We start from the raw sequence: 205,536 nt of genomic DNA on the forward strand, positions 1-205,536 counted from the left end.
TATAGAACAAAGGAATACAGATTAGTTTTGGATGTGCGAAGTAGCGAGAATACATTTTACTTATACATAACACATTTCCTCCTTTAATTAAGAACTATTTATATGCTTAGATTTTCTGAAGTCCTTTGGCTTAAAACGATCGACTTCCTGGCGAACACGGCTGCTATGGCGTACTGGTATGCCTTAAAGACGTCGTGTAGATTGTTTCTGCCTCGGCTGCTGGGTAGGCTCTGCTGCGCGTTCAGGAGGACGAGAAACAGGAACAGGATCAGGTTGCTGAACAACTGGAGGAGTTGGCGGTCGATCTTGTTGCAGTATTTCTCGATTGAAGGATGGCTTTGGCAGTTCAGGAATCAGGAACCATTTGACGTGCGAACAATGAACAGCATTTTTCCAACTGGACGGTCGATAATGCCTTCAATCCATTTCTCTCCCCTTGAATAGTTTCGAACGTATACCATTTGATAAGAGATGTACTTGGTGATTGTCTGTTTATCTTCGACAGGCTGCTCGAAAAGTTGACTAAGCACGGTGCGGACTGGTCGACCGTGGATTAACTCGGCAGGAGTTTTACCTTGGACGTTTCGAGTGAACCTGTAAGAAGAAAGATATTTTGTTACAGCTACCCTAAGTGGTATACCGTCTTTGAGGTTCTTCTTGACTGCGAATTTAAACGTCTGTACAAATCGCTCTGCTAATCCGTTGGATGCTGGATGAAACGGTGCTGTGGCAATATGCTTTATACCGTGCAGTTTACAGAATTCTTCGAAGGCGTCAGCTGTAAGCTGAGGACCGTTGTTGCTAACCATGGTTTTCGAGTATACTTCGATGACGAAAATCGAAGACAGTGCAGCGATCGTGTTGGCGGTTGTTGTAGACGACATTTGGATGACAAATGGGAACTGTGAGTACGCGTCCACGCATATGAGCCACATAGCGTCAAAGATTGGACCGGCGAAGTCGATATGTATTCATTCCCATGCTGCTGTTGCTGCTGGCCAACTTTGGTACTCTCTTGGTGGTGCAGGATTGTTGCACTTGCAGATGCTGCAAGACTGGGCAAGGCTTTTAATGTCATCGTCTATGGTAGGCCACCCAACATGTTGTCTTGCCAACTGCTTCAATCGAACAATGCCCCAATGGCCTTCATGTAAGAGATTAAGGATATGGGCACGTAGACTGGCTGGAGGCAAAGTAATTGTTTGTTAATTGTAAGAGCAAACTTCCGGTTAAAGTAGGGCAATAGGGTTTCGTTGCCTGGCTGGAGTTTTTCTGGCCATCCTACCTTTTTGAGAACTTTGTATTTGTCCAAGTGGTTGCGAATTAGCTCGGAATTTATCGGTGGTGATACTTCGACTACATTGTGACGAGCTTCCTCTCCTTTGTCGAAGTCTGGATCTGTACCCACTGGAAGGCGTGAAAGAGCATCTGCATTACCATGAGCAGATGTGGATCGATACTGGATGTCGAAATTGTAGGCCATGAGAATAATAGCCCAACGTTGTAGCCTGTTTGACGTCATCAACGGGAGATGCTTGCCTGGATTAAAAATGGTAACAAGCGGCTTTTGGTCTGTGATGAGGATAAACTTTCTGCCATAAGGGTATTGGTGAAAACACTTTACTCCAAATAATATGGAAAGTCCTTCCTTTTCGATTTGGCTGTATTTAACCTGATGCTTGTCGAGCGTTCTAGATGCCAAAACATTGGGTCTCTCTCCGCCATCTGGCTGAAGATGCGAAAGTACTACCCCGATGCCAAAGGATGAGGCATCTGTAGCAAGCACTAGGTGTAATTTTTCATCAAAGTGAGCTAGCTGCGTTGCGTTAATGATGTGGGACTTAAGGCTGTAAAAGCCTGCTGCTATTGTGGACCAAAAAAGAAGTCTACGTCTTATATGCAAAGTTGGTTTAATAGAGCAGCAAACTGCGAATAGTTTGGAATAAAATTACAATAATAATTAACTTTACCCATGAATGCTTCCAATTGTTGTAAGTTAGAAGGCGGACACAACAGTTTTACAGCCTCCAAGCCTGAGCTGTCTGGGAGAATGCCGTTTGCGCTTATTCTTCGCCCTAAATATTCTATTTCGTCCTTGAAAAAAAGCATTTTTGCCTTTTGCATCTGATGCCGTTCTCTTGAAGAGTGTTGAGAACTCGGTCGATTCGGTTCAGATGCTTCCCGCTTGTTGCCACAACCATCTATTCCCTTTAGAAGTTGCTCGAGGTATTTTTGGAAGATGGCTGGTGCGCTTGCAATCCCGTAAGGATGACGCTGATATTGAAATAGGCCCAGCGGTGTGTTTACTACCATGATTTCCTTCGAAGCCTCATCTAATTCCATCTGGAGGTAGGCATCCTTGAGGTCTATCTTGCTGAACTGCTTACCATGACGAATGATGTGAAATAGAGCTTCTTTTCTTGGTAACGGATACTGTTTGACGTCGATTTCGAATATCGCCACCTGGCTTAGGAGCAAGCACGATTGGGGATGCCCAATTGCTGAATTTTACTGGTTTCCAAATTCTGGCTTGTGAGAGACTGTCTGCTTCGGCTTTAAATTTGTTCATTTGAGCGAACGGAATTTGGCGGCATTTATATACCTTTGGTGTCGCTGAAGATTTTAAAAATACGCTGGCTTCATGTCTTTAATGACACCCATGGCTTGCAGAGGTCACTTACATCATATATATATATATAAAAATAATAAAAATAATAATAATAATAATAATAATAATAATAATAATAATAATAATAATAATAATAATAATAATAATAATAATAATAATAATAATAATAATAATAATAATAATAATAATAATAATAATAATAATAATAATAATAATAATAATAATAATAATAATAATAATAATAATAATAATAATAATAATAATAATAATAATAATAATAATAATAATAATAATAATAATAATAATAATAATAATAATATTATAATATATATTATTATTATTATTATTATTATTATTATTATTATTATTATTATTATTATTATTATTATTATTTGGCTCGACAAGCATCAGGTTAAATACAGCCAAATCGAAAAGGAAGGACTTTCCATATTATTTGGAGTAAAGTGTTTTCACCAATACCCTTATGGCAGAAAGTTTATCCTCATCACAGACCAAAAGCCGCTTGTTACCATTTTTAATCCAGGCAAGCATCTCCCGTTGATGACGTCAAACAGGCTACAACGTTGGGCTATTATTCTCATGGCCTACAATTTCGACATCCAGTATCGATCCACATCTGCTCATGGTAATGCAGATGCTCTTTCACGCCTTCCAGTGGGTACAGATCCAGACTTCGACAAAGGAGAGGAAGCTCGTCACAATGTAGTCGAAGTATCACCACCGATAAATTCCGAGCTAATTCGCAACCATTTGGACAAATACAAAGTTCTCAAAAAGGTAGGATGGCCAGAAAAACTCCAGCCAGGCAACGAAACCCTATTGCCCTACTTTAACCGGAAGTTTGCTCTTACAATTAACAAACAATTACTTTGCCTCCAGCCAGTCTACGTGCCCATATCCTTAATCTCTTACATGAAGGCCATTGGGGCATTGTTCGATTGAAGCAGTTGGCAAGACAACATGTTGGGTGGCCTACCATAGACGATGACATTAAAAGCCTTGCCCAGTCTTGCAGCATCTGCAAGTGCAACAATCCTGCACCACCAAGAGAGTACCAAAGTTGGCCAGCAGCAACAGCAGCATGGGAATGAATACATATCGACTTCGCCGGTCCAATCTTTGACGCTATGTGGCTCATATGCGTGGACGCGTACTCACAGTTCCCATTTGTCATCCAAATGTCGTCTACAACAACCGCCAACACGATCGCTGCACTGTCTTCGATTTTCGTCATCGAAGTATACTCGAAAACCATGGTTAGCAACAACGGTCCTCAGCTTACAGCTGACGCCTTCGAAGAATTCTGTAAACTGCACGGTATAAAGCATATTGCCACAGCACCGTTTCATCCAGCATCCAACGGATTAGCAGAGCGATTTGTACAGACGTTTAAATTCGCAGTCAAGAAGAACCTCAAAGACGGTATACCACTTAGGGTAGCTGTAACAAAATATCTTTCTTCTTACAGGTTCACTCGAAACGTCCAAGGTAAAACTCCTGCCGAGTTAATCCACGGTCGACCAGTCCGCACCGTGCTTAGTCAACTTTTCGAGCAGCCTGTCGAAGATAAACAGACAATCACCAAGTACATCTCTTATCAAATGGTATACGTTCGAAACTATTCAAGGGGAGAGAAATGGATTGAAGGGGCATTATCGACCGTCCAGTTGGAAAAATGCTGTTCATTGTTCGCACGTCAAATGGTTCCTGATTCCTCAACTGCCAAAGCCATCCTTCAATCGAGAAATACTGCAACAAGATCGACCGCCAACTCCTCCAGTTGTTCAGCAACCTGATCCTGTTCCTGTTTCTCGTCCTCCTGAACGCGCAGCAGAGCCTACCCAGCAGCCGAGGCAGAAACAATCTACACGACGTCTTTAAGGCATACCAGTACGCCATAGCAGCCGTGTTCGCCAGGAAGTCGATCGTTTTAAGCCAAAGGACTTCAGAAAATCTAAGCATATAAATAGTTCTTAATTAAAGGAGGAAATGTGTTATGTATAAGTAAAATGTATTCTCTCTGCTACATCCAAAACTAATCTGTATTCCTTTGTTCTATAAGCACACACATGTATACACGCACACGTTACTTTTGTTTATTCTCTCGCTGATCTATGAATAAAGTCAGTCTGTACCAAGCACTCAACGCTTCTAACCAAACACAACAATTATTATTATAATTATTATTACTATTATTATTATTATTATTATTATTATTATTATTATTATTATTATTATTATTATTATTATTATTATTATTATTATTATTATTATTATTATTATTATTATTATTATTATTATTATTATTATTATTATTATTATTATTATTATTATTATTATTATTATTATTATTATTATTATTATTATTATTATTATTATTATTATTATTATTATTATTATTATTATTATTATTATTATTATTATTATTATTATTATTATTATTATTAATTGCGATGTTATTATTATTGTAGTTACCGTTAAAGGCTCCGCCTCGGTTGATTCCTCTAAAATTTCCATTATTATAGTTGTTGGTTTCGGTTAAAATAACTTTGATTATAACCGTGTATCGGTTATATACATTGTTTTGGTATTGGTAGTGACTGTTTTAGCCTTTAGTGGCTTCGCAATAGTGGTTTCATTTTGCACCTTGTATAAGGTTGAGCCCACTATTTTCGTCTTAATTACTTCGAGAGCCAGGTGTTCAATTGGTCTTCAGTATCCTCTTCCTATGTTTTTGGTATTGTAATACCGCAGGGATGGTACCATGTATATCGGTTTCTTCTAAATTAGTTTCTATCTCTACCTCAGAGCCAGAGCTTTCTCACGTGTCTGACTCAGTTGGATCAGGGCTGTTTGATTAAAGTTCTTCACTTGGATCTATTGTCAGAGGGGTATTTAAAATTGTTTCCAATTATATCCAATTTATACTTCTCTCTGACTGTTAATAAATTCGAACGTAACTTGACCAGTTTATTGTACATATTTCTCTATTTTTCAACCTCATTAAATAAGTCGCCAAGTATTTTTGGATGTTTTCTTTTTTTTATCTTGTTGTATTGGCCTTTTTTGGCTTAAACTCTTATTGAATTTTATAAAAGAGTTGTAGTTGGGTAGTTAATTCCTCACATTCCATACTACGGCTTTTTGTGTGCGGCGAAATCTACTGTTCGCCCTAAATATTTATTTTCTTTTATAACTTATTTTACGAAAACTCCTGGAATTGTTGAAAATACAATTGTTTTTTGTGTTCTTCGAGCTCTAATATGCTCCTCGGGGTCGTTGAGACCAATTGTAGAATTCTATGTCGAAAATTTGGGTCATTCCTATTGACCTTTGTAAAAGCTTCTAGAGTGTTCATTTTTATACCCTTGCAGAGGGTATTATAATTTCAGTCAGAAGTTTGCAACGCAGTGAAGGAGACATTTCCGACCCTATATAGTATATATAATCTTGATCAGCAACACTAGGCGAGTTGATCTAGCCATGTCCGTCTGTCCGTCCGTCTGTCCGCCAGTCCGTCCGTTTCTACGCAAACTTGTCCATCAGTTTTAAAGCTATCTGCATGAAACTTTCCCAATAGTTGTCTTTCTATTGTAGGTAGTATATAAGTCGGAACGAGCCGGATCGGACGCCTATAGCCTATAGCTCCCATAGGAACAATCGAAAAATATACAACAACAAGAAAGGAAGCAAACTTCGACAAGCCGAAGTTCATATACCCTTGCAGCTATTGTAAGAATTAAATACTTTTTAAAACATTAAAATTATAATTTACTTGCGTATTTTTTGAAAAACATTGAAGCTATGATGATTTGTAGCTCAATTATTAGATAGTTATTTTATTTATTTTTATTATTTCTATGGGAGCTATGTGATATAGTCGTCCGATTTTGATGAAATTTTAACCGTATCTGAAATAATTACCCAATACCATGTCGAAGAACTAAGAAAAAATTAAAAAACAGCTAAGTTATAATTTTTTTCATTTCTTTTTCGATTGTTCCTATGGGAGCTATATGATATAGTAGTCCGATTTTGATAAAATTTAAACCGTAATTCTGAAATAATTAACCATTACTATATGTCGAAGAACTAAAAAAAAAAATGAAAAACAGCAAAGTTATAATATTGTTTATTTATTTTTCCGATGTTTTCTATGTGAGCTATATGCTATAGTCGTCCGATCCGGCTCGTTCCGACTTATATACTACCTGCAATAGAAATACAACTTTTGGTAAAGTTTCATGCAGATAGCTTTAAAACTGAGAGACTAGTTTGCGTAGAAACGGACGGACAAACGGACATGGCTGATCAACTCTACTAGTGATGCTGATCAAGATTATATATACTTTATAGGGTCGGGATGGCTCCTTCACTGCGTTGCAAACTTCTGACTGATTGGTTACGATGGCGTTGCTTCGAAGGCGCAGGGGGCGGGGTGCTGCTGTTGTCCCGAGCCTATGATCTCAGGCGGGCCGGTCCCGGTCTTCGCACAGGTCGTGGTCTTTATGCAGGTTGATATGCATGCCGGGCTATATAGTGGTCCCGGGCAATCGTTGGGGCAGGATTTCTCTTTCCTCGGTAATGGCTTTAGAGGAGGTGGTTTCGTTATTTTAATTTCGTTGATAACTTGAGTATTTGCTGAGCAAGCTTGCGGTGTTTTTATTTTTTATTTCCTTCAAGTCTGGCCTGTAGCTCAGGAGTTGCCTTCCACGGTGTTTTAGATTTCGTTGAATATAATTGCCACTTAATATGTGCATATGTGTTAACGTGTTACAGTGTGTGCCCTTTAAGCACCCTTGGTAACTTGAGTATACAATATGTGTGTATACAACAAGGGCGACGACAGGACTCGGGCAAGCCCAAGGAGTGCGCCGGCATCGCGTAGGCGCGGGCGGCCACGGTCCGGCAGTGGGCCGGCAGAAGGCGGCGGGGGCAGCAGCCACTGACGGGCAGCAGCCACTGACGGGCAGCAGAGGCTGGAGGACGCAGCGGCAGTGGAGCTGCGCCCTGAAAGACTTTTAACTTTCCCATGGCTGTGCTGCGTTAGCCTGTTCCCCAGACAGTTCCCTGAAATATTTGAACTTTCTCAAAACTGTATCTCGTCCCCCCTATGTCCGCTGGTCTTGTCCGGCGAACTGGGCGATCATCGTTTTCACCGTTTGATTGACTCTCTCTGTCGGATTTTCTTGTGGCGTGTACTGGGCTGTGAATTGGTGGCGCAATCCCAACTCTGCCAAGAACCGCTATAACGCCTGCTTATGAATTGGACCGCTTCATCGGTGGTCAAAACCTTCGGCACGCCGTACCTTAAGATGATCCTTTTCCAAATTGCCTTATCCAGCGTCTCGGTGGTAGCCCTACGCGTCGGCACTATTTCCGTCCACTTCGAGAACCGATCATCGAGTTCCTGTGCTTCCACCGAGGATTGGCCCAACGAAATCGGCGCGTACAGTGGCCCAGGGATCTTCTGGGATCTGGGTGATAATTTTTCCGTCCGCCTGAAGCTGACTGGGCTTGTACCTGAAGCAGCTCTCACAGTTCCGCACATACTTCCGGATGTCGCGGTACATGCCCGGCCGATGCTACCTCGACCTAACGAACCCTGGCAAGCGGCTAGATTCTGTATGTATCCACTGCGATCGACTGGGGGTCCATGTCCCTGCGGCGTATGCCCAGTCCTTGGAACTGAGTGGTTTTGCATCCTTTGTTTTTGGGAATAGTTCTACACTTCGAACTTCTCACGTGTCTCGTCCAGCTCCTCAAACTCTTCTACCAGCGTCATCAGGATGTCCAGGTGCTGACGGCATACGGCCGGATAAACATTCGGAGGGTCGACGTGCTGTTTCCTTTGATCCTGTTCAGGACTGTTCCATGTGCACCATGTAGTCTTTAAACTTTTCTCCGTATGTCCGCTAGCTTCGCCATGTGTCCTCGAGGAAGAAAATAGCCTTAGAAATCTTGAAATCTCCACAGTTGTTCCACTGCCAGTTGTTGGCTATGAACCACTTTAGGGCTCTGCCCTGCAGCAGCTCCGGCTTTGCTCGTGGGATCTGAATTATATCCAGACCATTGGTCACGGCTGACCGCTTCACCTGCTCTCGGACTTGCTTGGCAACCTCAGCATAGTTCTGCGGATGGGCCGTATGCTTTCTCTCCTCTCTTGGCTACCTTCTCGCTGCCTGCAGTCGCTTGCCATGCTCTGAACATCCAAGCTTGATTTTAATCCTTCGGCACTTGCGGTGGTTATTTTGAAGTTTGGGACCGACAGCTTCCGGAATTTGTCCTCCAGACCTCCAGACACAATGTCCGGCTTTTCTGCTCTGCGGTCAATAGCGTCTGCCAGGGTCTTGCTTGCCCTTCATTTCTATTCCAAGACCTTGCTCGCCTCGGAGAAATCCTTCTTCCTAAAAATATAAATTCAGGACTTTCCCATCTTGGATCTCTTGTTTTCTTGGTCAGGATAATCACTCATGGGCGCCAGATGTAACGACCTGATTTCTTAAGTATATCGTTCGCTACGTTAACGTGCGGCTAGCTTTGAGAGGTTGTGGAATCGTTCCACCAGATTTATATTGGGTGATTGCCTTTGACTAAAAGATAACACAAGGTTTGTGTTGTGATCGTAAAGGTTTTATTCGTCTCTTCCGTTACTGCTTCTGATGCTGTCCTCTGCGGCGTCGCTCCTCTTCGCTGTCTTCTGCCGCGTCGCTCCTCGTCGACGACTGCTTGCTGGTGTCTAACTCGTGACTCTGGATGTTATGCGAACCTCACTTTGGGGACCGGCAAAGTGTTTTGCCTAGCAGGTATAACGAGGTTCTGTTTCTTCGTCCAGCCACCTTTATCGCAGGCTCCCTATGATCGGTCTGGATTGTGTCAGCAAGCTGTTTCGCCTAGCAGGTAGGTTCCGCCACTCGATTTAACCACGACCTAGCACCCGTTGGATCTCAGCGTTGTAGTCTCAGCCTTGTAGACTTGTCGTCGTTCGGCTTCTCGACTTTGTGATATTGATCCGGTACTCCGCACTTGATTAACTTCCTACTGGTCTCGCGTACACGCACTCGTTTTGATTCTCGCACTATTACTTCGGGCTGAGCTGCACTTGCGACGCCCTTTTATAGCCTGTGAAGGTCCCGTTGTTCTTCTCCTCCAGCTCGCGTGATCGGGTCTGAGGGCCACTACCGCACCGTTAGTTCACGGTTCGTCCTCTTTGTGCAGATCCGAAGTATTTACCGTTCGACCTTGTAGCCCTTGTGAGGGTCCAATGTCTCACGCGGTACCGTTAGTTCATGGTCTCTCCGCTTTGCGTGGGTCCATGGTCAGTTGTTTATAGTTTAACCTTTTTGCCTTTGACTCCTCCGGCATTATCGACTCCTTCGCTGTTGCTATGCAGCTCTCCTGCATAGGGATTTGTGGGGAGTTTTAAGACTCTTCAAAGTGTATCTATAATTTTAATTTTTACATCATTTCTAATAATAACATTTGGTAGACTTTGTTGGGTGGTAACGCAATAAGGCGGTACAAATTGTAAGATTGTTGGGACAGAATGGAAACTTTTCTGTTGAATATGAGTCTATTATCAACAGTAGTGGATTCCAATGAAAGCACATTATGTAATTCATGTTCTAACTGAAGTTCCACTTTTTGGTCTGCTAGTAAAATTTTTATTTTTTCATCTCGACTGAATTTAGTAAGTATTTCGGAAAAATTTTTTATTTAGCGCCCAAAGCCAACAGATCGCGGTCACACTTATTCGACGAAGTTATCGATCGCCGATAATCACCGCCCAATAACTCGATTACCCATAGTGGGATTATCGTCATCGTCCGATCTCTTTACACTAACCGGCGCCTATATAAGCGGAGACACAGCCCCAGACCAGACACTTGCGTTCCGACGAGCTTCGAGGAGACATCACCAAGGAGGAACATCCGGGTAAGTGTTCTGGTAGAAAGTCTTGGTAGTTCGTTCGATTTTAAGTCGGCTCTACGACCTGGAGAGGATGACCGACGCCCGGTGCGGTTTTGAAATACGCACCCAGGCCCGGTCGTGATTACTGAGCCCGGCATGGTTTGCGTTATCCCGGCCCATCTCAGTGGATTCCTTCCAGAAGTCACGTTTCCGGTTTCCGACCCGGAAACGATACGAAACTAACAATCCCCTATACCCCCACATCCCACTAGAAAACCCAAGTAGATCGTTGGTCTAAACGACCCAGAACACTACGTACCCGACGTAATCGAACGACGAGATACGACGACGCCAAGCAGTGCGCAATCAACCATTCCGCAGTGCGAAGGCCAAGCATTGCGCACTTAGCCATTCCGCAGCACCGATCTCGCACACAAAGCAGTGCAACGCACCACCCTTCCGTAGCGCCGATCCCGCACACAAAGCAGTGCAATACTCACAAGCCGAGATATATTCGACCCTTCCGCAGCGTCGGTATCACTCAGCAAGCAGTACCACACGGCCCTTCAGCAGCGCCGACGTCAACCCAGCAAACAGTACCACACTTGGCTCTTCCATAGGGCTGATATAATTATAATTAGAAACGTAGTCCTTACCAACCATACTAATTAATATAACTATACTCTGTAGCGTTCGATTTGTGTTATGCTTTGGGGAAAGGGAGGTAAAGAGGAAATACATTTCTGTCTCGAACCCTGGCCACGGCGAGCTATACCGCCTCCCGAAACATGGTCGTTACAATATTGAATAAGCTGAATGTTCTTATGTTCCTATCCATTTGCTTAAAGATTTTATTCTGGTAGGAATTCATAAACTCGCCATAAGCTTTTGATCCTTGTTAATGTGTTTTGTTATGTGTTTCGTTTTGGAAAATAATGTTCACTTCGTCACGTCATAGGCGTTCATATTTCCCGAAACTATTTTTACTATGTAGCCTAAACTGTTAATTAATCCCCTTCTGGGCCTACTTCGCACATTGTTTGGACGCAAGGAATTTTGTATTTGCTGAAGAAGAGATATTTTTTGGTTTAGGGTATGTTTCAAACCTTCCAACCCATGCTCGTTAGGTATGTTTCCTATCACCTCATGTATTTTAGCTGATGATTCATCATAGTTGCTTACATGAGTTATATGCTTAACAATTTAAAAAGATTTCACCACTCTCGCTGTTCCCATGTTGATTTTTATAAGGAATTGATCTTTATCCAAAATTTCACTAATGAGCCGTGGAGTTGTTCCCAATATCAATTTGTTAAATTACATTGTGAGTATAAATATTCAAGTCTCGCAAGTATGTTTTTGTGTCATTTGTTTGTATTATGGCCTCCCTAACATTTTGTTTGTGTAGCTTTTGTTTTCTTATATTTCGTTATGTTACCCAGCTATCCAGTTAAACCATGTGCTTACTAAAACATTGATATCACATTTTGTGACGACTATCTTTCATTTTACCAAAAAAAATTACTATATTTTTGTTAAATTAATTTCTTATCGGCACGCTGCTTTGAAATTGCTAAGTAGCAAGGCTGATTTTGTTGTGCAGCTTTGTGCCGATTACAAAACTAATTTAAAAAAATAAAGTAATTTTTTTTGGTAACATAACAAATAGTCGTCACAAACTGTGATATCAGAAGTTTTTGGAGTTGAGGGTGCGATCGTCACGTTAATTTTACCTCGTCAAGATGTATTTTTGTTTGATATCAGAAGTTTTTGATTTAAACAACAGACATATTACTGCAAAGCTCCAAAACCTGGGTACAATAAAAGAGTACCTCAATACCATGATCATGATCATTCCTGTACGACTTGGCTATCAAAAATAAACCAGAGCACACAGTTCGAACTCTTGATCATAGCTGAACGCCACCTGACATCGCACAGGCACTGCAGCGTCATTTCCAGTCGGCACCCTCGAGGAGGGTTCAGTATGAGGTTTTTTGCCAACCAAGTATTTTTTCTACTTTTAAGGGCGCTTTTGACATTTAAAATGCATTTTTGAAGAGACTCGTGGCTGCATATCGTTAACAGTTGATAACTCAATAATTTATTTCTTGAGCTGATGAGTTTTCCGTTGCTGTTGCAGGGCATTCAGATCAAATTAGAATGGCAGAATCATTAGCAAATGTAGATGTTGTTGTAAGACTAGTTATCGGTAGATCTGCTGTGTAAATGAGGTTCTCCAGTTCAATTAAATGATATCAAAGATTATACAATCATACAATAAAGTATGATGTATGGCGGGTTCCAGTGGTGGAAACCGCACTTTTGTCGTGGAACCCACACTGATGGCTTTTAGTTTACAACTTGTCAGACCCAGCCCAGTCTGTCATGTGGCGTGGAGGCTAGGACGTGCGCCTCAAAAACCATGTTTCACGGGGTCGAAACCTGATGTCTTTAGATTTTTTTATTTTATAGACTTATTTTTTTTCTTCTTGTTTTACAATATTTTGTATTATTTTTAATATATTCATATATATTTATATTATATTTTTTTTTTAATACATCGATGGTTCCCATGGGAGCTTTATGCTATTGTCGGCTGATTTTAATGAAATTTAAACCGTTACTTAGAATATACCCTGTAATTTTCTTTAGGAAAACACTAACTAACTTTAAAATGTTAAAAAAAATAATGTATACGACAACGACCCTTTTGCTAGACTCGATCGAAGATCGAAAAAAATTGAACAAATTAAACTAATGTCTTGACCGTCACTACCATGGACGCGCTTTTGGAGCGCTGACCCGGCTGCCGAAAAACAAAAATCTGTAATTTGGCGAAAAAGTTTGCGCATGTATTGTGATTGCAATATTGTGAGATTCGAGAGAACGAGATGTATTAGTATTTATTTTATTGGCGGTGAAATTTAATTTCACGTTCCCATCTTTTTTTCGGTTTTCGTCTTTTTTTAGACGCTTGGCTGTGTGAAAAAATGGCAAAAACGTCAGATCTTCATTGTTTATAGAAATTTACTCTTTTTTTTTAAATGCCCTTATTGTATTTTAAGCAGTTAAACAACAATTATATTTATATACCCTTGCCGAAGGTAATTTAAACTCAGTCGAAAGTTTCAAACGCAGTGAAGGAGACAACTCCGACTGAGTAAAGTACAAGGTGTGTGTCAAAAGTTTCCGAACTTTTCAAAAAGAAAAAAAACTACAAAATAGTCTGGAATGAAACTTTGCATTTATTCAAAATAGTCTCCCTCCGACTCAATACAACGATTTGCACGATTTAAACGTGATTCGAATGAGTGTTTTAGCTCATCAACCGGGATGGCCTTGAGTATGTCGGTCGTCGCTTTTTCAATGGACTTTATGTCATCAAAATATCTTCCTTTCATTGCCAATTTTAATTTTCCGAATAGGAAAAAGTCACACGGAGCTAAATCAGGTGAATATGGTGAGTGGTTGACGGTAAGAATGTGATTTTTTGTTAAAAAATCGGTCACAAGCGTTGCTCGATGAGACGGCGCTTTTCGTGCTCTTTGAGTGTGTGTGGAACAAACCGTGCACAAACCTTCCGCATACCCAAATGCTCAATCAAAATGCGATGAATAGACTTATAGGATATCTCCAACTCCAGATACATGGATCTCAACGAAGATTTTGGTTCTTTTTTGACAAAATCACAAAATCGTCTTCCAGGCTTTCACGACCATTTTTAAAACGATTAAACCACTCGTAAGTTGAGGTACGGGATAGACAATCATCACCATAAACTTGTTTCATCAATTTATGAGTCTCGGTGAAAGTTTTACCGAGTTTAAAACAAAACTTAATAACCGCTCTTTGCTCCATGATTTTTTGTCGACCAACTAACACAAGGTACTGTCACTTAAAACGCAATAGTTCCAATTCCACTGTTCCAAATGTCTTGAAATTTGGAGGGAAAATCGGTGAATAATGTATCTTTCAAACACATATACTCACACAAAGATGGCGGCACCAGAAAATGCCCTGCCAGAAAAGTTCGGAAACTTTTGACACACACCTTGTATATATGTATATTCTGATCAGCATCACAAGGAGAGTCTATCTAGCCTCGTTGCCGTTCCTACCCATACTAGTCTTTCAGTTTTAACTCCGTCTGCAGGAAATTTTCTTAAAAGTAATCTGTTTACTGTAGATAAAATACAAGTCGGAACTAGGCTATTCGTACGACTATATAGGTCCAATTGGAAAAAAGGAAAAAAATTTAGCTTTGCTGATTACTGCCTTTTGATTGCTATAACATTTATTAAGATCTAAATATTGTTAGCCGTTTTCGTCCATAGTGATTTATGTAACAAAAAAACAAAAGCTTTATATTGTAACGACCTGATTTCTTATGTATTCTCGCTCGCTACGTTAACGGGCGGCTAGCTCAGAGAGGTTATGGGTTCGTTCCACCAAATATATTTTGGGTCATTGCCTTTGACCAATGAATAACGCAAGAGTTCTGTTTGGATCGTAACTGTCTTTATTCGTCTCCTTATACAAGCCTCGCGACTCTTCAGCTGCTGCTGCTCCTCGTCGCTGTCCTTCGCGGCGTCGCTCCTCGTCGTCGACTGCTTGCTGGTATGGGACTCGTGACGGCTCCTTCGAGACTCTGGATATTATGCGAACCTCACTGTCGGGATCGGCAAGGTGTTTCGCTTAGCAGGTATAACGAGGTTCTGCCTTTTCGCCTAGCCATCTTTATCGCAGGCTCCCTAAGTTGGTCCGGATTGTATCGGCAAGGTGTATCGCCTAGCAGGTAGAACTAGGTTCGACCTCTTCGCCCAGCCACCTTTATCGCAGACTCCACGCAAGGACTCCCTGAGCTCGATTTAACCACGACCTAGCACCCGTTGGATCTCAGCGTTGAAGCCTCAGCCTTGTAGACTCTCAGTTGTTCGACGTCTCGACTTTGCGCTCTTGATCCTGGTACTCGGCACTTGATTAACTTGCTACTGGTCTCGCGTACACGCACTTGCTCCGATTCTCGGACTATTACTTCCTTTGTGCTGCGCTTGCGCCGCCTTTTATAGCCTGTGATGGTCCCGTTATTTCCCTTTTCCAGCTCGCGTGATCGGGTCCAAGGTCCACTGCCGCACCGTTGATTCACGGTGCGTCCTCTTTGTGCGGGTCCGAAGTCCGCCAATTTACCGTTCGACCCTGTTGCCCTTGCCGTGTGAGGGTCCAATATCCAGCGTGGTACCGTTAATTCACGGTGTCTCCGCTTTGCCCGGGTCCAAGGTCCGTTGTTTACCGTTTGACCTGGTTGCCCTTGACTCCTCCGGCATTCTCGCCTCCTTCGCTGTTGCTATGCAGCTCTCCTGCATCGCAATTTGTGGGGAGTTTTAAGACTCCTCACAATATATACACGCAAAAACGATAGAAAAATTAAATTAAATGAAATACCTTAAGTATGTACATGTTTTTTATCACTATCAGTATCTGAGCAATTGGAAAAAAAACTTCATATAGTGACATCGATGTTTTTGCAAAAACAAAAGAATAATTAAATGGAGAAACTATCAGTATTTCAGCTAATAAATTTAAAATATGTGCACATTTATCAAGCTTACGTACAGGTTGCTTAGGGTTTCTTGCCCGTAGTAAAAACATCGATGTTGAAAATAAAATCGAGGTTTTTATCGAAAATTTTAAAAACTTCGATGCTTTCGATGTTTTTGCCTCCCTACGGTAAAGTGCAGTCTGGGATTCGATTAACTTTAGTAAATAATCGTGTTCACTGTCGAATTTGACTGTTTTCTGGAAAATGTGCTGCCACTGAAAAGCTCCAATGGGGCTAAATGTGTAATTATCGCATTGTTGTAGGTTATTATTGTTTCAAAAAGTATCTCGGCGTGCTCTAGGGTTGATTTAAGTTCTTTCCTCAGAATTATTCTATAGATTTCTGTTAGAGTGGAATGTAAACGTTGTACCGTCGAGTTACAACTAGATTGTTGAATGGAAGTAACATGTATTTATATTTCGTATTGTGCTAAGAATACTTTAAAAACGGTTCCAGAGAACTCGGTCAAGTATTATTATTTTGGTATTCCAAATTATTAGGCTTTTATAACAAGGATAGATTTTCTGGTAGTTAGTGGGTATGCTTGAGCGAATTTAGAGAATTAATCTATAATTGTTAAGTTATAATTATTAATAATAATATATTTGTCCGTGTGTAATATCTCTGGGGTCCTATTCGGATCTTCCGGTAGTACAAATGGTCGTACTTTAGTGTAAGGCGATTTCACAATCCGGGATTACCTGGGAGACTAGAGATTTTAGTTGGGGTACATAAATTGCCCCTTTTCAGATGCTGGTAGAGTGGTGGGTTCTTATTAAACTTTTCATTTCGTTAGGGTCGGCAGTTCTATAAATACTGCATCTATAATGGCCGATTTGCAACCCTTAAGTTGTCGGGAAATAGGTTTCGTTATTCTAACAAAGTCTTTTATAAATTTTCATAATATCCTCATAGACCTAAAAGGATTTTATTTGTTTGGTCGTTTTGGGGCATGGGAAATTTTTTATTGCTGCTATTTTGTCGAGGTTTGGTCTGATACCGTCCTAGGATATCACTTGTCCCAAAAAATCGATTTCATATTACGTGCTTTTGGAGGGAGGCAGAGAATATAATTATGTCGTCAAGATAGACCAAGCAGATGTCTCCTACTATTTCTCCCAGTACATTGTCCATTACCCTTTGGAACATAGCTGTGGCCTACTAGATTTGGTGGAACCCGCTTGCTAAGTCTGAAGTAAAAAATATTTTGTCCTGATAATGTTGCCGAGAATGTCGTTAATATTGGGGATTGGGTACCTGAGAGTGATTTGTCAATCAGTTCCCTGAAATCTATTACCAATCCCCATTCTTTTTGTCCGGGTGATTCCGATTTTTTAGGGACTATCCTAACATGGGTGCCCAAGCGGAATGACTGTTTTTTATTATATTCTGATCGAGCATTTTTGTTATTTACTTGCGGACCTCCTCTTTATGTATATAGGGATGACTGTACGTTTTTACATGAATTGGGATGCTGTCGGTAGCTGTGTTGGAGAATATTAGAGGAGTCGCGTCGTCGTAAAATAGGTCCTGCAATTTTCTACAAATTTTAAGCAACCCTTGTTTTTCCTCGTCATTTAAATGGTCCGTGGGGATGCGCTCGCTAAGAGACCAATAAGGAGACCATCAAAGTATGAATGTAGCTTAAAAGGTAATAACTCAATTTTGCCATGATCTCTAAATTTTGCAGGTAGGTGTAGATAAGCTTTTAAGGTCAGCAAATAGCTTTCTTGTACTGTTGTGATACGGAAATTATTTTATAATTTTTGTATGGCGCCTTGCGAATAAGTTTTGGGTCAATGAAAGAATAAGTAGAACCGGTGTCCACGAGGAATTTAAGTGGTTTTGGAGAATTAAATAGAGTGATAACTATATAGGGGAGAGGCAGACCATGGGTTTTCTTGTTTATTTAACCAACTTGTCGGTCGAGGCTTCTTGTCGAAAATCTAAGCTGTCGTTAAAATTGTTAAAATTGGAAGAAGGCCTTTTTGAAGTGCTGCTACGATTTTGATCAGTGTTATTCCTCCCCCACTCTGTTGTCATTACTCTGTCTGTTGTTATTGGAACGACTCTGGCTTTGATTCGAGCCTTGACGGAATGGATTTGCGGAGGAATAAGAATATTCACGATAATCCTGCCCATAAGTATAAGAAGAGTAGTTTACCCAGGGACAAAGCTTACAACAAATTTCTGGAGGATTCCTGGCCTCCGCCCAAAAGTTGGAAACTGTTTAGTGGAGGCTATTATGTCGGTGGAGTTTAAAGTGGTATTAAGGGTGGTGGTGATTGATGTGTTTATGATGGTGCTAGCATTTCGTATATTGTTAACGGCACTCCTAGAACCCATCGATGCGTTATCCGAATCCATGATCAAAATTTCTTCCTCCCTTATTTTTGGTAAGCTGGTGCTACACATGAGACCTAGTTTGGTTCTAGTTTTCTCTTCTATTTTTTATATGTACTTACTAAGGTGGAAGAAAAAAAAAACGTAATTGCGCAATTAAAGATTTAGTAAATATATATACCGGTAAATATTATGTGTCTTTATGAGAATTTATTTTGTAAACGAAATATTCATATGTGTAATTCGAAAATATTTGTTTTCCTTAGTGTTAAAGGTATAGATATATGTCGGGCGCAGACAAATCTTTATAGCTAAATTAAAATGTAAACAACTGTAAACTCCAGCTGCCGGCATTAACATCTCTCTTTCGCTCTCTTGCTCTTGTCGTCGTTCCCTTTTTGGCATAGATTTACCGATTGCGGTTCTCTGTTTGTTGTTGCTTAGTGGATCTGAAGAAAATACATTATCGTTGTCGTTTCCCCGCAAATTTTTGAGCCCAAAATAAATATATATTATAACGATTAAATTTACGAGTTATTATTTTTAATAAGAAAGCTGCCAAAAAGCTGTAAATAATAAAACGTAAAAGCCTGGAACACGGCTGTATAATTTGTTTAAAACATTTTACTTTTACGTATCCATAATAATGCGGGGTGCATTATCGTTGCCGTTTCCCCGCAAATTTTTTAGCCCAAAATAAATATATATTATAACGATTAAATTTACGAGTTATTATTTATAATAAAAAAGCTGCCAAATAGCTGGTTGTGCCAATAGCTTAGTATATGCTAATAGTTACCATAATGAGTGGTAATATGTATATTATAAAACGAAACACGTGGAACACGGCTGTATAATTTGTTTAAAACATTTTAGTTTTATGTATCCATTATAATAAGGGGTGCATTTTGTGCCGATCAGCAATTGATGGTCACAATTGATATAGATGCAAAATAAAATTTTCAGTTTACGATTTTGTTAGGGGTGTTTTAATCTGTATATATCCATAATAATGTCCAATGCATTTTGTGCCGATCAGCGATTGTTGGTCACAGCTAATACAGATATATAATAAAAATTTGCAGTGTATGATTTTCTTTGAAACACTTTAATTTTATATATTTATAATACTGCATTTTGTGCTGATCAGCGATTAATGGTCACAATTGATATAGCGATATATGTTTTTGTGCGGGCTGACGGTTCTTCGATTGGCTACGAGTTTGCGGCTATCCCCACTCTTTGGGAGAGTTGGCCGACAGGAACCTTTGCACACCGGACACAGTGCGCTTTTCTTCCAATGCACTTCTATGCATCGCTTGTGAAATTCATGTTGACATGATGTAAGGCAAACCTATACTATGCATACTTCGGCCTTGCATATTGGACAGAAGATGTTTGCGCCTTTTTCGGCTACCCTTTTCGCAGATCGGTCTATCCCCATCATGCACAAGGACGATAATAAAACTAGTTTTAGCAAATCAAATGTATATATACGGTAAGATAATATTTTTCTCAAAAATATCAGCGGTACGATTGTAGTTTCAGTGAAAAAATTTTAGCGGTACGATAGTAGTTTCAGTGATTAGATATAAGAGCAAAAATTCACTCGATCTGTTTTCCAGGAATAATTAAAAACTTAAGAAAGAATTTTAATAAGAGTAAAGAAAAATGTTAAAGACTGTTAAATTTATGCATCTGTGAGTCTCAATGAATTAAACTGTATTCATTAAGGCCTACACGTTTGGGCGCCACTTTTCTTATTAATAATAATAAATTATAACTGTAGCTTGTAACATGTAAAGTACTTTAAATGATTTGAAGGATCTGTATTGCCTGCGCACGCTAAATATTCCGGCTCTAGCTCGTCGGCTTGGGGGTGAAGGTTTTGCTCGTACAGATCTTGACACTGTCTACATATTAATATTAATAAAATCAGAATTGAACGTGCATGCGACAATATCTAAAGCTAGTTACTTAACCGGAAGAAAAGATGCATAATTTAGAAAAGAAAAGTTTTGAGAAAATATTGAAAGGATACAGTGTAAAAGAAAGAGAGAGAAATTTTTAATTTGTAATTTGACTCGCATATTGCTCCCCTACCTATGACGACCTGCCGCTAGAGCATAACTCTGGTGATCCCTTGTATATCCTAAGAATGCAGAGATATCAGCTGAGTTCAGTTAGTTAGTTTCTTAAGCTTCCATTTTAATAATTATTTCAATTGCAAGTAACATATAAAATCTTTCTTAGTTATAAGGTGTACAAGTAGAAAACAACCGTTTTTTTTCATAGTTTGAGGCCTTATTGCGTAAAATAGGTACATACTGATTATTCAAAGTAGAGAGCTCCTGTGATGGATTCTTGTTGTGTCTGCCAAGAATCTTCATCCAACAGAGTCTCAAATTTCGAATGAAACGCGAAAAGCAAAATCTCCCGCAAATGACGCTTATTCGGTTCAAATTTCGACATCTTCGCGCACCAACAAAAAAATGGACAATGAGATTAGACGAGCGAGATGATGTGGAGTTGTTGTGGAGTTGTTGACCGATACCTTAGCTTGCCATGTGATGCTTCTGATCGAAATTCCCTCACCGATTTCCAAAGGTGGCGCCACCCAGTGAAAAACGGCGGTTTTCTACTTGTACACCCAATAATTTACGACAGGGTGTACTGGGCTTTACAGGTGTATATAATTATTAATGTAAGGTACATATGTATGGTGAGAGTAGAAACCTGTGCAGAAAAATAGTTAAAACTAGGTATTGTGTATATTAAACAATATAATTTTAAAAACAAAAAATAGTTTTATGTTCAAAGGAAATTCAATAATTTGTTCTTTTATAAGTATTAATAATCATTCTTATTTCATAATTCATCAGTGGTTCGCTGGTTATTTACTTTTATTTTTATTAAAATTAATTATTTGTATTTCAAAGGAATAATTATCTTCTCTCAAATTGAACGAATTCATTTATTTTGGTTAAATTCATTTTGGCATGGTTAAATTTTAAAATAAAGGCTTTCTAATTTTTTTTTTTTTTTTTTTTTTGGATTTAAGTGGCAGAAATATTTTTATTTTTTTTAGTAATTTGAAATAAAATTATAAATAAATAATAACAACTCACACAGCTGGTTCCTCGGCGGACGATCGATCTTCCGACGCTGGCAGGCTGGAAAACAAATCAAGGTATTCCTGCTTTGACAGTGGATTATATGTGCACTTATAAACGTTTTATAATTATTTGGTTGTTTATTTCTGAATCAACACGAATTTAAGAAAACTTTTGGCAGGGTGATAGTAACCGTAAATTAACCGCTCACTAGATGAAATATAACTTATTTAGATCTTATAATTATTTATTTAAATTAAATTCTCTCTTTTTTCGTAATATAATTATTGTCACTTCAATATTCAATCACTTATTTTTGTAATAATTTTTTCCCTTGATTTACGTTATCACATGTTTAGGAATTTCTTCCAGTGTAGCCTGTTTGGCTGATATGGTGGTGCACTGAGCACCAGACAAGAACAAGCAGAGGCCGAGAGGGACAGCAATACAAGAGAGCGGCGAAGGGCCGTGGGCAGAAGGAAGTAACGGGACGGCGCCGGACTTTGGACCCTGATATTGACGCCGCGCAGAGGGCGAAAGGTCGAACGGTAAAACCGTGGACTTTGGACCAGGAGGCAAGGAGTCGCCGATAACTAGCGGTAAACGGAGGCCTAGATAAACCGGCCGAGCGCAAGAAGCTGGATCAGTCGATTCTACAAAGTCAACAAGTAACAGTCATCAAGTGAACAAGTAACCAGTGAAACAACGTGAAGGAGCAAGTAAAGCCGTGCGGAGTCATCAAGGAAACAAGATCGCTACGTCGAGACTTAGAGCTAAAAGTCCCCGAATTGAGACACAGGTAGCTGAAGTCCTTACGGCGTCACACGGCTAAGTCCAGGCGTTTTGTTACAACTTCTGTCGCGATTTGAGCTTGGCATCCCACCCGGCGTGTCCGACAAAGTGAACAAATAGAGTCCTTCCACGAAGAACCGTGGGCTCAGAAGGAAAGTTGTCTAGAACTAGCTGCCTGCCTACAAGGACTGCATTGGCGAACTGCGGCGTATGCCTGATCGTCCTGCAGGAACTGTACAAGGTCCTGGTGCGACTAGCCCGGAAGGACACGCGTTTGTTCAGCTGGTGTCTCGAAAGGCGTATGCGTTGAGAGCACAGCGGTCCACCGCTAGAGTCCCAGAACGGCAGCTTACCGAGTCGCCAACAAGGAGCGGAGCTGGTCGAGATACCCGGAGGCAGAACAAGGACTACGAGGACCCCAGGACGACGAAAACGAGCGTCGAGCGAGCAGCCTATCTTTCGAATTCTTAAGCCTGCGGCAGAAAGGGGAGGGGGGAAGCATTCGTCTAAAACCTGGCGTTTGACCCAGGGTCTGCGTTGGCGGCTTCCGGCGTACGCCTGAACCGTCAAGTAGAAACTGAGCCGACGTCCGGTGCGACCGGCCGGGACAGAGCAAGGGACAGGAGGCTGCGACTGCGAAAGGCGTACGCCTTGAGAGCACAGTGCCTGCTTACCCTAGTCTGGGAACGGTGACGCATCCCTAGTCCCCGTAAACCCGCCGAGCCAAGGGTAGCAGAAGACATCGCAAGCGAAACCAACGAGGGAGACACCACTTCGCAGCCAGCACGATCCAGCGAGGCGTTCAACGTGGGAAGGAGACGACGGAAGAACGTAGTTCTACATTGTCATTATAGCACCCCGGCCGAGGGTCAAGTCGGCGAATAAAAGATCACTGTGTACTCCCAATCTTCTGTGCGTTTTCACTGATCAACAGGGCGGTCACGTATATATAAATTTGGTGGGACGAACACTTACATCTTCTGAGCTAGCCGCACGACATTCGTAGCGAGCAGATAACAAAGAAAATCAGTTCGTTACATCTGGCGCCCAACGTGATTGAAAATACAGCAGCAAACAGAAATGAGGAAAAATTGGATCTATCTCCTCAAGAAAGAGGATTTCCCAAAGGTGGCAGCCAAGCTTGGCATCATCCTGGAGGGCAAGTCGGATGACATGCGAAAAACCCTTTCAGAGTATGTTACGAAGACACAAAACGACCCAGGAATGGCGGAAATTTGGGCTGAGCTGGAGGAATTGTACGACAAACCATGCTCAAGCGGCAAGTTGGAAGTCCTGGACGCCGAACAGCTCATAGCTAGCCTGGGCGTGGAGAGCATGAAGGAGGCAGGGAGATCCAGGGGCCCAAGTCAAGAAAGAAGAACAGAACAGCAAAGGCCCAGCGCACCAGACTATGCAAAAGTCGCAAAGCAAGTCAGAGAATGGTCGTTCAAGTTTGACGGCACGGAGAAACCACTGGAGTTTTCGCTTTCAAACGTATTTTCTGCCAAGGGGTTTCTTCTCAAAGCTCGCAGATCAGGTCAAACAACGGAAACAGGGCTTTAGAGAGTCGTTCAAGGACTATATGGTTGACATGCAGACCATGATGAGACCCCTCGGCTACTCTCCAAAGGAAACACTCGAGCAGATAAAGGAAAACTGCACGCCTGACCTGAGGATTTTCCTGAGGACGTATAAGATAGACGATCTAGAGTCTCTTATGGTGCTGGCTGACGAGTATGAAGAGCTCGAGAAAGAGCGAGAAGCATTTATTCAAGAAAACAAATTCTCGCGAAACAAAACTGTTGTTGTCTACACAACAACAACAAAACTGTCGTTGTCTACACAACAAGTCACGTGTAGAAGGTGCGAAGAAGAAGGCGGACACCAAGCACCTATCGACGGTCCAAGCCAATGGACTCCAAACACCTACAACCACCAGAGCACGGTTTGGAGGCCACCCAATACCAATCAGAGACCACCCAGCGCAGCACTAAGAGCCCACAGGTCACAGACACACATCGTGAACCCACACGAAGCTTGTAGACGGTGTGGCGGTCACGGACATTGGGCAAGAGGATGCCAAAACCAGCGACTGCTTTTCTGCTGGACTTGCGGCAAGGTGGGGGTTAGGAGTGTAGAGTGCTGCCAGAGATCGGGAAATGGCCCGCGATCCCAGCAGCAGAGAGGCGGGCAGGGGTCGCAAGGTGTTGTCTCTCCAAACTAACTGGTGAATTAATCGAAGAAGAGCAGCAGTTATCCGCAGCGGTACAGATTGGCAGAACCTCACTCAAAGCCCCAATCGACACCGGAGCAACAGCGAGCTTTATAAGCGAGGAGCTGGCGGACATACTGGCTGCTCATGGAGAAATTACAAGGACGAGAAGGCAAGTTGGGTTGGCAGATGGCAGGTGCAGCGGGATAAACACGCAGCTCGAGGTGGAAATCGAATACGGCAATAAGCTATTGCCCATGAGCCTGCTGATCCTACCAGGAGTGGTAGACTCGCTGGTGCTAGGATGGAATTTCCTCACAGGAGTCGGCGCCGAAATAAGGTGTGCCGGACATACAGTGGTGATCCCAGAAAGAAGAAGGCACAACGGGTGGTTAGAGGAAAAATTGTCCGTGGCGGTGGTGCAAACCAACTCTGACGAATGCGACGTTGAAAAATTCCTAGAGCGGGAGCTCGCGGAATTTCGAACAATGAGTGGAACGTCCAACATAGCCGAGCACCGAATCACCATGAAGAACGACAAACCAATCAAACAGAGATACTACCCGAAAAATCCAAAGGTTCAAGGGGAAATCAATGCGTAAGTCGACGAGTTGCTGGAGAAGGGATGCATAGAACACTCGAGAAGTCCGTACAGCTCCCCGATAGTCATGGTAAAGAAAAAGACAGGTCAGTGGAGGCTTTGTGTCGACTTTAGACAGATCAATGCCAAATCCATCAAAGATGCTTATCCGATGCAAAGGATAAATTACATATTGGACCAGTTGAGGGAGGCGAGATACATAAGCAGTCTGGATTTGAAAGATGGATACTGGCAAATTCCTCTGGAAGAAAATAGCAGGCCATTCACGGCGTTCACAGTGCCAGGAAAGGGGCTTTTCCAGTGGAAAGTAATGCCATTTGGTTTACACTCCGCCTCGGCGACTTTCCAGAGAGCACTGGATCAGGTTATTGGACCGGAGATGTCACCACACGCGTTTGCATACCAAGACGACATCATCGTGATCGGACGGACACTGGAAGAACGCAGTAGGAATCTGAGAGAAGTTTTCCGACGCCTTAAACAGGCAAACCTGAGGATAAATCCCGAAAAATGTAATTTCTTCAAAAGCGAACTGCTTTACCCGGACACCGCGTTACGGACCAAGGAATCGGCACCGATCCCGAAAAAGTAGCAGCCATAGCCGAGCTGGAACCACCCACAACCATCCGGGAACTGCGCCAATACTTGGGCGTAGCATGGTGGTACAGGCGATTCGTGCCCGACTTTGCGCGAATAGTAAAACCACTAAATGATCTATTGCGGAAAGGCACGAAATGGACATGGACTTCAGAGCACCAGCAAGCATTCGAGGAGGTGAAGGCAAGGCTAGAAGCCGATCCTGTGCTGGCAAGCCCAGATTTCGAGAAACCATTCGTACTGCAGACGGACGCAAGCGATTATGGTATAGGGGCAGTCGTGACGGAGGAAACTGAAAGCAGCGAAAAGGTCATTTCATATTCAAGCCGGACCCTGAATGGCGCGGAAAAGAACTATTCAACCAGCGAAAAGGAATGCCTGGCAATCGTGTGGGCAATCCGGAAGTTCTAACCATATTTGGAAGGATACCACTTCAAGGTGGTGACGGACCATATGGCGCTTAAATGGTTGAACAGCATCGAAAGTCCCTCAGGAAGAATAGCGAGGTGGACCCTGGAGCTGCAGCAGTATGATTTTGAAATATCATACAGGAAGGAGCAGCTTAACGTGGTCGCTGATGCACTGTCAAGATAGCCTCTACCAGAAGCCTTTAGGCTAGCTAAAGAAACTCCGGAGGACACGCAGGGAACATGCAGCTGGATCAAGGATATGTGGGAGAAGATTAACAAACAGCCACAGAAGTTTCCGGACTACATCATGGAGGGAGGCGCGTTGTACAGGCATACAGGTTGAGGGAAACAGTCCTGAAGGAGAATCATGACTCACCAGCCGCTGGACACGTGGGAAGTCGGAAAACGATTGCAAGGCTGGCGGCTCGATATTACTGGCCAGGAATCCAAGGGGACGCCCGAGCACACGTACGGAAATGCGAGACATGCCTCAAGTACAAGCCTAACCAGATGCAGGCAGCTGGGAAAATGCTGACGCAAATGCCCGAAGAACTATGGGCAACTGTATGTGCAGACTTTGTCGGACCATTGCCCAGGTCGAAGCATGGCAACCAGATGCTGCTAGTGCTGATAGATAGGTTCTCAAAGTGGACAGAATTGGTGCCACTGCGAGCAGCAACGGCAGAAACACTTCAAAAGGCGTTCCGAGAAAGAGTCATCGCTAGGTTCGGAGTCTCGAAGGTGGTAATAACGGACAATGGAGTTCAGTTTGCCAGCCGCACATTCAAAAAATTCCTCAGCGAAATGGGGGAAATGGGGCAGGATAATCCGACGGAAAGAGCAAACCGAACAGTTAAAACCATGATAGCGCAGTTAGCGGGACAGAACCAGAGGAATTGGGACGAGAAGTGGGCGGAGATTATGCTAGCGGTAAACTCAAGTGCGTCGGAGTCAACTCCGCGTGTTTCCTCACGCAGGCTCGAGAGCCTCGACTGCCCAGCGCCCTGTACGACAGGGAAACCATCGGCACAGGAAAGCAGACGGAAACGTCTGAAGATAAGGCCAGTAAGATGAAGGAGATCTTCGAAATTGTGCGCCGGAACATGGAGAAAGCTGCTCAGGACCAAGCCAGGCATTACAATCTACGAAGGAGGCAATGGAATCCAACAATAGGGGACACGGTCTGGGCGAAGGAGCACCATCTGTCAAAGGCAGCCGAGGGTATCGCGGCAAAGCTAGCGCCAAGATATGACGGACCGTACACGGTGATAGACTTCGTCTCACCAGTCATTTGTAGAATCCGCCACAAGGATACACAAAAAGAACGAACCGTCCACGTCAATGAGCTTAAACAACAAACACAAGAACTCGGTACAGACAAGCAAGGACAACACAAGCAGGTGGTGCGTTCTAAAGCGTCTGGCATAAGCCAGAGTCTATATAGACCGCAGGATAACACGAGCATGCAACGACAAAAAGTACAGACTATATCGTCGGACATAAGCCAGAGTCTATATAGACCGCAGGATAACACGAGCATGCAACGACAAAACGTACGGACTATATCGTCGGGCATAAGCCAGAGTCTATATAGGACGCAGAAAAAAAAGGAGGCACAGTGACCCAGACAACGAGGTAAACAGATTCTGCGTCGGGCATGAAGCCAGAGTTATCCGTTAATACGCCGCGAAGAATAAGGTGATGCACAGGACAAGAAACCGAAAAGACCGCAGGCCAACAACAATCCGTAGAGTCGGCAGACTCTGTACGAATCGAGGAAGACCACGACCAGATCTTTGTTTCCCGAGGAAAGAGGGGAGACGGTACAGCTCGAGAGCTTTACCGTAGCATGCCAAGCCGGAAAAACACGAATATGACGCGCACACACATAAACGGCCACAATAAAAAAAAAAGGAAAATACACACACATGAAATGCACTACAGATGATCCGGCAATCTGAAATGAGAAATATACATGAAAACCGGGGTCGCAGGGAAACAAACCACTGGCCAACTAAATGCAGAACGACGCAAGAACGCGATGAGCCCAGCAGGGTCATTGACACCGGCCCCAAGGGCAGGAAAAGTCAACTCTGCAATCCTGGGCCAAGCTTTGGGGAAAAAGAAAATAAGTAAACATGAAATAGATAGGAAATTTCGCTTACCATAGCATTGTGCCGAGTCACTATAAACAAGGGATGGGGGCACTTCGATTCATGGTGGCCGATTGGCCCTACACGATAGTGTCGATCGGTGGGCACAAAATACTGGAAATATCGGCACAAGGAGTCACGCTGTGGAACATCGATACATCGAGTGGCATTGCCACGTTGGGTCACGGAACCGATAACAACTGGATACCGATCGGTTTGGCGGAGAGTGACCATACAACAGAGAGTCACACGAGAGAATATCGATAACACCGATAAATGTCTGGGCGGGTATTCAAAAGTCTACGGGGGAAACGTCTGGGCGGGAATTTAAAGTCTACGGGGGAAACGTCTGGGGCGGGAGTTTCAAAATCTGGAAGGAGGATCGGCGCTGTGGAACTCAAGAAGGAGCTGTGAGCGTCGTGGGAACCATCTGGAAGAGCGAGTCGACTGGAAGAATACAAGTAAACGAGGTCAAGTACGAGGAGAAGACACGTCGAGGGAAGGATGTGGAGTATACCAAGGCAGAGAGAACAGCGAGTCTCTTTTTCATTCCCGATGTAAGGGGAGAATGTGAGGAGTTGAATAACTACCCACAAGTTAAGAAGCAAGCAGAGTACGCGCATGCAAGCAGTGGCCTACCAGTTACCAGTTACGCGGCGAATTCGCCCGTAGTAACGGTAGTGCGGCTAGAGAGAGTGGTGCACTGAGCACCAGACAAGAACAAGGAGAGGCCGAGAGGGACAGCAATACAAGAGAGCGGCGAAGGGCCGTGGGCAGAAGGAAGTAACGGGACGGCACCGGACTTTGGACCCTGATATTGGCGCCGCGCGCAGAGGGCGAAAGGTCGAACGGTAAAACCGTGGACTTTGGACCAGGAGGCAAGGAGTCGCCGATAACTAGCGGTAAACGGAGGCCTAGATAAACCGGCCGAGCGCAAGAAGCTGGATCAGTCGATTCTACAAAGTCAACAAGTAACAGTCATCAAGTGAACAAGTAACCAGTGAAACAACGTGAAGGAGCAAGTAAAGCCGTGTGGAGTCATCAAGGAAACAAGATCGCTACGTCGAGACTTTCGGGACTTAGAGCTAAAAGTCCCCGAATTGAGACACAGGTAGCTGAGGTTCTTACGGCGTCACACGGCTAAGTCCAGGCGCTTTGTTACAACTTCTGTCGCGATTTGAGCTTGGCATCCCACTAGGCGTGTCCGACAAAGTGAACAAATAGAGTCCTTCGACGAAAAACCGTAGGCTCAGAAGGAAAGTTGTCCAGAACTAGCTGCCTGCCTACAAGGACTGCATTGGCGAACTCCGGCGTATGCCTGATCGTCCTGCAGGAACTGTACAAGGTCCTGGTGCGACTAGCCCGGAAGGACGCGCGTTTGTTCAGCTGGTGTCTCGAAAGGCGTATGCGTTGAGAGCACAGCGGTCCACCGCTAGAGTCCCAGAACGGCAGCTTACCGAGTCGCCAACAAGGAGCGGAGCTGGTCGAGATACCCGGAGGCAGAACAAGGACTACGAGGACCCCAGGACGACGAAAACGAGCGTCGAGCGAGCAGCCTATCTTTCGAATTCTTAAGCCTGCGGCAGAGAGGGTAGGGTGGAAGCATTCGTCTAGAACCTGGCGTTTGACCCAGGGACTGCGTTGGCGGCTTCCGGCGTACGCCTGAACCGTCAAGTAGAAACTGAGCCGACGTCCGGTGCGACCGGCCGGGACAGAGCAAGGGACAGGAGGCTGCGGCTGCGAAAGGCGTACGCCTTGAGAGCATAGTGCCTGTTCACCCTAGTCTGGGAACGGTGACGCATCCCTAGTCCCTGTAAACCCGCCGAGCCAAGGGTAGCAGAAGACATCGCAAGCGAAACCGGCGAGGGAGACACCACTTCGCAGCCAGCACGATCCAGCGAGGCGTTCAACGTGGGAAGGAGACGACGGAAGAACGTAGTTCTACATTGTCATTATAGCACCCCGGCCGAGGGTCAAGTCGGCGAATAAAAGATCACTGTGTACTCCCAATCTTCTGTGCGTTTTCACTGATCAACAGGGCGGTCACGTATATATAAATTTGGTGGGACGAACACTTACATCTTCTGAGCTAGCCGCACGACATTCGTAGCGAGCAGATAACAAAGAAAATCAGTTCGTTACACACTGCTGATCGCGGAAAAAAAATTGGGGGTGCTCCCGAAGGTACTGCGGTTCGCTGGCAAATGCGGGTGCTTTTCAGGGCAGATCCGAATCGCTGGTCAACGTGGGCGCTCTACAGGGCAGATTCGAATCCCTGGTCAACGGGGGTGCTAGACACTTATTTCCGAGACTAAATTTGGAGATGCATCTGGTTAGTCTCCAAAGGTCAGTTAGTACTAAAATAAGCTCAGGTTTTCAAGCTGAACCAAAAAAAACGTTCTTCAGGCGCCGCTACACAGCTTTGCCTAAATTGTTTGGCTAGAGGCCACCAGCTACGTGAATGTACTAGCACTCTCAGCTGTTTCACATGCCGAGCTCGGCATCATACACTGTTGCATAAAGGCAACCCAATATCCCGTGGGGCAACTCTGCAATTAGTTCTTCTGCAAAGCCACAAAATCCAGCGGTACGGTTCACAAAATCCGCCCAGTGTGCAGAATTATTTCGCAACAGGTGCTAGAGCGGCCAGTATTGATATATGTCACTTGGAAACAAACTTCAGGGCTCGCGCTCTAACAGACTCGGGTTCTGAAACTGCGTTTATTGCGAAACGCTTGTTCAATCTGATTAAGCTGCCATTCCGCCTTATCCAAATACAAGATTCGTGCTGGAATCAGACCGTTTCCGCTCAGGCGACCAGGCTTTGCCATTTTTTATTCCAGTCGCTAATAAGCCAGGCCTTCAGCTAGAAACCACAGCTTACGTTTTGCCTGAACTGGCTGGAAAGCTTCCGTCGTACCCAATTCCACGAGATGCGCTGGTTGATTTACCGGCCATTCCTCTGGCAGATCCAACATTTTTAGAGAGTTCCCAGATAGATGTTCTAATCGGAGCCGACATTTTACAGTCCGTGTTGCTGGGCGGCATGCGCACCAGCATTTGCGGCTCTCTCCCAGTAACCAACACATCAAGCCAAAATCGGGTAGCAGCTTTCATGACCCAGATAACTGAAACGAGTGACAGGGTCTTAGAAAAACTCACGAAGTTTTGGGAGGTGGAGAATATACCAACTAAGAGGGTTAAGTAATCCGATTTTTATTGCGAGAGCAATTTTCTCCAAACCACCACTGGAGACGTAAGCGGGAGATACTTTGTAACCTTACTTTTTCGCGAACCCGAAAATTTCGGATCAAAATTGGGGTACTCGGTTAGCTCAGATACTTAGGAACGAAAACCGTTTTAAAAGAGATTTTCCACTAAAAGAGCAATATGACTCAGTCATTCAAGAGTATCTGGATCTGGGTCACATAAGAGAAGTTCCAGTCCTTCAATCTGAATGGTTATATCTGATCTTGAAGTGGAGTTATTTCCAGTACGTGTTCAGTGCAGACATTACAAAAATGTACCGTCAAATCTGGGTCGATCCCAAGCATACGCCTTTCCAAAGAATTTTATTCCGGAATGAAGAAGGAGAAGTAAGCGATTTCGAGCAAAAAACCGTCACCTTTGGTGTCAACTGTGCACCGTTTCTGGCACTACGAGTAATCCAACAATTGGCAGACGACGTAGAAACGGATTTCCCTAAAGACAATCAAATTTATTTTATGTACGTAGACAATGTTCTGGCAGGGGCCAGTTCCATACAAGAGGCTCGACTTGCTATCAACGTGCTTTACCACGCTTTTAACCTCCCCGGGTTCTCGTAGAGAAAGTGGACAGCTAATCAGAAGAGCATACTCGAAGATATCTCTAACGAGCACCTACTCACCGATGTCTTTCGCGACATCAATTCCGAAAGCACTGCCAAAACATTTGTGCTCGGTGGTGTGCGACCTCGCACGAGTTCTATTTTGTTCCACCGCTAGTTTCTATTGAATCTACTTATACGAAAAGAGAAGTTTTTTTCCCAAGTCGCGAAATTTCTTTATGCATGAAATTTGGTTGCAAGAGTTGGGCTGGGATGAAAATATCCCCAATAAAATGAATCAAAGATGGCAAGAATTTATGCGCAGCTATTCCGAGCTCAAGCAGATCCGTATTCCGAGGTGGGTTGGTTTCCAGCCAGAGGGGAAGGTAGAGCATCATGGTTTTTGTGATGCGTCGCAGAAAGCATACGGGGCCGCAATATACATGCGGGTTAAATTAGGTCATATTCAGATGAACTCTCATCTCGCTCTCGGTCTATTAACATTCTCCACTCTAGCTCTCCCATCATTAGGTTTAAGTAGAGTTAGTTAGTTACAATTACGAAGGCTACAAGTGAAGTTGATCATTGTGATATTTGTTCAAATAAAGGTGGAATTAAAGTTGAACCAGCGGGTCGCTATTTATTACAAGCAAATTCTACGGGTAGAAATCCGCCACCCTTCCAACTCCTCAAAGCCTATCAATTGTGCAGTTATACGGAAAAACTTCGCAGCTGAGTATTTCCGGTTTTAACCAGGTTTTTGTAAACACAGTAACATGAGATAAAAATGAAAAACTATCAGAGTAAAATTAAGTCAGCTTATTAAGTAAGCTTCTTTTATTTTGATAGGAAAGATGAAATGAGGAGGCTAGTTTTTTTGAAAAAAAGAAGAGGAAGGAAAAGGCGCTAGGGATGGCTCTTTAACGGGATTTCCCATTTCCTTTGAACTCTTTTTTTTTCTTAGCTTCGTATTCTTTCACAGATTTGCCCTCAGGCCAGAAACTGGCTTTGCACAGTGTCAAAGTGGGAGCTTAACACCGATTAACTCCGATATTAGGCACCTCGAACGAAATAGTTAGACAGTACGGCGGAGAGCGAGCGCGTAACACCGATTAACTCCGATATTAGCACCAACAAGTGGGAGTCAGGGAAAGTAATAGGTTATATTTATTTATTTATTCGCCAATGGATGGATAAATCCTTAATTGGCTATCAGCTAACTTAACTTTAAAACTAAATATTAATTAAAAAATATTCCTTAAGTAATTGCCTAAGCACATCCTTCTTGGATCCCCAAACCAATCGAATACTAATGTCAAAGAGTTAAAAAGTCTTAAAGTCTTATAAGTAGAGAAACAACAATTAAATTTTGCCGTTCAAAACAACTCTTCAACTCCTAAAAGTGAATTACAGAGAGGTAGAAAAGGGTATCACCGTTAGAGCGTTTTCCGTTCCAACAGCGTCCAATGACTGAGAGAAACAGAAAAGAAAACTTAAGGCCATAGAATTACAATAACAAACAAAGCACCAAATTAAATGACCAAAATAATGATTTAATTTATTTAACACAAATTAATCACAATACACACGCGAAGCGAACGGGATGTTGTTATTAACACTTAAAGGCGTTCTTCGAAGCGCAAAACAAAAACAAGACTGTTCACAATGAAGACCAATCACAGATAAGTTACCGGTCAGCTTCAGTATATGTGTAGCTCGCTGATTTCTTCATTACAGCATGGCTTTCTTAAAAATCGTTCCGCTTTTACTAGTCTTCTAAAATTTTCGACTCTAATCCACCGCAGTTTTCTTAAAAATAGTCGAGTCTACCGACTCCAGTAAGGCACGCACTACTTCATACATGATTGGATTTCATCTTGTCTTTCGAATAGATCCCAAAGAGTTTTGCTTAAAAACGTTACTTTCGGTGTCCCACAAGTCAGTCACCTTGGTCCATAGTTATTTGTTTTATTTACAAGCAACCTCTTCCAGGTCCTGTCCTACTGCACATGCTTTGTGTATGCTGACGATATACAAATTTGTTTAACTCTTTTGAACTTGCATCTCAGAATTCAGTCACACCTTAACGAACTTTAAACGTGGTTCTCGAACAATTATTATTATTTTAAATATTTTAAATGCAAGTCCATATCATTCTATCAAACTGCTCCTCATCCAGTTTGTATGTTCATGAAATCTCATCATTGGAGCGACTATCTTAAGTAAATGATCACAAACTATCAAATAAAGCGACTGGCGTCCTATTGGAAAAAAAGAGTTTAAAGATCCTTACACAACTAAATCGCTGTATGTAAGCTAAGTTCGCCCAATTCTCAAATCTTTCCTTTGCGTTTGGAACCCAATACATAGTCATTAACAGAAAATTAAATAAAGTGACTGGCGTCTCATCATTTTTTTAACGATGGGCGAAAGAGTTTAAAGATTCTTATAAACTAAATCGCTGTATGTAAGCTAAGTTCGACCAATTCTCAAATATTGCTCTTTCGTTTGGAACCCAATACATAGTCATTAACAGAAAATAATTAAAACGTTTCAAAAACAGTTTTTAATATTTTTACTGAGTCATCTTAATTGGGACCCAAATAGACAATTACCATCCTACTAATAAATTTCAAAATTTATTGACTTATAGCCTGATACCATTGGCGCATTAAAACGCATTTAGCCTAATGCGCATTTATTTACACAGGGAATCCCATAAGGCTAAATGCCGCATATAAAATAAATGCGATTTTTAAATGCGATTAAAAACAATTCGCCCGAACATTTTTAGAAAAAATACCGGAAAATACCGATGTTGAACGATATTATGTTCGTGCCACCACTACAACAGCTGTTTTCTATATGCAAGATTGGCGCAATTTTTTATGTCTTTTGAATATAAATCTATTTTGTATAAAAATGACAGAAAACTAAAGCGCACTCTGCAAATTCTGCTCGCAGTACCACAATGCATTACTGATGGATCTCTGGCATAAAATAACTCCCACATATATGGGGATCCTAGACCTTTTTGAAAACTGTGGTGGTCTCCATTGCAAACCCGTCATAACAACGCAATCAGCTTCTCTTCCTTGTCGTCCAAGTTGGCAAATGCCTCGGTCGCATTATGGATGTCCTGCTGAGTATTACAGAGTTTAGTAAACTCACTCATTTTCATTAATTTTAATTAATTTCTTTTGGATTTGCCAAAATGCAAAAGTAAATATACCCAGATCAGCTGCTCGTGCCACTCACATGTCGGAGTAGCATGAGCTAAATGCTAATGCGCCAATGGAATCAGGCACATTTAAAAAGTCCACTAATGCGGCAATGGAATCAGGCTATTATATCCCTTAAAACACCGGAGATTTTGTAGAAGTGTAGTCTTTATGCACAAACTTGTGAACGGTATGGTGTGGTAGGATAGATTTTGCACTCCCGTTAAGATATATATATATGCATGTCACCCTCTTCGTCTGCCAATTTTTTCATAAACCTTTTCGGGTATTGTGTACGAACTATAATTCTGTCTTTCCATTTATATTGTTGGATCAAAGGCCTATCCTTGATCTGGGGGTCTTTTGACTCGGTTGGGCTTATGGCGATTCCTCAAACATACGAAAGCTACGAAAAATAAGCGAGACGACTGCGTAAGGTTTCAATGGTATGTTTTTTTATGGTAACGTCAAGAAAGCAATGTTATAAGCAGAGTAATTTTTTGTGAAGGCGAGTGATTACATTTCGAAATAATCTACAAATTTCCGTGCCCTTGACTACAGAGACGACTCGGTCCAGCTTTCACTGAAGCGTTCCACGTTGATCTAAAGCTCTCCGTTTAGGAAATATCCTGCCGTGAGAGCGCAAAGGTCGTTGGGGACAATCGAGAGCGGCGACAAAAGTGGAGAATTAAGTACTGCTTCTATTTCGACGACGGTAGTAGCTAGTTCTTCGAATGTGTGTTGTGTAGACTTCGCACCAGCAGGCTCTTTGCTCTTTTGACTGCGACCTCCCAGAGGCCCGTGGAAGAATATGTTGGAATGGCATCTTGAGTGCTTGGGTCAAACATGACCTTTTTTGACTAGTGTAATTTGTTAGCGCCGAAATGGGTTGTCCGTGAATATCCGCTTAGGTGGCAGGGAGCCCATTACTTGGCGAAGCAGGACTGGTATCGCACGCAATGCACGCAGGAGCGCACGGCACTGCGTGTTAAGGCTCTTGCATTCGTGATCCAAAATTGAAGCCTCAGCAGCCCAAACAGTGCCTTGTGTCCTGCATGAATGTTTTGGATGTGAAGCTGACGAACCTAAGTCCTAGAAAATTGAGATTCTTTGGGTAAGAGCAGGTGCTTTCGTTGTCGTTCCGGAATATTTGCGTTCTCGAGTCTTACCCTTAAAAGCTCAAATCCAGATGAAGTGTCTAAAAAAGAACTGAGAAATTTTAATTTGTTTTGTTCTTAAAGCTTAAAATCGTCCTTGAAATAATACTACTGAATGATCCAAACATGGTGGGCGATCGGCCCTTGGTTGTTGCTCCGCGGAACATGTATGCAATTAATCGCAGTGAACGGTTGAATGACCTGCTTCCATTTAGGCAGTCCTTAATGCTATTCGATTCAGTTACAGTAACGAAGGTAGACTTCCGTTGTTCAACATTTAGGTAAATTGCATCCAATCCAATATTCCCGGTATGACTTGGCCAATGGGTATCAGGATCACCATAAAGGCGTGTGCGTTAAACCAGATCGATTCTTGAAATTCGATGGCTGTGCAGCCACGCGACACGATGTCCGCTGACTTGAGCTGAGTCGGTACATATCTGCAATATCCTTCTGATGTATGCTCTTGAATAAAGGCGACTCGGTTTCCGACGAATGTTGACAACGTAATTGAATGTTGTTGCAGCCAATCAGACAATCGGACCAGAAGAATGCCCTGTGCGGCTTATCGACAAATATATTTTTAGTTCGATTCGATTCGAGTCTTTTGTTTTTAAGTGGTGCTACTCGCAATTTGGCCTTAGAAGCTGGACATTGCAATTTTTAGACCAGTCGATGGATCGCACATAAGTGTAGCAGCCATATGTGGGAAATGACGCATCGCAAAATAGTGCAGTTCTATGGTTTCAAAATCAGGTTGTAGGCAACATCGAGGTATTAACATTGTTGACAAAGATTTAAGAGATTCTAAGCACTTAATCCATGCTTGTTGAAGGCACTGGGCTACCGATTCATCCCAGGCCAATTTAAGGAGCCAAAGCTCTTGCATGATGATTGTCGAAACGATGATGAGAGGCTACAACAACCCTAGGGGATCAACCAAGGATGACGCTGTCAAAAGTACAGGGTTGCCCATATTCGACGGACCCATCTGACGACGCCATAACTTTTGACAGAGATGCCAGATCGCTTAAGGACATACCGCGTTTGAAGCGTCAGTCCAAGCTGATTTTTACCATGGAACAATACACGCCACGCGAGAGTCATCGAAATGGCCGAAGATGACGATCAATTTTGGATGGATTGAATGGGACCGTAATTAACCAAAAAAAAGCCACCGCGTTTGCCCGATTTCTTCTGCGATTTCTTCTGACTTCTTCTTGTGGGGATATTTGAAATCAAAGGTTTACGTTAACAAGCCAAGGACCCTAGAAGAGCTCAAGGACAACATTCGTGAAGAAATAGCCGCTATTCCGGCCGAAATGTTGGCGAAAACGATGGAAAATGCTGCAAAAAGGGCACAATACGCCATCAACGCCAGAGGCGGCCATTTGAAAGATATCATATTCAAAAATTGATGTAAACAAATCTACTTAGAACAAATTAAATGATTAAGATTGCCAACCGCCAAATTTTTATTTTTTTCTTTGATTTTAAAAAAAAAACATGGGTCCGTCGAATATGGGCAACCCTGTATGTTCCTTTTAGTTACGTTTAGGTTGAAATGTAAACAGTATAATGTCGAGTTGTTGATCCCAGGTCACTCCCAAAGCGCTGGTAATATCGTCTTCATCGAGAATCAAATTCTTGACCGACTCGTCGGTCGGGCGTCGTGATGATTGGAATGCCATTTAACTAAGGGAAAATGTCCACGGCGGAGCATTTCGGTGACTACCTGCTTTATGCTAAACAGCTCTGTCAAATTGTTTGCAAATCCGCTTAAAAGGAAGACTTATTGAGGCAGCGAAGGGAAACTCCTTAGACTATAAGTCTGCCAAATGTTCCAAGCTACGGTGTTTAATTCGTAAGTCTGCAACACTTCGCTGGGGCTGTCCGTCAAAATATGTTCTATCAAAACTTGTCAATTCATTTTCGTTACGTTTGCTGTGATAGCAAAACGAACTAATCGAAATCGAAGAAGGAGGACGTACCGATCCTCTTGCACCTAGGTCCCACGAGCAGTAAATAATTTAGCGAGTTTTGCGACGAAAAAAAGTACTAGGCGTCAAATACGACTCAAAACTTGTTTGTTTAATAATAATAATATATCACTTACCTTTATATTATTAATTTTATTCATAATATATTTGATTTTTATTAATTATTATAAAATTCAAAAATGCTTTATTATTTGTAACCAAAAATCAACGGCCAGAACCAGAAAATCTGTTAAACAAGAAAGTTTTTTAACAGAATTAAGAGATCAGTTAAATGAATTTCATTTCGAATCGGGACGATCCATTTTAGAAGGGGGAAAGTTATCAACCCGTAAAACCAGGCCGCTTATGGCTATTATAAGCAATATTTTCAAACTCTGCGTTTGTCTTTGTTTTTGCCTTTGGCTTTGAGGTCCGGTTTGGTTCCCAGCTAAGTTAAACAAATCAAAATTAAAGTAAACATCAGCTTTTCAATCAATTGCGTTTTGCGATTCAAGTTCCCACCAAATTGCATCGGTCAGCATAATTAAATTTCACAATGAGATGCAACAGTTTCATCTTAAGCTTTTTAATCTAAACATAAACTGAAGTTCTAAAGTTCAAAACGAAAAGCTAATGGCCGAGGTTCAAATTAAAAAAGTTTTATTTTGATCGAGACTGCGATCGGTTCTCAAGTATTAAAGTGTCTTGTATTAATTGAGTATAAAGGTTTAACATCCGAGTATTAAAAATAAAAAAAATAATAATACATTTTTCAATTTAATTCAATTTAATTTGTGTGCAATTACCTGCCTCCATTTAGCCAGTATTAAATGTTATTCGATTCAATTACAGTAATGAAAGATATCAGGATCAGCCAAAAATACGGGTCCGTTAAGCCAGATCGATTCTTGTAATTCGATGGCTGTGCAGCCACGTGACACGATGTTTGCTGATTTGAGCTGAGTCGGAACGTATCTCCAATATCCGAATCGGTTTCCGACGAATGTTGACAACGGAATTGAATGTTATTGCAGCCAGTGTAGTACAATCTGCGATTCAGACCAGAAGAATGCCTTGTGCGGCTTTTCGACAAATATATTTTTTGTTCGATTCAATTCGAGTTCCATGAGCAGTAATTATTTAGCGAGTTTTGCGATGAAGAAACCCACACTGCTGGGCACAACGGTGAAAGATATACAAATGTGGCTCACTATGGGCTTAACTACCAACGTCATATGACCGAGATCCGCATACTCCTTCATAAAGACGATATAAGCCGATTGAACGTCTGGCTGATGTTGAAGCAATGTCACTAGAATTCCCTAGGAGAGCTGGATCTTTCTTAAACTGCAGACGAACGCATAATCGACCGCTGTCCATCTGGTGTGTTGTCTTCGAGTAGATATCTCCACACAAGTGATATTCTATTAATTCAATGCTCCAGCGTAATTTTATCCATTCTTTTCTCCATTGAAAGTAGACATGTTGAGGTCTGTGTAGGACGTTGGCGTTGATATTTACCAGATATGACCCAAACGAATAAGGTTTTCTGAAGAAGTGACAAATGTTCTCCGAGTTTGACCTGTCCTACGGACAAACATTCAAAAAATGCCTCCGTGTCCAAAAAACTCCGATCGATAAAATTCTTCGTCGTCGAGGGGAGTGTTAGCCGACAATGCCCGAATCCGGCTGATAGGCGATATGCAAAAATTTAGAGTTAGTTCAAATGGTGATAATCGGACTTAATTAGAGTAGTTTCACATGCTATGATGTTTGTAATGTGATGATTGTTTCCACGAAGGTGCAGCCGTTGTGAAAATGAATCCGTTATAATGTTGAGCTGCGAACACGAATCGAGAAGTGCTCTGCCTGGGATAGGTCCCTGAGGCGTCTCGAAACTCTTTCTGTGACAAGAATGATTTGTTCGTCAGGCGAACTGTTCACATGCGAATGCGTTGCTGCAAATGTAGATTCTGGTAATGCTTGTAAAACCAATGGTGCTGGTACAGCTGGTGGTGACGACTGTGATTTTTTGCGCAAAATGGAGCAGTGTGTGATGTCCCTGCTGTCATGCCATGTGATCTCCGGGATTTTAACATTTAATGCACAGACCAGCGTTTTTTGCGACTCCATGCTTGTCTTTTGGGCTCATTTCCAGAAATGGTGAGCCCTAAATAATTTTGTGATCGGACCTCGAATAAAGAACGCAACCATGCTCCTCTACCAGATCTAAAAGAATTTCTCTGCCTTTGAGGATCCGACCCGTAATGCGTTGTAAGTCCACTTGATTGCTAGAACTGGCAATGGCGCTCCAAAACCGTTGAACACATATTCCAGCTAGGTAAGGTTTTCAAATCCAGAGCCTAAAGCTGAGGTCTGCTCCAGCAAACGGCGAAGTTGGTTTCCGTCTGATTTTTCAATTAGGCTCAAATTAAACAACGACTCGATGGCATCTACATACGTGAGAGTCATTTATTATTATTATACCTTGGATAATTTACGTTAGTGACTTGAAACGCTCTTACGGAATCGAGGGTAGGCCTCTTTAGACAATTCAAGAGATGGTTGAACCTTTCAATGTTCGACAACGCTAAGTCGCGACCAACGATTCGAATGCCGATATAAAGTTCTTAAAACTCGAAGGCGGCATGCGAATCGGATGACCTGGCAGTATGAGAGTACTGTCGATATCAGATTGAATGTTTAGTTTAATATTCACAAACGTATCTTTGAGTCGTACTATCCTCAATCAATAAATCCTTATAAGGTTCTTAAAACTCAAAGGCGGCATGCGAATCGGATGAGCTGGCAGTATGAGAGTATCTTGGGTTTCGATTTCCGTTTGCACACTCAATACCTCCTTATAATAACTGTTTGAGCACTTGGCGCTGTTAATTAAATTGAAGTTACTAGTTGTAAGGCGAGAGCGGGAGCCAATAAAACTTTCGTTCGTTCGCCCTTGCGAATTCGCTCCGTCTCTCGCCTCCATAGCATAAGTTAGGTTCTAAGAGAAATTATTGGAACATTAAATTTAGTGGTCATTTGAACTCCACCGAAACCACTCCCTTTCGTGGTTTAGCCTCTTACACAAGTTGTTATCGCAAATAAATCCGCCGAATCCTACTGCAGCCACACAAGTTTCGAGTTTCGTTAACAAAAAATAGTATTACATTTTCAATAACTTTCTAACATCTCCAATCGCTCGATCAGTTGGGCGTTTGACAGCTTTCTCTCAGTTCCATCGGGATCCAGGTGTACCGAAATAATCTCCTCAATACGTGCAATTGCATGTCTTATGTTATCAAGCCTCTTTTTGTTGGATTGGAGTTCAGACATTGCCACTAATGAAATTCTGTCCGAGTAAAATAAAAAACAAAACTCCTGCTGAGTTGGCAATGATCCGTTCATTATGGTAGAGTGCACTGGAAGTTTTGAAACACCTCGATCTCATGCTCACCGATGCGAGCGTGCGAGATAGTTCCTACAACGACGACCAGCAAATATATAGTAAATGCACTGGGAAGCCTCGATCAGGCAATGCCGTGCTCACCGATGTGACAGGCGAGCGAAATCGAAAAAATCGAATAGTTACGGTTCACGACTCCCCCAAAACGGCGATCTGTATGCGCCTTGTTAATGCTGCAACAAGCGATTCCGACTGTAGGAATTTTGCACAAAAAACCAACCATACGTTGTGTGCCAAAATGAAGCATAAAAGGCCATTCCTTGATCTGAGAGTCTCTAGACTCGGGTGGGCGTATGACGATTCCTGAAACATGCGAAAGCTAGCTACGAAAAACAAGCGAGACGACTGCGTGTGGTAACGTGAACAGAGCAATGTTATTAACAGAGTATTTTTTTTGTGAAGGCCAGTGAGTTCGTTTTGGAATAACATGTTTAAGGTCGTTTAAGTTAAAATAAAAGATGTTGGTGGAACATATTTTTGGAAAAATCTGCAGATGAAACTTGGACTCAAATTTACTTACATCTTAATACCACAAATGAATAAATATAAATAACTTTAGTTTAAGAATTCACCTTGTAAATATATTCTTGATCAGGAGCCGTCGGAAACTATAAAAGCTTAAGATTTGGGGGGTGAGGGTGCTGCACGCTTTTAGCTCTAGTGTTGGCTATGCAGTTCGACAGATGGCGCCACCTGAACTTCGATTATTTTGTGGGGGGATTACTTACTTTGAAGTGTGTTGATTGAGAAAAGGGTTAAGGGAAAACCGACTAAAGTGTGCTTTTTATACCCTTGCAGAGGGTATTATAATTTCATTCAGAAGTTTGCAACTCAGTAAAGGAGACATCTCCGACCCTATAAAGTATATATATTCTTGACCAGCATCACAAGGAGAGTCGATCTAGCCATGTCCGTCTGTCCGTCTATCCGTCTGTCCTTCCGTCCGTCCGTCTGTCTCGCCGTTTCTACGCAAACTAGTCTCTCTGTTGTAAAGCATGAAATTTTCCCAAAAATATATTCCTGATCAGCATCACTAGGATTGTCGGTCTAGCCATATCCGTCCGTTTCTTTGCAAACTAGTCTCTAAGATTTAAAACTATCTCCATGAAACTTTCTTAAAAGTTGTCTTTATATTGCAGGTAGTATAAAAGTCGGAACGAGCCGGATCGGACGACTATAGCATATAGCTACCATAGGAACAATCGGAAAAATAAATTTAAAAAAATTATAACTTTGCTGTTCAGAAGGAACTCAAATAATTGAGCTGCAAATCATCATAGCTTCAATGCTTTTAAACATACACGCAAGTAAATCATAATTTAATGTTTTCAAGAATATTTGATTTTTGCAATAGCTGCAAGGGTATATGACTACGGCTTGCCGAAGTTTGCTTTCTTTCTTGTTTTTGTTGTTGTCAACCCAAAAAGTCAAATAGTTCAATGAAAATCGGACCATCGAGGCTTAGGTGGCTCACTTGGCAGATGTTCACTGCTTACTAAATTTGATTAAATTTGTTTCTAAAGTCGCCTAAAGTTGTAACCCAAAGTTGAAATTGCTGCTGTAAGCATTTGTCATATCTTAGCATAATATTCATAAACCGTAAAATAAACCGTTTATGTTACAAACTCTACATATATTTCCAATGGTAAACAAATTGCGGATGTGCTTACAAAACCGTTATCAACGTAACGTTTTTGCGATTTACGAAATAAAGGGAACCTGATGGATTAAAAAATAAATTAAAATGGATCACAAAAAAAATCTTTTCTACCATTAAAGTATTAATATTTTGAATTGAACAAAATATTTTTAGTTTTTAATTTGAATATTAATATTTTGAATTGAACAAATTATTTATAATTTTGAACTGCTAATAAATATTAAATATTAAATAGTTACTTATTTAATTATACCCTTGCAGGGGGTATTATAATTTCAGTCAGAAGTTTGCAACGCAGTGAAGGAGACATCTCCGACCCTATAAAGTATATATATTCTTGATCAGCATCACTAGGCGAGTCGATCTAGCCATGTCCGTCTGTCCGTCCGTCTGTCCGTCTGTCCGTCCGTCTGTCCGTCTGTCCGTCCGTTTATATGCAAACTAGTCTCTCAGTTTTAAAGCTATCTGCATGAAACTTTCCCAAAAGTTGTCTTTCTATTGCAGGTAGTATATAAGTCGGAACGAGCCGGATCGGACGACTATAGCATATAGCTCCCATAGGAACAATCGGAACAATAAATGAAAAAAATTATAACTTTGCTGTTTTTTAATTTTTTGTTTAGTTCTTCGACATTTAGTAATGGTTAAATATTTCCGATTTACGGTTTAAATTTCATAAAAATCAGACGACTATAGCATATAGCTCCCATAGGAACAATCGGAAAAATAAATGAAAAAAAATTATAACTTTTCTGTTTTTTATTTTTTTGTTTAGTTCTTCGACATTAAGTATTGGTTAAGTATTTCCGATTTACGGTTTAAATTTAATCAAAATCGGACGACTATAGCATATAGCTCCCATAGGAACAATCGGAAAAATAAATGAAAAAAAATTATAACTTTTCTGTTTCTTAATTGTTTGTTTAGTTCTTCGACATATAGCAATGGTTAAATATTTCAGAATTATGGTTTAAATTTTATCAAAATCGGACGACTATATAATATAGCTCCCATAGAAATAATAAAAATATATAAAATAACTATCAAATAATTAAGCTGCAAATCTTCATAGCTTCAATGTTTTTGAACATATAAGAAAGTAAATCATAATTTTAAAGTTTTCAAAAATGTTTAATTCTTGCAATAGCTGCAAGGGTATATGAACTTCGACTTGCCGAAGTTTGCTTGCTTTCTTGTTTTAATTTAAAATTGGTCTGGTTGAGGTGTTCTCGGTTCTCCCTTAATCCGAATAACAAATGTTGGACCTTATTGTAATTTTTCAGAGCCTGTCTTGTCATTCAACTTAGTTTTAATATTAATGTATAAATAAAAGCCCGATTCCATTGGCGCATTAAAACTCATTGAGTCTATTTATTTATTTACACATAAGACTAAATGCAGCATTAAAAATGTTTTACATTTAAATCCTGGTGCCGTTTGAAATTGGGTGCAAACTTAAATACATACAATTTTTTGCAGGCTACTAAGCTATATTAAAATGTGCATACGTTTCTAAAAAGGATTTACAATAAGTTAAAATATATTTTAATTATACAAGTCAAAAAATAAATTTTTCAAGACTTGTTAAAGGGTGCTATGACTTTTTAAAAAGGGCAGAAAAAATATTAGTCGATAATGCCCAAATTTATAGATTTTAATGATATTCTTATAGATACTGTTTAAACCGAATTTACAACCCTAGAAAAAAAATGTGTTTCCATTGAAGTAATATTTTTTAAAGGCACGATGAGATAGGAAAAATTGTGAAAAATAAGAGATTCCAAATACATGATCAATGGTTCGAGCCTGAGACATTTTTTCTAGTGCGGGGTTGTACGGAGATTGCTTTCCAGCAAAAAATAATTTGGTGATACCAGTTGATTGAGCTACACAATTAACAAAACGTCAAACATTGGATTATCGTATTCTTAGCTCTACCGCGAAACCCTTAGCCGATGGAGCATAAGTTTGTATTGGACTTTTACTCGGGGGTACTCAATTATGGAAACGTACAATTGGTTCGTGGAAATTTCAAAAAGTTTCATTTTGTGTTCCTGTGTACTTAACGATATTTCCCCTGTAGTACTGAAATTCCCTTCCCTGCCTTTTCCTGGCCGGCATGTTCGAAAAACAAAAACAAATCACATTGGCTTCATCTAGCGAAGTTCAAAACAATGCAGGCTGACAAAATTCTGTCGGCATTTCTGCCACTGCCGAAGTTCGAAATTTTTTGTTGTTGTTTATTTCGAAGTAATTCGGAGCCGCGACTGAAAAAGGGAGAGGGTTGGACGGAGAGAAAACTGAGAAAAAAATCAAAATGTCAAGAACAAAAGGAACTGTGTAGACTTTTGAATACCCTTTTTTAGAAGCGCTAGTATATTTATTAATTTTTAAGATGATATATAACTTTTTGGAAGTTATTGTAAAGTTGCAATATACGCCAAAATGTTAATATTTGGTTATCTGCCTTATGTGATTTTAACTACAAGGCATTGTTATGGTCGGATATACCCTGGCACGCGTCAGGCAGAAATTTCGGTTTCGTTTTTCGTTCTCCCCATTCCCATTGCACTTGAATTCGACTGCAACAGAGTGAGGAAGTGTTTTTAAAAGTGAAAATTTTAGGCAGATATTAATTAATCAGGTAAGTGCATAAATTCCTTCTCGATTCCTCCCAATCTTCGAATTACTCGCCGGGAAGGCCTGCTTCATACAAATTCCTTTCCGTTTTGTATGGAAAATTCCCCGGGATTCTTAAGGAATTCTTGGCGGCGCCCGGGGGATTACTTAGGGAATCTTTAGGGATTGGAACTGCAGGGTCGCTAGTGCTACCACTACAACAGCTGGTTTGTTACGCAAGTTTAGCCCATTTGATTTTTTTTAATAAACACCATCAGCTCCGCATCCTTATCGCCCAAGTTCGAAAATACCTGGATACCATTATGGATGTCCTGCTGAACATTACAGATTTCCGTAAACTCGATCACATTCATAATCATTTCGTTTTGATTTGGGACAATTAATAAGTAACAAACCCAGATCAGCTGTTCGTGCCATTCACATGTCAGAGTTTCAATAGCTAAATGAAAAGTGCTCACAGTGAAAAAGACCATTAATGCGGCAAAGGAAAAAGGCTATTATAATATCTATATAATAATATAGATATTGGTTTTTGTTAGGAGTAATTTAATATCGACATTAGTGTGTGGTAATAAAAACATAACTGGTCTCTTTCTGTCTTATTGATCTGAGTTTCTAAACAGTTAAAACTTTCTTTCAACCAATTTCTGAGCAAGAGCAATGCAACGAAAACATAAAAGAATAAAATAACAGATCACTCAATACTGTGAAAATATATATTTTGGATTAGATGGGGTCCGCAAGATAAACAGGGACTTAACTTACACATACGAACACGTAGACTTTATAATACAAAATGATATGCATCCGAAATTAAAGAGTTTGGTGTCACACAATAGTTTATTTAGTTTTAATTATAGAACGCCATGCTTTGTTCAAAACACAATATTAGATTACATTTTATTTAAATTTAGCTTATAGATCCAAATACATAATCTTCGTAGCGGACAGAGCTCCACAAAAACTCAAAAAGCTGGCGGTACTTATAACAGATGTAGTTGTTCCAGATATTTTAATTATTGTGCCCATACATAATGATAAAATGAATTGGGCTAAAAAGACCATGCTACTTATAATGGCAATATCAGTACCCAATCCACGTGATCCTGATCCAACTTTCGGAGATCCATTTTCATGTAATTCAAACTGAAAAGAGAAAATTCACTTTTATGAAAAAACAACCAGACTTTAGAATTTGAATAATAAGACGAAGAAAACTTCGGCAATCCGAAGTTTATATACCATTGCAGCAATTGTAAAAATTAAACATTCCTTAAAATATATAAGTTTTTAATTATAAGCGTTAACTTTTGGACGTTGATGCACTATGGTCAGTACAAACAGGTGGGCCTTACGTTAGAACGAGATCCCGAGAGCGGACAAGAAGGAAATTCATAGGAAATTAATTAAAAATCATGAATATGAGCAAGTTTACGGATATCTTTAGTGCTCAGCAGGTCATCCATAATGCTATCGCTGCATTTGCCAACTTGGGCGACAAGAAAAGGAAGCTGATTGTAATTTTTGAAGGGTTTGCAATGGAGGTAGTTTCTAAAATAGGCAAGGATCCCCGTATATGTGGGAGTTATTTCCTGCTAGAGATCCAGCAGTAATGCAATGTGGTACTTTTTTATACTTTTATAAGAAAACTTTAAATTTATTTTGTTTTAATGATTAGCACACTGTTACCAAACTGGCAGCTAAATCTAATCTGTTTATACAATATAATTAAATACTAAGTCTGATCGTTGATTAGGGCAGGAAGTAAGTTCGTGATTTTGATATTAATATTGCGGGTGGTGAATAAGCTACGTCAAAATCCGGTGCATTGTGGTACTGCGAGCAGAGTTTGCAGCGTGTTCTCTTGTTTTCCGTCATTTTTATACAAATTAGATTATATATTCGAAAGCAATCCGAACAAAATATCGTTAAACATCGGTATTTTCCGGTATATTCCGGAATTTTTTCTAAAAACGTTCGTGGCGAATGGTTTTTTAAGATAAGATAAGTGCTTTCAAAACTGGTAAAGAGTCGGTAGAAGAAACGATGTGATAGAGTTTGTTATAGTCATTACATATTACTCTAAAAGGCTCATGCATATCATAGTTTGATTAACAATGGCTTAAGATAACAGGAATATAGTTCCTGGTGATTCTATTAGGCACAGAGAAATGTAGGCGACCCAGTAACTCGGGACTCTAAGCTTCTCCGTGAATAAGTATACGAACAAAAGTAATACCAATCATATTTCTACGACTAGCTAAAGTCAGTAAACTAATTAGAAGAAGTCTACTAGGGTAAGATGGTAAGATACGGTTTTCATTCCAATTAAGGCCTCGTAGAGCAAGTAGTAAAAAGTTCTTTGCACAGATTCTGTCCGGTCAATGTGTATACTCTATAGGGGACTCTAAACTGGTGAGCAATACTCCAGAATTGGACGCATTAATGAAATAAACAAAGTTTTTGTAACATATGGATCATCAAATTCCTTATACCACCTTTTTATAAATCCAAGCACACCCCTGGCTTTTTTCACCATGGATGAAATATGGTCAGAAAATTAAAGTTTTGGGTCCAAAAGGACGACAAGGTCATCAGTATGTCTTATTTTAGTCAACTCGCAACCACCTAACTTATACGTGGCATAGTGTGGGTTGACCCGATAAAATGTCATTGATTTGCTTTTGGTGCTTATATTCCCATAGATTTGCAGAACACCATGTTTGAAAAGCATTAAGGTCCGTTTGTAAATCTGAACAGAGGGAAATATCGCTATGTTGCAAGCATAACTTGACGTCATCTGCATACATAAGGACACGCGACTTTGTCAAAACTAAAGTCAGATCGTTAATAAATAGTGTAAAAAGAAGCGGACCCAGGTGGTTGCCTTGTGGGACGCCTGAATTAATTTGGATTATTTTAAAGACGGAGCTTTTAAAGAAGACTCGTTGTGCCCTACCACTTAGATAACACAAAATCCATGTTACAAGATCATTTAAAAACCCTAATAAGTTTATCTTCCGTACAAGAAGAGAGTGACTTACAGAATTAAACGCTTTATTAAAGTCAGTGTAAACGACGGTTGGTTCTAAGAGGTTTGTTGGAACTTGGATTATTTTAGAGACAGAGCTCGTTGTGTCCTACCACTTAGATAACACAAAACGCAATGAAGGTTATTTCTGAAGCCATTTAATAGCTAATCGACCTACAGAGATGTTGCAAGTGGAGGGTAAAAATGTTTTCGAAAAGCTTGGAAGCGGAAACCGTTGATGTTTATTGGAGTTAGGCGGATAGTGTAACGGAACGTACTTTTCGAAGAAGGAGTTCAATGCATTATAAAAGATATTAATGGCCTCAGCCATGTTAGTGTATGATTAAAGTTCGGACCTGTCGAAGTTAAATATATACAAATATTTAAGCGACCAAAGTTTGTCTTACGAAAGCAGTAAATTCATTTAACAGTCTTTCCAAAATGTTCCTTTATCTCTTTTTCTGCATCAATAGTCAGCACTAATGCTGGGTAATAGGGATCTTCAGGTTGAGTAAGTGGCAACGTTCTTAAAACACAAACGCCTTCTGAATTTGACACAAAAAAAATCAGTAAACGGCCAAGGAATTTTAAACATGGTTTACTTGAGATAGTGCAATGTCAAGTAAGCCGTCCGTAAAATTATGCTGCGCAAAAGGAAGTAAAATATTTGTTTTTTCATCCGGGGACCAAGTCACATTAGGTATGTTTAAATCACCTAAAATTATTAACTGATCTCACTCGGACAGTTTATTACAAATGGACTGTATTACGGAAAGGTGGTTCGCATAAATTGGAAACTCAGATAATGGCCGTATATATGAGCAAGTCATATAAATAAAACTACCGGGGAACGATAATTTTATACCCAGAATTTAGATGTCATTCATTTCATTAAAAGTTATTAACTCGGATGTGTAGCAAGCAGTCATACACACATGTATATACACACCTACACTTAAGTATTAAAGATTTTATTGTACATAAATACTCTAAGCTAAGTTCCACAAATCTTGGTCCTCAAGAACTAGTGGGATGGTTCGAAGGGAGGCTTAGCTGAGGCCACCAGGCGGGTCGCAGGTTGCGGATAGCGAACGGCCTTCTGGGAAGGTTAGTTGCGAATAATCGGAAGCAAATGAGCAACTCCAGACAAACAGCGGGAATACCGATGAAGGTATACCGACAAGACGCTTGTTTGGCCGTCTTAACACCGTAGCCTTACACACCCCTCCCTCACAATTACATACCTCTAATCTATCCCCCCACATCTCACCTCGGTGCCGGACTATGGTGTCATTCGACCCGTGCCGATAGTCAGCCTGGCGGGGGGTTAACAAATAGCGCAGTGGCAAACGGAGGGTTCAGGCAAGTGGCGACCGCCTGTCTTAACTACGCCTTACCCGGGTACGGCGGATCTCGGCCCGGACGGACTATATACTTTTCCGCAACTCGTAGGACCCCATGAAGAAAAATAGGAACATAAAAATCCCGGGGTCGCAGGACACTTCGAAGACAGATCCCTTGACGGCGACAGACCCCAAGCGGCAGCGCACCCGCCTAGGACCAGCAGCCAAGGCGAGAAGACCTGCGCCGCAGTCATTGCCAGCCAGGGAGCGTGGTGTGCCAGCAGGAGCTACCCTGCGTATAATAGGCCAACCTTTATCAGACAGCTGAAGAAGCAGGACGCTCTTCCAGCCCTAGGACAGCCCGGAGGACTGGACGACCCCAACAGGCGTGGCCTGCCAGGGTCGAAGGTAAAGTGGTACCTTAGGTATCTCATGCAGGGCATGACACCGGAGGAGGCCACAGGTAGTGGTTGCATTCTTAATAACAGAGTGCCCCTAATACTCAACCCTAGGGATGAAATGACAGCCGAATTAATCTTCGAGCAAAACTTCACAGCACACCTAGGAACTGAGAAAGATTGGACCACATTGTCTGAAGTGCACCCTATGGCTACACACACCATAACGTGGTACACAGAAGGATCCCTGACACAACAAGGCACGGGCCTTGGAGTGGTATGGCCTCGCATAAAATACCACGAATCCCTTGGCCAATATACCAGCATATTCCAGGCTGAGGTATGTGCCATTGGACGTTGTGCAGAGCTCAACATACAGCGTGGATACAAGGAAAAGGACATATCGATCCTTTCGGACAGCCAAGCAGCAATTACTGCTTTACATAGTAACAAAATCACCTCGAAGCTAGTCTCAGAGGTGAAGAGTAAGCTAAATATATTGGGCAGCCGAAACAGGCTGGCCCTCAGATGGATTCCGGGACATAAAGATATATTTGGAAATGAACTTGCCGATAAAATGGAAAAACTAGGAGCCGAACAGGACCAGAGCCCTACCGTGGTATAGGGAGACACACTATAAAGGAAAGAGGAAGGCGCCATGAGGCAAGAACACTGGAGAAATACCCCAGGCCTAAGGCAAGCCAAAACTCAAATAAATAACTACAACAAGAAAAGGGTTCAAGGAACTTGCTCAACTAGGGAAAAACGCACTTATGATCGTTACCGGATTATTAACCGGGCACTGCAGACTGAAAAGTCACATAGGTAAGATGGGAATAACCAGCAGTAGAACTTGCAGATTCTGCGACATACAGGACGAAACCTCTAAGCACATCATCGCAGACTGTCCGACATTAGCAAGTATAAGATGGAAAATCTTAGGAACCAGAACTCTTACACCTGAGCTCCTAGTAAGAATCAACCCACTAAAACTCCTCGACTTTATTCGAGGAAGTGGGTTGATATCTGAGCTGTAGGCTCTGAGTGGGGGTACAATAGATCTTACAGGTCGCGGTACACTAAACACCCCGATACTAATAATAAAAATAAGTTCCACAAATATTATATCATCTATATGTCTTTTTTAGTCTTATGCGAAACACATTGTCAACCGAAGCGTTGTGCCTGCCTCGGTCTCGGTCTCGCACGTACGATCGGTTTAGGTTCCACTCTTGTGAAACAGGCTAAGCTTGCACAACTTGGAAAAGAACTCACGTTTGCCGCGACCACTAAATGTACAACACGTTATTGTGCCACCTACAATTTCAGAACAGAGATTATTGCAATTTTTTTTTGTTTTATACTCAGCCCACAAGAAAAACTATTCTTAAATTCAGTAAATAACAATGGAAACCATCGGTGTCGATGATTATAGTGCAGCAGAACTTTGAAGATGGTTGGAAGACCTAGGAATGCAGAAAAGCGGCAACAAGGCTCGCATCGCGTCTAAATGGGGTACCTCACGAAGCTCGTGGAGTTTGCCCAACATTGCATCCCAATTACATTTCCGAGGCAGAAGCTGGATCCGAGAAAAGGCCCAAATCGTCAGCAGACCGAAGCAATGACAACAACAACAACGTTCCAGAAGTTTCGTTGGAATCCATGAAGCGTCAGTTGCAATTACTCAAATTGGAAAAGGAGTTGCTAAAAATGGAAGTTTATCGGCGTCAGCAGTTACACAATTTGACCGCATCTTTAACAAACGATATGCCACAAGGTCAGAACAATGTGGCCACATCAAATAACAACAATGTTGTCCCATTGCATTTGAAAAATTTCGTCTGTCGGTGCCGCCACCAGTTAATACATGGATTGCTCATCTTAATGCCATTATTAAGATGTAATCGTATGCTAGTGATGTCAAAGTTAAAAGACCGCGCTCAAGTTTGGTTAGAATCCATTGAAAATATTTTGACCCTGCCAGCTCAGGAATTGCTGACTCAAATTGTGGAGGTTTTTCAGCCCAAGGAAAACAAGATTATGTCCCGACGCAAGTTTCAGGAGCGCAAGTGACAACCATCTGACCTATTTCAACGGAAAAACGCGTTGAGCTGCGCACATTCAGATGAACGACGAGGAGCTGATTAATAATAGCATCGAAGGAATACCGGTTTCACTTCTGAGTCAATAAGCGTACATGCACTGCTTCAACTCGTCTGCACAATTTTTGCAGGCATTCACCAAAGTTTCGTTAAGCAAAATACCTTTTACAACTGGACGCCTCAAAGTGGCTGCCGGGAATGGACCTGGTTTGAGCTCCACTATTAGATGTCTCAATTGCAATTCTGTTGGACATTTCGCAGCCGTATGCCGCAAGCCCAAGCGCGAGTACGGACCCTGCTACAGATGTGGAAGTTTGGAGCACCTAGTGGCTTGGTGCACCGAAAAGAAAAACGTACCAAGCAACGAACACGTAAGCCGTTTAAAGTTTAATTTTAGACAACACCTTATCAGTATATAATTATAGAATGCCTAATTGATTCTGGGAGCCCAATTAGTTTTATAAAGACAATAAAAAGTAAATCTATTAGTATAAGTGTAAATAATCCTAAAAATCACTTTGAAAATAACCATCCTTTGTTGTTATGAATAAAGAAAAGTTTAATTTTGAAATACTGGTTTTGCCGATCCAATCAATGGCATATTGCGCTGTTCTAAAAGAGATTTTATGAACATATGTAACTTTAAGATCGTTTTGTATAATGATTGCTCAAATATTGAAATACTGAAATTTATTGCTCAAATGATACATATATTGAAGATTATTGCTCAAATGATAGAAATATTGAAAATGATTGCTAAAATGACAGAAACTTTGAAAATTATTGCTCAAATAATAGGATTACTGACAATTATTACTCAAATTATATGTATTGAAAACGTTCACTCGTTTGATAAAAATGTTAAGAACAGTTGTGTCACTACTAGAATGGATTGGTCTGATGATAGAATTAAAAATGATATCAAGATAGATAACACTAAAGAGTTTAAGAGTAAAGTTAATATCGAATTGGAGAGCAAAGAGCTATGTATGTAATGAAATTGAACGCATCTTGAGCGGTTAAATGATACGGCAGAGTCAAGTCCAAACTTATGCGAGCAATTCTGAAATACTATCAATTGAATACCCCATTCCGAATGAGTGCAACCAGTTAAATATTAGTGATAAGTGCGAGTTTATTTTAAAGAACAGTCTTTCAAACATTTTCGATAAATATTATATAAAAGCGAAAAGGCCAGAGATCCCTTTCGTTAAATGGGAAATAAAACAATATTTTGACAAGACAAAAGCGTTTAATTACTCTCCGAGGCGATACGCAGAAAAAAGTGCAGGATTTTTTAGATGATTATATTAGAAACAGTATCATACGGGCAAGCAAGTCAGAATATGCTTCACCAATAGTACTAGTTAAGAAAAAGTCTGGAGAGTTAAGAATGTGCGTAGGCTATCGAACTCTTAACCAAAATTTGTTAAAAGATAATTACCCCACCCCCTTAATAGACGACCTAATTAATAAACTTTCAGGAAAAATCCTTTTTACCAACTTAGATCTCAAAAACGGGTTCTTCAGTTAGATTCAGTTAAATTTACCGTCTTCACAACGCAAATAGGCGAAGATGAATGACTTAGAATGCCGTGTGGATTACGAAACGGCCCTGCGGTGTTCAAAGACTTGTTCATACAATTTTGGCTGATTTGGTTAGAGAACTCAAGGTTCTTATTTACATCGACGACATTTTGATATTTTAGACGATTTTTCAACAAAGGCAAAGCTTTTATTCCATCTGGTCAGAAAGGATAGGAAATTTGGTATTGGTGGGACTGAGCTAGAAGGCTACGACATGTTAATCCGAGAGACACGATTGATGCATTGAGTAGAATCAAACACATACTCACGATAGATTCTAACTCATTTGAAGAAAACTTAGTTATTTGTCAGAAAAAAGATAAATCAAAAGCATTGTTAAAAAGTTGCAACGAGAGGAACGAGAAGATTATGAAATTCGTGATCGAATAGTTAACAGGTTATTATATTTTATTTTATGTAGACATGTTTTGTTTAGTTATCATGATCAGTTAGGACACGTTGGTATAGATAAAATGGTAAAAGTGATTTAAAAAAGCTACTGGTTCCCAAAAGTTAAAGAAAAATGCAAGCTAAACATTAATAAATGCCTCAAATGTATTGCCTATCCAAAAAAGGCTGGAGAAAATAAGGGTTTTTTTCACCACACCCCCAAAGAAACTACTCCCTTTGACTTAATACACATTGACCATTATGGTCCTGTAGATAAAAGTAGGTCTAACAAGCACGTGTTAGTAATTATAGATGCGTTTACGAAATTTGTAAGCTTAGCTTAAACCACAAAATCCAGGGAAGCAATAGGGAAATATCGTTAAAAGACTATTTTAAGACTTAGAGTATGCCGAAATGTGTGATTTCAGACCGGGCATGTTCCTTTACATCCAAAGAATTTCAAGATTTCTTGGAGGAAAACAAAGTTAAGCACATAAAAATAGCTACTGGATCTCCGCAGGCAATTGGTAGAGTCGAAAGAGTAATTGGAAGCATTGGCTGCATGATTGCTAAATGGACCGAACCAGGGAAAGAACATTACTGGGATACAGTTTTCAACGGTTGAACATGCTCTTAATAATACAGTTCAAAGATCGATAAATCCACATCCAAGTCAGGTTTTGTTCAGGGTGTCTCAAAAGGGCAAAGTTTTAGATATCTTGAAGGAAAGTTTAGAAGAATTAAATAAGGACAGTGAAATTAGAAACTAGGAGAAAATTTGACACTAATCCAGTAACAGCATTAAAAAGCTACAAGAGTACAACTAGTTGCGAACAGACTCTAAAAAAACAGCGTCTTAGCTACGAGCAAGAGAATTTAGTAATGATTAAAAATTTCGACTCTCATATAGGAGCGTCAAAAAACTAATACCAAAATTTAAAGATCTTTATAGAATAAGTAAAGTACTACGTAATGATAGATATGTCTTGTAGGATGTTGAAGGTTTTCAACATTCCAGACATTCTTACAAGGGAGTTTGGGCAGTATCGAATATGTGCTCATGGATCAGTAATGTTAATAGTTAGGAGTTCAGGAGATCTCCGGTCAGGATGGCCGAATTGTAGCAAGCAGTCAAAACACATGTACAAACACACCTACACATAAGTACTAAGGATCCTTTTATACATACATACTCTAAGTCAGGTTCCACAATTATTATATCCACTATATGTCAACTGATACAGTGTGCCTGTCTCGGTCTCGCACGTACGATCGGTTTAAGTTCCATTCTTGTGAAATAGGCTAAGCATGCATTACTTGGAAAAGAATAAACTCACTTTTGCTACGACCACTGAATCTACAACACGTTATTGTGCCACATACAATTTCAGAAGTGAGATTATTGCAAATTTTTTTTTGCACTATACTCAGCCTACAAGAAACTCTAATCTTAAATTTAGTAAATAAAAATGGAAACCATCGGTGTAGACGACTACAGTTCAGCAGAACTTCGAAGATAGTTGGAAAACCTAGGAATGCGAAAAAGCGGTAGAAAGTCGGCGCTCGCATCGCGTCTAATTGGGGTACCTCGCGAAGCTCGTGGAGTTTGCCCAGCATTGGATCCCAATTACATTTTTGAGGCTGAAGCTGGATCCGAGGAAAGGCCCAATTCGTCAGCAGACCGAGGCAATCAGAACAATGAAGCCGGGACTACGTCTCTTACTTGCCAAAATACCGACGAAAGCCCAAACAACGTGACAACAACAACGTTCCAGAAATTTCGTTGGAATCACTCCAATTGCTGAAAATGAAAGTTTATCGGCATCAGCCGTTACACAGTGTGACCGCACACTGTTCACAAATCTACACTTAAGTACTAAGGATCCTATTACACATACATACTTCAAGTTGAGTTCCACAATTATTATACCCTATATATGTTTCTTTTGCACTCTTGTGCCAACTACATGGTCAACTGAACACTATGTCTGTCCCGGTCTCGCACATTCGATGGGTTTAGGTTACACCCTTGTGAAATGGGCTAAGCATGTACTCACTTTTGCTGCGGCCACTGAATCAACAACATTTTATTGTTCCACCTACAGACGTGAGGTTTGGGTCAACAGCAATTAAGACTCCCCATCCTCGTCTGAAAGAATGATCAAGCCTATAAATTGTGTACTTACTGCGGAGCTGAGAATCAAGTTTCTGTAAACACAATAACATGGGATAAAAATAAAAAACTATGAGAGTACAATTAAGTCAGTTTACTTAATAATCCTCTTGTATTTTGATAGGACAGAAGGTATGAGGAGGCTAGTTTTTTTTAAATAAAAGAGGAAGTAGAATGCGCTGGGGATGGCTATTTAACCGGATTTCCCATTTCCCTTGAACTGCTTTTTTTTTCTTAGCTTCGTACTCTTTCATCTGGTCAGAAACTGGCCGAGCACAGGGTTGCAAAATGCGTCCGAGGAGTACCAATCTTAAATGATGATACATTCCTAGCATAAGAAAATTTGAATTGTTTGACCTTTAGATCATTGACTTTGACTTTGTTACGGATATACGCCGTAATATCAAGTAATGAATGATCAGGGGCACGCAACAACATGAGGTGTTGGGGCCACAATTTTTACTTGTTCGGACAAAGCGGATGTCCCAGGCGGTACCACATCGCGACCCGCACATACGGGTACCGAATCTATTTTAGCTCCAGATCTAAGTACCATTGTGGCGGCAGCATAATCGTCTGCTGTGGTGCGGGTTGCGAATCGCGCGGAGCGGGTACCTTGGCGTTGGCCAAAGACTGCCCACCGTCACCGATTTTTTTGCGCTTGCGCGAATCTGGCTCGGATAGCAAAGGGCTAGAGAGCTGCGATACGCCCGAAGGAGATCCATATTTTTGTTTCAGTTATTGTTTTTTTCAGCCGCCTAATTTCTGAAAATTGGTTGCATTACAGCCGAAATAACTTTCTTGCAAAGTTATGCAGATAGCCATAATCACGGTTATTCGTATTACTGTGCAAATAAAGAGGACAAAAATCGAAAGCTCAGAAGTTTCTGAGAGAGCGGTGGGAGAGGGTAAGAGCGGGAGCGTTACAAGGATTAACTTCAATATTATGCACCACGAAACGAATTAGTTTGAGAGAACGGGGGAGAGCAAGAGCGTAACACAAATTAACTCCGATATTAGCACGAATAAGTAAGAGACAGAGTGAGAGTAATATAGACGTAGCGTAACAACGTCTAGATTTTGCCGTTCCAATCAACTTTTCAACGATGTTCAACTCCTAAAAGAGAATTACAGAGAGATAGACAAGAGTATCACCGTTAGAGCGCTTGCCGTTCAACAGCGTTCAACGACTGAGAGCGGGAGAAAAGAAAACCTAAAAGGGTTGCAAAAGAATTACAATAACAAACCAAGCACCAAATTAAATCACCACAATGAATTAATTTAATTAAGAAAAATTAATTACATTGAACAACGCGATTTTAGCTTTAAAAAATTGCGGTTAATTTGTTATTTAACAAGAAAGGAAGCAAACTTCGGCAAGCCGAAGCTTAAATACCCTTGCAGCTATTTCATAAATTCAATATTCTTGATAACATTAAAATAATGATTTACTTGCGTATATGCTTAAAAACACTGAAGCTATAATGATTTGCAGCTCAATTATTCAAAAGTTCCTATAGAAGCTATATGATATCGTTTTCCGCTTTTAATAAATTTAAAAAATAATAAAAAAAAATTACAAAATAGAAAAGTTGCATTTAAAAAAAATAATGTTGTATTGTTCCCGTGAAAGTGTTTCGTCGGTGTATTGGCGCCCAACGGAGGATTCGTCGCATCCTTAGAACAAGGACATTTTTAACATCTGAAGATCAAAAATAGTTTGTGTCGACACCTTAAATTCCTTTCGCAGGTTTAGTTAATTTAATTTTTTTGTACATATAAAGTCCCCAACTTCAGCGATGTCAGAATCGAGAAGGCCGCTCAATCGAAACATTGTCTCAGAATAGCCGTGTGACTTTATGACTCTTTTCCATATCTTGTAAAATCATTCGTGTTTGTTTTATTAATAGAAAAATTTAATGCGTTTTAATTGAAAATTGTATTGTCCTTATATAATATAATCAAATCACAGGCAAGACCGACTTAGTATTTTTAGGTAACAAACTTTATTTTTATTGGGTTTTTCGAGAGGTTCGAGTCGGTGCGGATTCCACCAATACAAGGGCGGGAGGACTGAATCTATCTCTCTGGCCGACGCTATCCGTTTGTAGGCATTACCCAGGTTGCTCGTAAGTTTCAAGCACAGAGAGAGTGGAAACAGGAAGGTAATTTCTTTTGCCTGTCTGGAATAATGATCTATTCGTCTGCCTGTTAGCAAGTCTACCTGTTTCCGACGACTGGTAGGGAGGGGGTTTCGGACAGTTCCTTCTATGGGGAATCAGCACCCCTGTGGAGGCTGTAGTCCTGGTAAAAGGTCAGAAGGACATGAATGGAACAGCATGAGTGCATGGAAATATCCTGCCCTGAGCACCGACCAACAGAGAACTGTAACATTAGATTGGACAAGTGGAATCTTAAATTTGATGGGACCAGCCGAGGGATGTCTTTAGAAAGTTTTCTCTTCCAAGTACATAGAACGAATGAAAGCACTGTATGGGTATACCAATGAACAGGTATTCTGAGAATTGTACTGTCTACTCACTGGATCCGCCAGCAAGTGGTATTGGCAAATGCTCGAAGACAAAGCAGATGACCATTATTTTGGATACCACTCTTTAACCCGACCAATCACCAGAGACTTTTTGACAATTGAGAACGAATTAATGGAACGACGACAGGGATACACCGAGAGTTTGGAGGATTATATTTCTGAAATGCACAATTTGCAGTTTAAACTAAGAAATAAGACTCCAGAATCCAACCTTGTGAAGGTATTGAAGGAGAACCTAAGTTCTCAAATGGGAGCCTTTTTGTTGGCGTCAAGCATATCTACACCAGCCGAGCTTAAGAGAGAAGGAATACGTGTCGAAAAATGGTTGAAGGACAAGAGGTCGCGCCCGCGGCACGTTAACTAGATTATAAATGAATCGGAATAAGAATATGAGGCCGATGACTACCAAGTAGAGGCTTTTCAGAACAACCGACCAGCGAAGGGTGCTCGAATGGTGAAGCCGGCGGGGGGAAATCCATCCCGCCAAAGCTTGGGCAAGAAAACCTTCCCGGAGTCAGACCTTTGCTATAAGTGCAATAAACCGGCGGACTTTTATATTCACCGTAAAATTGTAGACGGAACAGGGTGCCAACGACTCTTATCACTATACTCAATCTTATTCTTACGGAAAGGTCTGATCGGAGAGTCAGGGACGACCGTTCAGATAAACGTCACCCCGAGACAATAAAAGAGGCGACCGCAAGCCCCGCACAGATATCGTCTCATAAGACTTGGTATCAGCGTAAGGCAAAGTACGAGGAGGCTCGCGCCCGTATCTTCAATACGGAATAAGAATAGGAAGACGAAAGGGGTAATTGGAAGAACAAGAAACTTCAACACCTACACCAGACCATGGAGACTGCACGGGAACTTAAAAGGAAATTAGTTGCGTCTATCATCAGCCAACCGACATTTATCCAAGGCGAAAGTAGAAGGCGAAGAGGTAATAGCCTTATTAGATACAGGGGCAAGTGCCAACTGCATTGGCAAAGGAGGCAGCATAAAATGCAGGAGTTAACCAGACAGAACATACAAACCGCCAGTGAGGGAAAAACTCAAGTTACAGGCATGATCACTCTGCTAGTGGAATGGGAAGGCGAAACAAGAGAATTGGAAATTTTAATAGTGCCCGCTCTACAGCAACACTTTCATTTTGGAATAAAATTCTGGGAGGAATTTAAGTTGCCTTTACTGGGGAAACGCCTATTAGAGATTGCGGAATTGGATACGGTAGCGCCAGAAAATGAGAGTCCCGCACGCCACGAAACAGCATACACCCCACACAATGGCACCCTAAAAAAGGTAGTCAATACCTTTCCATCGTGTACAGATATGGGCTTAAGGAAAACCGAGTAAGAAAAACTTGTCATAGAAGTTACACAGGATAATTTACCTATCAAGCAGCGGCATAATTCCATCTCACTAGCAAAACTGAAACTGGTATTTGCAGAGCTCTACAGAATGATAAAATTAGGGGTAATAGAGGAAAATAATAGTAGTTAGAGTTCCCATGTGACCTTAGTGCAAAAGGGCCCCAAAAATCTTTTTTGCTTGGACGCACGCAAAGTTAATGCAAGGACTGTAAAGGACGCAACGGGTAGAGGGTATACTGAGTCGTCTACAAGAAAAGTTCTATATATCCGCTATCGACTTTAAAGATGCATTTTGGCAAATACCTCTGGAGTCTAAAAGTAGAGAAAAAATAGCTTTTACAGTGACAGGACGACCTTTATACCAATTTACCGTCATGCCGTTCGCCTATGTAATGCTGCCCAGCGAATGTGCAGACTGATGGACAAAGTTATTTCAGCAGCATTACGAGAATTTGTCTTCGCGTATCTTGATGATTTACTGGTCGGTGGTTGCGGCAGTGATTGCGGCGTGGTAAGGAATAAAACAAAAAAATTTAAACAAAACCAGAAACAGAAGACACTGTGAAGTGCAGATGGCGAAACACCGAAATTGGCCAAGACAGTCACCAGTCACGAATTGGTAAGAGTAAGCAATTCACAAGAATTCCCAATTAATATGAAACTTAGCAGAATCCAGAAGTGGGCCATTAAGCCAGAAAACGGGGAAATGCTGTAGGAACACTTAGATGACCCGGAAACAATACCACCGATATAAAATGTCCCCCACATTAGGATCGACAGACAGTCCAAGATAATTGAGAATCGGGAGTCGAGACAAAAACGACCGCGGAACCGCGTTAAGTTTACTATCGACGAAAACAGTAAACGCGGACCTATCTGAGTGATCTAATTTGGAACTCAATAGAAACCCAGTATTTATCTATGATGGGATCTACAACCTCGAAGGCATCGGACAATAAAGCGTGGTAAACAACGTCGAAATTGTAGATCACAGGGAGGTCATCACTAAAGTCTAACATGATATCAAGTTAGCAGAACATCCTCCTAAATTTGAACTTTTCCAAAATGTTTTTAACTGAGAATTTGCCGTTATTCATCCGAAAATTATTCGTGAAAGAAAAAATTTGCCGCTCGTGTTTTTATATTTTTTAAAGTAACAAACAAAATGATTTTATACATTTGCATACATATGCATACATATGTATATGAAACTCGTGGATGGCGACAGAGCTCTGCTAACTTGTCAATGTGTGTGCGACGTGGCGGCATCCCAGTCGGAAGTTAGAGAACGCATTCCAATAAAAAAAGCTTCTTTCATGCATGCTTTGCAAGAGTTTTTGTGAAATCGTCCCTTCCTACTATAATGCATAAAAAAGCCTTCTTTTGCAATGTTTCAGAACGCTGCCGATCGTTATTTTTGAGATCGTGTTTTTCACTGAAAACCTTGCTTACGAAAGAACGCAAATAGAATTCTTGTTTCGGAATAGACAATAAAATGGGAAACCAATTTAATCTATTTTTCTTAATGAACAGCAGCGGCGTAAATATACTTACTGTTTATCTTTAAAAACTTTATCTAAACGCTTTGCTATGTTGGTGGTATATGACTTGTTAAACTTTTCCTAAAATTAATTCTGTAAAAAATATTAATATTTAATTTTATTAATAATAATATTTATTGTATATTGTATTAGAAAATTATTAATTTGAATCAGTTTTTTATATATTTTAAGTTTAGGTAATAATATATACACGAATACATGATTTCTTTTCAAAGCGTGATTTTGTTTTGAATTATTATTTTACATTTGCCTGCGCTATAGTTTCCTCCGCCACTGTATTCACAAGGAGTAACCGAACAAAACGGTACTCTAAAAAGCAAACGACAAGAACAAAAGAGAACATGCAAGAAAGCGCGAGGTCTTTTTCGTTTCTTTTGCATTTCTCGCCACTTGCATTTTGATTTTCAATTGGAATAGCTGGTGCCTTTGGGATTTGTGAAATTTATGTATTCTTTGCGGTTTTAATTTTCAAGTAAGTATAGTGTTGATATAAACAAACTAAATAGGAGTTCCAATACTGTTAATAAAATAACATGAACCAAACACTTGATTAATTAAAACAATAAGTGATGTGTACCTGTGCCAAAAAAAATATTAAATTTATAAACACTTATTAACAGTCTTAAAAACAGTGTACGGTCAAAACAAATGTAAACAAATTGTTCCTAAAACTGTTCGTGGCTGTTAATCAAACAAATAAAAAGAATTATTTTTTTTGAGCGTACACTGCAATAAGACTTGAGTTTTAATTTAATTAATGCGTTTTAAATATTATTTTCGTTTAATTCCAGAAAAACTATTTCAAGACAAAAGGTAATTTATATATATTTCAAAAATTTACATTTTTTGTTTTGTGAACTCGTTTTGTTTATTTGTGTGCTTTTTTCTCTCTTCCTTATACTTCTACCTAGGGTGGACTTAAATCTACATACAAGTTGTATTTTTTAAGGTGGACTTAAGAACACAAATTAAGTGAACAAAAATTTAAGAAAAATAAACATAAATTTAAATAATTAGACATTACATAAATAAAAAAAATTTAATAATTTAATTGAAAAAAATATTTTACAAAATAAACAAAACTAATATAAATTCAAATGAGGAGAATGTCGAGGTCAAATATTCACCGTTTAACGAAAAAACAAAAGGAAGAGCTTCATCAATCGGCTGCTAGAGCTCTTACTTTTGATACAGAAAATAATTCTGGAAATGAATGTCCAAATTTATGTGAACCCGAATCGGATAAAAGTGCATCAAACTATTCTTTTGTGTATGATACCTATGAATCTCCGTGAAAAATTATTAGAATGGTACCATAATAATAATGTTACTAGAGTTCAACTTGATGCTTTTTTAAAAATTTTTGAATTCGGTAAATCTAGATCTTCAGTAGAATATTAAGTCTAAGTTTGATAATGGAGCTTAATTATGGCGGTACTAGGGACAGGGAAGGTTTTGCGTCCTACATTCATTTAAACGAAACATTATTCGGTTAGTGTTTTACAAACATACATACAATATCATTATTATATTTTATCATTATTATAGAGTCACAAAGTAGGGACGGCTACCGCATCACCGACCACATAAAAGACCTTTGACTGGCCTTCACTAGGGCTAAGAACAAAACTTACAAGGCTAAAAGTATAGCAGAAAGGATGAGAAAAGAAAAAAACGACCCGGAGTAATTATAGTAATTATAATTAATTACAATAAATTTTAAATCAAACGTTTAAAAAAAATTAAATAAATAAAAATTGGAATTGAAAAAAGAAACGGTTCCCAATAGCTTTTTTGGGAACGATAATATTTGCATTCTTGGGTAAGACTATTAGAAGGCATGTTTTGGAATTATACTAAATGTGTTCTTGTGGAAGGGATCAATATTCATTCTTTAGATGTGTTACGCAATGCTTGCTTTGGAAGCTATCCAGAAAGGTTTCCGAGGAACGTTTCTAAGTTCATTCTAACAGTGCGCTTAGAATGCTTTCTTCGTAAAGTACAAATGGAAGGGAAAGCCGAGCGTTTCCGAAGTTTAAACTACCTTCCAATGGAACGCATTAAGACTCGCTCTTAGATCGGTTCTAAAAGAAAGCTTGATTTTTGTCCCGTCTCGAACAAAAAGGAAAAGGAGCTTTCAGGGATCTGGAATGCGTTTTTCGCATGCAAAGGAAGCGTAAAAGAACACATCCTGGAAGCGTGTTTTTTCTGACTGGGAATACAACAGTTTGCACACACACACGTTAACGCTCAAAACGCACAATTCCCGCGTAACCTGCAGATTTAAAAAAAACCTTGTCAACAGTGACTGGCATCATTTCTTAATATTGGGAATTTTAAATCAATTGATTAATTAAAAGCTATGTAGCTTACTAATGTCCATATAAATAAATACTGCGTTCCCCACTCTAGACAATGTTTAGAATTCTGAGCCTTGGACGTCTACGTTAGCAGAACTCTGTCGGCATCCACGAGTTTTATATACATATGTATGCATTCATTTTATACATTTTGTTTGTTATTACTTTAATTTTTTTCTTTCACGAATAATTTTCGCATAAATAAGGGCAAATTCTCAGTTAAAAACATTTTGAAAAAGTTCAAATTTAGGAGGATATCAAGTTAGCAGAACAACTATATTTAAAAAAACAAGAAAGAAAGCAAACTTCGGCAAGCCGAAGTTCATATACCCTTGCAGCTATCGCAAGAATTAAATATTTTTGAAAACATTAAAATTATGATTTACTTGCGTATTTAAACCATAATTCTGAAATATTTAACCATTGCTATATGTCGAAGAACTAAACAAAAAATTAAAAAACAGCAAAGTTATAATTTTTTTTCAATTATTTTTCCGATTGTTCCTATGGGAGCTATATGCTATAGTCTTCCGATTTTGATGAAATTTTAACCATAATTCTGAAATATTTAACCATTGCTTTATGTCGAAGAACAAAACAAAAAATTAAAAAACAGCAAAGTTATAATTTTTTTTCAATTATTTTTCCGATTGTTCCTATGGGAGCTATATGCTATAGTCGTCCGATGTTGATGAAATTTAAACCATAATTCTGAATTATTTAACCATTGCTATATGTCGAAGAACTAAACAAAAAATTAAAAAACAGCAAAGTTATAATTTTTTTTCAATTATTTTTCCGATTGTTCCTATGGGAGCTATATGCTATAGTCGTCCGATCCGGCTCGTTCCGACTTATATACTACCTGCAATAGAAAGACAACTTTAGGGAAAGTTTCATGCAGATAGCTTTAAAACTGAGAGACTAGTTTGCATATAAACGGACGGACAGACGGACAGACGGACGGACAGACGGACAGACGGACGGACAGACGGACATGGCTAGATCGACTCTACTAGTGATGCTGATCAAGAATATATATACTTTATAGGGTCGGAAACGTCTCCTTCACTGCGTTGCAAACTTCTGACTGAAATTATAATACCCTCTGCAAGGGTATAAAAAACTATCTAATAATTGAGCTGCAAATCATCATAGCTTCAATGTTTTTAAACATATACGCAGTAAATCATAATTTTAATGTTTTCAAAAATGTTAAATTCTTGCAATAGCTGCAAGGGTATATGAACTTCGGCTTGCCGAAGTTTGCTTTCTTTCTTGTTTTTCATTTTTTTTCCGATTGTTCCTATGGGTGATATATGATATAGTCGTCAGATTTTGATGAAATTTTAATAGTAATTCTAAAATATATTCAACCATTACTATATGTCGAAGAACTAAAAAAAAAATATAAAACAGCAAAGTTATATTTTTGTTATTTTGGAGCTATATGCTATAATCGTCCGATCCGGCTCGTTCCGACTTATATACTACCTGCAATAGAAAGACAACTTTTGGGAAAGTTTCATGCAGATAGCTTTAAAACTGAGAGACTAGTTTGCGTAGAAACGGACGGACAGACGGACATGGCTAGATCGACTCTGCTAGGGATGCTGATCAAGAATATATATACTTTATAGGGTCGGAAATGTCTCCTTCACTGCGTTGCAAACTTCTGACTGAAATTTATATTCTCTGCAAAGGTTAAAAATCCGTAAAACAGGAGCGGGAAATTTTTTTCTTTCACGAACAATTTAAGGATAAATAACGGCAAAAGGTCGATAAGAAAATCGTTTAAATTTCAAAAGTTGTTCTGCTAACTTTATGCACATCAATTGGCCAGAAAGGAGAAAGCACAAATATATCAACCCGTGCACAACTATTACTTCATTACTTATTATTTCAATTTCGCCAATATAAGACTCGTCTGAACAATCAACAACACCCAACAATAAGAAATGAACAATTAAATGCAAGCAAAAGAACAAAGTTTTTATATTTAATTGGAACCACCAGGAGAAACCACTGCTAGAAGCGCCACCGTTCATCGCGAGTGCTGTTTTCACTCTTCTTTTCTTTGCAATTCGTATCGCAATAAAGCAAATTCTTTTTTAATACAAATATTATATACATACCTTAGTTTTATTAATTTGGAACCTAAATTTACACTTTAAATTTAAATCTTTAATGTCTTGGTAAAGGTCTATAAAAAACTCGGGTCAAGAACAATGACTTAACTTTCGACTGACAACATTGAAAATAGGGGTTTGCATTGCAGTGGCCGTCGGCGATCAATAGGCATACGGAACGTATAAAGGGCACGGTAAAACAGCCACACGTTGCCGATCGAAATTCGGTCAAGCGCTATAGCCAGCTACTTGAGAAGCTTGTGGGCAGCGACGACAAATGACAAAACGAAATGAACGTGTTCTATCTTTTCTTTTCTAAGGCACGATCAATTTATTTTTGTTCAGTAGGTAAGGGATTGGTTTCCAAAGAACCCACCCCGTTCGGCGGGCTGAGCTGGCACCCAGCGTGCCTAGACAGGACGCAATTCCCTCGGCCCAAGTCCTTTGGACAGGGCACTAATACATCGACGTAACAGAACGGAGGTTTCTTCGCATCCTAAGAAGTAGGACATTTTTAACATCTAAAGATGCGTTTTAATTGAAAATTGTACAGTATTTATATAATATTATCATATCACGTGGAAGACTGACTTAACATTTTTAAGGAACAAACTTTATTGTTTTAAAGATTTGTCTGGCCGACGCTATCCGCTTGAATCAGGCAAGGACCAGGTCTCTCGAGAGGTCCAAAGGAAACCTATTTACCAAGAGGGGGAGGGAGCGAACAGACCAGATCTGTACAAGCCGACGCTATCCGTTTGAACCAGGCAAGGACCAGGTCGCTCGAGAGGTTCGAGTCTGTGCGGACTCCACCAATACAAAGGCGGGAGGACTGAATCTATCTCTCTGGCCGACGCTATCCGTTTGTACTAGACATGAACCAAGTTGATCGAGAGGTTCGAGTCCAGGCAATTCGTCTGTCTGGAATAAAGATCTATTCGTCTGCCTGTGAGCAAGTCTACCTGTTGCCGACGACTGGGAGGGATGGGGCTTAGGACAGTTCCGTCTACGGGGAATCAGCACTCCGGTGGAGGCTGTAGTCCTGGGAAAAGGTCAGAAGGACATAAATGGAACTGGTGTCTCCGGTATAAATCACTTGAATCCTATCATAGAATTCACTTATTTAGGGACACTTGGGGGCTTAATTTCGAACGGTTTCTTGACCCATAAACAACTTTCAATGCCAATGAACCCGATTTAAATTTGTTTTCAATTATCATTTAACTAATTCTTATTATTTTTGCTTTTTAGTTTAATTAAGAACAATTCAGAATTTTTTAAAAAAGTTTACAAATTGAAAAGTTAATTTTTTTTTTAGTTTTTTTTTATTTTTTGATTGCTTATATTAGAGCTATATAATATAGTCATCCGACCCTCATAACCTTAAAAAAAACTAAATTTATGGCAATTTCAAACTTTCAGTTGTGTGGCAGCTATAGGATATTATGTGTTTTGTAGATCGGTTCAATTGACCAAAAAATACAATCTATATAAGAACCTATTCTTCTTACTTAGGAAACACCAAAGTTATGTCATTTTCGATCGTTCAGTTATATGGAAGCTGTAGGATATAGTTGTAGAATTTGTCAAATTTTTTGAGTATATAGTCATATTCTCTAGATTTTTTCTGAAAGTTTAATAGTTTCATTTATGGCCGCGGCTCCATACAAGCGGATCCACTGTGCTTTGGTGGGAATGACCTGATTCGTTACAACAGCTAACTTAAAAATAAAAATAAAAAATAAATACCTCAGTCAATTTGACACTGGGATCAAATGAAAGCACTGATAAACACAAAAAGGAGCGTTATTTCCAATACGTATTCAGTGCAGACATTACAAAGATGTACCATCAAATCTGGGTCGATCACAAGCATACGAAGAATTTTACTCCGAAACAAAAAAGGGGAGGAGTACGCGATTTCGATCTAAAAACCGGCACCTTTGGGGTCAGCTGTCCACTGATTCTGGCACTACGCGTGCCTCATTGTTAAGGAATACAATATGAAAGTTCCTCACGGCATTTGCCCGATTCGTAGCGAGAAGAGGTTGTCCTCAGCGTGTTCCTTCGGACAATGGCAAAACCTTTTTGGGGGCAGCGTCTCTACTTTCTCGCGAATATTTAAGCAAAAAACAACATCCTTGTTCATAACATTGAGAATGTGAACAATGTAAATCACCCAGCCCTTTTGGTTGGTCCATCAAACTGCGGAAATACTAATATTATGTTCAGTCTTATGCAGAGTCCTAATGGTTTAAGATTTAAAAATATTATATGTGTTTTGAAAGAGTCTATACCAACCCAAATATGATTACTAAGAAAACCTTATAAAACCAATTAAGGGTATCATACAATCAATACAGCACCTACCAAAGTTAAAAATAATAATTAAGAAACCTATTCCTATTTCTGTATGTATCACAAAAATATTGATTATTTTTATTTAAGTCAAACATGTACGCGGATACCAAAACATATATTTTTTTGTTTTTTTTTAATATTCGGACGTTGATGCACGTTGATGTTATGTTATGGTAAAGAGTCAGAGTCATTTTTTGGCCAAAACCTAATTTTAAAAGTCGTTAAATATATTTTTTTTAATCGCGATGGATAGGAATAACCCTAATCTTAAATGTTGCAAACACAAAATTTTAACAGAGCTCATTACTGTTAAGCTATAAGTTGTCAAAATCAGCTGTTTGTGCAACTTGAAGCGAGCGCTGTTAAATAAATATTTCTTCTAAATTTAATACTAAAAAAAACCAATTCAAGTGAAATTTTTTGGCATGCAGTCCGACAATAGTGGTTTGTAAAATGTGTTTGTAAACGTGAATTGTAGTTATCGATTGTGGTGTCCCTGTAATGTTGTGTAAATTATAACCAAAAAAAAAAAAAAAAAAATCACTAAAAGCTTGTACTGATTTGTTATTTTTAAATAGAGCTACAAAGTGAGTCAAGCACTTTCAAACTCTTAAACGCTATTAATTAAAGTAAAAAAAGTAGCCGTTTGCCCCATAGTGTACCGGTTTAAATTTCATCAAAATCGGACGACTATAACATAAAGCTCCCATGGGAACAATAAAAATATTAAAAATTTAAAACTAAAAAAAATTTAACTATTTTTATTCTGTAATTTTTTTGTTGACTAAGTAATAATTTGACAGTTCAGAATTACGCTTTTAATTTTTTTAAAATCGGAAAACGATATCATAATGCTGCCGTAGGCACTATAAAATAACTGAGCTGCAAATCATCATAGGTTCAATGTTTTTAAACATGTATGCAAGTCAATCATAATTTTAATGTTTTCAAGAATATTTAATTTTTGCAATATCTGCAAGGTTGTATAAACTTTCCTTTCTTGTTTTATAAGTGCAACATACTATAATTATTTAACGTAGTGATTGTGAGCTTAAGTTCTTATGTGATTATGATTATGAGTGAATTATCACGTATCGCAATAACAATGCACATATATACAGTTGCGGCCAAAATATTAGTATTTCTTGTCCAAATCTTGCCATGATTGACTATATTATTAGATTACATCTATCTGCATGAAACTTTCCCAAAAGTTGTCGCTCTATAAGTCGGAACAAGCCGAAACGAACGACTTAAGTATATAGCTCCCATTGGAACAATCGGAAAAAAAAATAAAAAATTATAACTTTGCTGTTTTTTTTTAGTTCTTCGACATATAGTAATCCTTAAACATTTTTTTTGTCAATGTTACTTTTCTATTTTGTAACTTTTTTAAAAATTCTTTTTGACTTACTAATAATTTGATAGTTCAGATTTACGATTTTAATTTTATTGATATCGGAAAATGATATCATATAGCTGCCATAGGAACTATCGAATAATTAAGCTGCAAATCATCATAACTTCAATGTTTTTAAACATATACGCAAGTAAATCATAAATTTAATGTGTTCAAGAATATTTAGTTTTTGCAATAGCGGCAAGCTGCTTCTTCTCTTGTTTTGAAATTCAATTTGAAATTTTGAAATTTATTGAAATCAACCATTTCCTAAAAATGAGGGCTAAATTCGCCCGGGGAAAGTAATAGTAGTGCTATTTCCAATTTGAAAAATAATACGAATACTTAAATAAATATTTATTTCCCAAACGTTTGTTTGGATTGTATTAATGAGATTTTTTCGATAATTGAAAGCTCTGACTTTAGACCGTTATTCTATATGGTCAAGAAATCTCTGAACGTAATTTAAATCAAAAGAGGTCAAATGTGGAACCATTGGGGCAATTAATTTTTTTCGTATTTGTGAAAAGATCTTTGGCTTTTACTATATTAAGGCATCTTTTCATGCAACAATTAAGCCGATGCACTGATTTAAGGATATTTCAAATGCTAAGAGCACACATGTATTCTTTTAGTACTTATATTTTTACAAAGAGCTCACGCGTCGTATAAATTTAGATTTTTAACTCAAATTCATTACTGCGATGCGTAAAACTTATAATGAATTATCAAAATTTTATTCAGTTTCTCTTTTTTTTCATTTTCATTACGTTTTATTTTTCTTAAGTGCAGAAAACAAATAATATTTTCCAAATTACAAAATTGTTACAACGAAAAAGGAGAATGCTGCTTCTAAAATAATTTTGAACTTTTTTTAATTTTTATTGAACACGTCTTAACTATTTTGATTGGACCACAGTGGCTCCTTTGCTCAAAACTTTTACCATTAAAAGGTAACAACTGAAAACCTTTGAAAGTTAAAATTAAAAGGCAGTGCGACCGTGATTCTATAATCAAAAAAATCGTAAGCAGTATCCATATAGTTGTCTCTGAGCTTCAATGAATTCGTCAATGAATGAGGCGATTAAATTAAATTGGAGTATTTGCCAGAAATGGTCGCCTTGTTTGACAACATCGAATATTGTTTTGTTAAAAAGTATTTTATATAATTGTATTAATTTAATATTTATCTCTCATTAAGATGTTAGTAAATGGCTTACTAGCTGGAGTTTAAAGTAAAAAAGTTGTTACTCAAAATCCTTTCAGAGTTTCGTAATGGCCGTCTTCTTTCGGTCAGTTAGGCAGTATGGGTAAAGTATGAAAAATTATCAATATCTCAAAATGCGCCGAATTGTAGCAATTGTTTTTTGTTTTGTTTGTTTGTTGTTTATTTCTACAAATTATTAGTACTGTCCATTGACCGGCGAAATATTTTTTAAATCTCCGCTTTAATTTAAAAAATTATAAAAAAATTACTTTCTTTTTTTAATATTTTAAAAAATAGAAGCGATAGAAATACAATTTTTATGTTTTTTTTTCAATTAAATTTTAAATTAATCAGGAAAAAAAATTTTAGTTTTTTCTACCTTTCTTCAAATTTGGAAAACAAATTGCAACTATGAACAGCGACTACATATGTTAAACATTTTTTAATTATAAAAAAAAATTATAAAAAGCTTAATCAATTCCGAAAAAAAGTGTATCAAAAGTTTTGAAAAATTCAACAACACGAAATTCGATTTTTGTAACGAGTTTTTGGAAAACGAGCCACTGTGCGGCCGATGTTAGTCCTAACTTCAGATTATGGCTGATTTCCATAAAAAAAAACTGCAAAATAGTCCGGATTTATTTTGTTTTTAACTATATATAGTATAATCTAATAAAAATTTGACAAGAAATATAACAAGTACAAACATTTAAAGATGATGGGCGGTGGCACTTCTATTATTTTGACCGCAAAGTATGTATTCCTTTAAATTTAAAAAAACATTAAACTTAGTCGAAAACGATTCGAAAAACTTTTAAATGCGACATCAAACGTTCCGCGATGCCAATCGCTAATCGTATCTTTAATCTGAATTTATCTAACACCAATTACGTTATTAAATGCAAAAATAAACGACGAACAGCGCACGCAACTGCAAATGCAACAACACGAAAATCGCGGAAAACACCTATAAAGTATATAAATTCTTGATCAGCATCACTAGGTGAGTCGATCTAGCCATGTCCGTCTGTCCGTCCGTCTGTCCGTCCGTTTCTACGCAAACTAGTCTCTCAGTTTTAAAGTTATCTGCATGAAACTTTCCCAAAAGTTGTCTTTCTATTGCAGGTAGTAAATAAGTCGGAACGAGCCGGATCGGACGACTATAGCATATAGCTCCCATAGTAACAATCGAAAAAATAAATAAAAAAAAATTATAACTTAGCCGTAATTTTTTTCTTAGTTCTTCGACATATAGTCTTGGGTTATTATTTCAGAATTACGGTTTAAATTTCATCAAAATCGGACGACTATATCACATAGCTCCCATAGAAATAATAAAAATATATAAAATAACTATCTAATAATTGAGCTGCAAATCATCATAGCTTCAATGTTTTTCAACATATACGCAAGTAAATCATAATTTTAATGTTTTCAAAGTGATTTAATTTTTGAAATAGCTGCAAGGGTATATGAACTTCGGCTTGCCGAAGTTTGCTTTCTTTCTTGTTTTTTTAATGTTTTTATTGTTCCAATGGGAGCTTTATTTTATAGTCGTCCGATTTTGATGAAATTTGGAAATATTTAACCATTACTATATGTCGAAAAACTAAAAAAAAATTAAAAAACAGCAGAGTTATAATTTTTTTCATTTATTTTTCCGATTGTTCCTATGGGAGCTATATGCTATAGTCGTCCGATTTTGATGAAATTTAAACCGTACTTCTGAAATCAGTATCACCAGGAGAGTCGATCTAGCCATGTCCGTCTGTCCGTCCGTCTGTTCGTCCGTTTCCACGCAAACTAGTCTCTCAGTTTTAAAGCTATCTGCATGAAACTTTCCCAAAAGTTGTATTTCTATTGCAGGTATTATATAAGTCGGAACGAGCCGGATCGGCCGACTAAATCATATAGGAACAATCGAAAAAATAAATAAAAAAAATTATAACTTTGCTGTTTCTTCATTTTTTTTTTTTAGTTCTTCGACATATAGTAATAGTTAAATATTTCAGAATTACGCTTTATTTTTCATCAAAATCGGACGACTATATAATATAGCTCCCAAAGAAATAATAAAATTATATAAAATAACTATCTTATAATTGAGCTGCAAATCATCATTGCTTCAATGCTTTTAGACATATACGCAAGTAAATCATAATTTTAATGTTTTCAAAAATTTTTAATTCTTGCATTGTTATTGTGATACGTGATAATTCACTCATAATCATGATCATAATCACACATAATCATCATAGCTTCAATGTTTTTAAACATACACGCAAGTAAATCATAATTTAAACTTTTTAAAGAGTATTTAGTTTTTGAAATAGCTGCAAGGGTATATAAACTTCGGCTTGCCGAAGTTTGCTTCCTTTCTTGTTATTATTACCAGCAAAGGAATGAATAAAGCCCGTTGTGGTATTTACAAGCTTCATGGATAAAGTTACTGACCACCTCGCTCACAATCTCTGACGCCAATTTATAGACTTAAAACATTTATTTAGAGATCGCTTCATATCAGCAGGACACTATAATTGGAAATCTGGCCCTGTGTCCATAAAGGAATTCAACTTTTAAACGCAATGATCAAAACATTAAACTAACTGGATTACGATTAACCGGGCAGCCCTACATTTTGGCCAACAGATGCCAGAAAGCTTCTAGATTTAATTGATTTTGCAGCGGCAAGAAACAATTTTACAATAAAATAAATGCGAAACTGTACAATAACGTTTTAAGTTGCCAAATCCATTGAAAAAACAATTGAGACCAAAATTTCTCCAGGCCCCTTGAATACTTCAAAAATAATAATTGAACTATGTGATGATTGGACGCACTGGAGCCGGTTTCAATGGTCGTGTTGGCGACCGGAGTCGAAATGATTGTATTTTTTTAACTTTAGCAAGACGTTTGATTTGATTAACCAAAAACTTTCTCTTCTTGGACCCACCAACTTAATTTTCATCTGGCCATTTTTTGGAAACGCCTACAAAATTAATTTAAAATTTTACTTGAGTTTAGTATTAACTTTACAAAAGTGGTATAGCTTATTTTTAGGCACCACCAAAAAATCCCTTTTAGGTTTTTTGATCTACATTCTCAGTTGCAGACGTTACCGCGTTAGTCCATTCAGATTGCAAATACATAAAAAAAAAGCCAATACCCCTATTGTATTATAAACGCTGGTTCATCCCTCTCTCAGCTCTGGGGAGAATACGAGCAACACCAACATCAAAACAATTCAGTGAGCTCAATTCAAAATCCAGAGAACTCTAACTGAGGCATCATTGTGCATATGTTCGGAACGAAAAAATAACAGATCTTGGTATATCATCTGTAAAAAATATAATATGCACAAAAAATTCTACCGCACCAAGCTAACTTTTCATTCGAATCAGCTCGCCAGGAGTCTAGCCCGGGCTTTCAACTGAACCCGTTTACTATACAATGACCTTTCAGTGAGCAGCAGCAACATCGGCACTATTCTGCGAAACACACACACACTGTTGTAAGGAAGCTCTTAGGCTGGGGTCAGCTTAGACTAGCCAGGGTATAGAAAATGCAAAAAGTTGCTAGAGCTGACGATAGGTGTTAGTTGTCGGTCGCCGGGTTAACTATTTCAGATTTGAGAAAGATATATGGAATCTTCCTAAACATAAAAAATCGCCTCTGCTTTGGATTTATGGGTGTCTTTTTCTATATTACAGAAAGAAGGTTTCGAAAACATAGGGCAACGTTTTCTAAAAACGTAGAGCAATTTTCTTTATTTTAGAAAATCTTAAACTAAGCTTAGTGCGGAGGTTTGGTACCTATTTTTATATATTTATTCATAAGTATAGGATATGTGACGCCCCGACCACCATCCCTTGGACCCTTGGATTCGTAGCCGCATTAGACTGTTGCGTCACACTGGCATCACATTCGACTATGCATTAAGCCCGTATACGAATTCAAAGAGAAGGAAGAAAACTTCGGCATGTCGAAGTTCATAAACCCTTGCAGCTAGTGAAAAAATTAAACATTCTTGAAAATATTAAAATTATGATTTACTTGCGTATATATTGAAAAACATTGAAGCTATGATGATTTGCAGCTCATTTATTAGATAGTTATTTTATATATTTTTATTATTTCTATGGGAGCTATGTGATATAGTCGTCCGATCCGGCTCGTTCCGACTTATATACTACCTGCAATAGAAAGACAACTTTTGGGAAAGTTTCATGCAGATAGCTTTAAAACTGAGAGACTAGTTTGCGTAGAAACGGACGGACAGACGGACAGACTGCCAGACGGACATGGCTAGATCGACTCGTCTAGTGATGCTGATCAAGAATATATATACTTTATAGGGTCGGAGATGTCTCCTTCACTGCGTTGCAAACTTCTGACTGAAATTATAATACCCTCTGCAAGGGTATAATAACAATAAAAAAATTATCCATATTTTTATTTTGTAATTTTTTTGTTAACTAATTACTAATTTGACAGTTCAGAATTACGCTTTTAATTTTATTAAAATCCGAGAACAATATCATATATCTGCCATGGGATCTATGAAATAATTGAGCTGCAAATCATCATAATTTCAATGTTTTTAAACCTATACGCAAGCCAATCATAATTTTAATGTTTTCAAGAATATTTAATTTTTGCAATAGCTGCAAGGCTTGCCAAAGTTTGCTTCCTTCTTTTATTTTAATATTTCTTTTTGACTTTTAAAAAATTGACAGTTCAGAATTACGCTTTTTATTTTAATAAAATCGGAAACTTTTATTATACAGCTGTCATAGGAATTATCGAATAATTAAGCTGCAAGTCATCATGGCTTCAATGTTTTTAAACATATACGCAAGTAAATCATAATTTTAATATTTTCAAGAATGTTTAATTTTTTCACAGCTGCAAGGGTATATGAACTTCGGCATGCCGAAGTTTTCTTCCTTTCTTTAAATGTTTTTTTAAATGTAGAAAAAATAACATTTTTCTATATTTCAGATAAATAATTTAATGATTGTAGGATAGTAGGGTTTACTGTTCTATGCTTAGCTGTCCAAAAAGTTATACCATACATGGACTTAGATTTGAGCTGATTCCTTTCGACAATCGTCAAAAGGCTATCCGTACTTTCGAACTAGCCGTCAACAACCGTTGGCGGACGTTTGCAAGCCCATTGGCACCTCTTCTAGACTGCACCTTTTCCTGTTAAAGAGTGGGCATCTGAAGAATGAGTGCGCAGCGTCTTCTATCTCCCCGACCTTGCAGTACTCGCAGGAGAGGTTTTCCGCATGCCTGAACCGATTTTAATATGCTTTAAAACTTCCGAGTCCAGTGAGCACTTGGCTCAGGTAGGAATCCACCTGGCCTTGCTTCCTGCGAGTCCACGCTTCGATGGTTAGCATAAGAAGCCGAGTGGCGTTATCCCAACTTTGTCACCAGCTCTGGATGGTTTTGTGTTGCTGTTACCGTGGAAATGAGTTTCCGGTTTGTTTCTCGCCAGCTAGCAGGATACCACATGCGTCAGGGGGCGCGTTTTTCCCCAGAAACTGTGCAGAAACAGCTGGACACTCTGAGGGAGCAACGCCTATACCTGGTAGCTGATGCCAATATGCTCACTCCGTAGAATATCGCTGAAAATACCACACTAGCTATAAGCTTTTTGCTTTGCTGCCTCGGCCTGTCGACGTGTGTACAGTCCTCAGGAAGTGGGAGCAACAGGATGTCGTCGTACATCGCGTTCCACAGCGTCGGTCCGAGGACTGAGCCATTGGGGACCCTTCAAGTCACTCTTTGTCGGCATTGTCCTTCGTCAGTCTCGTAGATCAGCACCCGATCTGAGAAGTAGCTGCGTAGGATATCGATTAGGTATTGTGATATCCCCCGCTTTTTAAGGGACTGCAGGACTCGACTCCAGTTGGCCGTGTTGGACTCATTTTTGACGTCTACGGTGCACACCAGGCAACAGTGCTTCTCCCCTCCTGACCATTCTCCTGAAAGCGTCAGAGGCGTGTGTTATCACCGTGCTGATTGCATCTACGGTGCTGCGTTTGCTACTGAATCCGTACTGCAGTTAAGAAATCCCTCGTTTAGACGTTAGTTGACTTTCAAGCCGATTGCAATGACTATTGACTTTAGATGCAAAGCGCGCGGTAAGCCGATGGGTCTCCGGTTTTGGGATGAGAACCAGCCTTTGGAGTTTCCAAGCCTTCGGTACCACTCGCTCTGTGTTGCAACAGTTATACATCTGCGCGAAGACATCGGGGTGTGTGGCAATTATGAGCTTTAGCGCTGAGTTTGGTACTCCGCCGGGCCCCGGAGCCTTCCCATTCTTTAATATGCGTGCTGTTTGGAGCACTCCCGGCTCGTGGTTAGCTCTACTTCTCTCAATGTGGGATGGTCTGTGCCAGTATCAAGCATTGGCTGGCTTGGAAAAAGCGACAAGTCACGACCTTATATGCAGCACCTTTTGCCTTTCTATAAAGACAACTTGCGCACGGTCGAAGTTCCTTGAGTTCCTAACTCTCTGCGAGAGTCTTTTTGCTGCGTGGCATTCCTTTCTTGCTTTGTCACTGGACTCGTTCCACTAAAGTACCTGGCAGTGATGTCTTCCTACAATTCTGGTTTTCGTCATCGTCGCCTTACAGGCCTCATCGCTTCCGTTTGCCGTCAAGCCATGTACTGCATGAAGGAGAAGGCTTTTGTTCAGCGTTCCCACCCGAATCGGGTGGCTCCGGGCGTGAGCGAGGTTGTGACGCTATCGGCGCCGGTGTCCGTTATCACCGCAAAGTGATCGTTGTGGGTGTATAGGTTTTCCACCGTCCACCTGGAGGTTCTGCAGATGACTGGGCCCTTGCTGTAGGTTGGCTGGCTTCCGACGTTCAATAGGCACACATTTAGGGCAGCCAAGACATCCAGCAGGGGATGTTCCTCGCGGCGTTGTGCGTTGAAATCTCTAGCAACGATCACTGGTGACTTTCCGCTCGCATCGCTGACCAGGTCGAAGATGAGCTGTATAGAAAAGTCCCATTGTAATTTGCCCTTGCGTATCCTGGCTTGGATAATCATAATTAGCTGTTTGCACTTTCGGGTAAAGCTCCGAATCGCTGCGCCGCCACCCTGGCTTTGTAGCCATACTCCGTCGTGTTTCGTTGTATATGGCTGACTGAGGATAGCCACTTCTATCTTCTTCTCCAGGACTGTTTGATTACAGTGCATAAGGCTTAGCTGCAGCACCCTTACCATCTTTAAGCTGGGAGAGTGCCTTCTGATATTTCGTACAGCGTCGGTTAAAGAGTGAGTGGCCTGTTTCTGGGGCTCCCATCCGTGTCCACAGCAAGCATTTCGGTGGGTTTCTGCAGTTCTTGCTACAGTGGCCAGGTTGTCCGCATTTGAAGCACGTTTCCTTAGACACGGCGTGTTTAGTGCGGCAGTCTCTGGCGGTGTGTCCCACCCCATGCACTTGAAGCATCTTCTTACTTCCACTTTTGGTCTGATTCTGCATACTATCCATCCGATGCGTATTTTCCCAATTTTGAGAAGGTGCTTGGCTAGGCCGGGTTTCAGCCCAATCACCGCGGCTTGCGTTCTTCGCATTGCACTTTTCATTGTGGGTGAAGCCTCTACTGGGATGTCCTCATCTAAGGAGGATTATAGGGCCTCCAGGACTATATCACTTGTTGTCGACTCGCCGATGTTCGATATTTCTTCTTGGACTTCCTCCGTGGAGGAAGACGGACGGACAGACGGACATGGCTAGATCGGCTCGCCTAGTGATGCTGATCAAGAATATATATACTTTATAGGGTCGGAGATGTCTCCTTCACTGCGTTGCAAACTTCTGACTGAAATTATAATACCCTCTGCAAGGGTATAAAAATTATAACTTAGCTGTTTTTTAAGTTTTTTCTTAGTTCTTCGACATATAGTAGTAATTATTTCAGAATTACGGTTTAAATTTCATCAAAATCGGACGACTATATCACATAGCTCCCATAGAAATAATAAAAATATATAAAATAACTATCTAATAATTGAGCTGCAAATTATCATAGCTTCAATGTTTTTCAACATATACGCAAGTAAATCATAATTTTAATGTTTTCAAAATGATTTAATTCTTGAAATAGCTGCAAGGGTATATGAACTTCGGCTTGCCGAAGTTTTCTTTCTTTTTTGTTTATTTTAAATTAAATCAAACTTGTCAGGAGGCATATATAAATTACATGTAGCTTACATCAAGTTGTTTGTGAGTGACCCAGTACAGCATGTGGGCCTTAAAGTGGGCGTGGACCCGTTTTGAAATAAAATTGCGCTGCGTAGGAACTACTGCATGCCAAGTCCCAAATCACCAGCTTTTATAGTTTCCGAGATCTCAATGTTCAGACAGACGGACAGACAGACGGACATGGTTAGATCGGCTCGGCTATTAGTCCTGATCAAGAATATATATACTATGGTCGAAAACGCTTCTTTCTATCTGTCATATACTTTTCAACCCTTATACCCTTTTACTCTACGAGTAACAGGTATAATTAGTGATAAATATTTTATTAGTTAGCTAAATAAAAAACTCTCCTAAAATGTAAATTCCCTGGATGCGCCAAGCTCTGACAAATCAAACGCCTTTGTCAATAGGGGACAGCTGCCAGTCAGCTCTAGCTTTTATAGTTTGGCTGACGGTTTCGGAACAGAAATTAATTCTTTTAAAATACTTTGCGACAACTTAAAGTGCAAATGATATTTTTACCTTATTCTTTGATGTTTTCAAAACATTGTTGGATACTAGCCTACTTTTGCATATCCGCTGCCCCTGTTCTAGTTTCGGAACGGAACGAAACGGTTGTCATGGTACGAAAAAAAATAATTATTTTCTTGGGACTTCTTTTTAGCAAACACTTTTCGGTTTGTTTTTATATGGTTACAGCAGCTTTGGCAGCTTTGGAAAATATATCAATCGTATAATTAATACTAAATAATTGATACTTAAATATGTGATTCATTCATTTTCGGACGTATTTAACAGTAAAGTTACTAATTAAAAAGTAAGAAAAATATTTTCTTATTCCTCTCCAGGCTAATTTGTAGTAAAATTACTTTTAGAATTGTTCACAAATATTTACATGAGTGTTAAGCACAACTGGCAATCGCCCCGGCTTGGCCAGAAATCTGAGCAAAGCCATTTCGAATCCCAACGCGGGATGTTATTTTTGTGTTTTCTCCACCTCTATCGTTTCAGAGACACATTCATTTTAAGAACGTAAATAAATATAGGGCGGGAGCAGAGGTCGATTCACAAACTTTTAACATGCTCTGTTGCTGCTCCGTTAGTGTTACTCTGTGTATTTTGTTAATGCTTTTAGAGTCAACATACAATAGTTGGCGGTCCCACTAATAATAGGAATGCAAATATTTTTTGTGTTATTTAATATTTTTTGGAAAAATTACTATTTCATGGGAAAACCGTCCCGGTTTTAAGAATTAAATATTTGAGTTTAGATATTTTTTTTTTATGTGTAGTGTTGCTGATCAAAAATATAATATATATTTAAATAAAAAAATTATCGGGGCGTCAGCGGCGCCGTCAGACTAGTACTTTTAGCTGTAGCGGTGTCGCTCTACACATCGATATTATTTTTTATTTTTAAATTCTGCCAAGTGTCGTTCGTTTTCGCTGTGCTCCACAACCGATTCCACATGTGGGATCTTACATAACGAAGTGATCTGTCTGGTCTGTCTTAATCCCCCCGGTTCCCAGACACTATATTAGGTGGGCTGAATTTTAAATTTTCTTAGCACTAAGAACTTATGGCAGTAAATTTGTGCTTCGAGCATTTTTTGTTTAATAACTTTAAGTTTATTTATAATACTTACTGTGGAAACATTATGATAGTGAGCAACCAGTAGATATGGCATAGTGAATAGCGTGGAGTACATAATACCCGCTGTCCAACTAAAAACTAAAACACTTATCTTGGCTCGAGTTAATGCCATAAGGGCCATTCCAGTACAATAAAAAAGAAGTCCTCCAACGTACACTGACTTAGCTCTTTAAATATAAGACATAATTTAAAAATTAGAGCTCAACATAAAAAATGAAAAACTCACCTAAAATGTTGAATAAGTTTCTCAATGATAAGTGAGTAAGAGGCGCATGACAAAGAATACATTGCCATTCCCCAACATCCAAAACGGACACCCTCTTCGTAAAGAAGTTGGGGAATAGATCCTTGGGTTGCTTTCGGGTCTCCTTTAAATACTGCTTCACCCACAAAGTCCGTAAAATACAGTGAGTAACATACATGTGCCATCCAGCAAAATAGATTAGTAATGCAAATCATCTTTAAAGATAACGGCATGTAGATAATGGAAAGTAAATAGTGACGTAAGGATTCTATCTCCAAAGTGTTTTGCTTATGCATTCGTTCTTCAACAGCATCTTCACATGTATTTTCTTGTGTAACAGTAGGATTTTCGTTGAAACAAGTTTCGTCAACAATGTCATTAACTAAAGAAATCTTTGATGATTGTTCTCCAGATGCTCCCTAAAATACATAAGACATTTAATTACATATTGCTATCAAGCACAAAGTTTCTTCGATGTGTGGTATTGGCTAGCCACTTTCTTTTCTACATAACGAGAAAAATTATTGAAAGAAATCATCCTGCTCATTTGTCACCGATCTTCGCTGCTCCCCTAGCGCTTCATCAAACTGTGGTTGGCAGCGAGTGACAGTAATAGTTAGTAATATAGTTCTAGCCTTATGCGGGTATTTTAAAATTCATTAATCTAGAGAAAAGATGTGTGCATACACCACTCCTCTCTCATCAGTGCTTACGTGCTCTTGTTGCGCCTTGGTATGCATTTTTTTAGTCACAAATAAATATTAATTATTACGTCCCACGGTGCAGTCATGTAAAATAATTTGCCCTGAAGACAGTTGCCGAAGTGCAGTCGAAATATATTGGGAAAAGTTATAAAACTTTTGTTTTTAATAAATTTTTGTACCAACAAACTCTTGACCTCGTGACGGTAAACATCAGACTAATAATAATAATATTTCAAGAATTAAATCATTTTGAAAACATTAAAATTATGATTTACTTGCGTATATGTTGAAAAATATTGAAGCTATGATGATTTGCAGCTCAATTATTAGATAGTTATTTAGGGAGCTATGTGATATAGTCGTCCGATTTTGATGAAATTTAAACCGTAATTCTGAAATAATTACCCAAGACTATATGTCGAAGAACTAAGAAAAAACTTAAAAAACAGCTAAGTTATAATTTTTTTTCATTTTTTTCCGATTGTTCCTATGGGAGCTATATGATATAGTCGTCCGATTTTGATGAAATTTAAAACGTAATTCTGAAATAGTTAACCATTACTATATGTGAAAAAACTAATAGAAAAATTGAAAAACGGCAAAGTTATAATTTTTTTTTTGTATTTTTTTCCGGTTGCTCCTATGGGAGCTATATGATATAGTCGTCCGATTTTGATGAAATTTAAACCATAATTCTGAAATATTTAACCATTACTATATGATTGTTCCTATGGGAGCTATATGATATAGTTGTCCGATTTTGAAGAAATTTAAAACGTAATTCTGAAATAGTTAACCATTACTATATGTGAAAAAACTAATAGAAAAATTAAAAAACAGCAAAGTTATAATTTTTTTTTATTTATTTTTTCGATTGTTACTATGGGAGCTATATGCTATAGTCGTCCTATCCGGCTCGTTCCGACCTATTTACTACCTGCAATAGAAAGACAACTTTTGGGAAAATTTCATGCAGATAGCTTTAAAACTGAGAGACTAGTTTGCGTAGAAACGGACGGACAGACGGACGAACAGACGGACATTGCTAGATCGACTCTACTAGCGATGCTGATCAAAAATATATATACTTTATAGGGTCGGAAACATGTTGCAAACTTGTGACTGAAATTATAATATCCTCTGCAAGGGTATAAAAACCTCGCATTAGTTTTATTTAATGCAATTAAGGTACTAACTGGGACTCGGGAAGTTCAATTTAACATATATATTTAAAATTACACTTATCATTTTTTTTCATAAAAAGTAATTTTGCGGGTGAAAAAAATTTAATCTCAATGGACCAGATGGATTTAGACATTATTGGCATTATTTGAGGAAGGAGCCCCTTCATTTTACAAGGAGAAATTTCCGGGGCGGGTCAACCGTGGTTTCGGACGCTTTTAAAAAGCTTGGGACTCGAAATTTTCAGTTTACAGCTCCAGGATGGGCAGCAGTGGGTAATACGGGTACTGAACAACAGCCAGCTTCCATATTTGATGTACAAATAAAATCGGGAAAAGCCGCATATATTTATGCAGGTTAATGCCCGAGTTGTCAAACCACACAGTTTTTGCGAGATTGTTTCGTCGAAGTTATGGACTGGCCAGCGTGCGCTCCGGATCGGAACCCTATAGAAAACATTTGGGGAGTACTAGCAAGATAATGCTAAGTATGAGTGCGTTCAGGACCTTAAGACAGCTATTTTGTCTAAATGGATCCAACTTGACCCAAGTTTATTTGAACACCTCTTAAAAGTCAATGAAAAACAAAATTTTTTGTGTTGGTATTTGTCAAGGTTCTACGATAAACTATTAATATGTTGTTTTCTTTAAGCACTAATATAATTATAATTATTGTTTCTCATTTGCCACATCAGAACCAAAAACCAAAAGTGTCTTATAATTATCAGCCCTGTTCCAGTTTTCAGTTTTCATTTCCGAAAGATTCACACGGAATCTAATTTCCCACTGTTAATTCTCTGTTATTCTCTTAAGAATGGGAGCTTTATGATATAGTCGTCCGATTTGGATTACATTTAAACCGTAATTCTGTCGAAGAACTAAAAAAAAATCAAAAACAGAAAAGGTATAATTTTTTTTTATTTATTTTTCCGATTGTTTCTATGGGAGCAATATGCTATAGTCGTCCGATCCGGCTCGTTGCGACTTATATACTACCTGCAATAGAAAGACAACTCTTGGGATAGTTTCATGCAGATAGCTTTAAAAATGACGGACAAATGGACAGACGGACATGGCTAGATCTACTCTCCTAGTAATGTTGATCGAGAATATTTTCTTTATAGGGTCGGAAATGTCTTCTTCACTGCTTTGCAAACTTCTGACTGAAATTATAATACTCTCTGCAAGGGTATAAAAATAGTGCTGATTTTGTAAATTATTGCTATTTTTCACTGCACTTTTTTCTTAAATATCTATATTTATTGCGACCATCAATTGCTGATAATTCCAGAATGCATCACGCATCAAATATGGATGTATACATTCAAAAATATTACAATGAAAATGCATTGCAAATTTGAATCACATTTGTATTAGAATATCGATTTCTGGTAACATTTTAACGTGAACCACGCGGTTCATATATAGCGTCTGCACACAGCCGTTTAAAAGAGTTGTAGCGAAAAAGTTGAAGCGTCCCATTCAGATAGGCACCCGCTGATGCAAAAACAGCTGATCGGACTACTAAAAGTGAACAAACCCAAAAAGGAGAAGAAGAGATATGCAATTTTCCCGCCAACAAAATGGATATATCCGCTGAAGCGTAATTTGGTCACTGAAGCAGAAAAGCCGCCTGTCTAAATAGGCTTATAGAGGTGGAGGAAAAAAAATTGTGTATTGGCCTAAGGGTCCCCCCCTTAGTGTTACATATCCGAATTCTTGTAATGGTAAACAAAAACAAATTCTCCATGACTAAAGATCCACAGCCGTTTCATATTTTAAAATATCTCAAAACACCTAAATATTTAATTTAACAAGAAAGAAAGCAAACTTCGGCAAGCCGAAGTTCATATACCCTTGCAGCTATTGCAAGAATTTAACATATTTGAAAACATTAAAAATATGATTTACTGCGTATATGTTTAAAAACATTGAAGCTATGATGATTAGTAGCTCAATTATTTGATAGTTATTTTATATATTTTTATTATTTCTATGGGAGCTATATGATATAGACGTCCGATTTTGATAAAATCTAAACCATAATTCTGAAATATTTAACCATTGCTATATGTCGAAGAACTGAACAAAAAATTAAAAAACAGAAAAGTTATAATTTTTTTCATTTATTTTTCCGATTGTTCCTATGGGAGCTATATGCTATAGTCGTCCGATTTTGATGAAATTTAAATCGTAAATCGGAAATATTTAACCATTACTAAATGTCGAAGAACTAAACAAAAAATTAAAAAACAGCAAAGTTATAATTTTTTTTCATTTATTTTTCCGATTGTTCCTATGGGAGCTATATGCTAAAGTCGTCCGATCCGGCTCGTTCCGACTTATATACTACCTGCAATAGAAAGACAACTTTTGGGAAAGTTTCATGCAGATAGCTTTAAAACTGAGAGACTAGTTTGCATATAAACGGACGGACAGACGGACGGACGGACAGACGGACATGGCTAGATCGACTCTACTAGTGATGCTGATCAAGAATATATATACTTTATAGGGTCGGAGATGTCTCCTTCACTGCGTTGCAAACTTCTGACTGAAATTATATTACCCTCTGCAAGGGTATAAAAACTTGATTTTACTCTCATACCTTTTAAGCTTCCATTACATTAGTTATGTGGTAATAACATTAATAATCGTTAAAAACATCGATGTTCTCAAAATTTTTTAAGCATCGATTCATCGATGTTTCTCCACTTATATATGTTGTTTTTATACCCTTGCAGAGGGTATTATAATTTCAGTCAGAAGTTTTCAACGCAGTGAAGGAGACATTTCCAATAAAGTATATATATTCTTGATCAGCATCACTAGGCGAGTCGATCTAGCCATGTCCGTCCGTCTGTCCGTCTGTCAGTCTGTCCGTCTGTCCGTCCGTTTCGACGCAAACTTGTCTCTCAGCTTTAAAGCTATCTGCATGAAACTTTCCCAAAAGTTGTCTTTCTATTGCAGGTAGTATATAAGTCAGAACGAGCCGGATCGGACGACTATAGCATATAGCTCCCATAGAAAAAATCGAAAAAATAAACAAAAAAAATTTTAACTTTTCTGTTTTTTTTATTTTTTTAGTTCTTCGACATATAGTAATAGTTAAATATTTTCAAATTACGGTTTAAATTTCATCAAAATCGGTCGACTATATCATATAGCTCCCTTAGGAACAACCGGAAAAAAAAAAATTATAAATTTGCTGTTTTTAAATTTTTCTATTAGTTCTTCGACATTTAGTAATGGTTAAATATTTCGGAATTACCGTTTAAATTTCATCAAAATCGGACGACTATATCATATAGCTCCCAAAGAAATAATGAAAATATATAAAATAACTATCTAATAATTGAGCTGCAAATCATCATTGCTTCAATGTTTTTAGACATATACGCAAGTAAATCATAATTTTAATGTATAAAAAATATTTAATTCTTGCAATAGCTGCAAGGGTATATAATCTTTGGCTTGCCGAAGTTTGCTTCTTTTCTTGTTAAAGAATGCGATCCTGAAAGTCTTCCTCCAAGAAATAACAGACCTCCGTGGTTTACAAAAGATTTTCAAACTCTTAAAAGCCATATGATTTTTCGAAATATGTAGTTGCTCGATCGGATTTTAATGTTTTTAACAACCATTGCTATTCTATGTATTTTCAAATAATCCGAAGCAATTATATAACTTTGTAAGTGTCAAGCAGAAAACTCCGCCTTGCCTTTATTAGTACGATTAAGCCCAACTGAGGCGTCTACTGACTCTGAAATTGCTGATTTATTTGCCAAGTTCTTCCAAAGTACCTATAGTGCGGATTCTTGTCTGAATTCAGTTTACCCTTACAATTTAAACAGGTCAAATTGGATTTTTTCCTCGGTAACAACAGAAAGTTTTCTTTTAAGGGATTTGGAGATCATAACACCAACATACTCTCCAGGGCTGGACGGGTTTCCTTGGTGCGTACTTAAGTTTTTAACTTCTACTCTTTGTAAACTATTTCAATTGTCTACCTCAACATCAGTTTTTTCAACTTCTGAAAGATTCTTTAGATTTAATGGGAGGATGCTCAAAATTATAGAGGTAAATTGTTGCAATGCCTAAAGCATTTGAGCGCATTATTACTTCTCATTTGCAACATGTGTGTTTTTCGCTAATATCACCTTATCAACATGGTTTCCTTAAGAGAAGGTCAACTACAACCTACTTGATTTGACATCTATTGTAGTTAAGAAATTAATATTAATAAAATGCAGACTAAATAAGTATTACACTTATTTTTTCAGTTCAGAGTTCATGTTGTACTGCATGTGCGTTTAACAATAAAATTACTATACGTCAACCTTTGGTTTGCTGTTGGATTGGCGATAACTAAGCGCATCCTTGCATCGTTGACAATCAAAAACTTCGTTTTTGCCTTATCTGGACGTGTCCGAGCTGCAGTCATATTAATGTCGATCGTTTACGGAATCTCACTTCAAGAATCTAAAAGTGTTAAGTGCTACCTTAAATATGATAAAAAGTAATTGTTCGTTATCTGTTCCCGAGTCTGCTGCCCTAATGGAGTTTAACCCTAAAGCGGGTATAACTCTTCCCCGTTTGCCGTAGAAGCCTGCTGGCTTTTATGAGTTTATTAACCCTTTCACAACAAAGCTTTTATACGTTTTCCTTGTCCGTCCATCGTTAGAGTATTGTTTGTACATACATATGATAGAGTGTGTATCTGGGACACTGACCGTCGGTTGCCATCTTATCGTGATAGGTTACGTTTGATTGATTTGATCTTCCTGAGCAATCGTAGATCTTGTCGTGTTGTAACCAAAGGTGATGTCGACTGATCCTTTCTTCTGAGTTCCCTTAACTGGAATATACCGTGCAGGTCAATTTGTCGTTTTCGGCCCTTGTCTCTGCCATTGTGCAAGTCCAACTATGCCCCTTATGACCCTTAACGTGTTCCTTGTTATTCGGAGACTCTTTAGCGTGTAATTTTATTAAATTGTTAACTTTTTTGTCATATTCTGATTCGTGATTATGTGATTATCACTATGTGACTACAACTCGATGTGAGCAGGTGCATATCGTAAAACAGATCCCCGTATTGTGGCTTGGCATCTTTTTTTTTGGCAATTATTTGTATTTTACACGCTAAACAAGGATGGTCCTTGTTTTCGTGTATGCGTAGGAGTGTCCAAAGATCCCAAATATTAGATCTGGTATTTGTTTTGGATCAGTCGTTGTATCTATATAAGAATTGACCCTCTATTTGTCCCAGAGGTCCGATACCATTTCCCTGCCCTGCCCTACCCTGATACCTATTTCGATTTAGTTTCTCAACTTATAACAAAATGTTTTCCGTTAATGTGATTTAAATAAACTTAACTACTTGATTTCCGAATTCAACAATGGAAAGTTTTACTGAATTATACTATATCGTTTTAAGATGTTTTTATACCCTTGCAGAGGGTATTATAATTTCAGTCAGAAGTTTTCAACGCAGTGAAGGAGACATTTCCAATAAAGTATATATATTCTTGATCAGCATCACTAGGCGAGTCGATCTAGCCATGTCCGTCCGTCTGTCCGTCTGTCAGTCTGTCCGTCTGTCCGTCCGTTTCGACGCAAACTGGTCTCTCAGCTTTAAAGCTATCTGCATGAAACTTTCCCAAAAGTTGTCTTTCTATTGCAGGTAGTATATAAGTCAGAACGAGCCGGATCGGACGACTATAGCATATAGCTCCCATAGAAAAAATCGAAAAAATAAACAAAAAAAATTTTAACTTTTCTGTTTTTTATTTTTTTTTAGTTCTTCGACATATAGTAATAGTTAAATATTTTCAAATTACGGTTTAAATTTCATCAAAATCGGTCGACTATATCATATAGCTCCCTTAGGAACAACCGGAAAAAAAAAAAATTATAACTTTGCTGTTTTTAAATTTTTCTATTAGTTCTTCGACATTTAGTAATGGTTAAATATTTCGGAATTACCGTTTAAATTTCATCAAAATCGGACGACTATATCATATAGCTCCCAAAGAAATAATGAAAATATATAAAATAACTATCTAATAATTGAGCTGCAAATCATCATTGCTTCAATGTTTTTAGACATATACGCAAGTAAATCATAATTTTAATGTTTTAAAAAATATTTAATTCTTGCAATAGCTGCAAGGGTATATAATCTTTGGCTTGCCGAAGTTTGCTTCTTTTCTTGTTAAAGAATGCGATCCTGAAAGTCTTCCTCCAAGAAATAACAGACCTCCGTGGTTTACAAAAGATTTTCAAACTCTTAAAAGCCATATGATTTTTCGAAATATGTAGTTGCTCGATCGGATTTTAATGTTTTTAACAACCATTGCTATTCTATGTATTTTCAAATAATCCGAAGCAATTATATAACTTTGTAAGTGTCAAGCAGAAAACTCCGCCTTGCCTTTATTAGTACGATTAAGCCCAACTGAGGCGTCTACTGACTCTGAAATTGCTGATTTATTTGCCAAGTTCTTCCAAAGTACCTATAGTGCGGATTCTTGTCTGAATTCAGTTTACCCTTACAATTTAAACAGGTCAAATTGGATTTTTTCCTCGGTAACAACAGAAAGTTTTCTTTTAAGGGATTTGGAGATCATAACACCAACATACTCTCCAGGGCTGGACGGGTTTCCTTGGTGCGTACTTAAGTTTTTAACTTCTACTCTTTGTAAACTATTTCAATTGTCTACCTCAACATCAGTTTTTTCAACTTCTGAAAGATTCTTTAGATTTAATGGGAGGATGCTCAAAATTATAGAGGTAAATTGTTGCAATGCCTAAAGCATTTGAGCGCATTATTACTTCTCATTTGCAACATGTGTGTTTTCGCTAATATCACCTTATCAACATGGTTTCCTTAAGAGAAGGTCAACTACGACCTACTTGATTTGACATCTATTGTAGTTAAGAAATTAATATTAATAAAATGCAGACTGATGTTCTATATATAGATTTTAGTAAGGCTTTTGTTTCTGCTAACCATCCTCTTCTTTTAATTAAATTAGATCAGCTCGGGTTTTCAAACAATATTTTATCTTGGATTTTAAGTTATTTGAATTTAGAGAACTCAGAGGGTTATTTAAAAAAAACATTGTCATAATGATTAACGTAACATCTGGAGTGCCTCAGGATAGTCATTTGGGCCCATTGCTATTTACTATATTCATCAATGATCTTCTGTTATAACACATTCTCGAGTATTAATGTATGCTGATGATGTTAAACTTTGTTTGTCCTATAATAATTTGCAATCGGTTTTCGGCATACAGTCTGATATTGATTGTTTTCAGAGAGGGTGCCAATCTAAACTCTTAAATCTGAATTGCCTTAAATGCAACGTAATGGATTTTTATAGGGGTGCGCCTTCATTTATAATATTCTTCCATAACATGCCACTGGACCGTATATATTCGGTCAACAATTTAGGAGTTCTTCTTGGCCAAACATTAAAATTAGACTGTCTACTGTTAACAAGGCTATAAGTGTTCTTGGGCTTATAAGGAGGTGGTCGAAAGAATTTGACGATCCTTATACAATTAATTTATTATTTACTTCCCTTGCCCGTCTTAATTTAGAATATTGCGCTCCAGTGTCAACTACACATTAATCGTATTGAGTCGGTACAAAAGAAAATTAATGTTTTCGCCCTTCGTGGTTTGAACTGGGATCAAAACGTAAGGTTGCCTTCTTACTCTAGTAAAGTACTTTTGCTTTATTTACCTACTTTTGTTAATCGTTGAATCATGCATGGAACTATTTGTATGCACAGTCTGGTCAGATGCTTGGTGTCGTTGGGCCATTTGTTTGAACTATTTATAGTGCATCAACGTTCAACAATATATATATAAATAAAATTATAGGAGAAGCGGACGAGGTGCTTGACATGTATGACAACCCATTAATTTGAGACGAAATTAAAATAATCTAACACAGTACTACTGCAACTCGTTATCCAAATCGACTCTCATTTCCACATTAGGGAATCTAAGACAAGGTAGACTGAAATGATGGAATTACAATCAAAACACCCTAGTGCGTGACTATACAAAAGGAGATTTTTATTTAACTATGTCTCGACAAATTCTTAAGAGGCATTTACAATCCTATAGGATCAATTTTAAGGGCTATGTAGCCCCAGAACTAAGGCGAAGCCTTCAATAGATAACACAACCAGAATAGACAAAACTCACATGATCACCAAAACAATCATACACAACGGTACAACTATTTTAATAATCGATACCAAAATAACCGCTTTGAAAATAATAACCAAAATAATAGGAATTTTAAACAGCTCTCAATAAGCTATAACCCAACATTCTTTTATCGCAATACAACCCAAAATAATCGTCAAGCAACAGAAATAAAATTTAACACGAGTTCCAGGGCCTTAAAGCCCTACAGAGCCTCAGAAATTCATAACACTGGATCTCATGCCAATAATGAAGTAGAACTAACAAAAATTGACGGTACGTCAAATTATTGGGTAGCAGTTTACCAGCCCCCAATCAACAGGTTGTTACCTCCCGTATATCGTTATTACAGGATCAATGTCTTCGATCGTACACACAAAATTTGTAGAAACCGATCATACTATTCAAATTCCCCCTATAACAGTTTCAGGACTATTTAACAAAACAGAAAAAATAAGCACTAAAGCCAGATTCGCCTGCTTCGAAGTATTTAAACTTAAAGGTAATTGCGAATTTCTCGCTTTCGAATTTCATAACTTCTTTGATCGACTAATAGAAATGGACCTACTTAAACAGATTGGTGCCAAAATCAACCTTAATATTTTTGACTCTGACTACTCCAACGGCAACTCTCCCTGAAATAAACAACACCGCCTCAGTCAGGGTTAGCGGTAGACCTAGAAAATGGATACTTTCTTTGTGACCCTATAAAGATAATAAAAAAAGCTACAAAATTCCAAAGGTCTCTATAAATCAACCAATAATAAAGCAGTGGATGAAGTCTGCAATTATTCAACTAATTTCACAAAAAATCAGTTCAGCCCTATTCAGAAAATAACTTTATCGAAGTATATAATCTCCAACTAAATCAAAATCAATCCAACTCGAAGAATGACGTCTCAAATAAAATTAATACCCAAAATCTGCCCTCTGAAGAGACAGAATCTCTTCTAAAGATTTATAAACATTTTAATTCTATTTTTTATGGGTCTCAGAAAAAAAAATTAAAAATAAATGAAAAAAGAACTTTAAAGCCCACTTATCTCTCGACCTCGCCAGTGCATTGCATTAAATTAAAATGGAACCCGTAGATATTCCCAAAACAGCCCTTACCGTGGAGGGAAGAATATGTAAGGATGCCTTTCGGACTAAAGGATGCCCCGGCAACTTTTCGAAGGGTAATGCACAACCTGCTTAGAGAGCTTATTGGAAACACTTGTCTAGATTACCTAAACGACATAATTGTGTTCTTAACTTCTTTAGGAGAACATATTATTAAATTAAAAAATGTTATCAAAATTCAGGCCATTAAAATGTTCCCAAAACACGGAAAGAAGTAAAATCATTCATAGGTCTCGCTTGTTATTATTGAAAATTTATAAAAGATTTCGCGAAAATAGCGAAACCAATGACAGCTTATTTAAAAAATTGTGCCAAAGTTTCACATACAGACGAATTTATTAAATCTTTCGAAGATTGCAAACCATTAATTTGCAATGACCCCATTTGGATCCACCCAGATTCCCAAAACAATGTATACTGACCACGGACGGAAGTAATTTTTCTTTTGGTGCGGTATTATCACAAGGTTATATTGGAAGCGATAAAACAATCTATTTTGCAAGCCGAACACTATCCAAAAAAAAAACAAGTATTCAACAATCCAGAAAGAACTCTTAGCAATAGTATGGGTGGCCCAATATGTTCCGTACGGTAGGCAGTTCACACTTGTAACCGATAATAAGCCTTTAACTTGGCTAATTAGTTTAAAAGAACCTAATTCTAAGCTCGTTAGGTAGAGACTTAAGCTCGAGGAATTCTTCCATGAAATCCATTACAAGAAGGGCAAGTGAAATTCCAACGCGGACCCACTAAGAACTTAAATTTAACTTACAATTATTTCACAGAAAGGCAAAACACTTTAGTTAATAAATATTGTACCAGACAGAAATTAATTACAAAGAGTAATTAAAGATCCATCGTTTACGGAAGACAAAATTTTTAAAATCTTAATCAGAGCATTAAAAACCTTCTTTGGCACCCACGGTATTCCCAAGAAAATAGCTTGTGATCAAGGAACGGAATTTTCATCAATGATTTTCACTGACTTTTGTGACCAATAACATAAACCTTCAAAGCACATCCTTCCAACAGTCAAGTAGTAACTCATTAGGAGAAAGACTCCACTCAAATAAATATATATGATAAGAACTTTTCTCTGGCAGAATACCAGAATTTGACAACTCCGGAACGTACAATAATGTCCATGATTAAGAAAGGAAGCAAACTTCGGCAAGCCGGATTTTATATACCCTTGCAGCTATTGCAAAAACTTAATATTCTTGAAAAAATTAAAATTATGATTTACTTGCGTATATGTTTAAAAACATTGAAGCTATGATGATTTGCAGCTTAATAATTCGATAGTTCCTATGGCAGCTATATGATATCGTTTTCCGATTTCAATAAAATTAAAATCGTAATTCTGAACTGTCAAATTATTAATAGGTCAAAAAGAATTTTTAAAAAAATTACAAAATATAAAAGTAACATTTACAAAAAAAAAAATATGTTTTTATTGTTTAAATATTTTTATTATTTCCATGGGAGCTATATGATATAGTCGTACGATTTTGATGAAATTTAAACCGTAATTCCAAAATATTTAACCATTACTATATGTCGAAGAACTAACAAAAAAATTAAGAAACAGAAAAGCTATAATTTTTATACCCTTGCAGAGGGTATTCTAATTTCAGTCAGAATTTTGCAACGCAGTGAAGGGGACGTTTCCGACCCTATAAAGTATATATATTCTTGATCGGCATCACTAGTAGATTCGATCTAGCCATTTCCGTCTGTCCGTCTGTCAGTCTGTCCGTCCGTTTCTATGCAAACTAGTCTCTCAGTTTTAAAGCTATTTGCATGAAACTTTCCCAAAAGTTGTCTTTTGTCTATTGCAGGTAGTATATAAGTCGGAACGAGCCGGATCGGACGACTGTAGCATATAGCTCCTATAGGAACAATCGAAAAAATAAATTTAAAAAAATTATAACTTTGCTGTTTTTTAATTTTTTTTTTAGTTTTTCGACATATAGTAATGGTTAAATATTTCAGAATTACGGTTTAAATTTCATCCAAATCGGATGCAAATCATAGCTTGAGAATATATATACTTTATAGGGTCGGAAATGTCTCCTCACTGCGTTGCAAACTTCTGACTGAAATTATAATACCCTCTGTATGGATATAAAAACTTTACGAATATAAGCAAAACTTTTTCCCAAATATCAAAGATAAAATCGAAAAAGTTCTTAGCCACAGAATATTCAACCTTAATTAAGGAAGGCAGGAACCAAAACCCCCGGCTTTAATGTCTTTAGGAAAGAAAATAGACGCAGTAAACTTACACCGTGATTTTCAAGTCATGAGGTATAGGAAAACAAAAGAATCACCAAAAATTCGTAAATCTAAAGTCCAACAGAAAATTTAAATAACAAAATTATATATTTTTCTCAATTTTAAAGACCTACGTACACAAAAAATATATAATGAAAAACGTTGAGAGTCTATTTCTTAGTGAATAAAAAATAATTCAGAATAATTCTTTGAGAGACCGTAAAAATAATAACAAAAGCAAAACATAACAAAATAACACAGATCTCCTTGAGAGAATATCAAGTAACTTTCTATAAGAAAACTATATATATAAAAACTTAATACAAAAATGTATTACTTCTACCTAATTTTAAATTAACATCGGTATCAGCACGGCACTTGAACGTACAGATCTTAAACGATAGTCTCAGCAAAGTTGAAATAAAATGAGGGAAAACTAGGATTATTAATGAACTCTAAGTAATAATAAACATCATAAATTTAAGATCACTTTTAATTAACGCAATAGAAAATGATCCTAATACAGAAAAAACCATCGATTTAATTAAAATAAAAAAATAACGGATAAGGGTTATCTCAGGCAATATGAACGCTCAACTTAAAAACAGAATTAAACAAGACAAAGAAAACTCTCAAAACATAAGTCGAAATATCTTGCCAAAACCAAAACCAATTACCTTCATTGTAGAAAAATTAAAAGATATTACTGATCATATAAATAAAGAAGAAGAGATAATATCGAATTATTTATACAATGGAATCTATGGTAACAGAATCATACAAGCCTAAATCAATTTTATCTAAATTCAATATCTTAATAGACTTGGTTATAATATCGATGTGCTTTTCCAATACGTTAATAACATTTCGGAAAGAATCCTTTCGGCAAGAACTAACATATTTCCAAATTCATTTTATCAGAAGAGCAACTTGAAACTATATCAAACACATTTCAGAATGAATCGGTTTTCATACAATCAACAGAACACATCTTTGAAATAAGAGGCAAGCGTACTACAAGCACGATTAAATTGTATTTAGTATAAAAGTTCCAATTGTTTTTAAACTAGTCATATGTTTTCTCATTTCCTACCATTGCCGATAAGTGGAACTAAATACATAAGCACACTTGAGTATGTTGCTTATGTTAGGAAAATAATTTTTTTACAAGCTAAAGTGCACAAGAGTAGAGGACATCTTTTACTGCGAAGAGACATAGGCGAAGGAAAGCCGAGAGCAATCAAACTGCATGAAGGAAATTGATATGTAACGTAAATTCAAAAAAATATTGCATCATTCTTCTTAAAAGTTATTTCCTGGTATCAGCCTGGGATCAGCCCTACAACACGTACAAGTTATCAAACCAGTGAAACCAGGCCACGTGTGGCTTTTATAAACAATAATTTCAATCTCTGCATTTGCCTTTGTCTTTGCCTTTGGCTTTGAGGTCCGATCTTGGTTCCCCAGCTAAGTTAAATAAATCAAAATTAAAGTTAACATCAGCTTAATTGAATTTCACAATGAGATGCGACAGTTTCATCTTAAGCTTTTAATCTAAACATAATTTGAAGTTCTAAAGTTCAAAAAGAAAAGCTCCTGGCCGTGGTTCGTTGGATTTGATTAAGATTGGAGAGGCGGTCCAATTTTGATCGAGACCGCAACCGGTGGAGAAATATTACAAAGTAACAAAAGTGTATTGTATTTATTGTGTTCATAATTTTATCAAAAAAGGTTTAACATCATAAAATTATTTGAAAATAAAATTTATTTGTTTTTCTTTAAAATTTCCGGAAGAAAATTAATTTGCACGCACAATACTAAGGGAGACGACTAAACTCACTTGCATATTTGACCTCAACCCGATCGTGTGCATGCACGCCTTTGAACTTGTCAAAAATCTGTACGGTAGCGAAAATTTGGATCAGCAGACCTATGTATTCGCAAATAAAGGAGAAACTATCAGAGCACTTCAAGCTGTAACGGCATATTGTTGCTGCTCGGTATGAATTTTTTAAACGTCAGATGCGGGACTCTCAAACCCATAAAAAAAGGGTCGCCGATCTACGTGGCATTGCTCGTGAGTGCCAATTTGTTTGCCAATCAGACGGGAGTTCATTAAATTACGTTAATGAAATGATCCGCGATCAAATAATTGTCCACACTCCTTTCGACGCAATTCGCACAGGCGCTTTGCAGAAGCTACAGCCGTCACTCGAGGACGTTCTCTCTATTGCCGAAACGTACGAAGCAACCACGAAAATCGTAGCAGTGATCAAGGACATTGAGAAGAGAGCGCTTGATATGCACGCAGTATAGAAGTTAATTTCCAAGATGATTAAAACCCAAAAATAAGTTTTGAACGTTTTATTTCTTTGCAGTTCAATTTGAGACTGACTTTATTCATTTCAAAATACCCTGATCTAAACCGTGGGTTGGGGCAGCGACGTCGACGTCGCGGAAGAGACCGCGGCGGTGGCCTAGCTCTGATGAAGTGACTGAAACTGCAAGGTTTGCAGAATCAGAATTTTGATATTGCGCTGTGGCTGCTAACCGGATGCGTGTGTTTATGTTACTGAACTTGCGAGTTCTTGACTGTTGTATTGAAATGTTGCAATGTTGCCATCGACAATGTTGCAATATTTCTTAGAAAAAATGAATAAATATTTCTGTGATTAACTCTCCCTCCTTAAAAACCTTCTTGTTCGCAAGAGGTGTTAGAAATAGGGAATATTATTAAGTTCTGGAATTATTCTTTTAGGAATTGATATAATATTAGTTTTGCTGTTTAAAACTTGTGGTGCTGGTTCTTGGATATGTAGGATTACTTTTTCTTTTCTATGGACACAGTTTTTTAATACGATCAAAGCAAGAACAATGGCGCAAATTAATGTAACTGTGGTTATTCGGTTTATTGTAGAATCATTCTGTAAGGTTTGTAAGTGCTATCTATTTTTTATATGTAGAGCTTCTAATGACAGAATTTGTATGCGTTGTGCTTGCAATGGGGTAATTTGAATTCGTGAGGATTTCGGGTTTCATAATTATTTTTTCTTTGTAAAATTTTGTCCATTTATATTTATAGTTTCGTTTAAAAATGTAATCATGAAAGTTCCTCTGAGTTGATGTGAAATATTGTTTGAATTTAAGCTGCCGTTGAAGTCATTTAAGAGTACTATGCCATCGTCTATTTCCTCTATTGGTTCAATGTGGTCCGAGTTACTATGTATGTATGTATGATTACAGCGATTCCTTTCCCTGAGCTAATTGTGAGATATATTTTGAATTACTTAAATTAAAAATTTTTCTTTTTTACAAATTGTGACATATTTTGAAGTTTTACAATCATGGGGTAGAAATAGCATTACATTGTTGGATACAAAAAGTTCATTAGTTTCTAAATGTATTATTAGTTGGTTTCTGATAACAGGCTTTAAAAGAAGATTTTCATAATTAGTTGGTTCGAGTTCAGGTATTTTTATTAAGTAAATTATAGTTGTTTTATTATGTAAGACAGACACATCAACAAATTCCAGCGTCTCCTCAATTGAAAACGAGGTAATGTTATTTTTCTGAGATGTTTTATTTATTTCGTTAAGCTCAGGTTCGTTTAATAAAAGAGTATTAATTACGTTAATTTTTGCCCATTGTATTGCAATTTAATGTTTCCTATTTCTTCTTTTATAAGTCTAACTTGCGTTTCCAAGCTTGATGCAATGTCATTATTAAAAAATCTGTCTTTTTGAATTGAATTTGCTAGCATATTACAAGTGCTTGTTAAATTATTTATTCTGTCTTGAAGCTGATTATTGATAATAATTTGGTCGTTGTTAACTAAATCTTCATGATCTGGGTAACCTGCGATATATTTTCAAGCTGAGCCAATTATATTTATTGACCTAGATTGACGGCCTTTTGTTGTTAAGGTAAGTGTGCTTAGAGAAGAAAGTGATTGAATTATTTCGTGGGTCAGAGTATGATAATGTAAACTATTTTTTAATCTGTTCATTGTGTGTTCTCTTATTTGTAGTAGTTCTTTTTCAATCTGTTTTAAATTTATGACGTGAATTAATTTTATTGTTGATATCTGTAATTTTCCTATACCCTTATGTATTGTTATGGTATGTGCATCGGTATAGTTTGTTATTTCGGTGGTCGCGATTGCCATTGGTATCAGCGTTATTAAAAACAACATCCTGTAATTACAAAAATGTGTATTGTTGGGTTATGGGCCGATCCCTCACGAACGGACTGATAACCCCAAACAGACAACAACTGTTACTGTTAGTTGTCTAATTTATTATTATTTTTTCTTTTAAGTTTTTAGTTTCGGACTGACGTGGACATAGATTTCCTAAGGAGTTTCAGACTTAGTTACCTTTAATATTACTTTTATGAACTACTCTTCCTGCTTCTGTTAAAATAGTTGTGTTCCTATTTTCTTTAACAATTTTTATTTATTTTGTTTTACAAATATTTCTTGTCCTGGGAGATATGATCTTGAAGGTTTCCTTTCTTTATTGTGGTTTTCTAAATCTATCAATTGTTTTTGTTTAAGTTTTTCTATGTTATCCTGCCTCCTTTTTTCATATTGTTCTGGGACGGAATTTATATTTCTGCCAAAAAAAATTTCTAATGGTCTTTTCTTTGTTACTGAATGTATTGTGTAATTGTATTCGTAAATGGCTCTGCCTAACAATTCTTCAAAGGTATTGTACATTTGTTTGGGTTTAAGGCATTTCATTATTTCCGAAAGGGTCGAATGAAATCGTTCAATCTGTCCGTTAACTGAGCTTTTGTAGGGAGGAGCTTTAAAAATGGTTATATTTAACTGATCTCTCATCTGATTTGAAAGCCTTTTCATTATCCATTACTACAAATTTGGGTACCCCATAGTAGATAATTATTTCGTGTAACTGTTTCTTAATGTCTTCGGTAGATATCGATTTTATAATTTTTGCCTGAGCTAGTTTGGAAAATTTATCTATTGCGGTCAATACTAATTTCTTTTCGGTTGAGAAGATGTCAATATGGATTATGTGTCCAGGGTATTCAGGAATTGGAGTTTCTTTAATTTCTGGGTTGGGTGGATGCCTATCATATTTTCCTTCTTTACATATCCTGCATTGTTTAACTAATGTCGTTATTTTTTGTTTCATTTTGGGGAAATAATATTTTTCTGCAAGTTGGTTTTTGTTTTCTTCTGCACTTCTATGTGCTCTGTTATGTGTTTCTAATATTAATTCTTCCTGCTTAATTTCTTCTGTCAAATCTTCTACTTTATTTTGTGTGAACCTGATTTTAATGGATCCGAAATAATATTTTACTTCAAGTTGGTTTTTGTTTTCTTCTGCACTTCTATGTGCTCTCTAATGTGTTTCTAATATTAATTCTTTCTTCTTAATTTCTTCTGTCAAATCTTCTACTTTATTTTGTGTGAACCTGATTTTAATGGATCCGAAATTAATTCGCTGTATTTCTCCCATTATCTCTACTGATGTGAAAATTCTATTAAGGATTGACGGACTTAAATGTTTTTTTAATATTTCAATAAGTTCAATATATTCTGAAAGTTTGATCGAGTTATAACGTGTCTATGAAAAGTGGGGAACGGAATAGTAAATTTGTTGTCGGGGGATTTTCTTTATAAATAAATATCTGATTTCTAAAGGCATTTATTGGTACTTTGACGCTGGGGATGAGGTTATGACCAGAGCTCTGTGCGCTGTATTGTGTTGCTGTTAATGAGTTAAATTGGTTGCTTTAAGGGAACCTAGACAAAGCATCGGCCACTATGTTTTCCTTTCCGGGCTTAAAAAGTAGTTATTTATTATATTCGTCAAGATATGATTTCCATCTCTTGATCGCTATCCCTCCCTTCCAATTACAATCGTGTGTAAGTGGTTCGTGGTCAGTATAGATTTTAACGTTGGTTCCACCGTAGAGATATCCTCTAAGTGTTTTTACTGCCCATGAAATGGCTAACATTTCTTTCTTTGCCGTTTCGTAGTTTTCTTGGATTTGAGATAGTGTTCTAGATATGAAGGCTATAGGTCTGTCTTTTTGTGAAAGTACTGCTCCGATTGCGTGATCGGAGGCATCTGTTGTCAACACAAATTCCTCGTTAAAATTTGGATAATGTAATATTACGTCTTCTGCAATAGGGTGCTTTTTTAATTTATTGAAGGCCTGAATGGCTCCACTATTAAAGTGAATAGATTTCTTCGATGAAGCTTTCTTCGAAATTCTCCCATCCTCGCCCCTAAGTAATGTGGGAGTGGTTTTGCTAGTGCAGCGTAGCCCATAATAAATCGTCTGTAATACCCTGATAGTCCAAGGAAAGATCTTAATTCCTTAACGTTTTTGGGAATGGGGTAGTTACCGATGGCCTGTATCTTTGTTGGATTGGATTCTATTCCCTTATCTGAAATTACAAATCCTAAAAATTCGACTTTATTTTTGAAAAATTGGCATATTTGTCCAATTGGCATTTTATGTTAGCATTATTTAGGGTTTCAAATATTGTTTCTACATTATTGGAATGAGATTGTGCGTCTGGACTGAAGACAATTATGTCATCGATATAAATATAACAGATTTTCCCTATGTGTTCCCTAAGAATGTCGTCTAGGGCACGCTGAAAAATAGATGGTGCGTTTTTCAATCCAAATGGAAGTCTTGTGAACTTAAATTTTCCGTTATTTACGGAGAAGGCTGTTTTTTCTATATCGCTTTCTTTTAAAAGAATTTGTTGGAACCCACTTTTGAGATCTAACACAGAAAACATTTTATTATTTCCCAGTTGTGCAAGAACTGCACTTATGTCTGGTATTGGGTATCTGTCTGCTATTGTCACACTGTTTAATTTTTTGTAATCTATTACCATTCTATATTTCTTAACATTGGAGGCATCTAATTTTTTTGGTACAATCCACACTGGTGAATTGTAAGGCGATCTAGAGGGTCCTATTATGTTGGCTTCTAAAATTCTTTTAAGTTATTTGTCGGTCAATTTCGTCTTTGAGTGCCATTGGATATTAATAAAATTTCGAGTAGACTGGTGTGTCGGTATTTGTGCGTATCTCAGCTTTCACGTTTGTTGTGTAGGTCAATTTTTCATTTGGTTAAGATCTGATTTTTGTGTCCCAGTAAGATGACCTTTCCGAGGAATAATTAAATTTACTGCTTTGAATTTTTTTTCTTTAATATTGATTATTCTTCCATTTTTTAAGTGCATAGATTTGGTATTTGTGTTAATTATTGCTCCTACATTTTTTAAACTATCGTTTCCCAAAAGGCATCAAATGTTTTTAAAGTTGGTAATAAAAAAATTTAATTATTGTATTAGGGTCGTTAAATAAATTGGCTGTTTTGTGATATTTTAATATTTCCGCCAACCGAGATGGCGTCAAACGGAAATTTATTTTCTATAGGATTTTTTACGAATGTAAAATGCTTGAATAATAAAATTTTTAGTTTTTTTGCTGCTTCGTTTAGAGGCATTGGTGGTCTTTTACCAGTTTCAAAACGTTCATATAATTAATATGTTTCGATAGGTCGAGGTCCTGTCGATGTCCATGGGTTCTGGTCATGGTTGCGGCTTTACAGCTAAAGGTCGAGCTGGAGGAAAGTTTCCTGCAGGTCGTGCTGCAGTAAATTGTGAATGTCAATGACGGGTGGTCGTATAAGGTTATGCCGATTGGCCATAGGAAAATTTTTTCATGGGTCTGTCTTACAATAAAAATTATTCTTAAGACTAATTCTTATGAATATGAAGTTTAAAAATTATTTTTTTTTTTGTTTTTTTTATATAAGGAATGAATGTTTCATTTACCTTATTAACTTTTGTAAATTTAATTTGAATTTTAATTATAATATAGTAAAAATGTTTAATAAAATTTAAATCACTTAAATTGCAATTTTCGCGAGGCCATCTGTCACAAATGTTCTGGAAAGGGACACTTAGCCATCGTTTGCCTGTCCAAACAGTCCAAAGACAAAAAAAGAGACCGACAAAGACAAAAATCAAATCAAGAACACGGAATCAGTGCAAACAATTTACAATGTTGCCAGTTTGGTAAAGTTTGATGAAATCAAAAATGTGATTGATGTGGAGCTTTACAATACAAGCGTTTCTTTCCAAATGGATTCTGGTGCAACGGTGTCAGTGCTTAATTCAAAAACATACAAACGACTTAACAGCCCAAAACTAGAGAAGTGCGATCGAATTTTATATGCATTTGGCCAACAACAAACAAGTCAATTTGGAAGCGCAGCGTCTAACAGAAGCAGGTATTTGGAAACCTATTAAATTTAGCAACTGGGCATCGCCTACAGTACTAGCACCCAAGCCGGTTGGAGCACTACGAATCTGCGGCGATTTTAAACAAGTGCCCAATTGGACATCGAGCGATATCCACTGCCAACACGTGAGTCTTTGTTACACCAGATCCGCCATGGCACACATTTTTCCAAAATTGACCTGAAAGACGCTTACTTACAAATGGAGTTGGACGAAGCAGCAAAAGAAATTATGGTCGTCAATACGCCGTTGGGTCTCTTCCAGTACCAACGTTTACCTTATGGAATAGCCATCTTGAGCAACTTCTAAGTGGTGTAGAAGGTTGAGGAAATTATCTCGACGACATAATTATTTCAGCTCCAAGTGTAGATCAACATCTTGCTAGACTCGAAAAAATTCTATGCATTTTACAGGAAAATGGAATAAAATGTAAGAGAGAGAAATGTTTTTTTTAACGGACGAGATTGAGTATCTCGTGAGAAAAGTCAGTGTCGAAGGCATCCTTCCGGACTAATTGGGACTAGAAGCTGTCATGGAGCTGAAGGCGCGCGCCAATCTACAGCAGCTAGATGCGTTCATGGGAAAAGTTAACTTTTACTGCAATTTCATTCCAAATTACTCCCAGTTAGCTTCACCTTTCAATCAACTTCGTAGACAGAACATTCCATTCAAGTTTGGCCCTGATCAACAGCAGGCTTTCACAGCATTAAAACGACATATTCTGGACGCTACTGAGCTAGCACACTTCAACGAGGATCTTCCGCTCGTTCTGCCCACTGATGCATCTTCTTTCAGCATTGAAGTAGTTTTATAACACATTCATCCAGATGGCAAGGAAAAGCCAATAGCATTTGCATCAAAGACCTTAGATGAACACCAAGTTCGATACACCCAAATTGAGAAAGAAGACCTTTCAATAAATTTTGGGTTAAAGAAGTTTCACCAGTATTTGTACGACAGGAAATTCATTCTTATAACTGAATATAAGCCGTTAGTCACAATCTTCAATCCAACCAAACATTTGTCGACGATGACTTGAAACAGACTTCAGCGCTGGGCTATAATATTGATGGTATTTTGAAAAGGGTCGATCACTACGTATCAAGTCGATGGCCATAACAACTAAACGATCTCGAAATAATGCCATACTTTAATCGTAGATTTACTTTAAAAATTAACAACAACCTACTATGTCTTCATTCTGACGTCAATTGAATTATTATTTCCCGCAAGATATGAACTAAAATTCACTACGGTCACTGGAAAATAGTTCGCATGAAACAATTAGCACGACAACATGTTTGGTGGCGAGGTATCGACGAAGATATTGCACAATCGACCAAGAGTTGCAGCGTTTGCAAGATTGGCAATCCAGCCCCAGTTAAAGAATTTCAAAGCTGGCCAAAACTAATTTAGCCTAGGAAAGTATACACATAGACTTTGCAGGTCCCATATTTGATTCAATTTGGCCAATATGCGTCGATGCTTATTCTCAGTTTCCGTTTATAACATAAATGACATCGACCACAAATGCAAACACCATATCAGCACTTACAGCTATATTTGCCATCGAAGGCTTTCCCAAAAATTTACTCTGCAAGCCTATAGCCCCATTCCATCCAGCATCAAATGGACTTGCTGAGCGTTTTGTACAAATTTTTAAAACCTCCGTCACCAAAAACATCAAGGATGGGTACCCAGTCAAAACAGCGGTTACAAAATACCTCAGTTCATATCGTTTTACACCTAACCCAGAAGGCAAATCACCTGCAGAGCTTCTACATGGTCGTCCAGTGCGTAAGTCAACTCTTCGAAAAACGAACTAAAACCAAAGAGAACCAGTCGACAAAGTATTACCCAAACCAAAAAGTATTTGCCAAAAAATACGCAAGGGAGAAAGGTGGATAAAAGCTGTCATCGATCGGTCCATCGGCTGTGTAAAATTTATTCTAGGAACATCCACAGGTTTCATCAAGCGCCACGTTAACCAGATCAAACCAAGATCCGATTCAGACGACATCAACAGCAACTCCAACGTTAGCGACAGCCCGTTTTGGTGGATGTCTGACTCTCAAAATCCGCCAACAACAATGTCAAGTCCTAGACATGAAACAGAGAAACCACAGCCACTTCCATCCGCCCTTGGCTCCAGTGAAGTAGCTGCAGCATCCCGTCAAGATAACCACCAAGCGCCACAGAAACGACGATCGAGCATTCCAATCAGAATTAGTACTCGACCACGCCAAGAAGTCAACCGCTATCAGCCCCCAGATTTTAGAAAACGTAAAAGAATATGTAATTTTAGGGGGAGATGTGATATGTATCGTAAATTCAAAAGAATATTGCATCATTCTTCTTAAAAGTTATTTCCTGGTATCAGCCCTTCTTATGAAAACTCTGTTCCTATTGCATCAGCTTATAACATGTACACGGACAATACTAACACACTCAAAACATGTATAAAATACTGCAAAGAGAGCCGAATAAACTCACTTGCATAATTGATTTCAACCCGATCGTATCTTCTTATTTCTTCGGAACACAACAAAAATCACCAACAAACAGCAACCGGCGTGCAATCTAGTCGACAGATGGCGCCTAAAATACATCAGTCAACTTGAAAATAACCTCTCCTGCTAACAAACATCCAAAAACTCTTATCTCTTTTGATTGCAGAGAACCATTCAACTTGGAAAACACAGCTATCCTACATCAGGACAACTGCAGTGTCGACCAACATCAACTACTAGCTAACACCGCTACAAATGCATCGAACGGATGCCCGTGGCGGATGCAAGCCAGCTGCTGCGACTAATTCGGCAACTTCCAAAATTCCAAATAATTTTAGATGTTCTGCTGCGACAGAGCTTATGTTTATTTTAAGACAATTTAATAATTAAAATCAGTCTTAACCTAAATCGCGCCTAGCACGACCCCTCTGATGCTTTAGATACCATTTAATTCAGTTCTTTCTTGTAATAAAGAAAGAAATAAAAAGGGGTGAAGACGAAATTATCCGCTCAGCACATGGCAAACTATGCATGCGACTTACGATAAATCAGTTATGTTTTCACTGATACTCACTCTGCCACCAAGAATTCACGACACTTACCGAACGCGAAAACAGCAATACTCGATCGTAGACCCGGTTATAATAATTAATTTGGATGCCGTCCGAGAGAAAATCTCAATATGACAACCAAAAGGGTCTTTTCGGCGAGCGAAGAAACAACAACCAAACTTGAAGATGATGAGATTTGACCCGAGCACTACGGTCTACATAAACGAGCAGCTTTTGAGAGAGCATTATCTCATCTTCAAAGAAGCAATGCGGCTAAAAGATAAAAACGCTTAATGCCTTGTTTACCCCTGGAGGGTTAGTTCACGTGCGCTGTACTGGAGGAGAGAGCTACTATACAAGATTGTCCCGTCAGCTCTGTCGATCACGATAAATTTTTCAGAGACAAGCGCTAGGAAATGATAGCAATCGATTTCTTTCGCACGTTTGACAAACGACTGGCACAAACAACGTCCTCAAAAGAGGGCAGCTCGTGCGTCGGGACCACCTTGTATAGTTGCACCATGGACGAGCTTACAGCGCTCGCTCAAGAGCATGAAGTCTGGACTCACAACTTTCCCCCTGTCTCTTCCAAAACCGTATCAGCAGATGCATGCGGAGCTGGACTTCGCTCTTAAATTATTATTATTCAACATTAATACATTTTAAGCTTTTTTTATCTTCTCTCCATTTATTTTATGTATTTTTTTTTATGTTTTAGTTTTGAGTCGTTTTGATATAATTAATTATATAAAATCGCTCTTTAATCTTTTATTAAAATTACTAACATGTATAATTTTGAAAATGATTTGATTGCTGTTCAATGAGAACAACAACATAGTTCTCAAGCTCGTGCATACTCAATGTACAGATTTCCAAGTCTGCCATATGAATGCCGAGAGTCTAACCAAAAAGATTGAGGAGTTCTTATACCTGTTCGTTAACTCTGGAGTCGATGTTGTATGTGTTTCTGAAACATGGCTCTCTTGCCTTGTATCTTGTGACGATTTTAATTTGTATCTTGCTGATCGTAAAGGACGTGCCGGAGTTGTTGCAATTTATTTAAACAAGAGATTTAAGGCCAAAGTAATTAATATATATATTTATTGAAATTGTTGAATCTGCTCTAACAGAAACACACTGTTATGTTGCCTCTACCGACCAAAGCAAACTATTGATTATAACCAATTGTTCTTCATATTCTGTGATATTTCTATGACGTACAGCAATATAATATTGACAGATGATACGAACAGCAACATTTTGACTGAAAACCATTTAACTTATAATATGATATCTGACGGAATGACTTTAGCAAGTTCCTCATTTCTAACTCATTACTCTAGTAACTGCAACACTCTCCTGGACGTATTTTTTGTAAACACACCTGACCATATCCCAGTATATGACCAGGTCTCAGTACCAGCTTTTTCAAAACATGACCTTATTTTAATTACACTATTACATTACATTTACATTTGTTATCGAGTACACTGACCATCCAATGATTTTAGAGACTTAAAAATAATGACTACAATTTGTTAACATATTAATGTAATCAGTCTGACTGGAATGGGTTGTATAGTCTTGTTTCTGTCGATAAGCAAATTGAGTGTCTCCAAAACAGCGTACTGCATCTATATAATTCCTGTGTTCTCTTACAAACGAGAGTATTGAAATAAAATAAATAGCAATGGTTTTATAGCACCACTTCTGATTTCCCTGACAGGTGCAAGGACGACAGAATATTTTCAGTGGGTAAGGCAAATGGTGACTGTATGACCCTTACTGTCTAAATTAACCGAAAACTTAATGACCAAGCAAATTGGATATATCTGAAAAAGTGGTCTGTTAAATAACGCACAGTCAGGCTTTAAAAAAATAAAAAGCTGCACAGCTTTACTGAACATATTCGAGGAAACATGGAGCAAGGAAAGGTAACGATATTGACCTTACTAGATCTTAGCAAAGCCTTTGATACTTTGAGCCACGATATTTTGAGCTGGAAGTCTGTAAAAAAGTTCACTTTTTCTATAACAGCAGAAAAGTTGGTACTCTCCTATTTAGTTTGCAGGCCACAGTAACAGCCTTTCAAATTTCCAACTTTGTTCCACAGGGATCAGTTTTAGGACCTCTGCTATTTTCTTTGTATGCTAAGAGCTTCCAAATACAGTGCCGTCTTGTAAAGTCCATATGTAAGTTAAAAGATTGATTATTTTTTTGATATAAAAAAATAAATCAAACTTCTCTTTATTGAGTTGGATTAAGAACTGATTTACTTAAGTTAAACAATTGTTTTTTATAGCTACGCGTCGCTCCATCGCTGCCGCCATCTCTGCCGCTGTTGCTGTTTCTGCTGACGCTCGTTCATATTATTGGTTGCTGCTCTTGGTCGTCGTCGCTGCTGACTAAACTTAATTGTAATTGGCCGGTGCATTTTAATTATTGTTTTTATTGTATGCACCTAGTTGAGTTCGATCAGCTTTGGAAATGTGCTCTTCTGCATTCCAACGATCGCTGACCAAAAGGTGCAAACTCAGCGCACGTGGCTATGTTCGTTTGAACTTTATTTTGGCATTGCTTTGCTGTTAGTTGTGCAATAAATGCTGTCTTCTTCGGTTAGGGAAATTGTATTATTGAGGGCATTGCTTTCCTGTTTGTTGGGCAATCGATGCCTACTCTTTCCTTCTGTCTGGGAAATTGTATTATTTTGGGTCTTAACTCTTCGCTTCGTAAATGCGACTGTCCTCGGTCGCAACGTAGTAGAGTACAGGTCCGGAATGCGTGGGCTTTTCTTGCGTTTCTTGCGCGGAAGCTGGTGTACTTTCCGTTGACCTACGCCTTCGTAGGAGTTCCGATCCTATTATAAGTAGTAGTAGGATGATGGCGGATCCGTAGCTAAAGGAAGACTCTATGGTTGCCTTACTTCTTAATTTTTCCAGCGCTTTTGTGTTGTTAATGTTGAGTTCCTTGACCATTTGTAGTGAGAGAACTTCCTCTAACATAGTCTTTTCTCCCAATTGTTGAAATAACGGAGGTTCTGGTTTGACTACGTTGATTTCCTTTAACTTGAAGATGGTTTCGCCAATTGTTACCGTCAAACTACGATATTGTATTATGAAAGAGCCTTGCAGTTGTAGAAGTTTTTCATCTAGTGAGACTGGTTCATTGAAGTTGTTCAGCAGAATGGTACCTGTTAGTATTTCTTCGAAATCCGGTATCCGGTGATCATCTTACATTCAGGTTCTCGAAGGTTTAAAATAGCGTTTACGCTTAAATCTAACAAGTTTTAATTATTGCAAATAATTGTCTCTTACATTTTAACAAAATTTTATATTTTATATCATTGATTATTTGGCCTTTTTTTATTGCTTTAATTTTTATATTTCTTCAATTATCTGATTTAATGGTTGGGAGGCTAATAATGTGAATAAGGTCGTTGCCATTTGTGGCTAGCTTGATTCCAGCAAACTCCAATAATTCTTCTATGTTAAAAAATAAGGTGTTTTCTTTCTTAAAAATTTTTTTCACTATTTTGGTTTCTGTGTTCGTAGGTACAAATTAATTAATTGTGTTAGATTTGGCACATGTAATTGCGTATATGTTGGTTATTTCTTCTTTTATTAATTGCATTTTATACTTTAAAATATTTGCTTTCTGATTTACGATTTCTTCCGAGCTCTGGGTAACTTTCAACATTAATGCAATGTATTAGTAAGTTGTTTAATTTTTTTAATAATTATTCTGTCAATTATTATTTGTCTATTGTTGTTTTCTAGCTGCTCGTTTATCTTATCTTCTAAGATCTGAAAGTCGTGGTGATCAGGTGATCCCGCCAGCCATTTCCATGCAGTACCTATTGCTTCTATTACCCTTTTGTGTCTTTTTTGAGTTTGGAGTATGCGTAAATCCGTTCGGATTTGTTTTAGTTCATAGGAAAGATATGGGTGTAATGGATGAGATGAGGTGAGTGAATGAAATGATTCTTCTAACTTTGCCAAAGTTTCTTCATAGCTTTGTAGGTTAAAGATGTGGATGATTTTAAATGTTCCGTCTTGTTTAGCCGCTAATCCGGTTTCGCGTGAGATGAGATTATTTGTGATTTGGAATAGTAGAGGACTGTAGTTATCCCAAAGTATGTTGGTCAAAATAATCTGAACAAGAAGGGAAGCAAACTTCGGCAAGCCGAATTTTATATACCATTGCAGCTATTGCAATAATTTAATACTCTTGAAGACATTATAATTATGAATTACTTGCGTGTATGTTTAAAAGCATTGAAACTATGATGAATTGCAGCTCAATTATTTGAGTTCCTATAGCAGCTATATGATATCGTTTTCCGATATTAATAAATTTAAAAGTTTAATTCTGAACTGTCAAATAATTAAATAATCAATAGGAATTTCTAAGAAAAAATTACAAAATAAAAAATTTATTTTTTTTTTTTTAATTTGAATTGTTCTAATGGGAGCTTTTGTCATAGTCGTCCGGTTTTGATGAAATTTAAACCGTAATTTTGAAATATTTCTCCAATACTATATGTCGAAGAACAAAAAAAAAATTTAGAAACAGCAAAGTTATAATTTTTTTCATTTAATTTTCCGGTTGTTCCTATGCTATAGTCGTCCGATTTTGATAAAATTTAAACCGTAATTCTGAAATATTTAACCATTACTATATGTCGAAGAACTAAAAAAAATTAGAAACAGCAAAGTTATAATTTTTTTATTTATTTTTCCGGTTGTTCCTATGCTATAGTCGTCCGATTTTGATGAAATTTAAACTGTAATTCTGAAATATTTAACCATTACTATATGTCGAAGAACTAAAAAAAAATTTAAAAACACCAAAGTTATAATATTTTTTACGATTGTTCCTATGGGAGCTATATGCTATAGTCTTCCGATCCAGCTCGTTCCGACTTATATACTACCTGCAATAGAAAGACAACTTTTGGGAAAGTTTCATGCAGATAGCTTTAAAAATGAGGGACAAGTTTGCGTATAAGCCAAATGATCGTTCGTTGTCCATTATTATACATTTCGGCCTACCGAAAGCAATTAAAATTTCCCTCAACGGATTTTTAATATCACCAGATACTTTTGACTCTAAAATTTTTATTTGAACATATTTTGAAAACTTGTCAATTTCCGTTAAGACTCTATGTTTTTCGGTTATATAAATATCTATGTGAACTATTTCTCCTGGATAATTAGGAATAGGGGTCGGTTGGATTTCTCCTTTTGGGGGTGGGTGCCTATCGTATTTTGATTCTTAACAAGTTTGATAGGCTTGGACTATTGCTTGAATTTTCTTGGTAACTTGTGGAAAAAAAATAATTTGTCAAAATTTGTAATATGTTCTGTTTTACATCTCTATGTGCTCGTTTATGTTCGAGGGTAATTATTTAGTTTGTTTAGGATTCTGAAGATACGTCGTCTATTACGTTTTGAGTAAACCTTACCTTGTATGATTTAAAATAGGTAGGGTAAATGTTTTGAATTTTTCCCTTTACCTCTTCGGATGTAATGATTTCGTTTATAAGCTTAGGGTCAGTCTACTAGTTAAAATTGCAATATAACTTAGCTGTTTTTTAATTTTTTTTTTAGTTCTTCGACATATAGTATTGGTTAATTATTTCAGAATTACGGTTTAAATTTAATCAAAATCGGACGACTATATCATAATAGCTCCCATAGGAACAATCGGAAAAAACAACAAAATTATATCTTTGCTGTTTTTTAATTTTTTTTAGTTCTTCGACATATAGTAATTATTAAATATTTTAGAACTACGGTTTAAATTTCATCAAAATCGGACGACTATATCATATAGCTCCCATAGAAATAATAAAATATATAAAATAACTATGTAATAATAGAGCTGCAAATCATCATAGCTCCAAGGTTTTTTAACATATACGCAAGTAAGTCATCATTTTAATGTTTTCAAAAGTATTTAATTCTTGCAATTGCTGCAAGGGTATATGAACTTCGGCTTGTCGAAGTTTACGTTCTTTCTTGTTACTTATTAAAATGTGTCTACACTTTATATTTGGGTAAAACTTTTTTGTTCTTTGAATATTTTTCGATTGAATAATTTTTTATGTTTTTGCTTTTAATAGATTGCTTAAAACTATTCATACAGTAGTAATATATTTTGGCGTGCTCTCGTGATGACAGGTTCGGCAGATTCCGTTTTATTCCACGTTGCAACGATGTGGGTTTACTATAATGCCTTCTCTCTACCTTAATTCACGTTCCTTCGAACGGATACTAAAGGGATCACGGCGATAAAATTTGGCCTTAGTATTCCACTGGGTACAAGTCCTGTTTGTTTTCAAGAGTGACAATTTGTGGCGTTTTTTAAACGGCACTTTTGCACTTCCGGGACTCGGGCTTTCTGGGTTTTCACTTCTCACTGATTAGGCGGAGGTTGAAAGGAAACGTCCGAATTTTTTACTTTCTGAACATCGCCAGAAGCGGAACTTGTAATCCTTTCGCGGTTTTGATCAGGTCCCTGTTCGGCCGTCAGTTAAAAGATTTATTATTTTTTTTATATAAAAAAATAAATCAAACTTCTCTTTATTGAGTTGGATTAAGAACTGATTTACTTAAGTTAAACAATTGTTTTTTATAGCTACGCGTCGCTCCATCGCTGCCGACATCTTTGCCGCTGTTGCTGTTTCTGCTGACGTTCTTTCATATTATTGGTTGCTGCTCTTGGTCGTCGTCGCTGCTGACTAAACTGAATTGTAATTGGCCGGTGCATTTTAATTATTGTTTTTATTGTAAGCACTTAGTTGAGTTCGATGAATTTTGGAAATTGGCTGTTCTTCATTTTCACGATCGCTGACAAAAAGATATTGTATTATTTTGGGTGTTAACTTGTTTGCTGATAACTTATAAATGTGTGTATCGCGTCCTTTGTGTAGACTAAATGATTGTGTAGTAATGTGGAACGCTGAATTTACTGCCATATGCAAATGATCGAAGTTGAATAAATCCAAAAATAAGCAAAATGTCAATAAATAAAAAAAGTAATTGAAACCACTGCCCTTACACCTCTAGTACTAGATAATGTGGCAATACAATATGTTGAATAGGCTAGCTATCAACAAAACACTCACTTGGGGTGACCATATAAACCAAGCCGTTGGAAGGACATATGGTTTTCTAAGGTCGCTTTACCATACGCAGTCATATTTACCTCCAAGAAATCGACTTTTATTGGCAAATACCTACTTGACACCGGCATAATTCTAAGGTCGAGATATTTGGAAACAGCGATTCAATAAGCAAGCAAAAACTAAATGTAGTGGTCAATAGTATCGACAGATATGTGTTTAATGTAAGACGTGGCGATTCGATATCTTGATTTTCTTACAGGATATTTGAAGTTGTCCTTTAATCATAGATCCGATTCAGGGCATTAGTGGCATTACATAAAAATATTAATGCCAAAGTACATGACTACCTACACAGAAAACTATCATTTACCCCATCTAGACGAAACAATAATAATATATGCAAATTAAGTTTGTCACTGGTAATTTTGTTAAAAAAATGTATTTTTTTTTATTTAGTTTGGTGTTAAGCATTTTATTTTATTTCACTAATACAAGACACTTTATTTCTTACATTCGAGTTCTTAACTTCCGATCTCTTTCTCGATCCAAAATAGACTGCCGGCTTAATCCTAAAATCGTATTTAACGAAACGTATCGAACGAATTCAAATATGCTGACCGATGCAATTTGTTTAGGCTTGGATCGCAAAGGTTTGAACTTGAAACGCAACTGATTGGGCTTCGGAAGCTTTTGTTTACTTTAAATTTTGTTTGTTTATCTTGGCAAGGAAACCAAGAGCGGACCCCAAAGCCAAAGGCATGGGCAAAGGCAAAGGCAAATGCAAAGGCATTGGCAAAGATCGCTTAAATTGAATTTTGAAAATTGTTTATGAATTCCATAAGCGGCCCGGTTTCATGGGTTGGTTAGTTCTCCATCTTCTAAAATGGATCGTCCCGATTTCTTTTAAGCGTTCTCTTAGTTTTGAAAAAAACATTGGTGTTGGTTTGTATCCTTTTTCTTTCAAAGTTTCTTCATGGTTTGTATTTTCTTCTTTTAAAATTTCTTCTTGGTTTGTATTTTCCTCTTTTAAATGTTTTTCTTGGCTTGTACTGATTTCTAGTTCTGGCCGTTGTTTTTATGTATAAATAATAAAAATATATTGGTAAAAATTAATAATATAAAGGAAATTGATATTTTGGTATTAATAATTTTTATAAATGAATTGATAATGTTAATATTTTTAAGAGTTTGCTCCGAATTATTTGAAGCGCTATACTCGGAATTGTCATAATTTATGAATTTATGCTATATTTTGTTTTCGCTGTTAATTTAGGTGTTGTTATTTATAATGATTGAGTAATTGGACAAAATGAAATATGAACCTTTTAATTGAGTGTTGTCTACTATATTTGTTCCTGTTATAAAAATGACACCTTCCTGTAAGATATCTATTTTATTATTAATTTCTCTTATTTTAGACCAGTTGCCTTTTTCGTTATTTAATAATTTTATAAAACAAATAGTTTCAAAACTTAATTTACAATAGTTTTTAAACATTTCTTTCTTAAAATTAGTCATTACGTAATATATGTTTTTGCATTTGGCAACTTCATTATTTATTAATAATTTGCCATCGGATTTTGCAATAGCTCTTGTTTTGCAAAGGTCACACTTACCGTCAATCAAGGGATATTTTATGGAAACTACAAGTAAATCATTATTTAATAAAATTTTAATAGTTGATATGCCCATTAGGTCAGATAATACTATAGATTGTTTTTCATGATTGTAAATTTCTTTAATTTCATTCTCGTTTAAAATATTTGTATTACAAATTTTTGCATTTGCTAAGATAACGGTATCTAATAAATTGTGTAAGTCAAATGTGAGTAACGGCAAACGATGTTTTCGACAAATTGTTTCATCGTTGAAAACTACATTTTTTTTAAATTTCAGTAAGATATTTTACTTCATTAAATAATTTTGAATTGCTTGTTGTTCTTTTCAATTAAGCTGTCATTTTTGTCACCATGATCAGGAGAACCTGCTATCCATTTCCATAAAGTTCCTATTTCATTAATTCCTCATTTTTTCTTTTTGGCATTATTTCTGATAAAGTTAATTTGATGAGTTCAAAGTCCATTGAAATTTCCTATTCTATGTCTGTTTTTGATGTGTTGATCAAAGATCTCGTTTCCGTGTTAATTATTTCTTTTTAAAAACTAAAATTAGCTATGTGAAAAAGGTCTGCGTATGAATCGTACGTCAATATGTGTTTATTGTCCTTAAATAATAAGTATTCGTGATTTTTATAGTCAATTATTTAAGAACTTGTTAAAAGTATTAGGTTGAGTATCAGTACTAAAAAAAAACATTTTTCTGAAAAAAAATAATTCAAAATGTTTGTTTATATTAGAACTTTATATTATCTGCATAAAGATACTAAAAATAATACTATTTCTATTGTTGATTATTATTTTGTTAAGCAAATTTTCCTTTACAACTTTTTTTTCATATCTGGATTTAAGTTTGTGTTGTTCTCCATGTTTCTTTTCATAAACAACTTGTCCTACATGATAATCCTTTTTTTTCGTTTCTCATTATGTGTTTCTAACATTCTTGTTTGTGTATTTTTCAAAATAATGTGAATATTATCATGATCAATTTTATTATAAAGGATATCAAATGGTTTTTCGTTTGTTGTGGAATGAATGCTTTGATTATATTTTTGAGCGGCTCTAATAACTTTTTATAATTAATTAATTAAACTCCTCTTTTTTTCAGCGAGCTATTTCGGTTAGTGTCGAGTGTGCCCTTTCAACTTGTCCGTCTGAAGTACTATGTCTTGGGTCTGCGTAATGCAAAGTAATTCCACACCTTTATGCAAGTGATTTAAATTGGGCCGAGGTAAAACTAGGTTCGTTATCGGTCATAATTACTTTTGCTTGGGGCAATTGTTGAAGTAGTTCCATAACCTTAATTTCAATGTTTAGCTTATTTTTAATTTCTTTTACAACAAGGTATTTTGAATACGCGTCTATACAAGTAATAAATGTTAAATTTTGCGCGTAGTATATATCTTTATGTAAATTTTCTCCTTCTTTAGTTGGAATTGTCTTTTATTAATTTATGAGGTGATTGGCTTATTACGACCATATGTCATTATAGTTTTGTTAGTCAGCAATGTTAGTTTTCTGTACACTTGGTTATGTTATTCCATTACACTTAGTTTTCCTTGTGTAAGAATACTTAATTCTTGTTCGATAATGTGTATCGGGTTCTATAGCTAAAAACGAAATCTGATCTGGCTAAAATAGCATCGAAATTTAGGACTGTTACGTGGATGCTTTACCAGTTATATTGTTCCTTAACATTGATAGTGCTGCGAAATATCGCGTACTTTTCGAATGTACTGACTCATAGCGTTTTCTGCTGCTTACCTCCAACTCACATATTTTTCAAGTTTCCCCTTAAATTCTGGAACTGATTTAATGATTTCATAGGATTCTTCACATTTTATCGAATTGTAAAATTCTTCAATTTTATAATCTTCTACTTTTTTGACATTCGTTTGAAGTTCTGTTTTTAGTGTTTCTACTTCATATTTTAAAGAATTTACCTCTGTTGAAACAAACAAAACAAAAGAATTAAAAATCTTTGGTCAAAAAAGCTTGCTTTTCTAATTCCTGATTATATGTAAATTAGATTTTTCACTGTGCGATATATTAAAAAAAAGCGATTTTTATTTTAATATACAGTGGAGTTTTATTGGTAATGTCTTAATAGTTAGATTCCCAAAATTGAACTGTCTTTACAATTGCATTATTCTTATAACTATGGCTTTTATCGGTGACAGCGACGCTAGCAGCGAAAGTGGACTTCGATCAGAAGATTTCGATTGGTCGAATTGGTGGCCTGATGGGTGGGTTGTCAGGCTGCATCTTTTGTTTATTAAATTTGGATTGGTCAAAGCTTTTATGCTGATGAATGGGTTCTCATGCTGGACCCTTTGTTTAAAAGTTTACCTCTTGTTTATGTCTGCTGTCGTCGGTAAAGGCGTGCGAAATGTTTATAATAAGGGGACTGCTGATAACAGGCGTGGGAAATGTTTATGTCTAACGGGAAATGTTTATGTCTGATTAATTTGAATAACTCCTATAGTAGGCTCTGAAATGTTATGTTTGACAAATGAATTAATGGGTATCTCGGGATATACAGGTTGGGTGTTATGTTTGACAATTGAAGTAATGGGTATCTCGGGATATACAGGCTGGGTGTTAGGCTTGATGTCTGGAGTATTTGGTAATACGTCACTCGCCCCTCCTTTAGAACATTCAACATCCTTGTTGAATCTAACAAAAATTTCTTTTTTGTTGGCTAGGCGCCTGCAGGTAAATATGATGTAAGTAGTGATAGTTAGAACTATAATTATTAAAATTGTGAATACAATCCACTTGTAAACTGTTTCTTGCTTTTCTTGATAACTAATTGATTTCTTAATTTTTAACAATGGAATTGGTTCATATAATGTTACATTCGTGCTAGATAATATAATTTTATATTCGTTAATAATCTTTGAAGTAGTAAATTTTATGTTTCTTATTTGTAATGTGCATTGACTTAATTGTATTATGTTGTTTCCCTGTATCGTTTTGTTGAATATTTCACAATCTTGTTTAATTTGTGTTTTGCTTAAATTATAAGTTATAATGATGTTTGGTTCAATATATTTTATTGATTCATTTTCTGATATAAACGTGTGTTGACAATTCGCTAGTTGATTAGTAAGAATTTGAGATATACATCAGTGATTATAAATTTTTGCTCTAAACTTGGTGTGTTTTCTAAATAAACAAGAAAGAAAGCAAACTTCGGCAAGCCGAAGTTCATATACCCTTGCAGCTATTGCATGAATTAAATACTTTTGAAAACATTTAAATTATGATTTACTTGAGTATATGCTGAAAAACATTGAAACTATGATGATTTGCAGCTCAATTATTAGATAGTTATTTTATATATTTTTATTATTTCTATGGGAGCTATATGCTATAGACGTCCGATTTTGATAAAATTTAAAACATAATTCTAAAATAATTAAACATTGCTATATGTCGAAGAACTAAACAAAAAATTAAAAAACAGAAAAGTTATAATTTTTTTTCATTTATTTTTCCGATTGTTCCTATGGGAGCTATATGCTATAGTCGTCCGATTTTGATGAAATTTAAAACATAATTCTGAAATATTTAACCATTACCATATCTCGAAGAACGAAACAAAAAAATTAAAAAACAGCAAAGTTATAATTTTTTTTTCATTTATTTTTCCGATTGTTCCTATGGGAGCTATATGCTATAGTCGTCCGATTTTGATGAAATTTAAACCGTAAATCGGAAATATTTAACCATTACTATATGTCGAAGAACTAAACAAAAAATTAAAAAACAGCAAAGTTATAGTTTTTTTTCATTTATTTTTCCGATTGTTCCTATGGGAGCTATATGCTATAGTCGTCCGATCCGGCTCGTTCCGACTTATATACTACCTGCAATAGAAAGACAACTTTTGGGAAAGTTTCATGCAGATAGCTTTAAAACTGAGAGACTAGTTTGCATATAAACGGACGGACAGACGGACAGACGGACGGACAGACGGACGGACAGACGGACGGACAGACGGACAGACGGACAGACGGACGGACAGACGGACATGGCTAGATCGACTCTACTAGTGATGCTGATCAAGAATATATATACTTTATAGGGTCGGAAACGTCTCCTTCACTGCGTTGCAAACTTCTGACTGAAATTATAATACCCTCTGCAAGGGTATAAAAACAATGTTTTTATCAGTTACAAAATATTCAAAATTATCATTTATGTCAATTTGTCGGCCTATATTATCTGGGTATTTTATAATTCTATATTTTTTGGTTTCCTTAAATGAAGTTGGTATGTGAACTAAAATAAAAGTGTCTTTAGTCTGGCTACTTATCCAAGCTGAAGTTTTGATTGCTAAAAGTTTTTCTTCGTCTATATCATCCAACTCTTCATGTTTCAATATTTTAGGATTGAATATTCCTATTCTTGTTAATTGTAATCCCATTTGTAAATCTTCAATATACTCAAGGAAAATGTTTAATGAATATCTAAAAATGTGTAATGCATCCATTTCTTCTTCATCTTTCACAAGTCTTTTTATGTCTTCGGATTGTTTATTTATTACTGTAATTATTTCATTAAAATCTTTATTTTCAATTACTGATCTTGTAAATTTTCTAATTTATCTTCTAGCTCTTTTTTATCGTCTTCTGTTAATGTTCCAAATAAGTATTTATAAGCAGTTCCTACAATATTAAATAATCCTCGTTTTTGTCTTTGTGAAGAAATAATTCCCTTGATTTCATGTTTTAGTTGTTTTAGTGCTAAGGCAATATCTGGTACGTAATTAAACTTGTTTTCGTATTTCATAAAGTCCTGGTATGTTTCTAATATTTTTGTTTGATTAATCTGTATCATATGATGTTCGTAACTTAAAGGTATTTTTACAATCCCTGTGTTCAGAAGTAAATAACCGTTATTTGAAGTGATAGGTGTAATACTAATTTGTTGAGCTGTTGTCAATGTTACATTCGTCCACGTCATTATCATGATCATTTTCAAAATCAGAGTCAGTATTGTCAGATTCCCTGGAATGATTAGAGAGATTTTGCGCTTTAGCTTTTTTAAATTTACTTATGTGCTTTATTACTTTATGACCCCTATTAGTTTCTTGCCAATGCTTTTCGTCTTTCTGTTCTAATGCTCCTGTCTTTTTGAATGGGTTTACTAATTTCGCTTTACGTTTCATATCTTTTACAACTTTAGTATATCTAAGATCTACATGAAGTTCCTCACGATTTTTATTAATTTTATCTATTTTATGTTCTTTTTGTTTTTGCATATTTTTACTCGGTTCCATACCATAAAGAAAGATTTGAGCAGGGGATTTACCAGTGGCATCATGGGTTATTTCGTGATTATAGACATACGTTTCCTGTATTCATTAATTTGTCTTCAGCATCTGAGAGTGTATTTATGATTCTAAATGTTTCGTTAATTGTTTTATGAACCCTTTCTATGTCAGCTATACCGTTTTTACTACTAGTGATTTCAATATTGATATTTTCTTTCTGTAGCCAGTTTTGTAAAGATTTCGATACTAGGCCGGGATCTTGATCCATTTTAATAGTTTTCGGTTTACCTATCATATTAAAAATTTTGAGTAATGCTTTTTATACCCTTGCAGAGGGTATTATAATTTCAGTCAGAAGTTTGCAACGCAGTGAAGGAGACATCTCCGACCCTATAAAGTATATATATTCTTGATCAGCATCACTAGTAGAGTCGATTTAGTCATGTCCGTCTGTCCGTTCGTCTGTCCGTCTGTCCGTCCGTTTATATGCAAACTAGTCTCTCAGTTTTAAAGCTATCTGCATGAAACTTTCCCAAAAGTTGTCTTTCTATTGCAGGTAGTATATAAGTCGGAACGAGCCGGATCGGACGACTATAGCATATAGCTCCAATAGGAACAATCGGAAAAATAAATGAAAAAAAATATATCTTTGCTGTTTTTTAATTTTTTGTTTAGTTCTTCGGCATATAGTAATGGTTAAATATTTCTGCTTTACGATTTAAATTTCATCAAAATCGGACGACTATAGCATATAGCTCCAATAGGAACAATCGGAAAAATAAATGAAAAAAAATTATATCTTTGCTGTTTTTTAATTTTTTGTTTAGTTCTTTGGCATATAGTAATGGTTAAATATTTCTGATTTACGTTTTAAATTTCATCAAAATCGGACGACTATAGCATATAGCTCCCATAGGAACAATCGGAAAAATAAATGAAAAAAATTATAACTTTGCTGTTTTTTAATTTTTTGTTTAGGTCTTCGACATTTAGTAATGGTTAAATATTTTCGATTTACGGTTTAAATTATATCAAAATCGGACGACTATAGCATATAGCTCCCATAGAAAAAATAAAAAAAAAAAAAATAACTATCAAATAATTGAGCTGCTAATCATCATAGCTTTAATGTTTTTAAACATATACGCAGTAAATCATAATTTTAATGTTTTCAAAAATGTTAAATTCTTGCAATAGCTGCAAGGGTATATGAACTTCGGCTTGCCGAAGTTTGCTTTCTTTCTTGTTTACTTTCAATCCAGTCTGTGGTTTTTGTTTCTATGATAGAAATGAATTTTGAATGAATGTCAATACATGTCAAAAATTTACGTTGGTCAATAAAATAATAGTCAATAACATATTTGTCACGAATATTTTGAGTTTCAGGAGTCTTTTCAAAAGGGAGTGCAACTTTTCTGTGCTCTGCTTTGCATAAATTACAGGCCTCGCATTTATTTATTATGTTTTGAATAAGTTTTTGTGCGTCTGGGAAATAGTATTTAGTTTTAAAATCGTCATACGTCTTTTTAATGCCTTGGTGTATCGTCTTTTCGTGTATTTCTAATATTTTTTCGTGGAAGTCTGCATATGTGGACAAGTTGGGAAGTATTACTGAAGTTTTCATTAATTTTGTACCAGTGTTTGGTTTAATTAAATCCATATAGGCTCGTTGAAAGATAGCAAAGTCTTCGTCATTATTAATGAACATAACAAAATTGTGTCCACATATGAATTTTATAATTATATCTTTTGCTAAACGGTCATTCATGTCACTGTAAATTATTTTATTAATAGTTTTGTTAAAGTAGTGAGTAAGTTCGTTAGTGTCTTTATTTCCTTTTTCAAATATTAGTTGGTGATTAAAAACGTTAATAGGTCGTTCAGGGATATGTATGCAATTGCCATTATCTTCTTGTGCACTATGCACTGTTGCTGCAGTAGTTTCTAATTCATCATCATTTTGAAAAACTTCTTCAAATTTTTTATCTTTAGTTTCCTTTTTTGTAATTCTTGATAAAGCATCTGCTACGTGATTCTCTTTTCCTTTAATGTATTTTATATCATAATCAAACTCTCTAAGTTTAATTTTCCAATGTTGTAACTTCATATTAGGTTCTTTTATATTATGTAACCAAACAAGCGGTTTATGGTCTGAGCATATTTTAAAACTTCTTCCAAAAAGATAAGGGCGGAAATATTTGGTTGCCCATACTATAGCTAGTAATTCTTTTTCAATAGCTGCGTAATTTAACTCATGTTCATTTAAAGTTCTACTGGCGAAACAAATAGGCTTACCTTCTTGTGATAAAACAGCACCTAATGCATAATTGCTTGCATCTGTAGTTAAATCAAACTTTTTTTCGAAATCTGGATATGTGAGAATTGGGTCGTTACTTATTAGAGTTTTTAATTTTTCAAATGCTTCGTTATAAGTGGGATCTTTAACATTTATTTTGGCTCCTTTCTTTAAACAAAGAGTCATTGGTTTTGCGATTTTTGCGAAGTCTTTTATGAATTTGCGATAAAATCCGCAAAGGCCTAAAAATGATTTTATTTGTTTCGGAGAGTTTGGAATTTTAAAATCTTGAATAGCTTGAATCTTATTTGGATTTGCTTTGATTCCTTCAGTTGTAATTATATGTCCTAAAAATTCAGTTTCTCGTTTCATAAACTCACATTTATCTAATTGCAGTTTAAGATTTGATCTGCGAAGACGTTCGAATACTTTTTTAAGAGATTGAAAATATGACAATATCGTCCAAAAACACAAGACAATGGGTACCTATTATGTCGTATAAAATATTATTCATGCAACGCTGAAATGTCGCGGGGGCATTTTTTAGACCAAATGGCATCCTAGTATACTCATAGTGACCTTTCTTGGTGGAAAATGCAGTTTTTTGTATAGATCCTGGATCCATTTCAATTTGATGGAATCCTTTAGCTAGGTCTAATGTTGTAAAGCATTGGCATTTACCTAGTTTATCTAAAATTTCATCCATGTTTGGAATAGGAAATTTGTCATTTATGGTTATTTCATTGAGTCCTCTGTAATCAATGGCCATACGAAATTTGGGAATGCCCGATGCATCCTTTTTCTTTGGTACCATTACAATAGGCCTACAATAAGGAGATTTTGATTTTCTGATAATACCTTGATTTATCATTTCCTCAATTTGTTTTTCTACTTCTGTGTCATAAATGTACGGATAACTATATGGTCTCCTATAAATCGGTTCTTCATGTTTTGTTTTTTTATACCCTTGCAGAGGGTATTATAATTTCAGTCAGAAGTTTGCAACGCAGTGAAGGAGACATCTCCGACCCTATAAGGTATATATATTCTTGATCAGCATCACTAGTAGAGTCGATCTAGCCATGTCCGTCTGTCAGTCCGTCTGTCCGTCTGTCCGTCTAACCGTCCGTTTATATGCTAACTAGTCTCTCAGTTTTAAAGCCATCTGCATGAAACTTTCCCAAAAGTTGTCTTTCTATTGCAGGTAGTATATAAGTCGGAACGAGCCGGATCGGACGACTATAGCATATAGCTCCCATAGGAACAATCGGAAAAATAAATGAAAAAAAATTATAACTTTGCTGTTTTTTAATTTTTTGTTTAGTTCTTCGACATTTAGTAATGGTTAAATATTTCCGATTTACGGTTTAAATTATATCAAAATCGGACGACTATAGCATATAGCTCCCATAGGAACAATCGGAAAAATAAATGAAAACAAGAAAGAAAGCAAACTTCGGCAAGCCGAAGTTCATATACCCTTGCAGCTATTGCAAGAATTTAACATTTTTGAAAACATTAAAATTATGATTTACTGCGTATATGTTTAAAAACATTAAAGCTATGATGATTAGCAGCTCAATTATTTGATAGTTATTTTTTTTTTTTTTTATTTTTTCTATGGGAGCTATATGATATAGTCGTCCGATTTTGATAAAATTTAAACCATAATTCTGAAATAATTAAACATTGCTATATGTCAAGAACTGAACAAAAAATTAAAAAACAGAAAAGTTATAATTTTTTTCATTTATTTTTCCGATTGTTCCTATGGGAGCTATATGCTATAGTCGTCCGATTTTGATATAATTTAAACCGTAAATCGAAAATATTTAACCATTACTAAATGTCGAAGACCTTAACAAAAAATTAAAAAACAGCAAAGTTATAATTTTTTTCATTTATTTTTCCGATTGTTCCTATGGGAGCTATATGCTATAGTCGTCCGATTTTGATGAAATTTAAATCGTAAATCAGGAATATTTAACCATTACTATATGCCGAAGAACTAAACAAAAAATTAAAAAACAGCAAAGATATATTTTTTTTTCATTTATTTTTCCGATTGTTCATATTGGAGCTATATGCTATAGTCGTCCGATTTTGATATAATTTAAACCGTAAATCGAAAATATTTAACCATTACTAAATGTCGAAGGACTAAACAAAAAATTAAAAAACAGAAAAGTTATAATATAAATAAAGTGGGTCGGAGATGTCTCCTTTACTGCGTTGCAAACTTCTGACTGAAATTATAATACCCTCTGCAAGGGTATAAAAATTATAACTTTTCTGTTTTTTAATTTTTTGTTTAGTCCTTCGACATTTAGTAATGGTTAAATATTTTCGATTTACGGTTTAAATTATATCAAAATCGGACGACTATAGCATATAGCTCCCATAGGAACAATCGGAAAAATAAATGAAAAAAATTATAACTTTTCTGTTTTTTAATTTTTTGTTCAGTTCTTCGACATATAGCAATGGTTAAATATTTCAGAATTATGGTTTAGATTTTATCAAAATCGGACGTCTATATCATATAGCTACCATAGAAATAATAAAAATATATAAAGAAACTATCAAATAATTGAGCTGCTAATCATCATAGCTTCAATGTTTTAAAACAGATACGCAGTAAATCATAATTTTAATGTTTTCAAAAATGTTAAATTCTTGCAATAGCTGCAAGGGTATATGAACTTCGGCTTGCCGAAGTTTGCTTTCTTTCTTGTTTTATTATGTGTTTGATTTCGTTCGTGAAAGTCAAATTGTCACCTTCGCGATACTGAATATCAAAATACTTGGACATTAAATAATGAAGTTCAGTTTTTTCTTCATTATTTAAGTGATCGTCTCTTAAATAATTATTTGTTAAGTCTGTTTGCATGGCATAAATATATTCGTCATCGTTTGTTATACTTGAAAAAGTTTGATTACGTTCCTCTGTTATATTTATCATTGGGAATTCGTAATTATTTAGAATAATAGTGTTTCTCATGAAATCAATTTTGGCTGAGGTTTCTTTTAGAATTTTTCTTCCCATAAGAATATCATAATGATTTGAAAAGTTTTTTAAAAAAAATGTTTGCTTGGATGAAAATAATTTTGGGATGCTAAATTCGATATATTTTTCTAAAGTTACAGATTCTCCTATCGTTTGGACTTTTGTCAAAATATTTTTAGTTGGATATTTCAAAAAGTTTTCGTTTATCAAATTTATGCTTGAGCCTGTATCAATAAGACAGAGGCATAGTTTGTTATCAATTTTAATTTTTATTGCGGTGGTGTTTCTTCCGAGGCTATTGTCTGAAAATTTTTACTTGTGTCCATTGGCTCAGTTCTACGTTGTTGACCTGAGTCTGAGGTTCGGGCACGTTTTTGGGGAATATTAGTACTTTGAGTAGTCTGGGCATTTTGTACTTGATTATTTTGAAAAGATCTAGGATAATATTGATTGCCAGAAGAATTATTATTATAACTGCTATTATTACCCCAGTTCCTATTTGAGTCGAACTTGTTCTGTCTCTGTTGATTGTTGTTATATCGATTTTGGTAGTTATTATTTTGGATTCTTTCTCTTTGACTATTATCTGACTGATTATTTGGGTTAAAGTTTCTTGCTGATCTAAAGTATGGATATTCGTCGTCATCATTAGAGTTCTGGGATGTATACGAGCGGGTATTTAAAGGTTTATCTACAAACAATCCTACAGCTTGGGCAGCTTGTTTTAATTTGAGAGGAGTTGATATGTCAAATTTGCTCAACGTAATATATGTTTGAACTGGCAATTTTTCGCGAATTACTTCATCTAATGTATCATTCAAAGTGCTTGAAACTAAAACCGTGTTTGATGGATTGTTATCTAAGCTGAGTTTACAACATATTCTACTTGTTTGTTCTTCTTCCACAAATCTACGTAAATTATTTTTATATTTAGTCTCATTTAATTCCATAATCATTCGATGTGGAGGTGTTGCGCTGTTGTATTCGGTGATAAGTAAAGTCCTTAATTCCTTCCATTCCTGTGGTACATTTCTCATCAACAATGTTCGGGCTCGTCCTTTTTGAAGGTTTTGGATGGCTGCTTGCATAATTTGATGTTGGGCTTCTGATGTTGTCGGATAATGGTAAACTAGTTCGTCAACTTCCTTTATGAAGAGAGCCAAGTAGAGTGGGTCTCCATTAAATTTGTTTATCTGCTTAAGTTGCAGAAGAAAATGGTTCATGGCCACGTCTGTAAGAATTTGTGTTGCTTTTGCGGCTGTGGCTACGGCTGCTGTTGATGTTGGTGGCATTTCCATTTTTACAGTTTATTAAAATTTTTTTTTTTTTTCGTTTTTTAAAAAATGTTGTTTACACGAAATATATCAGTTATTAGATTTATTATCGAGTGGGTTTAGACATTAGAAATCCTCATTCGTGATTTGACTAATGTTGTTGTTTTATTTTCACAATAATTTTAAGTAAGTTCGTTTTGCGGATACAAATAAATTTATTTTCACGAAGTGATTTTTTTAAGTCCTTTTTAGGTAGTCACTCGCGAGGATATTACTTGTATCCTACCGGCTGCGCCAATTAGATTTTTCACTGTCCGATATATTAAAAAAAGCGATTTTTATTTTAATATACAGTGGAGTTTTATTGGTAATGTCTTAATAGTTAGATTCCCAAAATTGAACTGTCTTTACAATTGCATTATTCTTATAACTATGGCTTTTATCGGTGACAGCGACGCTAGCAGCGAAAGTGGACTTCGATCAGAAGATTTCGATTGGTCGAATTGGTGGCCTGATGGGTGGGTTGTCAGGCTGCATCTTTTGTTTATTAAATTTGGATTAGTCAAAGCTTTTATGCTGATGAATGGGTTCTCATGCTGGACCCTTTGTTTAAAAGTTTACAACTTGTTTATGTCTGCTGTCGTCGGTAAAGGCGTGCGAAATGTTTATAATAAGGGGACTGCTGATAACAGGCGTGGGAAATGTTTATGTCTAACGGGAAATGTTTATGTCTGATTAATTTGAATAACTCCTATAGTAGGCTCTGAAATGTTATGTTTGACAAATGAATTAATGGGTATCTCGGGATATACAGGTTGGGTGTTATGTTTGACAATTAAAGTAATGGGTATCTCGGGAAATACAGGCTGGGTGTTAGGCTTGATGTCTGGAGTATTTGGTAATACGTCACTTGTATGTATAAATTCAACAAATCTTCTACATCTTCCAGGATGTATTATATAATTTAACTTTCAAATTAAATTTTTACTTTAAATATAATTGTTTTTCTTTCTTACGATCTTTCAATTTTTATACCCTTGCAGAGGGTATTATAATTTCAGTCAGAAGCTTGCAACGCAGTGAAGGAGACATCTCCGACCCTATAAAGTATATATATTCTTGATCAGCAACACTAGGCGAGTCGATCTAGCCATGTCCGTCTGTCCGTCTGTCCGTCCGCCTGTCCGTCCGTTTCTATATGCAAACTAGTCTCTCAGTTTCAAAGCTATCTGCATGAAACTTTCCCAAAAGTTGTCTTTCTATTGCAGGTAGTATATAAGTCGGAACGAGCCGGATCGGACTACTATAGCATATAACTGCCATAGGAACAATCGAAAAAATAAATAAAAAAAATATAACTTTGCTGTTTCTTAATTTTTTTTTAGTTCTTCGACATATAGTAATGGTTAAATATTTCCGATTTACGGTTTAAATTTCATCATAATCGGACGACTGCATATAGCTCTCGGAATAATAAATGAAAAAAAAAATAAAACTTTGCGGTTTTTAAATTTTTCTTTTAGTTCTTCGACATATAGTAATGGTTAAATATTTTAGAGTTACGATTTAAATTTCAGCAAAATCGGACGACTATATCATATAGCTCCCATAGAAATAATAAAAATATATAAAATAACTATCTAATAATAGAGCTGCAAATCATCATAGCTTCAATGTTTTTAAACATATACGCAAGTAAATCATATTTTTAATGTTTTAAAAAATATTTAATTTTTGCAATAGCTGCAAGGCTGTTTTAAATTTTTCTATTAGTTTGTCGACTTATAGTAATTGTTAAATATTTCAGAATTACCGTTTAAATTTCATCAAAATCGGACGACTATATCATATAGCTACCATAGAAATAATAAAAATATATAAAATAACTATCTAATAATTGAGCTGCAAATCATCATTGCTTCAATGCTTTTAGACATATACGCAAGTAAATCATAATTTTAATGTTTTCAAAAATTTTTAATTCTTGCAATAGCTGCAAGGGTATATGAACTTCGGCTTGCCGAAGTTTGCTTCCTTTCTTGTTTAATTTTTTGTTTAGTTCTTCGACATATAGCAATGGTTAAATATTTAAGAATTTTGGTTGAAATTTTATCAAAATCGGACGACTATATCATATATCTCCCATAGAAATTATAAAAATATATAAAATAACTATCGAATAATTAAGCTGCAAATCATCATAGCTTCAATGTTTTTAAACGTATAAATCATAGTTTTAATGTTTTCAAAAATGTTTAATTCTTGCAATAGCTGCAAGGGTATATGAACTTCGGCTTGCCGAAGTTTACTTTCTTTCTTGTTTTAAGTTAAGAATTAAGTTTTACTACTAACAAAGAGTTAACATTGTCCGGAGTTAAGGAGGAGCTCTTTTCATTTAAAACCTAGTTCAGAGCTGAGTGGCCGGTGTGGCCAACACGACCTGTGCGAGCTCATATAGCTTTGAGAACTTGAACTTCATGTGGTGGACAAATTGTTGAATATCACTATTTAAGGCAAATTTCCAAGTACAATTTTGCTCTGGAACATCTTCTTCTTAAACTCGAGGAACATTATCTAAGTTATCCAAAAATGATGATAACAATGAATCGTCCTTGCTATCGTCCATACCACTCGATCGGCCAGGCGCATATATAACGAAAATGTTATCTGCTCCAGGTATTCTTTAAGTGAAATTGGTATATTATTATTATTTAATATACATAGCAAAGAAAATTTGTAATACTTACCTGGTTTACTTGATTTAAATTAAATATTTTTTTAAATTCAGTTTTGACAACGGTTTTTGTTGGTCAGTCAAAAGCAGGTTGCATGGTGATGTTAAAAGACAACCGTTGAATAGTTTAGGTGCGGCGGGACTTATTAAACGGCAAATCATTTCGGGTGGGGTAGGTTCTTGCTGAAGCCTAAACACAATACTACGCACTTAATATTATGGAGTCCCTCAAAAGTAAAAATACTTCTCACAGGCGAATATAGCAAGGTCAAGTCAAAATAATTTACTTAATAGGTGAGATCTTCAAAAAAAAAATGCATAGGGGTTGCGATGATGTAAATGGCCAATAGTTTGTTTGACCCACCCAACCATGTTTCTTCTTAACCAAAAACCATATGTTAACGATCCCTTGTTATTTTAATTTACGCCCTTATGTCTGTAAAACTGTTAGCAACTCATATCAAAATTCATTGTATTTTATTCGTTAAGGTTTGACTAATAAGCAGTTCTTCAATTACTCTCTTAATTTTAACTTGTTTTCAAAATCAGTCTGCATCGTAGGAACATTTATTTTCACAATAAGTTTAATCTAAAACAAGAAAGAAAGCAAACTTCGGCAAGCCGAAGTTCATATACCCTTGCAGCTAACGCAAGAATTAAATATTTTTGAAAACATTAAAGCTATCTGCATGAAACTTTCCCAAAAGTTGTCTTTCTATTGCAGGTAGTATATAAGTCGGAACGAGCCGGATCGGACGACTATAGCATATAGCTCCCATAGGAACAATCGGAAAAATAATTGAAAAAAAATTATAACTTTGCTGTTTTTTAATTTTTAGTTTTGTTCTTCGACATAAAGCAATGGTTAAATATTTCAGAATTATGGTTAAAATTTCATCAAAATCGGACGACTATAGCATATAGCTCCCATAGGAACAATCGGAAAAATAATTGAAAAAAAATTATAACTTTGCTGTTTTTTAATTTTTTGTTTAGTTCTTCGACATATAGCAATGGTTAAATATTTCAGAATTATGGTTTAAATTTCATCAAAATCGGACGACTATATCATATAGCTCCCATACAAATAATAAAAATATATAAAAGAACAATCAAATAATTAAGCTGCAAATCGTCATAGCTTCAATGTTTTTAAACATATACGCAAGTAAATCATAATTTTAATGTTTTCAAAAATATTTAATTCTTGCGATAGCTGCAAGGGTATATGAACTTCGGCTTGCCGAAGTTTGCTTTCTTTCTTGTTTTTCAATTATTTTTCCGATTGTTCCTATGGGAGCTATATGCTATAGTCGTCCGATCCGGCTCGTTCCGACTTATATACTACCTGCAATAGAAAGACAACTTTTGGGAAAGTTTCATGCAGATAGCTTTAAAACTGAGAGACTAGTTTGCATATAAACGGACGGACAGACGGACAGACGGACAGACGGACGGACAGACGGACAGACGGACGGACAGACGGACATGGCTAGATCGACTCTACTAGTGATGCTGATCAAGAATATATATACTTTATAGGGTTGGAAACGTCTCCTTCACTGCGTTGCAAACTTCTGACTGAAATTATAATACCCTCTGCAAGGGTATAAATATATAAAAGAACAATCAAATAATTAAGCTGCAAATCGTCATAGCTTCAATGTTTTTAAACATATACGCAAGTAAATCATAATTTTAATGTTTTCAAAAATATTTAATTCTTGCGATAGCTGCAAGGGTATATGAACTTCGGCTTGCCGAAGTTTGCTTTCTTTCTTGTTTTTCAATTATTTTTCCGATTGTTCCTATGGGAGCTATATGCTATAGTCGTCCGATCCGGCTCGTTCCGACTTATATACTACCTGCAATAGAAAGACAACTTTTGGGAAAGTTTCATGCAGATAGCTTTAAAACTGAGAGACTAGTTTGCATATAAACGGACGGACAGACGGACAGACGGACAGACGGACAGACGGACGGACAGACGGACAGACGGACAGACGGACGGACAGACGGACATGGCTAGATCGACTCTACTAGTGATGCTGATCAAGAATATATATACTTTATAGGGTTGGAAACGTCTCCTTCACTGCGTTGCAAACTTCTGACTGAAATTATAATACCCTCTGCAAGGGTATAAAAACATCGCTTTGTTATTATATTCAATAGTAAACATTCTTTTGATTTCTTATAGTTTAACATATTTTCATAAAAACAATTACATTCAATTCCCGCAACAACACCAGCTGAAATAGAGACAATTATGCATCGCGACTATCGAAAAAGAATATTTGCCAAATCAAAAGCTGTTTTCAAATAAACCCATGCAGAAACGTGCAGAAAGGTTTGTATACCGAATTCCGAATCAGGAGAATTAAAACAAAAACCAAATTCAAGTGCTATAGACCAGTTACAGTTAATAAACTCTTGGTTGTGGATTGCGTTTATGTTTTCACATTATCTTTATGCACGGTTTAGGAAACAGTCGTTGCTTTTTTTTGTTTTAAATTTAACTGGGTTTCCGCTACCGTTAAATGGTTTTATCTAGTTTTAAAAAAACACTCACCCACTCCTGTTGCTTGATGAAGGCCTTCATGTTGCTCCAGAGATTTTGATTTGGAAATGTTATTTTACACTTTTAACCCAGAGCCTGAATATGCGGCATGTTCTCCTTCGAATGCGCACTCTCTACTGGTTTGTTGTAGAGTTTTTCTTTTAGCGATGATTAAGAGTTTACTATTTTTTTCAACATTTTAACTATTTATATTGAAATTATTTTTAGTTTGTTTGTTGCATTTTCTTTATATTTTGTAATTTTTTTAAAAAATCGTTTTTGAGCGTAACGAGATATTTATCCTTTCATTTTTGCCAGAAATGGGTCTTAATTTTTGTTAACAGTTTACAGCTTCCATCCATATACATATTTTCCCGTTGTATCTTCTGGTACATCAAGTGTTTGTCTTCCAATTAGAAAATCAGCTGGTGTCAAAATCTCTTCAATTTCTGCTAATATTGTGTTCATTTCTTCGTAAATAAGTGTGATGTCTCCTTTGACTCGTTTTAATTGATGTTTTACTGTTTTCACTCCAGCTTCCCTAATTCCTCCAAATTGAAGACTTGCCGGAGGAACGAAATGCATGCGTTCAACCGTTAGGGTCGGATTTATACTGTTTCATATAAATTCATCTTCTAAAAGGTCCACATTTCATTTCTTTCTGCACCAACAAAGTTAGTACCAATATCAGAATATATATGTCTGCATCGTCCTTTTCTTGCTATGATTCTTTTGAGGGCTGATTTTTGTCTTCTTCCCTTGTAAACTCTCATATTAATAGGCTGAGTCTACTCTAAATACGAAAACGGTTGTGATGTTGTAACTCTTTGTTCCGAAATCCGCCCCATTAATTGCTGTGCACATTGCCCTCGAAATCTGGTGCACCGTACCCAATGATGTACGACGGTTTTAATTGTATTTTTTTAAGCCCATTATCCAGAAATTTCTTCGGGTCCGTGCTTTTATTATCCGATTTACTCTATGCACCGTGCTTAAATTGATGTTTTTGATTAAAATTTAGCTCTGAAAATTGTAGTTTGCCTCCGACTCTTAAAATTTTATTGTTATCAAAAAATGAGTGTAAGGGTGCTTATTTACTTTTGGAGTCTATCTTTCAATACTGAAAATTCGTTAAGCTGATGTAGCTTAGAAATTTTAATTTCTGCTCGATCCAATTCTTCTACTGATAAATTATTCGATCCTGACAAGGTTTCTTTTTTACATCGACTTATGACTCTCAGTACATAAGCCGTTACCTTTTATCATTTTTCTCATATTGCTGAATTCATTTTCCATTTCTTGCAGATGATTTTCCTGTTTTACCGTGCTCAAACTTTTTGCACTTAACGCAATTGATGAATCACTCCAAGAAAAGACATTAGTTTTTGTTGCTATGGTCGCAGTAACTAATTTCAACAATTTTGCTAGTTGGTGTGCGGCACACAGTTGCAATTTTGGCAGAGTTTTTTGGTTTTCATTGGATTACCTTTTGTTTTGCTTGCTATTATGGTAATCTCACATGATGTCTTCCTAGCTAGCAAATGCTAGGTCCGACGCGTCTGCAAACTTATGTATTTCCAGACGCTAATTATCCGAATCTCCAGTCCATCGTGGAATCCTAATGTTCTCTGTTGCTTTTAATTTTGCATTAAAATTAATCCATTTTCAGAAACTTTGTCATCCAGAAGTTCATCCAATCAAATTTCAGATATCCACAGCCTTTTGATAAATAAATTTGCTATGATTTTGACCCTTTGGATCAAAAATTCTTGCTAAGGTCGATAGAGCTCCTCTCTTTGTTATAATTTTTATACCCTTGCAGAGGGTATCAAAATTTCAGTCAGAAGTTTGCAACGCAGTCAAGGAGACGTTTCCGACACTATAAAGTATATATATTCTTGATCAGCATCACTAGGAGAGTCGATCTAGCCATGTCCGTCTGTCGTCTCTACTCTCTCAGCTTAAAAGCTATCTGCATGAAACTTTCCCAAAACTTGTCTTTCTATTGCAGGTAGTATATAAGTCGAAACGAGTCGGATCGGACGACTATAGCATAAAGCTCCCAAAGGAACAATCGGAAAAATAAATAAAAAAACAAGAAAGAAAGCAAATTTCGGCAAGCCGAAGTTCATATACCCTTGCAGCTATTTCAAGAATTAAATCATTTTGAAAACATTAAAATTATGATTTACTTGCGTATATGTTGAAAAACATTGAAGCTATGATGATTTGCAGCTCAATTATTAGATAGTTATTTTATATATTTTTATTATTTCTATGGGAGCTATGTGATATAGTCGTCCAATTTTGATGAAATTTAAACCGTAATTCTGAAGTAATTACCCAAGACTATATGTCGAAGAACTAAGAAAAAACTTAAAAAAACAGCTAAGTTATATTTTTTTTCATTTTTTTCCGATTGGGCCTATGGGAGCTATATGATATAGTCGTCCGATTTTGATGAAATTTAAAACATAACTCTGAAATAGTTAACCATTACTATATGTCAAAAAACTAATAGAAATTGAAAAACGGCAAAGTTATAATTTTTTTTTGTTTTTTTTCCGATTGCTCCTATGGGAGCTATATGATATAGTCGTCCGATTTTGATGAAATTTAAACCATAATTCTGAAATATTTAACCATTACTATATGTCGAAGAAATAAAAAAAAATTAAAAAACAGCGCTTACTACCTGGTATTTGCACAATTCTATATAAAATTCATCTTAGTTTAGTTCGTTGACCAATCATGGTTTCTTCCTGTTTCAATCCTAGAGTAATAATTTCGCCCAAGAGATTTCTTCCTATCAGCACAATAATCTTGCTACTCTTGTTAAAGTTTGGTTCCGCTAAGGTTGTATCTTACCATTTACGCATATCATACTCAAATGAGTGCGTTGGTTATGGGTTTAATAACTTCGTTTAAGCCACTGTCTTAAATCGATCATTGCTGGAAAATATTGGACGAATTCTTAGCTGGATCGGTGCTTTTGGTAACCCACCAAACTTTCTTCTAGTCAATATATTTGGTTTTCTTTTTCTTTTTGGGATCTCCTTAAATTTGAACTGCCTGCTCGGAGGGTTATCCATGCTCAACTTGCATCTTGGACAGAGTTGTTTTCCCCGTTTTTGATATTAGAGTTGCTTTGGTTTCTTCTTGTCCATGTAACAACTCGCATTAGTTTCATCTTAGGCTTCATCATATGAACGCTGTCAACCATTTCCTTAAGCTTGTCAAAAAATCCTGACCATTCGGAAATGTAGGAATCTCCTTGCAGAAACTCGACGTTCTTCGAATTTATTCTATTGCATTCAAATTACTTTATTTTTTTTTCCATTTTGATCTTCTCTTACCCCCTAAAATCGTTTGGATAATTTGTCCATTAATTTTCCATTCTTTCTCAATATATTTCATATATATTAGTTGTAGTTTCGGGTCTTGGCCCGCAGTTTTCAAGATTCTATGAAGCGATTGTCCTTCCTGGTTGTATTCGTGTAAACGCATTTCCTGTTCCCCAACCAATTGTTCTATCGAGTTGTTTATCATTTCCTCGGGTTGAGTGTTAAGTGTATTTCCCACGCCGTTGCAGCTCAAAAGCAGCACTCTGTCGCTTGATCCTGATCTTCTCACGTCGACCGCCTTCCTTGAAACTCGCAGCAGTTTTAGGTTGCAATCGTCGTTTTAGGTTTTGTTTCCCTAATTTTGCCGTAGTGCACCGTTGAGTGAGCCTTGCGAACTTTTCTACTGTGGATACCGTAAAGTGTACCGATCGGTTTGGCAGGTTACATGAGCAAAGAAATTCCTATGCTCGAAGGATCATATGTAAGCAGCGTACATCGCATGATTTGGGTGCAGCTCGTACCGCAACGTCGTCCCTGACTAAAACACAACAGTATTTCGTAAGGAACTGATCTTTATTTGGCGGTCCTTTTATACCCTTTTCCACTTATGTGATAGTTTCAGTGTTCTTAAGTTTAAACAATTCTAGGAGCTATATGTGTAATATATTTTTTAATCTATTTAGCGGGTAAAAACTATCAAGTGTCAATTTTTTGGGTTATCCAATTCTATTTATGTTGGAAGAGAACATGTTTCTTAGCTATCTGACTTTCAGATCAATGTGATGTCTGAAGCAACCTAATTGTCCATGTTCAGATGTAAGCATTAAGGGATAAAAATTTCAAAATGCAACGAATCTTCAAGCGCTGTTTGCATCATGTGGTACTAGAACATTTTCAATAACGTCGATTTTTTTACCGTCTGGCAATATGCCTTTATAAGTGCATTTATATTTATATATTTATAATTTTGATTTCATGAAAAATTAATGAACAATTTTCTGGATGTAACATTAGATTGTATATCCTACATATCTCAAAAACATCACTTAAATTCTAAAGCATATGATTCTCGAAACAATTAAATCATCCGTATAAAAAAATGCTAGGTTCAAGTCCAGATAATGATGACTATAGCATTCTCTGGACATTAACCTAGCATTTCTTTAGCGCTATTTTAAAGCCGAATGGTAGTCGCGTGAAATGATATGAACCATTGCTCTCGAACTTTTTTCAAGTTCAATTTGATGAAAACGTGACAATAAGTCATGGCAAATTATTACTTTGCACTACCTAGTTGATCAAGTCGAAATGAGGATTGCCTCTACCTCGATTAAAGTGGTCTCTACTTCTACATAAGTGAGATTGCCCTCCTATATATTCTTCATTAGCAAAGTTTTGGCCAACTATACCAAGGCCTTCCAAAGCGCTCCAAAGTGTGGAGCTCTGGGCGGTACGGAAAATAAATCAAACTCTTTGCACGCACTATATGAATGAAGAATGTCAATCGCATCCGTATTGAAGAATTCGCTGTGAAATACGTACATATTTATTGATGCACCCAAAAAATTAGTTGCATTATCGCAATACAGTTAGCGGGTAAGCCACGGCGCCCAATAAACCTTCGAAGGCATGATAGGAATGCATTAGTTCGGATACCACTTCTATATGCACCTTTTTCGTGGCGAACCAATATAAGATGGACGCATATTTCTTATTAGGTTGTTTTCCACGTATTCTAAACGACGTTTGGAAATGGCAATTAGACGTCCTGGGCGTATCCTATCCTCAGGCATATCCTATCATAATCTGCTGTGAGAATCGAGGCTTGTAGTGAAAACCATGCGGACAATTGCGTACAATCTTTTGAGTTTGAACTCTTTCGTAATCCATTCCGTCTGATGAATAAATGGGGCGTCACCCTGCAGGTAAGGTTTTGAAAGACTTTGCTTTTCTAAAAACTTAAATTCTTTATAAAATACTGAATGCTGTATGAGCACAATGATACGCCAAGAGATTATGATAATCTCTAATGCTAATGTGTAAGATGTCCACAACCTTGAGTTTTTCAAACGCTCGATATACGTATACGGATATGGCTAGAACTTAATTCTTCTTCTCTTGTAGCTCGTCTTCCGTATCGGCACCTGTTAATAGATCGTCGTCGCTTAAATCGTTGCACATCCTAGGCCCCAACTGGAAACTTGATCCTTGACTGATCTGCCAACTATTGCAGGCTTCTGACGGCCAGAAACAAAACTGATGATAATCCGTACGTACGGTGTTCAGTTGGTAGATTTGAATTGTATCCGTCATATTTGTCCTCCATAAGATAAGCTGGAATACTCAGTCGCAAGTGTCTACCATGAAAGGCTAAGAAAACCATGTTCAGAATTTTTTGGGACGTTTACTGACTTTTGATTCTGAAAGGTGTGAAAGGAACATTTGGAAAAGACAGTTAAATACTAGTATATCTGGCTTTGACTGGTCCGATATTAATGACAGAGGCCATTAATATCTTTTATAATGCATTAAACTCTTTCTTCCAACAGAGTGTTTAATAAACAAATGTCATGTCTAAAAAGTTTGAAGTCCAGACTTTATAACAAATATAAGGAGGTGGTTCGCAAGTCGCCTTTTCCAGATACTTAAGTGCTCGGTCGAATTTTACCGTGCTTGACGCAATGTGTAATAATGGCTATTTATCTCGTTGTCGGACCCAGTTTTCACAAGATCCAAACAGCTTTCTAATTTTGTTAGCACTAAGCGTAACTCCGCCTCTTACCCAGCATCGTTTAAAAATTCCAGTTTTTAAAAATCTGAAGTAAGTTTCATTTCATATGATTTTGCTACTGCTCCTAGAAAAGCAGAAGTCGCAGTCGAGGCAAATGCAAAAATCCAAAAGTGACAAAATTCAGAAAGCAGCACATTTATCTTTTTTTCGTTCCATTGCTTGTTGCTTCCACTTATGAGCGTAAGTCGGAACTGCGGAAGGCATTGACTTTCGGAAGTCGCCGAAAGTCGCAGTCGGGTAAGTTAATACGTTCGACTGTTGGATGACTTTGTTTTTTGTCGCTTTTGTTTTTTTAAGCACCTCTTCTATTTTTCCAGGAAAGTCATAAGCAGTCAAAGAAACAAAAAGCTAAAATTTATTTTGACTTTTGCTACTTTGACTGCAGTTTTTTAAACTCTGGAAAATTTCACGGCAAACACTAACCAGGCAATGGCCGATCTTTATCAAACGACTTTTCAGCTTCGTCCAGTAAACATCAATCTTATTTAAATGCCAAGTCCAGCCTAACTTAACCTTTTGTCCGAATTTAAGTGAAAACTCTGTACTATTCAGGTTGATCTGCAAACTTGTTAAGCTAATATACTCATCGGGTCCTGACGGTGTTTCAGGCTGCGTGCTTCGATACTGCGCAGACACCCTGTGCAGACCACTACATAAATTGATTATCATATCCTTAGAAACCTCTGACTTCCCACCTATTTGGAAGGTTCATTTGATATTCCATTTCAGAAAAAGGTAAATAAATCAAATACTGTTAAAAGCTCTGTCTCTAAAATAACCCAAGTTATTTTAGGCGTTCCACAATTGAGTGCTTGGATTTACAAAAAATTGGTCTAAGGAATTTGATGATCCCTGTGCAACAAAGACTTTTCATTAGTTTGGTATTACTTTTATTCTTTAACTTACATAGGGAGAAGTGGAGAGTCCCGAGTTACTGGATAGCCTACATTTGTCTGTGGCTCATTGAATTACTTGGAATTTTATTCCTCTTATTTATAACCATTGAAGATCAAACGTAGATATGCATGAACCTTTTAAAGTACGATGCAATGTTTATAATAAACTCGATCATATCATTTCTACTACCGACTTTTTACCGATTTTGTAAGTATAATCTTATATTACTTTTTGGCATATAACACTACGTTGTTGTCCTCATTTATTGCTCATTTATTTTTAACTTTACAATTAAATGTTAAAATTAGCGGGATAAACACAATATAAACAAGAAAGAAAGCAAACTTCGGCAAGCCGAAGTTCATATACCCTTGCAGCTATTGCAAGAATTTAACATTTTTGAAAACATTAAAATTATGATTTACTGCGTATATGTTTAAAAACATTAAAGCTATGATGATTAGCAGCTCAATTATTTGATAGTTATTTTTTTTTTTTTTATTTTTTCTATGGGAGCTATATGATATAGTCGTCCGATTTTGATAAAATTTAAACCATAATTCTGAAATAATTAAACATTGCTATATGTCGAAGAACTGAACAAAAAATTAAAAAACAGAAAAGTTATAATTTATTTCATTTATTTTTCCGATTGTTCCTATGGGAGCTATATGCTATAGTCGTCCGATTTTGATATAATTTAAACCGTAAATCGAAAATATTTAACCATTACTAAATGTCGAAGACCTAAACAAAAAATTAAAAAACAGCAAAGTTATAATTTTTTTCATTTATTTTTCCGATTGTTCCTATGGGAGCTATATGCTATAGTCGTCCGATTTTGATGAAATTTAAATCGTAAATCAGAAATATTTAACCATTACTATATGCCAAAGAACTAAACAAAAAATTAAAAAACAGCAAAGATATAATTTTTTTTCATTTATTTTTCCGATTGTTCCTATTGGAGCTATATGCTATAGTCGTCCGATTTTGATGAAATTTAAATCGTAAAGCAGAAATATTTAACCATTACTATATGCCGAAGAACTAAACAAAAAATTAAAAAACAGCAAAGATATATTTTTTTTCATTTATTTTTCCGATTGTTCCTATTGGAGCTATATGCTATAGTCGTCCGATCCGGCTCGTTCCGACTTATATACTACCTGCAATAGAAAGACAACTTTTGGGAAAGTTTCATGCAGATAGCTTTAAAACTGAGAGACTAGTTTGCATATAAACGGACGGACAGACGGACAGACGGACGGACAGACGGACATGGCTAGATCGACTCTACTAGTGATGCTGATCAAGAATATATATACTTTATAGGGTCGGAAATGTCTCATTCACTGCGTTGCAAACTTCTGACTGAAATTATAATAAAAACTATACATATTATTGACAATTAAAGTTTTTTGACACTTTATTTTAAAACTGGGTTACGGCCAAAGGAATAATGTTACGGCTTACCAAATGTTTCTCTCATTTATTCATATCTTATTTAACAATGCGATAGAAATAATTTAACAAAGTAAAATGAAATTGCAAATATATATTTTAACGTGAATGTTCTGCGCGCATTCTTTTCAATCTAAAAATCCCCATTTTTCTCCTAGAGATGTTATTTATTCGATTAACACTCTGTGCTTTGATATAAGGCACGACAAGGATGCGATCAGAATATATGATATGTGAACAAATAAGAAAGTGGGATTCTGTGAATTCGTTTGTTTGGCTTATAAACATCCCGCCCTCTGTAATGCTAGTCGTTAGTTTTACCTTATACGTCATGCGTTTGGAAATTGGTCATTGAGCTGTTCTGTCAAGGTCGGGTTATGGAGGTATTGTATGGCTCCAGCGGAATGTAAGTATAACACTAAATTTTCAATAAAGTTAGCAAATCGTTAGCCATCTCAATCTGGCTTTTTCTTAAAAGTTCTGGTCCTCCAGAACGAAAATATTAGCGATCGATTATAAGACCCACATTTCCGTATTTATAATTAAGCCTTTAACTTAATTTTAAAGAACCTCCCTTAATGCTTTTTTAATAAATAGGGGCCAATCTTCCGGATTTCCATTAACGTCTGGCAAGTCTATTAACTTTCTAGGCTGCACATTAGAATGTCCTTGCATAAAAGGAGCGTTTACGTTGAAATATTGGTAGGATATACCCTGTTTCCCACAGAATCATGACCACTATTCATAAATTGTCCATACACACCAAGATCTCCCTCTATTGACGTGATACCGCGTAATGTTGCTACCCTGTATAGCCAGGCTGGATGTGTCGCCAAATGGGCCACTAACTTCGCCATGAGAAGCTGCAACTCCGGGAGGAATGCTTGAGCTACCCTGTGTAGCTAGGCTAGATGTGTCGCCAAATGCGCCACCAATTCCGGCGATTGAGCCATCATATGCGACGCCAGATGCTCCACCAATTGCTAGGATAACTTCCTTAGGACTCATATTCGGATCCGATGGTTTTTACAGCTTGTCCATCCGATCTGTTAAGTTCCTTGTGAGATTCACCACACCCTCAGATTGCAGAGACGAATTATTGGTTTTATTTGTTAGGGCTGTATGCTTCAGCAGCACTGTATTCGAATCCATTTCAGTGACTGTATCCTCTTCTACGGATTTGCGCAATAATATGAGAATTTGTCAATTTCACCACGAATTGTAAATATTTTACGATTCGCACACAACAGTTAAAATAATGAATGTTTCGGCTATATGTAATAAACACAGAAACAAATAAATAAGATGAGATCAGAGTATACTATATCTGAACAAATAAGAAAGTTAGATTCTGTGGATTCATCGGTGTGGTTTAATAACAAATTAGAAAGATTTTTCTGATTGGAAAAGTAGTAAACAAATTAAGTTTTTTTCTAATTTGCTTATAACAAATCAAACATATAGGAAACAAACTTCGGCAGTCCGAAGCATATACCCTTGCTGCTATTGCAATAAATTTTGTTTTATTTGCGTGTATGTTATCAAAACATTGAAGCTATGATGATTCTCAGCTCAATTATACGATCATTCTTAAAGCAGCAATATGATATCGTTTTCCTATTTGAATAAAATTTAAAGCATAATTTTAAAGTATCAAATTATTATGTCAAAAAAAATGAAAAAAAAAAAAATTTATTAATCTTTCTTTTTTTAATATTTTGAATTTTCCTATAAAAAGTAAGAAATAAAGAGCTATATGATTTAGTGATCGGATTTTTATGATATAAAAATCGTAAATCGGAAATAACTCGAACAACCAAACAAAACAAATAAAAATCCGCAAAGTAATTTTTTTTAAATTATTTTTCCGATTGTTCGCATGGGAGCTATATGCTATAGTCGTTCCGAGTTATTTAAAACCGGCAATAGGAATACAAATTTTGGGAAAGTTTCATGCAGAAAGACCAGCTTGCGTACAAACGGACAGACAGATGGACGCACAGTCGGACATGGCTAAATCGACTCTCCTACTGATCAAAAGTCTATATATATATATATATATAATATATATAATTCTTCTGTTGAATCCGAATCAATTTCCATTGAATAAAAGTGAGCCGCACTTAAAAAAAAAAATTTCTTGACCTAGAACTTTGACACCAAAGTGTCCATGCTTACACTGGTGCAAAAATTTAAATCGACAAATCTTGATTTTTGGTGAAGTTGAACTTCCGATTCAGAAAATTATACTAATTTTTTTTTTAGCTTGTCACCATTTTTCTTTAATGTGAAAAAAACGGTTTATTCGTCTATTATGCCTATTTGATCTTTTTTTGGTTTGTTTTAGTAACAGGAAAGGAAGCAAACTTCGGCAATTCGAAGTTCGTATACCCTTGCAGCTATTGATGAAATTAAATATTCTTGAAAACTTTAATATTAGATTTACTTGCGTATATGTTAAAAACATTAAAGCTATGATGCTTTGAAGTTCAATTATTTGATACTTTCTATGGCAGCTCTATGATTTCGCTTTCCGGTTTTAATAAAATTATAAGAGTAATTCTGAACTGTCAAACTAGTAATTAGTCAAAAAGAATTTCTAAAAAAAAATATACAATTATTTTTAATTAATTAAAAAAAAACAAATTAAAATTTATTTTTGTTACAATGGGAACTTTATGTTATAGTCGTCCGATTTTGATAATATTTAAACCGTAATTCTGAAAATTTTAACCATTACTATATGTCGAAGAACTAAAAAAAAACTTTAAAAACAGCAAACTTATAATTTTTTTTCATTTATTTTCCCAATTGTTCCTATGGGATCGAGAGACTAGTTTGCGTAGAAACGGACAAACATACGGACATGGCTAGATCGACTCTCCTAGTGATGCTCATCAATAATATATATACTTTATAGGGTCGGAAACGTCTCCTTCACTGCTTTGCAAACTTCTGACTGAAATTATAATACCCTCTGCAAGGGTATACAAAATTTATTGGTTTATAAATTGTCAGATCAGAAAAAATCTTTCTAACTATGTGTTTACTGACGGTTTTGAATCTGTTGGATTTGTTCAAATCCGTCAATTTCTTTGGGCGTAATACATCAATACAAAATAAGTTGATACAAAAATTGGAGTGTCTATATTATTGATGATGACTTTGTTTTTTGTCGCTTTTGTTTTTTTTTAGCACCTCTTCTATTTTTCCAAGAAAGTCACAAGCAGTCAAAGAAACAAAAAGCTAAAATATATTTTGACTTTTGCTACTTTGACTGCAGTTTTTAAACTCTGGAAAATTTCACGGCAAACACTAACCAGGCAATGGCCGATCTTTACCAAACGACTTTTCAGCTTCGTCCAGTAAACATCAATCTTATTTAAATGCCAAGTCCAGCCTAACTTAACCTTTTGTCCGAATTTAAGTGAAAACTCCGTGCTATTCAGGTTGATCTGCAAACTTGTTAAGCTAATATACTCATCGGGTCCTGACGGTGTTTCAGGCTGCGTGCTTCGATACTGCGCAGACACCCTGTGCAGACCACTACATTAATTGATTATCATATCCTTAGAAACCTCTGACTTCCCAACTATTTGGAAGGTTCATTTGATATTCCATTTCAGAAAAAGGTAAATAAATCAAATACTGTTAAAAGCTCTGTCTCTAAAATAACCCAAGTTATTTTAGGCGTTCCACAATTGAGTGCTTGGATTTATAAAAAATTGGTCTAAGGAACTTGATGATCCCTGTGCAACAAAGACTTTTCATTAGTTTGGTATTACTTTTATTCTTTAACTTACATAGGGAGAAGTGGAGAGTCCCGAGTTACTGGATAGCCTACATTTGTCTGTGGCTCATTGAATTACTTGGAACTTTATTCCTCTTATTTATAACCATTGAAGATCAAACGTAGATATGCATGAACCTTTTAAAGTACGATGCAATGTTTATAATAAACTCGATCATATCATTTCTACTACCGACTTTTTACCGATTTTGTAAGTATAATCTTATATTACTTTTTGGCTTATAACACTACGTTGTTGTCCTCATTTATTGCTCATTTTTTTTAACTATACAAGACAAACGTAATACAATTCCAATGAGCAATGAAATTAATGGAGTTGACGACAAAAACTGAGGTTTAATACGAATTATTTTTGTACCATTTAAAGGTAGCAACTGAAAAGCTTTAAATGTTAAAATTAGCGGGATAAACACAATATAAAAAACAAAATAATAAAGTTTAATTTAACGTTAATTTCTCTGAGCTTTATTGAATCCGTCAATGCGAAGATTCTTAAGTATTTTGAATTAGTACATCCGTTCCTTTATTGTCCCTTTTCTTTCACTCGTCATCTCGTTTTGTACGACTCTGGGGCCCGTGCGTAACAAGCATTGCTTGGTATAGTAAGGGCCACTTGTTTGTACTGACCATTGTGCATTAACGTAACAAAAAATTAATAAATGAGTTACATTTTTGTGCTATTTTAAATGAATTTCCCAAGCCTTCACTAGGCTCACGAAACTGAAGACGGACTTGCAAACGCCCATCGGCTAGAACCGAGACAGATTGCAAAAATGGTCTTAACATGTTAGCTTGTCTTGGGTAAGCTTTGGAGGAGATGGCCAGTACTCTTTAATTTTCCTGAATGGATGCAACATTCCAGCCTACGATCCATCCGAAATCAATATTGTTTAGTCGCGGCTTGCCTTATTTAGGAGTATGCTTTTCATTTTTAACTACGTCTAAGATGCCTTCAGTACTGATAGTTTTATTCGATTCTTAAACAAGATAGAATGCAAACTTCGGCAAACCGAAGTTCATATACCCTTGCAGAATACTATACTATACTATTGCAAGAATTTAATATTTTTGAAAACATTAAAATTATGATTTACTTGCGTATATGTTTAAAAACTTTTAAGCTATGATCATTTTTTTTGCTCAATTATTAAATAGTTATTTTATATATTTTTATTATTTCTATGGGAGCTATATGATATAGTCGTCCGATTTTGATGAAATTTAAACCGTAATTCTGAAATATTTAACACTTACTATATTTCGAAGAACTAAAAAAAAATTAAAGAACAGACGGACAGACGGACATGGCTAGATCGACTCGTGATGCTGATCAAGAATATATATACTTTATAGGGTCGGAAATGTCTCATTCACTGCAAACTTCTGACTGAAATTATAATACCCTATGCAAGGGTATAAAGAGCGGGTCGGTTTGAAATTTAAGAAAATCCATATTTTTTGTTTTATTTTCTTAACACACACGGAAACTTTTATATCGTTCCATTGAATATTTTCAAAGATACACGTTCATGTAAAAAGGTTTTTCAGAGTGCTTGAAAGTACAAGAACAAACTTTAAACGCGTTTTTCTCAAAATTGTGCATTTAAATTCGGTGACCAACATCGGCTAAGCCGATTAGTCACCGAGCTTCGAGCTTTTTAAATATCTTTTTTAATGATTAATCGAAACATTTTCTCACCAATATATATATTTTTTGTATAAATAATTTAAAACCAAAATTTTGGTCAAAAAATTTTTTTTTTTTGAGAAGCAGAAGTTTTGTCTTATTACTTCGATTAATTACTAGAATTAACATAACCTTATCTATATCTGGGGATCCAGTTCAGAGACATAGTTACGCAAAATGTCTTTTTTGAGAGGAACTCCCGGAGATCGGCTGGATATCCTTACCAAATAAATATTTTTTCTGACACGTAGTCTTAAAATAAAGTTAAAAGATACCTTAATATGTGAACTAATTTCTAGATCAATAAATTTAAAATTTTTTCCAAATATATTCGCTTTTTTCGCCCTTTTAGTGCATATAACATAGAAACTTTTGTCGTGGTAATGACTTTATATTGTTCGTTAAAGCTTTTTCAATAAATTACATTGACAATTACATTCCTAGTTTGATATCTAGTAGTGACTTTTATAATATTCCTTGTTATATATTGTAGTTCTTGGATGGTTATTCTTAATAGCGAATTAGCTACAAAATTCCTTTCCCTTTAGATATTTAAGTGTAAAATTATAGTTCTCTAGTTCAAGTCTCGTGCGTGTTAGTTTAAAACTTGTGGTAAATAGGCACTTCGTTTTGACAGTAATCATCAAACATCAATATATGGTCTAGAATGTGTTATTGCCCAATTAACTAGGGGTAATTCCGGTTCTATTGTGCTTTCGTTACTAAGTCATAATTTCTCAAAAGTGCCATAAACTTCAATTGATTTTTTTTTTATAAATAACGATTGGAAATTGGCTTTGAAGGACTTTTAGAAAAAAATCGTTCTCCATATTATTGACAATTTAAGTTTTTTGACACTTTATTTTAAAATTCAGTTACGGCCAAAGGAATAATGTTACGGCTTACCATATGTTCCTCTCATTTATTCATATCTTATTTCACAATGCGATAGAAATAATTTAACAAAGTAAAATGAAATTGCAAATATTTATTTTAACGTGAATGTTCTGCGCGCATTCTTTTCAATCTAAAAATCCACTTTTTTCTCCTAGAGATGTTATTTATTCGATTAACACTCTGTGCTCCGATATAAGGCACGACAGGGATGCGATCAGAATATATGATATGTGAACAAATAAGAAAGTGGGATTCTGTGAATTCGTTTGTTTGGCTTATAAACATCCCGCCCTCTGTAATGTTAGTCGTTAGTTTTATTTAATACGTCATGCGCTGCTAGTTTGGAAATTGGCCATTTAAAAACTTCATTGTTTGTTTTTACTTCTGTGATTCTAATCTGACTGTCTTTAGCTCGGATCGTTTTAATTTTAGCCATCTTCCAGTTTCCTAGCGGTTGGTTCTCGTCGCATATAATAACTACGTCGCCTTCAGTGATTGGTTCAGTTCGAGTAAACCACTTGGTTGGACGCGCTAACGTTGGCAGGGATTCGCGAATCTAATGACGCCATAATGTATCAAAAGTAGCTTAGCTATTTTTCTTGGAGTCTGTGTCAAATTCGTTGTTTCCATAAGAAAATGGTTCTGGATCCTTTATATCAACTGGGCATTTGTCAGTGGTCTGCTTTTGACAATATTTTCTTCTTCGATATTTTCCGCCGCTTGTTCTTTTTTCGTAACTGCTAATACTATTTTTGTCGATCTAACAAGACGCTCCCAGCAGCCACCTGAGCTTGGACTTAATGGACAATTAAATTTGCATTTATTCCCAATCGAATAGGTCTTCTACCTCGTTCATCTTGTTATCAGCTCCAATAAAGTTAGTTCCCATGTCGCATCTAATATCAATAGGCACTCTCCTCCTGTTGACGAAATTTCGAATATACATGAATTGGTAGATAAATCTGATGCAAGTTCGAGATGCATTGCCCTTACGGTCAAGCATGTACATAGTGCCCACCTTATTTCTTGGCGTCCGCCGACTGTTACCATTATTGGATAGTCCAAGCCTACATAGGAAGAGGGTCTTTGGTATGGGGTAACTCTTTCTTTTGGCAATTGCTTTACTTCTTACAGTGTTGATAAGTGTTAATAGCCCAAAATTGTTGTTTTGGTGGTCATAACGCTCATGGTACCATCTGACTACCAAATTAGTAAATGTGTGTCGATGGGGCAAAATTATGGTTGACGAGCACTTTCTGCAATTTTTAAAGCGTAATCAAGCCTTCCGTATACTACCAAAAAGCCATCCGTTGTTAATTTGGGTCATAAGGTATCGGATCTCTGAATGCATTCTTATTCTTGAGAATAAGATTTTGCATAATTTTACTTTTGCTGATTGTAGTTCGCTTTGCTTCAGGTTCACTATCTTGACGTACCCAATTTATAAATCTTAGGATCTATTCTACAGTTCAAAGGAAAATAGTGAATCAAGTATCGGTTGTCAGCTTCGTTATTAATTTTTGCTTCGGGCCAAAACTATTATTAGAGGAGTACAAATTCAAACTTTTCCTGGAGAGTATTTCATGCCCTTGTTTCATTTTGTTGCTTATCAGCTGCATTTAAATTGGTCGGTACTTAGCGCCAGTCGTTTGGATTCAAAGACCATCTCGCTCGCATCAACATACACGTGCAGCTCAATGCTTACCTTACACTCGAGAAACATTGGCGAGTATCACCAACTCATCTTATTTTGAAATCCGAGCCCCGTTTAATCGTTTTGTTGAGTCCTTTAAAATTTTTCACGCTCTTGTAACACTTTATGATTCTAGTTATTGCTCTGAGATTTTAACACCAAAAGCATTATTTTTTGGTTTGTTGATATTATAGACCCCGAAATGGGGTACTATTATTTACAATGGACGCTTCCTCTTTTGAAAGTTCAACATTATATCCCTTGCTTACGAAATCCATAGTTGCTTGGTCATACTCTTGCATTTTTCCTAAATTCCGCATCTTATTTTAATTATAAATCCGAGCCCCGTTAAATCGTTTTGTAGAGTCTTTTTTAAATTTTTCATTGCTCTGAGATTTTAACTCCAAAGTTTTCTGTTGTAAAATTATCTAAGACTAAATTATGCATTTTCCTTTCAATATCCTATTTCATTGATAGCAATTGGGATACGATAGAAAATATCAAGGGTGCTTGCTTGTGGTCATCAAAATATATATATACCACCCCAAATCGGATTTAGCTGCAACCAAATTTGTGTCCAAAGCAACGCTTTTAATTGTGGACGCCAAGTAACATTTGTTTATTCCGATTAAAATCTCAGAGAAGGCATCTATACAGTCATTAATAGGGATATTATTCAGGATCTAAAATGTATCTCTAAGTTTCTTTAGACTAAGAGATGGAAAAGGTTGTCGCAATTCCGGAACAGTATTTCCGATCAACCCAAACCTCTTGTGGGCGTTTTGCCCACAAATCCTTAGTTGAAATTCCATAGATTTTACTTCTGTTCTTTGAGATTTAATCCAATATAGATAAGTTCCGTTTTAGCTTTGCAGACACCCTATATTTCTGCTATTTTCGTCAAGAAAGGCATAGGTGTTGATAATCGATTTATTTGGACCAGATAGTATCCTTGCTTTATTTTGTTTAACTGTGCTAACCAAAGCTTCGGGTTAATTTACAGGTACATTCCATTGTATTGGTTTTGATAAGGGTAATTTCCCATTGAGCTGTTTTGTCAAGGTCGGATTATGGAGGTATTATATGGCTCCAGCGGAATGTAAGTATAACACTAAATTTTTAATAAAGTTAGCAAATCGTTAGCCATCTCAATCTGGCTTTTTCTTAAAAGTTCTGGTCCTCCAGAACGAAAATATTAGCGATCGATTATAAGACCCACATTTCCGTATTTATAATTAAGCCTTTAACTTAATTTTAAAGAACCTCCCTTAATGCTTTTTTAATTAATAGGGGCCAATCTTCCGGATTTCCATTAACGTCTGGCAAGTCTATTAACTTTCTAGGCTGCACATTAGAATGTCCTTGCATAAAAGGAGCGTTTACGTTGAAATATTGGTAGGATATACCCTGTTTCCCACAGAATCATGACCACTATTCATAAATTGTCCATACACACCAAGATCTCCCTCTATTGACGTGATACCGCGTAATGTTGCTACCCTGTATAGCCAGGCTGGATGTGTCGCCAAATGGGCCACTAACTTCGCCATGAGAAGCTGCAACTCCGGGAGGAATGCTTGAGCTACCCTGTGTAGCTAGGCTAGATGTGTCGCCAAATGCGCCACCAATTCCGGCGATTGAGCCATCATATGCGACGCCAGATGCTCCACCAATTGCTAGGATAACTTCCTTAGGACTCATATTCGGATCCGATGGTTTTTACAGCTTGTCCATCCGATCTGTTAAGTTCCTTGTGAGATTCACCACACCCTCAGATTGCAGAGACAAATTATTGGTTTTATTTGTTAGGGCTGTATGCTTCAGCAGCACTGTATTCGAATCCATTTCAGTGACTGTATCCTCTTCTACGGATTTGCGCAATAATATGAGAATTTGTCAATTTCACCACGAATTGTAAATGTTTTACGATTCGCACACAACAGTTAAAATAATGAATGTTTCGGCTATATGTAATATACACAGAAACAAATAAATAAGATGAGATCAGAGTATACTATATCTGAACAAATAAGAAAGTTAGATTCTGTGGATTCATCGGTGTGGTTTAATAACAAATTAGAAAGATTTTTCTGATTGGAAAAGTAGTAAACAAATTAAGTTTTTTTTCCTAATTTGCTTATAACAAATCAAACATATAGGAAACAAACTTCGGCAGTCCGAAGCATATACCCTTGCTGCTATTGCAATAAATTTTGTTTTATTTGCGTGTATGTTTTCAAAACATTGAAGCTATGATGATTCTCAGCTCAATTATACGATCATTCTTAAAGCAGCAATATGATATCGTTTTCCTATTTGAATAAAATTTAAAGCATAATTTTAAAGTATCAAATTATTATGTCAAAAAAAATGAAAAAAAAAAAAATGTATTAATCTTTCTTTTTTTAATATTTTGAATTTTCCTATAAAAAGTTAGAAATAAAGAGCTATATGATTTAGTGATCGGATTTTTATGATATAAAAATCGTAAATCGGAAATAACTCGAACAACCAAACAAAACAAATAAAAATCCGCAAAGTAATTTTTTTTAAATTATTTTTCCGATTGTTCGCATGGGAGCTATATGCTATAGTCGTTCCGAGTTATTTAATACCGGCAATAGGAATACAAATTTTGGGAAAGTTTCATGCAGAAAGACCAGCTTGCGTACAAACGGACAGACAGATGGACGCACAGTCGGACATGGCTAAATCGACTCTCCTACTGATCAAAAGTCTATATATATATATATATATATAATATATATAATTCTTCTGTTGAATCCGAATCAATTTCCATTGAATAAAAGTGAGCCGCACTTAAAAAAAAAATTTCTTGACCTAGAACTTTGACACCAAAGTGTCCATGCTTACACTGGTGCACAAATTTAAATCGACAAATCTTGATTTTTGGTGAAGTTGAACTTCCGATTCAGAAAATTATACTAATTTTTTTTTAGCTTGTCACCATTTTTCTTTAATGTGAAAAAAACGGTTTTTTCGGCTATTATGCCTATTTGATCTTTTTTTGGTTTGTTTTAGTAACAGGAAAGGAAGCAAACTTCGGCAATTCGAAGTTCGTATACCCTTGCAGCTATTGATGAAATTAAATATTCTTGAAAACTTTAATATTAGATTTACTTGCGTATATGTTAAAAACATTAAAGCTATGATGCTTTGAAGTTCAATTATTTGATACTTTCTATGGCAGCTCTATGATTTCGCTTTCCGGTTTTAATAAAATTAAAAGAGTAATTCTGAACTGTCAAACTAGTAATTAGTCAAAAAGAATTTCTAAAAAAAAAAATATAATTATTTTTAATTAATTAAAAAAAACAAATTAAAATTTATTTTTGTTACAATGGGAACTTCTTGGTCCTCAAGAACTAGTGGGATGGTTCGAAGGGAGGCTTAGCTGGGGCCACCAGGCGGGTCGCAGGTTGCGGATAGCGAACGACCTTCTGGGAAGGTTAGTTGCGAATAAGCGTAAGCAAATAAGCAACCCCGGACAAACAGCGGGTATACCGATGGAGGTATACCGACAAGACGCTTGTTTGGCCGTCTTAACACCGTAGCCTTACACACCCCCTCCCTCACGACTACCCACCTCCATCCTATCCCCCCACATCTCACCTCGGTGCCGGACTAAGGTGTCATTCGACCCGTGCCGATAGTCAGCCTGGCTGGGGGCCCGAGTTAACAAATAGCCCAGTCGCAAACGGAGGGTTCAGGCAAGTGGCGACCGCCTGTCCTAAGTACGCCTTACCCGGGTACAGCGGATCTCTGCCCGGGCGGACCTCATACTTCTCCGCAGCTCGTGGGACCACATGAAAAGAAGTAAAGAAATAAAAATCCCGCAGGATATCCCTGCAACCGGTGTCGCAAGACACTTTGAGGAAAGATCCCTCGAAGGCGACAGACCCCAGGCGGCAGCGCACCCGCCTAGGACTAGGACAGCCCAGACATTCCCAGCCAGGGAGCGTGGGGTGCCAGCAGGAGCTACCCTGCCAGCACGCCCACCTCTCGCATCTGATAGGCCAACCTCTATCAGGCAGCTGAAGAAGCAGGACGCTCTTCCAGCCCTGGGACAGCCCGGAGGACTGGACGACCCCAACAGGCGTGGCCTGCCAGGGTCAAAGGTAAAGTGGTACCTGAGGTACATGCAGGGCATGACACCAGAGGAGGCCTTGAAGAAGGCAAAGGAGCCGAGGGAGCAGCCGGCATTGGGGACAGCACCGGCTGGCAAACGGCTGAACACCAGCCGCACACCACCGACGGACACCCCCAAAAGGTCTAGGCACGGCCCGGGGGCTAGTGAGACGTCCTCACGGGTCCCTGAGCAAGAGGGGCCTAGCACATCAGCAGCAGCGGCAGAAAAGGCAAAAGTGCGGGCCAGGAAGATACCTTCCCAGCCCCATCAAAACCAGAAGCCGACAACCGCTGGAGGAAGACCCTCTAGCTCGGCACCGCCGGTCATCGGACCCCGTCCGACTTACGCGGAGGCTGCCAAGAAAGCCACCCTCATCAGGGTGGCTATACTCCCGGAGGGTTTCCCGGCGGCCAGCCTGACCGCAGAGGAACTATCCGGGCTTCAGGAGTCGGTCATGGACGAGATGCTCACGTCAGCGTGGGAATCCACTTCAGGGTGGGTTACCTGATTATCGACTGCCTGGATGAAGGCTCAGCTGAGTGGCTCAAGATTGCCGTACCTCAGCTGCGGACGTGGAAGGGAGTACCCCTAGAGACCCGCACGGGAGCAGACATCCCGGCAGCATACAACGCCACGTTGTTCTGCCCGAGGAGCTCCGACCGGACCAATGAGGAAATATTGGCCTTCATTGGTTTCCAAAACCGGGTCGAGACGGACGCCTGGAAGGTCATCTCCAGGAAGAACGACGGAGCTGGTGCACTCCTGGTCGTAGGGATGGACCAGACCGGAAGGGATGAGATAGTGGAGCGTGACCACAAACTCAACTTCCGGTTTGGCCACGTCACCGTGAGCGGTCTGAAAAAGACCAAGAGAGCTCCGGAAGAGACGCCCAATGACGGCACATGCAAGGCTATCGAGGATACCCTCGAACAACCGAATGTGGAGCCGAAGTCACAGCGTGGTGAACAGGATGAACAATCCATCACCAGCATGGACATTGGGGACGACCAAGGGGATGGACACCCTATGTCATCCCAAGAGCTGGCCCAGGAGCTCCTCCTGGACGAAAGCTGCGAAGAAGCCGAGGTTACCGTGATAGCCGGTGGTGGAGAGACTTGCTCTCTCTCTTCACCAGACCTCACGGAGCATCAAACCTCGGAGTGATGGCTGCAACAAGCAGCACTCGGCTAGCCCAGGTAAACATCCATCGGGCCAAAGCAGCATCTGCTGTCTTGGCGAGGATGTTCACCTCCCAACACTTCGGGCTAGCCCTTGTACAGGAGCCATGGTGGCACCATGGCATAAAAGGCCTGTACACGAAGGACACTAAGGTAATATGCGATCCAGGAGGATCACCTCCCAGATCATGCATCGTTATAAGGAAAGATATCAACTATAGTATCTTTTCAGAGTTCATGAGCAGAGACTGCGTCGCCGTAACCATCAACGGCACAGAAGCTGCACCGAAACTAGCAGTGGCCTCCGCCTACTTTGCCGGGGAGGAGGCCTGTCCACCGCCAGGAATACCCGGGCTAGTAGACCACTGCCGGACGAACAAGATCCCCCTCATCATAGGATGTGATGCCAACGCACATCACGTGATCTGGGGTAGCACGGATGTCAACAACAGAGGTGAGCAACTACTAGAATTTATTTTAAACAATAACCTAGAGATCTGTAATGTCGGCGCCAGGCCGACATTTGTTACTAGGGTACGAGAAGAGGTGCTAGACATAACTCTAGTAACCAATTCTTTTAAACCCCACATTAAGAACTGGCATGTGTCACCAGAAGAATCAATGTCAGACCACAGGACAATTTTGTTTGAAGTAGCCTTCAAAACAAAAAGATGTAGCCCTAAAAGAAACCCCAGAAAAACAAACTGGGACAAATTCAGGTCAACTCTAGAGCTCAATCTTTCCAACGAACCGTCAGGATACCCTAGACATCCCTTGGAATTAGACAGAGCGGTAGACAACCTGGGTCACAAAATAGTAAATGCCTTTGAAGACAGTTGTCCTCTAGGTAGACAGAGGCGGGAAACAGACGCACCATGGTGGAATGCTAGTCTTGAACGGGTACGAGTAACCACTCGGAAGCTTTTCAACAAACCAAAAACTGATAGAAACTGGGAACTATACAGGCAAAGCCTGACGCTCTACAACAAAGAGATCAGGAAGGCCAAACGGAAAAACTATAGGAACTTCTGTGAGGCAATAAGTAACGTCAACGAGGGCGCGAGACTGCAAAAAGCAATGGCTAAAAGTGCAGCGGATAGTAATTTAGCCCTGAGGAAAGGGAATAACACCTTCACCTCCACGGATCGGGAGAAATTAGAATTGCTATTTGACACGCATTTCCCGGGGAATACTCCCACTATGGGAAACGCAAGGCGTGATCAACATAGAACCCCTAGGACAGTAGCCAGTGACTGGGCAACAGCCAAATCTATAGTTACGCCCGAGAAACTCAAATGGGCTATTGGAACCTTCCAACCATTTAAATCACCGGGATTAGACATGATCTCTCCAGCTTTCTTACAACAGGGGCAGGAAATACTCCTAACCCGCCTAAGAAGACTATTGGTGAGCAGCCTAGCCCTTGGGTATATCCCAAGTGCATGGTGCAGCGCTAGGGTGGTCTTCATCCCCAAGATCGGGAAGAAAGACATCACCAGCCCAAAGTCCTTCAGACCTATCAGCTTAACTTCGTTTTGTCTCAAAACGCTGGAAAAACTGGTAGACTACAACATCAGAAGAACAACTCTCAGAGACTGTCCGCTGCAAAACACACAGCATGCATATAGAGCAGGCCGTTCAACAGACACTGCACTTTATCAACTATGTCGCACCCTAGAAGGGGCAATTGACAGCAAAGAAATAGCTATCTGTGCCTTTCTAGACATAGAGGGAGCCTTCGACAACACATCACATGATGCAGTTCGAGCTGCCCTGTCCAGAAGGAACATAGACACTACTACGAGCAAATGGATTGGCAACCTACTTGAATCCAGGCAAGCAACATGTACACTGGGTTCGGAAAGAGTAACAATCGCTACCAGCAAAGGCTGCCCGCAAGGAGGAGTACTGTCCCCTCTGCTATGGAGCCTGCTAGTAGATGACCTTCTCAGCAAGCTTGCTGGAAAAGGAATTCAATGTCAAGGATACGCCGATGACATCGTGATAATCGCCAGAGGCAAATTTGAAGCGACACTCGTCCAACTCGGACTAAGGACAACGCTAGACTGGTGCAGGGAGGTTGGACTCAACTTAAATCCTGCTAAGACAGTCATCGTTCCTTTCACAAGGAAGTACAAACTACAGAGAATGAGACAAATCTCACTGCTAGGAACTCCTATAGAAACTAGCCGAGAGGTTAAATATCTAGGAATCACTTTAGATAGTAAACTGACTTTCGCTTCCCATGTCCAAAAGACATTGGAAAAGTGTTACAGAGCACTCTATACCTGTCGGAAAATTGCTGGGAAATCCTGGGGAACCAGGCCTCAGATAATACGATGGCTATACTTAATGATCGTGAGACCAATCCTCACTTACGGAGCACTTGCATGGGGCAAACGAGCTAAGCTCATCAGCATGCAAAACCAGCTAGGAAAACTACAAAGACTTGCCTGCGTATGCATGACAGGGGCAATGAGAACCTGTCCTACAGCTGCCTTAGAAGTTTTGATGGAGCTAACACCACTCCACTATGTGATTGATATCCAACGCAAAGCTACACTCCTGAGAATAAGCACTGAGGGCACAGGTAGTGGTTGCATTCTACATAACAGGGATGCGACTAATTTGTTAGGTGAGGTGCCCCTAATACTCCACCCTAGGGATGAAATGACAGCCGAACTAAACTTCGAGCAGAACTTCACAGCACACCTAGGCAATAAGAAAGATTGGGCCACACTGTCTGAAGTGCATCCGATGGCTAAACACACCATTGCATGGTACACAGATGGATCCCTGACACAACAAGGCACGGGCCTTGGAGTGGTAGGGCCTCGCATAAAATACCACGAATCCCTTGGCCAATACACCAGCATATTCCAGGCTGAGGTATGTGCCATTGGACGTTGTGCAGAGCTCAACATACAGCGTGGATACAAGGAAAAGGACATATCGATCCTTTCGGACAGCCGAGCAGCAATTACTGCTTTACATAGCAACAAAATCACCTCGAAGCTAGTCCTAGAGGTGAAGAGTAAGCTAAATATACTGGGCAGTCGAAACAGGCTGGCCCTCAGATGGATTCCGGGACATAAGGACATATCCGGAAATGAACTTGCCGATAAAATGGCAAAACTAGGAGCCGAACAGCCCCTGGTAGGCCCAGAGCCCTACTGTGGCATAGGGAGGCACACTATAAAAGAATACCTTAGGAAAGCGGAAGGCGCCATGAGACAAGAACACTGGAGAAATACGCCAGGTCTTAGGCAAGCCAAAACTCAAATAAATAACTATAACAAGAAGAGGTTCAAGGAACTTATTCAACTGGGGAAAAACTCACTTAGGATCGTTACCGGATTACTAACCGGGCACTGTAGACTGAAAAGTCACCTAGGTAAGATGGGAATAACCAGCAGTGGAACTTGCAGATTCTGCGACATAGAGGACGAAACCTCTAGACACATCATTGCAGACTGTCCGGCGTTAGCAAGCATAAGATGTAAAATCTTAGGAACCAGAACTCTTACACCTGAGCTCCTAGTAAGAATCAACCCACTAAAACTCCTCGACTTTATTCGAGGAAGTGGGTTGATATCTGAGCTGTAGGCTCTGAATGGGGGTACAATAGATCTTATAGGTCGCGGTACACTGGACACCCCGATATTAATAATAATAATAATAATACAATGGGAACTTTATGTTATAGTCGTCCGATTTTGATAATATTTAAACCGTAATTCTGAAAATTTTAACCATTACTATATGTCGAAGAACTAAAAAAAAACTTTAAAAACAGCAAACTTATAATTTTTTTTCATTTATTTTCCCAATTGTTCCTATGGGAGCGAGAGACTAGTTTGCGTAGAAACGGACAAACAGACGGACATGGCTAGATCGACTCTCCTAGTGATGCTCATCAATAATATATATACTTTATAGGGTCGGAAACGTCTCCTTCACTGCTTTGCAAACTTCTGACTGAAATTATAATACCCTCTGCAAGGGTATACAAAATTTATTGGTTTATAAATTGTCAGATCAGAAAAAATCTTTCTAACTATGTGTTTACTGACGGTTTTGAATCTGTTGGATTTGTTCAAATCCGTCAATTTCTTTGGGCGTAATACATCAATACAAAATAAGTTGATACAAAAATTGGAGTGTCTATATTATTGATGATGACTTTGTTTTTTGTCGCTTTTGTTTTTTTTTAGCACCTCTTCTATTTTTCCAAGAAAGTCACAAGCAGTCAAAGAAACAAAAAGCTAAAATTTATTTTGACTTTTGCTACTTTGACTGCAGTTTTTAAACTCTGGAAAATTTCACGGCAAACACTAACCAGGCAATGGCCGATCTTTACCAAACGACTTTTCAGCTTCGTCCAGTAAACATCAATCTTATTTAAATGCCAAGTCCAGCCTAACTTAACCTTTTGTCCGAATTTAAGTGAAAACTCCGTACTATTCAGGTTGATCTGCAAACTTGTTAAGCTAATATACTCATCGGGTCCTGACGGTGTTTCAGGCTGCGTGCTTCGATACTGCGCAGACACCCTGTGCAGACCACTACATAAATTGATTATCATGTCCTTAGAAACCTCTGACTTCCCACCTATTTGGAAGGTTCATTTGATATTCCCTTTCAGAAAAAGGTAAATAAATCAAATACTGTTAAAAGCTCTGTCTCTAAAATAACCCAAGTTATTTTAGGCGTTCCACAATTGAGTGCTTGGATTTATAAAAAAATTGGTCTAAGGAATTTGATGATCCCTGTGCAACAAAGACTTTTCATTAGTTTGGTATTACTTTTATTCTTTAACTTACATAGGGAGAAGTGGAGAGTCCCGAGTTACTGGATAGCCTACATTTGTCTGTGGCTAATTGAATTACTTGGAACTTTATTCCTCTTATATATAACCATTGACGATCAAACGTAGATATGCATGAACCTTTCAAAGTACGATGCAATGTTTATAATAAACTCGATCATATCATTTCTACTACCGACTTTTTACCGATTTTGTAAGTATAATCTTATATTACTTTTTGGCTTATAACACTACGTTGTTGTCCTCATTTATTGCTCATTTTTTTTAACTATACAAGACAAACGTAATACAATTCCAATGAGCAATGAAATTAATGGAGTTGACGACAAAAACTGAGGTTTAATACGAATTATTTTTGTACCATTTAAAGGTAGCAACTGAAAAGCTTTAAATGTTAAAATTAGCGGGATAAACACAATATAAAAAACAAAATAATAAAGTTTAATTTAACGTTAATTTCTCTGAGCTTTAATGAATCCGTCAATGCGAAGATTCGTAAGTATTTTGAATTAGTACATCCGTTCCTTTATTGTCCCTTTTCTTTCACTCGTCATCTCGTTTTGTACGACTCTGGGGCCCGTGCGTAACAAGCATTGCTTGGTATAGTAAGGGCCACTTGTTTGTACTGACCATTGTGCATTAACGTAACAAAAAATTAATAAATGAGTTACATTTTTGTGCTATTTTAAATGAATTTCCCAAGCCTTCACTAGGCTCACGAAACTGAAGACGGACTTGCAAACGCCCATCGGCTAGAACCGAGACAGATTGCAAAAATGGTCTTAACATGTTAGCTTGTCTTGGGTAAGCTTTGGAGGAGATGTCCAGTACTCTTTAATTTTCCTGAATGGATGCAACATTCCAGCCTACGATCCATCCGAAATCAATATTGTTTAGTCGCGGCTTGCCTTATTTAGGAGTATGCTTTTCATTTTTAACTACGTCTAAGATGCCTTCAGTACTGATAGTTTTATTCGATTCTTAAACAAGATAGAATGCAAACTTCGGCAAACCGAAGTTCATATACCCTTGCAGAATACTATACTATACTATTGCAAGAATTTAATATTTTTGAAAACATTAAAATTATGATTTACTTGCGTATATGTTTAAAAACTTTTAAGCTATGATCATTCTTTTTTGCTCAATTATTAAATAGTTATTTTATATATTTTTATTATTTCTATGGGAGCTATATGATATAGTCGTCCGATTTTGATGAAATTTAAACCGTAATTCTGAAATATTTAACACTTACTATATTTCGAAGAACTAAAAAAAAATTAAAGAACAGACGGACAGACGGACATGGCTAGATCGACTCGTGATGCTGATCAAGATTATATATATCTTATAGGGTCGGAAATGTCTCATTCACTGCAAACTTCTGACTGAAATTATAATACCCTATGCAAGGGTATAAAGAGCGGGTCGGTTTGAAATTTAAGAAAATCCATATTTTTTGTTTTATTTTCTTAACACACACGGAAACTTTTATATCGTTCCATTGAATATTTTCAAAGATACACGTTCATGTAAAAAGGTTTTTCAGAGTGCTTGAAAGTACAAGAACAAACTTTAAACGCGTTTTTCTCAAAATTGTGCATTTAAATTCGGTGACCAACATCGGCTAAGCCGATTAGTCACCGAGCTTCGAGCTTTTTAAATATCTTTTTTAATGATTAATCGAAACATTTTCTCACCAATATATATATTTTTTGTATAAATAATTTAAAACCAAAATTTTGGTCAAAAATATTTTTTTTTTTGAGAAGCAGAAGTTTTGTCTTATTACTTCGATTAATTACTAGAATTAACATAACCTTATCTATATCTGGGGATCCAGTTCAGAGACATAGTTACGCAAAATGTCTTTTTTGAGAGGAACTCCCGGAGATCGGCTGGATATCCTTACCAAATAAATATTTTTTCTGACACGTAGTCTTAAAATAAAGTTAAAAGATACCTTAATATGTGAACTAATTTCTAGATCAATAAATTTAAAATTTTTTCCAAATATATTCGCTTTTTTCGCCCTTTTAGTGCATATAACATAGAAACTTTTGTCGTTGGTAATGACTTTATATTGTTCGTTAAAGCTTTTTCAATAAATTACATTGACAATTACATTCCTAGTTTGATATCTAGTAGTGACTTTTATAATATTCCTTGTTATATATTGTAGTTCTTGGATGGTTATTCTTAATAGCGAATTAGCTACAAAATTCCTTTCCCTTTAGATATTTAAGTGTAAAATTATAGTTCTCTAGTTCAAGTCTCGTGCGTGTTAGTTTAAAACTTGTGGTAAATAGGCACTTCGTTTTGACAGTAATGTGTCTACCATCAATATATGGTCTAGAATGTGTTATTGCCCAATTAACTAGGGGTAATTCCGGTTCTATTGTGCTTTCGTTACTAAGTCATAATTTCTCAAAAGTGCCATAAACTTCAATTGATTTTTTTTTTATAAATAACGATTTGAAATTGGCTTTGAAGGACTTTTAGAAAAAAATCGTTCTCCATATTATTGACAATTTAAGTTTTTTGACACTTTATTTTAAAATTCAGTTACGGCCAAAGGAATAATGTTACGGCTTACCATATGTTCCTCTCATTTATTCATATCTTATTTCACAATGCGATAGAAATAATTTAACAAAGTAAAATGAAATTGCAAATATTTATTTTAACGTGAATGTTCTGCGCGCATTCTTTTCAATCTAAAAATCCACTTTTTTCTCCTAGAGATGTTATTTATTCGATTAACACTCTGTGCTCCGATATAAGGCACGACAGGGATGCGATCAGAATATATGATATGTGAACAAATAAGAAAGTGGGATTCTGTGAATTCGTTTGTTTGGCTTATAAACATCCCGCCCTCTGTAATGTTAGTCGTTAGTTTTATTTAATACGTCATGCGCTGCTAGTTTGGAAATTGGCCATTTAAAAACTCCATTGTTTGTTTTTACTTCTGTGATTCTAATCTGACTGTCTTTAGCTCGGATCGTTTTAATTTTAGCCATCTTCCAGTTTCCTAGCGGTTGGTTCTCGTCGCATATAATAACTACGTCGCCTTCAGTGATTGGTTCAGTTCGAGTAAACCACTTGGTTGGACGCGCTAACATTGGCAGGGATTCGCGAATCTAATGACGCCATAATGTATCAAAAGTAGCTTAGCTATTTTTCTTGGAGTCTGTGTCAAATTCGTTGTTTCCATAAGAAAATGGTTCTGGGTCCTTTATATCAACTGGGCATTTGTCAGTGGTCTGCTTTTGACAATATTTTCTTCTTCGATATTTTCCGCCGCTTGTTCTTTTTTCGTAACTGCTAATACTATTTTTGTCGATCTAACAAGACGCTCCCAGCAGCCACCTGAGCTTGGACTTAATGGACAATTAAATTTGCATTTATTCCCAATCGAATAGGTCTTCTACCTCGTTCATCTTGTTATCAGCTCCAATAAAGTTAGTTCCCATGTCGCATCTAATATCAATAGGCACTCTCCTCCTGTTGACGAAATTTCGAATATACATGAATTGGTAGATAAATCTGATGCAAGTTCGAGATGCATTGCCCTTACGGTCAAGCATGTACATAGTGCCCACCTTATTTCTTGGCGTCCGCCGACTGTTACCATTATTGGATAGTCCAAGCCTACATAGGAAGAGGGTCTTTGGTATGGGGTAACTCTTTCTTTTGGCAATTGCTTTACTTCTTACAGTGTTGATAAGTGTTAATAGCCCAAAATTGTTGTTTTGGTGGTCATAACGCTCATGGTACCATCTGACTACCAAATTAGTAAATGTGTGTCGATGGGGCAAAATTATGGTTGACGAGCACTTTCTGCAATTTTTAAAGCGTAATCAAGCCTTCCGTATACTACCAAAAAGCCATCCGTTGTTAATTTGGGTCATAAGGTATCGGATCTCTGAATGCATTCTTATTCTTGAGAATAAGATTTTGCATAATTTTACTTTTGCTGATTGTAGTTCGCTTTGCTTCAGGTTCACTATCTTGACGTACCCAATTTATAAATCTTAGGATCTATTCTACAGTTCAAACGAAAATAGTGAATCAAGTATCGGTTGTCAGCTTCGTTATTAATTTTTGCTTCGGGCCAAAACTATTATTAGAGGAGTACAAATTCAAACTTTTCCTGGAGAGTATTTCATGCCCTTGTTTCATTTTGTTGCTTATCAGCTGCATTTAAATTGGTCGGTACTTAGCGCCAGTCGTTTGGATTCAAAGACCATCTCGCTCGCATCAACATACACGTGCAGCTCAATGCTTACCTTACACTCGAGAAACATTGGCGAGTATCACCAACTCATCTTATTTTGAAATCCGAGCCCCGTTTAATCGTTTTGTTGAGTCCTTTAAAATTTTTCACGCTCTTGTAACACTTTATGATTCTAGTTATTGCTCTGAGATTTTAACACCAAAAGCATTATTTTTTGGTTTGTTGATATTATAGACCCCGAAATGGGGTACTATTATTTACAATGGACGCTTCCTCTTTTGAAAGTTCAACATTATATCCCTTGCTTACGAAATCCATAGTTGCTTGGTCATACTCTTGCATTTTTCCTAAATTCCGCATCTTATTTTAATTATAAATCCGAGCCCCGTTAAATCGTTTTGTAGAGTCTTTTTTAAATTTTTCATTGCTCTGAGATTTTAACTCCAAAGTTTTCTGTTGTAAAATTATCTAAGACTAAATTATGCATTTTCCTTTCAATATCCTATTTCATTGATAGCAATTGGGATACGATAGAAAATATCAAGGGTGCTTGCTTGTGGTCATCAAAATATATACCACCCCAAATCGGATTTATCTGCAACCAAATTTGTGTCCAAAGCAACGCTTTTAATTGTGGACGCCAAGTAACATTTGTTTATTCCGATTAAAATCTCAGAGAAGGCATCTATACAGTCATTAATAGGGATATTATTCAGGATCTAAAATGTATCTCTAAGTTTCTTTAGACTAAGAGATGGAAAAGGTTGTCGCAATTCCGGAACAGTATTTCCGATCAACCCAAACCTCTTGTGGGCGTTTTGCCCACAAATCCTTAGTTGAAATTCCATAGATTTTACTTCTGTTTTTTGAGATTTAATCCAATATAAGGTAAGTTCCGTTTTAGCTTTGCAGACACCCTATATTTCTGTTATTTTCGTCAAGAAAGGCATAGGTTTTGATAATCGATTTATTTGGACCAGATAGTATCCTTGCTTTATTTTATTTAACTGTGCTAACCAAAGCTTCGGGTTAATTTACAGGCACATTCTTTGTATTTATGACAGCCTTTTCAAAATGTAGAGTGCTATGGTGGTTTCTCTTGCAACCAGCTATATTGCATTTCTGCTTAAACTTACAACTTGTGACTTTTCCACAATACAGGATACAATAGCATAGACCAAGTTTTTAAGCTAGAGTCCATCTCTTTTGTACACTTGCCTTTTTATACACCACGCATTTGGCTAATGGATGATTTGTCACAAGTCACCATGACAGTTCTATGCTGATTACGGCACCTTTAAGTCTGGGTGAGAAAATATATTTGTGCAGCTATCATTCCATTGTATTTGTTTTGATAAGGGTAATTTCCCATTGAGCTGTTTTGTCCAGGTCGGATTATGGAGGTATTGTATGGCTCCAGCGGAATGAAAGTATAACACTAAATTTTTAATAAAGTTAGCAAATCGTTAGCCATCTCAATCTGGCTTTTTCTTAAAAGTTCTGGTCCTCCAGAACGAAAATATTAGCGATCGATTATAAGACCCACATTTCCGTATTTATAATTAAGCCTTTAACTTAATTTTAAAGAACCTCCCTTAATGCTTTTTTAATAAATAGGGGCCAATCTTCCGGATTTCCATTAACGTCTGGCAAGTCTATTAACTTTCTAGGCTGCACATTAGAATGTCCTTGCATAAAAGGAGCGTTTACGTTGAAATATTGGTAGGGTATACCCTGTTTCCCACAGAATCATGACCACTATTCATAAATTGTCCATACACACCAAGATCTCCCTCTATTGACGTGCTACCGCGTAATGTTGCTACCCTGTATAGCCAGGCTGGATGTGTCGCCAAATGCGCCACCAATTCCGGCGATTGAGCCGTCAGATGCGACGCCAGATGCTCCAACAATTGCTAGGATAACTTCCTTAGGACTCATATTCGGATCCGATGGTTTTTACAGCTTGTCCATCCGATCTGTTAAGTTCCTTGTGAGATTCACCACACCCTCAGATTGCAGAGACGAATTATTGGTTTTATTTGTTAGGGCTGTATGCTTCAGCAGCACTGTATTCGAATCCATTTCAGTGACTGTATCCTCTTCTACGGATTTGCGCAATAATATGAGAATTTGTCAATTTCACCACGAATTGTAAATATTTTACGATTCGCACACAACAGTTAAAATAATGAATGTTTCGGCTATATGCAATATACACAGAAACAAATAAATAAGATGAGATCTGAGTATACTATATCTGAACAAATAAGAAAGTTAGATTCTGTGGATTCATCGGTGTGGTTTAATAACAAATTAGAAAGATTTTTCTGATTGGAAAAGTAGTAAACAAATTAAGTTTTTTTCTAATTTGCTTATAACAAATCAAACATATAGGAAACAAACTACGGCAGTCCGAAGCATATACCCTTGCTGCTATTGCAATAAATTTTGTTTTATTTGCGTGTATGTTTTCAAAACATTGAAGCTATGATGATTCTCAGCTCAATTATACGATCATTCTTAAAGCAGCAATATGATATCGTTTTCCTATTTGAATAAAATTTAAAGCATAATTTTAAAGTATCAAATTATTATGTCAAAAAAAATAAAAAAAAAAAAATTTATTAATCTTTCTTTTTTAATATTTTGAATTTTCCTATAAAAAGTTAGAAATAAAGAGCTATATGATTTAGTGATCGGATTTTTATGATATAAAAATCGTAAATCGGAAATAACTCGAACAACCAAACAAAACAAATAAAAATCCGCAAAGTAATTTTTTTTAAATTATTTTTCCGATTGTTCGCATGGGAGCTATATGCTATAGTCGTTCCGAGTTATTTAATACCGGCAATAGGAATACAAATTTTGGGAAAGTTTCATGCAGAAAGACCAGCTTGCGTACAAACGGACAGACAGATGGACGCACAGTCGGACATGGCTAAATCGACTCTCCTAGTAATACTGATCAAAAGTCTTAATATATATATGTATATATATATATATATATATATATATATATATATATATATAATATATATAATTCTTCTGTTGAATCCGAATCAATTTCTATTGAATAAAAGTGAGCCGCACTTAAAAAAAAAATTTATTGACCTAGAACTTTGACACCAAAGTGTCCATGCTTACACTGGTGCACAAATTTAAATCAACAAATCTTGATTTTTGGTGAAGTTGGACTTCCGATTCAGAAAATTATACTAATTTTTTTTAGCTTGTCACCATTTTTCTTTAATGTGAAAACACGGTTTATTCGTCTATTATGCCTATTTGATCTTTTTTTGGTTTGTTTTAGTAACAGGAAAGGAAGCAAACTTCGGCAATTCGAAGTTCGTATACCCTTGCAGCTATTGATGAAATTAAATATTCTTGAAAACTTTAATATTAGATTTACTTGCGTATATGTTAAAAACATTAAAGCTATGATGAATTGAAGTTCAATTATTTGATACTTTCTATGGCAGCTTTATGATCTCGCTTTCCGGTTTTAATATCAAAAAGAATTTCTAAAAAAAATTACAATTAATTTTAATTAATTTAAAAAAAACAAAATTTTTATTTTTTTTTTGTTACAATGGGAACTTTATGTTATAGTCGTCCGATTTTGATAATATTTAAACCGTAATTCTGAAAATTTTAACCATTACTATATGTCGAAGAACTAAAAAAAAACTTTAAAAACAGCAAACTTATAATTACACCCTTGCGGAGGGTATTATAATTTCAGTCAGAAGTTTGCAACGCAGTGAAGGAGACATCTCCGACCCTATAAAGTTTATATATTCTTGATCAGCATCACTAGTAGAGTCGATCTAGCCATGTCCGTCTGTCCGTCCGTCTGTCCGTCTGTCAGTCTGTCCGTCTGTTTATATGCAGTCTTTATATACTAGTCTCTCAGTTTTAAAGCTATCTGCATGAAACTTTCCCAAAAGTTGTCTTTCTATTGCAGGTAGTATATAAGTCGGAACGAGCCGGATCGGACGACTATAGCATATAGGTCCCATAGGAACAATCGGAAAAATAAATGAAAAAAAATTATAACTTTTCTGTTTTTTAATTTTTTGTTTAGTCCTTCGACATTTAGTAATGGTTAAATATTTCCGATTTACGGTTTAAATTATATCAAAATCGGACGACTATAGCATATAGGTCCCATAGGAACAATCGGAAAAATAAATGAAAAAAATTATAACTTTTCTGTTTTTTAATTTTTTGTTCAGTTCTTCGACATATAGCAATGGTTAAATATTTTAGAATTATGGTTTAGATTTTATCAAAATCGGACGTCTATATCATATAGCTCCCATAGAAATAATAAAAATATATAAAGTAACTATCAAATAATTGAGCTGCTAATCATCATAGCTTCAATATTTTTAAACATATACGCATTAAATTATAATTTTAATGTTTTCAAAAATGTTAAATTCTTTCAATAGCTGCTTTCTTTCTTGTTTTTTTTCATTTATTTTCCCAATTGTTCCTATGGGAGCGAGAGACTAGTTTGCGTAGAAACGGACAAACAGACGGACATGGCTAGATCGACTCTCCTAGTGATGCTCATCAATGTGTATATACTTTATAGGGTCGGAAACGTCTCCTTCACTGCTTTGCAAACTTCTGACTGAAATTATAATACCCTCTGCAAGGGTATACAAAATTTATTGGTTTATAAATTGTCAGATCAGAAAAAATCTTTCTAACTATGTGTTTACTGACGGTTTTGAATCTGTTGGATTTGTTCAAATCCGTCAATTTCTTTGGGCGTAATACAGCAATACAAAATAAGTTGATACAAAAATTGGAGTGTCTATATTATTGATGATGACTTTGTTTTTTGTCGCTTTTGTTTTTTTTAGCACCTCTTCTATTTTTCCAGGAAAGTCACATGCAGTCAAAGAAACAAAAAGCTAAATTTTTGTTGACTTTTGCTACTTTGACTGCAGCTTTTAAACTCTTGAAAATTTCACGGCAAACACTAACCAGGCAATGGCCGATCTTTACCAAACGACTTTTCAGCTTCGTCCAGTAAACATCAATCTTATTTAAATGCCAAGTCCAGCCTAACTTAACCTTTTGTCCGAATTTAAGTGAAAACTCCGTACTATTCAGGTTGATCTGCAAACTTGTTAAGCTAATATACTCATCGGGTCCTGACGGTGTTTCAGGCTGCGTGCTTCGATACTGCGCAGACACCCTGTGCAGACCACTACATAAATTGATTATCATATCCTTAGAAACCTCTGACTTCCCACCTATTTGGAAGGTTCATTTGATATTCCCTTTCAGAAAAAGGTAAATAAATCAAATACTGTTAAAAGCTCTGTCTCTAAAATAACCCAAGTTATTTTAGGCGTTCCACAATTGAGTGCTTGGATTTATAAAAAAATTGGTCTAAGGAATTTGATGATCCCTGTGCAACAAAGACTTTTCATTAGTTTGGTATTACTTTTATTCTTTAACTTACATAGGGAGAAGTGGAGAGTCCCGAGTTACTGGATAGCCTACATTTGTCTGTGGCTAATTGAATTACTTGGAACTTTATTCCTCTTATTTATAACCATTGACGATCAAACGTAGATATGCATGAACCTTTTAAAGTACGATGCAATGTTTATAATAAACTCGATCATATCATTTCTACTACCGACTTTTTACCGATTTTGTAAGTATAATCTTATATTACTTTTTGGCTTATAACACTACGTTGTTGTCCTCATTTATTGCTCATTTTTTTTAACTATACAAGACAAACGTAATACAATTCCAATGAGCAATGAAATTAATGGAGTTGACGACAAAAACTGAGGTTTAATACGAATTATTTTTGTACCATTTAAAGGTAGCAACTGAAAAGCTTTAAATGTTAAAATTAGCGGGATAAACACAATATAAAAAACAAAATAATAAAGTTTAATTTAACGTTAATTTCTCTGAGCTTTAATGAATCCGTCAATGCGAAGATTCGTAAGTATTTTGAATTAGTACATCCGTTCCTTTATTGTCCCTTTTCTTTCACTCGTCATCTCGTTTTGTACGACTCTGGGGCCCGTGCGTAACAAGCATTGCTTGGTATAGTAAGGGCCACTTGTTTGTACTGACCATTGTGCATTAACGTAACAAAAAATTAATAAATGAGTTACATTTTTGTGCTATTTTAAATGAATTTCCCAAGCCTTCACTAGGCTCACGAAACTGAAGACGGACTTGCAAACGCCCATCGGCTAGAACCGAAACAGATTGCAAAAATGGTCTTAACATGTTAGCTTGTCTTGCTTGGGTAAGCTTTGGAGGAGATGTCCAGTACTCTTTAATTTTCCTGAATGAATGCAACATTCCAGCCTACGATCCATCCGAAATCAATATTGTTTAGTCGCGGCTTGCCTTATTTAGGAGTATGCTTTTCATTTTTAACTACGTCTAAGATGCCTTCAGTACTGATAGTTTTATTCGACTCTTAAACAAGATAGAATGCAAACTTCGGCAAACCGAAGTTCATATACCCTTGCAGAATACTATACTATACTATTGCAAGAATTTAATATTTTTGAAAACATTAAAATTATGATTTACTTGCGTATATGTTTAAAAACTTTTAAGCTATGATCATTTTTTTTGCTCAATTATTAAATAGTTATTTTATATATTTTTATTATTTCTATGGGAGCTATATGATATAGTCGTCCGATTTTGATGAAATTTAAACCGTAATTCTGAAATATTTAACACTTACTATATTTCGAAGAACTAAAAAAAAATTAAAGAACAGACGGACAGACGGACATGGCTAGATCGACTCGTGATGCTGATCAAGATTATATATATCTTATAGGGTCGGAAATGTCTCATTCACTGCAAACTTCTGACTGAAATTATAATACCCTATGCAAGGGTATAAAGAGCGGGTCGGTTTGAAATTTAAGAAAATCCATATTTTTTGTTTTATTTTCTTAACACACACGGAAACTTTTATATCGTTCCATTGAATATTTTCAAAGATACACGTTCATGTAAAAGGTTTTTCAGAGTGCTTGAAAGTACAAGAACAAACTTTAAACGCGTTTTTCTCAAAATTGTGCATTTAAATTCGGTGACCAACATCGGCTAAGCCGATTAGTCACCGAGCTTCGAGCTTTTTAAATATCTTTTTTAATGATTAATCGAAACATTTTCTCACCAATATATATATTTTTTGTATAAATAATTTAAAACCAAAATTTTGGTCAAAAATATTTTTTTTTTTGAGAAGCAGAAGTTTTGTCTTATTACTTCGATTAATTACTAGAATTAACATAACCTTATCTATATCTGGGGATCCAGTTCAGAGACATAGTTACGCAAAATGTCTTTTTTGAGAGGAACTCCCGGAGATCAGCTGGATATCCTTACCAAATAAATATTTTTTCTGACACGTAGTCTTAAAATAAAGTTAAAAGATACCTTAATATGTGAACTAATTTCTAGATCAATAAATTTAAAATTTTTTCCAAATATATTCGCTTTTTTCGCCCTTTTAGTGCATATAACATAGAAACTTTTGTCGTTGGTAATGACTTTATATTGTTCGTTAAAGCTTTTTCAATAAATTACATTGACAATTACATTCCTATTTTGATATCTAGTAGTGACTTTTATAATATTCCTTGTTATATATTGTAGTTCTTGGATGGTTATTCTTAATAGCGAATTAGCTACAAAATTCCTTTCCCTTTAGATATTTAAGTGTAAAATTATAGTTCTCTAGTTCAAGTCTCGTGCGTGTTAGTTTAAAACTTGGGGTAAATAGGCACTTCGTTTTGACAGTAATGTGTCTACCATCAATATATGGTCTAGAATGTGTTATTGCCCAATTAACTACAGGTAATTCCGGTTCTATTGTGCTTTCGTTACTAAGTCATACTTTCTCAAAAGTGCCATAAACTTCAATTGATTTTTTTTTTATAAATAACGATTGGTGTAACGGGTAGCTTCATTATAAATTATCACAGGCGAGATGTTGAAGGTGAAACACAAGCGCACGCGGAATAGTTGTCCGGCTTGCGGCTCGTCGGCTAAGGCTGTGGTGGTCTTGTTTGTGTTCACTTTTGCCTATCAATATTGATACCTTAATATCGCGTGCAACGACAACAAACCGGAACGATAGAGACACACATGTAACTATTACTGCTGGAAAAGAAAAATGACCCTAATGCTGCTGAATTCCCCTTTTTGCCCCCTCAGATGTTGTGGAGGTCCAGTCTAGCCCACCCTTCCTTTGGTCGCTCCATCCACCTGCTCAATAGCCTGAGCGACCCCTTCTCTTAAGCGCTACCCTACATCTGCATTTCGCTAGCTGCGGCCAATCTCAAATTTTCTTAGAACATTATAAAAAATTTATTACCAGCTAAAAACATTATTAACACTAAACATAATCATAGATTTACTTATGGACATGTATAAATATGACATATAACTTAGTAATATCCAAATTAGAGTGTGTAAACATTAAATGTGAGAAATGCGTAAATTAACTTGTAATATTTCTTTCTTTTTCTAAATAAAAATCAAAATTTAGGCCAATGGAAAGGGGAAATTCAATCCGCGTAAAATAGAAATTAAATTAAAGACGAATAAAAAATTACAACTGCCGAACAATTATCCCGTGCGATTGAGTCGGAACCAAAATTGAGTTTTTTTTTTCTCTACTTTAGAGTGATTTGGATTTCACTCATTTTTTCTTCGCTCCTTCTCTACCGTCGTTTGAGGTTATAACATTATACTTTTACTTTTTATTTTATTTTTTTTTGAACCCGATCATAAATTTTTTTTTTTTGTACGAATTGAGATTCAAATTGGGTTTTCTCACTCACCGATCATTAATCCAATCCATCGACGAAAGCGCTTTCCTCGGGATGCGATGAGCTATGGGGTTAAGATTTCAAATACAAAACAAAAAGGAACAGAAAAAAAAACCAAAATTAGCTGCCGCACCTCATCACACCGCACTGCCCTTTTTTTCTTTACACAATTTTGGGGTTTTCTAGATCGACATTCGCCTTGCCACTGCCATAATTAACAATTAACGAAAGGAACTTAATTAACTAACAAATTAACCTAAAAAAAAATCATCACTTAATTTCTGGATGACACTTATCCCGGCTAGGTCATCACTTTTCCCTCTTGGGTCGTTTTCGCGGCCAAACTTTCCGGGTGATATTACAGCATTACTGGGCCCAAACGCGGTGCCAATTCTAGGTTTATCTGCCTATTTTTAGAGCAGACCGCGCGCCGCCGTCATACGCGAATTAGAGGAGAAACGTAACTAAATCTGCGCTCGATCGAACATCTCCCTTTAACAGTCGAACTTAAGACATCGGTAGTTACAACCTGATTTGCTTTGTGCGTTTTCGGTGTGGGTGTTTGATTGGTTTTACATACGAGCGGCGCTCGGCCCGCCCGCAAGAGATGAAGTTAGGGCCGTATGCCCGCTTAACACAACTTTTACACAACTAAATGCCCGTAATTTCCAATCTTAAATCTGACTGTCTTTAGCTCGTATCGTTTTAATTTTAGCCATCTTCCAGTTTCCTAGCGGTTGGTTCTCGTCGCATATAATAACTACGTCCCCTTCAGTGATTGGTTCAGTTCGAGTAAACCACTTGGTTGGACGCGCTAACATTGGCAGGGATTCGCGAATCTATTGACGCCATAATGTATCAAAAGTAGCTTAGCTATTTTCTTGGAGTCTGTGTCAAATTCGTTGTTTCCATAAGAAAATGGTTCTGGATCCTTTATATCAACTGGGCATTTGTCAGTGGTCTGCTTTTGACAATATTTTCTTCTTCGATATTTTCCGCCGCTTGTTCTTTTTTCGTAACTGCTAATACTATTTTTGTCGATCTAACAAGACGCTCCCAGCAGCCACCTGAGCTTGGACTTAATGGACAATTAAATTTGCATTTATTCCCAATCGAATAGGTCTTCTACCTCGATCATCTTGTTATCAGCTCCAATAAAGTTAGTTCCCATGTCGCATCTAATATCAATAGGCACGCCCCTCCTGTTGACGAAATTTCGAATATACATGAATCGGTAGATAAATCTGATGCAAGTTCGAGATGCCCTTACGGTCAAGCATGTACATAGTGCCCACCTTATTTCTTGGCGTCGGCCGACTGTTACCATTATTGGGTAGTCCAAGCCTACATAGGAAGAGGGTCTTTGGTATGGGGTAACTCTTTCTTTTGGCAATTGCTTTATTTCTTACAGTGTTGATAAGTGTTAATAGCCCAAAATTGTTGTTTTGGTGGTCATAACGCTCATGGTGCCATCTGACTACCAAATTAGTAAATGTGTGTCGATGGGTCAAAATTATGGTTGACGAGCACTTTCTGCAATTTTTAAAGCGTAATCAAGCCTTCCGTATACTACCAAAAAGCCATCCGTTGTTAATTTGGGTCATAAGGTATCGGATCTCTGAATGCATTCTTATTCTTGAGAATAAGATTTTGCATAATTTTACTTTTGCTGATTGTAGTTCGCTTTGCTTCAGGTTCACTATCTTGACGTACCCAATTTATAAATCTTAGGATCTATTCTACAGTTCAAACAAAAAAAATAGTGAATCAAGTATCGGTTGTCAGCTTCGTTATTAATTTTTGTTTCGGGCCAAAACTATTATTAGAGTAGTACAAATTCAAACTTTTCCTGGAGAGTATTTCATGCCCTTGTTTCATTTTGTTGCTTATCAGCTGCATTTAAATTGGTCGGTACTTAGCGCCAGTCGTTTGGATTCAAAGACCATCTCGCTCGCATCAACATACACGTGCAGCTCAATGCTTACCTTACACTCGAGAAACATTGGCGAGTATCACCAACTCATCTTATTTTGAAATCCGAGCCCCGTTTAATCGTTTTGTTGAGTCCTTTAAAATTTTCCACGCTCTTGTAACACTTTATGATTCTAGTTATTGCTCTGAGATTTTAACACCAAAAGCATTATTTTTTGGTTTGTTGAGATTATAGACCCCGAAATGGGGTACTATTATTTACAATGGACGCTTCCTCTTTTGAAAGTTCAACATTATATCCCTTGCTTACGAAATCCATAGTTGCTTGGTCATACTCTTGCATTTTTCCTAAATTCCGCATCTTATTTTAATTATAAATCCGAGCCCCGTTAAATCGTTTTGTAGAGTCTTTTTTAAATTTTTCATTGCTCTGAGATTTTAACTCCAAAGTTTTCTGTTGTAAAATTATCTAAGACTAAATTATGCATTTTCCTTTCAATATCCTATTTCATTGATAGCAATTGGGATACGATAGAAAATATCAAGGGTGCTTGCTTGTGGTCATCAAAATATATACCACCCCAAATCGGATTTAGCTGCAACCAAATTTGTGTCCAAAGCAACGCTTTTAATTGTGGACGCCAAGTAACATTTGTTTATTCCGATTAAAATCTCAGAGAAGGCATCTTTACAGTCATTAATAGGGATATTATTCAGGATCTAAAATGTATCTCTAAGTTTCTTTAGACTAAGAGATGGAAAAGGTTGTCGCAATTCCGGAACAGTATTTCCGATCAACCCAAACCTCTTGTGGGCGTTTTGCCCACAAATCCTTAGTTGAAATTCCATAGATTTTACTTCTGTTCTTTGAGATTTAATCCAATATAAGGTAAGTTCCGTTTTAGCTTTGCAGACACCCTATATTTCTGCTATTTTCGTCAAGAAAGGCATAGGTTTTGATAATCGATTTATTTGGACCAGATAGTATCCTTGCTTTATTTTATTTAACTGTGCTAACCAAAGCTTCGGGTTAATTTACAGGCACATTCTTTGTATTTATGACAGCCTTTTCAAAACGTAGAGTGCTATGGTGGTTTCTCTTGCAACCAGCTATATTGCATTTCTGCTTAAACTTACAACTTGTGACTTTTTCACAATACAGGATACAATAGCATAGACCAAGTTTTTAAGCTAGAGTCCATCTCTTTTGTACACTTGCCTTTTTATACACCACGCATTTGGCTAATGGATGATTTGTCACAAGTCACCATGACAGTTCTATGCTGATTACGGCACCTTTAAGTCTGGGTGAGAAAATATATTTGTGCAGCTATCATTCCATTGTATTTGTTTTGATAAGGGTAATTTCCCATTGAGCTGTTTTGTCCAGGTCGGATTATGGAGGTATTGTATGGCTCCAGCGGAATGAAAGTATAACACTAAATTTTTAATAAAGTTAGCAAATCGTTAGCCATCTCAATCTGGCTTTTTCTTAAAAGTTCTGGTCCTCCAGAACGAAAATATTAGCGATCGATTATAAGACCCACATTTCCGTATTTATAATTAAGCCTTTAACTTAATTTTAGAGAACCTCCCTTAATGTTTTTTTAATAAATAGGGGCCAATCTTCCGGATTTCCATTAACGTCTGGCAAGTCTATTAACTTTCTAGGCTGCACATTAGAATGTCCTTGCATAAAAGGAGCGTTTACGTTGAAATATTGGTAGGATATACCCTGTTTCCCACAGAATCATGACCACTATTCATAAATTGTCCATACACACCAAGATCTCCCTCTATTGACGTGCTACCACGTAATGTTGCTACCCTGTATAGCCAGGCTGGATGTGTCGCCAAATGCGCCACCAATTCCGGCGATTGAGCCGTCAGATGCGACGCCAGATGCTCCACCAATTGCTAGGATAACTTCCTTAGGACTCATATTCGGATCCGATGGTTTTTACAGCTTGTCCATCCGATCTGTTAAGTTCCTTGTCAGATTCACCACACCCTCAGATTGCAGAGACGAATTATTGGTTTTATTTGTTAGGGCTGTATGCTTCAGCAGCACTGTATTCGAATCCATTTCAGTGACTGTATCCTCTTCTACGGATTTGCGCAATAATATGAGAATTTGTCAATTTCACCACGAATTGTAAATATTTTACGATTCGCACACAACAGTTAAAATAATGAATGTTTCGGCTATATGCAATATACACAGAAACAAATAAATAAGATGAGATCTGAGTATACTATATCTGAACAAATAAGAAAGTTAGATTCTGTGGATTCATCGGTGTGGTTTAATAACAAATTAGAAAGATTTTTCTGATTGGAAAAGTAGTAAACAAATTAAGTTTTTTTCTAATTTGCTTATAACAAATCAAACATATAGGAAACAAACTTCGGCAGTCCGAAGCATATACCCTTGCTGCTATTGCAATAAACTTTGTTATATTTGCGTGTATGTTTTCAAAACATTGAAGCTATGATGATTCTCAGCTCAATTATACGATCATTCTTAAAGCAGCAATATGATATCGGGTTCCTATTTGAATAAAATTTAAAGCATAATTTTAAAGTATCAAATTATTATGTCAAAAAAAATTAAAAAAAAAAAAAAAATTTATTAATCTTTCTTTTTTTAATATTTTGAATTTTTCTATAAAAAGTTAGAAATAAAGAGCTATATGATTTAGTGATCGGATTTTTATGATATAAAAATCGTAAATCGGAAATAACTCGAACAACCAAACAAAACAAATAAAAATCCGCAAAGTAATTTTTTTTAAATTATTTTTCCGATTGTTCGCATGGGAGCTATATGCTATAGTCGTTCCGAGTTATTTAATACCGGCAATAGGAATACAAATTTTGGGAAAGTTTCATGCAGAAAGACCAGCTTGCGTACAAACGGACAGACAGATGGACGCACAGTCGGACATGGCTAAATCGACTCTCCTAGTAATACTGATCAAAAGTCTTAATATATATATGTATATATATATATATATATATATATATAATATATATAATTCTTCTGTTGAATCCGAATCAATTTATATTGAATAAAAGTGAGCCGCACTTAAAAAAAAATTTATTGACCTAGAACTTTGACACCAAAGTGTCCATGCTTACACTGGTGCACAAATTTAAATCAACAAATCTTGATTTTTGGTGAAGTTGGACTTCCGATTCAGAAAATTATACTAATTTTTTTTAGCTTGTCACCATTTTTCTTTAATGTGAAAAAACGGTTTATTCGTCTATTATGCCTATTTGATCTTTTTTTGGTTTGTTTTAGTAACAGGAAAGGAAGCAAACTTCGGCAATTCGAAGTTCGTATACCCTTGCAGCTATTGATGAAATTAAATATTCTTGAAAACTTTAATATTAGATTTACTTGCGTATATGTTAAAAACATTAAAGCTATGATGAATTGAAGTTCAATTATTTGATACTTTCTATGGCAGCTTTATGATATCGCTTTCCGGTTTTAATATCAAAAAGAATTTCTAAAAAAAATTACAATTAATTTTAATTAATTTAAAAAAAAACAAAATTTTTATTTTTTTTTTGTTACAATGGGAACTTTATGTTATAGTCGTCCGATTTTGATAATATTTAAACCGTAATTCTGAAAATTTTAACCATTACTATATGTCGAAGAACTAAAAAAAAACTTTAAAAACAGCAAACTTATAATTATACCCTTGCAGAGGGTATTATAATTTCAGTCAGAAGTTTGCAACGCAGTGAAGGAGACATCTCCGACCCTATAAAGTATATATATTCTTGATCAGCATCACTAGTAGAGATGCTGATTCTATTCTAGCCATGTCCGTCTGTCCGTCCGTCTGTCCGTCTGTCAGTCTGTCCGTCTGTCCGTCTGTTTATATGCAGTCTTTATATACTAGTCTCTCAGTTTTAAAGCTATCTGCATGAAACTTTCCCAAAAGTTGTCTTTCTATTGCAGGTAGTATATAAGTCGGAATGAGCCGGATCGGACGACTATAGCATATAGGTCCCATAGGAACAATCGGAAAAATAAATGAAAAAAAATTATAACTTTTCTGTTTTTTAATTTTTTGTTTAGTCCTTCGACATTTAGTAATGGTTAAATATTTCCGATTTACGGTTTAAATTATATCAAAATCGGACGACTATAGCATATAGGTCCCATAGGAACAATCGGAAAAATAAATGAAAAAAATTATAACTTTTCTGTTTTTTAATTTTTTGTTCAGTTCTTCGACATATAGCAATGGTTAAATATTTTAGAATTATGGTTTAGATTTTATCAAAATCGGACGTCTATATCATATAGCTCCCATAGAAATAATAAAAATATATAAAGTAACTATCAAATAATTGAGCTGCTAATCATCATAGCTTCAATATTTTTAAACATATACGCATTAAATCATAATTTTAATGTTTTCAAAAATGTTAAATTCTTTCAATAGCTGCAAGGGTATAAGAACTTCGGCTTGCCGAAGTTTGCTTTCTTTCTTGTTTTTTTTCATTTATTTTCCCAATTGTTCCTATGGGAGCGAGAGACTAGTTTGCGTAGAAACGGACAAACAGACGGACATGGCTAGATCGACTCTCCTAGTGATGCTCATCAATGTGTATATACTTTATAGGGTCGGAAACGTCTCCTTCACTGCTTTGCAAACTTCTGACTGAAATTATAATACCCTCTGCAAGGGTATACAAAATTTATTGGTTTATAAATTGTCAGATCAGAAAAAATCTTTCTAACTATGTGTTTACTGACGGTTTTGAATCTGTTGGATTTGTTCAAATCCGTCAATTTCTTTGGGCGTAATACAGCAATACAAAATAAGTTGATACAAAAATTGGAGTGTCTATATTATTGATGATGACTTTGTTTTTTGTCGCTTTTGTTTTTTTTAGCACCTCTTCTATTTTTCCAGGAAAGTCACATGCAGTCAAAGAAACAAAAAGCTAAATTTTTGTTGACTTTTGCTACTTTGACTGCAGCTTTTTAAACTCTTGAAAATTTCACGGCAAACACTAACCAGGCAATGGCCGATCTTTACCAAACGACTTTTCAGCTTCGTCCAGTAAACATCAATCTTATTTAAATGCCAAGTCCAGCCTAACTTAACCTTTTGTCCGAATTTAAGTGAAAACTCCGTACTATTCAGGTTGATCTGCAAACTTGTTAAGCTAATATACTCATCGGGTCCTGACGGTGTTTCAGGCTGCGTGCTTCGATACTGCGCAGACACCCTGTGCAGACCACTACATTAATTGATTATCATATCCTTAGAAACCTCTGACTTCCCAACTATTTGGAAGGTTCATTTGATATTCCATTTCAGAAAAAGGTAAATAAATCAAATACTGTTAAAAGCTCTGTCTCTAAAATAACCCAAGTTATTTTAGGCGTTCCACAATTGAGTGCTTGGATTTACAAAAAATTGGTCTAAGGAATTTGATGATCCCTGTGCAACAAAGACTTTTCATTAGTTTGGTATTACTTTTATTCTTTAACTTACATAGGGAGAAGTGGAGAGTCCCGAGTTACTGGATAGCCTACATTTGTCTGTGGCTAATTGAATTACTTGGAACTTTATTCCTCTTATTTATAACCATTGACGATCAAACGTAGATATGCATGAACCTTTTAAAGTACGATGCAATGTTTATAATAAACTCGATCATATCATTTCTACTACCGACTTTTTACCGATTTTGTAAGTATAATCTTATATTACTTTTTGGCTTATAACACTACGTTGTTGTCCTCATTTATTGCTCATTTATTTTTAACTATACAATTAAATGTTAAAATTAGCGGGATAAACACAATATAAAAAATAAAATAATAAAGTTTAATTTAACGTTAATTTCTCTGAGCTTTAATGAATCCGTCAATGCGAAGATTCGTAAGTATTTTGAATTAGTACATCCGTTCCTTTATTGTCCCTTTTCTGTCACTCGTCATCTCGTTTTGTACGACTCTGGGGCCCGTGCGTAACAAGCATTGCTTGGTATAGTAAGGGCCACTTGTTTGTACTGACCATTGTGCATTAACGTAACAAAAAATTAATAAATGAGTTACATTTTTGTGCTATTTTAAATGAATTTCCCAAGCCTTCACTAGGCTCACGAAACTGAAGACGGACTTGCAAACGCCCATCGGCTAGAACCGAGACAGATTGCAAAAATGGTCTTAACATGTTAGCTTGTCTTGGGTAAGCTTTGGAGGAGATGTCCAGTACTCTTTAATTTTCCTGAATGGATGCAACATTCCAGCCTACGATCCATCCGAAATCAATATTGTTTAGGCGCTGCTTGCCTTATTTAGGAGTATGCTTTTCATTTTTAACTACGTCTAAGATGCCTTCAGTACTGATAGTTTTATTCGATTCTTAAACAAGATAGAATGCAAACTTCGGCAAACCGAAGTTCATATACCCTTGCAGAATACTATACTATACTATTGCAAGAATTTAATATTTTTGAAAACATTAAAAGTATGATTTACTTGCGTATGTGTTTAAAAACTTTTAAGCTATGATCATTCTTTTTTGCTCAATTATTAAATAGTTATTTTATATATTTTTATTATTTCTATGGGAGCTATATGATATAGTCGTCCGATTTTGATGAAATTTAAACCGTAATTCTGAAATATTTAACACTTACTATATTTCGAAGAACTAAAACAAAAATTAAAGAACAGACGGACAGACGGACGTGGATAGATCGACTCGTGATGCTGATCAAGAATATATATGGTCGGAAATGTCTCATTCACTGCAAACTTCTGACTGAAATTATAATACCCTATGCAAGGGTATAAAGAGCGGGTCGGTTTGAAATTTAAGAAAATCCATATTTTTTGTTTTATTTTCTTAACACACACGGAAACTTTTATATCGTTCCATTGAATATTTTCAAAGATACACGTTCATGTAAAAGGTTTTTCAGAGTGCTTGAAAGTACAAGAACAAACTTTAAACGCGTTTTTCTCAAAATTGTGCATTTAAATTCGGTGACCAACATCGGCTAAGCCGATTAGTCACCGAGCTTCGAGCTTTTTAAATATCTTGTTTAATGATTAATCGAAACATTTTCTCACCAATATATATATTTTTTGTATAAATAATTTAAAACCAAAATTTTGGTCAAAAATATTTTTTTTTTGAGAAGCAGAAGTTTTGTCTTATTACTTCGATTAATTACTAGAATTAACATAACCTTATCTATATCTGGGGATCCAGTTCAGAGATATAGTTACGCAAAATGTCTTTTTTGAGAGGAACTCCCGGAGATCAGCTGGATATCCTTACCAAATAAATATTTTTTCTGACACGTAGTCTTAAAATAAAGTTAAAAGATACCTTAATATGTGAACTAATTTCTAGATCAATAAATTTAAAATTTTTTCCAAATATATTCGCTTTTTTCGCCCTTTTAGTGCATATAACATAGAAACTTTTGTCGTTGGTAATGACTTTATATTGTTCGTTAAAGCTTTTTCAATAAATTACATTGACAATTACATTCCTAGTTTGATATCTAGTAGTGACTTTTATAATATTCCTTGTTATATATTGTAGTTCTTGGATGGTTATTCTTAATAGCGCATCAGCTACAAAATTCATTTCCCTTTAGATATTTAAGTGTAAAATTAGTGTTAGTTTAAAACTTGGGGTAAATAGGCACTTCGTTTTGACAGTAATGTGTCTACCATCAATATATGGTCTAGAATGTGTTATTGCCCAATTAACTACAGGTAATTCCGGTTCTATTGTGCTTTCGTTACTAAGTCATAATTTCTCAAAAGTGCCATAAACTTCAATTGATTTTTTTTTTTATAAATAACGATTGGAAATTGGCTTTGAAGGACTTTTAGAAAAAAATCGTTTTCCATATTATTGACAATTTAAGTTTTTTGACACTTTATTTTAAAATTCAGTTGCGGCCAAAGGAATAATGTTACGGCTTACCAAATATTTCTCTCATTTATTCATATCTTATTTCACAATGCGATAGAAATAATTTAACAAAGTAAAATGAAATTGCAAATATTTATTTTAACGTGAATGTTCTGCGCGCATTCTTTTCAATCTAAAAATCCACTTTTTTCTCCTAGAGATGTTATTTATTCGATTAACACTCTGTGCTCCGATATAAGGCACGACAGGGATGCGATCAGAATATATGATATGTGAACAAATAAGAAAGTGGGATTCTGTGAATTCGTTTGTTTGGCTTATAAACATCCCGCCCTCTGTAATGTTAGTCGTTAGTTTTATTTAATACGTCATGCGCTGCTAGTTTGGAAATTGGCCATTTAAAAACTCCATTGTTTGTTTTTACTTCTGTGATTCTAATCTGACTGTCTTTAGCTCGGATCGTTTTAATTTTAGCCATCTTCCAGTTTCCTAGCGGTTGGTTCTCGTCGCATATAATAACTACGTCGCCTTCAGTGATTGGTTCAGTTCGAGTAAACCACTTGGTTGGACGCGCTAACATTGGCAGGGATTCGCGAATCTAATGACGCCATAATGTATCAAAAGTAGCTTAGCTATTTTTCTTGGAGTCTGTGTCAAATTCGTTGTTTCCATAAGAAAATGGTTCTGGGTCCTTTATATCAACTGGGCATTTGTCAGTGGTCTGCTTTTGACAATATTTTCTTCTTCGATATTTTCCGCCGCTTGTTCTTTTTTCGTAACTGCTAATACTATTTTTGTCGATCTAACAAGACGCTCCCAGCAGCCACCTGAGCTTGGACTTAATGGACAATTAAATTTGCATTTATTCCCAATCGAATAGGTCTTCTACCTCGATCATCTTGTTATCAGCTCCAATAAAGTTAGTTCCCATGTCGCATCTAATATCAATAGGCACGCCCCTCCTGTTGACGAAATTTCGAATATACATGAATCGGTAGATAAATCTGATGCAAGTTCGAGATGCCCTTACGGTCAAGCATGTACATAGTGCCCACCTTATTTCTTGGCGTCGGCCGACTGTTACCATTGTTGGATAGTCCAAGCCTACATAGGAAGAGGGTCTTTGGTATGGGGTAACTCTTTCTTTTGGCAATTGCTTTATTTCTTACAGTGTTGATAAGTGTTAATAGCCCAAAATTGTTGTTTTGGTGATCATAACGCTCATGGTGCCATCTGACTACCAAATTAGTAAATGTGTGTCGATGGGGCAAAATTATGGTTGACGTATACTACCAAAAAGTCATCCGTTGTTAATTTGGGTCATAAGTTATATATTTTACTACTTTTCAGAACGTCCTCGGATCTCTGAATGCATTCTTATTCTTGAGAATAAGATTTTGCATAATTTTACTTTTGCTGATTGTAGTTCGCTTTGCTTCAGGTTCACTATCTTGACGTACCCAATTTATAAATCTTAGGATCTATTCTACAGTTCAAACGAAAATAGTGAATCAAGTATCGGTTGTCAGCTTCGTTATTAATTTTTGCTTCGGGCCAAAACTATTATTAGAGTAGTACAAATTCAAACTTTTCCTGGAGAGTATTTCATGCCCTTGTTTCATTTTGTTGCTTATCAGCTGCATTTAAATTGGTCGGTACTTAGCGCCAGTCGTTTGGATTCAAAGACCATCTCGCTCGCATCAACATACACGTGCAGCTCAATGCTTACCTTACACTCGAGAAACATTGGCGAGTATCACCAACTCATCTTATTTTGAAATCCGAGCCCCGTTTAATCGTTTTGTTGAGTCCTTTAAAATTTTTCACGCTCTTGTAACACTTTATGATTGTAGTTATTGCTCTGAGATTTTAACACCAAAAGCATTATTTTTTGGTTTGTTGATATTATAGACCCCGTCATGGGGTACTATTATTTAAAAAGGACGCTTCCTCTTTTGAAAGTTCAACATTATATCCCTTGCTTACGAAATCCATAGTTGCTTGGTCATACTCTTGCATTTTTCCTAAATTCCGCATCTTATTTTAATTATAAATCCGAGCCCTGTTAAATCGTTTTGTAGAGTCTTTTTTCAATTTTTCATTGCTCTGAGATTTTAACTCCAAAGTTTTCTATTGTAAAATTATCTAAGACTATATTATGCATTTTCCTTTCAATATCCTATTTCATTGATAGCAATTGGGATACGATAGAAAATATCAAGGGTGCTTGCTTGTGGTCATCAAAATATATACCACCCCAAATCGGATTTAGCTGCAACCAAATTTGTGTCCAAAGCAACGCTTTTAATTGTGGACGCCAAGTAACATTTGTTTATTCCGATTAAAATCTCAGAGAAGGCATCTATACAGTCATTAATAGGGATATTATTCAGGATCTAAAATGTATCTCTAAGTTTCTTTAGACTAAGAGATGGAAAAGGTTGTCGCAATTCCGGAACAGTATTTCCGATCAACCCAAACCTCTTGTGGGCGTTTTGCCCACAAATCCTTAGTTGAAATTCCATAGATTTTACTTCTGTTCTTTGAGATTTAATCAAATATAAGGTAAGTTCCGTTTTAGCTTTGCAGACACCCTATATTTCTGCTATTTTCGTCAAGAAAGGCATAGGTGTTGATAATCGATTTATTTGGACCAGATAGTATCCTTGCTTTATTTTATTTAACTGTGCTAACCAAAGCTTCGGGTTAATTTACAGGCACATTCTTTGTATTTATGACAGCCTTTTCAAAATGTAGAGTGCTATGGTGGTTTCTCTTGCAACCAGCTATATTGCATTTCTGCTTAAACTTACAACTTGTGACTTTTCCACAATACAGGCTACAATAGCATAGACCAAGTTTTTAAGCTAGAGTCCATCTCTTTTGTACACTTGCCTTTTTATACATCACGCATTTGGCTAATGGATGATATCCCTTGCATTTGTAACAAGTCACCATGACAGTCCTATGCTGATTACGGCACCTTTGCCTTAAGTCTGGGTAAGAAAATATATTTGTGCAGTTCTCATTCCATTGTATTTGTTTTGATAAGGGTAATTTCCCATTGAGCTGTTTTGTCAAGGTCGGATTATGGAGGTATTGTATGGCTCCAGCGGAATGAAAGTATAACACTAAATTTTTAATAAAGTTAGCAAATCGTTAGCCATCTCAATCTGGCTTTTTCTTAAAAGTTCTGGTCCTCCAGAACGAAAATATTAGCGATCGATTATAAGACCCACATTTCCGTATTTATAATTAAGCCTTTAACTTAATTTTAAAGAACCTCCCTTAATGCTTTTTTAATAAATAGGGGCCAATCTTCCGGATTTCCATTAACGTCTGGCAAGTCTATTAACTTTCTAGGCTGCACATTAGAATGTCCTTGCATAAAAGGAGCGTTTACGTTGAAATATTGGTAGGATATACCCTGTTTCCCACAGAATCATGACCACTATTCATAAATTGTCCATACACACCAAGATCTCCCTCTATTGACGTGCTACCGCGTAATGTTGCTACCCTGTATAGCCAGGCTGGATGTGTCGCCAAATGGGCCACCAACTTCGCCATGAGAAGCTGCAACTCCGGGAGGAATTCTTGAGCTACCCTGTGTAGCTAGGCTAGATGTGTCGCCAAATGCGCCACCAATTCCGGCGATTGAGCCGTCAGATGCGACGCCAGATGCTCCACCAATTGCTAGGATAACTTCCTTAGGACTCATATTCGGATCCGATGGTTTTTACAGCTTGTCCATCCGATCTGTTAAGTTCCTTGTCAGATTCACCACACCCTCAGATTGCAGAGATGAATTATTGGTTTTATTTGTTAGGGCTGTATGCTTCAGCAGCACTGTATTCGAATCCATTTCAGTGACTGTATCCTCTTCTACGGATTTGCGCAATAATATGAGAACTTGTCAATTTCACCACGAATTGTAAATATTTTACGATTCGCACACAACAGTTAAAATAATGAATGTTTCGGCTATATGTAATATACACAGAAACAAATAAATAAGATGAGATCAGAGTATACTATATCTGAACAAATAAGAAAGTTAGATTCTGTGGATTCATCGGTGTGGTTTAATAACAAATTAGAACGATTTTTCTGATTGGAAAAGTAGTAAACAAATTAAGTTAATTTCTAACAAATTTCGGCAGTCCGAAGCTCATATACCCTTGCTGCTATTGCAATACATTTTGTTTTATTTGCGTGTATGTTTTCAAAACATTGAAGCTATGATGATTCTCAGCTCAATTATACGATCATTCTTAAAGCAGCAATATGAAATCGTTTTCCTATTTGAATAAAATTTAAAGCATAATTTTAAAGTATCAAATTATTATGTCAAAAAAAATGAAAAAAAAAAATTTATTAATCTTTCGTTTGTTAATATTTTGAATTTTCCTATAAAAAGTTAGAAATAAAGAGCTATATGATTTAGTGATCGGATTTTTATGATATAAAAATCGTAAATCGGAAATAACTCGAACAACCAAACAAAACAAATAAAAATCCGCAAAGTAATTTTTTTTTTAAATCTTTTTCCGATTGTTCGCATAATACCGGCAATAGGAATACAACTTTTGGGAAAGTTTCATGCAGAAAGACCAGCTTGCGTACAAACGGACAGACAGATGGACGGACAGTCGGACATGGCTAAATCGACTCTCCTAGTAATACTGATCAAAAGTCTATATATATATATATAGTGACATGTCCATATTCCTATGAGACTCTGCATATATTTAAGCAACACATACACAGTCCCATCACACTCTGAATATACCCATTACTTTATGTATCCACAATATACCCTACACTACCCTAGAATTATTCACCCTTGTAACAAGAGCCCAAAATCGAAGGCCAACGGAAAGTCCCCAATGTTATCACCCAAAAATGTAGACTAAACAACTCACCCCAATGGTCACGTTCACACGTTCAAAGATAATCAAAGTTCGGCTCGCAGACACATAAACTCCTATTTCAAAAACACATAAACTCCTATTTCAATCCAAAGACATTTCAAAGTCATAAAACTAAGAGCGCACTTGTATCCAAGAGTCAAGACACTTGAATCCAAGAGTAATTAAAATTTCACTCAAAAGAAATTGAAAGTTCTCAAGAACAAATTTACAACTCACTCAAATCCCGAAGAGTTCGAGACCGAGGCTTGATCATCAACAAAATCAGATCAGCTAGTTAAGTTCAGTTTGAGACCTCAAAGCAATAGGTCGGTGTTCTTCACAAATAAGTTTAAAACTCTGTAAACCACATGTTGAATAAAATAAAGTTATATTTTTTTATTTAACCGGAGTGACAAACATATAATTGGCGCAGCCGGTAGGATCTAAAATAAAAGTCCTTTTAAATACGGTACTGATCAACAAAAAAGATATACTACACAACTAGTTATCTTGATCAGCGAATTGAACAAAGTGCACTTAAAAAAAAGATCCGCAAAAGAATCTACGTGACGTAAAACCTATGAGTGGTCATAAGACATCTAAAAAATCCAGTTCGGTCAGAATAACATTCTGAAAATAAAGTCAATGTGACATAAAACCTACGAGTGGTCATAAGACATTTAAGAAAAATCCAATTCGGTCAGAAAAACATTCTGAAAATAAAATAACGTGACGTAAAAACCTACGAGTAGTCATAATATCCAAAAATCTAATTCGTGCAATTATAAACATTTTTAAGAAGTCCAAATAAAAAAAAACTCAAGACAAGATGGCAGTCCAACAATTATCAGAGATCCATCTGAACCAGTTACTGGGTCAGATCAAGGAGTTACAATACTTCGACGGAACACCAGGAAAACTCTCAGGATTCATCAACGAAGTCGAGTACTTGTTACAATTGTACCCCACCCAAGAACCAAGGCAGGCACACGTCATTTTTGGAGCCATCCGAAGAGTGATAGTCGACACAGCAGCCGAAACCGTCGCACAATCTGGAGCCAACAACTGGGTAACAATGAAGACAGCTTTAATCACCGCCTTCAAAGATCATAGGCCTTACGAAACAATCATCAAGAAGCTGGCGGAAACACAATTCAAAGGGAGTCTTAGTAAGTTTATAAGCGAATTAGAAAAACAATATAGAAATGTGTTCGATAAATTAGAATTAGAATCTGATCCATCAGATAAAATAAACTATACGAGAATGTTGGATAGAACAGTTCATATTACCATTGATCGAAAACTTCCCGATCGCATGTATATGTCATTAGCAAGAAAAGATATAACTAGTATTCCAAAATTAAAGCAAGCTTCTATGGAATTAGGATTTTATGATGCAAATCCAGAAGAAGAATATGCACAAAATAAAAGTAACCTTAAAAATCATAGGAACAGAGGAAAATATCAGAGTAATAATCAAAGATATTATGATAATCAAAGAAATCTAAGTTCGTATTACAATTCAAATTCTAATTCTAATGCAACAACTTCTCAGAATAACCAAAATCAATATCAACAACGTCCCATTCCCCCACATTTGCAAGGCAATTACCAAACATTTAGAAACAGTTTGAATCAAGCCAGATTACAGAATCCGCATAACCACCAAAATTTAAATGATCAGGCTAACACAAATAGATTTAGTGGTGCCCCTGTAAAAAGACAAAGGGAAAGTCAAAGTGGCCAAAATAGAATGGATGTCAATTTTCATCAAACTGCCTCGGAGACCGAAGACACAATCCATATGTAAAAATTGCTTTTCACAATAAATTTTATAAAGGAATGATAGACACAGGATCATCAATTAATATAATGAATAAAAATTTTGCTAAATTAGAAGAGACGAAAGAAGATCTAAAAGTGTATACAATTAGAGGCCCGGTAAAAATACATAAAAGTATCATAGTAAAACCAAGCGTAACATGTCCATCAGAACAGAAATTTTATTTACACAAATTTTCCGACAATTATGATATCCTGTTAGGTCGAAATTACCTAGAAGCCGCTAAAGCAAAAATTGATTATGAAAACAAAACAATTAAACTAGGCCCAAAAACATATAATTTCCGATACAACGACGAAGATATGGAAGAAGATAAGACCGCACAGGAGTGCCTTAATCTACCTTCTACTGAAGATCAATCGGTAAATTTCGCGATTCACAATGATTTATGCGAAAACAATGAATTTAGGCTCGAACATCTGAATAGTGAAGAGATTGAAAGTTTAAAGAAAGTTCTATTTGAATATGGTGACATTCAGTACAGAGAAGGCGAAAATTTGACTTTCACAAGTACAATTAAACATACAATTCAAACTCAGCATGAAGATCCAGTTTATCGTAAACCATATAAATACCCCCAGAGCGTTGACGAAGAAGTAAATAGGCAAATCAAAGAAATGATAGAACAGGGAATAATTCGTAAGTCGAAATCTCCTTACTGTTCACCTATTTGGGTCGTTCCAAAAAAGGCAGACGCATCTGGCAAAAAGAAATTTAGGTTGGTTGTAGATTATAGGAATTTAAATGAAATCACTATCAATGATAAATTTCCAATTCCTAGAATGGACGAGATCCTTGACAAATTAGGAAAATGCCAATATTTCACAACCATAGATTTAGCTAAAGGATTTCATCAAATCCAAATGGACAGCAAATCAATCGCAAAAACTGCATTTTCTACAAAACATGGTCATTACGAGTACACTCGAATGCCATTCGGCCTTAAGAATGCCCCCGCAACTTTTCAAAGATGTATGAACAACCTTTTAGAAGACCTAATCTACAAAGATTGTTTAGTTTATTTAGACGATATAATAATTTTTTCCACTTCATTGGAAGAACACATCTTATCTCTAAAGAAAGTTTTTGGAAAACTCAGGGATGCAAACTTAAAATTACAATTGGATAAATGTGAATTCATGAAAAAAGAAACAGAATTCCTAGGTCATGTTGTTACTACTAATGGTATCAAACCTAATCCAAATAAAACTAATGCTATCACAAATTTTCCACTACCAAAGACTCCAAAACAAATTAAATCATTTTTAGGATTATGTGGATTCTATCGCAAGTTCATTCCAAACTTCGCTAACATAGTTAAACCCATGACCATTAAATTGAAAAAAGGAGCAACAATAGACACAGAAGATAAAGAGCACAGCATTTGAAAGATTAAAGGTACTTATTACATCAGATCCGATTTTAATCTACCCTGATTTTAATAAAACTTTTTCTTTAACTACTGATGCTAGTAATATTGCCATCGGTGCAGTCTTATCTCAAAATCATAAACCCGTCTGTTATGCTAGTAGGACATTGAATGAGCACGAAATAAACTATGCCACTATAGAGAAAGAACTTCTAGCTATAGTTTGGGCGACAAAATATTTCAGATCATACTTATTTGGGAGATCTTTTGAAATACTTAGTGATCATAAACCACTTGTCTGGCTTAATAATATTAAAGAACCAAATATGAAACTTCAAAGATGGAAAATTAAATTAAATGAATTTGATTATAAAATTAAGTATCTTCCCGGAAAAGAAAATCATGTAGCAGATGCATTATCGCGTACTAAAATAGAAGAACTAATGCTTGGCGAAGTTGCCAATAGTGTAGATGCAACTATGCACAGCGCTTCTGAAGATAATCTTAACTATATATCCATCACCGAACGACCATTCAATTATTTCTCTAGACAAATAGAATTAGAGAAAGGAGATAGCGATGAAACTGAGGTAAAGCATTATTTTCACAAATTAAAAATCAAAATAACTTACAAAGAAATGACAGATGACTTTGCTAAAAACATCATTAAGGAATATGTATGCACTAAGAAAAGCGCAATTTATTTCCATAACGATGAAGATTTCTTAACATTCCAAAGAGCATTCGTACAAATAATAAGTCCCAACAATTTAACAAAACTGGTAAAATGCACTCTTATATTAAAGGATATTCTAACTTATGCCGAATTCAAAAGTATAATATTAAAAATGCATAAAGAACTTTTACACCCAGGAATCGAAAAAACTATCAATTGGTTTAAAGAAGAACATTACTATCCAGATAGCCAGAAATTAATACAAAATATAATTAATGAATGTGAAATCTGCAATATTGCAAAGACAGAACACAGAAGTACAAAACTATCATTTGAAATAACTCCAGAAATACTTAACGCAAGAGAAAGATATGTAATTGATTTCTATATGGTCGGTAACCAACAATTTTTATCTTGTATCGACATTTATTCGAAATTCGCTACTCTAATTGAAGTGAAAAGTAGAGATTGGCTAGAAGCAAAAAGAGCCATAATGAAGGTATTTAACGATATGGGAAAGCCTCAGGAAATCAAAGCAGACAAAGACTCAGCTTTTATGTGTATAGCTTTGCAAAATTGGTTAAAATCTGAAGGAGTAGATATATCAGTAACAACCAGCAAAAATGGTGTATCTGACATAGAAAGGTTTCATAAGACAGTAAATGAAAATTTAAGAATTATTAGTAACGAAAACAATATAGAAAACCGATGTACAAAATTCGAAATAATCTTATACGTTTACAATCATAAAACAAAACACAATACAACTAATAGAACTCCCGCAGATATTTTCTTATACGCAGGAACACCAGATATTAACACTCAACAAAACAAAATCAATAAAATAGACAGGCTAAATGAAAATAGACATGATTTTGAAGTTAATACGAAATATAGACAGGCACCATTAGTTAAAACTAAAATTACCAATCCTTTCAAGAAAACAGGTTTAATAAGACAGGTTGACAACAAACACTTTGAAGAAACAAATAGAGGCAGGAAAATCACACATTATAAGTCAAAATTCAAAAAGCAAAAGAAGATTAATAAGAGCAAATATGATAATTCCAGACAAACTGATGAAGATGAAACATAACCAAGTCATCCCAATATTATCCCTGATATTAATCTCGCTTATAAGTACAACCACGGCACAAAGTATAGAAATAAGTCCAATAAACGCAAAAAACGGATATCTGATATTTAAAACCGGATCGATGGAAATCCCAACGAATTTTGAATACCACCATTTAAGCATAAATCTAACAAGGACCGAAATAACATTCGACAACCTATTAGAAGAAGCTAAAGAATTCCAACACATTGTGCAAATCCAATATTTAGTTGAAAAATTAAAAAGAGAAATGAATGGGTTAAGAATAGTCAGAAGAAGTAAACGCGGGCTTCTAAACGTGGTAGGTTCAGTCTATAAATATTTGTTTGGTACACTTGATGAAGACGATAAAGAAGAACTCGAAATGAAGATCAATAATCTAGCAGACAACTCCATCCAGAATCATGATTTAAATATGATTATTGACGTTGTCAATAACGGACTTGACTTAATAAACAAATTTGAAGAATCTAAAAATAAGCAGGAACAAGCTGCAGTTCTGATTTTTAATCTTCAACAATTTACAGAATACATAGAGGACATAGAATTAGGAATGCAACTAACTAGGTTAGGTATATTTAACCCAAAATTATTAAAACACGATTATTTGAAACAGGTTAATTCAGAAAAGTTGTTAAAAGTAAAAACATCAACTTGGCTTAAAACAGACACGAACGAAATCCTGATAATTTCTCAAATTCCTAAAGAAATAACGCAAACTCCTGTATATGAAATTATTCCATATCCAGATGAATTTGATAATATCTTAACAGAAAACACATTTGATAAATATTACATTTATGATGATAAAGTATTCAATGAAAATACAGGTCAAATTATTTTCGACAAATGCATAATTGGAATTCTAAAACAAGAACCGACAAAATGCAAATATGTAAAAACCCATAAAAATTTCCAAATAAATTATATCGAACCAAATATTTTGTTAACATGGAATATACAAAAATCAATTATAAATCAAAATTGTATAAGCACAGAAGTTTCGATCGTTGGTAATAATATTGTTAAAATAAAAAATTGTACTATTCAGCTAGATGAGTTTATAATATCCAACAACATAGCAGACTATACACAATCAATTTATGTTAACAACAATATCACAAAAATCGAACCATTGTCATATATTCAAACAAAAGAAATAGTCGAATCACATATAAAATATTACAATACATTTCAAGTAATATGTCTAACCACATTTGTAATAACTATAATAAGTTTGACATTATATTTAATTTACAAATTTAAAAATATTCCTAAGAAACTTATTGTAAAATATTCTAAACGTGAAGAACAACCAATCATAGAAAATAAGAATGTAAAAATTAATGAAGAAAATATTGTAACAGAAAATATTATGTTATACCCTACGTTATCGCCCTGAGGACAGGCCAAATTCAAAGGTTGGGGGAGTGACATGTCCATATTCCTATGAGACTCTGCATATATTTAAGCAACACATACACAGTCCCATCACACTCTGAATATACCCATTACTTTATGTATCCACAATATACCCTACACTACCCTAGAATTATTCACCCTTGTAACAAGAGCCCAAAATCGAAGGCCAACGGAAAGTCCCCAATGTTATCACCCAAAAAATGTAGACTAAACAACTCACCCCAATGGTCACGTTCACACGTTGAAAGATAATCAAAGTTCGGCTCGCAGACACATAAACTCCTATTTCAAAAACACATAAACTCCTATTTCAATCCAAAGACATTTCAAAGTCATAAAACTAAGAGCGCACTTGTATCCAAGAGTCAAGACACTTGAATCCAAGAGTAATTAAAATTTCACTCAAAAGAAATTGAAAGTTCTCAAGAACAAATTTACAACTCACTCAAATCCCGAAGAGTTCGAGACCGAGGCTTGATCATCAACAAAATCAGATCAGCTAGTTAAGTTCAGTTTGAGACCTCAAAGCAATAGGTCGGTGTTCTTCACAAATAAGTTTAAAACTCTGTAAACCACATGTTGAATAAAATAAAGTTATATTTTTTTATTTAACCGGAGTGACAAACATATAATTATATATATATATATATATATATATATATATATATATATATATATATATATATATATATATATATATATAATATATATAATTCTTCTGTTGAATCCGAATCAATTTCCTTTGAATAAAAGTGAGCCGCACTTAAAAAAAAAATTTCTTGAAAAAAAAATTTCTTGACCTAGAACTTTGACAACAAAGTGTCCATGCTTACAATGGTGCACAAATTTAAATCGACAAATCTTGATTTTTGGTAAAGTTGGACTCCCGATTCAGAAAATTAAACTAAATTTTTTTTAGCTTGTCACCATTTTTCTTTAATGTGAAAAAAACGGTTTATTCGTCTATTATGCCTATTTGATCATTTTTTGGTTTGTTTTAGTAACAAGAAAGGAAGCAAACTTCGGCAAGTCGAAGTTCGTATACCCTTGCAGCTATTGATGAAATTAAATATTCTTGAAATCATTAATATTAGATTTACTTGCGTATATGTTAAAAACATTAAAGCTATGATGATTTGAAGTTCAATTATTTGATACTTTCTATGGTAGCTTATGGGAACTTTATGTAGTCGTCCGATTTTGATAATATTTAAACCGTTATTCTGAAAATTTTAACCATTACTATATATCTCGAAGAACTAAAAAAAAACTTTAGAAACAGCAAACTTAAAATTTTTTCATTTATTTTTTTAATTACTCCTATGGGAGCGAGAGACTAGTTTGCGTAGAAACGGACAAACAGACGGGCATGGCTAGATCGACTCTCCTAATGATGCTAATCAAGAATATATATACTTTATAGGTTCGGAAACGTCTCCTTCACTGCTTTGCAAACTTCTGACTGAAATTATAATACCCTCTGCAAGGGTATACAAAATTTATTGGTTTATAAATTGTCAGATCAGAAAAAATCTTTCTAACTATGTGTTTACTGACGGTTTTGAATCTGTTGGATTTGTTCAAATCTGTCAATTGCTTTGGCCGTAATACATCAATACAAAATAAGTTGATACAAAATTTGGAGTGTCTATACCCTTACAGAGGGTATTATAATTTCAGTCGGAGTTTGCAACGCAGTGAAGGAGACACTAGGAGAGTCGATCTAGCCATGTCCGTCTGTCCGTCTCTCAGTTCTAAAGCTATCTGCATGAAACGTTTCCAAAAATTGTCTTTCCATTGCAGGTAGTATATAGTCGGAACGAGCCGGATCGGACGACTATAGCATATAGCTTTCATAGGAACAATCGGAACAATCGGAAAAATAAATGAAACGAATTATAAGTTGCTGTTTTTTTAGTTCCTCGACATATGGTAATGGTTAAATATTTCAGAATTACGGAATAAATTTCATCAAAATCGAACGACTTTAACTTAAAGCTCCCATAGAAACAATGAAAACTAAAAAAAAAAAATTTTTAAATGTACCTCTTTTATTTTGTAATTTTTTTTTAGAAATTCTTTTTGATTAATTAATAATTTGACAGTTCTGAATTACGCTTTTAGTTTTATTAAAATCGGAAAACGATATCACATAGCTGCCATATGAAATATCAAATAATTGAGCTGCAAATCATCATAGCAATTCAATCATAGCTTTAATGTCTTCAAGAATATTTAATTTTAACAATAGCTGCAAGGGTATATAAACTTCGGCTCGCCAATGTTTGCTTCCTTTCTTGTTTAAATCGTTATTGCCATCAAAAAAAAGTTTTTAATCGAAATAAAGTTTTGGAGCATTTGGATTACCTGACTGAGAAATTCTGTCTCTACTCTAACCCTTTGTAAAGGATCTTGATGCGTATGCAGCTAGAAGTTTAAGTCCTTTTTTGTTTTGAGTTAAAACTGCTCCACAGGCTTGCTACTTGAATCTGTTAGTATGCAATGTTCTCTGCTGAAATATTGATTTTAAAAAAGAGTTGGGCTTATAAGTGCAGTTTTAAAATGGTCAAAGGCATGTTGGCAGAAAAGCATGTTGACGTCATGAAACGTCCATAAAAATTGCTAAATGCAACGAATCTTCTAGCCGCTGTACTCAATAATTTTTAATAGCGTCGATTTTTTGTCGTCTGACAATATTCCCTTACAAATGCAATTATGTCCCAAAATTGTGACTTCATTTATGTAACTTTTAATTGTATTTCCCACATTTCTCAAAAACATCAGTTAAGTTCCAAAGCTTTTGTTTCTCTGAACAATTAAATCACCAGTATAAAGAAATGCTTGAGTACTTTCAAGTGCAGAGAATGCTACAGTCTTCATTCTCTGAAAGAAAATTTTCAAATTCAATTTGATGAAATCATGACACTAAGGCATGACAGTAAGTTATAGGGAACAAAATATTTGTATTAATCTGAAGACAGTAATTACTAATCACTTTTTTTTCTTGTCATAATCCGGAAGCGATTTTTCGATACTTACAAAAGTGGGCTGTTATATGCTGATAGAGACGAATCTACTATTTTGTGGTTTATTAACTTTCGTACCTGTGCTTGAATTTCTTTTTTTAGATTGTAAAAGTTAAAATGCTCGTAACAGGTAGAAGGAAGCGATTCCAAACCTATAAAGTATAAATATTCTTTATTCTGATGATGCTCAAATATCCTAAATTAATGAATGTATAAATGGCTGTAACATTACACTGTGGTCAGAACGACTACTTTTAGTGGCATTATATAATAACTAAAGAACAAAATGAGCTATTTAAGTTTAAGTATTGGACTACTTTTTACTTGACCTTATATTTATTTTAGTATAGCACTCATGAAAGTGGACCGAGTATTAGATATAACAAAAAAACAGCCAAGTTAGTCATCAAAACAGAATGTAGGTCAGTCGAACCATCAGCAGTTCTCCGAAAAAATGCGGTTAGCTGACACCACGATTTCATATGTCGGGCAAAAACTTGTGCTACCAATGCATTTTGTCTATAGTAAAATACGAATAATATAATAATACTCTTTCCACCTACTTTGTAAACCTTAGCACTTATTGTACCAGTCAGTTAAGTTTATATAAAATCAGTATCCAATTCAAACGATCAAAGAGTTCTGACTCAACCCCAATCCCAATCAGGCTGTCGCTGTACCTCTCTTTTCACATTGCGCATTAACAAGATCTCAAGTCCATGGTTACTATAAAGTTGTCTTTTACAATGTTCACTTTAACCAAACGAAAATGTTGAATTACATAAGCTTAATATCAAATTTTTGTTTAAATGTTATATGAATGGTAATACTCAAGCTCGGGTTGTAGAACTCTCTTCGTCTCGTCGGTCTCTTCTGGTCAGCAGATTCTCTCTGGTAACACCTTCTCTCCAGTTTTTCTTCGGCAGAGCTTCTTTTTTAGCTCCTCTCTGGGAATACTCCTTTGGTACCGTCTCTCTAGTAGCCCTTCTTCTTGCTGGACTTCGTCTAATGGCGCTTTACTGGTAGCGCTGCTTCTCCGGTGCCGCGTTTTTTGTAGCACCTAGCTGGTACAGCTTCTCTGGTAGCACTTCTTTTGTAGCGCCTCATAAGTACAGATTCTCTGGAAGCCAGTCTACTGTAGCGCCTCGCTAATACAGCTTCTCTGGTAGCACGGCTCTTAAACAATTGTCCTCTGGTAGCACTACTACAGTACGCCTTTTGCTGCTCCTCGCTTCGCCTTGTTGTTTAGCAATCCTTGGCTTAGCGTTCAAGTGGTAAATCGAATTGTCCCCTCAGAATAATTAATTCCTGCAGCAATACAGCATTACAGATAGCTCGTAATTTCAGAACTAAGAGTTTGTCCTCGTTGCATTGCTCTCTGTTTTGTGGTCGCCATTCATTTCTATTGTCCTCTCTTTTTTTCCTGTGTTCAGCTACAAAACGCAAAATTTTCTGGTTCGCGGCGACTACTCATTCAAGTAAAAACTTCTTGGCTTGCGAACAAATCCACAATATCGGCTTCACGTTGCACACATACCACGCAGCAGCCGGTGATCGTCGCGAAATCGTCAAAGATAGGCTAGCTAAGGCACAGCAAGACAACATCAAAAGATGCAATGCATCCAGGCAAAACCGCGTTTTCGAGGTCGGAGAAAAGGTGTTCCAGAAGAACAACAAAAGGTTAGGGAACAAATTAACTCCCTTATGCTCAGAACTCCCTTATGTTAAGAACTAAGCACATAAGATACACTCTTTTCTGTCATACATTGTTATTCATACACAATCATAAGTAATTTGGTTGCCCTCAGCAACAAATACAACAACACTTAACACAAAGCCTTAAGCATTCTGTTTGCCCTCAGCAACAAAGTAATATTATTGTTGATTATTAAACAATGCTGACTCGCTACCAAGAGTTCTGCGCGCAGCAACTGTAAACGGACACCGTGTTGCTTGCGCAAGAATGCTGAGTCGGCACGCCGACTCGAGCGAATGGCGTGATGCATTGACTTCGCAGGGCTAACTTAAGCTTGAATATTTCTGTAGCCTTTAGTCTCAATCTAGATCACAACACCATAAGACGAATACATGATTAAAGCTCCGGCATCGCCGTAAAACAAGAATATAAAACATTAATTGTGTTATCAATCATAGTTGACCACGTCCAAGACCGGCAACTGGGAAAGTTTCCCACAACATAATCACAGTGTTCCAGTAATCAATTATTGGATGCATCAACACCTCAACGAAGAGAAGAAGTTATCACCGTCAACGGATCGTCACTCGACAACCGAGTTAGGCGGAAGACTTAATTTATACGCATATAAAACCAAAACCAAAACCTTCGGCTTGTCGAAGGTTGCTTCCTTTCTTGCAGTTATACATGTGCTAGGACTTTAATATCGCAATCCTATACCACAAATTCTATACAGGTCTTGATAACATTAAAACGTATCTCTTCGGCACAAAACTATATCCTACATTTTCCTCGGACTTTTATTCCTATTTGCACATGCCGCGTCTATCTTTTCGTAAATCGTGACTTAAAAGACATTGCTGGGCTCCTTTTTTGGTTAGGCTGGTGGTGACCCGTAAAACTCCGTGCGAAAAAAAAGCATTGAAAGCATCGAAAATTAAAAGCATTGAACATTGAACATTAACATACAGTAGTAACAGTACAGTAGTAGTAATCGCCTTTGGAAACTTGTTTGTTAATCGTAAAATTGAATTAATTTTTTTGATTAATCCAAATTAAAAATCAAGTTCGAACAATTGTGTTTTTAATAGTTTAATCATATTATAGATTACCTGTTTATTTTCGTCGGGAATTGAATACGTTTCATCATCAGATCCACAGGCACCATATGATCTTGAAAAAACTTTCACAGACTCGCGCCTACAATTATTTGAGTCCGCATTTGCTAGTACCCACAGGGGTATTTCCGCAAAACTGGTTATTGTAAACGCAACACACATAATAAATATGATTGTTATTATTGAAAAAACGGCCTTTACGTGTCCACCCAATCGACGACCTAAAACCAAAGTGAACAGCAAAGCTATGGAACATTTTGATTTCTTTTTACTTACCGATATCAGTTTCGTCCCAATTTAGTCCTCCCATTGAATATCCAAAAAATCCTCCTAGACCTGCCATGACGGTAAACGTAGACAGTCCTCTTGCGTGATCTTCTGGCAAACATACGTCTAAAAGATAAGCTCTTGCTGGACTCTGACAAGCATCAGCGTCAAAGTCGAGAAGAACTGTTCCCAATACTGTAAAAAATATACCCCAGGCATGGGAAGATTTCGGTGACGTTTGATGACTATGACTGACATTTTTCAAATTCTTAAATTCAGAAAAATCATCTCGCTGATTTGCATCTCCAAGCCAATATCCCAAGGATTCGCCATTTGGAACCAAAAGAAGTCCTTAAAATAAGTAAAGACCGTCTATTAAAATTATTTAATACTTGGAAATGTGTATTTTCAACAAAAAACAAGGGGGAGAGCTATAGTCGAGTTCCCGACTATTAGATACCCTTTACACAGGTAACAAATTTCAAAAACAATACTTCCAGTGCCGAACTGCAACGACAACACTACAAGCAAAGAGCGATCAGCACCCAACCCCCCTACAGCCTATCTTATGCAGAGCAGCGGCAAAGAACACACGAACATTTAAAACCGCTGTCGGAGCACACACATTGACAAGTTATCCGTGCAACTACTCATACAAATTAAGTGCGAGCTTTTGGTAGTAGGTGTACTCTCCGCTGCTCTTCAAACATGCAGTATCGTCTTAACTAAAAATAATTGCCCATTACTTTTAAATTAACTGCTCGATTTTGAACATTTTTGTGTCTACCGATAGATACCCAACACACACACACAATACACACAAAAAGCCTGACAGATACGGTACATATCACAGAGTGATTTTGCGATTCGTGGGCGTTAGATTATTGGATCCGTTTGAAAATAACTTTACGCTGCGTAGGAACAACTAAAAATGCACGTAAAATCACAAATCTCTAAGTTTTATAGTTTCCTATATTTCGACTTCCCTACGGACGGACAAACGGACAGTATTGGCTAGAATATTTATACTTTATTGAGTCGGAAGCACTTATTTTAACATGTTACATACTTTTTAACGAATAACAAGAAAGAAAGCAAACTTCGGCAAGCGGAAGTTCATATACCCTTGCAACTATTGCAAGAGTTAAACATTTTTGAAAACATTAAAATTATGATTTACTTTCGTATGTTTAAAAGCATTGAAGCTATGATGATTTGCAGCCTATTTATTTGATAGCTATTTTATATATTTTTATTATTTCTATGGGAGCTATATGATATAGTCGTCAGATTTTGATAAAATTTAAACCATAATTTTGAAATATTTAACCATTACTATATGTCGAAGAACTAATAGAAAAATTTAAAAACAACAAAGTTATAATTTTTTTTCAATTATTTTCAATTATTTTTCCGATTGTTCCTATGGGAGCTATATGCTATAGGCGTCCGATTTTGATAAAATTTAAATCATAATTCTGAAATATTTAACCATTACTATATGTCGAAGAACTAAACAAAAAAATAAAAAACAGCAAAGTTTTAATTTTTTTTCAATTATTTTTCCGATTGTTCCTATGGGAGCTATATGCTAAAGTCGTCCGATTTTGATGAAATTTTAACCGTAAATCGGAAATATTTAACCATTACTAAATGTCAAAGAACTAAACAAAAAATTGAAAAACAGCAAAGTTATAATTTTTTTTCATTTATTTTTCCGATTGTTCCTATGGGAGCTATATGCTATAGTCGTCCGATCCGACTCGTTACGACTCATATACTACCTGCAATAGAAAGACAACTTTTGGGAACGTTTCATGCAGATAGCTTAAAAACTGAGAGACTAGTTTGCGTAGAAGGACAGACGGACGGACAGACGGACATGGCTAGATCGACTCTCCTAGTGATGCTGATCAAGGATATATATACTTTATAGGGTCAGAAATGTCTCGTTCACTGCGTTGCAAACTACTGACTGAAATTATAATACTCTCTGCAAGGGTATAATATAACTGAACTTATAAGCTGTGCTTTGGCTGAATCTAGAATTTATAGACGGCCTGTTGTATTTCCTGCGCCGCTCCTTTCCTACTCAACACTCGGAAGAGTACGGTGGAGCAGCTAATTATTATGCTGATTTCCACGCCGACAGCGAACCAGATGTTGGTGACTCCAGCCGATTTCACTTCCTCCTTAAGCCCTTGGATAACCTCCAAGTTTTCGTTGTTCATTCTTTGGAGAAGTGGCATACTTAGCATTGAATTATGGCCGGTGATGTTTAGCAAGAGAGGCCGCCATGCCCGGTGTCTTTTTATAGCTTCGCGTTGATTCGAATACTTAGTGCCATTGATGAAAGCTACTCGCTCGAACGTAATAATATGTGAGCCGTTGGTAGTCATCTCGGGGCCATCGTCGCATTGTTTCGCATTGTTGTTAATAGGGATTCGGTGACTGCTAGGACATCATTGTTGCGTTCGGCAACTACTTTGTCCTGAAGTTGCAGAACGGTATTTTGTTGGGATACGGGAAAGATTGTGACCTTTTTACTTGTAATTTTAAGTTTAGGATATGCAAACAGCATATGGATGATATTACTTTAATATTAAATGCCTCTAATAGGCTTACGATGGGGACCTGTGTGGGGTGATCTATTAATACAGACTTTAAATTATCCTGGTTAAAAATGGCCGGGCTTATATTGGCTTTAGCAAGTGTGACGGTAAGCATTAAATTTTGAATCTCGGTTATTAATATTCTATTTCTGTCCAAAAGAACATTGTATAAAAGTGAAGTGTCAACCACAGCGTTTTGTTTTGCTTTTATAATTTTATTGACCGTCTCCGTGAGCTTGTAGATTTTTTCCTGAGTTGGCGAGTTGATGATTACCTGCCTGTTATTTGACTCTATCAGTCGTGATTCGGACATTTTAAGCATTTCAAGGTCAGATGCGTCAGGAGTGCCCGCTACTACTTTAAGTGATGTACCTAAGAAGTCTAGACTCCTGGCCATCCTATGGTGCACTTTTAATACTGACAATAAACTTCTATATGGTCAGTGTCGACCTCTAGCAATTTTCGCATGTGCGACTTTGGAAATAAATCGGATAACTTAGCAGTTTCGTCTATCATAGCTGAGAATTCCGTCAATTTGCTTGAGTGCCGCGAAAAATGTCTCTGTTCCCACACCAGTGCTATTCCGTCTGTGATAGGGATGTATTGGGCGTGGGAGTAGTCTGTCACTCTAGCTTTAACTATAGCTAACGTTAATAATATAATTCCTGCGAACCTTTAAGAAAGCGAAAAATTAAAACCACTGTGCATTTATGTGGAAAATATGTGTAAGTGTGGGGTGCATATAAAATAAATGCGTATAAAAGAAATTGAAAGGGGTTTTATCTGAGGTTGACGTTCCCATGTCTGCTTGTACGCGCTCTTCAGTGTACAGTGGGGCTAGTTTTTTCCCTAACCTTTTGTTATTTTTAAGGTATACGTTTTCTAATATCTCAAAAATTCGATTTTGTGTTGTTGGGTTGCACCTATCTAAATTTGCTAGTTGAGATTTTTGATTTGGAGTCTAATTGCCAACTTTTGTTCGTTGTTGACTGAGTGCATAGCATCATTGGGTTGCACATTTGTGACCGAGTGTAGCGTTTTATTATACTCTACCGTGGCTCTCATGATGAGCTCGACGGTGACACTTATTTGTTTGTCAATTAGGGAGCTGTGAAAACGTTCCACTTGCCCATTGGAGCTACTGTGTAAAGGAGGTGCGTTAACTTTGAAAATTTGTCAACACAGATTAAGAATGATTTTTTGTCAGTGGAGTAAATATCAATATACAGCATTTCGCCCGCATACGAAGGGTCTGGTGTGACCCCCAAATCCTGCTTCTTGGGGTGTCTTTTGTATATCGCCTTGGTGCACGTTTTGCAGTTTATGACCACCTCATTAGCGAGCTTAGTGATTTTTGGAAAATATTAATCCTGAAGGACTTGTTTCACATTTTCCTGAGCAGCCCTGTGGACGCTGTTGTGTTCGCATCTTATAACTTCTGTCTGGTCGTTTGCATCATTCACAAATCTTTTGCAAAACTTAGTTACCGGGAATTCCAGCACCAAAACATGTTATATGCAAGCTGATGTATGGAGGTCACAGTGGATGGCGTTCACAACATTCACGTTAACTACTTCTTTAACTAACTCGAGTAACGAATCTTTGTTATTGAAATGGATTATGTGACGGGTTTTGCTTCCGAAAAATATTAAATTTCGCCGTGAGGACTGGCTTGCTTCCCCTAGAATTATTTGATTCCTGAAACAATTCAGGGGCTTATCCGTAGATTCGACCGTGTAGGTCAACGAGACTTTCTGTGCACAGTGGCAACGTCGAATTGGGGTTCAAAATCTGAGGCTGAACAAATTTTTTGGTTTAGAGTATTCCTGAATGTTTTTTACCTTTTCAGGGTCTGTTTTGGCTCCGTCTGCCTAAAAATTCTACACTTTCTATGAAGAACTTGGTTTTTTCTTGTGACACACTCATTTTGGTTTCCCACAGCACCGCATCGAAGTGAATTACATGGTCGACAGCATTTTCGTCATATTATGTAACAAATTTTCCCAATCTGCTCGCGCAGTTCATCGTCAATTGCCCTTTGGAAAATGTTTCCTGCAGTTTTTTAGCCCAAAGGACAGACGGCAGAACTCATATTTTCCTCCGTTAATGGAGAAAGAGGTTTTATTCCGGTCGTTTTTGGCCAGATAAATCTGATGGTACCCCTACTTTAGGTCTAGGGTAGTGAAAAATTTTGCCTTTCCTAATTTCGCTAGAATCATATGAATAATAAAAGCATAGGTTAACGATCGGCAATAGTTCGTTCATTCAGTTTCCTGAAAGCGATCACCAGTCGTTTTTTTTTGTTGCCCTTTGGCATCGGAGCCTTTTTTGTAAACAACCCATGCTGGGCTGTTGAATGGCGACCTAGAAGGACAAATAATATCATCCTTTGGAAGCTGTTTGATCTCTTTATTAACAAATTCTGCCGCTCCCATGGGATACGGGTATAGATTAGAACAAACGGGTTCGTTACTTTCCGTTCGAATCCTGGCAATGACCGAGGTGTCAAATGGAAGCGCCTCGCTAGAGCTCGAAAACACTTTACCCCTCTCAAGGATCATTTTTCTAAATGCAGCTTTCACTGAGTTTGGGACTACT

The 205,536-nt window shown here is 36.7% G+C and overlaps 1 protein-coding gene across 1 annotated transcript; it reads right to left on the reverse strand.

Annotated features, from left to right (window-relative positions):
* Positions 1–47,128: 47,128 nt before the first annotated feature.
* On the reverse strand, positions 47,129–202,557 carry LOC121467562 (proton-associated sugar transporter A). Its single transcript, XM_041709184.1, has 6 exons — positions 202,419–202,557; positions 200,336–200,677; positions 200,054–200,280; positions 82,389–82,825; positions 82,155–82,329; positions 47,129–47,461 (listed from the first exon to the last, which is right to left on the reverse strand). Exons 1-6 carry the CDS (start codon positions 202,555–202,557, stop codon positions 47,231–47,233), a joined length of 1,551 nt encoding a protein of 516 aa, XP_041565118.1. The 3' UTR covers positions 47,129–47,230.
* Between the last annotated feature and the right edge of the window lie 2,979 nt (positions 202,558–205,536).

The sequence above is a fragment of the Drosophila elegans genome, unplaced genomic scaffold (genome assembly GCF_018152505.1).
Source record: "Drosophila elegans isolate 14027-0461.03 unplaced genomic scaffold, ASM1815250v1 contig_476, whole genome shotgun sequence".
NCBI classification, from domain to species: domain Eukaryota; kingdom Metazoa; phylum Arthropoda; class Insecta; order Diptera; family Drosophilidae; genus Drosophila; species Drosophila elegans.

Excerpts from the sequence above, each read along its gene's own strand:
- LOC121467562 (XM_041709184.1), bottom strand. The coding sequence starts at position 202,557 with ATGAACAACGAAAACTTGGAGGTTATCCAAGGGCTTAAGGAGGAAGTG. Across the intron at positions 200,678-202,418 it reads CGTACTCTTCCGAGTGTTGA|GACTTCTTTTGGTTCCAAAT; the intron begins GTAGGAAAGGAG and ends ACTTATTTTAAG. Across the intron at positions 82,826-200,053 it reads TTCCCGACGAAAATAAACAG|GGAGCATCTGGAGAACAATC; the intron begins GTAATCTATAAT and ends TATGTATTTTAG.